Source organism: Macaca fascicularis, chromosome 5 (genome assembly GCF_037993035.2).
Source record: "Macaca fascicularis isolate 582-1 chromosome 5, T2T-MFA8v1.1".
In the NCBI taxonomy this organism is placed as follows: Eukaryota; Metazoa; Chordata; class Mammalia; order Primates; family Cercopithecidae; genus Macaca; species Macaca fascicularis.
The window spans coordinates 161,665,743-161,954,100 of NC_088379.1; the positions used below are offsets into that span (position 1 = coordinate 161,665,743).

General features: G+C 36.4%; 1 protein-coding gene across 3 annotated transcripts; it reads right to left on the reverse strand.

Annotated features, from left to right (window-relative positions):
* Positions 1–22,544: 22,544 nt before the first annotated feature.
* On the reverse strand, positions 22,545–242,569 carry PDGFC (platelet derived growth factor C). Of its 3 annotated transcripts, XM_074040670.1 has the most exons (7): positions 241,543–242,569; positions 131,270–131,330; positions 119,909–120,104; positions 73,494–73,674; positions 33,707–33,914; positions 28,785–29,002; positions 22,545–24,154 (listed from the first exon to the last, which is right to left on the reverse strand). In XM_074040670.1, the coding sequence occupies exons 4-7, from the start codon at positions 73,497–73,499 to the stop codon at positions 24,038–24,040; spliced, it is 549 nt and encodes a 182-aa protein (XP_073896771.1). In that variant the 5' UTR covers positions 73,500–73,674; positions 119,909–120,104; positions 131,270–131,330; positions 241,543–242,569; the 3' UTR covers positions 22,545–24,037. The 3 variants fall into 3 exon arrangements, with proteins under 3 accessions (XP_073896771.1, XP_005556211.1, XP_073896772.1); XM_005556154.4 differs by lacking the exon at positions 131,270–131,330; XM_074040671.1 differs by lacking the exons at positions 22,545–24,154; positions 28,785–29,002; positions 33,707–33,914; positions 131,270–131,330 and adding an exon at positions 72,728–72,877.
* Positions 242,570–288,358: the final 45,789 nt, after the last annotated feature.

The window sequence follows — 288,358 nt, forward strand, 5'->3', positions numbered from 1 at the left end:
GGGCTCCTGCCAACAGTATGTGAATGAGCTTAGAAGTGAATCCCGCAGCCACAGTCAAGTCTTCAGATGAAGCAGCCACAGCCTATGTTCTGAATGAAACCTTAAGAGAGACTCTGAGCCAGAGCCAGAGCTATATAGCTAAGCCAATCCTAGATTCATAACCCCCAGAAGCTTTCTGAAATAACAATATTTGTTGCTTTAAGCTGTTAATTTGGGTAGTAATTTATTATAAAGGAATAGATAACGAGTACAATCACCCAGTGTTTTGGAGGCCTGGCTTTCTTTTAGGTGGCAAATCACTCACTAGGTCATTTATCTTCAAATAGAATGCAGGGCAGCTTCAAAAATAGGCTGAATCCTCTGATGCAAATAATTCTTGTTCTCCTAGTAGTTGACCATCAAGTACCAATTTCTCCACTACTCTAAAAATCTGGAGTGGATAACATTATGAATTAAGCAGTTTCAGGGAGGGGATAGAAAGTACAAGGTGACAGAGTTGCCTCATAATCATTTAAAAATGAGAAAGAAAAAGTAAGTATTACAGATTTATAAGTATTAGCGTATATAGTGAAAAGAATTGGGCTAGGAGTTAAAATGTCTGTGGTAGGTAAAATGCAGCTTTGCCACTCAATAATGGTAATTCCTTTCTTCTTCTCTGTTCTTCAATGACCTCCTCTATAAACCAACAGTAAGAAAATGAGCTTATTAGGTAGTTGTGAGGATTAGATGGGTCAGTGATTCTCATGGGAGGCTCAGGGCATTCAGCCAACGTATAGTGGCAGTTTTTGGTGTAAACATGATTAAGGGAGCACTGCTGACATTTAGTGGGAAGGGCCGTGGAGGAGAGATGTTCAGCAGTGTGCATGACAGGACAATACTGCATGATGCACAAGTACCTGGATTTCCAGTGTCCTGCCACTCATTCATGGAGGGGGGAAGCCCAGCTTGAAATCATCTAACCTTAGAACATTCTACATTCTACATACAATTCCAATTTTTTTTTTCAAGAAAAGCACTATTTTATGAAATACTGAATTTTTCAGAAAAGCAACTACCATGAAACATAAAAATACATTCCTTTAAAAGATGAACTTTACCAAGAGTTGTTGAGCATTTTGAAAATCATGCCTGGTACACCACTCTAGGTATGGGCACAGATGATAAAGCGAACCTTATCAGTCTACATTCATAGCTGACAGTCAATGATTGTAACCATAGCTGCAGGCATTGGAATACTTTAGTGTATTTTAGATTGGACTTATGTGTTGTCACATATGTTAATTTTTTATTCATTTCTTTCCTTTTATTTATGCTTTACATAGGTTATTACATTGATCTTTAAAAAATATACTATTATATTTAGGTTTTAGGTTACATTTTCTCTGTGCTTTATGTCAGCAAGAAAAAGAGATTGTAATAAATTATTTCCACTAGAAAAGAGACACTGGATCTGATATATTGAGAAACACTAATTCTGAAAAAAAGATAATTGAAAAACAAGGAAGGTCTATGCAAAGATGCTGTTTATAAGCCACTCATCTTCAATTCCTAAATCCAAGCAAATCTGAAACTCAAAAGCCTTTCTAAATTCACTTGGCCATAAAACCTGACGTAAATTTAGCTTAGAAAAATAAACAACTTGAACTAATGAGGTTATTTATAGTATTTATTGATTGCTTTGATTATTTATTTAAGTGCTTATTTGTGCATTTTGCTTCAAAAATATTGAACTGCTTGAATCTGGAGTGCTGCCCCAGATTCAAGCCATATCCAGAATATGTCCCACTATTTTGTCTTCTTAAGGTTTAAAATATTCTAAATTCCAAAACATAGTGGGCTCCCTGTATTTCAGAAAAGAAATTACAGACTTGTGCCACTATAAGCAGGTGTAAGTATTGCTATTGGAGCCTCAAACTCCAGGTATAGGTTTACTAAGAAGAGGTGATCCTAAACTTAATCCTAAATTTATAATTTTAGTGGAGAATATTTAGAGTACTTATTATCTTGAACATAGCTACTCAATAATTGACTATAATGAGACACATTCAAAAGATGTAACAATGGCTATAACTAAATTGTTGACTGTATCAATAACATAAATTATGAAGGTACCTTTTCCATAATTTAATGAGTAAACCTCAAAGCATGATTTATGTTATTTTTCAGTATTTACCAATTTTCTGTTATGTTTCATGGCCTGGGGACTGTAGTCCCAGCTACTCAGGAGAATGAGGTGTGAGGACTACTAGAGGCCAGGAATTCGGGGCTGCAATAAACTGTGATCAAGCAACACCCCATCCCTAGGGAGAGAAAAAAAAAATCCCCGAAATACAGAACAACAACAAAAACAACACGTTCACATGATTCTCATTTAGAACAATGTAAATTGCTTCTTTTCAATTTGAATCACTTCTTATTTTTGAAAAAACAAACAAACCAAAAAAAAACCTTTTTGACATTTTCTTTTATGTATCCTAGTTAAAGAAATGACCTGCTCCAGAGAACTTCTATGTTGAATACTAAGGTGTAATGTTAATAGCAGTGAATTTTAAAATGGTTTCTGAGCATGTAATGTGGAAAGCCAACCATTGCATGCCTGGTAATATTACAAATCCCTTGTTTTCTAGCCTCTCACATTTCCCCATCCTTCTCCCTTAGCCCAAAGCCAGATCCATCCACTCTACCCATTTAGTAGTCTTGAAACAATTCCCAAGAGTTCTCAAGGGCTCACCTACCCTCTTCTTTTTTCTTCCTTCCCAAGAAATATGCTAAAGTCCACACCTCATGGACTGTCAGGCCTCATTTCTCCCTTCAATTATCCCTGTGGCAGGACCAAAGAGTCCTATGATTACTTGAAGTGCAATTGATTATACACCAGGATGAGGAAAAGGCCTCTAAAATATTCTAAAATGAAGACTTCATTATTGTGACCTTATACTGTCTTATAATCCATAAAGAGCTGCATGTATGGGTAGATAGTCTGCTTGGTTGCTCACAATTTGTGGTCATGTCTAAGAAAGCAGGAAAGACATGGGTATCATATGCACCAGGATCCAAGAACTCAATGAGAATACTCTGCAGTTCATAGGGAACAGAGCAAGAAATTAAGCAATCAGTCACAAGAACCTATTATTTTAAGGACAATGCACTAAAGAAATACAAAATTAGGTATTAGGATAGACAGAAGTTTGAATTCAATTAATAATGAACATTTTATAGCTAATGTTTACGGTATGCATACAGGGTTCCAGGCACTGAGCTAAATGAATTTCTCATGAATTTTTTTGCATAATCCTTAAAAACCTGATCAGGTTGGTATTTTTATCATGCCTTTTCTTTTTAGTTGAGGACTCTGAGACATACAGTGTAGTTGAGTGACTTTCCCAAGGTAACATGGCTAATGATTGATATGGCTGGAATTCCAGCCACATTCTTTCCGATCCTAGAGCCCTAACGATGAATTTTATGCTTTATTATCTTTCATGATGCCTCCAAATACTATCACAGGAAATACCTTCTTGGGGTGCTGAAATTACTATAAGAAAAATATTATCAGTCCTACTCCAATGAGATAGTGGTAAAGTATAGACAGATGCTAAACGTCACTTTTATGGAAATCATTCACCATCAGACAGAAGTGAGCATAACAGTGAGCTCAATTCAATCATGAAAGTACATTAAGAAGGTAGCTTAATGTATGAAATGCAGATTTCAGATAGTTGAAAACTATTTAGCAGAGGCTCTTTCTGGTTTTCAAACATTTGTCAAGGGAAATGAAGCAATCCCACCTCTCATTTAGGTAAAAAGGGAAAAGGAAATTCTCTTAGAAATATAATATTAATGATTTAGCTCCCTATGGTAATGTACAATGATGAACTGCTATATATGGAAAGAATATTACTTGTTTCTAATTAAAAAAGGGTCCCTTTCCATCCTGTAGCACTGAGAGAAAACAAGAAAAGCTAGATGTTTCCAAAACATTTAAAGTAGCTTTTAAAGTATTAGAATGTGCCTGTAGGATGTAAGGTATGTTATACATATCTCACAGGAAAGAATATTAGCTAGAATAGGAGAAAGAACTATGAAAAAATGTCAAATAGATAGATCTTGGATGCAAAGAATGTCTTAAACGCTTGATCTGTGTGTTTGATTAAAGGCAAGATTGAATCACATAAGATAAAACAGATTCTAGGGAGGTATGTGAAGGAAACATTAAATGTGAATGTTTCAGAGCATTAATTTATTTACTTTGGGCATTTACATTTTTAGCCCTCATAATATTCTTAGTTTATATTAGTATTTTCATTCATTTACTCAGCTACTTATTCAGCCAGTCAATAGCAACTCCTCATCGAGTGTTCATTAAGCATCAGGCGCAGTTCCAAAATACACAGTTGACCCTTGATCAGGACAGGGTTTAGGATCACTGATTCCCCCCAACACAGAATTTTTACTGATTTCAAAATAAACTGTGCCTGATAAAAATATTTAAAAGTCTGTTTAGGCAGATATCCTTCTTCCTCAATGGATTTCTTAATGGGAACTCACCTGCTGCCTCTTGGTTGGTAAAAGCTGCTTCTCATGTTATCTTTACATTTCTAAAGTCAAACCTCTGTTAAAAATTATCAAACCATCCTTTGCTGGCATTAAATTCTCCAGCTTTAGATCTTTCCCTTCCTTTTTCTTTAAGTTGGCATATAATAACTTCACTTTTTCTGGAATCATATTAGAGTCTACAGGTATGACTCTCTTATTGCAATCCTCCACCCACATAAAAGCTGCATTTTCAATATGAGATAAAAAGGCATTTCACAAAAAGTACAAGATTTTCATGCCTGCTGGCATAGCTGCAGTGACAGCTTCACAAATTTCCTTTTTTCTGACAATGGTCTTCACACTAGATGTATTTATCTTGAAATGGTGAACGACAGTAACTGTAGACCTTAATCTCTAGTTCATATCAAGCAATTCAGCTTTTTCTTGTAATGTCATTACTTTCTCTGCTTCTTGGGAGCATTCCTAGTATCAGTAGTGGCACTTGGTATGGGTCCCATGATGTTATTCAAGATTTACAGTATTGCACTAAACACGATGAAAAATACAGAAGAACTGCAAGAGATCACTTTTCAGTGTGATAAGCAATTTGGTGGAGAGAGGAACTGCTCACACAGAGATGATTAGTGTCACGCAGCTTCTTAAGTGGATACTCAGAACACTTGAGCTCACAGCAATAGCAACAGGAGGTGGCTATGAAATTATTACAGAAGTACAGTATGCACAACAGTTAATTTTATGCAGTTATGACTTAATATTGCCTCTTTACACTTGTTTACATTTCTCTCAACTATGAATGGCATTGTGTATAATCTGTGTGCGTGTGCATAAGTTTTGACAAATTTTAACTTTTTGTGATAGATATGTCTATATTTTATGGTAGTAAATCATAATATAGACTAGTATCTACATATGTTTTATGCATTCATGATATATCTAAATTTTTCACAATTTAAAAAATATTTTTAGGCTATGAATTTTGTCTGTGAGTTTTTTCAAATTGTCACAAATCTCCAAAATTTTTCCAATATATGCATTGAAAAATATCTATGTATAAGCATACCCATGCAGTTCAAACCTGTGCTGTGCAAGAATCAACTGTTTTCAGCACTTTTAGAAAACCATATTCTGTATTAAACCTGCTTCTAAACTCCACATTGTACATATTTTGATAAAGTACACATGTACATGCATGGGTGAGCATGCTGTGTATGTGAGAGAGTATGTGTGTATGTTTGTGCATGTATAACTATGTGTGTGTGTGGTCAGATTCTATGAATAGAATATTAGTAAATTCGTGAAATCATAAAGCAGTGTTTATTTCTTGCTACTTCTCATGGAAAACACTGAGATTTCCTTGGCATTAAAAACACAATTTTATATTAATGCAGAATTGGCAAGATTTTTGAAGACAATTTTTCACAGCTAGTACCTGCTTTTTATTGGGGTTTAAATCGTCATGTTCCTCATTCTTTTTGAGGTTTTACAACTCTTCTCTGTTAAGCTTGATAGTGCTTTAGCATTTATATTGTGGGTCTTTTAGTATTACTGGCTAGGCTATGTCTTCTGATTACAAAAAAGCTACACAAATATAGAAATAATTTCTTAAGTGACAAATAAGGAGAAAAAAATCTTCAACTGACTATAGGGAAAATATAGGTAATCTTACTACTGCATTAATGGCAAGTATCAAACTATAAAGATTTGACAAAGGTGAACCATATGGTCAAACATTCTCCATAAATAACTGAAATTTATTTTATTTGATTTTATAAAAATTAAATAGATAGCAAAATAAACTTTAAACTTAATGGGCTCTATACTTGACTAAAGCATGTTCTAAGAGACAAAAAGGGAGAATTATTTATCCAGACAAACGTTCCACATACAAGAAAAGAAGCATGTGGACTATGCACATATTTGAAATTTTTTAAAGTAACTTCCAATGCAGATGAAATTTTTGTGCAATAGAGACCCCCAAAAGAGATCAAACGACTTTATTTTATTGCCTCCTTGATAATGTCCTAATGTTGTACATAATTCAAGCTGTGGAAAATGGTTTCAGCCATGAAGAAGATATCTTGGGCTGATAAAACACTCATGTAAGAGAAGAGACACCCCTTCAAAAAAAAAAAAAGTTTATTTGTACCATCATTCATTTTGCTATAACTTATTCATAATAAATGTTAAATGTTAGCCAACTACCGTCATACTTATCTTGGGAGTCCACTTGTTAGTAGACTTAAAGATGTTAATCTAACAACAAAAAGGCATAAATAAAATGTTAACAGAGAAGATCTAAATAAATGATTATGTATTCATGGAATGAAATATTATGAAACCATTCAACTAAATTATTCAACTTGAATGACAAGGAAAATGTTTATTATATTATATTAATAGCAAAAAGCAGGAAGTACTGACATTATGATACCAAGTTTATAAAAGATAATGGGAAAGAATTATACCAAGAGTTCATATTAGGAAATATTTTATTAAAAGAAGTCTAAACAAAATACCCTTCTAAAATTTGCAGCCGGGCATGGTGGCTCATGCCTGTAATCCCAGAACTTTGGGAGCCCGATGTGGGCAGATCACTTGAGGTCAGGAGTTCGAGACCAGCCTGGCCAATATGGCAAAACCCCATCTCTACTAAAAATATAAAAACTAGCCAGACATGGTCGTGGGTGCTTGTAATTCCAGCTACTCAGGTAGCTGAGGCACGAGAATCCCTTGAACCCGGGAGGCAGAGGTTGCAGTGAGCTGAGATGGCACCACTGCATTCCAGCCTGGGCGACAGAGCAAGACTCTGTCTCAAAACAAAACAAAACAAAACAAAACAAAACAAAAAACTGCATTCAGTGATAGGCTTTATCAAGGGGATGCTCTTTCTGCTGTTGTCATTTGTTGAGAAATGAAAAATAACATGCAAATTTCATTTTTGAATGGTTTGAAGGATGTGTGTATGTTTTGAAACAAATATGAAGCCAAATTTTAAATGGAAAAATTTCACAACAGGGACACAGTTTTCTGAGAAGTTAGAAACCTGTCAGAGGCATGTTCCAGCAAGAATTCTTTTCCTATTTTATGCCATCTAAATTGGGACTATATTGCCTGAGCCATATGGTTTTCCTCTACACACGTGGTGAGGTTTGCTTTCTTAGAGGACTGGGAGGTTGGGGAAGGGAGGGCCTCAAAATCTGAACATGTGAAAATTAGGTGGTCGCAATGTTGGAGGTGAGTTTAAAATTGACCGGAGGTTAATGTGCTTGAGCTTTTGTTACACTCTCTGTCATCTCTCCCATAATTTCACCAAAGAAGGTTCTGTTTTCTTTCTTAGTAATTATCACTGACACACATCTGGCAACTTAATCCATGAGAATCTTCCTGTAGCTCTGCAAGGAAGTGAAATTCACCTTGCTGTAGGTCGGTGCATGAAAATATCCTTGAACTTTACATTTTAAATGTAGTGAGGCTGCGAGCCCGATTCCCACAGGCACTTAGATTTGCAGGGTCTGCTTTCATTGGGACTAACATACAAGTTAACAACTGCAGTGTTGATAAAAGAGATCATCTGTAAGTGAAACATACTGCTTCCTGCTGTATGGCCTCTTCTAATAGATCCAGTCTTCTGTATACTTTCATTACAAATTCAGGCTTATTCCTATTACTCTTCTTCAGAAATTCAGAATTTAAAAAATCATTACCGCATTGTCTTCTAACTCTGATTTGTTATGTCACTGATTCATAGCCTTTTTTCAGTCAAGAAGCCTTTTAACAGTGTTAGAAAACTAGTTTTTACAAAATAGTTACGTACCGCAATCTGAAGTTCAGAATGTAATTCCAAGCACAACCATTGGCCTCAGACTAAGAGCACTTGCTCTAGGCACTAAAACCAGTAAATGGATTTCTGTAGTAGAACTTGAGAAAAGGGAAATGTTCTACTTGAGAGTGATGCTGAATTCCTGAGAAAATTCTATAATGGAATCCTGCTTTCCCATTGATTTATATTGCAATTTTAGAGATTCATAGCTATATAATTTGTTTTATCTAAAGATGTAATAAAATTATACTTAGAAAGAAGAATCCCTGAAACATAGTAACATTCCTAAAACACATTTTCAATGAGCAACACATTTTTAAACCTGAAGAAAATACTAAGCCAACCCACTGAGATGCAGGATGGGGTAATGTATCTCAGTGGAAAAATTCTGCAAGTATTCTTTTCAAACAAAAGTTATGTTTATCCTTCACCTCTATACTTTCTTAGGCAATCTCTGTCAAAATATGTCTCTGGCCCGTGAGCTGGCAACATGATTGAATTAGTTTGCAACTCAAGATGGCAGGAGATTAAATAAAATACTTTGAAAAGTGCAAATATCTCCTAGAAAGAAACTCAGTGAAGTGAGTGTCTAAGAAACAGAGGTAAGAGTAGTTTTTTGACTAAAATGTTTGTAGAGGAATCCAAAGAATAATTTTGTTTGTCCAATAAGCAAAATGTGGGTTGAGGCTGGGTGCGGTAGCTCATGCCTATAATCCCAGCACTTTGGGAGGCTGAGGCAGGCGGATCACGAGGTCAGTAGATTGAGACCATCCTGGATAACATGGTGAAACTCTGTCTCTACTAAAAATACAAAAAATTACCCGGATGTGGTGGCGGGCACCTGTAGTCCCAGCTACTCTGGAGGCTGAGGCAGGAGAATGGTGTGAACCCCAGAGGCAGAGCTTACAGTGAGCCAAGATCGCGCCACTGCACTCTAGCCTGGGCGACATAGCAAGACTCCGTCTCAAAAAAAAAAAAGGGGTAGAAATAGTAAAGGATTATAAAACATATTTTATGGCTATGTCAAAAATGGGTACAATGAAATTAATGAGAAGAGTGTGGAAATGTAAGAATATTCTCTGTTGAAGAAAGCAGAAAAGGAGGTGTATTGGGGTTAAAAAAAATAATCAAAAGGGGAATGTTGCTGGATTATGCCATAGATTACCGTGCCATGTACAGCACTGTTACGAACTAAGGGTTTGAGAACATTTTTTTTAATATTGTAATTACTAAACGGACACTGAGGCAAACATCATATTTGAAGAAGGTCTTGATTTAGCAAACATTTTCAGAATGTCTGTTCTAGGATAAACTGAAGATGTGAGTTGAGTAAGACCTGTGTCTTCTTGAGGTCATTGTTCACAATCTCCTGAGGGAAGAAATCAAATACCATGGTTGCAGGTGCCTATAAGGCACAAGTGATTACTAACATCTAGTGTGTAACACCCACTTTACCTAATACTTTATTTTCATAATCTCATTATCGGGAGAGATCCTCTGATCTCTGCTCTACACATAAGCAATGTGATAAATCAAAAGAGATTAATAAATTGCCCAAAATCACGTAGTTACTGCCAGGACTGAGAGTTGACTCCAAATCCCCTGCAAAACAGCACAAGGTAACTGTTGTTTAAGGCAGTCTATGAAGAATACACACAACATTTGAGCTAGATCTAGAAAAAGCATAGGTTTTGCAGTAAAAGAAAAAGGGAAAGACATTTAAGGCAGAATAAGTAGCACCTATGAAGATACTGAGGTGAGACAAGGCATGGTGGAAGAAATGACTGATGAGTAGGGTTAGTAAAGTGTCAGGACCCAGAGTAGCATAAAGCCGTGTGAGTTTTACTGCATGATGTGACATAGGAGGGTTTTGAGGAAAGGAGGGATCTGTGTTTTAAATGCATCTTTGCAGCAATAGTGTTTTGTGTCTTTGTGGGACTGAGGTGCTGGAGAAGGGGCAGAGGTAGTGCAGAAAGAGTAATCATTGGCAAGAAGAAATATCAATTAAGAAATTTATAATAGGCCAGGCACAGTGGCTCACACTGGTAATTCCAAGACTTTGGGAGGCCAAGGCAGGCAGATCACCAGAGGTGAGGAGGTCGAGACCAGCCCAGTCAACATGGCAAAACCCTATCTTTACTAAAAATACAAAAATTAGCTGTGCATAGTGGCGTGTGCCTGCAATCCCAGCTACTCTGGAGGCTGAAGCATGAGAATCACTTGAACCTGAGAGGTGGAGGTTGCAGTGAGCAGAGATTGTGCCACTGCAGCACTCCAGCCTGGGCAACAGAGTGACTCTGTCTCAAGAGAAAGAAGAAAAGAAAAGAAAAGAAAAGAAAAGAAAAGAAAAGAAAAGAAAAGAAAAGAAAAGAAAAGACAAGAGAAGAGAAGAGAAGAGAAGAGGAGAAATTCATAATAAAGCTTAGAAAACAATAGTGGCCTAAGCTGAAGCAGAGGGTACAGAAAGGGCCAACACAACAGTGGAATTGAGGTAGCTGACAGTATGCACAGTGGGCATGGAGTGGAGGGCGTTCAGGATGCTCCCTAAGTTGTTAGCCTTAGGAGGTAAGGTGGATACCAGTAACTCACTAATTGAGAAACCAAAGAGTAGGAGCAGGTGTGAGAAAGGAAATGGATAAGTGTGAATTCCATTTAAGTGGTAGAGAACCGTCAGGTGGGTGATTCCACTGAAGTGAGCGGGAGCTCCGAGACAAGAGCAGGACTAGAGGTATACAGTATGAATTGACCAGCGTATGGCTGGTAGTTGAAGTCATAAAAGTGCAAGGGTGGAGTCAGGAAAAGCATATAAAGAAACAAGAGTGTATAGATGGCAATCAGCATAGGAGATGGAATGCAATGTTAAGGTCATGAAAGAGAAGCAAGAATAAGGGTATACTGTGAAACAAGATAAGGGAGTTTCAAAAAAGAGTAGGATCACACATATTGACTGACAGCCTGGTCATGCACTGACAGCTAAGGTCATGAAAGAGAAGCAAGAATAAGGGTATATTGTGCAACAAGAAAAGAGAGTTTCAAAATACAGTAGTGTCACACATATTCACTGACAGCCTTACAATATAAAGTCAAGCATTTCTTTTGTAAAAGTCAGTTGCATCAGCATCAGGTTCCAGAATTCTGACTTGCAAAATAACTGGTGGTTGTCATTGACTACAAGCTCGAGGCACATCAACACTTGTATAACTCTACTAATTCAGTGCTTCTCAAATTTTACAGTAGATAGAAATCATTGAGAGGCTTGTTAAATACAGACTCCAATTCGGTAGGACTGTGGTAGGACCCCAAATTCTGAGTTCTTAACAAACTTCAGGTACTGCTGACGCTGCTAGTAGGTGAAGTCCACTTTTAGTAGCAAAGTGCTAGATCAGCTAATGTAAGTGTAGGTTGCTTTAACAGGATCACTATGTCCACATCAAAGGAGGTTCTAGTTTCAGTGTTCTTTGTAACCTGCAAACCAATTTTAAGACAAGCAGGGAACACATAGAACAAAATAATCAAGCCACAGTATCTGAAGTCTGGTTACAAGCACTAGTAAGCTTTACTTGTGGAAAATGAAACATGGGAAGAATTTGGAAGTTGTTTTTTTTATATGAAGTAGATAGTCTTAATTGTTAAAAAGGTTAGGACCTAGACTGATAAATGAAAATTCTAGGGAGGCTGATTTGTTGTTTGTGGATTGTCCAACAGAATCCCAGTCGAATGAAGAATGTCTTCCCTTTCTGCAAAGGTTTTCTAACACAGCTTTAAATTTAAGTACTGGAAGAAATCTCTGAGATTACCTGGTTCAAACTACTTACAGATCTAACAGACCTGTAAGAGCTGTAAGAGGAGAGTTGGAGGCAGACTGTATGTAGCATTTAGATTATGTTGTGAAACTAGTTACTGCATTGAAGACTTGATGACCTAAAAGATAATTTTAACTCTATCGCTTACATTCATAAATTGGAGAAATTATGTACATTTCTACAGACAAATTAGATGTTCAACTCATTAAGCAAACAAAAAGGGAAATTTAGTTTTTTGGAGGGAGGGGCATGGGAAAGAGAGTTTCTGAGAAATATTAGGAATTTGCATCTATAATTACATCAAAACACTATGGAGGCATTTAACCATGGTTACACGTGATTAAGTCACTGTAAATTATCTCATTGACCAACTGAAAAAGTTAAAGTCCTGAGAAAATTAATTTGGATATTTATTTCTACATGTATTAATTCAAAATTAATTGTGCAGTTACTAGGTGTGAAATCTTAGGCTGCTTTTTGAGCATGGTGTAATGAATTTACTTCTATGGGATGACTGATGTCCTAGGGCTGCCCACAAAATTTGGAAGAGAAGAGTTGGGCTGAAAGTTTGAAGCCATTCCTTGTCAAAGTATTTAAGTGTCTTTGAACCAAAAGTCGATCAGTTGTAACTGCAGGGTGGTGAGGTGGCTCATTTGTGACTTTATGTATCCCTCATCATGCCTGATGGAAGTAGTTATAGTCTGTAGATAAAGGGTAGAGGGTTTTGTGACTTGTTTTGATCCCAGGGTTATCTGGGCACCTAGCACAGAGGTTTTCCTAAATAGATATTGGGAAACACCTTTAATACAGCTCCAAACTAAAAATGTAGCTTGTTTTTATAGAAGGAGGACATAGGTTTTGTTTACTCAGTGACCTTATAGCTAAATTTAAAAGCAGATGTATGTCTGTGCAAAATAGCATGCATTCTCCCATAAATAGAAACCAAATATGAACCTCATACTTTTCTTCAAATAGTTTTACAGGATTGTGTGTGATGTTGACCAATTATTCAGTCATGTCACATTCCCACTTCCTGACTCAATCACCAGCTGCAAAAATTAAAATGAAAAACTTTCCACAAAAGAAATCATTATGAAGTATTTAAGCATCTTTGGATAAAAGACAGTTTAAAAAACAAATCACTGTGATTTATGACCATGCCAGTTAAGATTGCAATAAGACTTACGTCTTGCTAACAACAATTTGTATGCTTTCATTCCATAATGATGACAAAATATATTGTCAAAACAGAAAAACTTTATGTAATACAGTAGGACTTTGATTTAACAAATCACGCACAATAAGCCAGCAAAATATATAATGATAATCAAAATTCCTTGGATGAATTATTGTGCCTTCCAGAAAACATCTGAAGATACTCAAAGTAAAATTGATAAGCTTAAGCCTTTTCATGTTATACTTTGTGCTTAAGGTCAGTTTCTTACTTATCACAGTGGAAAAGTACAATAGTCTCTTGAGCTCTAGTTCTTTGATGAGCTAGGCCAGAAGAGGCACTCTCAGTCCTCTTCCTCTTCCCTGCCCCACCACTATTATACTTCGATTGCTGGCAAAATCAAGTTTTCAGATCATTGCTTTAGGACTGAAAGCAAAGCAGATCAAACTCTTGTCAATGAATTATTCATGTAATTTCTACTTTCCTTGTAATAGATTTTTCCCTCAATATATAGGACATGGTTTAGTTGTTGATCTATGAACGCATTTGAAATTAAGATTATCAATCTGGAAATTTGGAAGACAACCACTAACATAGGTACTATTATTTAAAAAAGTTAAAGGTTAGGATACATTAATTTTACTTCTTATTCAAAGTAAACATGAGACAACAATAATACATCTTATTTTTCAGATTTTAAAGAAGATTCCTCCTAAAACATTGTCTATTGCTTATTATTATTAAATATATAGACATTTTAGTTATGTTAGAAATCAAGTTATTTCATACAAACTATATTTTGTATGCATCTCTCTGTTTGGGGATGTCATTGGAACTGTCTATTGGTAAGTCCAGACAGCTACTTCTTAGAATAACTATATAAAAAATGATTTTTGCCCCCTACAATCCCTTGGTTAATAAGAACTTGAATAATATTTAGTGGGCTGTCATGAATTAGACTTACATTGAAGATATCATTTAAGGGAGTAATACTGAGATCTTGAAACAGAGTTAAAAGTTGAACTTAGTAAAATATTTACTTATATATCGGATTGAAGATCATTACAAAATTTATACTAATTTGATTCTTCCTAAACATATGAAAAACACTTGTAGATAATATCTTAAATTTAGCTTAGGAAATTATTGTATTTCCTACCTGAGTTCTGTGGAAGAGCCTACGTCACAAATGAGATTAGGGTGATATCCCAATGTTCTCTATGATGAGGAGAATATCTATAACCTTCCTAGTATGAAGTAGCGTTAATAACATTTTTAACTGAATCTATAGCAAGATTGAAATTTAGACTGCATATGTTTGTATAGAGTCATATACCATTTAGGTTATAACTATATAATGAAAATAACTTATCTCAATAACAAAAAAAGCATTTAAGCAAAAATAAAAGTATTGGTAAATTACAACAGTTTATGATCTTAAAATGTTTTCTAACATCAGGATATTAATAGTGAAAGGGAGCTCAATCACAGAAACAAAATTCCAACAAAGAGTTAGTTTACTAATATAATTCAATGGAAGAGACACACTTCATGCTGTACATTTCAGAGCATGATCATTTAGGAATGAAGGAGTAGCTTATGCTGATGGTGAGACTTAGGATAAGTCTCATTCTAACCTCATAGTCCTGAGATAAAATTCTAAGCATCCTCACTAAGACAGCCAAGCTTGAAGAGAAGCAGTCTGAGGAGGTAACATTCTCTTTTCTCTACTGTGAGTAGAGGGGAAGAAAACATGGTTTTGGGGGAGATTCAGGTGAAACATGGATATTGAAAAGTTGGAACTGATGTCCTCAGATGAAGGTATTGCCTCGACGTCTTCACGCTAAGTGATAAATAAGATCTAAAGCCTAATTCAACTGTCCCCTTGGTGCACTGCATGAGGAATGGATACAAGCCTCTACCAGAGTTAAGCCCAGCAAAATATACCGTGACAGAGCTGAGCAGAATTCCTTCATCAAGAGGTTGCATTTTCCTCCAATTGTTCTTAACCTCCTTTTTCCAAATGAAATAGAAGATTAAGTAGATTGTACCTAATCATTCAATTATAGCTCAGTTTGGCAAATCCGTTTTAGAAAAGTGAAAATGGAATCAAGAATTCGCTCTTCCCACAACAGAGTAAATAGTAACCAGAACATAAACTATGAACTATGAAAATAATCAGAAAAAAAATTAAAGGCATGGGAATTATGCAAATATCTTATGTTAAGAAAAGGAAGAAGAAAGGAAGGGGGAGAGGAAGGAAGGAGGAAGAGAGAGACGGAAACAGAGACAGAGACACAGACAGAGGTAATAAACAAGTTTGGAAAGAAAAACAATCTAAAAAACAGGAAAATTGCCCCAAATGCTTCACTTTATACAAGTGTTTATTAAGACATAAACATAAATTAAATGTTTATTAAATGTTTTTACTTTTTTATATTAAATGTATGTTGTTATTCAATGTTTATTAAATAATAAACAGTATGACAAACAGAAATGAAGACGGTTATTGAAGAGGTGGGCTAAGATGTTAGAGGGATTATTTTTTGCAACTTTTAAAAAATTGTATATTTAATTTTTGTAGATACATAGTAGGTTTATATATTTATGCAATACATGAGGTATTTTTATATAGGCATACAATGTATAATAATCACATCATAGATAATGGGCTATTCTTCCCCCATAGCATTTATCCTTTGTGTTACATACAATCCAATTACTCTCTTTTAATTATTTAAAATGTACAATTAAGTTAGTCAGAGGACTTATTTCCTCTTCTTTCTTAACAGCAAATGAACAAATACTGACTGAAATAAAAGCAGATGCTTAGCAAATAATTCCATGCTTGTAATGTTTTCAATAATTTTTGCAGCTTTAGTGATTGTTTAGAAAGTTATTTCATGTTGATAAAACATTTTCCAAAATGTATGTTTCTCCTGCTTCATTTCAATTTTTTGTTTATAAGTTTCAAGTTTCACTAAAAAATAGCATGTCTGATATGACCCCATGTTAAATGAAATAGTATCTATTAGTCAATCATTGCCAAATAATGCTGCATAACAACATTCTCAACGTTTATTAGTGATATGGTTTGGCTGTGTCACCACCCAAAATCTCATCTTGATTGTAATCCAAATTATAATCCCCATGTATTGAGTGAGGGACCTCCTGGGAGATGATTAGATCTTGGGGGCAGTTTCAACATGCTGTTTTCATGATAGTGAGTTCTCATGACATCTGATGGTTTTATAAGGGTTTCTTCCCCGCTTCGTTCTGCACTTTCTTCTCCTGCCACCATGTGACGAGAAGGTGCTTCCCCTTCTGCCATGATTGTAAGTTTCCTGAGGCCTCCCCACTCATGCAGAACTGTGAGTCAATTAAACCTCTTTTCTTTATAAATTACCCAGTCTCAGGTATTTCTTTATAGCACCGTGAGAATTAATATAAGTAGCTTCCAATGAGAAGCATTAATTTCTCACTCAAGGATCTGTGGATTGTCTGGACTCAGTTGGAGTTGACACCACAGCATGGATTGGATTCAAATCTGCCACATGTTTTCCCCTGGTGATAGCAGGAGTCAAAGAAATCAAACCCATCTGTGCAAACACATATGAAGCCTTAACACACATTACAGGCACTTTTTTCGCCTTTTGTTCAAGCAAGACATATGACAAAGACCAAATTCAACAAGTGGGAAAATACACTCCCATCACCATTAGGTCATGGCAAAAGTACCGATGTCAAATGTTACTATACGAGACAGAACCGAGACCAATGATTCTATCATACCATCCATTTGTTTTTACCTACATACTTCTATTCATAGATAGTAGCTTGAAATGATGTACACTGAGGTGACAGAATTCAGGGGATTTTTCTTTTACTTTATTCCTCGTTTGGGGGCAGGGGGAGAAAAAGCTTTAATTGTTAAACACTACATTAAATACAACTATAATTTTTAAAAGAAAACAGCTTTATTGAGATACAATTCACATATTGAAAAATTCACCCTTTTAAAGTGCATAAATCATTGGTTTTTAGTATACTCACATTTTTACAACTATTACTACTATCTAATTTCAGAATATTTTCATTACTCTGAGAAAACCTGAGCCCATTAGCGGTCTTTCCAAATTTATCCACTTTCCCTAGCCCTTGGCAGCACTAATCTAGTTTCTGTGTCTATTGATCTGTTGATGCTGAATATTTCATATAAATGGAATCATACAATATGAATGGCTTCTTTCACCTAGCATAATGTTTTCTGGGTTAATCCATACTGTAGAGTGCATAAGTACTTCATTCCTTTTAATTGCCTAATAATTTTCCATTGTTTACATATACCGTACTTTGTTCATCCATTTATCAGTTGACTGATGTTTCAGTGATTTCCATTTTTTGGCTATTGTGAAAAATGTGATGAATATTTCTGTGCAGAATTTTCAGTTCTCTTCGGTATATGGCTAGGAATGAAATTGCTGAGTCATATTTAGTTTATGTTTAACATTTGTAACAACTGCACATTTCCCAAAGTGGTTGAAACATTTTATAATCTCACCAACAATATACCAGTTCCAGTTTCTCCACATCCTCACCAACACTTTCATTCTGTGGTGGTGTCCTTGAAGCACAAATACTTTTAATTCTGATGATATCTTGTTCATTGGTTTTTTTTTTTTTTTTTTTTTGTAGTTTGTGGTTTTAGTGTCCTGAGAATCATTGCCTGATCCAAAGACACAAATTTTCTTATAAGTGTAAGATTTTTCTCTCTTACATTTAGGTTGTTGATTCATTTTGGGTTAATTTTTACACATGGTATGAGGAAAGGTTCCAAACTTAATCCTTTACATGTTCATGTGCTGTTGTCTTCACACCATTTGTCAAAAACGCTATTCTTTAACCATTGAATTTTCTTGTAATTCTTGTCAAAAATCAATTGACTATACATTTCAGGATTTATTTCTGGATTCTCAATTCTATTTCATTGATCTCCGTGTCTCACTTTATTAACTTTACCACACTATTTCTGTAGCTTTGTAGTAAGTTTTGAAATCGAGTAGTGTTACTTTGCACTTGTTCGAGATTTTGTTTTGGGAGTCTTGCATTTCCATATGAATATTAGGATCAGCTTGTCAATTTCTGTAAAAAAGCCAGCTGGGATTGCATGTGTAATTTTTAAAAAATATAGTTATTAATCCAAAAATACATACTCTCTATGGAAATGGTTAAATTCTTCTTTAAATTGCATATAAATTTATATTGGATAAGATTTAATAGGCCAGGTCTGGTAGCTCACGCCTGTAATCCCAGCATTTTGGGAGGCCGAGGTGGGCAGATCAGGAGGTCAGGAGATCAAGATCATCCTGGCTAACATGGTGAAAACCCGTCTCTACTAAAAATACAAACAATTAGCCAGGTGTGGTGGCGGGCGCCTGTAGTCCCAGCTACTTGGGAGGCTGAGGCAGGAGAATGGCGTGAACCCGGGAGGCGGAGTTTGCAGTGAGCTGAGATCATGCCACTGCACTCCAGCCTGGGGGACAGAGCGAGACTATCTCAAAAAGAAAAAAAAAAAAAGATTTACTGTAATAGGTTAGCAGTTTTGGAAGAAACTGGATCTGGTATAGGCAGTGCACAAATGCTTTCTGAGGCAGAGAATAAAGAGAAATACTTAGTATTTTAGTAAAGTGAGAGGAAATTATTGAGCTAGGTAAGTGCAGGAACAGTGCCCTAGAAAGAGAACACAGTATGTGTTAGCATGGAGATATATGGAGACATCGGTATTTTCAGGAAACTGAGTGTTCACTACAGCTGTATGTTAGGTTTGATGATGCAAAATCAATCAGCAATTTTTCAATCAGTCAGGATTATTCATCAGGAAATTATAAATCATCAATCATGGATATTTTCATATGTTCATATTTTAAATATAGTTTTAAATTCTGACAATATTTAATCATACTATAGAACAAGTGTCTAAGATAAGAAGAATACATAAATGTATTAATGTCCACAACTTTTTAAAAGAGTTATCTGAGATCTCTGTCATGGTACCTGAGACAGGACTGGCAGGAAAGTCGTTCACTGGAAAACGAAACATAGTCTCAAAGCACCGTTAAACGAAAAATAATTGGATCACCTTGCACCAAAAGGAGCAAGACTTTTTGGCTTGCTCCTTTTAGGGTTAGGGTTACTCCTTTTGGTAGATGCCCCAACAGCACTAGTAGAATGGACTGTTTACCACTAAAAACACCCTGTTCCCATCTCCTAACTTCATTTTATAGATTAGGTAGCTGAAGTTTAGAGATATTTAGAAACTCTAGAGTTCCTTCATAGTCAGTGAAAAACACACATTGATTCATTTGTATATTTACTTACTCATCAATGTAAATTGTTTCTGACCCCCTAATTTGATTAAATTCCTAACTAGGCATTGAGGGAAAGAAGAATGAGATAATTCTTGCTAGAAGTGCAATTAGACTAGGGGTCTAATGAGAAATCAAAATGGGAGCAAGTCATTATAATATGATACGACAGTATTTGTAATTGAATATCCCTGGAAGCATAATGGAAATGGTGCCAGTGGGAAAGAAGGTGGGAAGGAAAGCTTCACTGAGAAGTGGTGTTGAGCTGAGACTTGAGAAGAAGTGACAGAGATAGGTAAGTGTAGGAACAGCACTCTGAAAATGCTCCAAAGAAAACGCAGCATGGGCCAGCCCAGAAATTTGAGGGGATACTGGTATTTTCAGGAAATCACAAGTATTCACTAGAGTTGTATTATGTTTAATGGTACGAAATGAGCAGAAATTAGTAAACAATGACATTATGAAGGATTCTGCCCACTATACAACGATTCAAATTTAATCATGTGGAGTTGCATCATACAATTTCCACCCAAGTGACAATCAGATTTGTCTGAAAAGACACCTGTTAGTGGAGTAAAGGATGGATCAGAGGAGAGGGAGAACAGAGACAGGGAGAGGGAGTCAAAAAATGGAGTTGTTGCAGGATAAAGGCGGTGAGACATGATGAGGGTTTGTATTAGGGCAGGAGCTACAGAAATGGAGAGGGAGAGACAAATACAAGAAAGATCAAAAAGTCAAAGTCAATGAGACTTCCTGATAGATTACATATGGGGCATGTAGGGAAAACAGTATGTAAAGCAAGTGATGTATTGCAATGGATTAAATGTTTGTGTCCCTGCAAAGTCATATTTGAAGCCCTAACCCCCAATGGGATGGTATTAGAAGGTGGAATCTTTCGGAGGTAATCAGGTCATCAGGGTGGAAGATTGTAAATGAACAGGATTGTGCCCGTACAAAAGGGTCCACCGAGAGTTCTCTCACCATCTTTTCCACAAAGTGAGGACATCACAGAGATGACAGTCTGCAATTCAGAAGACGGCCTTCACCAGAACCAGACCATACTGGTACCCTGATCGTGGACTTCCAACCTCCAATGGTGAGAAATAAATTTCTGTTGTTTAAAAGCTTCCCAGTCTATAGTATTTTGTTATAGCATCTGAACTAAGAGTTCTGCTGTATTTTCAATTTTCCTACTCCTTCTTGTGAAGGTAAAAGATGTTATAATTTTTAACTGTGTTTATAATACATAATTGAAACAGTCCAAAATATCAGAAGTTATCCTTTTAGAGATAAGGATATTACAATAAGTGTAAAACTTGCATTTTCTGTCTTTTCTTAAACCAAATCACAAGCAGAAGTCAATGCACCTGGAGCCAGGGATGCACCAAGGGTAACCAAACCGTAGTCAATGCACCTGGAGCCAGGGATGCACCAAGGGTAACCAAACCACAGTCAATGCACCTGGAGACAGGGATGCACTGAGGGTAACCAAACCACAGTCAATGCACCTGGAGACAGAGATGCACCGAGGATAACCAAGTCATAGCCAGGATGTTTCTTACAGTGTAGCTTCTCATTACTTTGGTCTTTGCACCTTTTCCAAGTGCACATGAGAACTATTAGAGGAGGGAGGGAATGCAGAAATGAAAAATGTAGACATGAACACCTGCCTCATGACATTTAAAGCTTGCTTTTTAATAAACATCACTAGGCAAAACAGCCCATGTCTCAAGGACAAAGGCATGAAATACAGATATCATACACAAAACAGTGTGTGGTCAATACAGTCAACACTTACTGGGCTTCTCAGAAATTAGGGCCACACGTGTTATTTGCGTGTGTGTGTGTGTGGGTGTTTGGTAAAATACACAGGATGATCTATAAGTGATTATAAAGTGGTTAGTGCTCACATGGTAACCACTCACCAACTGGCAACTGAGGACTGCTACCTTTATAATCAATTCTGGCTCTCACCATTTTATAAGTAAACAAAAAATAAATATTAAAAAAGGGAAAAATATATTTCGTTCAAAGATTGGAAACAATGGATTAAACACAGTTAAACAGGCCATTTACTAAGACTTAGTAGTCTTTACTAATGAAAGTTGCAAATTGCCAATTACTTTGTATATTCCACGGAGCTATATATCTAGTTTTCCTCTATATGGATAGGACAAAACTAGGAAAAGGTAAGGAAGTAAGACAGAACACACAGGCTCATTTTGTTTCTTTGTTTTCCACATAGCTGGGGGCATGGCAGAACTGCAGGTGTCAAAGCACAGGAAAAGGGTGCTTGCCTGAAGAGTAGTCTGAAGACAGAAGGTCCTGGGCACTAGACATCTCTGGCAAGTTGAAAGGCTGAGGAAAGGATGCTGAAGATACCAGCCCTGAATAGGAATCTATGTCTGGAATTGAGGAACCACATTTTGGAGTGTGCAATGTAAACTAATCCATACACCAAATCAATTTATGCTCACCCCATTTTGTAGCTGCCAGTGGCAATGAAGACATGATCGGAAACCTGCGAGTTTTTTTCCAGTTTCATGCTACCACACAACCTATCACTAAGCATTTCATAAACCATACAACAACTTTCCAGTCAGGTGAAACCTAAATTACCAGAAATCTGTATTAAGACCAGTAAGAAAAATAAAACCACTGCTCAAAGGCATTGGAAACAAGAGGCAGGGAAGGCTCACAGGGATTTTCCCTTTTTTGTCTTTTGAATTGACATATACTTTTGCATAATGAAAATCATAACACAAAATTTTGTTTCATTTTCTCAGAGTCCAAGAGATAAGTCTTGAGGACACACACGCACATAATTTTCTCCCCAAAATAGCCATATTCTTTTATTTGATGATTCAATACATTTTTAATTCAAATAGTCACCACATAACCTAGGCACAATATTAAGCATTTTACAAGCAAAATATTTTACTGATTTTCTTTTCAATTGCCAGAGTACAATAAGTGAACTGGTTAAGGGATATACTTCTGTACATAAAAATATCCATGTATTTATACAAGTGTATGGAACAGAGTTTAAGATAATAAAACCGTAACATCACAATAAATAGGATGTGTTCCTACTGCCCAGCACAGCACAGCATGCTTTGTCAGGAAGCTGCCAAGTCTTTTTCAAGGTGCTTTATGTTTTTCTGAGCTAGGCTCAGATTTCCCCAAAAAAGGAATAGATTAGTAATGGCTGGATGTGAATGTCTACTTTCACCAGTTGCTTTTTTTATTTTCATCTCCAATAACAGGAATGGAAGATATGATAACTTAATTATTTCAAAAAGTCTTTGCAACTTACCAATTCTATTGATTTCCAATTCAGTTTTTTTAAAATGCGGATTAATCTAACTCTAGCACCATACGAGAATGAAATACATGTATTTTTGTCAGAGCAACAATATTTCATATCATCTTTGTTCCTCTGGCTATAACAATTCTGTTTAGAAAAATTTACCAAGCTAAAAATAGTTGATCTAAGTTGTCATAAAAAAGAATATTAAATACCTTTGGTAAAAATAGATATATTTAACAAGATTAGAAAAGCCAACAGTTATAATGTCAAAAGGAGAATATAAAAATGTACACAATGAAACAAATAAACTGACTTATAGATAAAGTGAAGATAAGGCCACTCTTCTTTTCAGGTTTGTCTCTTCCAAACCATGAATGTAGTTCTCTTCTTCTAAATGGCAGAAATTTTAATATGAAATATGAAAAATCCAGTCTGTCCTATCAGCATGACACAAGTTTAATTCATAGCAACATAGTTCCTTTTTAAAAACCAGGTTTGTAGTACATAGAATGTTCTGGTTTACATACGTGAATATGAGCAAAAAAAAAAAAAAAAAAAAAAATCCAGATTTTATATGATTTGAGGCCCAGGACACGGAGCTTTAGAGTTAAGCAAGGCAACAGAATCAGGTGTTCACTTGCACAGTTTTTTCCTGTACTGACATTACCCTAAGCCGTATCAAAACAACTGAAATACAGAACCCAGCTAGTGGAATAGGTACATGGTAACTCTGCAACTAGCTGGTGACGTATTTAATACAGCATTTAATTTTCTTTCCACAATTGAAGACCTTTTCTCCTGTCCTTTGGGCCTCCTCCCAAAAGAGCTGTTGCACAACTCCTAATTCTGTTTGATGTCTCCTCTTTCAGAAGGCACTGTAAATCCTGAAGATGAAAGGTCCTTGAAGCAAACAACTGAGATTAAGGATGGAGATAACGCATAAGTTCTCTAACAGAATCAGCCACTGCACTGCACAGCTCTGGGCAAGAGCTGCTGCTGGTGGTGCGGTTATCCTCCTGTGCTCCCTCTGCACACACAGTCACACTCCTCATGGTGCTCTAGGGCCACATCAGTGAGTGATTTATGCAATCCTCTGACACCAGTCTTTGGTCTCAACTGAAGGACCTGAAAGGGAACAATAGTAAGCCACCTTTAAAAATCAACGAATGTCTATGACTTGCTTTTATAAACAAGTAACGTTTTAGAAAAGAATCTTGGGGCCCAAAAAAGACACACATTTTAATTTTTCCTAGAGCAGGCATTACGAAAACACTCTCCCACCAAAAAAGAAAAAAGAAAAAAGAAAAAAAAAAACTCATCATCGTTTCATGAAAGGGCAGACATTTTAATGCCAACAATTTGGAAGCATCTGTCTCCAAATAAGGAACTGTACTTAAATGGAAAGACTCACCATGCAATCGTTATTTTATTTATCTGACTATTTTAGAATTTCACCTTAAGTATTTTGGAACTACCAATACACAATTCGTTTTTCTGTTTGTTGCTTTCTTTCACTCATTCATTTATTCACACATTTAACAAATATTTACACTTGATGCAATACACTCAAGTGAAGAAATACTGTGGAAAGAAACATGATCACTCCACAGCTGAGTCTGCTCAATTATGCCACTCATTAATTTTCTTGGCTACACTTCAAGTCCTCTATAAACTTGATGAGATGGATTAGATGTACTTCATAGACATCAGCCCCAGTCACAGCTAACTTCCTGCAGCTGGATCCTACTGTGCAGTGAGAAGAGGTTTGGCAATAATAACAATGATGCTTCTATTAAATAAAGTTATTTGCAGTTTGGATTGTCAAGGTTTTAATAAAAATACAGCAAGACTGACACTTATACTACACATATTTCCTCTTAATACTATGACAACAAGATACAGTTGTGTAATTCTATAAAATATTATTTAAAGTATTTGATGTTGCTACCTATTTAAGTGTATGACATTTTATTGCTTATGATAGAAACAATAAAGTTTAGGAAATTGTATTTTGTTTGGATTATGAACAAAGGCCAGAGCACAAAATAATATGAAATTTTCTAGCATCTCTACTTTTTGGATATGACATAGATAACCTCATAAAGTAACTTCTAAAAGCTACCATTCCTAAAAATGTTCATTAATCCAAAAAGGCACAAGTCAAGTCTTATGACTGTTCTATTTAAAGACTTAAAAGAAAAACAGAGAATGCGTACCTCACTGGAGTATGTGGTAATATCAGAGGTTAATTAGCTAACATTTTTTGAATGCTTACTGGGTGCCAGGCACAATAATAATGTTTTTACATACTTTAACTCACAAGAATTCTATGAAGTAATTTACAATTATTACCCCTATTTTACACATGAGTGAACAGAGGCTTAGATAGAATAAGTGACACAGCCTTTATTTGTACCTAGGCCAGAGATGAATTATTAGAGTGATAGATAATAATTTTATAAACTCAGAATGTCACTGCTCATACATTCTATTTATTTAGTATCTTTCTTCCTGAAGAGATAAACTTCAAAGTCTCATAATAACTATTAGAAATTATAAAATTTTAAAGTAGTTTTCTCATCTATTTCACAATTCTAGAATAAAAATTACTTAGACTTTATTTCTTTAATGTGAAATTTAACTCAATGGCTACTGAATATTATTTTATGTTAGTACTGATTTATTATTTTTGAACAATTTAGGGTGTCAGACTAACTACATTTCAGACATTGGCACTATTCCTTATCACACTCCTGCTACAAATTGTTTCTGGAATGAGGTTGGGTGGGGGGGGTAAGATAAATTGCAATATTGGCATAGCCAACATCTTCAATTCCTATGTCCACGTGTATGCCTTTTCCCATTCAGCAAGGACAAAAATTTACTATGTAAAGTAAAAGGTTAGAGAGGCCACCATACATGGTCCTAAGAGTCAGGCCAGGTTGCAATCCTTGCTTCCTCTAGCATGCATATGCCAAGATGCATTTGCTGAATCAAAGTCCCCTGTCTTTGTTTGCTGATGCTCATGGAGATTTACAAATAGCAGAAGAATCTCTTAATGTTCTAGAAATGTAAGTCCTGTATAAGAAATTCTAATGGTGGAGGACACAATTTAGTGTTCTTCTTTTTAATTCGTTTTGACAGTTTTGACTTTGGAAGAGAAAAGTAGACTTGGAAAATGGTCAGCAGGTCCCAGACAATATTAAAGAGGAAAAGGACATAGATTATGCCACCAGGAAAGAAACAGGGCTAAAGTTCATCTCAGAAAATTTAGACAGAGAGGTTGAAATTAAAATGGTAAGTTCACAAAAAGGAATGTCCAGGAAGAAGCTGAGCCAGAGATTTTGGAAGATAGTAGATAAGACACAGAGAGAACCAGCAAGGAACAAATGCTCATGGACCACTGCTCAACACATTCAAACAAAATGACCTTGAACTTTTGAGAACCACAGAGCACTGGAAACAGGGATTCAGTACTGGAATAAGGCAATTGAATGGTATATTTTTTTAGGTTCGTTTGTGCAAAACAAACAGACCTAATGTAATAACATAAACTATTATTTCATTAAAAATTATTAAATACGTAAAAATATAAACAAGATGAAAATTATTAAGCCGAGTAAGAACAGAGAAAAAGGAACAAATAGTTTACTATTGTCAGAGTATCCTGTAGATCTTTTGGCCAGAATACCTTTCCTGCTTCAGGACAAAATTCATTAAATCTTTATTGATCATTTACCATAACCAAAGAATAAGACTAGGCACGGTGAAAAAGCAAAGACGAGTGAGAGAGCAGCTAATATATATTAAGGGCATGACAACTGCCAGGCTTAATTCTAAGTGTTTTGTAAATATCAACTCACTAAATCCTCACGGTAGAGTATGAGGGTTGGAGAGTCACCTTACAGATGAGGAATTGAGGCACGAGGGCTAAGCAATTTGCTCCAAGTCACACAGCAAACAAATGTTAGGTTCAAAACTGGGATGTCTAGCTATGGAGTTTGTGTTCTCAAGCATTACATTGTAATGTGACTTTTGATTTCCTCAGCTCTCAATTCAATAGAAACAAACAAAAATAGACAATATTTTTGAAATAATAAAAGTTCTCTAATAGAGTATCTTTGAAGCCCTACAGATGCGCTGAGGATGAATTAGTCATGCTAGGACTGGTAGGACACCAGCATTTCAAGGAAGATACGACATCTAAGTGTGTGTGTGTGTGTGTGTGTATATATATATATAAAATATATATATATATATAAAGTTCCTGACTTGCTTTTCTGAAAATTCTTATGTGGGACTCAGAAAAATCATTAAGAAAATATATTTATTTGGCTAAAATGTCTTCCCCCAAAGAAATCTGGTGATTGATACAAAAAGGAAGAATCTTATTAATAACATTATCATGCTACCGTATCTTTTAGTTTTCCTCAATTATTATATCCCATCTCCTCCTCCAGCAGCATCAGGTACCATTCATGTGTCTGGAAACCATCCTTTTTGAAAAGTCAACTTTAAATTTTACAAAGCCTTTAAATTATACCAATAAAAATCTGCCCTTCTGGCTTCATTTAAAAATTACTTCATGACTTTTAATTTTTTCCACTAAATAAAATAACATGAAATAAATATATATTTTATAAATAAAATGATTTTTCATATGCATAAAGTCTTCAGTGAAACCCTCATCTGTTAGGTAACCTAAACATGCAAGGTTTCATAAACTACACTTCCTATGACATGATTTTCCTGCCCTTCACCAATATTGTGTTGGCATTTGATAAAGTGGAAAAAAAAAGCACTGGATTCGTGAAGACAAGGGACCCTGTTTCCACTCTAGAGCTAGGCTTTCACTTCATTAAGGATTTCACTGAAATCCTGATGCATACGAAAAATCATTTTATTTATTAGATAGATATTTATTCTGTATTCTTATTTCAAGGAAAAAATGAAAGGAAAGGCAGTCATACTGAAATGATGTCAGAAAGGCAGATTTTGACTTGGTCTAATGTAAATGTTTTATAGAAATTAAAGTTGACTCATCAGGAAGGATGGCTTCCTGATAGAATGATGCTATATGATGCTGGTGGGGGAGGTTTTGGGATATAATTGGGAGACTCCGTCACTAACAAAAACATTAAGAGTACAAGTTCTAAGGTTCCCAGGGTCCTAAAAAACAATAATTACTAACATGCCATATTATATTTTCTTTCATTCCAGAGAATAAAGAGATGAAAGGTTAAAAAATCCATACAAAGTTTAACATGTTATTTGAAGCAACATGAATAATACAAAGTTTACTATAATTATGAATATGTCATCTTAGGAGTCTCTGTTGCCCCAAGTAGAAAAATAAATATCAAAGCTCTCCTTTCTCCAAAGTAGACAATAATTTATCTCTGAGCTTGTCTTTGAAATATTTTTCCTTCATATTTTGAAAAGTTTAAAAGTTGAAAAACTTTACTCATTTTTTTTTTCCCTCAGAAAACACTTTTTTTGGTATGAGAGGCAAAAACTTCACTGACCACCCATGTTATACTACCAGAGAATAATCTTTCTAAATCCCTAATATCTGGAATTTTAATTAAAGGTGCTAATTTTAAAAAATAAAGGCATAAACTATTTGTAAACCTTGTTTTTTTTCCCCCATGAATACTACATCTTTTTTCCAAACATAAATGCATTTCAGATTCACTGTTTTGTTCAAAGACATAAAATACCCAAAGGAAATCAAAAAAGAAAATTGTATACCTACCTCATGGTATTTTTTAGTAACTTTGCTTGGGACACATTGACATTCATTGCAATTGTGGAGACAACAGGCACAGTTCCCTCCACAGCGTTTAACCAGGAGACAACCTGGCCAGAAAATGGTATCGGTTCTCTTTAGTTCTTCCCTTATGGATACTGAGAAGTTACGAGGTGTGCAGCTGTATAATCTTACCTCCTCTGTTAGAAGGTTCAGATCCACCACTATATGGCATAAAAGAGAACAAAGAAAAATAGATGCTGATGCTTTAAGCCTGGATGTATTTCATTAAGCTCTTTTCATAAAGAAATCTTACGTTATTTCATGAGCAATATCCATAACAATATCCCCTCTTATTGTAAGTAGATTTTAGAGATATATAACTGCAAATTGGACTTTCTAATTCATAGTAAACAAAGCTTCATTATGACTTAGCAACCAGTAAAGAGATGCCATTGTGTAATATTAAGAACAGAGCCAACAAAACAGTTGAAAGCTATAAATAGGAAACTTTATAGAGACAAAAAGGGCCACACGTTTTAACCTTAGTAAAAAAAAAAAAAAAAAAAAAAAAAAAATTGACATGGAGAACACTGAAGAATAAAATGCAAAATGATGAATGCTTTGATTAAAAAACAAATATAATTCTTAAAAGGATTTTAGGCTGATACAATTAGTGAAGAACAATTTATTGAAATGTGCCAACAGCACTTTCTATAATCTCTATGGCAATAAGAATCATAAAATATAAAAAAAAGCATGAAGAAAATGCACATTTGAAGACAGTTGTGTAGACCATGAGTGAATAAAAAGGACATACTTTATAAGAGCAGAAGTTGTAGGAAGGCAATGCTTCAAATGCATTGAATGATTTCCCATCTTGGAAATTTAGACTAAACTAAACTCCTTCAGATATCTATCCCTCCCCTGCTAATGCGTGGAAGAAATGTTTAATTTATCTAATTTATAACCCCTGCTTACTCCTTTAGCAAGCTGGTTAACTATGCTGTTTATGCTTTATTCTATGAAAGAATACCTACTTTTGAGGACCAAGCAAAATATTCTTTCATCAGATTGTTGCAGTAAATCCTCAAAGAACCATTGTTTTTAACCACAAAATGATTCTGCCTCAGGAAAATTGTATCAAAATAACATGTCATGTTCAATGTGAATTTATACATATCACATGAATAGTAGGTAATTACTATTAGGATAAACACTTCTAATACAATTTATTTTCTGCCTTATATCTCTGCCTATTTTTTTCCCTAGAAATATTCAAATAAAGCAATTCAAATGACATTGAATACTTTCAGATAACATACATTCCTTCAGGTTTTTTTCTCCTAAATTTAAAAAATTTAGAAACATTATCTAAAATATAATAAACGTACCCGTTCCACTAATATGGATAACATATACATGAATGAAAAAGAAGAAAACTATTTTCTGGTTAAAGATGGCTTCAAGTAGAAATAATCATGATGTAATCCACTTTTTTAAATTAAAAGCTAATTTTTATTAATTTTTAAGTGACAAGATAATTAAGAATCAAATGCTTATTTTCTTGGATTTGTTATACATGTGACCAGGTGTTTTTGATACTTAAATTGTCTTAATTGTGTTTGATAATTTAAGTATTTTAAGAAATGTATTATAAAATTATGCATAGGTAATTGTAAATTATAAATGTATGTAAACTATATGATAGACCAAAACCTGAGTCAAGCATAGGAAAGCACCAAAGAAATCCTAATTCAATGAGTCCATTTCAACACCTTATTCAGTTAAAAAATTATTTTTCTAACTCAAGGGAAAGTCATTGTTTATTTTGGCTACTGAAAGATTTCTTTTTAATCTGAAAATGATCCTGTGAAAGCAAAACTTTTCAATATTTAAGAGCAAATCCTTCTTTCAAATGCCCTGAATAGGCCAGCTTATCCCTAATAAAAGTAATGAGCTCATTATGCTAAATGGTGTAACATATTTTACCTGGTTTCATTTTGCTGCTCTAATAGTATATATATGTACACATTCCTCTTTTGTTGTTAAAACTATTTTTGGGGTTATTTGAATCTTTTCTCTAGTATTTAATGCCTGGGTAAGGAGGAAGAAGACTTAAAATATGCATAAACACAAAATCTGGTTGCCAAAGTTTTCAATGCTTATTTAAGAATTATACTTCTTAAGAATGTGAGTGAAGAAGTTCTCAGCTCTCAAAGCATATTCATCTATGTCAAGCAGTTTTAAATATGTTATTTCATGACAACAGAAAATGAGATTGTATATGTTCCCTTTAAAATGTTTACTTAACCACAATAAAAGGTTAGACAGATTTCCCAAGTGAACTAAGTTGTGATACCTGCTACAATGTGAAAATTTAAACACACTTTTAACTTAGCTTCCACTCATTTATCATGTTTGACACAAAAGTCAAAAGCCCTTTTTAAGTACTAGTTAAGCTTGACTTAGAAAATACAGTATTTTTTTTTGTAGCAGTAGCAAGGTATGAATGAAAACCCTGAACTAGAGGAAGAAAGTGAAAGAAAAAAAAAAAAAAAAAAAAAGGAAAGCATGAATGCAGTCCACAGTTTTCTAAAAATATAATTAAGGATTTTAAATTTGGCATTTCATATTTGAAATTTATGCTGCCTATTGCTAAGTCTTCAAATGCATATAAGCTTCGTTAAAATAAGTCATATGTCATATATTCTTGAAACATTGTATAGTACTTTTAGAGGGGAAAAGGCAAAGAAAATAAAGAGAAAAAGGAAAAGAAAAAAAGAAAGATAATGTACCAAAGCATACTTTCTGAATAGCTTAACTATAATATTAAAGAAGTTTCCCTCTGCCAAATATTTGTAAAAGTTGGTCTTCAGACTTTTTTCCTTTTATAATTATCTCCTAAGAAAACAAATATGGGTATTAGTTTATTTTTCTAAAGAATGCCGATTTTGAGCACATCACCAACCAAAATCATTATTTTTAAATGCAAATGTCATTAATAAGTTTTGCTACAAAAAACAGTCATATTTTTCTTTGTTAGTTGTTCATTCTTTTAAGAGATTCAGTCCAAAGATAGTCTATTACTGTAAAGTAATCTGAGGGTGGTCTTTCTAAGATGAATGTGGTAACACTGTGATGTTTATTCTGTGGGAAATCTATTTCAATGTCTAATTAGAAGCTTTTAAAAGTTTTACTCCTGTTCTTTTGTAGAGATACTCTCAGGAGGGGAGTTAGTTTTGTCTATATAGATGTTATCCCACACCTGTATTTTAGTTTATGTAAAGTTCCAAAAATATACACTGCTTTTCTCACACGTACTGCATGCTTAAAAAGTTAATAAATTTGGCAAACTGCAAAGGGCTTCAATTTTGAAAGTGTTAAATGAATATCTGAAAGATCTGGTTCAGCTTCCGATGCTTTCGAATGCAAGCTAGCCTCCGGCCAAATCTTTGAGCACCAGGCGTATATTTTCAGGCATAAAGGCTTGGCTAGAAGGGACGTTTTTAGGCTCAAATCCAGAAATCAGCTGTCAAAAAACTAGATCTCAGTTTAGAACCTGATTCACTGCCCCTGCTTCTCACAGATCAACATGATAATCAACTTCAAATTTGCTAACAAGGGCTCTATTCATGGATGTTTCAGCTAGTCTTGCAGATCTTCATCTTCCTGTTCCTAAGTGGGAGGGAAGGGAAGTGTTGCTCGTAAGTTATTCATCAAGTTATTCATCAAGATCAAATCTTATAAATATGTAACAGCTTTCAGCATCTGGACAGGACTTGGCTGCCCATGCACTTGAACACTGATTTCAAATATTGCCAAAAGGAAACCACGTCTGTTGGCATAGCGAAATACCAGGGCTGGGCAAGTCTGAACATGACCTGCTGAGATTAAAGCTCATGATCCAAAAAAGCTGCAACTCTTAAGAGCAGGAAAGGGCAGGAATCGGGTTTCCTTCTGACAAGTTTTAGAAGAGCATGTCTGGTGCAATCTGCCCTTGCAAATGGCTCAAATTAACTGAACGTTGTTCCTTTCATATAAATTCTCTAGGCTGTCACTGCATTCTCCAAAGCTGTAGATTTCAATATTTCTGACAGACTAAAACAGATATTTTGAGTGCACTGTAATTAAACGGTTATTTCTATACGTTTTCATTTGTGTCTGATACGGATGCTTTCCAATTCCAATGTTACTAAAAAAAATTAGGTAATCTTACAGAAAACTCAGTTAAAATTATTTCCAATTTCTTGGCCATGTAGAGTTAGGTTTAATTAACAGCACTTTCACTCTTAGAGAAAGATACACCTATATGGGCAAAAGTGATTGTTTCAACAGCAAATTTACATAGTTAAAAATTATTATGGTGTGGGTTCTTTTAGGTTCTTGTTTTCTTGCTATGAACCCTGCCTTGAAAACTATGAATTCTACTTTATGTTGGGTCGTTGCCATTTCTCATAGTTTTTAGAAGTGTCTAGGCTTAGAAAATGCAAAGTGATATAATACTGACCCATGGGAGACACTGCAGACAAACATTTTTGTAGAGCATCCCCTTTTTCTAGCCCCAACCTGGTTTTGCAGCTATGATAATTTCTCTTGAGTCCCGAAATCCGCATGTTCCAAGTATTAGGTTTGAGTAAGCAATGATTTTTGTAAAATGCAATGAAGGCCTTTGTCAAAATGATATTTTTGAAGATAATATATAACTGGAATTTTCAGAAGTATCCATTTCAATATATTCCTGTTGGGTTATAACTAAGTTCCTCCTTTTGTATACATTATTATTCAACATATAAATATGCTCAAATGATAAGAAAATGTATTGAATACATCACTGATGAATTTTAAACTAAGCTGTGGCAGAAGAATCTGAAACATTAGCTGCTAAAAAAAATTAAATGAGGTTCTAATCTGAAGAGGGAGCTTACCTCTGGATTTTCTTCCAAAAACAAAAGCCTTGCCAAGAAGTTGCCAAGTTGGCCTATATAGATCTTCTAAGTCCAACTGCCATCTATCTGGTTCAAGATACCGAATAAGGTCTTCCAAGGTACTGAAGGCAGTTATAGCATTATTAAGCAGGTCCAGTGGCAAAGCTGAAGGGGGTAACACTGAAGGACTCACAGCTTCTGTGAATTGCTGAAAGTAAAATGAATCATATGTTAACTGTTTTAAAAATGACAATGTATTCCTTCTGGACATATGCAAGAAGTTATAAAGACTAAGGCTGGAAATATGTGCGAAGGAAAATTGTGTTCAATTCAATTAGAAATAACTACTCTGCAAAGACTTCACGAAGATGAACTCTGATAGAATTCCTGTAAAATCAATGAGAAAGGCATTAATTTTCATTACCACAAACCGTGATGGATGTGGGTATCTTTTGGTCATATAAAAAAATTAAAAATATCTTCATGGTTCAATTACAGACTTAGAGTGAAAACTATAATACAGTTTATCAAATTTTCCTTTTCTTTTCCACTCTTCATTTTCCTTCATCTGAAAAATTACCTCGTAGTTATGCAAATTAGTGTCACATAAATTAAAAATTGCATAATAAATAATTAACCCAAAGATCTAGAACAAAATACACGTAGAAATCATTTGACATTAAATAACTTATTAATCAAGATAGAAAATGCCTAAACCATAAAAGATCAGCTTAATAAATTGCCTATAATATATCTTAATATAAAATGTCTAATAAACAAGATTAAGAGATCAGAGAGACGCTGGGAGAATACCCTGACAAACTATGTGACTGTCACAAGATTAGTATCCAGAATATACAAAAACAAGGACAAAGGCAATGGCAGAAAAATGGGCAAATTCCAGACAAGAAGCTTGAATGGTCAATAAACATACGAAAATATGCTAAACTTCATTATCAGAGAAATCCAAAGAGAGATATTATTTCACATACGAAAAAGGGATACTATTTCACACAGATGAGATTGGCAAGAATTTTAAAAAGGATTACTGAGGATGTGATTAAATTGGAATTCCTCTGCTCTGCCTGCAGAAGTTAGTGTACACAGGCATAACACTTTAGCTGATGTAACTGATAAGCACTGAATATTCTTTCACTTATGCACATGGAAATGTTCAATGATTAGAAAGACTGGAAGCAATCTAAATGCCCATGTATAGGGAAACACTAACACATCGGCTCTTCCTTTTCATTCTCATTACTTCCATCCTGGGCTAGATACTAAAAACGTACTATAAATAGCAGCTTCTAACCTTATCTCCCTACCTTTAATCATTTCTCTCTCCTTTGTTCTATGCTGCATAATCCTGGGTTAATCTACTAAATAAGATATCACTGATCCTATGATGAATTTGGACAAATGCCTATGTGATTTCTCATCTGGAGGATAAAATCCAAATTCCTTACACAGCATTCAGAGTCCTCAAAAACTGACCTCTGCTCACCTTCCCCTCTAATCCGCTACTCATCAGAGACATGCACATTTTGTTCCAATCAATCTAGTCTCTTCGCTGACTACTGCACACATAATATCATCTCAGACTTTGTACCTTAACTTATGCTAAATCTGCCCCCATACCCCACATGCAAAAACTCTCCCCCTGTTGATCTACATCATAAATCTTCACCATTACAATGACCCTTTCAAAAATCCAATTCATCCATGAAACTTGGAACAACAGGGTCATCACTGTCCCATATTATCTCCATTGGGTCAACTGGAAAGAGACTCCTTCTGTGGGCTGCTCTGTGAGCACTTGGCTTGAAGAGCAGAAGCTGCCCTGTAAACTAGGAAAAGGAGTACCTTTCTCTGGACAGGCACAACCCTCATGGGGCTCCTGGCTTTGTGGGTGCCCCGCTGCCCACTGGGGAACATTCTTACAGAGTACAATTGGCAGAAATGAACTTGGCAGCTTTAGGCCAACAATGATTTCATCCTTTTTTTTTTTTTTTTTAACAAAAGTTTATTGAGTAACTACAGTGTTCCAGGGCCTTTGTGTGCATTATGAGAAAAGCACAGCGGAATGACAATGTCTGGCCTCCTTCCTTGCCTGGATTACTCATGTGTACTTTCCAAGTCTCCACTCAGCTGTTACCCCTTTCATCTTTTTTTTTTTAAATAAATTTTATTTTGTATATTTGAGGTTTGTGACATGATGTTACAGGATACACAAAGATAAGCAAAGATACATGGAAATGTGTAAGTACATATATATATACATAGAGAGAGAGAGAGAGAGTACAATGGTTACTATTAAAGACTTAATTTCAATAATGTCAAGGATCTGGCTAAAATATTAGGACTAAGATATTTTCTAATTATTTTATGATGCTTTTGCTCTACCCATTAGACTTTTAAACTTTGAGAGTAGACACTAAATCTAGTATGTTTTTGTTACCCAGTGTTTTCTATAATTGCCAAAAGAACATAAAATTGCTTTGACAGAACTATGACTGAAAACTCTATTAGAGATATAGAGAACACTGATCTGAAAAAGGTTTTAATTTTAATTTAGCCAATTTAGTTACTATTGATTAAATTTATAGTGTAAAAATTTAAAGCAAATTTTTGCATATTTCAAAAATATAAGCCTATATATATATATATAAATGTTTTACAAAGTAAAAGTTAAGGGGTCAGTAATAGTCAAAGAATAAGTATTATTACAAATGGAAAGTTTCAAAATCTGTACAGATAAAATAAGTGGCTGCTAGCAAGTTAATACAAAAAGTGTACATTATTAAATCGTCAGAGTGCAGATGTGTATTTTAAACATAAAATATAATTGTTATGTAGGCTAATTTCAATTAGACAGTAATCCAAGAATGATTTGGCTTATATTGCTTCCAATTTGTTGGAGATTCTCTGAACAGAGCATTTCTTTTGAAGTAATACAAAGTGCTAACTGAAATGAATATTGCTGAGATGAAGTTCAAAATATTAATACAAAAGAAGGCAAAACAAGATAAGCTTGTAATACTGGGCAAACAAAAGATGCACACCTTGGGTCCAGTGAAGTATCTGCAATCTGCACACTTTTCCCCTCAAATGTTAAAGGTTGGGAGAAAAGCATCTTCTGTTACTGTATGTATAGATCAGTTGGTGTTATAAATCGCTAAGCTTCTAAATATTTAAATTACAATTTGATAAATTTAGAAAGACAACTGTTTCCCCACCACACCCCACACACAGTGGTCCCCACCCAAAAAACAGGAAAGAAGAATGAACATAAGTTCCTGGGATTCAAAGAATCAGTCCCTGGACAGAACAGGGGAAGTGGTGCTTCTATTTAAGGGCCTTCTCATGACTGTTCCTCCACCCACTGGTTCAAGGAACAGCCGAGTTGTCCAGTTTCAAGGTTCTGCTTTTCTAAGTGGTTTAAAGGGACTCTCAGAGAGAAAGGGGGAGCAACGAAAAAAAGAAGTTACAAAAAAATGTCTTTGAATTTTTAAGTTTTCCTTTTCTCTCTAACAAAGTACTACTGGTCATTACAGACTAATAGCATTTTCTCCCATAATTAGTATCCAGAAAATTCTAACAATACCTTTGATACTTAAAAACACTTATGATTGGGCTGATAAACTGGTTAGAATATGCAAAATATGCCTTGACTTGAATTGGATTTTCACATTCTCTGTTTCTTATGTCTTTTATTCTTTATAAAAATATGATGGTATACTTTTAAGCTATAGGTTGTGCTAAGACAATTTAGTGGATAGCAATGGATACAAACAGGAAGCAGAGTTTCTTGGTGTTCTGCAATGTAGACAACTAAACCACAACCCTTATTCAGCCAGAGAAAAGCTTCTGTGTTATCACCTGCAGGGCAGTAATGACAACCTTGGTGATGGTGTGGCCCTAGCCTAGACCCTTTCAGGTCTATTACTTTGTAAGGACAGGTTGTCAAAGAGCAGAAAAGGCATCTAAAATCTGTGTGATGAAGTGTCCTGCCAAACAGTATATTTCTAAAATATCAGCTCTATGAGATAAGGATCCATTACAAAATCGGGTCTTTAAAATTCTCTGATGAAAGTTACCCTGAATGACAACATGATAATGAGAGAACTATGATCAGGAGTCAAGGGACTGGACTCTAAATCCCAGAGATACTCACACGTAGGGAAGAGAGTTTGAGTAAATTGCATAATCTATCTGTGCCTCAGTTTTCTCCACTACAAAATACGGTAGCTAAAGTCAATGACCTTCAAGTTTCTTGCCAGCTTTTACATTTACAAATTCTATTTAATTGTCAGATACAAGAGGGTCCAATGCAGCTTCAGCAAAATTATCTAGAGAGCCTCAAAAATATAATAAACCACTTAGTAAGGCTATAATGGGACTGAGCTCTATTTTTTCTTTCTATGAACTCTCCCTGTTGTTTTAGCTTATCAGTTTTGGGAAACACTGCCCTGTGGTACAACTGTGGTATCATTCTACATATATATATAATTTTAAGAGTACATGAAGTTTATCTTGCTCTTTAAGAAATCAAATATCCTAGAAAGGCATGTCTGGCTTATAAATAGAAGCAGTTATGGTCCTAAAAATCTGAAGGAAACAGGCCCATGCTTAGAAAACTGATACCAAAATGTTTAAATGAATATAGATACATGTTGTGTTATGGGCTGAATTAGAGTTCACCCAAAGTTTCTATTCTACTAAAGTCCTACTCGCAGTATCTCAGAATGTCTGTATTTGGAGACAGGGTCTTTAAAGAGATCAGTAAAATAAGGTAATTAGGGTGGACCCTAATCTAATATGACTGGTGGTCTTATCGTAAGAGAACATTTTAACACAGACATAGTAGAGAGGGAAGACCATCTGAAGACACAGGAAGAAAATGAACATCTACAAGTCAAGGAGAGAGATGTCCGAAGAAACCAAACCTGCTGACACCTTGATCTCAATTTCTACCAACCAAAATTTTGAGAAAACACGTTTCCATTGTTTAAAGCACCACTGTTTAACTCTGTGGTATTCTGTTAAGGCAGCCCTCGAATGCTAATACATGCCATCAACTTCTCCATATCTATATAGGAGCAATCAAAGGATAATATTACACCATGTCCATTAAATCATTCAACAAGTATTTATCTAAAAACCTGTAAGGGCTCACACAGGTGCAGTGGCTCACACCTGTAATCCCAGCACTTCCCGAAGCCAAGGCAGGTGGATCACTTGAGGTTCAGAAGTTCGAGACCAGCCTGGCCAACAGAGTGAAACCCCATCTCTACTAAAAATACAAAAAATTAGCCAGGCATGTTGGCCACGCTTGTAATCCCAGCTACTTAGGAGGCTGAGGGACGAGAATCACTTGAACCCAGGAGGTGGAGGTTGCAATGAGCCAAGATCGGGCCACTGCACTCCAGCCTGGGTGATAAAGTGAGACTCTGCCTCAAAAAAAAAAAAAAAAAAGATAAAAATAAACAAACAAATAAATAAATAAATAAATAAAAATAAAACAAATGAACAGAAGTAAAAACCTGTGAGGCGAGCACTATAAACAAAACAAGAGAAAATTCTTGTCTTTGTGAAGCTTATTCTATGGAAGCTAAGTATACTGCATCATAGAAGAGAGTTTTATCTTGCCAAAACAAAGCTGAAATGAGAATCTGCTATTGTGAATCACACAAGTAACCAAACAAGTATCACACAAATCCTGGTGAATGTGGACCATAAAAGAGTGAACTCAGTATGTAAGAATTACCGAAAAACAAATATATTTGTATTAATGAAAAATAACTGGCAGCCCAGGAGTTCAGACAAAATAATAGCCATAGGAACAAGCTCAAGACAGCAAGTTTGGCTGCAAAAGTTAAGTTTTCTTATTGACTTTTCCATTGTTCTTTTCAAAAATCAGTGTTTTACTGTTTTGTATTTTATTATGGCTACCTTAAATATTTTCTGCACTTGTTAACATCTTTCCCCTTTTTTAGAAAAAAGAAAAGCTGATTTCCTGTTTGGAATAGTACTATCTCAACTACTTATAATTTCACAATAAGTCATTACTTACCTCTAAAATACCATAGTTTGTCATTTTATTAGGATTTTTGTGGCCAGTGCAATTTTAGAAACACACTTAAAATGAATCTTCCTTGGACAAATACACACATATAAATGTTTACCTTGAGTAGCATAGCAACTGTTGCAAAACTATTAGGGCCTACAAAGATTTATGTTGCAACTTTCCTAGTCAACAGCATATAGTATCCGTCAAACTGATAAGAAAGCTTTCAATTCATTCATACCTAACAGAGAGTTAGGAAAGAAGATTAAGTTTTATTGTCAGAGTTAAAAACAAAACAATATTATAAAATGATCAGGTGTTTAAGAGAAGACAATAAATGTTCAGCCTTGTGTAACATCACTTCTTAAAGGTGTCTCCAATCTCATTTGTGTAGTGTCAAACTGATATATTGTACAGAGGTCTTACTTTTAAAGAGCCTAAGCAGCCGACAGGGCATGCAGACACAAATGCCTGCCAGGAACAACTCACGGGTGGTTCTGTAAAGACACAAGAATGTCCTGAAACAATTCATTTAAACACGCTTCTCTGCCTTTCCCTATGTGCTTATCCGAATTCATCCAAAAGTTATCTGGGTCATGTTTTTAAATTATTTTTAAGCCGGGAATGAAAAGCAAATGCTTGCATTCCTACTCATGAACAGATGTCTTAATACTGTGTAGGTAATGCAGATTATATATTTAAGTGAGAAATCCTAGGGAAGGTGGCCAATTGTATTCACATCAAGGCTTAAAATTGAGGAGTTCTTATTAAAAGAGCATGACAATTGAATAAAACTTGACATATCTATATAACCCATCACAGCAACAGTCCGGTATGAAAAGTGTATGAGCCAGTATTTAAAAACAATACTTTTTAAGGCTCAAACCTGCAACTGGCCTTAAAAGGCCATGAGTTTCATGGTTTCAGAAAAACCCTGGAGAGCAGAAGTCTTCCTGAGAAGACTGGATATATGAAAAAGGAGATGGCTAATTTTGCCAAAAGTGTTGTCTTAAATAAAAGTAATGTTTATGTACTAACTAGACCTTCTTACCAACTTGATGGATGAAACAACTGCTATGGACTCACTTTTCCCGTCATCATGAAACTGGAGAACCATTACCATCTAACCAGATGTACGAACTAAAACACTGTTACTCTCAACATCTCACCTAAAGCATTCGTGGTTTACAAGCTAAAGAAAAAATTTCACCCTAGTGATAGCACCTTAGATTTGCAGGTCTCCATAGAAGTCAACTCCACCACAGAGCAGGCTCATTGTTGGCTGGTGAGTCAGAGTCAATACACAGAGTTTCCCACTTCCTAGGTCAAACTGTGGGTTATAAGTAATAATCAATGTTGAAAACTGGAATTCCATGGGATGACTAAATAACATAGTACTAAGAATGCTTTCCACAATGGCATCTGTGGGAAGCCAAAATTAAGGGTTTTTTTTTTTTTTTTTTTTTTTAATTTAACTAAAATCTGAAAAACGATTCCTCTGAATAAACAGTGTGACAGGCCTTAAAAGCTAAAATAACATCTATCGGTGGCAAGTGTTTGACAACGAAGTATTGCAGGACTTTTTTTCCTAATCTAATATTGAATGCTAGTGGATTTGCTTTGTTATAATACTCAAGAAACACCTAACAGTGATGAACTTCCAATGAAAGAAAATGTAAACTAAGAACTATTGGAAGAAAAACACACATTCACTGCAAAACATGAAAGAATATGTACCTCAAACCTAGAATCTCTGAAGACACTTTCTTACAGAAATTTATCATACAGCACACACAATATTTATTCAATGTATCACTCAACCACCATTAAGGGAAATCGTGGAATGTTTTATGGAAATCTAGCTTAGGAATAGTGGCTATATTGGCAGATATTGTCAATTATATGTTCAATAAGTTAAACAGTTGGATAATATGCTCAACTTCATTCTAGTTTTGTATGTGCCTTGAGTGGAAGGCCTTATTTTGAGTAAGAAACAATGGTACTGAGTTATTTACTTTAAAATGGCTTGACAGTATAAAAAGAGTGTTAAGTAGCTGAAACTGAGGGGGCAACAGAAAAATCCCCCAGTGAACTGCTTTGAGGGGAAAAGTGAGATAATTCAGTGGAAGCCATTAGAATGCATGCAAAGGTCAGCAATGACCCCCACATGGCTGAATCCAATGGTCTGTTTTTTCAGTCTAACTAACCAATCGGCAGTAAGTGGCTTTTCACACACTGTGTGCTCTGCAGATTTTCTTCCTACCTGACAAGATGCTTCTCCTTAGCTCTGAGTGCTGGTTCCTCCTTACCACCTTCTTTTTACATGATGGAGTGTCCCAAGGATCTCTGCTTGGACCTTTTCTAGTTTCTGTCTCATTCTTCCCCTTGGTGATCTTCTATAGTTTCAAAGCATTACATATAATTTATACGCCGACTACCAGAAAATTCCTATTTCTTACCAACACATTATTACCATCTCAGTAAATGCCAACTCCATAATTTGCAGTCGCATTTTGCTCCTCCCTTTTTCTGTGCTACACTCCATATCCCACATCAAGTTATCTCGGCTCAATCTTCATACTATGTCTAGAATCTGACCACTTTCCCTACTTCTATTGCTGCCACTTTACAATTCAGGCCAACATGTGAAATAGTCTTCTAACTGGTCTCCTTGTTTTTGCCTTTGCCATTGTTGTCTGAATTAAATAACAGAAATTTACACATTCTACAACAAAGGGTCGATAGGGTACGAGTACAAATACCAATTACTTTTCTAGAAAAATGTATCTGCTTTTAAATTTTAAACTTAAAAATGGCCTTTATTTTAAACATTCTATAGATTATTCACAGTGGAACTCAATGGAACGGCTTTGTACAGATTTCATAAGCCTTGGTTAATGCAGTATGCCTCCTGAAACTCGCCATTCATCCCTCCCAGGTACATTTTATCTGGTCAGAAGGCACTCGCTCACCCTTCTACAGCTGACAATGCAAATAATACTCCCTTCTTCAGTATAGGGGAGGCATACCTACCAGCCATAGAAAATGGGGCATTTGTCAAAATTACATGGTGAACACCTCATTTATGTGTGTGTCTGTAGGAACAGATATTCAAAGGAGGGATGATTCTGCCTACCTAGGAAACTGTTTATAAGGATTAAGCAAAATAGCATATTTTAAAATCTTAATAAACAATTCAGCACTGTACATATTTAGGGATTACCATACACATTTTATTGTATATTTAATTATCCAACTTGTACCAAGTTTAGCACAGACAAATAATTATTTAAAAAAATATAGCTCATGATTGATGTTGGTCTGTGTTACATGGAGTAGCATGGACTCAGTAGGCAGCGTTCAATGACATCTCCGCCCAACATTCTTTCTAGACTGATGTGGCAAATCAGAGCTTGTCCAGCCCTACAAGGAAAATTCTGAAACAAACTTTTTTCTCTTCTAAAACAGATTTATATTCAGTAGCTGTTCTGGAGGGAGAAATGGGCATTACACATCAGCAAATTAATCTTTATGGCCATGAATACCTCTGTGCTAAAGAACTTAAAAAATAAGCATAATAATATCCTTAGCTCACTTCTCTTATGTCAGTTTTCTGAATTCATATTCTTTGCCTGTAAAATCCTTATATGAAATGAAACCAACAAAAAATCCTACGCAAAATGCAGGATTTCAATGTTGAGGCCCACTGTATCACTGTTATCTTAATTACAGTACACAGTATTATATTAAAAGAAACTTCTATAAAGTAACTAGTCAGCATTCCATTCCTATTTCAACAATGGAGAAAAATGTAAATAATAATTATTTTATGAAGTGTTTGGGATTTTTTTTTTTTTACATTTTTAAATCACTCTATGACATCCCTATTCTGCCATAAAATCTTTAGTACTCATGCACAGACCTGAACATTTCCAAAAAATAAAAGCATAAACAGTTATATGTTCTTTGGTCATGTTTTTACATGGCGGTCATCACACTAAAATGAGATTGTGTCTCATGGTCAGAATTCCAGGCAGGTCAAAAGAATCACCCGGCGCAACAGAGAACATAGAATATTTTTGTGAAAAGTTGGTACGGTCACTTCAAACACACCTGAGAAGGCTTCTTCTATTGATACAAGCAGGATATGGCTCTGAAAACAGGGTTAGATAAAAAGTTAAATCATTCAGTAGACTATATTCCATTCCTCTCATGTGCTCACACCAAGTAAAGAAGATGAGTAATAGAGACATTGTGAAGTTCGTATCTCTTGATGCAGAAACCTGTGTCCTTTAGGTCATGACTGTAACAGAAGTGAAAACCCAAGTGCTGTGAGAGCGATTAATTCTGCCTGGAGAATTAAGGAGGGGAGACAAAGAATAGATCAAAGTTAATCTAGAGCTTAGAGAATTAGAAAGTAATTATATAGATTAGAAGGGAGAAGCACTTTAGATATTTACAAGGAAACTGAGTTGAAAAAAATGGTGTTGGGTGAAGAAAAAGATGAAGACTGCGAGAAAGCATTGCTATTAGGGGGAGAGTAGATGGCGGGAGGTGAGGCTGCAGGAATGAATTGGGGTCTGATTGGGAAGGCTTTGTGTGTGCCATGTTATGGAATCTGGACTTAATCACAAGGCAGTGCAAGAGTCAGAAGAGATTTTAAGGAAGGTGGGATACATACAAGTTTAATTTTTCTGGTTTTCTACTTCTATTTTAGGTGAGGAGGTACCTTGGATTGGGAGAAGGGGGTGTGTAGACTGGTGGGAGCCATGAACAAGGCTTTGGTATCTGAACCTTTGCTCCTGATGTTGCCCTTTGTTAATAACTGCTTTTATCGCCTTGTCATATGGCTAATCACTACTCACTAATAAAGACTCAGCTTCCCCAGCAGGCTTCCACTAATGCGACCTCTCTCTGTATATACACGACTACCTCTAAGCTGGTCGACCTTTGTGATCCTGTATCATTCTGTTCATATCTCTAGCACGACATCAAATTGAAATTATTGTACAACTCCCTCCTACTTGCCTCGAAGTTCTTTCATGGCGCAGCCAAATCTTAATGTCTTTTGGATATTTTGATCTCCAATAGTATTCAGGATCTGACAGAACAGTATTAATGAAATGCTATAAAAAAGTATGCTTTATGACGTGATTGATTACCACCATTGAGGAAAACAAATGAAAAGAAGGGTGGCAAAGTACATGACCATGGTAGAACCAATAGGAATTGGTAGCTGATGGCATGGGGAATCAGGGAGAGAAGAGATATGCTTAATTTTAAGTGATTCTAGCTTGAGAGAATGCGTTAATAGCGACATAACTATCTAATATAGACAAAACTGATAAGAAAGAAGGAAAAGTTCAGGTTGGGTCAATTTATAATCAGTGGAGGTGTATTGACATGCATACATCCAGCAGACAACTGCAAACATTTTTTGTGGCATTAAATATAGAGCACTTGCTTGGAATAGAGAATGATAGTCATTAACATATACAAATGTCAAATGTTAAAGCCATGCGCTAAGGGCACACATGAAAAGAGAAGAGGATAGAAGACAGGAAAATGGGATTTCCCCATACTTAGACCAAAGGTCAAGGCACAGGATCAACCAGCACTGGTGTTTCAAAATAGATCAGTCTAAGGATCAGGAAGAGAGCCTAGAGGTGTTAGTGATTTTTTCTCTTCTCAAAGAGAAGAGAGTTTTGAGGAGTATAGAGGGACAATAACATCAAAGTGATAGAAAGATCAGCAAGAAAGAGGAGTAAAAGTCGGCCACTGCAGCTATTCCACAGGTGGTGTTCTGTGACCTTAAGAACAGAGAAGTCTCATTGAAGTAAGAAGGGAAGAAAGGCGGCCCTTAAAGAAAAAGCAGTGAAATTGAGAAAGCAAGTAGAACTTTTTCATTAAGTTTGGCAGGGAGAAAAAAAAAAGAAAGAATAATGGATTTATGAGAAGAAAGATTAGAAAAAAGCTTAATAAGTACAGAACTATGTGTATATTTGCAATCAGAAAAGAAGGCCAATGAAAACAAGAAATCAGAAGACAGAGGAGAGTTAATGTCAATTGTAGATCAAGACAGGGCAAAAATATTTTTTTCTCATGAACTGTAAAGAAGAGCAAAATGTCAAAGTATTTCTGAAAGACAATTCAACAATATTTTCCACCAGCCTTAAAAATGTCAATTTTTTCAGATCCTATAATTCCATATTCAGAATTTTTATCTGAAGGAAATAATCAGAAGTATAATCCAAGGATAGTCATTGTAGTATTATTAATAGAGAAAATTAAAAATAAAATTTAAAACTGAAATGTTCATAATTGGAAGACTGTTAAATAAATGATTATACTTGATGTATGTACAGTGGTCCATTTTACTCCCAATAATTTTTAGTGTACATGAGAACAATGTAGAAATTTTGATCCCTAACAGCTCAGGGATATGATTGCCACTGTGATCTAAACTATAAAGCAAACAGGATGACTCACATTCTCCATAGGCAGAGACTAAGGACAACCAGGCTAAGACCTTATCGTTCTGAATTTTTTTTTGAGATGGAGCCTCACTCTGTCATTCAGGCTGGAGTGTGGAGTACAGCGGCGCAATCTCGGCTCACTGCAATCTCGGCTCACTGCAATCTCTGCCTCCCGGGTTCAAGTGATTCTTCTGCCTCAGGCTCCAAAATAGCTGTGATTACAGGTGCCCACCACCACACCCGGCTAATTTTTGCATTTTGTATTTTGTATTTTTTAAAGACGGAGTTTCACCATGTTGGCCAGGCTAGTCTCGAGCTCCTGACCTCAGGTGATCTGCCTGCCTCGGCCTCCCAAAGTGCTGGAATTACAGATGTGAGCCACTATGCCCGGCCCTAAGTTTAATAAACTTCTAAAAGTAGATCCATCAGTTCTCAATCTGATATGCCAGGAATCCGCTGGGTGCACAACAGTCTGGAAAGGGAGCAGCCAGCATCAGGTAAAGGAATGATTGAACAGCACTGTCAGTACAGGTGAGAGATGACCGACTCTTGAAAGTGTAACATTTATGCAGTTACAAAAGGTAAAATTGTATCAACTAGGATCAACTTATGGGACTATTAAAATAATGCATATTTTTTCCATGTAGAATCTAATGTCTACATTGGGTAGGGCTAGAATACTCAGGAGGTGCAAAGTCATGGTGAGATTTAATAAAGTCCTAGGTCAGTTGATCAATATCTTCCCACAAAGTTCAAGGTCAATTGATAAATATCTCCCTACATTCTTTTCTTTACCTTGTTCTTCACCCTGCACCTCTATTCTGGACTGCTTTGCCCTAAGTATACAATGCTCTGGAATCATCTTTATTTCCCTAACACCTTCATTGCTTCAGCAGATTTCAGATAGGGTACTGTGAAACTAATCACCATTACCCTAATCTACATAATATGACCATTCATAACCACACTCATAGGCTACTGATTATCTTGTCACCATTTATGTAATATTATTCATTTGCAATAAATACATACTGAGCAACTAATATGAACCAGACACTCTTCTAAGTGCTGAGGATCAAGCAGTGAACAAAATAAGTAAATATCTCTGCCTTTGTGAAATACATATTCTATTGGAGAAAAACAGACCATACACAAAATACATAAAGCATATACAATGTTAGATGGTAAAGTGTATTACAGGAAAAAAGTAAAACAGGAAGGAGACAAGAATGACAGGCACGGCCTCTGTGAGAAGCTGATGTGCAAGCAAAACCTTAAGGAGTTGAGGCTTGAAGTCGTGGGGCTATGTGAGGAAGATCATCCCAGGAATATGGAATAGCAGGGCTAATAATCTGTTTGGAAGTATGTTAGGTAAATTCAACTCAAGGAATGGCAAGGAGGGGACACTGTGGCTGGACCGAAGGCTGGAGATAGAAGGACTACAAGGGGACACTGTAGGTCACGGTGAGAATTAGCAATTTACTCTGGGTGACTGAGTAGAGCTGCCAGATAAAACAGAGGATGCCCAGTTACAGTTGAATTTCAGATAAACAATGAATAATCTTTTAGTATAAGTATGGCCCCAAAATTATAAAATCATTCATTGTTTAGCTGAAATTCACATATAAAACGAGGCAATCCTGTGTTTTCATTTGTTCACTTTGGCAACTGTAGTTGGGAACAATTGGAAAGTTTCAAGGAAAGGAGGTATATCATCTGCCTTATGTTTAAAAGGATCCTACTCACTACTGTGCTGAAAATAGAATGCAGGAAGGCAATGGTAGCAACAGGGAGGCCACTTAGAAGTAGTTTCAATAATCCAAATGGAAAGATTGAGAGGTGTGTGGATATTTAAGAGAATATTCTAGCTTAGATGGGCTAGATACATAAATTTGAGATCCAGAGGTTTATGGATATTACTAAAAGTCATGAGCTTGGACGAGATTGTCAAATGAATGTTATTAGGAAGAGATGCCATGGTTTTAAAGTGATCTCTGTTAAAAAAGGGACTGAACCTAGAAACATTGTCATAATTCCAGTTCAGAGAGAGAGAAGGAGGAACCAGGGAAAGGACTGAGGAGTGGCCAGAGAGATAGGTTGAAAACAGGGAGAATGTGCTGATCTGGATACCAGTGTCAAAGTGTTCAGTGGAAAGAAGTGAAGAATCACTTGTGTCCACTCCTGATAATAGGTCTGATAAGAGGAGGATTGAGGATTTTCCACTGAATTTAGCAATATGTCATCATGGAGTACCAAGTACGATTATGACAAATGATGAGGCCAAAAACATGATGAGCATGAGTTTAGAAGAGAATAAAATGAGGGCAGTGAATGCAACATAACTGTCCTGAGCAGTTGCTGAGAAGGAAGCAGACAACATGGGTGGTAGCTGGATGATGATGTGGGACCAGGAGAAGTACATATTTCTTTAAAGATGGAAGAAGTAAAAGGCTTATTGACATGCCAAGGGTAATGAACCTATAGAATGGCCAACGGAAAAAAAGAAGAAGGAGGAGGAGGAGAGAGAGAGAAGGGTGCAGGAGGCACACCTGAGTAGTCAAGAGATGAATGAGATGGAGTAAGGAAGGCACACAGTGCTCACCTAGGGTCACAGGGACGAAAGTCAGTTGCTCAGGGACAACGAGACATGCAGGTAAAAGTGTGAGGAAAGTGTTCAGAAGTCCTTTTCTGATTGCTTGTCATCTCCTTGTGACAGAGAAAAAAAATTATCATCTAAGAGTGAGGATGGAAGAAATAATGCCAGATGCTTGAAGAAAGGGAAAATGTAAGGTAACAGTCTAGGAGAGGAGTAGAGAAGATACACAAAGAAGATGCCAAAATGTCTGCCCAGCAGCACTACAGAACATATGACTCTAAAGCAGGTTTAGAGAATGGCAACAGGATTTCATTTATGGACAACATTCATGGTGTGGGGGCATAATTCTGTGGTTGAGTATTTCCAGAGCATTCTTAAATCAAGTGTGCTGGCCAATAATCTTGGACAAGGAGTCTCACCGATGAGGAGTCAAACTAAGCAAATGCTGCAGTGATAGGAGGAAAAAACACACACAGAACACATTGAGAGCAAAGAAAGACAAATACACAGGAGAGTTGAAGGCAGAATGCCTGGGTATTAAACAGAGAATCTCCAGAAACTCAAAAAGCTACCAAGATCAACAGCAACTTTTGTTACCGAGGCCCTTTAAGAACTTGGCTAGGAGAGATTAAATTTATGAGTCTGTATTTTAGATATTTTTAAAGACAAGTGGATATAAGTTCATAATAATTAAAAAGTTAAATTTCATATCAGAAACTTAGCAGGGCCAAAAATCCTTACTTGAACTGAGCAATTGGCTGTCTTCACAATGAATTCAATGCTGCTTCTTATTCAATGTGGAAAACTGGTGAAATTCAAAACTGAATTTTAATCATCTTCTAACCAATTAGCCTCAAATAAAGGGTATTTGGTTCAAAGTATTAGGTTCAGGGGATTGGAAACATTCAGTATAAGCAGTAGAGTTTCTGAGAAATCAGTTTTAAAGAGGACTATTTAAGTTGGTTAATATGAATGCTCATGCAACAAATACAATGTTATTTTTAAAACCATTTTTCAGAAATGGTTACTTTAAAAGAATTTATCTTTCTAAATGTCTTCCTTATTCACTGATGCAGAAATATTTTCTGGCTTCTGATTATGTTATGCAAAATATTACGAAAATAATTATATACTGTGGTTTTATATGCACTGATCAACTGTGGTTTCAGCTTGTGCTACTGCTATTCATAATTTAGGAAGTGGTTAGTATGTTCTTGGGTTTTGAGTATAGAATTATATAATTGTTGACACAGGGGTAACCTCTTCCTTTGATATTTAGAGCCTGGTATAATCCTGTATCTACTGGGCAAAGCAGTTTCTAAGTGAACACTGGAAATACTTTCGCTTTATTGAATCCAGGGCTACGATCTGAAAACATTTATTTTCTGTGCTAGCTAGAATGAATGAAGTCGGTAAGATGTGAGGTTTTCCCTCTAATCAAATACAGAGTGCAGACAGAAAAACTTCTGATTCTTACACAGCTGCCCAGAAAAAATAAATTTTTCTGGTTTGACAAAATAGTAATATAGAAAATAAAGAGTAAGGCCTATAATTCTTCACTTGAAAATTCTTTGCCTCTGAGATGGCACACAATGTACACATTTGTTTATGAAAATACTTACATAAAATTTCACTTGAGAGACTCAGCTAAACAAAAAATAACTGTGTGTACAGGGGCTTTCAAAGACTGGGTGTAACTACAAAATACTTTATAAATACCATCCAGTAGCCTATGAACTTTTCTCAAGATCTGCACATGTGCACACACATGTACACACACACCAGCTAGCACTCATCATCTAGCTGCTCTTACTGAAAATCAGGTCACTTGAGAAGTGGCTGTCAAAATCGAGAAACTAAAGAAGCTGAGGATATACAGTCTGAAGAAGTAAAGACTTTATGAGACATCACTAAAAATTAGAAAGAATACTGGCTGGGCGTGGTGGCTCATGCCTGTAATCCCAGCACTTTGGGAGGCCGAGGCAGGTGGATCACAAGGTCAGGAGATGGATTCCATCCTGGCTAACATGGTGAAACCCCGTCTTTACTAAAAATACAAAAAATTAGCTAGGCGTGGTGGCGGGTGCCTGCAATCCCAGCTACTCAGAAGGCTGAGGCAGGAGAATGGCATGAACTCGGGAGGCAGAGCTTGCAGTGAGCTGAGATTGTGCCACTGTACTCCATCCTGGGTGACAGAGCAAGACTCTGTCTCAAAAAAAAAAAAAAAAAGAAAGAAAGAAAGAAAGAATACTTTGAGGCACCATAGTATCATGGCAAAAACATGGAATTTTAAATCAGAAGACCTGGGTATAGACCCTGGATTCACCATTTATCATTTATGAGTGTGAACACTGACCAATTATTTATTTTCTCTGTGTTTTAGTGCATGTATCTGTAAGACAGATAATAACACATAAGCTGTCTAATTTAATGGGTTATTTTGCAGCTCAAATAAAATAATGCACATAATTGTATCTTAAAACATAATAATCAAGCATTCATTATTAGCAATGGTGAGGGTCATAAAATTATTGCAAGTAACTTCAAAGGAAAGATAAGGACCTGTGAGAGGAAGTTGAAAGAAGAAAGATTTTTGTTTAATACAGGAAAGAACTTTCTAAAAACAATATTAGTTAAAAATGGAATGGATTTAAGAGCTCAGAGACAATGAATTCTTAAATTTTATGCCATAGTCATAAAGTCATTTTGTTTGGGAGGAAAGGAGATTGTAAATCAGATGGAAGATAGATAAAGACAATTTAAAGCTTTCTTCAAATGTTGAAACCTTATGAATTTGGATAGAATAAAAATATTTAAATATCAGCAATACAAAGACAACCTTCCCCCTAAATTGGTCATCAGCAACCAATGTATGTCTATTGCAAATTCTACTCACCCCAATTTTTCTCAACAAAAATATTAACCTCAAGATGTGAACTCCAAAATTTATGCCAATTATTTATTGAGATTCTTTTTCATCATAATTATTTACTAAACATGTTCATGCCTGTGAAATATTCTGTAATGTGAAAGGCACAATACAAATTAGGTATAGCTATTATGATGCCATACTGACAACTGGGCAAGCCAATAAATTAAGTTCCTCTGGCACAGGGTAGGAACTTGGATGTTTTTTATTACTCCATATGATCTGAATCTTTTTTCCTGCCTGGATTTTGCATTTTACATCCTACATAGGCATCAGTTTCACATCTTGAAGGTGCCAATGATTCCTCAGGCAAACCACCAGGGATTTTTCCTAGGATCAACATTCATATGGAGCTTAGGGCTGCGGCTCTTTGGCTTTGAGCTTCAGGAATTTGGTTTACCACAATAAAATGCAAAGCCTGGCATTTTCCCAGGCAGTGCTACTTAATGACCTTGTGCTGCTCGCTGTCACAGGAACATTTGTCTATGCCACCAGAACAACAATGAAAGGTGTATCTATCATCCATTCATTCACTTAAAATTTTAAGAGTGCTTACTATGTCCTAGGTACCCTGCTATAAGTGAAAATACAAAGGTTAAGACAGGCTCTGATCTCAACACATTTGGATGAATTACCATCATTCCTATAAATGAGTACAATTATATTTGTTGACATCCAACATATCATGTATTTATTACTAACCTGGAAACTCAGAAATGATTGTGTTGAGTCTGATATGCTTTAAAATATCCAAGCTCAGAGACTTCAAAAATAAATTTTCTTTTAATCAAGCATATAGTAACAACAGCTTTAGGAAATTAAAAAAAAAAAAGAGGAAATAATATAAAGAATGTACTAAAATGACCTAATAAAGAATTATTTAAAATAAAGCTTGAATTCCAAAAAACTGATTCACACATAAACTGGGGGAAAAATCTGCTAACTACAAAGTAGTACAAACACAGATTTTACACATTTCAATCTTTTTTTTTTTTTTTTTTTTTTTAGACGGAGTCTCGCTCTGTCACCCAGGCTGGAGTGCAGTGGCCGGATCTCAGCTCACTGCAAGCTCCGCCTCCCGGGTTTACGCCATTCTCCTGCCTCAGCCTCCCGAGTAGCTGGGACTACAGGCGCCCGCCACCTCGCCCGGCTAGTTTTTTGTATTTCTTAATAGAGACGGGGTTTCACCGTGTTAGCCAGGATGGTCTCGATCTCCTGACCTCGTGATCCGCCCGTCTCGGCCTCCCAAAGTGCTGGGATTACAGGCTTGAGCCACCGCGCCCGGCCCACATTTCAATCTTAAAACAAAATTCTATGTATTTGTTTTGTTTCCTACATGTTAATTATTTAGCATCCCATGTACCACACGGAAATTGCCCTAAGAGTAGTAAAATACATGAGATGTGGTAACCTTACAAAGACGCATTACAAAAACAAGTCTTAAAACATATTAAAAACACGTCTTCATTGAGTAATACATATGAGTGTGGTAGCAGCAATGTTAACACCTTGTCTAGGATGGGCCTAAAAGCCTAATCTCCATTTGGACATGAACTTTCAAATATATTTTGGGAAAGCCTTGAAACCTTGATATACCTAATGAAATCCTCCCGTTTATTATTCAAACAGATCAATGGGGATATTTTAAAAGCAGTTTCACCATCGTTAACATCTGGAAAAAATTTCTGTCAATCCCAAGGTCCAAGGAAAAGGCCTAGGATCTTTGTCTATGCTTAAAACAAATATGACCAGTAAACTGAAATTTGTAATGTTCTAAATTCAAAAGTAGCACACTGAAGCTGGGTGGGTGGGGTGTTTAGCAAAGTGATTAAATAAACACTAATATCTACACAATATAAAATTTGGATAAAAGTGTCAAAAATACAGGTTTCACTGGAGCTACAATCCAAATATATGAAGGAAAAGACAACTGTCAATATAATTTATTGATAATATGAATTAAACAAGCAGTGTATTGGTGGACACTTGAGCCGATTTGGAATTGAGTTAGAATGTAAAAGTCACATTCCATAAAAAATCACAGAGCACATTTTTAAAAACAAAAACAAACGTCAAGATCAGAAAACAGAAAGGCAGGGAAACAGGTGTGCATACATGAGCAGAGAAATATTTTGAAACTCCAGCATCTCAGAAGCAAAATGTTTCAATTGAATGACAGGTTATTTCTACCAAAAATACATTATCTTCAGGCAGAAATGCCATTAATACACAAAGCAAATACCACTAAAGGCCAATTCCATGTAGTGTGCATAGTTCAGGAAGTCTACAGACCTGTCTAAACAATGAATAACTGTGGTTTCCAAAACCTTTAATCTGCATTTCCAATTATAACACAGAGAACAAATTTCACACTCCTGCATTTCATAAGCACTACAATGAGACAGCCATCCATAAGTCATCACTCTTGCCTCTTCTTTTGTTTTCCTGAAAACTTAAAATATATCCAGAGGGTATGAAGGAAACCCTCACCTTCACCTCTGCATATTGCCATTGGCACCAAACAGTTATAGGGGACAGATGGACTCTGGAGTGTTAAGTCAGAAACCGCTAATTGAACCCGAAATTCCTGTACTAGAAGATTGAAGAGTTCTTCAAATAAGGGGGAAGCAAACTCAACCACAGGGCACAATTTCAACAAGCTGTCTACTTTAATATCATAGAATACAAGTAGACATTCAATAAATAGTTCCTATCTTCCTTAAACAGTAAAATTCTAAAAAGCTATCATCAAGCACAAATTCTGAAAAGCAGTCAGATGTTGATGGAAGACTTTAAATTTAGATTTTTCTAAAATCCATTTTTGATGTAGCAGGTTATAATGGAAACTATTTTTAATATCAATTTTGGGGACTATAAGAGTTAATATTCACATATTTTAGTGTTAGTATATGATATTGTTCCATAAAGGGACTTAAATGACCAAAGAGCATACTCTTTCATTTACAAATGACACATCTTTTACAATCTAAGATTTTTCAAACTCATGTTGTGACAGGTTTAGTGGAGTTGTGAAATCAACTTAGTGCATCGTGACAGGCATTCTTGAGAAAAAAAAATAACAATTTTATACAGTAAGGTTAAGCATTCTATTACAATACATATGAATTATGTTCATATATATATATATACACACACACAGAACACTTTAAAATGTTATATATGTGTGTAAACATGATCACACTTTAAATTTTGTCCTTATAGTGGGGTCTTGGGCAAAAAAAAAATTTTTTAAATACCAATCACGGGGCAGTGGCCTGGAATCAGAACATGTCAATAAACCTGACCTTAAAATAAAGGTAACACATACTTATTGACTACTACATGCTAAACATCGAGCTAAGCATTTCATAGTAATCCTCATAATAATATATGGCAGACATTTTTGTTATTCCTCATAATAATATATGGCAGAAATTTTTGTTATTCACATTTTTAGAGTAAAAATAAAACTTGCCCAGGTTTATACATGTAGATTCGTGGTAGGATGGGAATTCAAGCCAAATGTGAAGCAGTCAAGGTTACAAGAACACAACAGCCTTGCAGTGAGATTCAGTAAAGGATCTTGGTTAAGGTCAGTAACTGAGGAGCTACTAACACCTTAGTAGCATCCAAGGTCTTAGAAGAGTAAGTACTACTGTTAACATGGATGATGTAATTTGTATCATAAAACATTGTCCTATTCAAGCACCTCTGACTGTGCATTATGCATGGATTATGGCAGCTTGTAAGGAAAATAAACCTGAGATTACTTTAAACTGTGTTTCTTCAGCTAGATCTTTTCATAGCCCTGGGGTTGCTAACACATTGGGAAAGCTGAAGCAGATTAACTGCTTACAGCTTACACATTCAACCATCTTTCTCCTTAAATCAGGACATGCTCTATATTAGAAGAGCATGGTATATATTAGAAAACAGAATGTGTGATTTTAAGGAGTTGTTTTAATTACAGAAGAATTAAAAAACAAGTTTGCATCTTTCCTAAAGAAGCATTAGAGTAGGGAAGTCTAGACAAAATTTTGAAACACTAGCTTTCAAAATAACACAAACCAAGAAGTAGTTTAAGATAGGGAAGCATTTAAGAAGAGAAAAAAAAATAAAGAAAGGGAGGAAGGAAGAAAAAAAGAAGGGAGGGAGGAAGGAAGAGAAGAAGAAAAGGAAACTCTTCTTTTTCTTTACTTTGGTGAGTAATATTTTTTACAAGACATTTTGCTTTTTATTAATAAGATAAAAATATCCATTTATATATCTTCATCTGGAATTCTATTAAAGATTATCATTCTAGTGGAACACTCACTCCTTCAAACTCAAAGTAGTCTGCAACTACATAGAAAAACAGCTTGAAAACTAGTGAAGCTAATTATAGAAAAAAATCATGGAAGAGAACAAAAATATATTAAATGTCAACATGTTGTCAAGCATATTATTAGCTACTTGGGGAGATATATATATACACATACACACACACACACCAAGACACGTTACCAATCACCTCTCTATTGACCACATGCATTTAGTTTACGATTTTCCAATGACATCTCATGCAGTATCAAGATGGAAACTGAACGAAGGACAAAGGACAGCAGCTATTGCCATCGCTGACCTGGTTTAACCACTTCTCCTATGCATGTGAAGCATACTGACTGATGACACTGACAACTCACTAAATACTACTGCTTACTGGCATCCTTTCTGTTTCCACCAGTTAAATCTTACACTTACCAAGAGGAACTTGTATTTGTTCCCAAAAGTATTTATATCAGTAGCACCTGTTATTTTAATTACTAAGTTATTCAAATATTATGTAACCCAATTAAATATGAGTTATTGCTTCTTTGAAAATTTAGACGAATGCCTTGGAAGGACGCCACATAAAATGAGTTACTATAAAAAAACTGCTGTTAAGTTAGGTATGAGAGAGATAACTGTGAAATACAGGAAGGAAAACCTCATAAAATCATGGAGGATTTCTGCACATAGATTGCTTTAAAAGGCATCTTTAAGTTCTCAATTTAACTCAAAGAAAACCAAACTGAAAGTCATAATTGAGGCATTGTGGCTATAATTTTTGGAAGAAATACAACAAAACTCCAGTTGGCAAATCCCTGTTTAGAAAAAAAAGTACAGGCCCTAAATGATAAGTGGTAAAATTAAAATTAAATGTTTACTAATATGTATATAATTTTTATGATTCTCCACCTGAACTACTCAAGGTAACTAATAGCCCAGCAACAAACCCCAGATATGTTCATGAGCAGGCTTCCATTGAGTTCTAAAATTAAGCAATACTTTGAAAACACCATGTATTAACGTGGATTGCTTTGAAAACAGTTTAACTTTTACATATTATATAGTTAAATTTAACATGTAAAACTAACACATAAGATACCTGTTGGAACCAAATTCCATAAATTTTGCATGGGAAGAGATTTAGCTGTACTATAGTCATCAATCTTTTCTAGAAAAATGAAGGGCTTTTAAAGCAATCAGTTCTGAATCTTGACATCAGTTTAAAGCTATAGATTATATCTTGAGCTCTTAGCATCCTAAAACTTCATTAATCTCTGTCATGGAGGGAGCAAAGCCTCATTTATGGATTTATTTATAGTGGCTATTTATATTTCACACGTTCACTCTGAATCCCACATCAAGAGGAGTGATTTGTGGTATTATTTTTGACTTTGTAATCTTTAATCTATGATAGATGTTGTGCTCTAAGCTGCGATGATGGTTCTGCACCACACTGCAGTTTTAGATGAAGAAGATTATGAGATCACCTACTTCAGAAAAAAAGTTTTCCTCCTGACCTAAGTAAATATTCGAAAGTCATTTAGTGATACAAAATTATATCCTCCTTCTTGTTATTCTTGACTGAGCCATTTTTAAAACTATGTACTAATCAAACATTTTTTAACTTTTAAATGAAATCTTTTTATATAGTACTTTCATTTAGTACCCCCTACAGTGTTTTATATTTTTATTTCTTCATAATTTCCTATTGAGTTTGGTGAATTGTATCAGTTGTCAATGTCTGTTTCCAGGTTGTGATATACTATTATATATTCATGCAAGATGTTATCACTGGGGAAAATTAGGTGGACAGTATACAGGACTCCTCTGTATTTTTTTTTTTTTTTTTTTACAAAAGGTACCAATTTACAATTATCTCAAAATAAAACTTAAATTAAGTTCTTTTCGAGCAATATTAGTTGGGATATATTGTGTTGTGGTTGAAATTACGGATTTCACTATAATTTTTCCCATTTATTTGCTCTGAACCTCATTCAAGCTGTATTCTCTGAGTCTACTTCATCTTAGGCAAAGCAGTGATGATTTAGCATAGAGTTACTGAAAAGACTAAATCAGAAGACTTACAGCAGGAACCCAATATAATAGTAAGTTTTCGAGAAATGGTGTATACTATCATTATTACTATGGATAGGCTGTGGGTTTTTTAAATCAACTTAATATAAACTTATAGAAAATTACATATAACTCTAAGTCATATGAATGCTTACTGTAAGCAAAGTCACAATTTGCTACTACCTTGCAAGATGAAGAAGAAAGCATTAAAAGAAAAACGCCAGGTGAAGTGGCTCATGTCTGTAATCTCAGCACTTTGGGAGGCCGAGGCGGGTGGATCACGAGGTCAGGAGATCGAGACCATCCTGGCTAACATGGTGAAACCCCGTCTCTACTAAAAATACAAAAAGATTAGCTGGGCGCGGTGGCGGGCCCCTGTAGTCCCAGCTACTCGGAGGCTGAGGCAGGAGAATGGCGTGAACCCGGGAGGTAGAGCTTGAAGTGAGCCGAGATCGCGCCACTGCACTCCAGCCTGGGCGACAGAGCCAGACTCTGTCTCAAAAAAAAAAAAAAAAAAAAGGAAAAGAAAAAAGAAAAACTTCAGACAATTAAATTTAACAGAATTTAATTGTACAAAAAAAAAAAGTTGTGAATTGGGGAGCATGCTCACCCCTCGCCCATACCCCACTTCAACCAGAATAGTTTCAGAGCAACTCCAGCACTGCCAGGTGGTCTGACAGAATTTAAAGACAGCAAAAGGAAAGTGATACAGAAGTGAGGTAGAGAAACAGCCAGATTGGTCACAGGTCTGCATTTGAACATGGTTTAAAGTTCCAGGGATGTCTACTCTTTTGGCTTCCCTGTCCCACACTGGAAGAACTGTCTTGGGTCACACATTAAACATACTAACACCAACGAGAGTTGATGAGCTAAAAAAAATGAAATAAAGTAAAATCACAAAAAAATCTCAGTGTTTTAAGGAAGTTTCCGAATTTGTGTTAGACTGTATTCAAAGCTGTCCTGGGCCACACGGGGCCTGCAGCCGCGGTTGGACAAGCTTGGAGTTGGTCACCTGTGAGTGGTCTAGTATGGCTGCTGTGATTGGCTGAGACTTGGCTACTGCTTACAGGAAGTAGATTACAGTCTGTTTACATATCCAGTTAGGTTACAGTTCATTATGTAAGAAGAAACCTTTAGGCCGACATTAAAATACTTAAGGAGGCCAGGCATGGTGCTCACGCCAGTAATCCCAGCACTTAGGGAGGCCAAGGTGGGTGGATCACTTGAGGTCAGGAGTTCGAGACCAGCCTGGTCAACATGGTAAAACCCTGTCTCTACTAAAAATACAAAAAAAATTAGCCAGGCATGGTGGCGGGCGCCTGTAATCCCGGCTACTAGGGAGGCTGAGGCAGGAGAATCACTTTAACACGGGAGGCAAAAGTTGCAGTGAGCCGAGATTGTACCACTGCACTCCAGCTTGGGCGACAGAGCCAGACTCTGTCACAAAAACAAAACAAAAACAAAACAAAACAAAACAACAACAAAAACAAAGAGGTAGCTTTAGGCTAAACTTCATTTAAGAGAAGTAAAAATCAGATGCAAAGGGCATTACAACAGCAAGGTCTAAGATCACACCAAAAGCTTCTATGACCTTTTAGAGAGTTAAAATCTGTAAATTGCTCAGTGACATGAAATTATGCCATGCTCTTAATGCCAAATAAAGACTGTAGCAAGGCAGAGGCAACAGTGGATGGCAAGTGAATCTCTTTTACGTAATTGGGAATCCTATTAGAATTCCCCTGGCTTTAACACAAAACAAAACACTGTATGCCTGGGTAGAAGGGAGAGTTCTTCATATTACTTTTATCAATAATAGGATTAGGATACCACAAAACATCACTCGTCATATTCCAAAGAGAAAGGAAAATATTTGTGTCAGAATGCTTGAGATGGCTTCTAAAGAATCTCATCCAAAGGATGTGTCACATATTTTAATACCTCCTCACTCAGGCACTGAAAGTCAAGTTTTGGCATGCAGTGTTTCTCTCTCTCTAACACTTCAGTGCTTGCATATTTCTTTCTCTAAAAAAACTAATTACACTTAATGCTATTTCATTAATTTGTACCCAGCAGAAAAATGCCCTTTTAAAATTCAACACTATCAGAATGTTATTCCACTGGGAAAAAAGGCACTTCCTCTTTAGCAATGCTACACAAATTTAAAAACCCAATTTCAGAGGAGGTATTGAAAGCTGCCTGGGCTGATTTGGAGCCTTCTACATTTTTGTCCAATTCCTACCTCAGATTTTATGTTGGAATCTTAGATAATTAATTGCTACCTCAATGTCCTTCCTATTATTTTTCCATAAAATAGTTTTTAGTGTAAACCTTAGCTTTCCTTAACCAACCTGCCTTGGAAGAAAGATAATTCATGTACTCCTTTAAAGCAAGAGATGACAGCCTTGATCTCTTGCCTGAATAATTACTTATGGTGAAGAAGCACAAGGAAAGGTATCAGCCAGGTATTTCCATAATGGCTTTTATTCACACTTCCACAAAACCTGACTTAACTAGAGTGGTGACATCTATGCAGAGACAGGACCTTTGCCCTGGGGCCAAGACACAAACACATCTTGGAAACCCCCCCTCAGTTTTCTGAGGCCTTTGGTGGCCTACATGTGGTCACATTGCAAAAAGCCGAGGGGAAAAAAAAAAAAAAGTATTAGTCCTTGGATTATTTGGAGGTGTTTTCTCCTCCAAACTTACTGTAGGAGTGCCTATGATATTTCAAATATTGTGCACAGATGGCACGATTTCAAACTAAAAGTGCTCCGAATCTTTTGCATTCCAGAGTGACACATTCTGTAGGTGTTTAATAGAAGACAGCCTACTCACTAGAAATACTTGCTTTCCAATTTTATTCTCCTATTTCTTAGCATAAATTTTAGCCTTACAAGTTTCCATAAGAATACGATTCTGAAACATTTGGCACTGGCAAGAATGCTAAGATACATCATGGAACTGCCTAATTTCGCTAATACTGATGAAATATGACGGATAAGAAAACTATTGACTGCATTCACATTTTTACTTTTTCTTAGACTCCAGGTGTTTTAAAAAAGCTTCTTATTTGGATTTGAATTTTAAGATTACTGTGTGGAGACACTACAGTTTAACCCTCAATATTCATCAGCATTGTCACTACTAAAAAAAATTTTGGTAAATTCTAATTAGTTCACCATTTTTTCAAAGTTACCAAAGTATCTGTGACATCATAATCAACAGGAATAGTATGCAGGTCTTTTAATAGGAAAACAAAGATGGTTGGAAGAGAACTTAAATTTTCTGTTTCTGTCTCAATGATCTTTCTCCTATTTTCCAAACCAGTCAGGAGGCAGTCTGGCTTTAAAGAGAACTCTCTTCACTCTATATATGTGAGTTTTAATCTACAAAGTAGTAGTAATATTGCAATATGGGGATTAAATAATATATTTTTAAAAACCGTCATAAGGCACACTTATTTTAAACTATGTTCATTCTCTTCTGCCTGACTCAAGTATTTTCAAATTGATAACAATAAACATTTTCTTTCCAAAAGCTTAAAATATATATGCCTTTCAAAATTAACATCTTTAGAAGTATATAACACTAATCATACTTATCATTTAGCTTTGTTCTAAGATTATCAGAGGACATAAAAATGGAAAGTTATATATAAAATCAGACTCATGTGATTTCAAAGTAATATTAAATAAATAAAAATACAATTATGTCATCTGAATTAGAGAGAGATGCAAAATTTTAAAAGCTCTAGTTTTAATGTTCAAAGCATTTAAATATATTAATAGCATTACTAAAATAGGTAAACAATTGTTGATTATGAGAATACTGATGAGAGTAGCATTTTCTCCAATGTGTGGATCATATGGTAAGTTGTTTGGAGACACCTGCCATGTTATTATGAATGAAGCAGGGTTGGCATCCTAGTGGATACAACTAGACATTATATTAATGTTACAACAGAGTGCAAGATATGCTAAATAGCTCATCAATATTGAAACTGCCTTTGCAAAAATTGTAACTGTGAGAAGATTACGACAGTGAAAGGGCTCTGATTTAACCAATCCTCATCTTGCCTTTAACTTCCAAACTGCCCTTAGTCATTCCTAGACCAAGCTAACTTTGGGAGAAATTTAGTTTATAGCTTAAGTTTTAATACACCTTTCCCCAAACTCAACTGTCATTGTACTATGAATGAAACACTAAAAGGTTAGGAGGGTGAGAGAAGCCTGAACTTCCTTAAGGTGTAGAAGTAAAGGATTATGAGCCATTATTCTCAAGGACAAGATATTTGCAACTTTCCCACTTACTCTTGCATATAGCATCATTATTGTAAAACTTAAGATTGGTCTTTTAGATGTCTTTCCAGGCGTTTGCATTTCTGATGACCAATAGCTCCACCCAGACTCTTAACGGGTCCTGTGCCCCCACCCAGAAGCAGAGTCAGAGTAAAAGGATCATTTTCCATGCCCCTATGACTGCATCCACAGCCAGTCAGCAGCACCCATTCCCTTGCCTGCCAAACTATCCTTGACAAACCCTAGCCTCTGAATTTTGGGGAGGCTGATTTGAGTAACAATAAAGTTCCAGCCCCTGTTTAGCTGGCTCTATGTGCATTAAACGCTATCTCTCATGCAAGTCCCCTATCTTGATAAATCAAGCTCTACCTGGGCACTTGACAAAACGAGCCCCCTGGAAGGTTACAGTATCAACCTCTATGTATGCCATTCTTACATTAAAAGTAAACACAATATTAGCATAATCATGCAAAGCATCTCCTACTAGAGTTTATTTTATCTGCCATAGGAGGGAAATGGAGAGTTCTTCCTTGGAAGCCATTTACAGAGCATGGCATTTGGCACATACTATGTCCTTAATATACTTGTGCAGTGTTTCGAATGTTGTATTAATCAAATATAAAGTAAATCTTTAATAGGAACATCAACATACGAATTCCACTAATAAAGAAAGAATGCAAAGACGGTAATTGTGGCTCTGTTCTCTTCTGAAATTATTAATTCTAAAGGTATTTCAAAATGCATAATCCCTTGTGAAAGGAAAATAAAAACTCAGAACCCCAACTCACTATGCCAAAAGCAAAAAAAAATAAGCTGAAACCTCAGTCATACAAGACGCTGCTTTTCCTTTTGTTCCTAAGTAGATAGGGACAGATAAAAGGCAAAATATCTCCACAGGTGGGTAGCTACTCTATGTTCACCCTATGTTACACAAAAAGCCAAATTAGTGAGCCTGAGAGGAATATATAATTGTCTATTTTCCTACCTCCTCCTTTTTTCTTGCAACCTGTGGTTAAAATATCTTCCCTCTTTCCCCTCTAGCCCAACTTTTCCCTTTAAATACTGAAGCCCTCAACTTCGTTGTTGGAGAAAGGCATGGGCCACAGACTGTTTTCATGATTTTGTGTTGTTTTCTTCTGGGTATATCCTTAACTTTGGCAACATAAACTTCTAAATTGATTCAGATCTGTCTCACACACTTTTTGGTTTACACCCTTAAGGCCAAAGAAAATCAGAAAAGAGTCAACAGCAATAAAATTCCAAAAACTGAAAAGGAGGTTGATGTGTCGTCACTGGATTGGTGGGCTTTGCAAAATTTGGCAGGGGCACAGCCAAGAAGCAATCAAATATATATAAAGGAACAATAAACGAACAACTGAAAATCTGTTAACGAAACTGTCATATACCCCAAATCTGGTTTTCTCTTGGCAGAAGACTGACAGTTCTGATTTGTTCTGTGGAAAACCCAAGCAGAGTTGAGGGTATGGAGAAGGTAGAGTAGAAACCTATACACACACACACGTATATATATATATATATATATATATGTATATATACACACACACATTTTACATATACAAAAACTTATATATATTAGATGTATACAACGCCAAATATCTCGGTGTTAATCAACTCAGCTTCTAGTTTAGAAAACTGGTAGCCAGTATTTATACTCTTAGAAAACAGATCAGAGGAATCAGAGTGTTTTCAAGAAACTGACTGAGCCAGCATGCAATAGAGTAAAAACAATAGTGGGCAAGCCCATCCACATGCACAGAATGTCCAATCGACTTTTAAGTGGCCAGCTTAAATTCTAGACTTAATCAGTATTCATTTAAGTTTGAGGGTTAATACTTAGAGCATTTTAAGTTATGCAAGACTGCAAAAATTTTATCTCTGATGCTCCATTTTCTCAGTATGTTCATGGAAGTTTTACTCTGTTCACAAAGAAGTAAATTGAGACACAGGAAGACAAAAGATCCAGCAAACAGAGGATCTAATGCAAGGAAATGTCAAAAGGAATGGTCAGGATGATGGCAGAAGGAGATTGCAAGGATGACGCTGTGCAGCCATTCTAAAGGGTGAGCAGTCCACATTGGAGCAGGCCAGATGGCTGCAGCAAAGATTTCTTCAAGAACACGAAATTGTTAGAAAACCAAATGTGTCTGATTGTACTGAGAAGAGATTTACACAATCTGAGGAACAGTTTCAGGATGAATCAGTGATGAAATATAAAAGCTATACAAACCAAAAAATAATTCCAAGGGAAACATAAAAAGAACAGAAACAGAAATGTAGTCATGGTATACAGTTCATGGCTCAGCTGTGAAAAATGACTACAGAGCTACCATAATGTACACAATGAATTTGTATTTGATATAATCAGGATATAATAGAGGATGGGGTGCTGGGAAGTATCTGTATGTGTGGTAAAGGCAGGAGGGTGAAAGAAAGTGAAAGATGGCTTCATCTTCCAATGAGAAATCGATAGGTAATTTGTAAAAGAGTGAAGAAGTAGATATAAAAGCATGTTAAATAGAGTCATAGAGGTAAATTCTAAAAAGTCAGTTCAAAAAATTGGAAGTGCCTGCCTACAAAAGGCAGAAAAGTCATTTAGGAAGGGGAAAGTGGTATGAACTGCTATTTTTGTAATAAATGTAAGAGAAATATTTGCCATTTAGAAACAGGTGCAAAATTAATGACAAAATTAAATGTAAAAAATATAGAAAATGGAAGAATATTTCTTGACAACTGGAAATGTCTTATTTTACTAACAGTGTCTAATGTTGTAGAATGAATGAATATCTATTCTAGAATTGTGCTTCAATGCTGGAACTATTAAATTCTGTGTCATCTGTGATTTATCAAACAAGTTTAGTGTTGAACAGAAAAGAAGGCAGAGGACAATCTTGCATAGTTCCGTGGGTAACAGCCACTGAGAGTTGACAAAATTGATAGTCTTTAATATATTGCTTGGAAGAGCTGGTACAATACATACAAGTGCTAAAAACTGAAATATATCTACCTAATTTTATGGGAAAGTCCCACTCTTTTTGCAACCCTGAAAAATAAAGAGAACACATGTATTAAATATGCAGAGTTTCCCATCTATTCATATAAAATTCATTTGTTTGAATATAAAAAAATTCACTAAAATCTTGAAATAAAAGTAACTGTAAAACATAAATAAATAAATAAACTCTGTTAATGTTGGCAAGTTGAAAAAAAAGCAAATGTATTCTGATCAAACTATAGTTTAGAGCAACTGAATCTCCAAGCATATCTGATGAAAATACAGATAACTGAGCATCACCCCAGACTAAGAAAATGAGGATCCCTGACTAATCTGATAACAAGCATTTTTAATAAGCTCTTGAGAGATTTTTATAATGCATTTGAGAAAAAATTTATACTGAATAGCTCCTGGAGTTTTGTCTGATTGCTTATTGATTTTTTTCTTTAATCTAAGGGTTATGACATCCCTCTGCTCTCCACATTCCCATCTTCCTTCTCAAAATCTTTCCAAACCACTCAATATGACAGTCACATTCTGTATTTTTACAGGTATGTATTTTTTTCCTCCAAAACGAGGTAAGTTATCAGAGACCAAGGGTGATATTATATACATCTTTGAATTTTCTCAACAAATATCTGATTAATTAAGGTATTCAGAGTGTTGAATGGGTGGGAATATTGAAGAAAAACTATGTAATTTATAATTTTAACTTGCACCATACTTATTTCTAGAAAACAACTCTTTCCATCAGGTTTAGATGGAAAGAGTTGTGAGGTTGCCATTTTATCTCCAAGCTTTTAAATCTTTGTGGCTTTAGCTATAAAATATGAATCAATCAAACCTCAAGCTTTCAATTAGTCTACGATTTTATTTACAACCCTCTTATAAAATGACTTACAATAATCTGTCTGCCATTTACCATTCCTACATAGTGCTGATTGCCTTTTTCTTTCTAACTACAAATCATATCATCTGTGAAATTCTTTCTTAGACAGCAAGAAATTAACTGGAACAAAAAGAATCAGTAGAAATGAAACAGAGACACCATGATCATCATATGAAAGAGAGCATTGTGCCCATGGAGTAGAAGTAGAATTGAAAAATACATTAAGCAATTCTTAGCCAAGTAGGAGTTTAGTCTCTATAGCAATTATATAATTTCCTAGATGCAATAAAATACTGTCATCTCAAGACTCCTTGCATAAATATACAAGTATATTGTATATTTTAATAAAAATCTAATCATTCAACAAGTGCTTCAGACTACAGTATAGATAAACAGTACTTGAAATACCTCTTCCAGTCTCTAAATACAAAAAAATTCTAAGAATCTAAATTTTCTCTTAATTCTCCTTGAGGTAAATACAAATCCATTTTTAAGTAAGTTTTCAAATAAAGGTTGACTTATTAGAATTGGTTTAACAATAGGGGAATGCAATGCAATAAGTTATGAAAATTTAACATTTAAAAAAATCTTCAGCACATCCTGCCACTAATGTTTTTTTCTGTAGGATTGGTGTTATTATATTGCTCTAAGTATTTTTATTCCAGGCATGCTGCTTTTTTCCCTAGGAAAGAAAGTGAATTAATGTATTTGAAGCCTTGTTTGAGAGTTGGTTGGATTTTTTCTTAACCTGAACATAAAAGCAAATTTGGCTTTCAGTTAAGACTTTTCTTGACATGATATTAACAGTGAAATTACCTACTGGCATATGTCAGAAGGGATGAAAAAAAAAATCCTCCCTCCTCTTCTCCCCCTCTCACTTCAATATTCACTGTGCCGCTTTGTTCACCGTATCCTGCATAATTAATAACCACTTTGGCAATCAGTCATGCATTCCTTAATAGCACCTCAGGCATCAAGTGTCCTTCTAACCCCTCCCCACAGAAACCCTACACCCTTCTACAGGGCATGCTGGCCAGTACGCCCACTGAACTCTGGATAAGTCATTTACAAAATCACCATTAAGAAAAACACACAGTTGCGGTTATAATGTGGCTATAATACTTACATACTAGTCTATATTATTATTTAATCTTTGTATATAATTTAATAACAAGAATAAACAAGATTCAATATCCAAACAAGTATCATTGATTATACATAGCTTTTTAAAATGTAAAATCATACAAGTGATAGAACAAATTAGGAGGCAACTTAAAAGAAGATGAGGTTCACTGAAGTGCGTGAGTTAAAGTACTCTTCAGTTCATCCATCCCCTGCCCATCTTATCAGGCAAAGAAAAAGAGGGTATATACATCGACTCAATTTGTATAGTGGCTATAACTTCTATTTCTCTTAATCTAAACTGATATATTCATTAAATGGAAACAAGTAAATAAATTATTGTAAACATTATCATTACTTTGGATCAGAAACCTTAGACTAAGAGACTGAAAAATATAATATTCAATAAAACCATTTAAGAAAAATCAGTGGTAATCATTTTTCATGTTAACCAAATTGGAGGGAGAATAAGAAAATCCTCAAATCTCATAGACATCAAAAAAACAACAAATAGCATTGTATTCAAGAAGAATAGTTCTAAATATAAGACTAAAATAACTAAAAATTCATATTTAGATTTGTATATTTCACTTAAAAATAGGTATGGTTTAATTGAAGCAGTTTTCTGACCAAAACAATATGCAGTACTTTTTAGAACTGAGAAATGAAACTTTTAATAAGGTCTTTTGATTCTGGAGGAAAAGTTATTATTTCAGCCTTTTTAGGTTTCTTAACATTTTAAATAATGGTGCTTATGCTACAGTACACAGAGTAAAACATATATAATCTATTATAAATTACTCCAAAATTAAACAAGAAATTTTACTTTCTTTCTAAAAGATCTGAAATGTGTTCTGGGCTCTCACTGTGTGTGGCCTCCAAACAGAAACAAGCTTGCACTGTTTTATTTCAGTTTTGCTTCATTTCTTCCCAAACAATCTCTCACTGCTAATCTACCAGGTCTTTTTTTTTTCTCTCTTTTAGCAGAAAGGGAAAAAAAAAAATCAAAGACATTAACTCCTTAGGCACAACTATAAAAGTTGAATACTTTATGCATCATTTGGCATCAATTTGCATGGATTTATTTTTTATTAGTTATTAATGGAGCATGACTGGAGAATAATATTTCCATAAATAATTCTCTAAAATATCATTGAAATATTATAATTTTAAAATTATGTAGACATTCTAGTACTACTGTTTTAAAAAGCTACAACTAGCTATAACCTCAAGTAATTACCGTATGCTAAAGTTATTTCTAAAACTATGTTTAGTTTATAATACCAAATGAAAAAATGGAGAGAAAAATTTTATTTATGTCTTATTGTAAAGTACCTGTGAATCAAGAAAATGATATGGAAATCCTAACAAAAGGAAAGTACTGATATTTATAATAAATATGTAAAATCTTTAAATATTAGAACAGCATCACTTTATTCAAACGAACAAGTCATCTCTTATTTAACTATATGTTCTATTATTCATAAATTGAGGAAAAGAAGAGCGGGTAAATCATCTTACAAGGGTGAACATAATTTTTAATGGCAACCTGTGTGGCAAAAACTGTTTCTGAAAATTCTAACTAATGTATTAAAACTCTGCCTCTAAGACACATGGTAATCAGAACCAAGGAGTCTTAAATGTTGACCAGAACCAGATATCCATTTATATTCCCAAATAAGGCTACAGGGCTATCTGTTTACCTGTGAAATACAAAGAATTTAAAAATCAACTTTACCCATAATTTGTCCTAGAAAAAAATGTGATTAAACTCACTTAAAATTTTTTCTGTATATTAATGCATGCAAAATATTCATTGGGTTGATTATAAAAAGCAGATGTTAACTGTATATACTAATGTTTATAAAATCATTAGCATGCACTAAATTCTTTAACTTCAGTGGATGTCCCACTAATTCCCACTCCTCACTGCTTTCCCTAAAAAGAAAACCAGGCAATTCTTTAACTAATGCAAGAATGTGTCTTTGGTAATATAGCCTAAGGTATTAGGACAGCAGAGTATCTGTTGTCATTACTGTGAGTCTACTGCTTTTCAGTTTATGAATTATCTCTGTTGTGTGACAGGAACAAAGGTGACATATAATAAATAGGAAGGTACTATAGCTCTCTGTGGGTTTTAGACAACTCTAAGATGAAATGACTGAATTTCTATGAAATCTTTTTTTTTTAATTTATTTTTTAAAAAATTATTATTATACTTTAAGTTCTAGGGTACATGTGCATAAAGTGCAGGTTTGTTACATATGTATACTTGTGCCATGTTGCTGTGCTGCACCCATCAACTCGTCAGCACCCATCAACTCATCATTTACATCAGGTACAACTCCCAGTGCAATCCCTCCCCCCTCCCCCCTCCCCATGATAGGCCCCGGTGTGTGATGATCCCCTTCCCGAGTCCAAGTGATCTCATTGTTCAGTTCCCACCTATGAGTGAGAACATGCGGTGTTTGGTTTTCTGTTCTTGTGATAGTTTGCTAAGAATGATGGTTTCCAGCTGCATCCATGTCCCTACAAAGGACACAAACTCATCCTTGTTTATGGCTGCATAGTATTCCATGGTGTATATGTGCCACATTTTCTTAATCCAGTCTGTCACTGATGGACATTTGTGTTGATTCCAAGTCTTTGCTACTGTGAATAGTGCCGCAATAAACATACGTGTGCATGTGTCTTTATAGCAGCATGATTTATAACCCTTTGGGTATATACCCAGTAATGGGATGGCTGGGTCATATGGTACATCTAGTTCTAGATCCTTGAGGAATCGCCATACTGTTTTCCATAATGGTTGAACTAGTTTACAATCCCACCAACAGTGTAAAAGTGTTCCTATTTCTCCACATCCTCTCCAGCACCTGTTGTTTCCTGACTTTTTAATGATCGCCATTCTAACTGGTGTGAGATGGTATCTCATTGTGGTTTTGATTTGCATTTCTCTGATGGCCAGTGATGATGAGCATTTTTTCATGTGTCTGTTGGCTGTATGAATGTCTTCTTTTGAGAAATGTCTGTTCATATCCTTTGCCCACTTTTTGATGGGGCTGTTTGTTTTTTTCTTGTAAATTTGTTTGAGTTCTTTGTAGGTTCTGGATATTAGCCCTTTGTCAGATGAGTAGAATCTTAATAAGCAGCTACAATGTGAATGGCATTGTGCTAGGCACTCCTGCCAAATCCCAATGCAGAAAGTTAATTGTCTATTATAAACTAGTAGTTAATATTATTTTTATGATTACAAAGAAATCATTGTGGCCAGTGGAACCTATAGTGGCATTTTGCAGAGGCAGGTTTCTAATCAATGAGACCGTTGCCTCTGGGGAACTGAGTGTGCTGATAGGAAGTTTATCCAGAGCAAAAAGAAAAATAAAAGCATCAGAGATCATCCAGGAGCTTGGAGGGACCCGAGCAAATGCCTCAAGAACTTTTAAGTTGGCTGTCCAAGAGGCACACTTTCTTGCTTTAGGCTTTCATTAATCTGATACATAGATAAGATTGATGGATTGCACCCTGTTAGTAAAGTGTGGGTAGTGGAGGCGGTGCATGGAGGGAGGAGTGTAATTTAGGAGTACACAATGATAATTCAAAACATTCTGCAAGGCTCCACAGCATAACCACTTGTCAAATTCTAACTCATCAGATCTCACCCTTCTGCAGGCAGTTTATTAAGAGTAGAATGAATGTGGCTGTAAGTAGAGAGATGAACGGATATATGGAACCAAGGCAAAGGACAGGTGAAGAAATGGCAGGTTAATTGTCAAAGTAAATTTAAACACACAAAAACCAAAGCTTGTGAGATTGTAAAAATTCATATAATTTCTCCAGAAAGCAATCTTAAAAATTAAAATCACCAAGTTATACTTATTAGGCACTGTAGGGTCCTACCTTCATGCTCTCCTGTTTCTTCCAGTCCAAAAGCCTATTGTTTTCCTAAACATAGTTTAACTACAAGAACTCCTATGCCTTTTCTCCCCACTTATCTCCATTATCTACGGCCCAGTATAGGTCAACGTAGTTGCCACACAAAGCCTGGCTCAATAGAGGCCAGGAGAGTCAACAATAGCCCACTGAAGTCCATACTGACAATTTACCAATCCATTTCAACAATCATTTAAAAATGTGGTGAATTCAATTCCAACAATGGAACCAATGACATACGTTTGGCCTAAAGTCTCCCAGATGTGGTGTCTGGTCTCAGTCACAGAGAATCTCTGATAATAGGTCAACCCTGGTGACAAGGCCTTTCTTAGCCAAGAGGATGGATGGCACTTTCAATCAACCGTTGGGTTCTTACTTCATCACAAGGCTCATGAATCTGACAACATTCACACACATAGAGTAAATCCTCTATTAGTTAAGCTGGGTGACTGAATTGCATGATCAACTCAGCATTCAAGTATTTATTGAGAGACTATTATGTGCTCAGATCTGAGCTAGCTACTATAAATACCATACATACACTATGTCCACTATGTATATGTGTAGTACATACATATAGTGTGCATTTATCTTTACATATTTGATTTAATGCATATAACTCCTTGGGTTACAAAACCAGAAAATCTATGTAGTCATAAAATCAGAAAAAAAAACCCTTTAGTGGTGATATTTATACATTTTAGCTTTTGTGTTTTATTCCATAGGAGGACAGTAGATTGCTATTTATACACATTTAAATTAATATAATATGGAGAGAAATTCATTTAAAATAGAAATAATATCCTTAATTTAAAGTTATTTTGTCACATGTTTGGGATGAATAAAAACCTTTGCTCTCACAAAGACTTGCTAGTGTGTTTTTTACTACAATTTAATATATTCCATATTTAAATATTTGAGAAATATTTCACTTTGTGAAAGTGTACCCATAGCCCTCAAGGCCACCCTAGCCTAAAAAATATTTAACTCACTAAGTTCTGTGAAACAAGATACTGTAAAAGTATATTAAATAGATTCTTAGTGGCTTTAATCAAGCAAATAATCGGTATTAAACTATTATCTAATAAAAACATACATTTCTGTCTACCATTAACATTTTTTATTTATAGGTAGAATTGTTTGTTACATTTTATTAAATTTAAATTTAAAAATATTAAAGTATTATATTGAACTTTAAAAAATTTTGGAAAGCCTGTAATCGCAGCACTTTGGGAGGCCGAGGTCATGAGGATCACGAGGTCAGGAGATCGAGACCATCCTGGCTAACACGGTGAAACCCCGTCTCTACTAAAAAATACAAAAAACTAGCCGGGCGAGGTGGCGGGCGCCTGTAGTCCCAGCTACTCGGGAGGCTGAGGCAGGAGAATGGCGTGAACCTGGGAGGCGGAGCTTGCAGTGAGCTGAGATCTGGCCACTGCACTACAGCCTGGGCGACAGAGCGAGACTCTATCCCAAAAAAAAAAAAAAAAAAAAAATTGGAAAGTAACAAAGAAAATGGTACAGAATACATACTGGCAAAAAGTATTTCAGAATGGAATACAATTTGGGATATCTTAAATAATCTACATAAGAAAACTGACCAAAGTTCAAAACTTATACACAAGTTATGACATTTATAACATACTTCAGAGATTTCTCCTTTAACTTCAACAATACATGATAAATGATTCTACTATTACTAAATGAATAAATTATTTTCAAAATTCTGTTTGCATTTTATTGTTTCTTTTTAGCTATACCCTTAACTAATACTTAAATTTTCTTTATTTAATCAGTTGCCTAGATAATATTTCATAGACTCCGGAGCAATCAAAAAGGGAAATTTCTGCTTAACAATACAATATAAATATAATATAAAATGGTAAATATTGATTTTATATTTTCTAATTTGCCTAATCAATTGCTCGCTTGGCATGTACAGAGTTTTTATTTACATAAAAAAGAAATCCCAGCTAGGTTCGTTTTCTGATTTTTTTTCTGATTCTCATGTGTAAGAGGAGAAAAATAAAAATAAACAAAGAGCTGATCGAGTTAAATAAGGGGATCTCAAAGTGGTACTTACTGGCATGACAATGTTGTAGTGGATGCAGAACCCTGGTTCAGAAGGAAAATATTCATCAGATACAAATCTTATCCTAATTTGATTTCCTTTAGAAATCTGTTTTCCTGGTACAGTACCAGAACCACACCAGCGCCCTAATATAGTTCCATCACTGGGTTCCTCAACTTCTACAAAATCATACCTGCAAAAAGACAAAGGGGAAAAGACATCATTTCATAATCTGTTATTCTGGCAATTACAAGTTTCCTGTCTGTGAATGCTATGACTTCATGGACCACGGCAATGAGTTAATCCAAAATTAAACTGGGAGCATGTAATTAAGTACTCTAAAGAAGAGACACAACTGAAAATGAGTCCCAAGTTAAAGAAATATGAGTCTATTTGGAGTCCTTAGTTTTTCTATTGACGAATTCCAAATTCACTAAATAACTATCCTAAAACTTAAACATTTTGTAAGGAGCAACCATATCTGACATTCAATTCATGAATTATTGAATATAATTTTCATTTGGACATGACACTGTGACTCCACCTTTAATACCTATTATTACTTTATTTTCTGAGAGTAACTCTTTCATCCAGCCAGGGGCCTTGGCTCTCTTTCCCCATCAGTGATGCAAGCTTTCCTAGAGCTACTTCATTGTATACGTATCTTTCGTACCTCACTTGGTACCATTCTTCCTTTCTGTGACCTTCCTGGGTGTTCTCAGCTTACTGTCATCTTTCTCTTTTTGATAAACACATATTTCTAACTAACCACATATGTGTATAAGTGATCCATCTTCTTAGGCTGTTAATCCTTGAAGAAAGGAACCAGTTCTTACATATTTCTATTTTATATTTCCCTACACACAGTATCTTAAACAGAGGAATAAGTGATTGTTTTAAACACGTGTCAACTTTTGGCTTGGAAGGTTTGGATCAGTGGTGCTCCCTGAGACCAGTGCTGCCCCATGACAGTGTTTCGGAAATCTGTAGAAACATTTTAGGTTGTCTCAATGATTGGGGGTGAGAAGGGCGTGACTGAAATGTAGCAGGCAAGGTCCACAAAAACTCAACACTGGAAAGTTCTGAAAATGAGTATTTGCCCCATGTCCTCCATGCCTTTCAAATATTTCACTGGACATTTCATGCAGGTGCAATTTCTACTACGGGTCATCTAAGTTTGGAAACTTACATCATCTCATGTATAAACGCATATATATTTTGCACTGCTTTAGGTAAGGTAAATTTTCAAGAAAGTCAACTATAGAGTAAGCTGAGGGAATTTTCTGTATTTTGTTTATAACTTTACTAAGAGTTACTCACTTGGAAAAACATGTCACTAACAGGAATGCTGGTTATACTATTTTCATTCCAACTAAAACAAACATATTCATATTAGTCTATATTTATAGCTGTTATTCACAATGAGTCTACTTAAAAGATGCTGACATCTTCCTTTATTTTTCTAGGGTAATTGTTACTGTTCATTTATATACTGAAACATGTTATTTTAAAATAAATTACTTTGTTATAGATTTATATAACATGCAGGCAATATATTTTTAAAACAATTTTGCATATAGATAGATAATTGCTTTTATGAATTGCATTTCAGAATATTAAACAGGGCATTGCAAAACTTTTGTTAAAAGGAAGTCTGACACGGTTGTAAACCACCGATAGATTTTTTTCAAAATTTTAAGTTCAGTAGATACCAGACTACCAAAAACACTACATTTTATGTAGTATTAAACATACAAAAGAAAAAGTTGCTGAAAAAAGACAAAGTGTATAATGAAACAATTATACTTATAAATCTGAAGTATCTAGAACTCTCTTATGGCATGGAACTTAAACTACTTCAGCTCCATTTTCCTCACTGGTAAACTGGGAAGACTGCTACCTAACTCAGAGATATGTGAAGAAAGGAAAAATGGGACAGCACATGTGCAGCACCTAAAACACTCTTTGCACAGAGTTGCCACTCAAGAAAGTTTGTCTCCCATCTCTGTCCTGCACCCCTCCCACCTCTGCACACCTACCTTTTAACATAACCTTAGAAGTTTAAAAGCAGTGAATAAGAAAACACAAAGACAAAGAGAAGATGTGATTTTGCTACATCACGTGAGAAGTCCAGGGTTATAAGTTACATATACATAAGCCAGACAGTATAACCATTCCAGGAGTTTTAGCGTATGTGTGTGCGGGATGTGGAAGGGTTGGACGGTGTGTGTGTGTGGTTCGGGGATGCTGGGTATAGCAGACGTACGTAGATATTTCAGATCTATCTGGTAGAAAAGTTGATAATTATCATTTTTATCAAATGGTAGTTTTTATATCAGGGTTGTCTACACATGAAACAAAGCTTCTATTCATTTGTTCTGCTTGTTCTGTGCTTGGGAGGTGAGCCTGTGCGATGCAGGCTACCACCACTCATTCGACAGGGATTTATGAAGCACTGATTTGGCGCAAACTGTTCTGCTAGATTCTCAGGATACAAACACAAAACTATAGCTTTTTTGCGTTCTGGGTCCATAAAACACACTGGTAAGTGCTCTAATTAGAGTATGTAAGAAATACTGTGGAATAGTAGAAGAAAGAGAGTAATTTTATACAGTGAGATGAAGGTCAGCTTACAAAGGACTTCACATTTGGGCTTTCAATGAGTATTGATTGACAAGGGGTGAATGGGGTGGGGGATGAAAATGCAATCTAGCAATAAGTACAATACATACGATGTAATAGAAGAAAGAAAGGGCTAAGCATGGTCAATTGTGAATTGAGGGTGGGAAACAAAAATCAGATGGAGATCAAGGTGGACAAATAGATGCAGGTGAGAAGGTTTTGGTATTGCATGGTAATAAGATGTTAAATTGTTATTTGGTAGGCCAATATTGAAAACATGTAGGTACAATTCCAATGGGCTCGATGTCTCTTTAAAAATTTTGTCAATATTTTAAAAAATGGAATTTCATAGAAAACCTGGATGTTTGGTTTTAAAAAAATTGAAGATCTGGTAATAATAAATGTCATTAGCTTCGTGTGACTCCACGAGGGCTCCTCTCCAGAATTCGTGTCAGCTTCAGCAAAGTAGATATCTTTGTTTACTTTACTGTCTTATCCTGAGCACCTACATCCCAGGCACATAGTAAACCCTGTGTCAGTATTTGGTGAGTGAAGGAATGAATACTTGGCCTCACAGCAACTGAGGCTGGGACTAAATGAAAAAAGCTTTACACGAGGCGTGTTCCTTCTAGGTTTTAAAAATCCCCATCTACTTTCTATGATTTAAAAAAATCCAGATTAGCTTCATTTACTTATATTTGCCCTTTGGCATCTGAGTTGGCCACCCTTGCACTTAAGAGGCAGAGCCACTGGAGGTTTCGTATAGGGGAGTAACACAGACATGTAATCACCACATGTTCGAGGAATCTGAGGAAACAGTAACGTTTCAAGTGTGGGTCAAAAGAAAAGATCCTTTAACAAAAGCATCCTGAGAAGAAGCAGTCAGGGAAATAAGAGGGAAGCAACTGTGAGGGAGGGTGCAGAGGTTAAGGTAAGAGAGAAGAGAGAATTTCACCTGAAGCAGGAGTGGTCAATAATGCCAAGTGCCAAAGAAAGACCAAAGAGGTGAAAACTAAAAAGTATCATTGGATTTGGCATAAACTGCTTCAGCAGAACACACTGTGTACAAAATTTTCTTGAGACCATTTTTCAAAATAACCATTTTAATTTTTCTAATATAAAAAGCATTTATCTAAAGAGAAAATAATATTCTCTTCAGGAAGTCTAAAATTAACATCTCACATAGCTACTTTACTTTATATAATTTTCTTTTTATTTCTGTTTAAAGATAAACTACCTCATATGTTATATGATCTGTAACTTCTTTAAAAGTATTTTTAAAAGGGTTTTAAGGACAGAAATATCTAGATTAAAATGTTAACACTTCATTAAGAACAAAAATATCTTAACTTGTGCCTTATCTAATTGATGTCGATACAAAATCCACTGTCCTGTAAACAGGAGAAGGGTGATAAGCATATTATTATTATTTCATGAAGATTTCCAACTGAATTTGATACTATTTAGAAAATAATCCTTATGAAAATTTCTGGATTTGCAGCGAGACAGCTGGCAACTAATTCTTACATGCTCATGCAAGTCTAGTGCATATATTTATGACAGTGCTTTGAAAAATCTATATGGTTTTGTACTCCATAAAGTTTAAATGAAATTAACATCTAATAAGGTACTGTGTTCTTTGTCTATAAAACAGTAGAACTTAGCACATGCTACTAATTGTTTCATAGTAAATTAGGCATTTCGAGATTTTCTCAGAACTCGTGTCACACAAAAATATATAATTCTAAAATTCATGCAATTATTCTACCATTAATTTTTATGGTCATACACAATAACTATTAAGATGTCTATGGAATTTAAAGTTATTAATGAAATAATTATTTACACACACACAGACACACACCATTGCCACTTGATTCCATATTTCCTTTCAACTTGTTTGGGAATGCAAAGTGAGGACAGAAAAATAATAATGCATTAAATCAAGTCGTCTGCTTTAACAACTTGGTATTTCTCTTATTTTCTGACACAACACCATTGGCAGAATATGAGATTCATAGCAAAGGTTGGTTGGCTGATGTATGCTAACAGCTCAAACATCAAGGAGAGAATGAAGAGAGAAAACAATGATGAAAAACATATCTGTGGGCCATAGCCAAATGAAAGGGGGATGATAAAACTGAGCAGTACTAACACATCAAAGTGAAATCACAAAACACAGTCATCCTTACATTCAGAAATCTACACATGCCTAGGTGACTGTTCTGGAGACACGGTAATCCTTATAATACGCTCTCAGGTATTAATTTCCAATGTGCACAATTGCCCATGTCAGTATTTAAAGGATTTACTAAAACTATTTTATGAGCCAATCAAACATCACTTTCTCATGGCAACATGATACAGAGCATACAGGGCTAAGTGGTTTATAATGATCACTCCCTTTCTCTAACACACCCCTGGGGATCTGTGGAGGATTTATGTTCTTTTATGTTTAACAAACAAGTCTGGTGTTGTAGACAAAATTTTCGTTCTCATGTGGGAATTAAAAAACTGAGGCCATGAGGATGTCCTTTTTACTCCTGAGAATTTTAAGGAGTATACCCAAGAAATGAATTCATTAGTAAACATAATTGTCTGACACTCAGCTTCTTTCAGCAAAAATAAACCAAGCCTGCAAAACAGGCTGTTTCTAGTTCATGCTAACTAAAACCCTGTCAATTAAATCTACCCCATGAATTATCAAACCTGTCGGTAGTGTGAAACCCTGCCAGCAGATGAATGTGGATTTTAAAAAGGCCCAGCCCTGCAAATGTCAACTGGAGTCTGAGCCTGTTGAGAAAGGTAATAAAATTAAGAAGATGACAAACATTCTCCAGTGGGCATTGGCTTATATTTTAATCTAGCAGAATGCAACTGGTACACAAAAATAGAAGTTTTAGATTCCCACTTCGACAGCAAATTGTTTATCTATGCTTTAAATTATAATAAAAGTAATTTTAAAAAAATAATAATTACATTTATTAAGTGATTCCTATGTGGCAGACACTGTTTTTCTAATGTACTTTTTATATAGTAACTCATTTAATCCTCACAATAATCATAAAAATTAACACTTTTCCTCCATCCAGTCTATTAGTTACAAAATATAGAAAAGCAAAGTAACTTGGCCAAGGTCACACCAGCAACTAACTGTAAAGCAAAAGCTTCACTTTCAGGAATCAAATCTTAGAGCCCATGCTCTTAAGTGCTAAGCCATACTGCTTATTATATTTAAAATATGCCTATATAATTATATCTGCTTTATTTTAAGGCCTAACTGCAGAGAATTTCTGTATCTGTATTTGGATTGGCCAAATGGTCTTGTTCAGTGACTGGAGAAATATTAGGGCTGTACAGATAAAACTGAGTAGTCAACTTGGTAATTTGGGCCTATAAATTTTATAGATATTTTAATTAATTCAGTAATATTTATGAACAGCCACTCTAAATTCTTTATGAAGAGTTTTAAACCCACATGGAAATGTGTAAGTAAAACCAACAGGCATGCTTCACAGGACTCACAACACATGAATGGGTAATTCTCATGAAACCATGAAGAGTTCTACTTGTGAGAAATGCTTACAAATGTTATGTGGAGAGAAACTAATCATTTAAAATTATGTTATTACTAAAAAAACCTACAAATATATAAACCATGAGGTCAACTTACAAAGCTAGAAAAATTAAGCAAATCAAAAGAAAATATCAGGTGAAAATTAATAAAGACAAAAGCTATAAGGATTCCTGAAGGATCTAGAACTAGAAGTACCATATGACCCAGCCATCCCATTACTGGGTATATACCCAAAGGATTATAAATCATGCTGCTATAAAGACACACGCACACGTATGTTCATTGCGGCACTATTCACAATAGCAAAGACTTGGAATCAACCCAAATGTCCATCAGTGACAGACTGGATTAAGAAAATGTGGCACATATACACCATGGAATACTATGCAGCCATAAACAAGGATGAGTTTGTGTCCTTTGTAGGGACATGGATGCAGCTGGAAACCATCATTCTCAGCAAACTATCACAAGAACAGAAAACCAAACACCGCATGTTCTCACTCATAGGTGGGAACTGAACAATGAGATCACTTGGGCTCGGGAAGGGGAATATCACACACTGGGGCCTATCATGGGGAGGGGGGAGGGGGAAGGGATTGCATTGGGAGTTATACCTGATGTAAATGACGAGTTGATGGGTGCTGATGAGTTGATGGGTGCAGCACACCAACATGGCACAAGTGTACATATGTAACAAACCTGCACGTTATGCACATGTACCCTAGAACTTAAAGTATAATAATAATAATAATAATAAAAGAAAACTTAAAAAAAGATATAATCAAAATTAAAGTTAAAATTCAGAATTAAAACAAAAAGCTGATTCTCAACAAGGGGTTAGAGAGAGAGAATAAATCGAGAGTTTACCAAGTTAGCAATGAGGAAGAAGATATAATCACAGATAAGAATATATTTTAAAAGTATAAGTATGTTTTACGTCACTTTATGCTAATTAAACCTAAAAAAGTAGATAAAATGGATGACTAAGAAAATGTAAATTATCAATATTTACTGAAAAAGAAAAAGTTAAGAGACTAATAACTCTAGAAGAAATGAAAAGGACTGTCAAGGATTGCTTGGGAAGTCAGGAGTGCAAGACTAGCTTGGGCAACATGGAAAGATTCTGTCTCCCTCTCTCTTAAGAAAAAAGATGCAGTAACATGGAGTTTCATAGAAGAGTGCTATTTAACTCTAAAAAAACAAATCATTCCAATTTTATATAAACAATTGAAAAAATTAATGAGTGCAGCTATCTTCCCCACTACTTTTTAAAATGCTAGGCTAGGGCTGGGCGCGGTGGCTCACGCCTGTAATCCTAGCACTTTGGGAAGCTGAGGTGGGTGGATCACCTGAGGTCAGGAGTTTCAGACCAGCCTAGCCTACATGGCGAAACCCCATCACTACTAAAAGTACAAAAATTAGCCAGGCGTGGTGGCGGGTGCCTGTAATCATAGCTATTTGGGAGGCTGAGGCAGGAGAATTGCTTGAACCCAGAAGGCAGAGGTTGCAGTGAGCTGAGATCACACCACTGCACTTCAGCCTGGGCAACAAGAGCAAGGTTCCATCTCCAAACAAACAAACCAACCAACAAACCAACCTAGGCTAAATCTTGCATCAGGGTTCTTTGAAATGGCAATACTAGATATTAAAAATTAAGACTAATATCACTCTTAAATAGAATAAAATGCAAAAATTCCCAAGTAAAATTTAATCAAATATGATTTGATTAAAAGATGATTTGATTAAAAGATATACAGGCATAACTTGTTTTCTTGCACTTCACAGATACTGCATTTTTTACAAATTGAAAGTTTATGGCAACCCTGTGTCATCAAAAGTAAGTCTTACGGAAGCCATTTTTTTTCTAACAGCATGTGCTAACTTTGTGTCCCTGTGTCACATTTTGGTAATTTGCACAATTATTTTAAGCTTTTTCATAATTACTATATATGTTATGGTGATTTACAATCAGTGGTCTTTGATGTTACTAATTGTTTTTGGGTGCCACAGACTGAATTTATACAAGATGGTGAACTTAATAAATGGATGTGTTCTGACTGCTCCAGAGACCGGCTGTTCTCCTTCCCTCTCCCTCTCCTTGAGCCTCCTTATTCCCTGAGATACAAGAATATTGGAATAAGGCCAATTAATAACCCTAAAACGGCCTCTAAGAGTTCAAGTGAAAGAGTCACTGTCTGACTTTAAATCAAAAGCTAGAAAGAATGTCGCTTACTGAGGCAGGCATGTTGAAAGCCAAGACAGGATGAACGCCTGGTCTCTTGCACCAGTTAGACAAGTTGTGACTGCAAAAGAAAAGTTCTTGAAGGAAATGATGAGCACTACTCCAGTGAGGACACTAATGATAAGAAGGGAAAACAGCTCCATTGCTGAGTTGGAGAAAGTCTGAGTGGCCTGGATAGAAAAATCAAACCAGCCACAGCATTCCTAAGCCAAAGCCTATTCCAGAGCAAAACCCTAAGTCTCTTCAATTCTATGAAGGTGAGAAGGGTAAGGAAGCTACAGAAGAAAAGCTGGAAGCTAAGAGAGGTTGCTTCATGAGGTTAAATGAAAGAAGCCATTTTCATAACATAAAACTGCAAGGTTAAGCAGCAAGTACTGACGAAGAAGCTGTAGCAGGTTATCCAGAAGATCTAGCTAAGATAACTGATAAAGGTGGATATGCTAAAACACAGATTTTCAGTGTAGATGAAACAGTCTTCTATTGGAAGAAGATAACATCTAGTACTTTGATAGCTAGAGAATGACTTCAAAGTTTCAAAGGACAGGCTGACTCCCTTGTTAGGGGCTAATGCATCTGGTGACTTTATGTTGAAGCTAATGCTCATTTACCATTCCAAAAATGCTAGGGCTGTTAAGAATTATGCTAAGTCTACTCTACCTATGCTGTGTCAATGGAACAACAAAGCCTGGATGATGGCACATTTGTTTACCGCATGGTTTCCTAAATATTTTAAACTTACTACTGCTCAGAAAAAAAGATTCTTTCAATATATTACTGCTCATTGACAATACACTTGGTCACTCAAGAGCTCTGATGGAGATGTACATACAAGGAGATTTATGTTTTCATGCCTGCTAACTCAACATCTATTCTGCAGTCCATGGGCCAAGGAGTAATTCTGACTTTTAAGTCTTATTACATAAGAAACATATTTCATAAGGTAATAGCTGCCATGGATAGTAATTCCTCTGGTGAATCTGAGCAAAGTAAACTGAAAATCTGGAGAGGATTCACCATTCTGGATGCCATTAACATTTGTGACTGATGGGAGGAGGTCAACATATCAACATTAACAGGAGTTTGGAAGAAACTAGTTCCAATCTTCACGGATAAATCTGAGAGGTTCAAGACTTTGGTGAAGGAAGTAACTGCACAGGTGGTGGAAATAGCAAGAGAACTAGAATTGGAAGTTGAACCTGAAGAGGTAAATGAATTGCTGCAATTTCATGATAAACATTGAATGAATGAGGAGTTGCTTCTTATGGATGGGTAAACAAATTGTTTCCTCAAGGTTGAAATTTTTCCTGGTGAAGATGCCATGAACATTGTTGAAATGGCAACAAGGGATTTAGAATATTCCATAAACTTAGTTGACAGAGCAGCAGCAGGGTCTGAGAGAACTGACCTACAATTGCGAAAGAAGTTCTACTGTGGGTAAAAGGCTAGCAAATAGCACTGAATGCTACAGAGAAATATTTCATGGAAGTAAGAATCAATCAACATGTCAAAGTTCATTGTTGTCCTATTTTAATAAACTGCCACAGCCACTCCAGCCTTCAATAAGCACCACCATGATCAGTCAGCAGCCACCACATTGAGGCAGGATGTGAGCAAAAAGATGACAACTCAAATTTCTGATATAACGCTACTGCATACTTAATAGACTACAGTATTGTGTAAACATAAGTTTTATAAGTACTGAGAAACTAAAATATTCATGTGATTTTAACTGTGATATTTGCTTTATTGCAGTGAGCTGGTACCTAACCAACAATATCTCCAAGGTATGCCTGTAATACTTTATGACTGAGTATGGCTTTAGTTCATGAATATGAAGATGAACTAAGAATGACCCTTCAGAATAGTAAGAGGAGAAAAGCTGTATGATCATACTCATAAACACTGAAACAATGTAATAAAATCAACAACTTAGATAAAAACTGGGTAAACTGTGAATAGCATAAAATTTCAAATCAAGGTAAAAACATTATTTAACAGAAACTACAGGCATTATATTGGATCAAATTAAAGGTCATTCTCATTAAAGTCAGAACAAAGATAGGGCTGGCCATTCTCACCATTAGTTTCCAATATTTTGGAAAAAGGCTCTAGCTGTTTTAGTAACAGAATAAGATAAAAAGTTGTAATAGATACAGAAGGGACAAACGATCCTTAGTTAATAATAGATTCCTATGAGAACAGATTGTGGTTGGGTAAGCACAGAGGCTAGAAGAGCCTGGCAATAATTCAGGAGTGGGACAAGATGGCTTGGAGTATATATAGTATGAAAGTTGAGACATCCCAAGGAATGTTGCATGTTGTGTGTGTGTGAGTGTGTGTGTGTGTGAATGTGTGTGAGAGTGTGAGTATACAATTTTTTTTGAAACAGTCTCACTCTGTCATACAGGCTGGAGTGCAGTGGTGCAATTACAGCTCACTGCAGCTTCCATCTCTTGAGCTTAAGCAATTCTTCCCATCCCAGCCTCGCAAGCAGCTGGGACTACAGGTGCGAGGCATCACACCTGAATTTTTTTTTTTGTAACTTTTTGTAGAGATAGGGGTCTCACTATATTCCCCAGGCTGGTTTCAAACTCCTGGATTCAAGTGATATACCCACCTCGGCCACCCAACGTGCTGGAATTACAGATGTGAACCACCACTCTGTATGTATATTTATTTTAAGTTATCTTTTTGAGACAGGGTCTTGCTCTGTTGCCCAGGTTGGAGTACAGTGGCATGATCTTGGCTCATTGCAACCTCTGCCTCCTGGCTTCAAGTGATTCCCATTCCTCAGGCTCTGGCATAGCCAAGATTACAGGTGTGCACCACCATGGCCTGGCTAATTTTTTGTATTTTTAGCAGAGACAGGGTTTCTCTATGTTCGTCAGGCTGGTCTCGAGCTAACTGATCTCCCTGCCTTGGCCTCTCAAAGTGCTGCGATTATAGGCTTGAACCACCATGCCTGGCTGCCAGTGTGGATATGCTTTTAAGGTAGATTTGACAGAACTTAGTGTGGGGTATAAGAGAATGACAGGGGTCAAAAATGATTCCAAAATTTCTGGCTTTTATAATCTATCTGGAACTAATAAGGGAATTCAGTAAAGGGACTGAATATAGCACCAATATACAAATATAAAAATTTTTTCTTTATGACAGAGAAAAACAAAACCATTTGAATAGGGATAAAAATGTCTTTCACAGTGAAATTTAAAAAGTGGCCTGTAATCCCAGCAGTTTGGGAGACTGAGGCGGGCAGATCACAAGGTCAGGAGATCGAGACCATACTAGCTAACACGGTGAAACCCTGTCTCTACTAAAATTACAAAAAATTAGCCAGGCGTGGTGGTGGGTGCCTGTAGTCCCAGATGCTCAGGAGGCTGAGGCAGGAGAATAGCGTGAACCCAGGAGGCGGAGCTTGCAGTGAGCTGAGATCATGCCACTATACTCCAGCCTGGGCGACAGAGCGAGACTCCATCTCAAAAAAAAAAAGTGCGTAGTTATAAATTTAACCAATAAAGTGTGAATACTATATGAGGAAGCACATACAACATTACTGATTGACAAAAAGGCATGAATTTATTTTTATCAAAATCACAATAAGCCTTCTAAAATATTCATATACAATAATAAACATAAACATCAACATGTAATGCATACAGTTAACCAGAAACTTCATAAATATCAACTCATCCAATCTTCAAACACAACCCCTTCTAGTTACTGTTATTATACCCACCTTAGACATACACAGAAATTACGTAACAAGGGAAAACTCTTAGAGGTAAGAGTAATAGACCTGGAGAAGAAGCCTTACTCTAAGCTTCAGAGCTCATATTCTTTTTTTTTTTTTTTTTTTTTTGAGATAGAGTTTTGTTCTTGTTGCCCAGGCTGGAGTGCCATAGTGCAATCTTGGCTCACTGCAACCTTTGCCTCCCAGGTTCAAGCGATTCTCCTGCCTCAGCCTCCCGAGTAGCTGGGATTACAGGCACAGAGACGAGGTTTCTCTGTGTTGGTCAGGCTGGTCTCAAACTCCTGACCTCAGGTGTTCTGCCTGCCTTGTCCTCCCAAAGTGCTGAGATTATAGGTGTGAGCCACAGCGCCCTACCCAGAGCTCATATTCTTAACCATTACATGATAGTTCTCCAACTAAACAGGACAGAACAAAGAATCACCCAGTTTAAAAATGTCACTACTGGCCAGGCACAGGCTGGCTCATGCCTGTAATCCTAGCACTTTGGGAGAGGGAGGTGAGAGGATCACCTGAGGTCAGGAGTTCAAGACCCACCTGGACAACATAGCAAGACTCTTTCTCTAAGTTTAAAAATAAAAATAAAATAAAATGTGACTATTCATTATCCACTTCTGAAAATTCTAATTTAAACTATCCAGACCCTTATCTGCAAAATGAGGAAAATATTCATTAACTCACAAGATTGTTGCGAAGATTCAACAGAGGGAGAACGTATATAAAGCGTTTAGCATAGTGCCTAACAATAAGTTACTCAATAAGTGATAGTTTTGTTTTGTTCCATTCTGATTATTGCTATTATTGCAACAATACATGCAACCTATGGAATACTTCACCTCTGTGGCAGAGCAGATCACAAAGCCCCTCATGAACAGATCACTACTTCTTAAAAAAAAATTTAATTGAAAAATACAGTAGTGTGGGTTTATGGGGTACAATGTTATGTTGTGAACACTGTTGGTGGAAAGGTAAACTAGTGCAGCCATTATGGAAAATACTGTGAAGGCTCCTCAAAAGACTAAAAACAGAACTACCATATGACCCAGCAATACCACCACTCAGTATATATCCACTGCAATCAATATGTTGAAGAGACATCTGCACTTCCTTGTTTGTTTCAGCAGTATTCACAGTAACCAAGATACTCAAGTCACCTAAGTGTCCATCAACAAATAAATGGATAAAGAAAGTGTAGTATATATAAACATTGGAATACTATACAGCCTTCAGAAAGAAGAAAATTTTTCATTCATGACAACATGAACGGAACAGGACATTATGCAAGGTGCAATAAGCCAGCCAAAGAAAGACAAATACTGAATGATCTCACTTATATGTGGAATCTAAAAAAGTTGCTCTCATAGAAACAGAGATTACAAAGGTGGTTACCAGACACTAAAGGGAGCTGGAATGGATGGGGAAAGAGAAGATGTTGATCAAAGGGTACGAAGTTTTCGTTAGACTGTAGGAGTAAATTTTAGTAACCTATTGGGCTACACGGTGAGCAAAGATCACTAATTTCAACTAAAGAGGCTCCGAAACCAGGTTTTTGCCCTTCGTATCTGTAGGAGTAACTGTCCTGAATTTAACCCATCTAGAACAATGTAAATATATATATACACACACACACACATACACGTTTGCTTTAATTAACACTCGTTCTCTTCATGGTAGAAGACAGATTCATCAACAACTAGCAAAAATATTGAGTACTTAATTTTTGTTTCTGCATTTTGTAACCCACAGGATTAAGTACATTCATGTATAAAAAGTGCTCACCTAGCTGGCTCAGTATTTCTTTCCTATGACTGATCAGTTCCTGAAATGTGATTACCTATCTTCAGTCAGCTACCATCTGTGTGTAGATATGCACTTTTATGGAAACATCACCTCATACTAATGTACTGTTACTGAAATAATGCCAAGATCTAGGCATCGAATACTACTATGTTAACGGAGAGATGGCTTCCATGACAAAGGACACTATTCATGGTCCTCTCTCTTCTAAGGACCGCTTTCTGTACTCTTCACGACAGACTTTCTTGTAATTAAGTTTTATAAAAACCTCATTAATATTTAGGCCTACTGGGTGTGATGCCTTGTGGTATGTGGCCATCTATAGAGCATATGTAGAGTGAGTCACTATTAAATTAGTCAGAATTAAATAACAGTTCATAGTCATAATGCCTTAATACATGTGCCAACAACTGAATCACTGCATTATTGAAGGAAATTTGAGAAATTAAATTTAAGAAATCAAATTAACATATTTAGATTTAAGTAAAATTTCTACCTCATGGGTTATCATTTTGCCATTTCCCCTTCTACTTTGAAAACAGTAGAGGTAGGCAGACGCAGGAAAAGGGTAGGTCCTCCTCAAATGCATTCCAACTACTGAGTTTAGGGTATCTAGGAATATAGAGATGGGAATGTCCACATTAAGGCTTACTTTAAGGGCACAAAAATTTAAGGCCAGGTGTGGTGACTCATGTCTGTAATCCCAGTACTTTGGGAAGCCAAGGTGGGAAGACTGCTTAAGCTCAGGAGTTCCAAGAATAGCCTGGGAAAGATAGTGAAACCCCATTTCTATCAAAAAATACAAAAAAAAAATTCCAGGCTGGTGATGCCTGCCTGTAGTCCCAGCTACTGGGGAGGCTGAGGTGGGAGGATCACTTGAGAATGGGAGGTTGAGGCCTGTAGTCCCAGCTACTGGGGAGGCTGACATGGGAGGATCACTTGAGAACGGGGGTTGAGGCTGCCGTGAGCCATGATCTCACCACTGCACTATAGACTTTCTGACAGAGCAACACCCTGTCTCTAATAATAATAATAATAATAATAGTAATAATAATAATAATAATATAAGCAAGAAGGGCTATAAATATATTCTCTCACCTACCCAATGGCAAGAGTGTTCCAGGTATAAGAAACTCGTAGTTTATGCTCTATCGGCAGAGACTCTATAGGTTGCTGCTTCTTGGTACACTGTTTTCCTACCAACCAAATTATGTTCTTTGAATAGCTAAATAGTGTTGCTTAAACATATCTATAAAAAGTCACGACCATGTTAGTATGATTATGCAATTTCCCCTTTTTTTCTTTAAAGACAGTCTCACTCTGTCATCTAGACTGGAGTGCAGTGGTACAATCATAGTTCATTGCAACCTTTAACTCCTAGCCCCAAGGGATCCTCCTGCCTCAGCCTCCCAAGTAGCTGGGACTACAGGAACATACTACCAGGCCTGGTTAATTTTTCAAATTTTTTTAGAGAAGGGGTCTTTATTGCCCAGGCTGCTGTTCAAACCCTGGCTTAAGCAATCCTCTCACCTTGGTCTTCCAAAGGGCTGGGATTACAGTCAGGAGCCACCATATCCAGCTTTGAGTTGTGTATGTGTGTGCGTGTGTGTCTGTGTGTGTGTGTGTGTGTGTATATATATATTTTTTTTTAACATGGAGTTTCACTCTTGTTGCCCAGGCTGGAGGGCAGTGGTATGATCTCGGCTCACTGCAACCTCTGCTTCTCAGGTTCAAGAGATTCTCCCGCCTCAGCCTCCTGAGTAGCTGGGATGACAGGCACCTGCCACCTCGCTCGACTAATTTTTGTATTTTCAGTAGAGACAGGGTTTCACCCTGTTGGCCAGGTTAGTCTTGAACTCCTGACCTCAGGTGATCCACCCAGCTTGGCCTCCCAGAGTATTGCGGTTACAGGCATGAGCCACCGTGCCGTTGCAATTTTTGGTGACTGTAAAGGAAATTATTTTCTGTTTAAGGTGAAGATGAGTCAAATTTTTATCATTTTACAATTAATCAAGGCATCTTTAAAGGATTTACTATAGGTTAGCTTCTTTCAACTTTTATCTACACTGTATTATTGCTACATTTGCAAAAGGTAGTGGATATGGATTTATAAAAAGCTGAGAGAAACATTTAAGTAGCATGATAATAAAATTTGAAAAGGATGTATTAAAGGCTTATCAAAGCAATACCATGACTTCAAGCCTGATTTTAAAGGAAAATATTTAAATAGCTGACTAGCAGCATAAGCCATTTTAATTCTCCATTTATATATATAAATTTACCTCTTGGTGATGTCTGTGAAAATGAAAAAAATGAGTTTGTTTTAGAATATACCAAAGTGAAATAAAAATATTGTTCCTTTTAGGATATTAGAGAATTTCAGGTACAGTTCCCAAATATGAGCATTTTAAAAGTATTTTCAGCATTTATGCTTAGTGAGTATCTATTCTATAATGAAATGGTTTCCTACAAATGCATCTGAAGAAATACTCTCTGAAGTTTAAGAAAAATTCTGTTTATTCAACATAATTCATTATTCAAAATTTGCCTTTAGTAAGAACAGATTGGCTGGGCGCGGTGGCTCACGCCTGTAATCCCAGCACTTCGGGAGGCCGAGGCGGGTGGATCACGAGGTCAGGAGATCAAGACCATCCTGCCTAATATGGTGAAACCCCCTCTCTACTAAAAATACAAAAAATTAGCTGGGTGTGGTGGCATGCACCTGTAGTCCCAGCTACTCAGGAGGCTGAGGCAGGAGAATTGCTTGAACCTGGGAGGGGGAGGTTGCAGTGAGCCGAGATCACACCACACTGCATTCCAATCTGGGTGACAAAGTGAGACTCCATCTCAAAAAAAAATAAAAGGAACAGTTTGATAGACTTGTACTTTGACAAATGCAAACAAATGAGCAGAGCATTTCAATGCTCACTGCTGACTGATGATTCTAAGGAAGTAGGTGTTCAATATAAAAATGGCTTAGATTTCAGGTTCCACTTCAGCAAAATAAAAAACTAAATCCAATGGTCTAGAAGACCATTTTTTAAAATCTTACTTTTTTTTTTCCGGTTTAAGAACAAAATCACATTTACCTTGATGTGTGCTGTTATGTCAAAAAATATGCAGCTTAGACTACATGTTATGTAATACACATTTATGTACACACATACACACACACACCCATTATTACAATTGCCAGAAGATTTTATTATTTTCCAAGGTCAATACAGCACTGTTATCACCAAAGACAGTAAGTTTCTACCAGTAACATTCAATCCATGGGAACCAAGTTTAAAAACACCAGTGTATGATGAGGTCCTTAAAGATTTGCTATTAGGAAACAAGAGTACACACATATACATATGGGAGTGTTGAGAGGCAAAGCAAATGTGCGACACAGTGGAGTCCTGGACTTTGCAAGGCCTCTCCTCTGAACATGCAAGCCAAAGATCAGGAGAGGGCCTCGTCCCATTGAGGCAAATGAAGCTACTTCCACTGGAAATGTTATATAATATAACACCTCTTCCTCATTCTGTCACTTTCACAAAACTCTTTCAAAGTGCTGATGGGTGAGGGAGCACTCTGGCTCTGGAGATCTCTGACTACTGCAGACCACAAGCGCCTTCTAACAAGACAAAATCCTTTTTCTTACACATTTTGCAGCGCAAATCACACTTTAAAAGGTCACCATTTAGAACACAAGAGCACTCTTTGAGATACATCTGACATGTGACCCATCTCACTCTTCTGATATGAATTACGTCCTTTACTTTTTATCAGATATAGTGCCAATCAGAACAGTTTCAAGAAGTAATGACAGATGAGATTTGGCATCAAGACCGTGCTTAATAAGTGGAAGAGGTTTTAATTATCTAATGAAAACTCCATTAGTGTTCCAGATTTTCTAGGAAAGAAATTTACCTGTGTTTTCTAATTTAAGTTACAAGAATGACTCAAAGAGCTATCAGAAATTTTGACTGCTGTTTTGCTTTTTCTACCTTTTCTTCAGTGATCATTATAAAACTAATGTGTGTGTATATATATGTATATATGTAATTATGTATGTGTGTATATATATGTGTGTATATATAATTATATTCTGGAAATATAATTAACATGTGTGCATTTGTGGTATATTTAATGCACAGATAGAACAGGTAAAATTCTACTTACATCACTTTCATTTATATATTACTTCCTAAGTAAGCCTGTATCTACTTTAAGAATATTCATGATCAATCTATAAAATTAACCTCTTGGAATACTCTAAACAATATAAAAATATCCGGAAAAAATGCAGACTCCAGAGGCAGAATTAGCTAAAGTGGGTATATACGATTTTTTAAAATAAAATTTATTTAGCAATTTTAAGAAAATCAATCTTCACTAGAGAATGGGATTCTGTGGAAAATAAAACAAACTATTTAATGGAAATCTAGTGAAGTATAGACATTAATATCTTCTGAGACTTCAGATATTGAACAAAATAAAAATAATTTAACTTCTATTATGAGAAATTTAGAATTTGAGAAATTAGAAATAGAAGTCATCTTATTCCAATCATTGTTAAAAGTAGGAAAACAACTTTCTAACTCTTATGATCTACTAGGATCATCACTCTCATTTCCAATGCCAAGGGGTTTATGGAATACACAGGATTGTATTTTTCACAGAAATGGATTGTTGGAACGAGGAATTAAAAAAAAAGACTGCCATTTCTCAAGAAGCAAAACAAAACAAATATCTTCATGTAAAGGGAAGCATTTCAGATTGTTAGGTGATTTCGTCATTGTAATAAGTCCTGCTAAGGCGATTACTTCATATTTTGTAGCATGAAAAGAGAAATAAGAAATTCTAGGCTGAGTGCCCACTTGGCTAAATCTACCTTCCTGGGCAATATCCCTAGGCAGGGATTTTTTGGCCTTAGGTTTATTTTATTTTCTTTTTCTCACTTTAAAATTTTCCTCTTGCTCTCTATTTATTTATTTCTTTATCCTGTTAAAATTACCCCTTTAAAGTGCTTTAATATCTAGGATTCCTACCATATCCTTTGATAGGCTCTTGTGTCACCAGAAAATTTGGCAGTTTTTAACAGATTCAAATATATCACTCACTTTATTTCCCTTTTTGTTCCATATGTTATTTCTTAGATTTTTCTCTCCTTGACAGAAGGGGTAGGATCGCTTTTAAATAAAAAGCTATTATTATCTCGTGAGTTATATTCACATATTCAGAATTTTTATCTGCCCATTTATTTCACTGAGCCTCAATATTCCTCTCTGCAAACACCAAGAATCAATCATGCATCACTTCTCAATTTTATTAATCTTATAGACAACAAAAATAAAAATTAAGTACAAGAATCTCAAACCACTTGGCAGTGTGAGAACCTTCCCACTAGCACTATTTCAGTAATTTAATAGAACCAAATAGAAATTAGGGTCCATGACTTCAAAAATGTATCTGAAAAGCTGTGTTAATTGTTACACATAGAGGCAAAACTGAGGTCCAACAATTGGCCATTTGTAGCAATTTACTTACTCTGATTTCAATTACTAAGTTGTTTGTATTTTTATATAAATTAGAATTAAAATATGAAAAGTACACAATTAAGTGTCTTAAAATATACAGCAAATACAATTCTAAAAATAAGCTTTTTGAAGACAGGAACTGCATTAAAAAAAAAAAAAAACCTTCATGTCCTCAGACCTTATCAACTGTCTGACACTATGGCATTAATATTAAACTGTTTCATTTGGTTGATATGAGAACTTACATACCTCAAACTACAAAGGAAAATAAAAGATAAGCAATGTGCATCCTTTCCCTGCCCCCACCACAAACTTCAGTTCAGCGATCTGATGAAATACAACTTTCCATTCTACATGTGGACCTTCGGGCAACTAAGTAATTGTGGGCTGCTTAGGGCTTTAGTCATTTTGGTCATTTAGTCATCTGTGGAGCTCAACCTGGGCGAGACAGTATATTTCACCAGATGGCAAATATGATCACATTTTTTGGTGCAGCAGCTCCAGCAATAATAGTCCTGTCATAGGTCAAGAACGTACTTTATATAACCAAGTTATGACTAATGGGTTCCAAGCACATACGGTGGGACATTTCATTGGATATTCTTAAAAACTATCTAATGGTGGCTTTGAAAATATTGAGCATGCAATTCTTTAAAACAAAAATTCCATGCTCAATATAGAAAAATGTGATGAATTAAGTTATTTACTACCAATACTATAATCTTCTCCACTTCACTTGACCCACTTCACTCCTCCTTCAGATTTCAGCTACATATTCCTCCTCAGAGATGCCTTCTGTGAGTCCTACAGGCGGAGACTGCAATGTGTTTGCAGCATGGTCCCTACCACACCCAAGACTGTTTAGAATTGTAATTTTTGTATACCTATCCCTTTACTACTCAACGCTTTCCAGAGGCCAGAGGCCCATCTAATAATCTTTGTATACCCAATATTTAGCATGGTATTTCCTCCGTACACAGAGAAAAATATGGTCATATAGTCCATTGAGTGATGGAAGGATAGACAGAGGAGTGAATTCACACATACATAATAGAGTAAAATATATATTCATATACAAATACGCACAGAGTAGGCAATCAACTAGTCAAAATTACACTTGTGCTGTTGAAATATCCCTATATAACCAATATTTGTACTCTTGAACATTTTTTCAATTTTCTCTAATTGTGGCTATTCACATTAAATACAAGTTTACCTAATTTTCTAAAAATTTAGCTAGGTGCAGTGGTACATGCCGGTATTCCCAGCTAGTTGGGAGGCTGACGCAGAGGATCCCTTGAGTCCAAGAGTTTGAGGCCAGCCTAGACAACATAATGAGACCCTGTCTTTTTTTTTTTTTTTTTTTTGAGATGGAGTCTTGCTCCATCCCGCAGGCTGGAGTACCGTGGTGTGATCTCGACTCACTGCAACCTCCACCTCCTGAGTTTGAGCAACTTTCCTGCCTCAGCCTCGTGAACAGCTGGGACTACAGGGATGTGCCACCACGCCCAGCTAATTTTTGTATTTTTAGTAGAGACGGGGTTTCCCTATTTTGGTCAGGCTGGTCTCCAACTCCTGACCAAGTGATCCACCCGCCTCGGCCTCCCAAAGTGCTGGGATCACAGATGTGAGCTACCACACCTGGCCGACACTGTCTCTTGAAAAAAGAAAAAAAAAAAATGCAACTGGCTTTTTAAAAACAAGGACAGTAGACTGTATTTTGAGCAATAAATTAGACACAATTTTTCAAACCTTATTAAAATGTCAATCCTTCATCTTCTCACAGGCTCACCATTCCCATAGTGAGCACTCTGATTTGCTGTATACATTTGGCACACTAGTTTACACAGGTTATGCAACTTGCTGGGTTTTAATTCCATGGTCTAGTTATTACACATACCCCATCCTATAAACTGCTACTTCAAATAGTTTTGTCTTTTAAATTTTTTTTTTCTATTTTCTCTCTTAATATGGAAATGCCATTATCACTGGTCATTAACTTAATACTAGAAATTATTCCAGTTGTCTCCCATAAGGCGTCTATAGCCAATACTCTTTCTTTTCCTCCCTCCATGAGCTATTTCTCCACACCACTTCAAGGCTTATCTTTCTTAAAAACAGGCCTCATTTTACATGCTTTTTTTTTTTTTTTTTTTTTGAGATGGAGTCTTGCTCTTGTCGCCCAGGCTGGAGTGTAATGGCACGATCTCGGCTCACCACAACGTCCGCCTCCCGGGTTCAAGTGATTCTCCTGCCTCAGCCTCCTGAGTAGCTGGGATTACAGGCACCTGCCACTATGCCTGGCTAATTTTTGTATTTTTAGTAGAGACAGGGTTTCACCCTATGAGCCAGGCTGGCCTTGAACTCCTGACCTTGTGAACCACCCGCCTCGGCCTCCCAAAGTGCTGGGATTACAGGCTTTAGCCACCATGCCAGGCCTATGCCACTTTCTGAAAACACAAGTGGTATATAAGCCACATATACCACATACAAAACCATCAATGGCCATTATTTTCTTTAATCAGGATTTTTAGTAGTATATGGTTGACCCCTGAACAACAGGCGTTTGAACTGCATGGGTCCAGTATTATGTGGAATTCTTTTCAACCAAACTTGCAAAATACAGTGTTTCAGGAATGCAAAACCCATGTATACAGAGGGCCGACTTTTCCTGTATGTCGGTCTGCAGGACCTGCTGCTGGACTACAGTGTATGAGGATTTGGGTGTATGTGGGCGGTCCTGCAACCAATACTCTGACTGGCTGTCCCCTGGGGGACGACTTTTACTTTTCAGTTAAATGTAATCCATTTAATTCTGGCTTACAGGTTGGTATTTTGAGAGTTTGGTTCGTGTGGATCTGTCATTGAGAAACTGATCACTGTTTAATGTACTGTTCAAATCAGATTTTGAGTCATTCCAGCAAAAGGCCATATTCAAGTGGTGAATTCCTGAAGGCAAACATCAACTTTTGAAGTTTCTTGGCAGCAGGCCTGCTGATGGCATCCACCAGGCTGTGCATTTCTGTTCAGACTTCTACTTTTTGCAAATATGCTTAATTCTTCACAACACAGCATTTGATTTAATAAGATTTTGTTTCTTTCTTGTTTCACAAGCATAGCTATCTCCGGCTAGTTAAAAGGTTCGCTGAGGCAGAGACTATGTTAATGCTTCTACTGTGTAACTCGGGCTTCTTTTAGTAGGGGATATGCAATAAGCACATATTAAATCTGTAACTATAGGAGACTAAATGCTCATGCAATCTAACTGCTGTACAATGAAACAGAGAGAATAAACTTTAACTTTGCACCAATCTTAAAATATTTGAGGACCATAAATTCCTGTTTGCAAAGTTTTGGGATGGAGTCATGTGCCATAAACCACACACTTTATTGTCAAAATCATCAAATAAGAGTAAATTATTCATGTGATTATACTTACATTACTTAATAATTTACACTCTTTAACAAGGTGTTGTTTTTATTTAGTTTTATGATGAACAGGGAAGATGGTAATTTTTTTGTTTTGCCTAGCAAATAATTTGACAGCTAATAGAAAAAGTGACAATTTTTTTCTTATATAATAGCATATCTTATGAGCAAAGGTGTGAATACCATCTCTACCATTTACTTGCTCTGTAAACTTAGATAATTTTTATATCCTCTTTCAGCCTGTAAGCTTCCTTGTAAAATACGGAATAATGACACCTACTCTTTGAAGGACTGCTGTAAAGATTAGAGTTGTGGAAAACCAACCTAGTTCAAGGTTTGGCAAATAGTAAGAGTCAACATATGGTAGCATTTATTATATAGCAACTATTTGCTTGGGTTCTCTACCCAGGCTCTCAATAACTTGAGAGCATCAGAAAATGAACACAGTGCAAATAGCCTGAAACATTGAGAGGTATCTTCTTCCCCCTCTTCTTTCTTCCTTCCTTACTCACTACTTCCCTCCTTCATTTCATAACTTCTCTTTTTCTTTCTTTGTACACTACACAGAAAACTTGGAATATAATTTTGAACCTTCATTTTTATCACTTGGGAAAGTCCTCATATTGCAGATCTTGAGACATATAAACAAGTATCTGAATATTGTTAAGCTTTAAAGAGAAGAATTTGCAGCATGATATCAAACTATTATAGTCACTTTTTTGGATGTTCTTAATCCAGATAAATAGTAGGTAAACTGCAATTTGAGTATTTTTCTCAAAATACACTAAGATAACATACAGTGCAGGCCTCATTTCCACTGAGATTAACCCCAATACCTCAGCAAAAACAGTGCCTACCACAATCCCATGAAATAATTTTAGAAGCAATAAATTATGACTGGTTCCATTTACACAAATATTTTGATATCATGAACTAGCTTGCTTATTCAAACTGACAGACTGAGATGGAGCGCTACAGATAGAAAGGTCAAGAAGTAGACAATGTTTTTGAAGTTAGCGCGTGGGGTTTCTGGTGAGATTTCTGGTGAGAAAGGAGTAGGGGGTTAAATCAGCTGCCATATGGGGAAGCAATCTATGTCTCTCAGCAGAGAGAAAGAAAAGCTTACTTGAGATTTGAAAATTTATTCAAACATTTGCAAAGTCCTTCAAACAGCCAAGAGGAATAACTGTTTTGGGGGCAAAAAATCTTTGGGCACTGAAGTTTCAAAATGCATTATGGGTAATAGAAAGTCCTTTGCTACTTCATAGCTGTCAGTAGCATGTTGAATCAAAAGAATGCTGGGTTCCATTGCAATGAGCAATTTTTCATGGTCTTGAGTCAGATAGTTAAGAGTCTGAAAATGTCAAAAAAAAAAAAAAAAAGAAAAGAAAAGAAAACACACAACTGAACAGCTTGATAGATTTTTAAGTAGTAAAATTTTTGTCATATTAAATTTAATTTTTAAAAAGATTCTCAAAGCTCAAAAATATGAAGGAATGGGACTAGGTAAAATGTTACATTACTCATTTAGAAGAGGTGTGAGATGGGGTCGGAGAGGGCTGCTACAGAAGTGGCACTTTCAGAAAATGGATTTTCTTAAACTGATGACAAATGGAGTTTATCGGCAGTTGAAGCATTTACCATTTAAAACTAATGTCATCACTAATCATCTGAGAAATGCAAATGAAAATCATGAGATAATGAAAACCATCTCACATCGGTCAGACTGGCTATTATTAAAAAGTACAAAATAATAGATGCTGCAGAGAAAAGGGAACTCCTATTCAATGTCGCTAGGAATGTCAATTAGTTCAGCCAAGTTAAAAATGAATTTTAATCCAAGGGATCATACATAAGTCAACATTTTAAGAAATCTGAATCGTATTATTTAAACTTTAGTATTTTGAAAAGAACTTTTATAAACATATGCTTGGATGAATGCAAAAAAAAGTTAGTGTCTCTGTGTATTTGTGGATAATCCTGGGAACCAGATCTTTTAGTGCTGGAAGAGATCTGAATCTTCATCTGGAACTCAACCCCTTTATTTTAATGCAATAACCCAATCCCACTGTATTTTAAGAATAACCCAATCCTATTACATTTTAAAATCCTATTATATTTTAAGCACACAATGATAAAATAGGCAAAATAATTTAACCAGGGCAATATTCCTAGTAGTAAGTGATAGAACTGAACTGGAAACATCACAAACCAGTGTTTTTACCAGTCAGTTTAACTCTCTCATGTAAATACGCTGCCAACTTGTCCTACCAAAAAATCTAAGTGATAAGTATGGTACCTGGAGAACATCTCTTCATTTTCCAAACTAGTAATCCCAATACTTTGTGTACTGAAAAATGCATTCAGGATTTTACCTTGATGCATGAAGAACAATCTCTTTTCCTCAGAGTCTCCTGTGGGATTTTAATTACTGGGAACAGGAACATAAACCTCTGTGTACTAATAACCAAAACATGTTGTTGACAAAAATTAAGGAAGGTATACAATATTCTAGGCAAGAACATATTTCTATATCTACATATGAAGTATACATAAGAAGTATGACACAATCTAGTGCTCTGAAACAGAGTTCACAGAGGACAAGTTTACTCCACAGGAGCAGGAACCTCTGGCCTCCTCCTTCATTTCTCACCTTTGCACGAATATTGAATACAAAGAGGTCTCATCAATTGTTCTTAAGCCAGGGGATGGCTTATATGAACATCCACCATGACCAACAATCAGTTTCAGTGAATCTGTAGGCAAGTCACAACTACATAAACCCTGCTTTAGAGCATTGCACTAGATTAAGGTACGGTTTTCCCCTGGATTTAACTTAATAAAATGTTACATTTAAATGAGGATCTTTTCATAACATTTTTCTTTACATATTTTAATCTAATAACTTTCTCTTTATTTTCTAAGTAATAGTCTATGTGCCAACTGAAAACCCTTATTCTTTTTCTTTCCAAAAGTTTCGGTTAATGATAATACTTGCCTCTGCCTTCACAGAATCATCCTCCTGAGACTCACAGTTATGCTGCCTTACCTACAGTAAACACTAGGACACAATATTCATATCTTCTGCTGAAAATGAAGGTGTAAGTATGACCTACATGAAATTGGGAAGGTAGTCCTTACTTCCATTCTGTACTTTTACATGTGAATCAAATGCAATGAAATCTCTTTACATTTAACTTGGAAGGAGTTTGTTAAATGTTAATTTAACCTTTCTTGACTGTATAGGAAAACAATAAATATTCTTTGTAAAAGATTTTCTTTTTTAGTCATTGTGACAAAAACCTTAGAGGGGAAATAAAATAACAATGAAAACAATCAGTCAGTTAGGAATAAATTTTAAGTCAGAATCTGCCTGTATTATAAAAGCCTGAAGAGATAGCCTATTTAAAGACTGGGAGGTTGTTCCATAAAGACAGCTGGAACCTGAGCAGAATCTAGTACTCCAAGGGTCAAGAATTAACAAGGTCAGGTGAATTTCAGAAAATGTTATTTGAAAGCTCATATAGCAATATGATATTAATATTTTAATATTAGAGGTATATCTAAACAAAACGATGAGGTTGAAACCAGAAAGGCCAACACAGAATTATTACAGTGTATTTTTAAATTTATACAGTTAGAAGTCCTTTATTTTTAATAATTAGTGTTCTAGGCTAAGCGTGGTAGCACATACATGTTATCCCAGCTACTTGGGAGGCTGAGGCAGAAGAATCCCTTGAACCAGGGAGTTGGAGGCTGCAGTGAGCTGAGATCGCGCCACTGCATGCCAGCCTGGTGACAGAATGAGACTCTGTCTTGATAATAATAATTAGTGTTCTATTGCCATTGCTGTTTTTTTTTCCCCCTGGTAAATGCTACAATAGATAACTAGTTAGCTAGCCAGATAGTAACCGAATATTTCTTTGTTTCTAGAAATTGTCCATATTTAAGTCATTGTGCCAACTGGAAGACTCAAATAAAAGACTGCATCATTACTTCAGTGGCATCAAGGCAATTATGGAAAGTAAGGGCATGACACAAAAAATGGCATTCCAAAATCCCCCAAATCCTCATAGAGCGTAAACTCTTCTAATTGATGCAGGAAAGTGATCTTTGTGCAATATCAAACAGACAAGCTAGAGAATTAAAGCTATAGAAGAGAGAGAGGTGCTGTCAGTAGGAGAGGATAAAATGCAGGAAAATAGGTAAAGGGTTGGTGAGACAGTGGTTGAGCCAGACAGGAGTTTGGGAGTTACAGGACACATTCTTCCTCTACTTGGAATGTTGATTTTGAACATTTCAAAATATAAAACCAAAACATCTCATTAGCCAAGAGCAGAATCCCTTGATCTCAGACTTGGTCAGATCCCCACCCTCTATTTTAAGCTCTCTTGGGAATGATTTTTTTTTTTTTTAAGTTACAAAAGTAATTGCTACAGAGTGCAAAGGACAACAAAGCTATAAATTATGCCACTGGATGAACTACATTCAAAAGAGTTGCTGGAAAGGGCACTGGCAAAATCTTCACTCTAAAGAGAACTTTATTCTGTGGCCAGAAGTGCACGTAGTAAAAACAGTAACTAAATTTGAAAGCTGCCTGTCAATGCTTATCTGTCCTAAACACTAACAGTAGAGATGGTTATTTCTGTACCAGCAGTACCTCTTCCTCCTCCTAAAGAAAAAAGAACGTTTTGCTTTCAGGGGCCATTTCTGCAACAATCATAGGACAACAGCTGGCTCTCAGGATGGGCATGTAACCCAAATCTTGCCAATCAGAGTAACACGTATTCCTAGTTCCTGCTATGGCAATTGGCTCGCATATGGATACTTGATCCAAACCAGGCCAATAACAATTCTTCCCAGAGCTCCTGCAGAAAAGTTTTTGTCTCTTTCAAAGATCATTTAAGTGCTAAATATCATGACACTTCCATGACTTTCTCTGCTATCTTACGAGGACAGCCTGATAGAGAATGAAGTCAACTAGTAGCAAGCAAATCTACAGAGGCAGAAAAATCAACAGAGAAATCAACAGAGGTAGAGAAAAATGCCAACAGAGATCTGACAGCATCATTTTAGATACTAAATAAAGTCTATGCCTAAAATCTTCACTATCATAATCTAAACATTTCCTTTTTTTTTTTTTTTTTTTTTTTTTTTTACTAGTTACAGTCACTTGCTGATATGATTTGGCTGTGTTCCCACCCAAATAATCATCTTGAATTTTAGTTTCCATATCCCCATGTGTTGTGAGAGGGAATGGGTGGAGAGTAATTGAATCATCGGGGCTATTGGGGTGATCAGACCCAACACCAGGTCATGGGGGCTACGAAGTCCGGAAGAGTCAAAGGAATGAGAAAAGACAAGTTAAGAGATAAAGGGGGACCAGGGGGCCAATGCTAGTATGGAGGCTACGAAGGCCCCGAGCTATGGAAGCCCACACTATTTACTGGTGATCAAACAAAGAAACAGATGGTAAGGCTGTGGGGGTTGAAAGGAAGTGGTGTATCAAGCGAATGAGCTACAGCTGTGATGGTTTAGCATTTTCTTTGAAACATACACTACTTGAGATAATGGGAGTGCTACAAGCAAGGAGCCAGCAAGTCTAGACACATTCCAAAGGCCATGGGGGTTTCAGACCCTGGACCCCGGACATGTTCCAAGACATGCAAAATGTCAGACATGCAAGCCCTGCCTCAGTTTCTCTCCCAACACTCAGCTTTTCTCCCAACATGGGGCAGTTACTCTCATGTGGGTTTTTTTTTTTTTTTTTTTTAATACTTTAAGTTCTAGGGTATATGTGCACAACATGCAGGTTTATTACATATGTATACATGTGCTATGTTGGTGTGCTGCACACCTTAACCCGTTATTTACATTAGGTATATCTCCTAATGCTATCCCTTCGCCTTCCCCCCACCCCACGACAGGCCCTGGTGTGTGATGTTCCCCACCCTGTGTCCAAGTGTTCCCATTGTTCAATTCTTACCTATGAGTGAGAACATGTGGTGTTTGGTTTTTTTGTCCTTGCGATAGTTTGCTCAGAATGACGGTTTCCAGCTTCATCTATGTCCCTACAAAGGACATGAACTCATCCTTTCTTATGGCTGCATAGTATTCCATGGTGTATATGTGCCAGATTTTCTTAATCCAGTCTATCATTGATGGACATTTGGGTTGGTTCCAAGTTTTTGCTATTGTAAATAGTGCTGCAATAAACATACGTGTGCATGTGTCTTCACAGCAGCATGATTTATAATCCTTTGGGAATATTCCCAGTAATGGGATGGCTGGGTCAAATGGTATTTCTAGTTCTAGATCCTTGAGGAATCGCCACAGTGTCTTTCACAATGGTTGAACTAGTTTACAGCCTCACCAACAGTGTAAAAGCATTCCTATTTCTCCACATCCTCTCCAGCACCTGTTGTTTCCTGACTTTTTAATGATTGCCATTCTAACTGGTGTGAGATGATATCTCATTGTGGTTTTGATTTGCATTTCTCTGATGGCCAGTGATGATGGGCATTTTTTATGTGTCTGTTGGCTGCGTAAATGTCTTCTTTTGAGAAGTGTCTGTTCATACCCTTTGCCCACTTTTTGATGGGGTTGTTTGATTTTTTCTTGTAAATTTGTTTAAGTCCTTTGTAGATTCTGGACATTAGCCTTTTGTCAGATGGGTAGATTGCAAAAATTTTGTCCCATTCTGTAGGTTGCCTGTTCACTCTGATAGTAGCTTCTTTTGCTGTGCAGAAGCTCTTTAGTTTAATTAGATCCCATTTGTCAATTTTGGCTTTTGTTGCCATTGCTTTTGGTGTTTTAGTCATGAAGTCCTTGCCCATGCCTACGGCCTGAGGTTTTCTTCTAGGGTTTTTATGGTTTTAAGTCTTTAACCCATCTTGAATTAATTTTTGTATAAGGTGTAAGGAAAGGATCCAGTTTCACCTTTCTACATATGGCTAGCCAGTTTTCCCAGCACCATTTATTAAATAGGGAATCCTTTCCCCATTTCTTGTTTTTGTCAGGTTTGTCAAAGATCAGATGGTTGTAAATGTGTCATATTATTTCTGGGGGCTCTATTCAGTTCCATTGGTCTATATCTCTATTTTGGTACCAGTACCATGCTGTTTTGGTTACTGTAGCCTTGTAGTATCGTTTGAAGTCTGGTAGCATATTCTTTTTGTTTAGGATTGTCTTGGCAATGCAGGCTCTTTTTTTGGTTCCATATCAACTTTATAGTAGTTTTTTCCAATTCTGTGAAGAAAGTCCTTGGTAGCTTGATGGGGATGGCATTGAATCTATAAATTACCTTGGTCTGTGTGGCCATTTTCACAACATTGATTCTTCCTGTCCATGAACATGGTATGTTCTTCCATTTGTTTGTGTCCTCTTTTATTTCGTTGTGCAGTGGTTTGTAGTTCTCCTTGAAGAGGTCCTTTGCATCCTTTGTAAGCTGGATTCCTAGGTACTTTATGCTCTTTGAAGCAACTGTGAATGGGAGTTCACTCATGATTTGGCTCTCTGTTTGTCTGTTATTGGTGTACAGGAATGCTTGTGATTTTTGCACATTGATTTTGTATCCTGAGAGTTTGCTGAAGTTGCTTATCCATGTAAGGAGATTTGGGGCTGAGACGACGGGGTTTTCTAAATATACAATCATGTCATCTGCAAACAGAGACAATTTGACTTCCTCTTTTCCTAAATGAATACCCTTGATTTCTTTCTCTTGCCTGATTGCCCTAGCCAGAACTTCCAACACTATGTTGAATAGGAGTGGTGACAGAGGGCATCCCTGTCTTGTGCCAGTTTTCAAAGGGAATGCTTCCAATTTTTGCCCATTCAGTACAATATTGGCTGTGGGTCTGTCATAAATAGCTATTATTTTGAGATACGTCCCATCAATACCTAGTTTATTGAGAGTTTTTAGCATGAAGCGCTGTTGAATTCTGTTGAAGGCCTTTTCTGCATCTATTGAGATTATCATGTGATTTTTGTCTTTGGTACTTTTTAAATGATGGATTGTGTCTATTGATTTGTGTATGTTGAACCAGCCTTGCATCCCAGGGATGAAGCCAACTTGATTGTGGTGGATAAGCTTTTTGATGTGCTGCTGGATTCGGTTTGCCAGTATTTTATTGAGGATTTTTGCATTGATGTTCATCAGGGATATTGATCTAAAATTCTTTTGTTGTTGTCTCTCTGCCAGGCTTTGGTATCAGGATGATGTTGGCCTCACAGAATGAATTAGGGAGGATTCCCTCTTTTTCTATTGATTGAAATAGTTTCAGAAGGAATGATACCAGCTCCTCTTTGTACCTCTGGTAGAATTCAGCTGTGAATCCGTCTGGTCCTGGACTTTTTTTGGTTGGGAGGCTATTAATTATTGCCTCAATTTCAGAACCTGTTACTGGTCTATTCAGGGATTCAACTTCTTCCTGGGTTAGTCTTGGGATGGTATATGTGTCCAGGAATTTATCCATTTCTTCTAGATTTTCTAGTTTATTTGCATTGAGATGTTTATAGTATTCTCTGATGGTACTTTGTATTTCTGTGGGATCAGTGGTGATTTCTCCTTTATCATTTTTTATTGCATCTATTTGATTCTTCTTGTGATAGTGAGTTCTCACGAGATGTGATGGTTTTATAAGGGGCTCTTTCCCCTTTTGCTAGGCACTTCTTTCAGCCCCTACCTGAAGAAGGACGTGTTTGCTTCCCCTTCTACCATGATTGTAAGTTTCCTGAGTCCTCCCCAGCCCTGCAGAACTGTGAGTCAATTAAACTTCTTTCCTTTATAAATTACCCAGTCTTGGGCAGTTCCATATTATAGAAGCGTGAGAATTGGTACTGGGAGTAGTGGGGTCCTGCTGTAAAGATACCCAAAATGTGGGACCATTTTCGGAACTGGGTAACAGGCAGAGGTAGGAACCATTTGGGGGGCTCAGAAGAAGACAGGAAAATGTGGGAAAGTTTGAAACATCCTAGAGACACAGAGAGTTCAGAGGACAGGAAGATTTGGGAAAGTGTGGAAATTCTTAGAGACTTGTTGAATGGCTTTGACCAAAATGCTGATAGTGATATGGATAATGAAGTCCAGACTGAGGTGGTCTCAGACGGAGATAAGGAACTTGTTGGGAACTGGATTAAATGTCACTCTTGCTATACATTAGGAAAGAGAGTAGAGGCTTTTTGCTCTTGCCCTAGAGATCTGTGGAACTCTGAACTTGAGAGAGATTATTTAGAGTATCTGGTGGAAGACATTTCTAAGTGGCAAAGCATTCAAGAGGTGACAGGGCATAAGACTTTGGAAAATTTGCTGCCTGATAATGCAGCAGAAAAGAAAACCCTACTTTCTGAAGAGAAATTCAAGCCAGCTACAGCAATTTGCATAAGTAACAAGGAGCCAAATGCTAATCACCAAGACAATGGGAAAAATGTCTCCAGGGAATGTCAGAGACGTTTACAGCAGCCCTCCCATCACAGGCATGGAGGCCTAGGAGGGAAAAATGATTTTATGGGCCCAGCCCAGGGTCTCCATGCTGTGTCCAGCCTAGGTACTTAGTGCCCTGCATCCCAGCAGCTCCAGCTGTGGCTAAAAGGAGTAAAGGTACAGCTCAGGCTGTTGCATCAGAGAATGTAAGCTCCAAGCCTTGGTGGCTTCCATGTGGTGTTGGCCCTGTGGATGCACAGAAGACAAGAATTGAGGTTTGGGAATCTCCACTTAGATTTTAGAGGATCTATGGAAACCCTTGTATCTCCAGGCAGAAGTCTGTTGTACAAGCGGAGCCCTCATGAAGAACCTCTGCTAGGGCAATGCAGAAAGGAAATGTGGAGTTGAATCCCCTACAGAGGGTCCCCACTGGGGCACTGTCTAGTGGAGCTGTGAGAAGAGGGTCACTGTCCTCCAGACCCCAGAATTGTAGGTCCGTCGACAGCTTGCACTGTGCACCTGGAAAAGCCACAGAAACTCAATGCTAGCCGTTGAAAGCAGCTGACAGTGGGGCTGTACACTGTAAAGCCACAGGGGCAGAGCTGCCCAAGGCCACAGGAGCCCACCTCTTGCATCAGCATGATCAGAAAGTGAGACATGGAGTCAAAGGGGTTCATTTCAGAACTTTACGATTTGACTGCCCCACTGGATTCTGGAATTACATGGGTCCTATAGCCCCTATATTTAAGCCAATTTCTCAATTTGTATTTAATCAATGCCTGTACCCCCATTGTATCTAGGAAGTAACTAACTTGCTTTTGATTTTACAGGCTCATAGTCAGAAGGGACTTGCCTTGTCTCAGATGAGACTTTGGATTTGGAGTTTTGGGTTAATGCTTGAATGAGTTAAGATTTTAGGGGACTGCTGGAAAGTGATGACTGTGTTTTGAAATGTGAGGACATGAGATTGGGAGGGGGGCCAGGGGGCAGAATGATATAATTTGGCTGTGTCCCCACCCAAATCACATTTTGAATTATAGTTCCCATAATCCTCACATGTCATTGGAGGGACCAGATGGGAGGTAATTGGATCATGGGGGTGGGTGCCCTCATGCCGTTCTCATGATAGTGAGTGGGTTCTCACAAGACCTGATGGTTTTATAAGGGGCTTCTCTTTCTTTTGTTCAGTACTTCACCTTCCTGCCGACATGTGAAGAAGGATGTGTTTGCTTCCCCTTCTGCCACGACTGTAAGTTTCCTGAGGCCTCTCCAGCTCTGTGGAACTGAGTAAATTAAACCTCTTTCCTTTATAAATTACCCAGTCTCAGGCAGTTCTTTTTTTTCAGACAGGGTCTAACTCTGTCAGTCACCCAGACTGGAGTGCAGTGGTACAATCTTGGCTCACTGCAACCTCCACCGCCCAGGTTCAAGAAATTCTCCCACTTCAGCCTCCAAAGTAATTGAGATTACAAGCACATGCCACCATGCCCAGATCATTTTCTTTTTTGGTAGGGATGGGTTTTTACCAGACTGGCCAAGCTGGTCTCGATCTCCTGACCTCTGGTGATCCGCCCATCTTGGTCTCCCAAAGTGCTAGGATTACAGGAATGAGCCACCACATCTGGCATCAGGCAGTTCTTTATAGCACCATGAGAATGGACTAATACACTAGCTAACTATCTGTGGTCACTTGATAGAAGAGTCTTAACACTTCCTTGTATGAATCCCTATATGTTTCAATGTAAGCCTTTACCTATTCAGGAAAGTTATTTTATTATGGCATATCTCTAGCAGAATGGTATGATTATTTCTAGATCTGATGCAATATTGGTCTCTCCTCTTCTCAGGTCACATGTAAAATTTCCCTGTTCAACACGAAGAAAAAAGAGAAAGGTCATCTCTTCTTAACAGAATGGACACTTAACACTTTAAGTTATTCTTCGGTTTGTTCAATATAAATGTCTATAATGTCAGCAATATTGAAATTGGTCGTTTTGTTTCTCCCACAGCTTGTGCTCAGGGGCAAACAATAATATATCTTTCAAATAAAGAGCATTGGGACGATTTAAAGGTTTTCTTTGCACACAAGTGCACAGGTAACCCTATTCCCACTCCTACCCAGAGTGATAACAAAGAAAAAAGTAGTGGTAAGAGAGCAACATGCTTTCTATTAATCCATCAAGCAGAAAAAAAAAATTAGGCACTCTCTAAGTCTGAGAAAATACATACCTCTAAAGTTTTGTTTGAGAAATAACAAAATATCTCCAACTAAAAAATAACAAAATTCCTTCAAGGAGGGATTGCCTTCAATCTCTCCTTCAACATACTGTGCATGCTTCTATGACCATTCTCTTCCTAAAATATGGACCAGTACATGACCCTGTTCTTCAACAAAACCATTTCTTCTGATAGCCTAAAAAGGGAAGTTCAAATCTCTCAGCTTAGTATTCAAAGTTCTTCACAATTTGATCCTCTCTACCATTACACACCCACCACTTACCACACCTCCAAGGCATCTCAGGCTCCAGAGAAACACATCATTCTCAAATTATTTTCTCCATCTCCAGTCTAACACTATTTGTAGTTCTCATTTCTGTGTAACCTATCTGTTATTTTATTTTCAGTAACTGTTCCTGAGTATCCATTAGGTACTAGTCAGCCACTGACGTCTTGCCTATTCTTCAAGGCCCAATATACATTACATTCCCATATATCTCCTCATTATGACTAATCTTTCTATGCTTCAATACTTAGATTACTTCTTACTTAAAGCCACAGCACTGTAGCAGACACTATGTTTGCCTACACAACTACAACACACCCTCCTCTTCTTCCTTAATGCTGTGGTGAGTTGTTTAGGTCACTGGTATGGTTTGAATATTTGTGTCCTTGCAAAATTCATATGTGAAATCCTAACCCCTAAGGTGATGGTATTTGAAGACAGGGTCTTTGGGAGGTGATTACGTCATGAACGGGATCACTATTCTTATAGAAGAGGCCCACGAGAGATCCCTCGCCCATTTAACAATGGGAAGACATATGTATACATGTGCCATGTTGGTGTTCTGCACCCATTAACTCGTCATTTACATTAGGTGTATCTCCTAATGCATGTATACATATGTAACAAACCTGCACGTTGTACACATGTACCCTAGAACTTAAAGTATAATAATAATAAAAAACAAACAAACAAAAACAATGGGAAGACACAGAGAGAAGATAGTCATCTTTGAATGATCACTACTTTTTTCTTTGTTATCACATCTTTGAGCCAGGAAGCCAGCCCTCCCTTGCCAGATACAGAAATCTCCTGGTGCCTTGATCTTGGCCTTCCCAGAATGCAAAACTGTGAGAAATAAAATTCTGTGCTTTATAATCCACCCAGTTTATGGCTTGTTACAGCAGTCCAAACAGGATGAGGCAGTAACCACCATGCTCCAGCACATGCACGACGTAGAAGCTAGCATGTAGTTAGTTAAATTGTTAAATAGTTAAATTGTTCTCAGTTATGTATTTGGGATAGGGCAAACATTGATCGGCTTTAGATATTTTTAAGTTCAGTATGCACTTCTAAGGTAGTCATTAAAAACAGAAATGGAGATGGGCTCCTAAAGCAAGTTTTGGGGATATGTAATGAACACTTTAAGCCAATCCGCTTCGCTGCCCCTTGCCAGTGGCTGAGGTAGGCATACCACAGAAAGGAACCATAGCGTCATCCACAACATCAGGCAAATGTTCTTTGCTGACCTTATAGTACGGTTCCCACAACATATCTTAAAGAGGTACTGAATTGTTTGTTTGTTTGTTTATCCTTTTTCCTGCCATCATGAACAAGACTGAAATTGTGAATTACAGTTCAAAACCCAGTTACATATTCTCAGGTCTGCAGATTCAGGATGGGGAGAGTGATGCCTTTGTATCCCTCAGGGCTAAAATTTAAGGTTGCTTATGCTAAATGTGGACTAGTAGTTCCTTTCCTTTTCCTCAATCCTTTTAAGGGGCTCATGAAGACTTTCTGCTTAGAAAATAAATTCTTATGACGCACTTACTGGTCATTAAAGTCATCATCACCAAATAAACAATATTGCCTTGATTTCATTTGGAGGGTCATGCAACTAAGGAATATTTTTCATTGTTTTCATAAAATAACATTTCCTTAAAATTTTATCACCCACAACTTGCACTGGGTGATTGTAACAGTGATATAAGAAATCTATACTATCCTTGAAAACTATATCTACTAGAGTGAAACACAGAAAATGAGTGTTTGAATTTTTGAGATCTGCATGGAAGGGTTAATCTATTCACTCTTGTCTCTCCATAATAAATTAATAACAATTACTTAGAGACTGTTGATGGTAAAGATACACAGTTATGGTATAAATTAGCAAATGAACAAAAAGTAGCCTAAACATAATCAGTAACAGTAATAACTGTACTCTATTGCATATTAGGATTGGCGCCATTTTATCTTAATTGTCTACATATTTGCCTCCCTCTTGACCCAGACTATGAGCTACTTGAGGACACGAGCAATCTCCTACTTACTGCTGTTTTCTAATTACCTACCACACTGAACTCTGGTTTGAATATTTGCATCCTTGCAAAACTCATATGTGAAATCCTAATCCCTTACTGTGGTAGGTAATTAGAAGACAATAAATGTTTGTTGAATTATAAGAGTAAATAAATGAGCAAATAATAAGGTCACATTTATTTTATTATAAACAGAAGGAAGATCAAAAAATGTCTAAACTTTTTTCATTTTAAAGAAAAACTAATTTTGATCATCTGACATTCTAAATATTTTAAAAATCTGTTTATTTCATTTAGCAGATGTAGCATTCCTATAACTCATTAAACTTTTTCCTGATTGGACCAGTTATAGTATTTGTTCTAAAAGAAACTCAGGTGTTTTGGTGAAGATGAAGGACTATTTTAAATTGGACCCACTGATTAATCTATCCTTTTTCAAATGCTGTCTCTCGTCATCTTTCATTTCGTAAAATCTTACATACAATATGTGTATTATTTACTTCAGAAGAGGAACAAACAGAAAAAAAAAATAAGATTTCTACTAACAAAATGTCCCTCTGGGCTGGGTGCAGTGGCTCACATGTGTAACCTGAGCACTTCAAGAGGCTGAGGCAGCAGGATCATCTGAGGCCAAGAACAAAATCAGTCTGCACCATATAGCAAGACTCTGTTTCTACAAAAATAAAAATAAAAATAGCCAGGCATGGTGTGTGTACCTGTACTCAAGTTAATCAAGAGGCTTAGGTAGGAGGATCACCTGAGCCCAGGACTTGAAGCTGCAGTGAGTCAAGATCACACTACTGTACTCCAGGCTGGCCAATAGAGCAAGACCGTGCCTCTACAAAAAGTGTTGTCCCAGGGATACCATGTCACTGACATCAGAATCCTTGAAGGAGACATAATCAATAAATAATAACCCTATGACTGTAAAGCAGAGAACTAGAAGCCCACTGATAACTCATCCACGACATTTCTATATTTAGCCATCTATTTACTCTCTCTCTCTTTCTCTCTCTCTCTCTCTCTCTCTCTCCTCTTTCTTTCTCCCTCTCTCTCTCTCTCTCTCTCTGTGTGTGTCTTTCTCCCTCCTCAGATAGCCTCTATCTCTCAGGTCTTCCACCAGGGACCAGAAACCTTCATAAAACACTCACACAGACAACACTGAAATGAAAGTCATATTTCAGTATTTTTTACACAAAGACAGTCCTAGCAATATATGTATATGCACATGTAATTTTCATTTTTCCCCTTTCTGCCTGCCCAACCTGAATGCCCTGCACCACATTGTTTGCATATCCCGGTCAGGCTGTAAAACTAATAAAACCTAATTTGTATCCAACTTACTTAGTATATTGTAATAATAGAAATTTTCAATAGCATAAACACTTTGTTCATCCTACGTTTTTCTTTATAAAAGATTATTAAAGAAGGGCAACAGGGATATGAAGACATAAGTCAAACATCTTACTTGAGTATATCCTCTTTTAAAAACATAGCTACAAATACTGATCCAGATTTTTTAGACTTGCCTATGTTTAGCAATCAAGAAAATATTAAAAACATGGCCGTTTAAATTCTCACAATGCATTTAAGGGGACACATTTGTATTTTATTTCCATAGCACTGCCATGGAAAATAGCTGATATTACCATCTTATCAAAGGGAAGTTTAAATATGAACTTAAGGGTACCAGGCACTGTGAAGGAAAACTTTATTTTGCTTGACAACAGTCTACATGTTAGTTGCATCATAGACAAAGTTATGCAGAAAAAATCCTCTTGGTTCATTGCAACTAAAATTGTAGGATTAATGATAGAAAGAAAATTGTGGTTTTTAATGCAATACTGAACTGTCAGGAAAGTTAGATAATTCCTTGGGGATTATGAGAAATCAAAATTTCAGTAAGGTAAATATGTCCTGGAACATGGTGGTTATCTACTGAAAGCTGGTATGCAAGGAGCAGAGTTTAATGGGCCACAGGAGGCACAGAAGCCAGGGATGGATATGCTTTCTCTAACAATTGTCTCTGTAAAATGGACCACTTAGTGAGAGAGTATAGGGACGTATCAGTAATCAGTCTGACGACTGACTTCTCAATAGCCATAAGACAATGGAATGGTATCTTCAAGACACTGAGAAAAAGTAAACACACGACCTAAAACTATATATTCAATCTAACTAACTTCTAAGAATGAAAATTTTAACTAAATGATAAATGTGTATTTACTACTAATAGGCTTTCACTTAATAAATGTTTAAAGACTGTATTTAAGGAAGAAGTAAAATAATCCTACAAGAGAAAACATTCTGAAAATCAAGAAGAAACGAAGAGCACCAAATGTAGACATACCTGTAAAGATAAACAAAGGTGATTACACAAAATAATAAAAAACAATGTCTAATTTGTGGAGTAAAAAATATGAAACATTTATCTCAATAACCATCACATACAAATCAGGAGTGGTAGTAACTGCAGTGAGAACCAAAACCAGCTTGGACAATAAGGACCAAAACCACCTACCCTACCCAATTCACTGTTTGCAGTAACACGATTTATCTATTTTACTGTCTTCAGTAGAGTCCAGGAGATTCTTGCCAAGGAAAATAACTTTACTGTTCATTATAGGAATTTCCTAAAAGAACTGTTAACTTGTTCAACTGAAGCATCAACAGTTTACTACCTAATACTACTGAACTCCTGTCCTCAAAATCCTTGCCTTGGTATGTCTGCCTCTTCCAAACTATTATATCCTGATTCTTGCCCAGTCCTAATCAAGTCCCCAAACTGAAAAATTCATCTTAGACCAAACTCCAAATTAACAAAATCTGGTGTAGCTTTTCTTCCTCCAATTCACTATTAAATCTGTCAAGGTAAAATTTTCCATCACCACAGAAATCAAATAAACTCAGCTCTGTTTTCTCAACATAGTGTCATGGTGTCTTAGAAACTAGCATTTAGTTAGTTAAATTGTTCTCAGTTATGTATTTGGGATAGGGCAAACGTTAATTGGTTTTAGATATTTTTAAGTTCAGTGCACTTCTAAAGTAGTCATTAAAAACAGAAATTGATGTACAGTCTAAATTAGTAGAAAAGAAAAATGGAATAAGAAGACAAGCTAAATGAATGCAAGAAAGGAAATCGAAGCAACAGGAAAATGAGTACAAAACATGAAACAGAATAGAATCCAAAATATCCACACAAACAATCAATGTACTAGATTAAATCCCACAGTGAAAATACAACGATTTCTTTGGAATTTTTTAAATGTTACTCGTGTTCCCTTCTAGAGAGACAACTATAACATACACAGACACACATACTAACATCACTGTACACATACAAACAAGGACATAAGAAAGTTGAAAGTGAAAGAATGGAAAGAAAGCCAGACAAAATCAAAATTACTTGATGTTGCTACATTAACATTATGCATAATATACTTTGAGGCTAAAACAAAAGATTAGTAAGAATAAAGAATATTACATTTCTGAAATTGTTTGCATCAACTAACATAATTTTAAATGACATAAAGCTTTCAACAGACCAACAAGGTGAAATTTGCAAATATATGTATCCTCTATTAAAATAATTTAATGCAACTGTCTCTGATATATCACAAAGAAAATATCAGACAAGATACAGATGCTGTGCACAACTGCAAAAGTTGATGTAATACGAACATAAATACACTATTGCAAGAACATGCATTCTTTGAATAAAGAATATTTGAAAAAACTAAATATCTGAAGCATATGAAGCAATTATTAAATTTCGAACAACCTCATTCTTTATTCAAAACACAATTAACTTACATATCTATAACTGCATTTTAAAAACTCATATATATATGAAAATTTAAAAATTGCTTCTATATAATCTATGCTTTAAAAGAAGAAAACAATAGATATTGTAAAAATCTTAAACTGGACAAAAAATAAAATACCACAATATCAAAATTGGCAGGGCGCATGTAAAACAGAGTATCTATAAAGAAATTATTAAGTTTATATGAACAATTTAAAAATAAAACAATTAAAATAACATTCAACTTCAGAAGTTAGAAAGTACTTCATTAACAGAAGAGAACAAAGGATATAATGAATGTAACAAAATAAATTTAAAGAAAATATATATAGAGAGAGAGAAGCTAGCCACGTGGAGAAAGAGATGTGCTTTGTGGAAAATTATTCATAATTTCTGCTTTGAATAATTCCCTCCTGGCTATTTAATTCCAATTCTATCGGAGCTCAGCACCTTTCATTGTCTTTGAACTATTTTACAACTCAGTAAGGTATAAATGATTTATATCAAATAAAAATAATTGTCTATAGACATATAAATAATGTCCAGTGGAAGTTTAATTGACTTCTCTCCCTCACTGTGGAAGAGGCCATTTTTGCCTCCATTTGCACATTTATTTCTATATTCCCAATCTATAACTGTGTCTGTTCTTTGAATTGTTATTAAACTGGTTATAACATCTGACTGACCCCTTTATTAATAAGTTAAATAAAACATTTAATACGTGTTTACTTAACATCTGCAGAGAAGTCATAATTTTACCTTTTAAAAACATTACTCTTTAACAGTCATAACAGAGCCGAAATTTGTTTCTTTGAAAGAACAATGAATAAACCAAACCATAGGCAAAACTGAGAAAACAGACAAGCAAAGCAAAATGAAGAGTGAGCACAAAACAATATGAGCAATAAAACAAAAGACATAAAGATGCAGCAGAAATTAAAACCTATTAAGGAGACATTGTGAAAACACTAATGACAATAAAACTGAAAACTTCAAAAAAATGCCTAGAAAACATAAAATGAATAATTGTCTCTGAAAGTGGACTCATAAATGGATGCTAAAAAAATTGGGTGATAGACTGTCACAGAACAAGATTTGCATGTTTTTAAAGTATATCCCCCAAAATCACATTGATTACAGTGTAGAAAAACAAAGCACATTCACAACAGAGAAATCTGGTGGATAGTCACCAAACTCATGTCATAGATAATGCAAGAAAGTGACATTATAAGCAATCAGAAATATTTATCACAAAAGCATTCTGGACAATATATTTAAGCAGGACCTAATTATGAAGAAATATTAAGATAAATTAATATTGAGAGACAGTCTGTAGAATGGTTAGGAATTGTTCAAAATATCAATGTCATGAAAGGTAAGAAAAGACAAGGAGACTCTTCCACACTAAAGACGACGAAAGAGTTACAATAACCAAATGCAATATAAAATTTATAATTTTTTATTAGGTCAAAAAGATGAAAAAATGATTTAAAAACATTTGGGGATGACGGGAAACACTGGGTAAGAGTTTCATATTAATGTTCAATTTATTTCACATGATAGTGGTACTGATGTTCCATAGGAAATATCCTTGTTCTTAAACAACACACAGTGGGTACACAGTGTCATAATGTTGGCAGCTTACTTTTAAATCCAAAAGAAAAGAATAATAAAGATATTTTGCCAATGGGGAAAATGCTTCTTAGCAAAATAAAAATGAAGGAAAGTACTTCAAATGATAAAGTAAATTGAAGGAAAACAAAACAAAAACAAAACATAAACCTTCATCGACCATCATACTCAATATTGACATGTTAACAGCAAATCCTTTAGTCCCAATGGCTGCAGGTGGAACAATTTCAGCAAGAAAGTTAATAATGATAGATTTGGGCTGTAACACAAAGAATAAAATAAATACTATTAATTTTTACTAATATAAATGACAGAACGAAGAAATGAAAAAAGGAAGGACAGACAAACTTCTTTGCTTAAGAATTCCAAGTAATATATGCATATACCCTTTAGAAGGTGGAGCGTAATCAGTATCTCCTTGAGTATGGGCTAGAGTTAGCTACATATTTACAAATAATAAAATACTAAAGGAAAATATATTACCTTACCAGAGCAGAAACCCAGCAGACACCACCATACATAAGTGATCAAAGCTAACATCACCACTAATAAGTAAGGCTGGTTGTATGTACCTCCTGATATGATAAGAGCGTATCACCTATTTGGAATTCTTTTCCAAAACTTATTATCTCAGTTTCAGCATGACAAAACGTGTGAACAATATAAACTGGGGGGATTTTCTACAAAATACCTGACCAGTACTATTCAAAACTGTCTAGCCACGAGACACAAGGAAAGAGAAACAGTCACAGATTCTAGGTGACTAATGAGACATTACAACTAAATGTAATGAGTTTAATCTGAAAAGGATCCTGAAACAGAAAAAGGTGATAAACTGGGAAGAGTGCTGACATCCAAATAAGACCTGTAGTTTAGTTAATAATACTGTATGAATGTTGATTCTTAGTTATGCAAATATGCCAAAGTTATGTAGGATGCTAACACTGGAGGAACCTGAGTTAAAAGTATACAAAACTCTCTGTACTATCTTTACAACATCTTGTAAATCTGAAGTTATTCCAAATCTTAAAGTTTAAGTTAAAACAAAGAATAAAAGCAGGAAGAAGACAAAGGTATATACTAATTCAATCAACAACCTAATAAGAGATAGAAAAGGAACAGTAAAAGACTCAGAAGAAAAAAAAATATTTCTTCTCACAAACAATATCATCTTTTGCATAATAAAATATAATTTCTACAACTGTCAAAATAAATGAAAAAGCTTAATAAGTTTTCTAGACATAAGATCAATACTAAAAAATCAATTGCATTTCTAAACACCAGCAATATACAGTTAGAAATGTAGTGTCAAAGAAAGATTTTAGCAATAGCCTATAAGGAATCTAGAACTAACTCTAAATAATGGATTATTCATAATAACATCATTATGAATAAAATTTTAAAAGCATATAAACATTAAAGAAGACTCCAATAAATGGAGCAATGTAAATAAAGTTCTCAAGGAGAGAGTCATTATTACTGTGATGTCAGTTCTCTGCAAAATGATCTATACATTCAATGTTCTTACAATAAAAATGACAACAGTAGTTTTCAATGAACTTTACAACCTATTTCTCAAGGTTGAAAAGGTTGAAACCAGTAGCTTTCAATGAACTCTACAACCTATTTTTATACTAAAAAGCAAAACAGCCAGAATGCTCCAAAATGGGAATAAAATAAGGTGAGATTTGCTTATCACAAAGCTTCTAGAATGCTACAGCAGTTAAGACGGTGTCACTCAATTAAGAAAAACAAAACTGAGTAACAGAAGAAACAGAGCAGACTACATATAGAAACCCAATCTGCAAGCTAGCTGGCTTTGCACTTCATTGGGGAAAAGAATGACTATTCAATAAATGATGCTGGCATACTACTGGATACCCTCCTGAAAAACCTCATACCACAAACATAAATAAATTCCAGATAAATAATGAAAAATTAAAGGTAAAATTTAAATAGATAAACAGATCAATAGAAAGGAGCAAAAGACATGAGCAGGCATGATAAAAAGGTAATATGAATGGCCAATAATAAATATAAAAATTTCTCAACCTTATTAGTAATCAGAAAAACAAAATAAAACCAATGGGAAGGTACAATTTCACACTTACCCATATTACAATTTTTTTAAAAGACAGATCAGAAGTTGGTGAAAATGCTGTGCAACAAAAATTTGTGTATATTGTTGGGAAATGTATAAACTGATCACTTTGAAAAAACAATTTACCTAGTAAAGCTGAAAATATAAATGTCTTAAAACACTGAAACCATTCTCAGAAAGTCTCAAAGTTTTCTTCCTCTTTTGCATAAGGAGAACTGGAAACAAGTCAAATGTTCATCAAAGCAGAAGACACAAAAAAGGTTATTTCTATGATGAAATATTATACATCAAAGACAACAAATGATCTAATAAGCTATCTGCCTCAATATGAACTAATTTTAAAAGCATAATTTTTTTTAGTTTTGCATGTTCTGAAACATACGTTAAATCATAAAAGAAAGCACACAGTATTACTCCATTGATACCTATTTCAGAACAGCCAAGGAATTAACTATTTTTGTAAGATCACATATAGAGAAATATGTACTTCTTATAAAATTATAGAGAAAATCAGGAGAATGAGTAACAAAATTTAGGACAATGATTATATTTGCAGTGACAAGAAGGTGTAATCAGGGAAGAATATAGGTAGTGGGTGTCACATGGCTCTCTTGGTGTTGACCTGTGGGAACTGGAACTCTAGCAAAAAGCACAAGAAAGTGCTAATAATACTCCAGTGACTGCTACTTTTGTAATGAAGTCCTTTGTCTCTGACCCAGAAGTCTCCTATCTTCCATTAGCATCCACAAAAGGGATAGGATTACTTACTACTTTGCAAGTAAGGCAAAATCTTACACCCTTTGTAATTTTTGACAAGATTATGTTTACATAAAAAAAAAGACAAGAGGTGCAGTACAGCATGATGAAAACCTGACTAAATAGGTGTTAGGAAAAATGAGTTTAGCATTTGTTTATGTACAAAATCTGAATGAGATCTAGGGCATCTGCTTTATTCCTCTGGTCGTCTTCTAAAGATAATCAGGGTAGCTTGTAGTTCTCAAAGTCTAAAATTATAGATGTAAGGAAAAAAACAACATGAAATATACAGTCACAGAAAGAACAAACGTGAAGAATATGTAACCATGTAAATGCTAAAGATAAAAACTGTGATGACAGCAAGTACAAAGTTTATTTCATTTGTACTGAAATATTTATTTGTAATATACCATGAGATGAAAATTCTCTTTTAACTTGTATATCAAAGAGAAAATAAAAAATCCAGTGAAGAAGTTCAAGTAAAATATTTTCATGTTATACAAATGTCATTGAAGTGAAAAACCTTCAGTAAGACCACCCAACCTTGACAAGTGTATTCATATGGGATTTACAGAGTAATATTTGTATGACATACAGTAGGTGGTCTTTTCCGTGGGTGAAATACTCCAGCTGACTTTGGTTCATGAATGCTTCTAGGATAATTATGATGAATTCCTACCTGGCAAGGCATAACGTTAGCCTAAATATCTAATGCTGCTTTCTGAACTGTATGTCTTCTTTGTGATGTAATATTCAAACTTCTTAGTCCTGTGCATGTGTATGTATCCAGGTAACATATACCCGTGGATAGAGCTTTTTCTTTTAGTTGGTTATCATTTATTTTATTGATTTGACTATGAGGAAGGTCAAATATAAGATTTTCAGCACTAACCGCAACTTAGGTTTTCTAGCACAACTATATTCCTTTATACAGCTTTGTATTCTCTATTCCTTATTTTAAATAGCTTTATTCCATATATGCTTTTTTACCATAAATTATATTAAATCATTTTAGAAGAGGTAGAAAATAATGACTATGTACGCACAATGTGTCTTCTGATTTTAAATTAAGACTTCAAATAAAACATAGCTTCAATGAGGCTGGAAATTTCTTAGATCATCAGAAAAACAAAACAAAAGATGTTACTTAAAATCAGATCATCAAAATTAAGCAATTTGAAAGACTTTAACAGTTGTTACATTGTTGGAATTTCAAGTATGATAACTTACTTGCATATGTCATCTTCTGGGTCTTCAAGCCCAAATCTTTCATCAAACGTAAGTTGTATCCATACATTTTCCTCTACTGCTACTAATCTCCATACCAAGACTGTATTTCTTGGATAAGTATGAGGAAATCTTGGGCTGTGAATACTTCCATTAGTAGACACAGTAATAATTCTCTCATGCTGAGGATCTTGTACTCCTAAAGCAAAAACATAGACACAGGTATACATTTAGAGTACAGATTTCTAAAATTATAGGTATCAAAACAAATGTTTATTATTTGCACTTTACCTCAGACAAGTGCTGAGTGTGTTTTATATGATATACGCCAAACACCAATCTTCCCAGAACTGATCCAGAAAAAAGATTATTTTATCATTATTGAATAAAAACCTGTTTCATATTTATACTTGAAAGAACATAGCAAATTACTCTTTCAAGGAATTTAATTACTGAAATGTCAACTATAAACTCTTCTGGAGTCGTAAAATCACAATAAAGCTGAGTTAAGAATCAAATTTCTGAGAAGTTATCAAATACGAGACATTTTAGAATAAAAATAAACTAGATATAATTCTATTTTTGAAAACACAAATAATGATTTTAATTCCCCAACTTAAAAATAAGAGCTGCAGAGCTACAGTCAACTAATTATTCAAAGATTTGCATTAATTTTATATATGGAAAAATAAGAAGGGTATTAAGATAGTTGAGGAAAATGAAATGTGAGGATAAAAGAGGCAGAAGTGGATTAGTAGAAAAGACTGTTTTCAGCTTTTCTCACTGATCTTTGAAATGTCAATTAGCATACCATACCACACACCATTTATAGCTTCTAACCTCTTTTTATTACCATTGCTTTAGAAACTGAGCTGGCAAAAGGTTCTTAATAACAACTCATTATTTGGACCCATAACTTCTGGGGGAAAAAAAAATGGCATGTAATACAAGTTCAGAGCTTCACATAAACTGGAATTACTAAATAACCTGAAATCTTAAATGACTCTGAAAAGTAAAGCAAGATCAAAATAATGGTCTCAACCTCTTGTTATAAGGGATCTATCAGCAGTACATGAAAATATTAAAATACAAAAAATGTTGCAGGACTTCTCAATGCACGAATACACAAATATGAATTTTAAATCTCCAAGGGCAGAGTATAGTACAAAACAGCTTCCAAGTTTACTAGACAAGGTATCTTTTCACATTTATGAAATGCTAAAACATACTGTTAATAATATCTCTCTTCCTTTTTATTAGAATGTTGGGGAGAGAACTGAGGGAAAGGGCAAGCTGGCACTGCTGAGAAAAGAAGTATTCCTATACTCAAGCAGTTGAGATTTAATAATGAGATGAAACCCACAATTGATAAGTTATAAAATAAGCAGTCATTAAACCACTACAAAAAAATGTAAGAACTAGGCTAGTTATAGGTTCCAGGCCATAAAAATCCATATAAGGATGCTAACTTCCAATGAGAAAGAAAAAACTTTTGAATACCCCATATTGAATTTCTAATATTATTTTATTTTTAAAGAAGTAAAAGCCTTAGACTGGACCTTGAACACATGAAGTGATGTGCATGGTATGATATCTGACAATTTTTTAGTGCAACTTTTATATACTCATAATATCACAACAGTCTTTAGCAATGCCTCCTTGGTTTTCATAATTTGGAGATATGCTGCACAACACTGAACACTGTATTTGCAGTAAGATCATGGAGAGATTACCATTACTTTATAAGCACCATTATGCATTAATTTGCTCCTCAACATCCACACTCTTATATATACTTAATTACTCTCCAAAATAAGATATCATTGTATTCACTGCCTTTGGATATGTGCCATCAAGCTGTGTAACACAGTTTACTAAGCCCTATGAAATCATGACATTTTAGATTAAACCCTACATTTTTCTTCTTTCTTCCTTTTGTCTTTGTATTATAGTTTTCTGCCTTTTCCTCTTCTCCATTTATTTCACTTCCAAAAACCTAAGTCTCATTCCACCAACCTATTCTCTCTCTACTCAATATCTTAAAAGTCTGTGTCTTCTTTTATCTTCACAGTGATCTCACTTCCTTTATGATAGGCAGAATTCTAAAATGATCTCCCCGTCCCTCATCCTTTCATAATCCTCTCCTTGAGTGTGTGAAATCTAATGGGATATTACTCCCATGATTAGGTCAGATGACTTTGAGTTATCATATCTGGGTGGGTCTAATTTTATCAAGTTAGAGCCCACAAGTTAAACTGGGTCCTTCCTAAACCCAAAGAAATTTCAAACTGTGAGAGATACTTCAACAGAAGGGTGATCCTTTATTGCTGGCTTTGAAAATGCAGAAAGCCATGTGCCAGTGGATGCGGGAAGCCTCTAGAAGCTGAGAACAGTCTAAGGAAGACAACCAGCAAGGAAATGAACACCTCAGTTCTAAAAGATTGAGGACGCTGGTCAGCTTGGAAGCAGACTGTTCTCCACAGCCTCCAGAAAGGAGTCCAGTCTGGTGGACACCTTTATCTGAACTTTCTAAGACTCTGAACAAGAATCCAGTCACAGGGTGCCTGGAATTGTAACTGACAGAACTGAAGTTGATAAAGGATACTTTAAACTGCTAAATGTGCAGAAATTTCTTACATAATATTAGAAAACTAATACACCTTCTATCGCACACAAAGCTGTTTGAATTATGGGTATTTCTTTTTGCTCACAATTGTCAGCACTAACTGCAGCTACTTTTCATTTAGTATTTATGTTAATCAAAATACGTTAACATTATTTCACATTAATAAGATACAATTTAAGAACACTGCTCTAGGAAACTTCCTGAAAGACACAATGTCAAGGGTCGTGTATTAGTTAGACTATGATTAAGGTTAAAGAACAACCTCTTTAATCCTAAACTACCCCAAATAATTGTAACGTTTTATTTATGAGATATAATTAAATAACTGAATGCCTACATTCTTCTCAGCGCTTAAATTTTTCCTCAGCAGTAAGCACCCTATACAGAACATGTTTCCTCTTAATAGATGCTAATATTTGATACTGATATTGGCTGTAATAATATATATAAAATAATCAACACCTTTTCTATGCATATTATTTAGCACCAGTGTATCTCCTAAGAATACAGAAGGAATTATAAAGTGAGAGGAATTCTCCACATAGACAAATTTTATTAAGAAAACAGGCCGGGCGCCCGGGCGCGGTGGCTCACGCCTGTAATCCCAGCACTTTGGGAGGCCGAGACGGGCGGATAACGAAGTCAGGAGATCGAGATCATCCTGGCTAACACAGTGAAACCCCGTCTCTACTAAAAATATAAAAATTAGCCGGGCACGGTGGCGGGCGCCTGTAGTCCCAGCTACACGGGAGGCTGAGGCAGGAGAATGGCGTGAACCCGGGAGGCGGAGCTTGCAGTGAGCCGAGATGGCGCCACTGCACTCCAGCCTGGGCGACAGAATGAGGCTCCGTCTCAAAAAAAAAAAAGAAAAAAGAAAAAAGAAAAAGAAAAAGAAAATAATGCTCGGCCCAGGCACTGTGGCTCCTGTCTGTAATCCCAGCATTTTGGGAGATAAAGGCAGGTGGATCCCTTAAGCTTAGGAGTTTGAGACCAGCCTGGACAACATGGTGAAACCTTGTCACTAGAAAAAAAATACAAAAATTAGCTGGACATGGCGGCATGTGCCTTCAGTCCCAGCTACTTGGGAAGCTGAAGTGGAAGGATCACTTAAGCCTAGGAGGTTGAGGCTGCAGTGAGCTGTAATGGCACCACTGCACTACAGCTTTGATGACAGAGCAAGACCTTGCCTCAAAAATTAAAAACAACAACAACAACAAAAAAAAAAAATTAAAAAGAAAGTAATGATCATAAACTCTTGAAACTTAAATTCATTAACTATTTTCAAATATTTCTTTTAAAAATGAGTTTCTCCCTATTGTCCGAAGTTTCCTCCAATAATGTACATATTTCAGAGGTACTTATAGTAATTTATATCAATAGTTCCTTCTCATCTTGGCAACTAGTATTTTTGATGAATTATTTTTTTCCAATCAGATGTATTAAAATCTAGCATCTACCTTATTTTGCTTCAAAACAAATGCCTTTTATCCAAGGCACTCATTACAAATATAGCAGTGTTTGGCATATAATTGAGAAAACTACATGGCTATTAAAAGATCTGAATTCTATTTTTATATCTTCAGTCATAAAGCGCATGGCTAAAATACATATACTTAAGTTTGTGTTTACATCTTTTTTTCCCCTTTATAATTCACTATTCAATTAGACTATAATTAAACATAATTTAAAGACTGAAAATCTGGGCCTTATTTGTGGTTAAAAAATATATATATATAAATTTTCTTTTAAGTTAAATTGCTGCTCCCAAAAAAATCACCTTGAAATGCAAGGAGGTTTGCCACCAAACACTTATGATTTGCAGATGACTGTCAAAGTTCTATGTAAATCTCGCTTAAGCAACTAGGCCTATAATCAGAAGAAGAAAGAAAAAGAAGCAACAAACATTAAGTTTACCAAATTAAGACTCTGTGCTTATATTCTGTTGTTTTAACAGTCATTTTTTGAACATATAACTTTACTAGTATTTTAGGGATGAGAAAAGTACCCACTTGAGAATATTTTATTGAACATTTGATTTTCCTATATCCAACAGACAGAATACTCAAATTACCAAAAAGCCCCACAAATGTTTATAGTCAAATCACTAAAATATTTATCACATGATCCTTGCATACTTGTATACTTTAGCAAGAATCAATCTTGTACATCTTAATGAGCTTGACACGAAAAATGAAAATATGTATAAATGCTACATTTTAAAAATTATAATTATAGACAAATTCAGATTACCATACACAACCTCTCTTAAGGTAGAAGTACTGAAAACTAAAATGAATAAAAAATTTAAAAAAGGAAAAGAGAGAATAATAACACAAATACTGTAAACTTGACTATATATGTAAATATACAATTCAGTCATATAGAATCACTATGTATCTGTAAGTAGCCAGTTCAGCACTTAAAATCAATGCAATTCTATAGTGTTTACCATGCATTACATACTCTTGATTTCTTTAAAGAAATATTTATTATGGGTGAACAAAGGTGGTAGTGAGAGAATCATAAAATGCAATTCAAATTATAATCCTTCAAAATGTTACATTATTAATAAAGATAACACGAATGAGGAAGTTTCTGGATAATATACAACTCCTAAAAAATCATCTATGTCTTTATGCTAATGTTTTACATTGATTTTAGCAGAAAAGAAATGTCAGATTAAAATTAGGTAAAAAGAATAAGGTCTTTAATCTTGGTTTAGTTTGGCAGTTGTAGATTCTGCTCCTCTGTTTCACGTAGGCAAGACTGTATTAATGTGTCACCAGTAAACAGATCTGCCTCACGGATGTCCTGTGACATTTTGGATGTATTTGCTTGCGAATATGTGTGATTTTCAAACTATGTAAAAATGCATTTCTCTTAGAGTGAGATGCATGTATTTCCCATTCTTACTCTATAAAATGATAATACACACATTCACCCATTTAATTTGTGCTTTGCTATGCTGTTTTTTTCACCTGTGATAACTTTTCTATATCCTAATGTTGCTAGTTTGTGGATATAGCTATTTCTGCATCTGCTTTCAATCTCCTTAATTCTCAACTAACAAAATTCACTTTTAACAACTGTTAGTTCAAATCATTGACATATATATATATATAGTTTCACTGACTCCATGAGCTGGTGTGTTTTTGCCTAGGAAATCCAGAGTAATTTCATCCTAATCTTATTTGACTTTGTAGAGAGCAGGTATACTTGAGGTCCACAAAGCAAACAAATCTCTCTCCATCAATTTCAAACTATATAGATTTATTCCATTTGCAAGCTTAATATTTTAAATTCTATTAATATAAAAGTATGATGATGGGCTAGAGGGAAAACCAACTTTAGTTTCTGCTTTATCATTTCCTGTATCTTTAAGACAACAGCAAAATAGAACAACCAACAAAGCTAGCGTTGGTTACCTCCAACTATTTACCAATTACACAAATAAATATTCCTTAAGGAAAAGTAAAAAAAGTGATTGCTATATTCAGTAAATCACAGAACTACTCCCGTTATTTAGAATATGTCCAGCTGAGGCTCTTGAGCTTATCCCAGAAGACAGTTAATCATTTTATTCCTGAAGGAAATAACCAAAAATTATATATTGAGAAGATATTATGTTTCAAGTACTTCCACAGGTGCTTAAAAACGAAGCTCTGTCCTCTTCATGCGATAACCTCTAGGGTTGTAATTTGATTTCATTCCTACACCAGCTATACTAGTAAACGAGCCAGTTTCAGATGTTACCTCTTTTGGAAGGCAACAGTTGATCCCTGGTGTACATTCCCTTTTGGAGTGAATATTTTAATCATAATGTATGGATTCACTTTTCTACCACACTACAATTCCTAGAAGGTCAGCTGTATTTATTGAAGCCCATAACCTGTTCCTGGCACATTGCACCACCTAATACCTATTGATACTCTAGAGAAACTTGACATTATACAAATGTGGCAGAAAACAATTTTACGTATTACTTCAACCATTCATCCTTCACTCCTGAACTTCCAGACACTGTATATGATAAAGATAGTATGATTTACAATTTATAGACCGTAATAAAGTCCCTTAGTCTACATTTAATATGTTACTCAAAGTTCATCCGTAATAACCTACAAACATATTTCAGCAGAAAGTGGTAGGACTGAGAGTACGCATTATTGAGATTTGCCATTTTCTTCATATACCTACTTATTTTGAAAATATAACACATTTTATAATGTACCACACCTTGCGAATGCCACAGTTATAGTCATTATTTTATCTAAACTGTAAAATATGATCCATTTGATAATAAAATCTGTTATTTTAGGCAAGCCACTTGATATCTGAGGGTTTTTTTTTTTTTTGATAAACTGGAGATAATCACAGGTTGATTTAAAGTTCAAATGAAATGATATTTGTATAAAATAATTACAAATCAGTATATAAGTAAATGGAAAAACACTGGCCATCATATTCTGTTTAATTCAAATGGAATGAGAGAGAAAATTTACCCAAAATACTAGATTTCCTGATGTCATCAGAAAGAAGACATATGTAAGATATAACACATCATTGGTCATCTGTATAAGCCTTCTGATTTTACAAACATCAAATTGATTAAGCAAGAAGCAGTGGTTTTTAGACAGTGATTTCAAATTTCTGATTTCCTTCTACAACTTAATTAAAGAAGGAGGAAAAGGAGCAACTTTGTAGAAATTTTATCATTTCTTTGACTTGATGCTGTCTTCAAAAAACACTTTGAGGTTCTCATGAATCTACTAAGAAGTACAGGAACTCAACCATTAGCCTGTTGTCTATGAACTCTGGTAAGAAATGGGGGCCTGTGTTCAGGAAGTACACAGCAAAGCTTCCATATGCAATGAAGGAATGTTAATATAGCCAGCATCTTCTCACCATCCCTCAACACCACTATGAAGTAGCCACTGAATAAAGGTTGAACTGACCCTAGCCAGAAGTATTCCTGGAAAATCAATATAAGCCCATTTCCCTCACTGTGTGACTCACTCAGATAGGCCAATCAGAGTAAATGCAATGGCTTTTTTCCAAAAGTGGGGGACAAGACAATTTCGTGTGTAGAAGTGAAATTTCGAACTCCTGCAGCCATTTAGCCATCATAATGGAATCTAGCCTAATGAAAAAGTTGATGCACAAAAGTGGGCAGATATGCGGTAGTACTGAAAAATGGAGCTAGATCCCATCTCAAACCACACAATAAAATCACTGCAACTCTAGGTTTCTCAGTGTTGTGAATAAATAAACAACTTTTATTATTAAGCCAGTAAGAGTTAGAACTTTCTATACTTACAGCCAAAATAATTATATAGTGAATATATGTTTGGGTTTACCTGGAATAGACTTATTTAAGTCTGTTATGCTGCTGCGATTATTATCACGAGTGCCACTATTTCTGCCCTTGAAAATATCCCAGTTTGCATCATAAAAGGCTCAGCAGAGAGGATCTATAAAATTTTTCTGGCACTGAAGCATGTGACATAGAAATGTTAATGATTTGACAACATGGTATTTTTGCCTTAAGGTAATGGTAAAAATAATCTTATTTTTCTTCTATACAATGGGATATGACATTTAAAAATGAAGGCTCAATTATGGAAGAAAAATAAGCAATAATCTTCTTACTTATTATGAAACAGGATAAACGGCCAAGTATATAAACACAGAATCTCCTCAAAGCCTTTATTACATACCAATTAGTAATGAATATAATTGCATACACACATAATTACACACCCTACTTAGTGAAACATGTTTAGGCAATACTATAATTTTTTTATTCTGTTAAATTGTACATTAAAGAGGCCAAAACCAGAATGTGGGAGAAAAAAATTAGGAGTAATTCATATTACAAAAGAAGCATTCACCTTAAAGGTTCACTATCGATTTTTTAAATATGTAATCAACTCTCTTATTGAATTAAAATTATTATTCAATATAGAAAGTTCACATAAAATATTAGGCACCCTAAAATATCTGAAGCAGAATAATACATTTACATCTAATAATACTGTTGTGGCAATAACTGGCTAATGTGGTTAACTACAAATTCACATTATATATCCTTTAAACAAACAACTTTGAGGAAAATATTTTCAATAAAGAATTTCACATGTTTTGGAGACTAAGCATCTGTTAATTTTCTACCTGTGTTGGACATATAATTTACAATATTCAGAGCAGAATTTACAAGCAATTTAAAATATGGAAAGTAGCTACCTATTACTTTGTGAGCATACAACACCTAGATAAAGTACTGACATTCTGACAGGAGGATGTTTAAAATTTACCAATGAAAGTAACAAGAAAAAGATAACCAAAACAAATTTACTATTTCAAAGAAAAAATGCAAATAAGCCCATCAGTTTATGCTTTCAATGAATATTTAAAAGATATTTCAAATTCTCTTAAGCTCTGAATTGAGCAAAACAAATGAATTTTAAAAAATAACAAAATAGAAACATATTCATTTTAGTCTTCCTATATTCGGATTAATATATTAATGCTGAAAATGAGACTTTACTGCTTCCTGTTACATTTAGCATTTTAGCTTCAAAAGTGAATGTATATAATGTATATCTGATGAACTTATGATTTTCTTAGGAATGCTAATTGAAGGCAAGAAAAATACTAAATTAGGTCACTTCTATACAAATCATGTCCTTCTATCTTATGTGATTAAATAATGTCAACAAGTGATAAAGTGTTTACAATTCCATACATGATATTTGAAATTTAGAAGTTACATTTGTAGCAAGACGTTTGGTTTCAGCAGCAATTCCACATAACTCTATCAGGTATAAATAAAGGGCAATTATCCTGGGACATGATACTTAGCCCCTCATAGGCTAAGTTTAAACAAAATATGCTCATGAATGCCCTATCCATTCAGCCCTGCTAGAAATATTCCTCCCTACCCCACACTCCCAACCTCGAACAATTTTTGTCAAGTTGGGAACAAGTTTTGTCAATCTTAAAGTGATGTAAAAATACGAAAAATATAAACATTAGGTTTCTAAAGAAATTAAAACCATAAAGTAATAAGAAAGCTTGGATAGTTTGTGGGAAGCAGGGTTGCTTAAATTTTATTTCTCAAAGCAAAGACATTTTTAATACCAATGAGAATACCCAATTGTGCTGTTATTCCACTGCAGTGCACATTATTTTTATCATCTAGCTGATCTATAAAAAAAAAGAGTGAAAAGCTTAAACATGAAGATTTTAAGTATCCTTTATTCTAGAATTGGCTTGACTATAACAACTAGCAGTATTCTTCAGCAGCAGCTAGCTTTATGACAACAGTTTTAAAACTGATCTGAAGATCAAGGGACAGGGGGACTAAAAGAGGAGTTGAAACAGAATGGAATAGATTCAAGAAGACATATGCTTTTATTCAAAATAGGGACTGAACTGACTTTATGAGGTTCATCAGAAGTTCTGTTAGCAAAGTGAAATTATTCTCTAACACCCCATTATCACTAGGTCCTTCAACATTATTGAAAAATACCTACTTCCTTGACTTCTGATCTCAGGGCCAACTTTGAAGAGTTATCTGTCACACTGGATATTGTCAGATGCCACAGGAAGATTTGAGTGTCCTCCTTTATGGCATTTGCACTGTTTATGTGAGTGTAATCCCCTACCCAACAAAGGGAGCGGCTGCATTCACGACCTTTGAGCAAATAAACTGACATGTTGGAAAACCATTTCCTTGACAATTCTTTTCCATGAAATCTAATTCTGTAGCTGAAAACTCTCCACTATGTTCCTTATAAATCCATCCATCCCTCTAAAAGAAATGGACCACTATCTAAAGAAAGAAAGCAAAGATATGGACAAACACCTGACATGGGGTGCAGAGGAGAAAACTAATTGGAAAAAAAATGCACAAATCATACTTATTTAATTGCAGCAATAGTAATAGTACTAATTATCTTGAAAAATGTCTTTTACTTCTTTTCTCAAGTGTAGATACAGCTTTTTAAAGATATGCATAATGCATAATGTAAGACTTAAAATATGAAACTATTTAAAATACATGATTTAAATGTAAAGATCCATTACTGCACAACCACATAAACCATCAAAGCATTTCTTTTATAGCAGTTATCATACTGCAACGTTTGATCATAGTGAAAAGTAAACCAAGGCAATTTCAAGATTTTTGAGGGAGAAACAAAATACCAATTTTAAAAAGAACTGATATAATTATTACTGGTCAATTAAGAAGAAACTTATTTAGTTCTTTCTGCCCAATTGAAATAATCATAAACAGACAATGAAAAAAATATAAGAAACAACAGAATAATAAATTCAACTTTGAGACACATACCTCTACTCTTTCCAAATCATGGTAATAAAAATAATTTGCCAGGAAAAATTATCTCTAACATGTCAGAGAATATACAGAAGTGGGAATGTAGACATTTTTGCAGTTTAAAGATTATTAGAATATACAGTAACAGGGCATTGGAATGACTACATGGAAACTTATTACGTGCAAAGACAGAAAGTACTACCATTATGAAAGGAAGGCATTCACGTCCACACTTGCTGATGGTGAAGAATCAGATAAGAGCATTATACTTCCTAAACAAATTCTCTTGCTCTAATATGGTTCAGTGTATCAACCTTAATTACATGAGAGTACAACAGAGTTTCTGATAAGCAAAGTTTAAAAATTCAGAGTAAATAAAAATATACGTTTCGCTTACCTTTTAAATGTTCTTTCTCCTCTTTTCTATGCCAGTCCAGATGCTTGGATATAGTTCCTCCCTGCCAGTAGATGGAGATAGTAAAATTGAGTCTTTTGGTGACCTCAAATCCTAATCTAGGTGGTTCAGAATCTTCAATTTCAGATTTTGGAAGTTAAAAAAATTTGAATGATTGGAAAGACACATAAGCTTGTAAAAATGACTATCCGAGTCAGTCAAATGAACTTTTATTCATGGACATTTGTACTAATCTTTAAGGGAGTGGGTCTTGGCTGGCATAGAAAAAAATAAAAGAAAGAGCATTATTTGGTAGGATTTATTCCCTTGACTCTTAATTCTTCCCAGATCTTGCTCATTAACTCAACTAACAGCTATTGAGTATCTACTCAAAATTGCAGGTTACTAGCCAGATACTTTCATATACATTATCTTTTAATGCTTTTAATAACCCTGCAAAGTAGCAATTATTATCCCTTAACATCTTGTCCCAGAAACTACATATTTAAAAGTTCCATATGGTAAGGTGAATCTTGCTTGCCAAGGTTTTGCAGTCCTCCTGATGGTGAGTTAAAGACGTTTCAGATTTAGGCAGAATAAGTTTCTTCTTCCTATTGATAAAGGGACCTTGCAGTTAGAAACTCATTGGCTACTGTAAAAATTGGTTTTGTTTTCTTTTTCTTTTTTTTTTTTTTTTTTTTTTTTGAGATGGAGTCTCTCTCTGTCCCCCAGGCTGGAGTGCAGTGGCCGGATCTCAGCTCACTGCAAGCTCCGCCTCCCGGGTTTACGCCATTCTCCTGCCTCAGCCTCCCGAGTAGCTGGGACTACAGGTGCCCGCCACCTCGCTCGGCTAGTTTTTTGTATTTTCTAGTAGAGACGGGAGCCAGGATGGTCTCGATCTCCTGACCTAGTGATCCGCCCGTCTCAGCCTCCCAAAGTGCTGGGATTACAGGCATGAGCCACTGCGCCCGGCCGGTTTTGTTTTCTTTTGTTTCAAATTAATAAAAGTCCTCCAATAGCTTTCCAGGAAGAAATTTTAAAAGCAAAGGTGCAACCATTTTATAGAAGTAAAATAAATCTTCTGAAATAAAACAGGATTCATGCATAGAGCCGCACAGAAGTGTTTGAGAATTGCACACTTAAGATCAAATTAATAGGGAAGAATATTAAAATTGTGATTGCTGATAATGACTTACAGAAATAATAAATTATTTTCATTTTCAAAGCTAATAGAAAGGCATGAGGTACCTCTTGAAGATGATAAAGAGAATAAACTGAAGAACATTCAAAACTGAATGGAACATTGATGAAACTACAAAATAATTCTTCCATTTTCTCATTCGGTTTAGTAAACCCATTGAATTTTAATTCAATGAAATCTATCTCTTATCCTTATCACAGGAAAGTGAAAGTTTTAATATTGCTTGTTGTCATGGTCTGTGAGTTGATTTCCACACAACACACTTTGGGAAAATGGACATTACACAAGTAATCCATAAAACACATGCTAATTTCTTTAAGAGTGATATGATAAAAATAAAACTACTCTATTTTATAGAGTCACCTTGATCACTTTGCCCAAATGAATATAAACATATTTATATCTCTCTTTTTTTATTTTTATTTTTTGGCTGCCCAGGCTGGAGTACAGTGGCACAATCTCTGCTCACTGCAACCTCTGCCGCCCGGGTTCAAGCGATTCTCCTGCCTCAGCCTCCAGAGTAGCTGGGATTACAGGCACCTGCCACTGTGATGCAGGCTAATTTTTGTAGTTTAAGTAGAGACGGGTTTTCGACCACCATCTTGGCCAGGCTGGTCTTGAACTCCTGACCTCATGATTCATCCACCTCAGCCTCCCAAAGTACTTGGATTACAGGCGTGAGTCACTACGCCCAGCCTATATATCTCTTTATAGTTCTTACAATGATTTTTCAATTACAAAAAACCTTCTCATACGTAAGTTTTTACCAGCTAAAACAACAAACAAAAACTAACTGTATCATGCACACTTAATTCTTATGAAAACAGAATTAGTTGTGACAATAAATAGGGGTCATCCTACAATATCTTGTCTAAACCAATACATTTTTGAGAATAAAAGAGAGTGATGTTATTAACTATGTCAGGCTAACAGACATAAACTGTGAATATCCTCAGAAAATTGGACACCATATTTTTACTAATGACAGCATAAACCTTCAATACAAATCTTTTTAGTATAAATACTATTTTCTTTCCACTACATTACACTATTCCAGGAAATTTTTCAACCTGGATGTTTGTGTGATTAATTCACAAGTGTATATTTTCCTATTGCCTCTTTATTCAACTCAGCCCACTGAGTGTAACATTTTCTTTGTTTTCATAAACTTGGCAATAGCTGTTATATTTACAGTACTTTATCTCAAGATAGGTAAAACAACAAAAACAGTAACAATGCTAATAACTTTAACTAATAACTAATATGATCGTAATCATGGTTTTACTGCTTTTCAATGGGTTGTTTGTGGGGTGTTTCTAATATTACCAATGAAGTAGGAGACAACTTTACCAATTATTACTGATTTGCTGGATTCTGGCTCCACTCCACTGCTTGAATCAGCAAGGGTTAACAATTCTACTTCAAATTGTAAATATACTTCCCGAATTTGATGCTCCTTAAAAAGTGGTAAATTCTTTATTAATTTAAAGAAGATCACAGATCATTTCAAACATTTTTACTGATTAGGGTTAAAAATATGAAAAAACGATTCTGTATTAAAGCAAATATTTCAAATCCCTCACAATGAATTCAAGTCTCACATATATATTCATTTAATTATTTGATTACTTAGTTTTTAAAGTATCTGTGCAAAATTTAATTAACAAAATCACTTTTTTTGCCAAAGCTTCTGTTTGTTTCTTGTTTTGTTGTTGCTGTTGTTGTTTTGGTTTGGTTTGGTTTCGTTTAGTTCATTTGTTTGTTTAACTATTGTATCTCCTAAAGCATAGTACAGTGCCTCAGGCATAATAGACACTTAATAAATATTTGCTGACTGGCTAAACTGCCTGAGAAAAAAGTTTATATTTCACCTGCAAACATATTTACAAATAAAATTTGGTAGAAAAAAGAATAACATAAGGGTTGGTTTGTGAACTACCATTGCTTACTGAAGGCTACTGTGTTAAGAATTGACTAAGAGCCCCCATATTCTACAAAAAGACACCAGCAACTGATAACCATGTCATAAAATCTGTTTCTATGGAATAGAGTTATATTAAATTCATTCTTGGAATTAATTCACCATGATCTATGAGATCTCTGAAATACAACTAGCAACTTCAAAAAAGCATCATATACATGAAGAAATTATTTTTTCCTTCCTGAAGTCAAAAGTCAAATATTGTTTTAAAAATAAAATGCCATTTTCTTGGCTTGACTTGGGAAAAACGTGTATACTAATCAATAACAAATTTGAGATTTTCTCTTCACAATTCCCCTCCTCACCACAATTTCAGGATGAAAACTTGTTTTAGATGGCATTTTTCTGTGCTGGATATGGGGTTTGAAAGGTAATGTTTAGAACTGACGAGAAGTGTTGTGGTGTGGCAGTACAATATGGTAGCAACATTATGATAAAGAGCATGCCAGTAAGGATGACCTAGACAGAAGAATATAATGATGAAGAAAGTTTTGAGACAAAAACAAACCTTAACATGATTTGCTAAATAACGTCTATAATCCTCTGTTCCTTTATAATTGCTCCAATTATAAAACTAGCCTTCAAAATGCCTCAAGTATGTTAAACTTCTGAACTAGCTACTTAAAAACCAAAGTTATGTTTGATCCTTTTAAACCAATGGTTTGAGAAAGTTTTGAGAATCTGATGAAAGGTATGAATGGTCAAATCAGAAAATTATATATCTATACAATCTAAAATTATATACACTCTCAGCATTCACACAATAGTATATAATTTCGAAATATTCACCAGGCCCTTAGAAGCCATCTATGAACCACTTTATCTATGAAATCAAAGTTAAGAACCCTTTTTCCAAAAATAACTTTTTCATTATAAAGCAAAACAACTGATAAATTTTTCACTTTAGGATTAAAAGATACATGTGTGCGTACACAAACACACACACACAGATACAAACACACACACCAAGTGGTCCAGCATGAATACAGGGACATCATTTCACATACTTCCAATGCAACTCCACAAAACTAGTTGATATACTGTCGGGAAAAATGTATCTCCAATGTGTAATTTAGAACAATCTAGGAATTCTTTATATTACATAATTTTAAAAAATATTAACTTTTCTGGAGAAATTTAAAAAACTTTTTATCAGAAAATGTATATAGAAAAGAATATACTAGATAACTCAATTGCACATCCTTAAAAGGATGAATTTACTCGAACAGTTTTTAAGGGCAAATGACAAAAGCTGTTAACAATTTGGGGGCATCTAGAATGAACCAGAAACTGTTAGCCACTCATGTGAATTATCTTAAAGCTATACTGTAAAAGACACTACCATCATCACTCTACCAATTAGAAAACTTCTAACTAGATTAAGACATCATGAACAAAGAGAAAAAAAGTAATAAAAATCGTGAACTCCACCAGAGAGGAAGGTCCAAACCACAAGCATAGATTGATGACAAAGCTGCTTCCTTCTCTGGTAACTGTTAACAGTACCCTTGGGGTGAGTTGTAGCAGGAGTTCATATATTTTAAAATGAGCAGTGGTTCTCTTGAGCCATGTAGGTGGGTCAGGTAGCATAAAATAGATTTAATTTGATCCTAGTTTTTTTTTTTTATTATTATTAAATTGATAGTGCTTCATTTAACAAAACACCATAAAAAGTTTTCCTCTACTCTTTTTCTTTTTAACAGCAGGAAAAAAAAAGCCCGTTTGGTCAGACTGAAATGTAGTAGCAAACACAAGGATTGCATATGTTGCATTTTTTGGTTCCTAAGGAATTGCTGAAATGACATAATTAAAATCTTTCAACAGACATACTTTATTTTAATTAACATATCTCTCACCTCTACAGAGTTACCATGTGCAGTGTGTGTGTGTGTGTGTGTGTGTGTGTGTGTGTGTAATATCTATCCTCTTAGCCAATTTCATGCATACATTACATTATTGTAACTATTGTCCCCATGTGGTACATTAGGTCTCATTTTATCCTGCAACTTTGTACCATTTGACCAATACCATCAGACTTTCTATTCCATAAAGGATATTAAAGAAAGGTTAAAGAAACAACCACTACTATCTATATTTAAGTATTATATAGGTAGTCTAATTTTTTGCTTAATATTAATTACAACAATTTTTCTTGACAATAGCATTGTAAATAGGTTCTCTCCTGTAATCCATTAGTGAGCATAGTATGGTAAATATATGGTAAAATGGTGCAGAGTGAATACATCCTTAATCGTCCTTGGAGTCAGGCTCATATAACGCTCTGGAATCATCATCACTTCTGTACCTGCTACTGAGTGTTGTAAGTGAAATGGAGAAGACAGTTAATAACTGGGATGGCCTTATTTTCCCTTACTCCTTTCCATAAAAAAGTATAACATAACAATGGAGTACATTATTTAAAAAGTGCAATATAATAAGCATCCTTAAAAGGGGTTAAACTGTAATTTTAAAAAATATTTCATTTTAAATCTTTAATCATTAATAAAATACGTTTGCATGCATATTAAGCTGAAATTTATAATAAATCATGTATGGATCATATTCTAAGTAGATCTAGATTTTAGAATTACATGTAAATGATGCAGTCAACAATCAACAAATACTCATTGACAGGGCATACAACCTGCAGCCAGTGTGCTGCATTGAAGCCCCAGTCCTTTGCTCTACATGTACCATTGCAATCCACGTGAACCACAGAGCGCTAGGCAATAATGCCAGGTGATACTTCTTTCTCTTAAACTAAGTGACTTTGAAAAGCATGCAATGTCTTCACATTCACAATCTTCAAGATTTGTTTTTGCTTCAGGAGATGGTGGTAATGGGTGATGGTCATGGTAATGAAAGGGATGCACACAGAGCTATGTTCACATCATCACCAAAGTCAAGTGTACTTATCTGTCAATTCAAGTGTATTTATTTATCAATTCTCCCATACCCTGCTGTTACCTTAAGTGGGGCAGCAGGCCATCTAGAAAAAGATTAGAGAATTGAAAAATAATCAACAGAACCTCATAAAGTTCATATTTTCAGTGACTTATCGTTCCTGCTGTTCACAAACTTGTGATAATCACTAGGTTTCACACTGTTTTCATATTAAATGAAGCTCATAAAACTGAAAATATAAACCCCAAAACAAAGGAATTTATGGGAGTGCTAAGAATGTATGTAAGTGTAAAAGAAAAAATGTGGACGTTAGATTCAAATTTTAAAAAACCAAATCGGCCGGGCGCCGTGGCTCACGCCTGTAATCCCAGCACTTTGGGAGGCCGAGACAGGCGGATCACGAGAGCAGGAGATCGAGACCATCCTGGCTAACGTGGTGAAACCCCGTCTCTACTAAAAATACAAAAATAATTAGCCGGGCGTGGTGGCGGCACCTGTAGTCCCAGCTACTTGGGAGGCTGAGGCAGGAGAATGGCGTAAACCCGGGAGGCGGAGCTTGCAGGGAGCTGAGATCCCGCCACTGCACTCCAGCCTGGGCCACAGAGCGAGACTCCGTCTCAAAAAAAAAAAAAAGACCAAATCAATTTTTTTTTTTTTTTTTTTTTTGAGACAGAGTCTTGCTCTTTTGCCCGGCGTGTAGTACAGGGGCCCAATGGCGGCTCACTGCAAACTCTGCTTCTCAGGTTCAAGCGATTCTTATGCTTCAGCCTGCCCAGTAGCTGGGATTACAGATTGTGCACCACCACAGCCAGATAATTTTTGTATTTTTAGTGGAGACGGGTTTTACCATGTTGGCCAGGCTCGTCTCAAACTCCTGGCCTAAGTGAACCACCCACCTTGGCCTCCCAAAGTGCTGGGAATATAAGTGTAAGCCACCACACCCAGCCAAGACCAAATCACTTGATTCACTGACAAAAGTTATGTGATATAAGGAAATTAAATAATTTTTTGACAAAAAATGCAGTATATTAAATCCTATGAATGCCACAAATCTGAAAGTTTTAGTGACAATCATACTTGTCACCAAAAATAAAGGCGAGCATTTTGAATTTTCAAATGAAATATTTATGTAATGCAAAAATTAATTGTTGAGTTGGAAACTAAATCTTTCACAGGTCACTTTAAAGTCAAATAAAAGTTTAGTGCTGGAAAAATAAATTGTTCTGAAGGAGTCCCCTGTAAACACAGCCCTTTAAGGATTACCTGTAACCAACATTTAAAACAGCAAAGAAAGGCTCAGTACATCTGGTAGAAGATCAACCTAGTGATGCTTTACTATGAACAAAAACATCCTAGGAAAACCCAGAGGATATGAAAAGCAACTCTCCCAAAATTCGAAGCATAGTATTTTTTAGTATCACTTAAGAAGTAAGTAATACAGAGATTTTCAACGGTTTTCTATTACAACAGAAAACTCTTACAACTTTTCTATCAGTGAACCACCTGCTAGTTCTTAATTGATCCTTTAATGGCTATATTTTATTGTGTTATTGGCACCACTTCTTACTTCCTTTACTACCCTAGATAGTCTATAGAACTGTATACTTTTATACCTGCAGTTGGTTCTTCTTCAAGATTCTATCCTCAGTCTTCTTTCTACAATCATAAATCCTTGGTGTTCTCAAGTACTTTCATAAACATACGCTCTTTAAATCTATAGCAATAGCTCACAACTCTTTTTCAAACCACAAAATCACATTCCAAAATGTCCCAAACTCGATATAGCCTACTCCAAACTCATGGTCAGTTTAGGAACTCTAGGTTCTCCTCTACATTAGTTTCTAATTTCAGTTAACGGAATCGCTATTTCACTGCCAGTAAGCCTCAAAATCTGATAATTTTTCTACTTGAACTTCTGTTGATGAAAAGGATCTTCAATTTACTACAATTAGGTTCTCAATAGAAATGATCGGCTGCGCGCGGTGGCTCACGCCTGTAATCCCAGCACTTTGGGAGGCTAAGGCAGGCGGATCACAAGGCCAGGAGATCGAGACCATCCTGGCTAACAGGGTGACACCCAGTCTCTACTAAAAATACAAAAAAATTAGCCGGGCGTGGTGGCAGGCACCTGTAGTCCCAGCTACTCGGGAGGCTGAAGCAGGAGAATGGCCTGAACCCCGGAGGCGAAGCTTGCATTGAGTCGAGATTGTGCAACTGCACTCCAGCCTGGGTGACAGAGCAAGACTCCATCTCAAAATTTAAAAATAAATAAAAAAGATCCTAGCCTATGAATAATGCTTATCACATAGCAACTGTTGTTTTTGCAATTGTCTTCAATATGGATTATTTAGCTTTCTCATACAGAAATCTTCCCCTTCTCTAAGAAAACTTTAGTTTTCCAGCCCTTCGAGGCAACAGTTTTGTAATTTTTGATCCATACTACATTTGTGTACCACTTGGCTATATCTAAAATTGAAACAAATTTTCTATAATAAAATGAATAGTGATAATTTCATACTTTCTTAAAGAATCAGCTGGGGAAATAAAAATATTCCACCAAATATGCCTATTCGTGTCTTTTTAAATTAAACTTTTCAGTGAACAAGACTGAGAATAACACTGGTTCTGATTTGACTTCATTCTTTAAGCATTGTTATGGTTTTTGTCACACACACATACACAAATAAACATTTTAATTTTAATACAGTCAAATTCTGAGTCTTTCATATCTAATTTAAGGAAATATAACTTTCATAATGTCAAAAAGATATTCTTGTACATTTAACTTCCAAACTTTAAAAAAACCGCTTTTGTTCATGGTACATGTATTTTCCTATACTGATGGCTAAGATTCTAAATATCCCTTACTGTAAGGTTCAGAGTTTCCCCATTCTCCGGTTCATGTATCACAATGAAAACTAAGAAAACTAAGATCATGGTTAGTAGCCAGCAATAAATTAGGAATCCACTTAACAAAAGTGATTCATTTACTTCCCCACTTCATCTCTCTATCATGTCTTCTTCCTTTCAAATCTTTCTATATAATTATAACACTTTAAAAAGTTTTTTTCTCTTATTAGCTTAATAGGATTTTTTTTTCCTTCCTTCCAGTTCTTACCCTTTTATTGCCTCCAAAGGAATTTTTTCAGAAAATAAAGCTTAAAGTGTTTCAAAACAGAACATATTTCATAACGTTAGAAAACCACAAAGCTGAAATGAATTTAAGGAGACATTTTTGTCTTAAGTCTTGAATGAAAAGATGAGGACCTGATATATTATTATCTTCTACTTCATAGAGGGTTTCCTTTATTCTGTTTCTATGGAATTAAATCTTCTCTATAATTCCTGAACAAAGTATTATCCCTGTTGTATTTAAATGGATCTTCTCCTCCTCACTTATAAATAAATTAATATTATAAAGATACTTCCACAAGGCTTATTAATCCAAATGTATTTAATATGAAATACAGGATGAGTGCTTTAAAAGAATGTTCAACCCTTAGCAGTTGATGCATAAACACCACAGAAGATCAAAAGTCCTTTTAACACACAGTCATTTCCTAAAAGTAACTAAGTGACTTTCTCACTGATACACGTCCACACAGTTTTCCAAAGTTGAAATCAGTTATAGTGTAATTTATTTGTATACTATGTCTTGCTATAGTTAGAGGACCAAGAAAAGCTATCCTTGGTAAAGTGATTGGAAAGCTTCATTAAAGAAGTTGCACAAAGGAAAATTTAAAGTTTAAAAGAGACTAAAAAACATTGAATGCTGAGTGGTTCAAAATACTAAAAGTTAATGCAGAGAGAAAATCCTATAGGCAAACAAAATGATTATTCACAAGCAGGAGCTTTTTGTGTAGAGTCTGGTGCAAGAAAAACAATGTGAAAAGGAAAAGGCTATAATCCTTCTTATTCCTTCGTATTAACTGCTCCGTTTATAGGAGCAGCTGCAACTTCTATTGGTAGATGCCAAGACAGGGGTTTTAATCAGCTTATAATGGGAAGTGCGCAAGAAACTCCTTGAAAATATTAGCACTGAAACAGAAATAAATGGCAGGAACTGGAACAAAACTAGAGAATTTATAGATAAACAGGCCTAAAAGGGATTAGATTTATTCCCCCACTCCCTGGCAAAGACTGCAGATCGAGAAAACTAGCAATTACAAGGACCCAGTGAGTCTAACCAAAAAATTAATGCACTATTCTGAGATTTTGATTTACAAATTTGACTAAAGATAAGAAATGATGCACATACAATCAAAAAGTTAAAATGAGTGAAGAAATACACTAGGCATAAATAGGCCATGTGTAAAAGACCTTATCTATTAGCAATCTTGGCTATTTTCAAGCCTTCAACAATTTTTGCTCAATATGTACATATTTTATATGTAAACTAAATAGAAAAATGTGCCTAAAATATTTTAATTCAAATGCAAATTAGTCAAGACACACCTGGGAATATAATGTATTACGAAAACTATATTGCTTAGAATATACTATATACACACTTTATTGTTGAGCTTAAATAAAAATTATTTTAAAAATATTATTCCAGATTAAACTGAGTCTATGGATGATTTATAAGTGTTACAGGACAGTGTATCATATTTAAGTATTCTTGTAAACAAACATTAGAATCCCAGTCATGTTTTGCACACAGAAAGATAAAAGTGAACCTAAAGATGTAGTGACGGCATGCTTATACTTCTATACTACTGCTTACTATATAACTCTAAAGGCTATTTCTCAAATGGTTTTCCTAATAAATCTATGGTTTTATTGATTCCCAATAAATCAATGGCAAATTTTAAAGAAAAAAAAAATACACTAAAGAACAACAAAAGAAAACCTCTTGATAAAAGATTATATAAAATAGAAGATGACTAAAACTCTTATTTACCATGATGGATTAAAAATAACAGCTTTGCACACTTTGATTAAACCATGACAGTCACAGCTGCTGTCATTTAGTGTGCTTGTCATTTAATATATGCTAATATAATATATTTAAATGTATGTGTGTAAGTGTATATAAGCCCAATTTCAAACAATATGGCAAAGATATGGATTTCTGAGAAATCCAAGCAATGAAGCTATGGCACAGAAGACAGGCAAACAAGACAAAATCTTCAAATCTAAAAAAAAACTGATTAAGAATTTATTTTTTCTAGCACATACATTAGCAAGTATTATTGGTGGTACTGCTTTGATGCACTCCAATTGGAATACACTGTTGACTCAAGGCTTCAAAGTGCCAGAGTCTGACTTCTTGCCCAAGGGCCCCGGACCACTAGGACACACTCCTGTCATCCCATGTGAATGCCTGAGGCACATCCTTCAGACTTACACACTTGGCAACTTAGGCTTATAGGCCTTCATGGTTCTTTAATTAAAGTATGTTTTTAAGTTTCATCTCTTTAACTAGACTGGAAATTACTTACGCTCACAAAATATGTCTTATTACATACTCCAACACTCCACGCTAATTCTACTGAATAATCTCAAATGACTTGACCTTTGATAAGAAATGCTTCTGTACCAAACAAACATTTAAGTACACAACTGTTCCAGGAGTGCTAGGAAATTAAATATTGATTTTTATCCATCGTCTCTTGTTAAAAGTTTTTACATTGTAAGATTGTCAGCCAGGTGTGACGGCTCATGCCTGTAATCCCACCCCTTGGGAGGCCAAGGTGGGAGGATCAGTTGAGCCCATGAGTTCAAGACCAGCCTGGGCAACATAGCGAGACCTAATCTCTACTATAAGTAAATAAAAAATCTAGGTGTGGTGATGCACATCTGTAGTCCCAACTACTCAGGAGGCTGAGGCAGGAGGATTGCCTGAGCCCAGACATTTTAGGCTGCAGTATGCTATGACTGTACCACTACCGGGACTACAAAGACCCTGTCTCAAACTAAAAAAAAAAAAAAAGAAGAATGTTTATATATAATGCTAAATGTACAATGAGATTACAAAAGACATAAAAGATATATTATTTATTACAAACCCCACTTGCAAGACTAGTGTTTTTCAATTCCTTTTTACTCATCAACCTTAGGAGCTCACTAGGGACCGGTGTCAGGAAGAACAGTTTGAGAATAGTGCCCACCCCTTACTCCCAAATTCCTGAAGTGATGGTGATAGACAATCTCCTTCCAGGTATTTGGTTCCAAAACGATTCTGAACCACTGTTTCTGAATGTATGGTAGTTGTACCATTCATGGTTCTTAATATGATTTCAAGCACTATATAAAAGAGCATGTTCTTCATCTTAATAGTGGATAATTAACAAATATTCAGTATACATAAATCACATTTTGTTTCCATAGACATTTCCTATAACTTCTTTTTGAAATCTATTCATTTAAGAAAAAATTCTCCTTGAGCAATGTAAGAAAAAATATTTAGTGCATAATAGCAAAAAAGAATATGGTTTGGTAAAAGTTGTGACACTATATAATGCAATCTCTTAAACGTAAAATAATGGTTCAAAGGTCCATGAACATGGCACCAGGGCTAATGTGTTCACTGTTTTAATCCCAAGGTCCCTGCCAGACAGTCCTTGGACTTGTGTTGCAATTCATGACATCTGCTGAAAGAATTTAACTGACAGGTTCTGTCTCTTAAAAGAAATGAAAAATATCAGCTTTGAGTAAATGATAGTCTTCCATGCAAAGTAATTCAAATACTACTCACATCCCAGTGCTCCAAAACATATTCCCCTTACTCACTAAATTGTCTGAAACTATCAAGTCTTTCCTGGTCAAAACACTGAAAGCCCAACCCCATCCATGAATTACAACTATGATCTGCTGTTTACTGTGTCATATGCATATATCATCATGTGCAGCAGTAGTTCTCAAGAGACTTACAATACTGATGGCAGTGTGGCATGGTCAAATACTAGACATAAAGTATTTTCTAGAAAATAAACAGCTTTGAACATTATCTCTGATATGTGACATTAACTTATGGGACGTTCACAAAATGTTACAGATGATAAAGTATAGCTGTGTATTATATAGTTAATAAATTGTTTTAATGATATTACAAAAGGAAAAAATTAACAGACGCCATAAAATTACCTTTTTCAAATAATTAAGAAGGAAAAAAATTATAGATCAGCATCTCTGTAACATTTAGTTGAATAGTTTAACCATTTATTAAATAACTAGTTTTGAGGACTCCAACTCAAGCCTTTCCTTTGAGAGCCTTAAGTATAGAGTGGTTTCTAAGATAGTCCCTGAAAGTGATGAAAATTCAAATATAACTGAAACCTATTACAAGCAAAACAGTCCTTATACGCTCTGCCTAGAATTTCTACAAATAACAAAGTCAATGAAATTGAAATTAAAAAATGAATCAGTAGCCTACCTATGATTTAGCTCAAGAAACAAAAAAGCCAACACACCTGAGAAAAAGGAAGGAAGATGTTTAACATCTTTCCTTAAACTGCCTCTTAGGCAAAAACACTGGATTTATAAAAGACTAAATAAATTTTATCTTTTTAAAACAATTTTTAAATACAGGGTCTCGCTCTGTTGCCTGGGTTTGCGTGCAGTGGCGCAATCTCAGCTCACTACAACCTCTACCTATGGGGCTCAAGCCATCCTCCCACCTCAGCCTCTTGAGTAGCTAGGGCTACAGACTCACCTCATGATGCCCAGGTAATTTTTGTAATTTTTTGTAGAAAAGGGCTTTTGCCATGGGGTCCAGGGTGGTCTCTAACTCCTGAGCTCAAGCAGTCTGGCCACTCGGGCCTCCCAAAGTCCTGGGATTACAAGCACAAGCCACCAGACCTGGCCTATTTCCCTATTTTAAACAATAGTTTTAAATGGCCAGAGTACTATTCACAACCTCTTATGTGTATGGCCATTCAGATATTGCAATTAACAGGAAAATAAAGCAAAAACAATTGATGAGTGAAAGAAGAAAGAAAGGGAGATGGCAGCTGTTAAGCCTGCAGTGCAGGAGGTACACCGCAAGTTAACTATTACGAACAGGGTGTATTCACGGACGATCCTGGTAACTGCCTATGGTGGAATTTGTAGATGTCTATGATGTCCCCATGTGGAACACAATAACAATCAGAGGCAACAGAGGTTAAAGACAGACTGACTTCACATCATATGATGCTAGCCACTGAGAACTGGGCTGAATCTAAGCTTATCAATCTTCCTTCTAGTTACAGAGATGGAAAGGGAATATGACCATCACTCATGTGGAAGTTGAGCCATTAGAAGAAAGTCCACACATCTTATCTGCCAGTAAAAACCTAGTCTCACCAGACGTCTCTTCATTCAAGCAAGGTAAACAGTAAAATAAATATATGAAGACTGTAAAAAAAAATGCTGCAACACGAGAAAAGGTAATTTTGTCCTGACATATCAGAAAGAAAAACATCTACCTCAAAAGTGATTTAAGGCCAGGCATGGTGGCTCACACCTGTAATCCCAGTACTTTGGGAGGCTGAGGCAGGTGGATCACTTGAGGTCAGGAGTTTGAGACCAGCCTGGCCAACATGGTGAAACCCCGTCTCTAATAAAAATACAAAAATTAGCCAGGTGTGGTGCTGCATACCTGTAATCTGAACCTGGGAGGCGGAGGCTGCAGTGGGCCTAGATTGTGCCACTCCACTCCAGTCTGGGTGACAGAGCAAAATCCTGTCTCAAAAAAAAAAAAAAAAAAAAAAAAAAAGTGATTTTGCACAGAAACTTGAAGAAATCATTTCAAAATCTGTTCCATATCATCAATAAAATGCTGAGGAACCAATTACTCTGAGATGGAAGAGAAGAGAGAACACAAAGAAAGGAGATTCTGCCTAAGAATGACAGCTGCTCCCGAGGAAGAAAACATGAGTTGGAACAGAAAAAGAGTCAAAAGCAAATACTTTCTTGTATTGAGAAACCACAAACAAAATAAAACAATGACCTGAGTGTGCAGATAAAGTTTCCCTATGTCCTCTATAAACGTAATGAAAAAATATCTATTTCTAGTCACTTTCTCACAATATTTTAAATCATAAAACTTTGGGGAAAAGTTCTTCAAGGTTCTCCTTAAAGAAACCAAATTAACCCAAATAAGTGTTTGTTTAGTTATGTAAAAACAACTAAAGAACTTCTTTTATGAAAGGTTCAAAAATATGTGTTTCCTTATTGAAAAAAAGTTACTTGATTATTTGTGCTAGTGAGCAAAGAATAGCTAATATTAATTGTTTACTCACTGAGTATTAGACATCTTCTAAACTTCAGATTACTTAATCTTCCAATACATCTCTGAAACAGGAACTATTTAGTACCCCATTTGACAGTTGAGAAAATTAAGTCATAGGGAAATACACATGACTACAGAGGCAGGGTTTATATATTGTATTAAAACGAGAAAGTTTGAGAAAGCCTATAAAAAGTTCAGTCATTGTGTACATTGTTAAAGGTCTTGGTTATTTGGATTTCTCCTTAATTTTCCTGCCTGATTCTTCTTTATATGCAAAATTATAACAGCAGTCTCTTCTTTATAACATAGAACTTCTGGTGAGAACTTTGTAATCTTAAAACTGTATGCTATTTTTCATATTACCTGGTGAGATAACAGTTATCTTTTACTAAAGCTAGGAGTTTTTCTTGTTGTTAGTAAGATTATTTTTATTCATTAAGATGCCATCAAAACAAAAAAAAAAGTCAGTACAATTCTAAAGCACAATAACTTGTTCTCTTTCAAAAGTACAAGAACTCTACAATTAATACAACAAATCTATCTGCATTCTGCTTTTCAACAGTCAAAAATACAGCCTGAAAAAGAGTGGTCCATTTATCTAAACATCTCAAATTAAAAATTTCAACGCCATGAAATGATATAGTTTCTACACATCTTTCTGTTTTCCTTTTCCTTTTTTTAATTTTTAATTTTGTGGGTACATAATAAGTGTATACCTTTAAGAGGTACATGAGATATTTTGACACAGGCATACAATGCTTAACAATCACATTAGAGAAAATGGAGTTTCCATTACCTCAAGCAGTTATCCTTTCTCAGTGTTACACAAACAATCCAATTTTACTCTTAGTTATTTTAAAATGTACAATAAATTACTGTCAACTGTAATCACCTTTCTAAGTATACAAGTAGTTTCATTTTCAACACTGCTCTTCTTTAATATAAAAATTACTCATGACAAATTTTAAGTAGCACATTCAAATGACCATAACTAAATAATTCTAAGTCAATCATGAAATTATAATAGGGTAAGTAATAACTATGTAAGTTATTTTTATAAAAAGATTCTTCTTTATCGACTCCATTCCAAATCTAGCAAAAAATGTTAGTATATTAAATCAAGTATCAGTCGAGAAAATATTATATGCAAAGGATTATTCGAGGCACTGTGGTAGTTAAAATATAAATTCCAATATCCTAGGAATGTGCAATCAGGAAGTGAAGCAAAATATAATATACTACTTTACATTTTTACTTAATAAAATCTAAATGTGCAGACACTATGAGGTGCTAGAAAATTCAGATGGGAAATAAAGTAAAATATACTTCCTCTTCTGAGTTCATCCCTTTGGTGACCCCAGCTAACACCCAACCTCTCCCCGGCAATCTGCATCCCACATTTTTTTGCTTGGTTAACTCTATTCACTCCTTAGGTCTCAGCACAAATGTCATCTCCCTGATCTACCCTGCTAGGATAATTCCCTATTCTCACCCCTTTTGTAATATGCTCTGCAAACATGCTATACTTGTCTCTCATAGCACATATAATAAAGCAATTAGACTAATTAACTGTTTCTTGTTTGCCTCCTCAATTAGAAGGTAAGTCCCCTAGGTATAGGACTAGGTTTGCCTTATTTACCATCATGTCCCAAGTCATGGCACATGGAAAGCACTTAACGAATATTTGTGCACTCAGGGCCTGGCACATAGAAAGTGCTTAAAAATATTTGTGAAATTAGTAAATGGGTGCACGAGTGGTGGGGTAGACAGATGGCTCTCTGTAATTTAGATCTAGGAACTAAAACTGTGAGAGGAGACGGGGTAAAACTGAAATTTGCTGAGGAGGGTGAGAGCAAGCAGCAGCGAAGTCCAGTCATCAGATCCAATCATTTGGTGCTTAGGAATAATGAAATGGTTTAGCAAAGTAGAATGCAAGCAAAATATCACAGACTAAATTTTACTAGGGATAAAATTTACCAGAAAATTGTAAATTTTTTATTAAAAATTAAAATTAACAAATTCAATCTAAATAACATAATTCCTTTGTTCAAAAATACATATGGCTTCTCAGTACAGAACTGACAGAGTGATACAGGCTGAGTGGCCCTTATCCAAAATGTTTGGGACCAGAAGTATTTTACATTTTGAATTTTTTCAGATTTTTAATATTTGCATTATATATACTTACCAGTTGAGCATCCCTAATCGGAAAATGCAAAATGCAAAATACTCCAATGAGAATTTCCTTTGAGTTTCAGATTTTGGAGCATTTCAGATGTAATACAAATCACTGGTCTAACATTAAAAAAACTTCCCTGCTTCCATGTCCTCTGTTATAGATTCTTTCTATAATCTCTAAGCTCCATTTCCAATACCAGTCTATAATACAGTAACAGAGCTAGAGTTTTAGAATTAGAGAACAATGACTTTTACCTAGAAGTAACTCCTACAATGTAGCCTTGTGTCAACTTTACGTGTCCAAAGGCTACCATGATGCTTCGCACTTTATAGGTCCTAAATAATGGAAACGTGTTTGACTTTAAATCTTCTCAACCATTTGCTATGTGATAACGACTAAACTCGTTAGGTAACTTCTCTGTGACTCAGATAATTTGTCTGAAAGGTACTATCAGTTGCCTTATAAGGTGTTTTGTACATAGCATATCCTCAAAAATGAGCTGCTTCTTTTCTCATTCTTCCTGCTGGGGGATTCTTTACTGCTCTTTGAAAAACATGACAAAATTTAACAGTTAAATCAATCCTCCTGTAGAAATCACAAAAAGGAGAGGTTTGTCCCTATTGGTTGATGAGAGTAACTAATTACGCTATCTTCACAAAGTACATTTTGAAAGACTCATTTCACACTCATATAAAAATGAGCTTCCAAGATATAAAATCAATCGTCCAATCCCAGACTGCAGAGGCAGAAGCAGTAGTACCAAGTTGAGAAAACAAAGCTTTATAGATTTCAATTCTTGTTGCTTCTCCTAAGTTGTTTACTTACTTGAATGCCTCTTTAGTAAGAAGCCTAACAGTGACAAAGATAACAAAGATAAATTCTCCAGGGATACAAAACCACAAGCAATTGGGTTTTACTAACAAGCACAGGACATTAATAATAAAGAATAAAGCTGCTGATCAGTATTTGTTTAAATCTTTATACAAACAATGGGTCATTCACTCCAAATTCCATGCCCTAAAACATGATTTATGGACATTTTCTGGCCACTAAATAAAAAGTGCAGGTTTTTACTGTCTTCCTTTCAAATAATATACTATTGTTCCTTTCCTGAAACAAACATAGTTCTTTCAAAGCCCCCAGGAAACTACAAAGTAAAATTGTCAATTGCTTTTGTGATCATATATTAATTACCAGGCTGACTTTCAAGGATCCAACTTTCCGTTGCTGAGCAAAATACAGTTTTAGTGCTCTGGACAGAAAATCAGACCAACCATAACATTCTCTTAAGCCAAAATCTAATCCAGAAGAAAGCCCTTTTTTTCAATTCTATGGAGGGTGAGAGAGGTGAGTAAGCTGCAGAAAAGTTGGAAGCAAGCAGAGGTTGGTTCATGAGGTTCAAGAAAAGAAGCCGTCTCCATAAGAAGAAAGTACAAGGTGAAGCTGTGGCAAGCTATCCAGAAGATAAGCTAAGATGACAGATGAAGGCGGCTACACTAAATAACAGATCATCCATGTAGGTAAAACAGCCTTCAATTGGAAGAAGGTGTCATCTAGAACTTTCATAGCTAGAGAGGAAGAGTAAAAGCCTAGCTTCAAAGATTCAGAGGACAAGTAGAATCTCTTGTTAGGGACTAATACCACTGGTGAATTTAAGTTAAAATCAATGCTCATTTACCATTCTGAAAATACCAGATCCTCTCAGAATTATGTTAAATCACTGCTTGTGTTCCAGAAATAGAATAACAAAGCCTGGTTGACAGTATATCTGTTTCACAGCATGGTTTACTGAAGATTTTAAATCCACTACTCAGAAAGAAAAAAAAGATCCCTTTCAAAATATTACTGCTCATTGATAATGCACCTAGTCATCCAAAAGTTCTGATGCAGATGTACAGGGATATTAATGCTGTTTTCATGCCTGCTAACACAATAACCATTCTGAAGCCCATGAATCAAGGAGTAATTTGAAGTTTCAAGTCTTGTTATTTAAGAAATCCATTTCATTAGGCTATGGCTGCCCAGAGATAGTGATTCCTTGGATGGATCTCAAAAGAAGTTGTTTCCACTCTCATCGATGGCTCTGAGGGGTTCAACAGTGCAGTGGAAGAAGATGTGGTGGAAATAGTAAGAGATGTGAAAATAGCAAGAGAAAGAAATTTAGGAGACTGAAGATGTGAGTGAACTGCTGCAAAATTATAATAAAACCTGAATGGATGAGGAGTTGTTTTTATGGATGAGCAAAGAAAGTGATTTCTTGAGAAGGAATCTGCTCCTGATGAAGATGTTCTGTTAAAATGACAACACTGTTAAAATGACAACACAGGATTTGAATATTACATAAAGTTAGTTGATAAAGCAAGAACAGGTATGGAGAGGGCTGATTCCAATTTTGAAAGAAGTTTTACTATAGGTGAAATGTTATAAAACGGCCATGACATGCTACAGAGAAATGTTTTGTGAAAGGAAGAGTCAACTGATGCAGCAAACATTACTGTTGTGTTAGTTTAGGAAACTGCCACAGCCACCCCAAATTTCTGCCACCAACACTTTGATCAGTCAGCAGCCATTAACACGGAGGCAAAACCCTCTAAGAGCAAAAAGATTACTACTTGCTAAAGGCTTAGATGACTTTTAAGATTTTTTGCAATAAATATTTTTTACTTAAGGTATGTACATTGTTGTTTAGATATAATGCTACTGTATACTTAATAGACTATAGTATGGTGCAAACATAACTTTTCTCTGTAGTGGAAAATCAAAACATCTGTGTGACTCCCTGATATGGTTTGGCTCTGTGACCCCGCCCAAATCTCATCTTTTAGCTCGCATAATTCCCACGTGTTGTGGGAGGGACCCAGCGGAAGATAATTGAATCATGGAGGCGGGTCTTTCCTGTGGTGTTCTCATGATAGTGAATAAGTCTCACAAGATCTGATGGTTTTAAAAACAGGAGTTACTTTGGGAGGCTGAGGTAGTGGATTGCCTGGAGTCAGCAGTTCAAGACCAGCCTGGCCAATATAGTGAAATTCTGTCTCTACTAAAAATACAAAATTAGCTGGGCATGCTGGCATGTGCCTATAATCTCAACTACTTGGGAGGCTGAGGAAGGAGAACTGCTTGAACTTAGGAGGCAGAGGTTGCAGTGAGCCAAGATCACACCACCACACCCCAGTTGGGGTGACACAGTGAGCCTCAGTCTCAAAAAAAAAAAAAAAAGAAATGAGTTTCCCTACATAAGCTCTCTGTCTCTTTGCCTGCTGCCATCCATGTAAGACGTGACTTGCTCCAGCTTGCCTTCTGACATGATAGTGAGGCCTCCCCAGCCATGTGAAACTGTAAGTCCATTAAACCTCTTTTTTCTTCCCAGTCTCAGGTATGTCTTTATCAGCAGCATGAAAATGGACTAATGCAATCCCTTTATTGAACACCTGTTTTATTATTGTCTCTGGATCCAAACTGGCAATATATTTAAAGTCTGACTGTATCTATAGTAGTAAGTCTTCCAAGTCCTAAGTATCCTGCTATTTCATTATTCTGCAACTAAAACAATACATTGTTAAGAAAATCAATTCTTTCAGTTGAAAATTGAGTCTACTAAGCTTGGTATTCATTATCTAACTTTAAATTTTGTGTAGTTATTCATAATTCTAATCACAGAATGCTCTGACCAAAGTATTTTAAGATAAATGAATTTCTCCAGGACTTAAAAATCTTAAGACAATTCTCTCCCTAGTGCCAAAAAGTAAAAATAACAAAAATATAGAAAAAGTACAATATTTAGGTAATTATTCTTAAACTTACATTTAATGTTCTAAGTCATAAGACAATCTAAGAAAAATTTCACAAACATATTTTGAAATAGTTAAGATTATTGTCCTTAATATATAAACCTACAGGGTATAGAAGGTTAATATGTATCACCCATAACACTTATAAAGTAATTATAGAAAACTGCACGTTGATAAGGATTGTTGGCCTTTCTTTAAAATGTTTACATTTTATTCTATGTCAATTGTATTCTATGTCATTGTATTCTATGTCAATCTTTTGACTAAAAGTGAGAGCAAATTTTGAAATATATTTCTCTAAAACAATTTTAAGCACAAGTTTGAGTTGTGACTATATTATTTGACACCTGCACCTTTCAGGTTCAAAAATGTAAGTTAGAAAATGTCACTCAGTCTGGGTGCGGTGGCTCATGCCTGTAATCCCAGCACTTTGGGAGGTTGAGGCCGGTGGATCATGAGGTCAGGAGATCAAGACTATCCTGGCCAACACGGTGAAACCCCGTCTCTAATAAAACTACAAAAAATTAGCTAGGCATGGTGGCAGGCGCCTGTAGTCCCAGTTACTCAGGAGGTTGAGGCAGGAGAATGGCGTGAACCCAGAAGGCAGAGCTTGGAGTGAGCCAAGATTGCACCACTGCACTCCAGCCTGGGTGTCAGCGAGACTCCATCTCAAAAAAAAAAAGAAAGAAAATGCCACTCAATAACTCTCACTTGAAGTCAACACTGCTCTAGCTGTAGTACCACTTCTAAGCACTTTTCTGATTCTGTCTTTACATTAATCTAAACTGAATGCTTTTCTATAGTGTTATATTTTTCTACTATTTCATAATATTGTACACTTAAGAATTCCTTAGAAATCACTAGGTCCAATTCTGTTTACATATGAAACATATTTGATTATACTCAACAGAATAACTGTATTAAAGTCATTGGATTAAAGTAATTGGGTTTTGGGTACTGAAACTAAAAATGAACCCAGGTGATATTTAGACTGTTTGTTAGTGTATGTCTCATCGCAGCCTGCTACATTATGTTCTCTTTCATACTTACTTTACCCCAAGAATAATAAATTTGAGGCAAGGTTTATGTTAGATTGTTTTGGAAATACCTAAAAAATGCAAATTATGTTGGCACTGATTGACTGCTTTGATTAATTACACTGCCCACTTACAATATGTAGAAGAAAACAAATTAACTAGAATACCACCAGTGACCACTTACTACTATACATCATTGAATTACAGCAGTCTTAGTGTGTTTTCTTAACTTTCTTAAGGATATCTTTGATGATCTGAGATTTCTTTCTTTTTCTCTCATTGTACCTTAAAGAAAACCTGGATTTAGGAGTTTATCTAAACCATTATTTTCTAAATTGTTATTTCAATTGATTGAAAATTTAATTAACAATATTATTATACCTGAGGGGGGTCATTTAGGGATTCTATGCTACTTTTCAACTGTCATGCGCTTATGTTAAGACTATCTACCCTGAATCCATGTATATCCTCAAGATAAGGGTCTCTGGTCACAAACAATGCTCATACAAATCTTGAGAAGGAAATTAAGGATCTCTGTCAAAATGGGCCACTTAGAATTAATCCACTCTTGATTTTTAGTACAAGAACTAAAAGCAACTATTCTTCTCTGGATCCTCAAGGAACTCATGTCCTACTTAAAGAATGCCTCCAAGAAGGAAAGCTAAACAAGATGAGGAGGAAAGCTAGGGAAATGCAAACATGGCAAAGAAAGTTGCTGCCTTTTTTGCCTATTTGGGAAGGGCATTTCCTATCTTCTTACCTGACTTCCTTCTTTCTCAGCTAGAATGATAAAAATGTGTAAGGTCAACTCTCAGGGCTGATTCCAAGGTAAAAGAGACAAGAAATAGACCCCATATCCAGCCAGTCTAGGCTTGCATGTAGGACTTTGCATGGGTTGCAAGATCATCATTCAGAAATTCAGTGGGCTGGCAATAAAGAATGCACCTTCTTCCAGATCATGCCGAACCTAGCATGGAAGACAGTTACATTTTACCAGCTTGAAGAAAATTCTGACTCACAGATAAGAGTTTCCAGCCATATAGCTAACAGTTCAATATCTTAAACAGTTTAGTACCTAGATCCAAAGAAGTGAAACAACTAGTAGATACTGCCTTTTCATACTTCCTATGCAAAAGATGCAGAAATAAAAGTAATGAAAAATTTCAGTATTTTTATTTGTCCACATTATCTTTGAACACATTTTACTTGTATTTGTGTACTGATTTGCTAATTGTTTTCAAAAGCAAAAAGGAGAATTTAAATATTTAAAACACATTGTGAAATTCAGTTTGTCTATATCCAAATACACCAATACGACATATACATAATAGGAAACTACTTCAACAGAAAGCATTTCATTGAACATGCAAAAAGATAAATGAATATGTGACTCTACTGCATGATCAAGTTTCAAACCTGCTTACAAACAAGTTTTAACAAGATACATATATAACATGGCATCCAGTCTATCACAAACTTATTTCTAATTTCAGAAAATCAACTCTTAATATAAACTCAATTATTATATAGGTAAATTCCCCACTTTTGCTCTTTAGCTTCTTTTACTTGTTTTTCACATTTGGAGAGATCATAAAAATGTTTCCGGTGTTAGACATTTCAGAATGAATGTCATAACCTAGGCAGAAATAGAATATGGGGAGAAAAATATACTTGTGCATGTATGTGCGCACACACACACACACACACTTTACCTAAGCATTTAGTAATACCCAAACACTACACAGTTTAGCCTCAGTTCTGCTCCATAATAGAAAATATATGTGTGCTTATTTCATCTTGTCTCTTCCATTTTACTAAGATACAGTGAATTACATCAATGTAACTGCATTGCATTACATCAATGGCCAAAAATAAATAATTGGCATTATGTTTAATACACTGATCAATGAAAATGAAAGTTTTAAAATTTTGTAGATTATAATAATTATTTAAAAGGAGGCTTAGAATATTTGTGCATCCTTTAAAAGCAGCATATATGGCTTTATGCCTTTAATTTCTAAGAATTTAAATATGAATGTCCATAACAATATAAACTTCAGCAATATTTAGAGTATGTTCTTATTATTGTCAAATTGCTGACATTTCATTTTGTGTAATAAGATTTAGGCCATGGTCAAGCTAAGCGGTTCACATCTGTAATCCCATAACTTTGGGAGGCTGAGGTGGGAGGACTGCTTGAGGTCAGGAGTTCAAGCCTAGCCTGGGCAACACAGAGAAACTCCACCCCTACAAAAATCACAAAAAAATTAGCCAGGCATGGTGGTATGTGCCTATACTACTCAGGAGGCTGAGGTGGGAGAACTGCCTATGCCCAGGATTTGGAGGTGGCAGGGAGATATAATTGCCACTGCACTCTAGTCTGGAGACAGGGCAAGACCTTGTCTAAATAAATAAATAAATAAATAAAATTCAGGCCTCTATACTCCCTATTTACAATTTCCAATATAACAAAATAATTTTGGCACTTCTTCTTAGGTATCCTGGTTCTTAGACTAATATTTAGTCTTGCATTACAGTTCACAGCTCCTGTGGTGAAAATTATCAGCTAAAACGCTTGTTAAATTATTAAAATCTTGCATTTAAAAAGTCAAAATATAAAAGGCTTAGCAGGAAATAACACTTGAGAGAGGGCAGAAATGGAACACAGTGGGGAATAATAAGAGAAGGAAGTATTGGAAGATAAAATGTGAAAGTTCTGGCAAAGTCTTATACATAATATCTAAATTATTGGTGCAATAACATTGTGGGAAGGGCAATTGTTTAGAGACTTCAGTTTTCTGTTAGTAAAATGCCAATGTACTACAACTCTCTTGCAATAAGTGGAGTATTCATGAAAGACCAGAATGTTAACTGCTACTTTATCCCAAAAGATTTTACCCGTGAGACTTGTACTTCCAGTTGAGACTAATATTTTTTAACTGTGTGCTTAAAACAAAGTAAAGTTTTTGTTTAATAGATTCTAGAAAATATTCTGAATTGCTATTTGGCAGACATACTTTTATTACCAATCAAACTATCATCCTACATTTAGCATACTCTTTGAGCAAAATCTTGATTTTATTCTCTCACCTTAAACTGACCATGACCTTCATGAAGGTTGAGCATGTCCCCAGCTCTGAATCATAGTTGAATATAATTTATGGTTATCTCATTTCCCCTAGGCTAGTGACTGTTCTAAACAGAATCATAAGATCTGACGCTGACCAATAATGGAGAAGTTGCACTTACAAAGAGATGGTTGTGGAGAAGCTTCCCTTTTCCATATCTGGACACAACTAAGTGAGGAGGTGATGCTGGAACAGGCCAAGTGTCTAAAGTTCACAGGCTGAGGTTGACAGGAAAATATAAACGATTTAACCAACCTGGTGATGATGCCACTGAGCCCTTGAATTAACCCTGGATCTGTGCTAACTATAGACATCGTAATTATATGAGATAATAAACAATATTTAAGCTATGATTTGGGTCTTTTATGCCTGTGGCTAGAAGTATCCTAACTGATGTTAGCATATTTTATTCGAATTTTTGTATGTATTCACACATAATACGCATCCTAAAACAAAGCCACATGAGCCACTATTAAGTTATTTCTAAAAATAAAAAAGAAACATTTCTAGATTCAAATATTCTAATGAAAATAATACTTCATTAAGATGTAAAAATGAATAACATCATGCAGGATGTTACTTAGCATCACAGTTTACTATAGGTGTAAAAGCCTAATTTAGATTTACAAATAATTTATAATAATTATTGATATGGATTATTTATTTAAATTCTGTTAACTTGATAAGGAGACTTCCTTTACCTCTGCTGTTTAGTAACAAGGCAGAAAATATACAGAGCTGCTCGTTTTAATGTCATCATGCCATTTTCATTTGTAATTTTACATAGTTTTTGGGAGTAAGAACTGGTTATGTATGTTTTCATTAAATATGAACATTAAGAGTCTGCCTGAGGTCACATATTTTAACTCTTTTTTAGTAATTGTTTAAAAGTGACAATGTCACAAAAGTAATCACATCATTCCAAAAAAGAAATCAATGATTAGTAAAGAAAATGTAGGAGTTCAGGTTGGTTGATACCAGGAGAAGAAGAATATATACATTTTTATTCAGTATTAAACTAGTTGGAAAAAATAGAAAATTGAAACTTATTCCGTGAATAGTTCAAAAAGCTTACTAATAGATATCTCCCTTACAAATAATTCACTTTTAAAAAATATTTTATTGTCTTCTGGGTGTAATGTCACACACCTATAACCCCTCGCTTTGGGAGGCTGAGGTGTGCCGATTGCTTGAGCTCAAGAGTTTGAGACCAGCCTGGGCAACATGGTGAAACCCTCTCTCTGTGAAAAAATACAAAAAATACTGGCCAGGAGTGGTGGCACATGCCTGCAGTCCCAGTTACTTGGGAGGCTGAGGTGGGAGAATCGCTTGAGCCCAGGAGGTTGAGGTTGCAGTGAGCTGAGATCCTGCCACTGCACTCCAGCCTGGGCGACAGAGTGAAACCCTGTCTTAAAAAAAAAAAAAAAAAAAAAAAAAAAAAAGATTGATAAATATAATTCAAACATGGTTATAATGGGCTGTGTACAACAGTTCACACAAGTCTAAAAACATTCTAATGAATTTAAATTTATGACAAAATTATGGAGGTACCCATGGAGAGCTGTCTGAGTTGTCATCAGTAGCAATTTCTGGAAGAGTTAAATAATAAAGGTGCAGCCTTGCCCCACTGCTCCAGTTATAAGTTCGCGTTTTCTTTATGTACTTATCAGAAACATCATACTCACGTTGGTATTACGGAACCATATAAAAAAAATCAAAACTTCATATTGTGATAAGTCATTTAGAGTTACAATTAGTCAACTGGCCACTATAAGAATTCAACTCTGTGCACATATTTATACCATCTAAGCAATTACACTTTAATGTAGTTTGATGAAACCATAAGGAAACAAGACCTTTTCTGATTATAAATTCATACATAAAATTAAATTGGAGATCAAAATATTCTATAAAGAACATCCCCATCACAGTATGTTTTTTTCTTACTCTATTATCAAGAAATCTTTCTTGAGAAATCTCTTTACTTTAAAAAAGTCATCTGACTGTGTTATTGGTTTCTTTTACCTGTTGCTTCGATTTCCCCTCAAAATATTCAATCTTGCTTAATCTTTGTGTTTTTCTAAAACTCACATCACTTTCTTCTTAGTCTTTCATTTCTCCTCCAATGTCCCTGCCCCTACCCACACAATCTTGTATATTTATTACTGGTAATGTTTGCATTTTTTACCAATTGGTGTGCAAACCTTCAGTAATTCTCTACATTAAACATTCATAATATGGTGGAGGAGAAAAAGGCACACACAACTCTCACATAATTAGAGAGACTGCTCACCCAAGAACAACATGCCTGTTATTTCAAGTTTCTCAAGATCTGTTAAGTGCTTTGACTTACTCACTCTTTTGAGGTATTGCAATGTTGTGTAATGGTCCATGGTTTGTAACAATTTCTTTGTGAATTTCCCTCAGAATTCTGAGACAACAAACATGTCGTGTGTCTTCTATTGAGTGCTGAAGAATTCAGACACCATTATTCTGGATGATTACAAACCTCTCATTTTTCACTCAAAGCTATTATCTTAAAAAATCCAGTTTTCTTGTCTAGAGGCCTGCCCTCTTCTCAGCCATGATTTCTTAACACTATTCACAATTATTATTTTTTCTCATGTTTTCTTCTACTCAGATACCCAGTGGTGATTACAAAATCTCACATACAGGTTTGATATTTTCTCTAAACATTATACCTTTCTATTAATATCAACTTAATTCATATCACATTTTACACTTTCTAGGATACATACAAAAATAAGATGTCAGATAATCTTCATATTAATAATTTTCCAAGGTTAATGAAAAAGAACAGAAATTATTGCCATGACACATGCAAGAAAACTTCGAATTAGTACAGTTAAAATACTGGGCCAAGAATTAAAACTGGGATTCCAATTTGGGTCACCTTCAAAGCTAGTGCTCTTAACTGTCATACTGCCTTTTTTAACATTCTTCATGTCTATGATGACAATACTGTAACTAGGAGTTCACATACAAAACTTGAACCTTTTTTTTTTTTTTTTTTTTTTTTTTTGAGACGGAGTCTTGCTCCGTCACCCAGGCTGGAGTGCAGTGGCGCGATCTCAGCTCACTGCAAGCTCCTCCTCTCGGGTTCACGCCATTCTCCTGCCTCAGCCTCCCGAGTAGCTGGGACTACAGGCACCCGCCATTTCGCTCGGCTAGTTTTTTGTATTTTTTAGTAGAGACGGGGTTTCACCGTATTAGCCAGGATGGTCTCGATCTCCTGACCTCATGATCCGCCCGTCTCGGCCTCCCAAAGTGCTGGGATTACAGGCTTGAGCCACCGCGCCCGGCCCAAAACTTGAACCTTTTTGTCATGGGTATGAAGCTCTTAGATCAACAGAACTCCACTCCACACAATTCTACAAAGTGTAACGGAACAGTTTAATACAGAAAACTCCAAAACTAAAAGGAGATCTGAAGCTAAGAGGCATTGTTTTGGTTTTGGTTTTCTTCTAATCTTGTCGGTTGCCCAATTTTCAGCAGCAGTCAACTGGTTTTCTCCATGAATGGAATCTAGCACGTTACATCTAAATGGTAACCTTGCAAGTCTTATTTATAAAAGTTTAGTCATAGCTAAAGCTGCATGCATAGTGAATAAAAAAAAAATGTTGAATGGTCCAAGTGCTGATTTATCAGGGGGAAAGCTATGTGGTAACTTATTTGATGGATTCATTGACGATTATTTTTTAACTCTTTTACTTATTTATAAGTAAGCAGCTCCTCTGAGTTAACACATGCTATCATCTGGGTTAATATGTATTAAATATCTACACCTTGTTAGTTCATGAGATTACAGAAAGGGAGGACACTGGTCTGGAACCTACACGTGTCAAGTGAGGTGACTGTATCATATGTGAAGGGGGTGTAAACTTGAAGCAATAATCCATGGAGTGGCATAGAAAAGCAGCCAGGGATGTAATCAGAAAGGAAGAGATGCCTGAGCATTCATCCAGAAAGTGACAAACAGAATGGCAGGGATTTGTCCACTGCAAAAAAAAACAGCATGTTCTTTCTTTAGCTTTGAGGTCTTGTGAGTCTGAAAATGAGGATCTGCCCCCTGCACCCATCATTCCAGCTGAGTCAAATTACTGTGTACCGCCTCATGCCAGGCTATGCTGCTTCAGCACCTGGCACGTGCTGCTGTCTCTGTTTCGAATGCCCTTTCCCACCTAACTCATTCTTCCCTCCTTTTCAGACCCAGACAAGTCTGAGCTTTTCTGATCAGTCTTTCCTGAACAGTCCTCCATCCCATTATCACCTTAACTACTGAGAATGAAGGCTTCTTCCTACCCAGGCTACCAGGGTACCTGCATCCTCTTTGGTTGGTTTACTTATCTGTCACTAAACTGAGGTCTCTTTAAAGCAGGAAGAAGATCTCTTTTTACCTAACTCGTAACACAAGGTAAATAGATAATAAATGTGCTGGCTAAAATGCTAATATAAAAAAATCCCTTAATGAAATGTATAATGTTACATGTAAATATTGATAAGGCAACATAATAGCAAATACAAATTTAAAGAATATCTTTTAAAAAGGTAACATTCCCTAAGAGTATTATTTCAAAGTTTAAATTTTTCTGTAGGTAACCCTGTTATGTATCTATTTGGTAATATATGTGTGTGTGTGTGTGTGTGTGTGTGTGTGTGTGTGTGTGTGTGTATACATTCATGTGTCCCTTAAGGATGGGATATGTTACAGTAAATGCATCACTAGGCAATTCTGTTGTTGTGTGAACATCATAGAGGCCATAAAACCTTTATGTAATAGCCTGCTATACACCTGCACTATTATGGTATAGCCTATTGCTTGTTGGCTAAAAACCTGCACAGCATGTTACTAAACTGAATACTGTAGGCAACTGTAATACAAAGGTAAGTATTTGTGTAATTAAACATGTCTAAACATAGAAAAAATAAAGGAAAAATACAGTGTTATTATCCTATGGGACCACCTTCATATGTATATGCAGTTTGTTGTTGACCAAAATGTTGTTTTGCAGCATGTGACTCTACACGCAGAAGTTTTTTGGTAAAAATATAAACTAAATCTAATTTGTAAAATGTTTCAGGAGATTATAAGAACAGGGTAAAATTTGTAAGACTAGCATGATTCTTTATTGGAGTTTACATTCAAATCCTTTTCAATGAGGTTTGGCATCACTGAGGACATTGTCCTGAAAGTCTTATGAAGTGCTTAGAGAAATAGTGTTTTCCACCCTGCCAGTAAGAAAAGACAAATTGAAATAACCTCAGATTAACCTTTCAGCAAACTTTTACTGCGTTCAGATAAATAACATTAAGTACAGATTCAGCTGAGCAATATAAACCTTTCTCCTTGCTTTAATATGTGTCCTAAGACATAGTGGTGACTAAAGGTAGCTGGCTTCACAGCAGAATAATTCACCATTCATAATGCCAAAGGTAAAGCTTTGATTAAAAGTGATCATTCCCCCAAAAAGAAACTTTCCATGGGTGTCAATGTACATTAAAGAGTTTTATAACTGCATAACTGGAACATAAACCCAAAATAGTACTCTTATTCAAAATGCCATGATAACAATGAATAGAGTATTCTAGACATGAAGTACTCGCTGGTTGTGTATCAAACCAGCATTTACGGAGCCACAGGATTCAGGTTAAGGAGAAGCCTTGTGTAAGCTCTAAACATAGTCCTGACTAGGTTCAAAGGCTAGCTCTACCAGCTATATAATCTGAATCAATTAAAATACCTAATTTTTATAAAGTGAGGGAAAATAACACCTACCTCATAAGACAAATAAAAAGTATAAATAAAGCACCAGTAAATGCTGGGAACCAATAGTGGCAGATATTGTTGCAATAATCACAGTCAGTTTTCTTCAGTAGGTTATATATTAATTAAAGCATAATTAACAAAACTGATATATGCTTCTCTACTCAGCTTGGAAATCCTGATACCAACTAAAACTCAATACATCAAAAGCAGAATTAATGGTTTATTCCCCAGAAACATTCTGAGTTAAGATTTATTGTTTATTTTTGTTCTTGAGATGCTTAATTTTTTTTTCATTTCCTGATGGTACCACCATTTCTTTTACCACAACTCTCAAGTAGAAATGAAACACAATCATAACAGAATGCTGTCCTAATCTTTGATGAATGGTGAAACAGAAATCCAAAAAAAGGATATACAAATTCCAAAGGATTATTATGGTGGGAAAAGTTAGAGAAAACTATAAACATATAATAAATTAAAAATAAATAGAAACTTAGACATGCCTTACTAGAGGAATTCCATAAAAGAACCATTCAGGCAAAGGATTTTGGGTGGATTTATAATTTCTCTATAGCCGATGACATAAATTGAACCGCACAAGCTTGTTGAACCACAGTATCATTTGCTGCAGTTAACGCACTCAATAGTTATCACTAAAGCTGTTATACTTGTTACATCAGATGTCCAAGGCAAGATTCTAGGCTCTAACATCTGGGTACTTGCTGGTATTTTAGAGGACTTGACCTTCCTACTAAGTGCACTGGAGTGAAACTATGTAGATAACTGGCAGATGCCTGACAAGGTCCTCACTACCCATCCCTACTACACAGATTTATTAAATACCACCAGACAAGTCCTAACTAGGACCCTATAAAATCCCTTCCCAACGATCTAACCTTTATATTTTGCATTGCAATATCCTCTATTTAAAAACAGACTAACAGTATTTGTCATAATTCTTTTTAAATTTTCTGTGAGTCACCAAGAGAATTTAATGCAAAAAGGAACATTAAGGTATGAAGAGAGTCTTGTTTTGTTAATGTAAAGCTATCCTCTTTATTACATTAAGCAATAGCAATACATATTTTAAACTTCATTCAGGTGATCTATGGCAAGACAGACCATACAGACACAGGTAGAAAATGCTCTAACTAGATTTTTTTTTTTTTTTTTTTTTTTTTTTTAAGACAGGGTCTTGCTCTGTCACCTAGGCTGGAATGCAGTGGGCAATCATGGCTCACTGCAGCTTCTAACTCCTGGGCTCAAGCAATCTTCTCACCTCAACCTCTTGAGTAGTTGGGACTACAGATGCATGACTTTTTAAGTGTTTTATTGTGTTTTGTTTGATTTTGCAGAGATGAGGCCTTACTCTGTTGACCAGGATGGTCATGAACTCCTGGCCTTGAGTGATCCTCCTACCTCAGCCTCCCAAAGTGCTGGGATTACAGGCAAGAGCCACCACACCCAGCCTAGATGTATTTTTGAAATCATTCATTACCATAAAAAAAAAAAAAATTCTTGCTTAAGCAAGGACAATTACTGCTCAGACTGGTCTGTTAGTATGCTTCATTGACCAGCAGTGATGCACACTAAGAAACTGAAGGGGCAATCAAAATAATTATAATTTAGAAATTCAAATCTTTATCTTAGAAAATATTAATTTTATAGACATATTATATATATAAACACACCTTATATGTTAAAGTCATCCACAAAAAGCATGCCAAAGGTTACATAATTTTTTTCTCTTTATTAGTTTTCTTCTCTCACACAACTATAATTTGAAGCCTCTCCTTAGACTGTGTGTTTCCTGTAGTTCATAACCACGTATCACTCACTTTTCATCTCGACACCTTCCGAGGAGATTGATATGTATCAGGTGCCTCAAAATAATGGTTATACTAATTGATCAGCTATTCACATTCATTATCCCATGGCTAAAAATATATCCATGCTGAAATGTATTACTTCATTGCTGTAAGTATATCGGTAACCATTTAAGTGTATTAACTATCCCCCTTTAGAATTTTGATCAACTATATTTTATTTTAGTAATCTTGACTTTTTATTGGACAGTTCAAAACCTTTTGAGAAACAAATAGCCTAACTACAGTCTAAATACATAATGTAGGATTTTGTCATCTAGATGGTCATTCTAACTTCCTAACTGGGCAATTTTATTATCCAATTCTCCCCCAGATTCACGCTATTGCCTGGTATTTAAGTCTCTCTTCATTAACATGTCTTACACCATTTCAGCATTATATCATAGTATTGTTCATTATGAATAATCCATTACAGCAAGGTTAGTACCATCACTACTATAATGCATACAGTAGGTGTTTATAATACAATTAAAATATTCAGCAATAAAGCAATTAATCTGAGCAAAATATATAGCAATATTTCAAACTCAAAAATTATGTCTTCAAAACTAATTAATCCTCTAGTTCAGAGGCAGATAGCACAACAGGAAATATATTAAATAGAAGATAAAATTGACAGCATGAGGCTGCAGAATAATTGGGATTCCACTGCATAGGAAATTGAAAGAACTCTGTAGTTAATAAGTCAGAAGACAGAATTTCTCTAAAAATGGTAACAACAAAATGAACAGAAACCAAACAAAAGGCTCATCACTCATTTTAGTCCATTTGATTCAGATTTAGGTTCTATAAATTTTCTGTAGATTTGGATCCATTCCCACATTCTTTGAAGAATCTCTAGTTATTATGACCCTCAGGATTTTCATAGCCCCTGGATATGCATTTTACTAATTCTGCATGCAAACGAGTATATAATTATATCCAACTATGAAATGTCCATTTTATATTTGTTACTCTCAGGTTTGTAAGACAGTAAAAATTATTTGAGTTCAGATAACATATCACACTTCTCCTGTTCCTCTCACAGAAGCTACTACTATATGTATCCTAAAGGGGAGGCCCACAGGATGACTATGTAAGTTACTGTCCAGACATCCTTTTGATAGTAAACGGGAGCTATACTATTAATAAGGGGCAAAGACAGACCAAACAGCATGGACTGTTTTCAAGATCTTCTATTTCTAAGTAAAATCATAATGGTAACGCACAAATTCTATAGGATATACAAAAATTTAAATACTTTTATACAAAAGCTGGGATAGCAAATCAATAGGAAAAAAGTGGGTGTGGGCCGAGCGTGGTGGCTCACGCCTGTAATCCCAGCACTTTGGCAGAATGAGGCGGGTGGATCACTAGGTAAGGAGCTCAAGACCAGCCTGGCCAAAATGGTGAAATCCGGTCTCTACTGAAAATACAAAAATTAGCCAGGTGTTGTGGTGGGTGCCTGTAATCCCTGCTACTCAGGAGACTGAGGCAGGAGAATTGCTCGAACCCAGGAGGCGGAGGTTGCAGTGAGCCAAGATCTTGCCACTGCATACCAGTCTGGGTGACACGCAAGATTCTGTCTCAGAAAAAAAAAAAAAATGGGTGTCATCAGAGTTGCTGAAAGTAACAAATTCTACCTTTATTCCTCAAAGAGATGAAAAAATCTATGTACATGAGTATACCTATATATAACATACACATAAAATACATAAGTGGTTTTAAACAAAAATATGAGACATGGGTCACACAGGAAAGCACGGGAGTAAGTGAACAGTTAAGAATGAAATACCAAAACAGGCAAGTTACAGTGAGAGTAGCTGAGTGTTGATTTACTGGAAAAGCAAACATGATTAACATATTTAACATTAATGGGTGCTAAAAAATACTTCAGCCACTTTCATTTGAGTGAATCAAAAGAAGGTAATTTAGTTAAATCTCCACAAAAATTGAGTAAGACTGGAAATGATTATATCATTTTAATTACAGACTACAAAGAAAATGAATAATAAAAATGATATCAGGATTAAAGAATTCTGCTTAATTAAATATTAATTAAAGTGATCAACACATCAAACATAATGGACCTCTTCACTAAATACATAATTCAGAAACATACAGAGTATAATTTAATCCTTATTAGGATAATTCAAAATAAATTAATAATTATAATGCCTAAAGGTTAGATATAAAAATCACTACTGTTTTGAGGACGTTTTTGAGGATTAACGACTCTCCACCAATGTTTATGAGTATCTGGCCTATGACTGGAAGAGTGCTAGATGCTTTCGTAAGTCCATTCTCGTTTATTAACAACCCTGAGAGGTATGTGGTATCTTGACTTTACAGCTGAAAAACCTAGGAATCTAGGAGTTTTACATGCTCCTGGTCATGACACAGCTTTAAAGGTTAGACTGAAAAGAGAAATTTCACCTGACAAGGATTCCTCCAGCCCTGTGTCACAAGTATGACTTTCAACATACCCAGAACACCTTTAATCACAATTTAAATGGGGCAAATTTTAATTAAGCAGTTGATGCAATATTTAAGATGGACAACCAAAATTTCAGTCACATATTTAGAAAAGTCATACATAACACATTAAAAGTGCATTAACAGGTGAAAATACAGAGGGAACTGTGCAGATACCACTGTGCTATTTGAACAGCAAGTTACTATGGCAACTAAAGGGGATAGAGGGTAGGAAGTTATTCAGCCATTCAGGCACAGGAACCCACAAAAACATAGGTGGTCACTAAAAGACACTTCATGTGAAAACCATGGAAGCTAAATATCACCAAGTACCACATCTAGAAATAGGCCCTTTTTGTTTTAGAAGCGAGAATTCTCTCAAGATTTGAAATTGATCCAAAAAGAGACTAACAATGTTTCTATTGACTCTCTGTTAAAATGATGGCATCACTTTTGGTAGAAATGATCTCACTCACTTTATGAGAAGAATAATATGCACATTAAAGAAGCCCAGTCGATACCTCTTTGCAGTAATAAAGAAATCTTAAAATGTACATACTTCTGTGTAAAATAGGAAGTAGGAGAGAAAACTTATTTGGGGATGGAGAGGCAGTGAGGTTAATTCTTCAGGTATTATTAAGGTAAACAGAAAGACATTTGACTAAAAAATAAATAAGTCTCACTTTTTTAGTAATTTTAAAGTTGTGTTTTCTTTAATAATTCACCAAAAGAATTTGCTTGAATTAACTATACAAAAAATAAATACACACACACACACAGGCAGGCAGAGAGAGAGAATATGAAAATGTGTGTGTGTGTGTGTGTGTGCGCGCGCGCGTCAAAAGCATTATTTCGAACTCAACACTTTAGGTTAACCATTTTTAAATTTTCATTCTGCCCTCCCTCTTCCTACACATACACTTTCCAGCCCTGAAATCTGTGATTCTTCACCCATATTAAACTGACTGAGTGAGCCCACCTTTTCTATCAGGAGAGAGGCTGGTGCAAAATTATATATCTTTTTTTTTCCTACATAAAAATGAATTGAAATAGGAGAAAATGAGTCAACTAAATGTTAAACCCACATAGACTTTGAGAAAGTTCGTAATCAGTATCTACATTAATAGACATTAGCATTTTTATGTCTACATGTTACTGATAATTGAAATTATTTCCACTTTTAGAGATTGATATGAGCAACTCAATCAACAAACGGAACATACTGTCTAATGAATAAAACAGATAAAAAGTTACATTCTGAAGACAGTCCCTTTAACTCTTCATTGTAATTAAGAACTTAAGTAACTAACGATGGTAGTGGCTTTACAACAAAACAAAATCATGAGCTTCACACCATGAAGCTGTCTGTCTGTATGAAATGGATGACATGAAGCTCTATGGAATCTTAAAAACCATGTATTTTGCATGTAAGAAGATGAATTGGATAGTAGAGGCAGAATTCTATAAACTGAATGCTGTGTCCTCCCAACATATATATCTTGAGACCTAATCCCCAATGTGATGGCATTTGGAGGTGAGGCCTTTGGGAATGATTAGGTCATGAAGATGGAGGCCTCATGAAGACAATGTGTCAATAAAAGAAACCCCAGAGAGCTCACTCGCCTCTTCCATTATGTGAGGACACAGCGAGAAGATGGTCATCTGTGCACTGAGAAGTGGGTCCTCACCAGACACCGAATCTGCCAGCACCTCGACCTTGGACTTCCCAGCCTCCAGAACTGTGAGAAATAGAAATCTGTTGTATACAAGCCACCCTTTCTATGGTAGTTTGTTATAGCACCTCGAACGGACTAAGGAAAAAAAAAAAACAAGTTAAATACACTATTGAAAGTGATAAATGATAACTACTGGAGTGATAGGTATTGACAAATGCCTATAAATGAGAATAAAATAAATGAGTTTGGTACGGACAAGCCTTCCAGTTCTGTCCTCCCAGCCCTCTTATTTTCACTTCTTCACAAGTACAATTTACAACTGCAACTTGTGTTTGCTCTATAATTTTTGTTCCAGAGGAAGAGGGATTTGTCCTCTTACTCAACTTAAATTTCCTCTTATTATGCTCAGGATAATACAAGCTTCCATTCTTTTCTTTTTTCTTTTCTTTTTCTCTTTTTTTTTTCAGACAGGGTCTAACTCTGTCACCCAGGCTGGAGTGCACTCGTACGAACACAGGTCACTGCAGCCTCAACTTCTCTTGGGCTGAAGGAATGAATCCTCTTCCTCCGCCCCCAGAGTAGCTAGGACTACAGGTGTGCATTACCACGCCTGGCTAATTTTTCTATTTTTTGTAGAGATGGGGTTTCACCATGTTGTCCAAGCTGGTCTTGATCACCTGAGCTCAAGCGATCCACCTGCCTTGGTCTCTCAATGTGCTGGGATTACAGGCATGAGCCACTGAGCCCAGCCCCATTCTTCTTAATACCAAAAAATGTACCAACGTTCTTAAGGAACTTTCTTTTTCCAGGTTTTCCATCTCTTTGGCATTTACACATGTTCAGGTTACACATGTAATTAAAACAAAACAATGCCAGTTACCTTGATACCTTGATACATGTTGTGTAAACAAGAATCTCCTAACCTGGGAATCACGATTATTTAAAGGAAGGAATGGGCAGCAAAACTAGGACAGGTACAGTAATAGACATAGTGGGTGGAGTCAGAGAAGTAATAGGTAAGACTTTGAGATTAAAGAGGTAAGACTGTGAGATTAAATGCTGCTGTATTCAGTCTTAAATGATGAGGAAGAATGAACCAGTTAAAGAAGAGGGTAGGAAGCGGGCGTGGTGGCTCACACCTGTAATCCCAGCACTTCAGCAGGCTGAGGTGGGTGGATTGCTTGAGCCCAGGAGTTCGAGACCAGCATGGGCAACATAGCACAACATCATCTCTACAAAAAATATTTTAAAAATTAGCTGGGCACGGCCGGGCACAGTGGCTCACACCTATAATCCCAGCACTTTGGGAGGCCGAGACAAGCAGATCACCTGAGGTCGCGAGTTCGAGACCAACGTGGAGAAACCCCATCTCTACTAAAAATACAAAAAATTAGCTGGGTATGGTGGCACATGCTATATTCCTAGCTACTCAGGAGGCTGAGGCAGGAGAATCATCTGAACCCGGGAGGCAGAGGTTGTGGTGAGCTGAAACTGCACCATTGCACTCCAGCCTGGGCAACTAGAGCAAAACACCATCTCAAAAAAAAAAAAAAAAAAAAAAGGCTGGGCATGGTGGCACATGCCTGTAGTCCCAGATACTCAGAAGGCTGAGGTGGGAGGATGGCTTGAGCTTGGGAGGTTGAGGCTGCAGTAAGCAGAGATCCTGCCACTGCACTCCAGCCTGAGTGACAGAGACCCTGTCGGAAAGGAAAGGAAAGGAAAGGAAAAAGGAAAGGAAAAAGGAAAGGAAAAAGGGAAGGAAAAAGGGAAGGAAAAAGGGAAGGAAAAAGGGAAGGAAAAAGGGAAGGAAAAAGGGAAGGAAAAAGGGAAGGAAAAAGGGAAGGAAAAAGGGAAGGAAAAAGGGAAGGAAAAAGGGAAGGAAAAAGGGAAGGAAAAAGGGAAGGAAAAAGGGAAGGAAAAAGGGAAGGAAAAAGGGAAGGAAAAAGGGAAGGAAAAAGGGAAGGAAAAAGGGAAGGGAAAAGGGAAGGGAAAAGGGAAGGGAAAAGGGAAGGGAAAAGGGAAGGGAAGGGAAGGAAAGGAAGGGGGCAGGAGGCAGGAAAAGAGGGAAAGAGGGAGGAATGGAAGGAGGAAGGGAGGGAGGGAGGGAGGAGGTGAGGGAGGGAGGAAGAAAAAAAAAGAGAAGAGGGTAGCGAAGTGAGCGTACAAAAAAGAGAATGCAAAAGATAAAACTGAAAAGTTAAGATTAAGCTTTCCATACCCAGCAATCTATTTTCTCTACTAGATTGATGGTTCTCAAATTGTATCAGGCATATAAATCATTTGGTGTGTTTCTTAAAAATACTGATATGAGACCCACCCATAGATTCCATCTCATCAGATCAGTCTCCATACCAGGGAATCCACATCTTTTACATTGACCATGGGTGGCTTTGATATTGGGACAACCATAAATTCTACAAAATGCTCCTAGAGATAATGGGGAGTCATGAGAAGTTTCTCGGCAAGGAGCAAGCACATGTAAACATCAGATTGGCTTTTAACGAAGCTCCCTAGAAAGCATGTGAAGGATGCATATGAAGAGGGTAAGTCCAAGCCAGGGATACCAGCAGGGACACAGAGGGAAAGCAGGAAAGAATGACTGACCCAAGTAATGCCGGCAAGGATGGTCACAGAGTACATGACATACATCAATGGGAAATGAAATAAGAAGTTGGAGAACAACTCCTACCTCTTTCTTATATATCGGTAGCGAGAGAGAGAGCAGGGCAATGGCCAGGTATCTATTTCATTATTATTATTATTATACTTTTTATTTTTCTGAGACAGAGTCCCGCTCTGTTGTCCATGCTGGAGTGCCAGTGGCACAATCTCGGCTCACTGCAACCTCTGCCTCCTGGGGTCAAGTGATTCTTGTGCCTCGGCCTCCTGAGGAGCTGGGTGCACCACCACCCTGGGCTAATTTTCTCATTTTCAGTAGAGACAAAGTTTTCCCATGTTGGCCGGGCTGGCCTTGAACTCCTTGCCTCAAGTGATCTGCCTGCCTTGGCCTCCCAAAGTTCTGGGATTATAGGGTGAGCCCCTTAAGGAGCCTGGCCAGGTGTGTAGGTTAAGGTAAAACATGTCTAGCTTTGAGCAGGCTACATTGACAGTGATACAGGATAAGGGAAGTAGGACAGAGAAATCTTACATTCAGAGGAGCAGGATGGGTTGGGTTGAGCTGAATGATTTTGGAGTCCTCAACATAAAGATGAGTAACGAAGATCGTAATAGTCAATATGCTTATACTGGAAATCCAAAATCCTAGCATGCTACACAGAAAATACTTTGTAATCTGACTCCTGACTACTTCTTGAGCTTATTTTTAACTGCTGTCTTCTACATATCTTGTTATAAAATATATTTGTGATTTCTATCATTAAACATTTCAAACAAATAGAAAAGTTCAGAAAAGATTCTAATAAACACTGGTATCTACTACCCAGATTTAATGAATCTTAATATTCTGTCAAATTTGCTTCAGAATTTTAAAATAAAATTAACATAAAGTCACAGTTGAAGACTCTGTTTCCTCACAATCCTGTATCCCTCCTTACCTCCTCAGAGGTAACTTTTGTCTTGAATCTGGTTTTAATCATTTATTGCATCTTTTTATATTAACCCTAACATGTGTACATTCATAAACAATATACCTTATTGCTTTCCATGTTTCCACACGTTACATAAATTCTATGAAACTATAAGAATCATATGCAATTTACTTATAATAACTTTAATATTATGTTTACTTCATGTAAAAAGTTAAATATTTTTATCATTGCTGAATAATATTTTGTACAAATTTACCACAGTTTACTCATACAATTTCCTATTGATGAACAGGTGGTTAACAACCCATTGAATTCTATACCCCAGCCAAACCAACCACGTGTGGAACCCAAATATTCATGTGGCACAGATGTTTAGCTTTGGTTCATTTGATCGCTCTGCCTGAAATATTTTTCCTAGCATTAGCACATTAGCACTCAATATTTCTTCCTTTTTTGGGTCCCTGTAAAATTCTTGATCTTCAACTATGCAGAGCAAAAAAATAGGCATTTGATAATTATTTATTGGATAAATAAAATGTCTAGCTCCTGAAAATTAATTGATAGAGCCCCTATTACATTTCAGTTTTTAAGAGTAACATAAAAGCTATGTCAAATAAATCCCACCCTCATGACACTAATAATGAAGAAAGAGAATATCAAAACCAACAAGGACAAAAAAGGGTGTGTGTGTGAGTGTGTGTGTGTGTGTGTGTAAACTAGATCATAACATATTGCAGTGTGAAAAGGGCAGTTACTCAAAGAAACCTTAATTTTGTAGTGACATGAAATATTAAATTTACGTATGAATACAGAGAATATGATTATGATATAAATAATTTATAGAACAAATTAAACAATATTTTATAATAAAATGAACAAATTAATAAAATATTCGTGTACACATTTAAGTCCTAATGGGAAAACATGCACTTAATGAAAACAACAAGTAGAAAACGAAATTAAGCAAAGGTGATAGAAGAAAGAGCTGACCACAAAGATTTACAATGTTCCAAGATTGTAAAATTAAGTGCTTCTCCCCATTTAGACGTATTACAAATATTACACAGTAGCAAATAACATAGCAGATGGTTTTCCCTATAAAAATTAGAAAGAATGATTTAAAATTTAAAACTAAAAAATAACACATAGCAAGTTCAGAATAGATATTAAGAATAAAAGAGATCCAATAATTAAAGAATGAATCTTGACTAATGAAACTAAAATAAGACAAACACGGCAATTCAGGAAAACATATCTGCCAATGAAATAATCAGAAACAAAAATAAATCCAAGTGTGCCTTCCCAAATACCAGCCAACAATCCATTTCTGTAAAATGAGTAATTCTGTAGAATCTCTTGATATAATTTAAAGCTTAATTTTGAAATATAGCAAACTATAGGAAGACAAACCATTACCTATAGTTTGGCAGGAAGAGGAAAGAAAGCAAGACTCTAAACCCAACGATCATGACAGAGCTGTATTAAAGGCCAATTTTAATATCACTTGTGTGATTTAAGGTTCAAAGTAATACCTGCCTTTTGGAATGCTGACTCAATAATGCCTTGTTAGTATCCAAAACTGGGTTACCTGTAAATTTAAAACAACTACAAAAAATACAAAAATTGAGTTTGTAAATGAAAGTGGGCCTAAGTGCCATATTCTTGCAATGATATTACAGCATGTTATTTACAGAAAAATTGGATTAAATTGGGATTAAAATGGGATGAGTGAAATGAGGCAATATCAATGAATCTTTAATTAGACAGAAAACAGAGTTCCTTATCAACTGACTTGGATTTTCATCTCTTTGGCGCCCTAATTTTCCATGCAAATTCATGGATAAAAGCTAGAAAAAGGAAAGAGATCATAGTTAAAAGTCTTTTATGGTCAGTCATTAATCCTGACTTCAGGCAAATTACTTAATTTTACTGTGCTTCTAACAGTGCTAAAATAGGCCTAATTATAACTAAACACACTCTAAAACCATCGTGAACATTAAATAAAATAACACCTGGGATGTGTCCTGCAATTATTTCTCTTGTCTATAGAAATTTATCTTTTACGTAATAAAATAGCCTTCATTTCTCTATTGCTCGAAACAGTAGTTCCCTCATTTACAAGATCCAAATAAGAATGAATAATCTCTTAACATTCTTGTGTGGCATATCTTAGTAGATACAAAGATATTTAAGAGAATTTCACCACCAAGTATATATTTGTGCATGTGTATTAGTTATTCCAACTAGCTACTCTCACCTGAAGCTCAAATGTACCTCCTCAGAAAAGCCTTCCCAGGCTGGTAAAATAGTACCTGCCAACCAGTGCGTCTAAGTTCACTAACCCTTTATTCTTGCTGTATTTTTGTTTTTGGTATTCATTGTCAACTGACATATCTATACTTAAATGTTTACTGACATTACCTATTCCCACTGCAAAGTAAGGCTCAACGAGAGCAGAGAATTGATACGTTGTTTGCTGCTGAATTGCTGGCATATAATATTTGCCCAATAAATATTTGCTCAATACAAGCACATGCTAAAAATAAAATTACCCGGAGATCATCTCTTAAAAAGAAAATTATCTTTTGAGCTAATGGAACACTTGCTTAAATTCCCATATCTTAGCATTACACTGGACACTATGGGATTGGAAAAAAACAGATTCTGTGCCTCTTTTGCACATGAGGGAAATACAAAAATGATCAAGACGCTGGAGCTGGCATCATCTTGGGATAGGCTTAGACTGAAAAATAAATACCAATTTCAAATGTAATCTTCAAGCTCTAGTGAATGAATTAATCATAATTTCTTAGCAAATAAAAGCTCAGCAATCTGAGAGCACCTACTGAATAATGACTCCATATATTGAATGTCCATTATACGACAGATACTGTTTTTGATGTTTTATATTCATGACTTTATTGAATCCTCAATAAAAGCCTCACGGTGACCACAATATCACTTTTGTATTCTATGTGCCAATTTGCTAAAGTATTTCACATAATCATTTATGTTCATTTTTTCTCAAAGATGAGATAGTTGCCCATAATGTGCAATGTGTAAACTGAAATCATGACTCAAAGAGATTAATAAAATTTACCCAAATAACACAGAGATTGAAGTGTTAGAGCCAGGATGCATACCCAAGCCTGTGATTTGAAAGCTTCACATTCTGTCTAAAATACATTTCTGATCAACATTTTCCAAACTATCAAGCACTTCAACCTGGAGCAGAAAATGTGTATCTAGTTCTCTCTCCTGTCAACCATTCAGAGTATCTGCATCCAATCTCTGCTTCATTCTCAAAGAAATACCATTTGCCTGGATACCAAAGTAAGTCCATCTAGAGTTTGAAGAGCTCAGCTTTATTTTAATTACATTAGAAAGATTAGATTATGCTGTATTACCTGAGGGCTTACATCTACAAGCCAGACCTACATTCTATATCTGAAACAATAAAGGAACATAATTGCCATGTACTATATCACATTTAATATACAGTAGATATATCATCTCAAAAATACATCCTAGCTCTGCTTACAAGCCTGTTATATAAAGTGTCAGTGACCAGAAGTAACACTTGAAACCCAGTATTAAAAGATGCTTCATCAGATACTTGTGCAAGTATACACAGAAACATACATTTATAATCTATACATATGCATGTTTATGTATATATGTTATATACATATAACACATTTAACAAACTATCACTTCTGAAGTTATCAGAAATTTTCAAAACAAATAAGAATATTTTAAAAACAAGAATATTTCATAAGTTCGGTGTACCCAATTAAATACAAATCACTTAAAAATACTGCTTGCTCAGGTTTCTTAATGTCATAAATTTTGAATATGACAAATTTAAGCTTGCTCTACCCTTCTTTCCATTTCAATTATATCCATTGTTAAATATAGTAAATTCAATTTCTATTTCATTGTTTAAAATTCTTGAATGTTTACGGCTTATGATGAGGAGTGGTGTGGCTTATTCTTTTATGTAGTGTAAAGTAGGAATAATCACTTTCTCCCTTTGTTTTACTATATTTTTTTATAATCACTTGTAAAATGTGATACAATGGGATGTAAAACCATAATTTTAAGAGTAGACAGATGAGTAATAGGAGTTGACTTCCTGGTTTTTCACTACATTGTAATTAAGAATTCTTGGAAGGCAGATTAGGGGGACAGTTTTAAAAAAGATTTATGATGTACTTTTAAAAATCTTGAGCATGGACAAAGGTTTATCTTTGAAATTTTGGGATATAATTACAGTGCAAGTAGACTTCTGGTTCATATTGCTCTTATAAGAGCACTTCCTCTTTGCAGACTTAGGTTTCCGGCTACTCTAGTCATTGTTCTGAGGGAGTCAGAACAAAAATTAATAAAAGTTAAAAGTTAATCATACTTTTCCCTTAATTTCTAGAATAATATCTGAATATTATTCTTTAATAATAATATTCTTTAATTTTACACTCACTTCCAAAAAAAACCTCACTGGTAATAGAAAGCCTGGCTTATGCTGGGATCTCAGCTCTGCCCCTTCCATTTCACCTTGCATGGATACACTGACGAACTCGTGTGGATGCAGCCAAAACATGTTTTATAACATAAATTAAGGCTTTATTGCAGAAAAAAAAATGTACTTTTGTCTAATAAACAAATAACAATCTACTGTTTATGAACTGCATTTATTTTACTCAGAACTTGGAGCCCAGTATCTCAGATTAGGAGAATATACCACCATCATGACTTAAAAATAAAAATGGATCAAAAAGAGATCACTAATATACTTTTAAAGAGATGTTTAAAATGCATGCCTTGTTAAGTAACACCTGTCTTTAATATATTTGCAATGTAAAAAAAAAATAGTTTTTATACATGTTGATCTTTTCGCCAGATTTTCTTACATTAGCACCTAATTCTAATCATAAAACACACATTTGCTAATAAATGAGTGAGATTACATAATATAAAATGCATGCCAAAAATGCAAACAAAAGAAAATCCAAGGATACATAGTTTACTTAGCAATCTACACCTGGAGAAAGGGAACATAAAGGTTTAGGGGTTTCATCTCTTAAGATGAACGAGATAAAGATTTTTTCATCTCAATTTGCATCTTTTAATTCACCTCAATGTCTAAAGGCATTGAGGGTCCCCCACTCACTAGTCCTAATGGTTGAAAATAATCTTTGAGGGAGTTGGGACCTTCAGACCTGTGTGTCGAACCTCAGTCAGTGGGTGGAGCTCTTGCCAGGCCTCTTTGGGTGTGGGCATCTCAAGACGGATGTGGTGGTTACCTATAAGCAGGCATGTGCTAGGCATTCCTGGCTGTGACTAAGGGTCCTTAACCTGGGCTCAAGTGGCCCTAACCTCTTGGAGTGAGCCTCCATGCTGGCTGGGGCTTCTGTGTCCTGAAGCAGATGCTCACACACTCCAGGTCACCAAACATGTCCAGTCCTTCCTACTGTCTCCTCCAGTGTTATATAAAAATAGCAGCTTGGCTGGGTACGGTTACTCACACCTGTAATCCCAGCACTTTGGGAGGCCGAAGCAGGAGAATCACAAGGTCAGGAGTTAGAGACCAGCCTGGCCAATAAGGTGAAACCCTGTCTCTACAAAAATACAAAAATTAGCTGGGCATGGCAGCGTGCACCTGTAGTCCCAGTTACTTGGGAGGCTGAGGCAGGAGAATCGCTTGAACCCGGGAAGCGAAGGTTGCAGTGAGCCGAGATGGTGCCACTGCACTCCAGCCTGGACGACAGAGTGAGACTCCATTCCAAAAAAAAAAAAAAATGCAGCAGCTTTCCTTTATATCTCATTTAACAAAACAAAGCTTAGCTTTAAGGCAATAATAAAATATTAATAGATCAATAATAAAATATTAAGAGATTCATGGTGCATTATCACATTATTCTAATTACCTAGAATAGTTGCTATCAACATATAATACTTCGTCAAAGACAATTTACTAGATAATTTACCTCCTTTATTTATCCTCCTTTGTGTAAATAAATATTTATTTCAATCTAGAAATGCCAAATTAGGATTCGAATATTTATATAAATGATAATAGCTGCCAATTAGTAAAACAGAAGTATGGCATCTTTCCTTATTCTAAGAAATACAAAGAACAAAATTGACTGGCACCAGGAAATTGTCATCACAACACTGGAAAAAATAACCTTTGTGGCAAAATGTTAGTAGAACTGTGATGATATCCTACCTCTGCTTCTGCAAACACCCAATCCTTTCAATGACCTCTTTCCCATCCAGTAATTCTGTATTGACTTCTGGCTACCTAAACCTACCAGACATTTAATTATTCCCATCCAAGCCAGTTATCTCTTAATTGGACTTGTGCTTGAAATTATAGCTCAACAGACTTATGTAACAATCAGACAAGTACAAGAGTATTATTCATAATAATCAAAAAGTTGGAAATAATCCAATGTCCAACTAATGAATGATTGAACACAGTGTGGTATATGTATACAAAAAAATATTATTCAGCCATAACAAGGAAGAAAACAGACATATGCAACAAATGATGAACTTGGAAAACATTATGGTAAAGGAAAGGAGAAGTCACAAAAGACCACACATATACAATTTCATGTTTGTAAAACGGACAGAATAGGTAATTTCTACAAAGTAAATCAGTATTTACTTAGAGAATAAGGCATATGGAGGAATAAATGTCAGTGTCTGAGAGACGAAGGAGGTGACAGCTAACGAGTATTATTTTTTGAGGTAATGAAAATATTTTGAGTTTGAGAAGAGGAAAATTTTCTAAAGTTGCACAACTGTGAATATACTAAAAACAATGTAATTGGATACTTAAAATGGGTAATTTTATGGTATGTGAATTATATCTCAACAAAGCTATTACTAAGATGAGAAATTCCTAAAGCAAAGTGAAATTTGCTTTTTATAAAAAGCAATTCCACAAGTTCATCTACCTAAACTTCTCCAAAGTTGGGACAAACAGAATTCTTCCTTAGCATTGCAAATATTATGGCCAGAAAATAAATTTCAGAGAAGAAAGGAACCAAACAAGTGAGCCAGAAATACAAACACATTTGGGAGAGTGTAATTTACACCTGTATAATTACAAGTACATGTCACTCAGTGAACCACTACTATATTTTCCTGGAAAACTGTCTGTGAAACAAAGGTAAATAGGAAAGATGCAAAACATTAGATATAATATGATCTCATGTATACACACATGTATTTCCACAAATATACACATACAAATATATTCCAATGTTAACAGTGGGTTGCCTTTGAACAACAGAATTATCACTGATTTTCTTTTACTATGTTCTTGGTTACTGTAGTGGGCTGAACAGTATTCCCTCAAATATATACATCCAAGTCCTTATTCCTTGAACCTGTGAAAATGCACTTATTTGGAAATAATGTCTTTTCAGATTCTTAAATCTTGAGAAAAAATGCATCTTGGATTTACATTGCTCCCTAAATCCAGTATCTGGTGCCCTTGTAAGAGAAAGGAGAAGGAAGTTTGACAACAGAGCCAAAGTGGGAAAATCATGATAAAACAAAGGTAGAAATTGGAATGATCAAACCACAAGTGAGGAATGTCAAATATTATCGCAGCCTCCAAAAGCTTAGAGATAGTTAGGAACAAATTTTTCCTCAAACTGTGCAGGCAGAACCCACACTGTAGACACCTTGATTTCAGATTTCTGGCATTCTGAACTGTGAACTGATTTTTATTGTTTTTAGCCTCCCTGCTTGGGGCAGTTTGTTGCCACAGCCCGAGAAAATAGTTGTATTTTATGGTTTTTAACTTTTTAAAATTCCAAAATGATTGTAGACTCATAAAGTTGCAAAAATAGTGCACAATGTCCCTTAAAACCTTCACTCTCTTCTGCTAATGTTGACATGTTTCATGATTGTAGTACAATATCATTACATTACTGTAGTAAATACCATGCTGCATCAATAACTGCTCTTTTTTATTGCTGAGCAATACTCCATTGTACAGATGTACCAGTTTATTTAACAGTCCACTTCTTGAAAGTCATTTAGGCTATTTTCCAGTTTGCAGCTTTTACAAATAAAGCTGCTATGAAAATTCATATACAGATTTTGTGAGAGCATAGCTTTCACTTATCTGAAATAAATGCCCAAGAGTGTAATTTCTAAATCATATGATAAATGTATATTGACCTTTATAAAAAAATTGCCAACTTACTTCTTGAGATGGCTGTAGCATTTACATCCACCAGCGACATATGGGAGATCCATTTTCTCCACATCCTCATGAGTATTTGGCATCACCAACATTTTTCTTTGTTCCAGCCATTCTAATGGGTGTGTGGTGCTATCTCATTGTGGTTTTTAACTTGCATTTACCTAATGGCAAGCGATGCTCACCATATCTCCATAGGCTTATTTGACATCTGTAGATCCCTTTTCTGTGTAATGTCTGTTCATGTCTTTTATCCATTTTTTAATTAGGTTGTTCAAGTTTTTACAGTTGAGTGTTGAGAGTCCTTTATATATCATATACACAAATCCTTTGTCAGATACGTAGTTTGTAAATATTTTCTCTAAATCCATAGCTCATCCTTTCATCCTCTTAACGAGGTATTTTACAGAGCAAAAGTTTTATTTTCATGACGCCAAATTTACCATTCATTCCTTTTGTGGGGTGTGCTTTTGGGATCATATCTAAGTACTGTTTGCCTAACCCTAGATATTTTCTAAATTTTTATGAGAAGGTTTCATGAGAAAAATTGAACTTGCATATTAATGAGTGACATTCAAGGAAGAATTGCATTTTTAAAGAACCTTAAATGTATTACATCTCACTTAAGTAATATGCTTTATTTGAAAATCTCTTACATCCATTTAAACATACATGTTATACATATAAAAGTCTCATATAGAGGATATCATATGCTTAGTTTTTCTTTTATTGTGAAACAGAAACAAATTCCCCCTATTCCTTGACTACACTGAACTATTTCTCTTCTCTTTCGAAAAGAAATAGAGTCATAAAATTAATACTGTATTTTGAGGTATTATGATGAGTGCTGTAGATAATGATACTAGTATTAACAGTAATAATAGTTAAAGGTTGTACAGGGCTTATTATATATACTAGATTTTATGCCATATATATTATTTATATTCATTTATGAAATCTTAAGTGGAGAAAAAGCCTCTAAGTGTTATATTATTATTCTCATTTCATACATGAAAATTCTGCGGAATAGAGAAGTTAAATAACTTGGTCAAGTGACAGAGCTAGTAACTGGTAGAGATAAGACATAAATACATTTGTTTGGTTCCAGAATTAATCCCTGAAGCACAACAAAGCTAATTAATCTAAAAAGACATCTAAATAGTGGAGTGATAAGGCAGATGAAATATTAAAAATAAGTCTACATAATTAATGCACATGCATTGGTAAGCAGAAGTTATATGTCCTATGTGGAGATATGTTTATGATTTATATATGATAGTATGATGACTAGAGAGCTAACTAATTATTGTTAAACAACGAATGTCTAAAGATTTTGGCAGAAGTTAAGTGGCTTTGGTCAAGGTTTCAATATTTAAAAAAGAGAAACTAGAGTATGAATCTGAGAGACTAAGGAAAGTTTTGTTAGGACTTAGACAAAGAATAAAGGAAACTGGAGCAAATTTAGTTTAGAACTTAGACAAATATTTTTTTTTTCTGGAGGTCAGGAAAAAATATTCTAGTACAAAAACCAGGGTATTCACTTCTTAGAGGGCTGGAAATCTTAAAGGCTAGGAAATCAAGATTGAACAAGGGAAACCCTAAAAAATATATTCAAAATTGAAAGTAGCTAGACACCTCATATATTTCATTTGGCTGAGATGACCATCTAGAAATAAGCTGGTAAACTCACGGCCAGAAATCTTGTCTTTTTCAACAAACACTGCATCTACTATGTCTAAGAACTCAGTTCCTGGTACATTACATGCTCAAATGCTCAAATGCTTATTAGTCCTTAACCTTTGATTATTTGGAAGTGGTCAGGGTACTCCAGGCACATGTCCTTAGAAAATTCCCTAACTGCTTGCTTCCCTGCCTCCCACTTCCTCCTTGCTTTCTTTCCTTTCTTCCTTCCTTTCTCTCAGGTGGGCAGCAAAATAACATGGAGAAATGTATGTGAAGGGCAAAGCCATAAAAGTATTCTTAAGTTCTGAAACTGACAGGATTCTAGAAGTCCACCATGAATTAAGCGGGTTTCCTATGTCTACTTGAGATAATACAATTTAAATAAAATGAATCATCATAATCTTAAGGGAGAAAATGGGAACACAAGAAATACGTAAGTATACTTTAAATATTATATAAATACGTACATTTTTCTCTACATCACAAGTAGTTAGGTTCTGGATGTCCTTCAGGGGAGGATGCAACACAGACTACCCAGAATTTTTTAAATTACAGACTATAAAATAAAAGGAATGCTGCTAAAATAGCTGGAGGGGTTAAAAAAATCTTTTAAGAGGCATCTTTCCCTTCATTGTTATGATTATAGTCTTTTAAGACATAACCCACATCCATTCTTACATTTTGGACATAAGCTTCCAGTTGAGAGGATGTCTCTCATGACCCACTAACAGGAAAACCCAGATGGAATGTTTAGGCTAAAAATGTTTGGTTCTTAAAAGCTGGTCTCTTTTTGCCCCCTTCTTCTTCAAGGAGTGAATGACATCCTGAAAGATATACATACCCTGGGCATCAACTATTACAAATACATTAAAAAAAAAAAAAAAAAACTCTCCAGGACCATCCTTACCTCTATCCTTCAGTTAAATAGCAAGCTATTTCTAACAAAATTTTCTGTATCTTGTGAAATGTGATATATAAAATGGTATCACGGTGGTATAGAGCTCTACAATGGAGTTGGGAAGCCCTTCTAACAAGGACTGCCTATACGACCTAGAAGCTTGCAAGAAATATTTTAAAAAGAAAAAAAAAAAAGAAAATATAGGACCTGAACCTTTGTACCAGGCCAAACTGCAATGACCACAATATCCTGAAAAACAGCTGAATTTTGCAAGTGATGCAACTTGAACAGTGACAACCAATGAACTACGGAATCATGTACTAAGCCAGTTGCTTCTACCAAAAATAATTCTTTCAAAACAACTTGTGCATTCACCTTTAGCTTCCTTTCAAAAGCCCCTATTTCCCTCCCTCTCTTGAGGCTTCTTGCCAAATCTGTCTCCTGAATTAGAATTCCTAAGACCCCAGTAAATGCCTTGTCTGACTATTTTCCAGTCTGGTCTTTTACTTTTTCTTAGTTGACATTAAGTGGTGTCAGAGTGGGATATGAAGTGCCTCTCCTCTGCATTACAGAGTTATAGCAGACTGGGGAAAGGCACCTGCAGGAACCCCTCATGTTCCATCACCTCTTTAATGGCCACGGACCCTGTTGGTGAGTTCTCTCCCCCAAAACCTCTCACCTTAGTTGAGTTTCAGGCTTTTATCAGGTGTCCTTTGCTGCTGTGTGCTGACAAAGGGATTTTTCCCTTTTCAGTGAAAACTGATGGGGACTTCTAAGGGTATTAGGTGCTGAGTCATCCTCTTACAGAATCCCTGCTGGTTTTATGCACAAAAATTATGGTGGGTTATGCTGTGAATTTCTTTCTTGATGGAAAAACCATCATTACAATTGATCTGAAATTACAATGACCAATTAATTGGGGATTTTTGATCTTCCAAAATGTCTTTTCTGCACACAATCAGAAGGACTAAAAAGAAAGATTAAACAGCCTGAGTGACTACTCCGGGAATCTAAGGGATAACAACGCCAAATTAGCTCAAAGACTCTCTAAATTGTGGGCAGGGAGATCTCAGAAGCTTCTAAAATCAAAACCAGAACAAGTGTGCTTTTATCTGCTTGTCCTTGTTCTGTGTTGTCTCCTTCTTCTATCACTACTCCTTCCATCCCACTGCCATACTGCACCCTCTTGCTAACTGCCTGTATAGACTTCTGGATCTGAACTTCCATTTTTTGATGAACCCCTTAATGAATCTCCTCCAGTCATCAAACCCTTATTAAAAGTAAACTGACACTTTGGGAGGCCGAGGCGGGCGGATCACGAGGTCAGGAGATCAAGACCATCCTGGCTAACACAGTGAAACCCCGTCTCTACTAAAAAAAATACAAAAAACTAGCCGGGTGAGGTGGCGGGCGCCTGTAGTCCCAGCTACTCGGGAGGCTGAGGCAGGAGAATGGTGTAAACCCGGGAGGCGGAGCTTGCAGTGAGCTGAGATCCGGCCACTGCACTCCAGCCTGGGCGACAGCGCGAGACTCCATCTCAAAAAAAAAAAAAAAAGTAAACTGAATGAAAGAGGTTCTGAATATTCTGTTACTTATACTCCCTGAACTATAACAGAACTCAGGGCTATTGCCAAGTTATCACTGATCCCTTAACTGATCCTGTCAGATTCACCAAATAATTCAACCTCCTTATTAATCCTATCCGCCAGGTTACTCTAATCTTTACCAGTTGATCCATGTGTTGGTAGCCGAAAGCCATGTTTAAACACGGTTAAGTAAAGCAAGCTGGCATCATCCTTTACATGACCCAGGGGAAGAAATGAAAACAAAACGTGGAGATGTCTAAAAGGCTCAAAATTAGCCAGAGAATTACATGCTCAGATTGCTGAAGTATTTCCAAAACTATAGACTGGAAAAAGATTCAACAATGCGCTAAAAACCTGAGAAACCAGTCTATAAATACTGTGACAGATTGGGGAAAGTCTCTTTACAATACCCAGGACTGTATAAAATTGACTATCTAACTTCCCCTCTGTTTATTTCTATCTTTGTTAATGGTTTAGAGGAATAAATTAGCATCCTAATAAAAAATAAGCAATTACATTGGGTGACTATGGAAACCTCCAACCTACTGAATGTGGTGGGACAATTCTCCAAAACTACCAAAAAAATTGGCCAAAACAATGCTGCTGAAGTCCTAGATTTTCAGATCCAAACTGCAAAAGTTATGAACTACCAAATGCAGCACTAGCATTGAATGAATCCCCAAAACCTTATAAATCTAAACCTTCCAACCATCCTTTCTATTCCTCTTCCTTGCAGTAACAACAAAATACAAAGGGTTAGGGTTTCAAATCAGCCAATGACAATTTACAATCTTTCCTCATAGTCTTTTAACTCGGGAAACTCTAAGGTGCTCATCAGTTTCTATTAGTTTCTTGGGCTCCCATTCACTTAATTGGCTGAAATTTTCTGGAAGCCCACAAAGCTCATGTGTCTTTCTCTCAAAAGGGTGAAATGCAATTAGCATTGGAAAAAACTACTAAAGAGGGAATCCTCAAGGAACCCACTGAACTCTGTGCCTATATTTTCAGTTCTTGAAAACAAGGTGCGGGGCAGGGCGCGGTGATCCCAGAACTTTGGGCTCATCACCTGACGTCATCACCTGAGGTCAGCAGGCTCATCACCTGACGTCATCACCTGAGGTCAGCAGGCTCATCACCTGACATCATCACCTGAGGTCAGCAGGCTCATCACCTGACGTCATCACCTGAGGTCAGCAGGCTCATCACCTGAGGTCAGTAGCTTGAGACCAGCCTGGCCAACACTGTGAAAACTCATTTCTACTAAAAATACAAAAAGTAGTTGGGAGTGGTGGTGCGTGATTGTAATCCCAGCTACTCAGGAAGTTGAGGCAGGAGAATCTCTTGAACTCAGGAGGCAGAGGTTGCAGTGAGTGGAGATCACGCCACTAACCAGCAACAGAGTGAGACTCTGCTTTAATTTAAAAAAAAAAAAAAAAATCACAAAGTTTCGTAACAAAAGCTAGCAACTCTCTCACAAGTATTTAAGACGGCTAATTTCATGACAGTCTTTTGCTTGATCCCCAAATAATAGAAGCAACGGCTTTTCCTGCCCCCATGGAAACTCTGTGGGTTCCTGGGATTAGCAGGATACTGTACACAATGAATTCCAAATTTCTCTGTGATAGCTCTAACTCTATATTCCCTTCAAACAACTGACCACCCCAAGTCTCTACAATGGCTAAAAGAAACCTCCTCCTCTTTTGGGAATATTAAGAAGAATCTTCTTGAGCCCACTTCTCATATAATTAGGGCATCCTGATTACAACCTTCCTTCTCCTCTTTCATTCATCAACAAAATTCTAAGATCTTAGGGGTTCTTACCCCAAGGCAGAGAGACCATCAGAGGCCTTCAAGATATTTACAGCCAAACAGACCCTGTTGCAAAAGGGCCTCTCACCCTGTATGCAAGCCATCACAGCCACTGCAAATTTCTTAAAGGCAATTGAAGAGTTAATTATGGGCTATCCATTAGTTGTTTATGTCCCTCACCCTATTAAGGCCTTACTCACCTCTCTTCATACTCAGCATCTCTCTGCTAGCAGACTCACTTCTAACAAGACCTTCCAAGGTAACTACTGCTCTCCACAACTCTATAAATCCAGACTTTATTTCTTCCTTCTGACAAGATGTCACATACCTTACTAGCCCCTAGATAGGATCTATAGAAAACCCCCACTCTAAATGCTAAGCTTATCTGGTTTACTGATGGATCCTACCTTCAAAATAACTCAGAGAAATATCAAGCTCTCCATGCTGTTGTCTCGCTGTCTGAAACGACTGAAAGTGGTTCCCTAACCAAGGCCACTTCTGCCCAACAGGTAGAACTTGCCACTCTCTCTGAACACCTCTGCTGTCAATTAATAGGACTGCACTTAGCTACACTTATAGCTGCTGAGCCTTTGGGGTGGCACATTATTTTGGTTCACTCTGGAAACTAAAAGGTTTTCTAACCGCTACTGGCCAAAAGATAAAAAAAAAAAAAAAAACAGCTACTATCTCCTAAATTACTAAAAACTATCCAAAATTCTTAAGTCTTTTGCAATAATTAAAATCCCAGGACAGGACACTCAAAAACTGATACTAAAGAAGGTAAATCACTTGGCTGACTTAACTGCAAAAGCCACAGCTTCTGTGAACCAGCTACCCTTAGCTCAATATCCCCTTAAGCCCTCTAATGACCAATTTGATAAAATGAAAACCTGCATCCTCAATGTGCAACAGATACCCTCCCAAATTAAAAGTAAAAAAGGAAAACTCCAGGAAGTTTTCATGACCCTAAAACCAACCTATGATATGGGCCCAATAAGAGATCAGTCTTGACAGACAGCCTTCAAGATCGATTTTTAAATATTATTTATTCATCACTCAACCCACTGGGGAACTGATTAAATGATTCTTTGGGGAAAAAAATATTACTAGAAACCATCCCAAAGGTCACTCTTCACATTTTATCACATATGGCAAGTCTATCCCCAACACAGCCCTAGAAAATGTATTCATAATTCTATGGGACATTTTCCTTTGCCTTCATGAACTTTTGAGATATGGCAGATGGGCTTTATCCAGCTAACACCATCTCAAGGAAACAAATTTGTCTTGGTTTTGTATGATTTCCCACTGTGATAAAGCCTTTCCCTGTCACAAGCAACAGCCTTACCAGTAAGTAAAATCTTGTTACAGAAAAATAATCCCCACATGGGACTTATCCTTGGAACTGAACAGTGACTGAGGCACTCATTTTATTGGGCAGATTATAGAATCAGTATGTTAAATTTGGCCTATTATACATTTCCATTGTGTCTACCATCCATTGTCTTCTGGGTTAGTGAAACGTTTATTTTGCAAATTCTTTAACAAATTAATTTAATCCAATTTTAATCACCTAATATACATGAGTTACAGTCAACAGAATAATTTGCTAATATGCAAAGTTTTTAAGCTTTCAAACTTCTAGGATGCTAAAGGACAACTTTGTACAAACTATAAATAATAATATTTTATTTTCATTAGTTGTTCATATAGATTCATACTCTAAACCACTTATCTGTTTCAACCTTCAGAAGACTTTTTAAATTTTTCAGATCAAATTAAACTACACTAATGAGGAAAAATGCTTTTTTTGAATTTTAGATGCATACTTAAGTGCATTTTGTTCTGGATCTTGATCTATTTATGTTGGTACAAAAAGTCATTACTTGGTGCAACTACTTTTGCACCAACCTAATACTTTACAAAGCTGACACTGCTTAAATCAAACGCTTCTACCACATCATTTTCAAATCATAATTAAATACATGTCATTATATTTTTGTCTCAGGAACACTCTTCAAATTTGGTTGTTCTTATATACCTCTTTAAAAATAACTATTCCTTGTCTCACAAATTTCAAAAAAGTTTTAAATTAAATTCTCACTCAGTATAATTTTCCCCCATACTCCCATAAAAAACAAGTAACTATTCTTGGGAGATTTATTGTAAGAAGTCAATTATTTTAACACTAAAGATAGGCAACAAATAGGATGTGAAAAGCTTCTGCTATCTCTTTAGAAGAAATCATGGTGAAATGGGGAATTAGAAAGGTTATAGCTATAGACCATGTCCCTTAAATCAGGGGTCCCCAACCACTGGCTGCAGACTGGTACCAGTCCTTGGCCTGTTAGGAACCAGGCCACCCAGCAGGAGGTGAGCAGCGGGCCAGTGAGCATTACTGCCTGAGCTCCGCCTCCGGTCAGATCAGTGGCAGCATTAGATTCTCATAGGAACATGACCCTATTGTAAACTACACACGCGAGGGATATAGGTTGTGTGCTCCTTATGAGACTCTAATGCCTGATGATCTGAGGTGGAACAGTTTCATTCCAAAACCATTCTCCCCACAGCTGTCTTCTGTGAAACTGGTCCCTGGTGCCTAAAAGGTCAGGGACTGCTTCCTTAAAGGTTCATCAATATTTTTACGCTAATTTATTAGACTGTACATCCTTGAAAGGTAAAATAAGTTCTCGAAAATGGTATCACCTAATTTCCCAAAAAGAATTTGCTTTGAATGTACAGTTGATAATGGTTTTTGGTATTGTATTTAATTATATTGTACTATAATAAAGCTAATGCCAAAAAGTCAGTGATTTTACAACACAATTTACCAAGCATGAACAGGCTGCCAACACTATTAAATGTCCTCTTTTCAGATCTATAAAAATGTTGACAATGTTTAGTTTACTTCTTTCCAAATACATATTCCATCTGATATAAGCAATACAAGTTGGTAGCATATTGTAGTTGATAGTTATTTACAGAAGGATATCTGAATAAAGTGAAGCACAGCATTATCTTTAAAGCAGGTTGGGCTTAAAAATCATCTTTTCTCACTAATCTTATTATAAATTTAAAAAGAAAAACTGACAACTGAATACAAGAAAATGCATGCACTTTACACACAGATGATCCCCAACTTTCCTAAATGACCCTCAGCTTCATAATCTTAATCTGAGTAGAGATTTTGATGATACAGAAATGGGGCAGTATAAAGAACTTATCTGAAAGTCTTCTGATACTCCCAACTGAAGAGGGAGAGTTACTCCAGAGAAAGAAACCAGACAGCATAAGTGAGAGTCTGGTTCAATTCCCCATATGCAGTTGATCCTATTCATCTTCATCATCCTGTTTATCAGACCTGCTTATCAAATTTTTCTATTTGACCAGCACAGAGGATACAAGAAGCTGAGGACCAGAGAGAAGGCTCGCCTAGATGTCCTTAGCGGCTCTGGGGATATGGACACAGAGAAGCTGCTTGCCCCTGACACATCCACTATGACTTCCTGTAGTCATTTTGATAGTGACAAGACAGTAATAATTTGGACAGTTACCTGTATGAAACATAATTGGAATTTCAAAATATTTTAGCTTTCTAGGAACAGAGCTGTCCTTATTAACATACAAGCCTGATACAGTTTGTATATTTGTCCCCTCTAAATCCCATGTTAAAATGTGATCCCCAATGTTGGAAGTGTGGTCTAGTGGGAGGGGTTTGGGTCATGAGGGTCGGTCCCTCACGAATGGATTGGTGCCCTCCCTCCAGTAATGAGTGAGTCCTCACTTTATAGTTCATGTCAGATCAAAAAAGAGCCTGGCGCCTCCCCCACTCCATATTGCTCCCATCCATCTTGCTCCCCTTTCCCCATGTGACATGCCGGCTCCCCCTTATCCTTTCGCCATAATTCATGATTTTAAGTTTCCTGAAGGCCTCACCAGAAACTGAACAGATACCAGCACCATGCTTGTGCAGCCTGTACAACTGTAAGCCAAATAAACCCCTTTTCTTTCTAAATTACTGAGTCTCAAGTATTCCTTTATAGCAACACAAAACGTACCAACACAAAGCCTATCATCAACTAGTCGTTTTGAATTGTTATTACATCTAAGAAATGCATTACATAGAAAAATGGCCCCAGCCTATAAACATTGTCTTATTTTCTCCATTTAACAGCTCTGTGAGGTAGCCATTAATACCACCATTTCTACAGATGAAAGCCATTGACACTACAGACCAAATACTACAAATGGTATTTGGGGATGTGAACAAAGATGAGTCTGCCTCCAAAGTCGATCCTCTCTCCCAACCTCTGCACTGCCTCAATAAAATGTCTATAGTTTCAAGATAATTTTTTAAATAACCGAAATAGCAGATGTCCCCAATGAAAAGAAAAATAATCCCCACATGGGACTTATCCTTGGAACTGAACAGTGACTGAGGCACTCATTTTATTGGGCAGATTATAGAAAAAAAAAAATCTAAGAAAGTATACTTTGAGAATATACAAATTCTGGTTTAGAAAAGCTTAACAGGAAAAGAAAACACACACACACACACACACACACACACACACACACACACAGTAGTTTGTCCTGTGGGTTGGGAATAGTTATGCCTAAGAATTTGCTCTGGCCCAGCCTAAATAAAAACTGTAATTGCCAACCTTTCTACTTTTCTCTCGTTCTTAAAGTGCATGGTTTGGTAGATGGTTCTTTTGTTTGGGAAATATAATGAACAGTTTTGAATATGCCAAGGTAGGTGGAGCCTAGCTGTTACAGATTGAAAGTTAAATTTCACTGCATAATAAAGTAACAAAAATTTGTAACTCTGAGGAGACAGGTAGAAGTGGAGATGAAAAATGGACTGTAACTGAGAATGAACCTCTCAAATGCTATGAATATGACTAGAAGCTGGACCAAAAGAATAAGACAACCAATAAGACAGTCTCTATAAGGGAGCAGTCAAAAAATTTTAAGATTCCTAAGCAATTTTATGTTGTTTTCTTCCCATGCTGTGCTAAGTCTTCTCCTTATGTATCCCTAAGACTGCACTTAAGGTCTATAAATGCTTTGTGCCAGTAGTAAAGAAAGTAACTGCCGCATGCATGAAACAACGCTACAGAATTAAGGATGGCAGGCAGAGAAGTGGTGGTGATCAGAATCTAATCAAGGTATAATCATGTATTCAGAACAACAGATAATCAGAGAAAAAGTACCCACACCCCAGCCTCAAAAAATACTGAGAATGGTGCTGAACTTCCCATAACAAATGAGTTGGGATGTATTTGGTTATTAAGAGAATGTGATTTCAGACATCCAGAAAATTTGGTGACTGTAAGTTTACTAAAAGGAGGAGGAGAAGGAGAAAAGAAAGGAAACAAAAGAAAAGTAGAAAGAGAGGAGAGAGGGTTGATAAGAAAGACAAATGCTGAATGGGTTTTTTTTTTCCCCTGGGTGATCAAGCCAAGACACAGAAATACGTTTTCAGTATGACACCTTTACAACGAAGCTCTTAGCTGAGTAATATTACCACTCTGAGCAAAAATCATGGTCTGTTAGAACTGAAGAGTCTTTTGAGTTCATCTAGTTCAATCCCCTCCATTGTACAAAGGAAGAAAAGTGACGTCCAAACAAACACAGATAACTGTTTCTACTGATTTGCATTTCCTTGGTTGATATTTCCCCCACATATAAGCTGCCTTGTCAATATTCTTCCCTCCTCAGCAGCTATTCCCACACACTTCTCATTCACACTGACTACACACACACTAGTATTTCCTTATAGTCCCAGTGCAGTGATCGACGCAATAAACTGCTTAATTGTGCAAATATTAGGTAGGGAAACAATTGTGATGAACATGGCCCAAACCCCACCGCTCAGGGAGCTTTAGCCTAGTGAGAAATCAGAAGATGAAAATCATTACAATGAGGGATATTTACAAATATATTGTAAGGAGCAAAGAAGACAGGGGCCTGTAGTGTTGTAACTATTTCACAGGGATTCATAGTGTGCGTGTGTGTGTGTGCGTGTGTGTGTGTGTGTGTGCGTGTATCTGGTTCCTAATTCAGTTCCTGCACAAAGTATGCATTCAGCTAAACACTGTTCATCTGTACTGAATTGGGATGGACATAATCTTTTGTTTTATAACATCCTCCGCCCAAACATGGAAACATTCATTCATTTATTTATTCAATGGCTAACATACGCTAAGTACTATAGCAGGCATTGAGAATACAATCCTGGACAAAATGCACCCAGCTCCAGCTTACAAGTTTTAATATACTATAAATATTACAAAGTAGCATACAATTAACATATGGTGTGATAAGTCTTACAATGACATCAAAAGCAAGGGCAGAGTGCCCGCTAGTATGACAAAATGGCAAAGACCTCAAAAGACTCATGGTTTTCAGGAAGGTAGGAAGTATCCTTGGGCATTTACGAGGGTGACTGTAAGTTTACCTGCAGAGAGGTGGGAGAATGAACTGCAATAGAAGTGAGCCAATTAATACAAGAAGGTGGAGGCAATATTCATAGGAGATAATGGTGAACACAGCTTAAATCTTCATGGGATGCTCTTGGGTTGGGGGTCAGCGGGTGTCCCACATGAGCCAGTGAAGAGATCCGGGAAGCAGAGGAGTACTAGTAAGTTGGGTCAAAAAAGAAGAAAAACAAAGAATGGATGACGCTGTGAAAAAGGACACATTGTAGTTACTCTGACAGTAAGAAAAGTGCCAAGCAATTCCCTTCACCTGACCACTACTGCCCTGATACAAGTCATCACCTTCTCTTCCTAAATCACTTAATAACTTCCTAATTGACCCCTTTTACTCTAGATTTTTATGATTGCCCACATGTTATATAGTCTCCCCACAAAAGTCAGATTATAGTTTTAAATAAATCAGATTGCTTTATTTCCCTGCAGAATCTTCTAGCGTCTTCTCAGCATATAGTCCAAACTGCTCTTCATGACCTGCAAAGCTGTGCTGTGGAATCAGGCCCCTTGCTAGCTTCTCCAGTTGATCCACTCTGTCCTACTGGATCCCTTTGCAGCCACCCAGGTGTTCTTGCTGCTCCTTCACCAGGCTGACCTGGTCCTCACGCAGGGCCTTGGTGCTTCCTATCCACTCTGCCTAGATGTGCCTGTCTCCAGTCCTGGCATAGCTACTTCTTTTTCATCATTCACATCTCCAGCCTTTCAGCCTTAAAAGAAATAGCTTAAGAGAACTAGCTCAAAAACAATAAAGAGAAAACAGCCACACTATTCAATTGTGGCCAATGAATAGATATAGAAAACCAGGACTGGTTGTGGTTACTAATTACTTCAAAACAATTCTAATTACTAAAACTAAAGGAAATCTGTAGAAGGCAATTAATTTGTAAAGAAAGAGGCAGTTGCAAAGAAAACTCAAAAGGCATTTTCATCAAGCCATCTTTTAAAATGAAATATAAAAGCAAAGATTATTTTTCTAAATCCCATTCAGTATCATTAGAGTGACAAACATTTGTTACTAGTTGCTCATAAAACTAACCTATAAAATTCCCAAAACTGGATAATGCAACACGTAAACCTACGCTCCAAGAGACATAACATCATATCAGTCAGAAAATATCTATTCATCATTTACTAATACATGTAAGGAACTGGCGACAAAGAGATGGCCCCCCCCCAAAAAAAAAAAAAAAAAATCCATTCTTGCACTTAATGCAGCTCGTAGTGCTGAAAAAGAAGACAGAAGAGCAGTAAACAGGGATATTTGGGTTTGGGGGAATCAGAGCCACCAATGGGAAGACAGCTGTGTGTGGTGGGGAAGGAGATAGTAAAAAAAAAGACTGCCATTAGGAATTGCTGATGTCTATTCCTGAAAAGAAATGGCCCCTCTTCTGACAAGCTACATCAGTTCAAATATTATTCTTAATTCATTTAAATCCCTGCTTAATATACCATCCCAGCAAAGCAGCCTAGCCTAAAATTCGCAGAGGAGCCACTCAATATATGTTGGCCAAATGAATAGCTAACAATTTTTGCTCTCTGCAAAGCGTTCCATATAAAAATTAAAATTTCTTTTTTTTTTTCTTCTTTTTTTTTTTTGAGACGGAGTCTTGCTCAGTCGCCCAGGCTGGAGTGCAGTGGCACGATCTCGGCTCACTGCCAGCTCCGCCTCCCGGGTTCACGCCATTCTCCCGCCTCAGCCTCCCAAGTAGCTGGGACTACAGGCGCCCGCCACTACGCCCGGCTATTTTTTTTTTATATATATATTTTTAGTAAGAGACGGGGTTTCACCTTGTTAGCCAGGATGGTCTTGATCTCCTGACCTTGTGATCCGCCCATCTCGGCCTCCCAAAGTGCTGGGATTACAGGCGTGAGCCACCACGCCCGGCCTAAAATTTCTTTAGCACACAGTCAAGTGTTTATTCATGGGCAGCTGAATGGTTTCAACCTACAATTTATATTCTTGAAATCAGGTCCTTTTAATCTGTGTAAAATCATTTACCTACTTATTCATCAATCATTTCTTGAACACCTGTAATATATAAGGCACTCTTTTAGTTATTGGACATACTAAAGTAAGAAAAATACCCTGTTTTCCTAGTTCTTAAAATGCAGTGGGAAAAATTGTTTTTAAATAAATTGGATCTAAAGTAACAAGGAAAATGTTGGTGGAAAATGCAGAGAATTAAAATGGTGTGATGTGCAAAAGACAAGGTAGCTCCTTCAGTGGTCACAGAAGGTGTCTTAATTTTGATTCCCCTAGAAGTAGATCTTGCGACAAGATTAAAACGCAAAAAGTTTATTAGGGAGGTGGAAGAAACATCAGTCAGTAAAAACAGGGTAATGAAATGAAGTGACCCATGAAGGGTCCCTTATTATGAACAACCACCACCGTGAGCAATTTCAGTAAATCCCACTGAGAAGGTTCGGGGACACACTTCTGAGCTATGCACCTAAGGGGTGGGGAAGCTCTGGGATAGTTACACAGCAAATACTACTGGTCACTAGTTCAGAACTAAAAGGGGAGAAGGATTCCCCAGTAAAGTCTGCTCTGCTGGCAGCAAAAAGAGCCTCAAGCCAGGAAGAGACAGGATGCAGGCAAAGAAATGTAGGTGCTGGCAGCTGTCCTCACACTGTGAAAGACTCGGGGCAGCATATAGGGCTGGGTCTGCAGGAGGCTTCAGGAAGGAGGAGAACTTTATGCTGGAATCTAAATGGAAAGAAGAATCAGGGATAAAAGTTTCCAGGCTAAAGAAACTGTTCAGGGCCGGGCGCGGTGGCTCAAGCCTGTAATCCCAGCACTTTGGGAGGCCGAGACGGGCGGATCACGAGGTCAGGAGATCGAGACCATCCTGGCTAACCCGGTGAAACCCCGTCTCTACTAAAAAGTACAAAAAACCAGCCGGGCGAGGTGGCGGGCGCCTGTAGTCCCAGCTACTCGGGAGGCTGAGGCAGGAGAATGGCGTAAACCCGGGAGGCGGAGCTTGTAGTGAGCTGAGATCTGGCCACTGCACTCCAGCCTGGGTGACAGAGCGAGACTCCGTCTCAAAAAAAAAAAAAAAAGAAAGAAACTGTTCAGAACAGGATGGACTGAAAAAAAATGCCAGACAAGCTGGAGCTCCATGTACTTACAGGGAGGAAAAGCCAGTTGGACAGAACTGTATGGGCAAAGGCAAAAACTAGTATATAATCTTGTCAGTAAAGCAGGTAAAGGCCAGATCACAAAAGGCTTCAGAAACCAGGGTAAGAAAGGCTGGACAGGCTCTTAGCATGCATTTTTTTAAAGACTACGCTGGTCCAAATGAATAGTGGCAATCATGAGTGGAAGCAAGCAATTCAGGATGCTCAGGATGCTACTGTGGTGGAGTGGTGGTGGTGGTAGTCAACGTGAAGGAAGCTCACTGGCTTGTTGATGAACTGGGATGCAATCAGGGCAGATACAGAACCACTGAGACTTTCTTCATTAGCAACTCTGCACGTGGTACTGGCGGGTACCTTTAAGAAGGCAGAAGTATAGGAGAAAAGCATATTTGAGGAAAGAAAATGAAGAGTTTGTTTTGGTCATGTTGAAATTAAGATGCCTATGAGATCTCAGCAGGTAGATAATTACACAGGTTTGGAATTAGAGAGAAACATCAGAACTCTAGATATAGATACATGGAGGTCATCTATATATATACAGTATGTGAAGGCAAGAGATTGGATGCAGTGTCCTAGAGGCAGTATTTATATATACACACACACACACACACACACACACACACACACATAAAAAGAGATGGGGGCTGGGCATGAGGGCTTATGTCTGTAACTCCAATGCTTTGGGAGGTCGAGGAGGGTAGATTGCCTGAGCTCAGTAGTTTGAGACCAGCCTGGGCAACAGGGTGAAACCCCGTCTCTACAAAAAAATACAAAAATTAGCCAGATGTGGTAGTACATGCCTGTAATCCCAGCTGCTCGGGAGGTTGAGGTGGGAGGATCATCTGAGCCTGGGAAGGTCAAGGCAGCAGAGAGCCATGACCATACCTCTGCACTCCAGTCTGGGTGAAAGTAAGATCTGTCTCAAAAAAAAAAAAAAAGAGAAAGAGATCCACTATACTTAACTATTGACTAATTAATCTTTTGTTGTATGACAGTAATCACTACAGCTAATTCATTCTTTTGTTCGTTCATTCAATGACTACTTATTTAATATCAAATCCATTTAGTGCATTATGCTGGAAGCTGTGGGATATTAATGACCTATCATATATGAATCCTCATTCCTAAGTGCTTAGGATCTTAATGACCCTTAAAGGGTAAAGACTGACCATGATAGAACCAAGAAAACTCAGGAAAAAGATTATTTTCACTTGACAAAACCATAAAAGTGATACAGGAGGGGAGCAGGGAAGTACTGAGTAGAGAAGGGCAGGGTCCCTGGCAAGGACTCCACTTCCCTCGGACCTCTTCCCTCAGAATTATGTGAGGACAGGCACTCCTATTTTCATTGAATGTTGCCTTCCAGCAACATGTGGAACAAAATTCCAAATGGGGGAAATTGGCCAAAACAAAGAGGCTACCAGCCCCATGCATGTCCAAAATCCACTGGGTAGTCAAATTTTAAAGCTACAAAATAATCTCCTTTGACTCCATGTCTCACATACAGGCCACATTGATGCAAGAGGTAGGTTCCCCTGGTCTTGCGCAGCTCCGTCCCTGTGCTTTGCAGGGTACAGCCTCCTTCCTGGCTGCCTTTGTGGGCTGGCATTGAGTGCCTGTGGCTTTTCCAGGCACCCAGTGCAAGCTGTCAGGGGATCTAGCATTCCAGGGTCTGGAGGACAGTGGCCCTCTTCTCACAGCTCCACTAGGTTGTGTCCCAGTACGGACTCTGTGTGGGGGCTCTGACCCCACATTTCTCTTCCACACTGCCCTAGCAGAGGTTCTCCATGAGAGCCCCGCCCCTGCAGCAAACTTCTGCCTGGATACCCAGGTGTTTCCATACATCTTCTGAAATCTAGGTGGAGGTTCCCAAACCTCAAGTTTTGGCTTCTGCGTACCTGCAGGCACAAATCCATGTGGAAGCTGCAACGTTTGGGGCTTGCACCTTCTGAAACCATGGGACGAGTTGTACCTTGGCCCCTTTTAGCAGTGGCCAGAGTGGCTGGGAAGCAGGGCACCAAGCCCCTAGGCTGCACACAGCACGGGGACACTGGGCCTGGCCCAGGAAACCATTTTTTCCTCCTAGATTTCCAGGTCTATGATGGGAGGGGCTGAGATGAAGACCTATGACATGCCCTGGAGACATTTTTCCATTGTCTTAAGGTTAACATCGGGTTCCTCGTTACTCATGCAAATTTCTGCGGTCAGCTTGAACTCCTCCTCAAAAAATGGGTTTTTCTTTTCTACTGCATTGTCAGGCTGCACATTTTCAGAACTTTTATGCTGTTTTCCTTTTAAAATGGAATGCTTTTAACAGCACCGAAGTCACCTCTTGAATGCTTTGCAGCTTAGAAATTTCTTCCACAAGATACCCTGAATCATCTCTCTCAAGTTCAAAGTTGCCCAAATCTCTAAGGCAGGGGCAAAACGCTGCAGTCTCTTTGCTAAAACATAACAAGAGTCACCTTTGCTCCAGTTCCCAACAGGTTCTTCATCTCCATCTGAGACCACCTCAGCTTGGATTTCACTGTCCCTATCATTATCATCATTTTGGCCAAACCATTCAATGAGTCTCTAGGGAGTCCCAAACTTACCCACATTTTCCTACCTTCTTCTGAGCCCTCCAAACTGTTCCAATCTCTGCCTGTTACCCAGTTCCAAAGTCACTTCCACATTTTTGAGTATCTTTTCAGCAATGCCCCACTCTACTGGTACCAATTTACTGTATTAATCCATTTTCATGCTGCTGATAAAGACATACCCGACACTGGGAAGAAAAAGAGGTTTAATTGGACTTACAGTTCCACATGGCTGAGGAGACCTCAGAATCATGGTGGGAGGTGAAAGGCACTTCTTACATGGTGGCAGCAAGAGAAAAATTAGAAAGATGCAAAAGCGGAAACCCTGATAAAACTATCAGATCTCATGAGACTTATTCACTACTATGAGAACAGTATGGGGGAAACCGCCCCCATGATTTAAATTATCTCCCACCAGGCCCCTTCCACAACACATGGGAATTATGGGAATACAATTCAAGATGAGATCTGGGTGTGGACACAGCTAAACCATATCAGTAGGTCATTTAAGAGCACCCATTCATCTATCCATCTATATGATTTTTTTTAAGAGCTGGGTCTTGCTATGTTGCCCACGCTGGTCTTGAACTCCTGGGCTCAAGAGATCCTCCCATCCCAGCCTTGCAAGTAGCTGGGACTGCAGCTCCACGTGATTTTAACCTTAAAGATTGAAATTCATGCATTGCACTTGGATCTGCAACTGTAGGATTACTAGTTACTGCATCAGGTTAAAAGAAATGAAAAAGACCTGAGCTGGGTAAGGCATAGATGAAACACAGGCTCAGAACAGCTGGATGAACGGTAAAATACCAGGGTATCTGCTGCTAGGAAGAATGGCTGAGGCCTGAATGGCAAATGGAGGGAATTGGCAGATGCATCAATCATAAAGAGATATCGCACCCCAGTCCATGCTCCAGACTTGTCTCTAGAAATCCCTGAATCTAAATCCATTGCTTCAGTTTCTTTTTATCATTTTTAAGAGACTATGAGAAACATCCTTTTATGGTGTTAAAGACTGTTTAGTATACAGCTCCTGAAGAACAGAATTTAGCCATAATAGACTTTCGGAAAACACTGCTTACAAGAGATTCCACTTTTTCTCATATTGGTTATCCTAAGAATAAAGTTTATAGTTACTGAAGGACTGTTTATCTCTATGATGGTGGTTCTTAAGAGAACTGTCTGTTAACAATACATGATTGTACTCACATGGGAGCCAAGCAAAATAATAAAATACAACGGTCAAAGAAATGATAAAGAGTATGCACGAACTCTTTCAAATAGAAGGAATACTTAGAAACAACTGCTATACATGAATCCATAAGGGGCAATGTAGGAGGGTCAGCTGGGAGAAACAGTCAAAGAAGCAGTAACACCCTTGCTATTTAAATACTCTGAAATAGGCTGAGACCTCAATTTGGAACCAGTTTTAAAAGAAAAATTGTGCAAAATGGCAACCAGCAAAAAGATAGAATGTACAAATCAGTCAACTTTTTGAGAATATACAAATCAGTCAACTTTTTGGGAAATGACTCAACAATAATAAAAGTACTACAATGTCTTAATCAAATATTCAAGTATCTACATACTTGTAAAGAAACTTTAACAGCATGTGTTCAAACCTTAGAAATTACAGAAAAAAAAAATGCATTCTATATCCCAAACTATCTATGTGAGATATTAGTTGGGAAGAAAAAAGAAAGGAAATAAAAGGGAGAAAAGTGGCATATCTTATAATGACCATTTTCACAGTTCATAAAATCAACACTCATAGCAAAAAAAAAAAAAAAAAAAGGCCAATAAAATAACAGAACTACTCTCTGTTTAAAAAAACAAAACTCGTTTTGCTCATGGAATCTGCACATGAAATCTCTCTTCTTATAGCCTTCCGGAATATACCAAAACACAAAAGAGTTATCCAAAGAGACAAAATCTTTCCTTTTCCCCTCTTCTTCCTTCAGTGAATGATTTACTGTTCAGTAAGGGTTAACTCAGGTCAGCTAATAAGAAAAGAGGGAGACAGCACTCAATCTATATGCAGAATAGAGTGGAAAATATTCTCTGGCTATTTATCCTTTAGTGACTTAGGGATATTAGAAATAGTCGATAACATTCTTAAATATTTGATTTCACAAGTTACCTCTCCTACTTTCAAATGGTCCTTTCAAGATGCCTGTGTTGACAGGCCAGAACTTGTAGTGTCCTGAGAAGTGTGCGGCCCTGCTCAAAGGCCCACACAAGTAGAAATGTTAAAAAAAAAAAAAAAAAAAAAAAAAAAATCTTTGGGTCACACATGGTGATATGCCAGATGTTACACCACCAAATGGATTGCCATTCAATTCTGGATTTAAACTAAATGAACTGGTTGACTAACTGGATTGATTTGTCATTGGACTCACATGTTTCTAACTTCTTAAAAGCATACTTTAATTTTCATCTCCCTTATATGTCATTGTGTGAATACTGGGTAACTTGCATACATTGTACACAGATTTTAAGAAATCCGCATTTAAGAAATAATTTTGTTCAAAAGTAGATTTAATTCACAAACTCCTATATAGTTTGTCCTTATTGTTATATGATTTTTCCAGGCAGACCTGTGTAAAAATAATTTCAGGCAGTGGGAAGAGCATGTGCAAAATCAGGCAAACATCATCAAATCTGAGGAACTGAAAGGATATCCAAAGATTGGATATCCTTTATCCAATAAGATTTTTGAGCTTAATCAATCTGTAGGATCTGTAGGCTAGCAAATCCTAGTATCACATTTTTTGGTGGGGACCAATGTGGAGAATGAATTGTTTACACTATCTTAAAAGACATTTTATTAAATAAGGCATTTCTACAACAACTATGTAATTGAAAACAGAAATGAAATCCCATTATGAAGCTGAGACTCCTTATACTCAAGACGATTAGTAAGAATCTAGGTTTAGGCCAGGCGCAGTGGCTCATGCCTGTAATCCCAGCACTTTGGGAGGCCAAGGTGGACAGATAACCTGAGGTCAGGAGTTCAAGACCAGCCTGGCCAACATGGTGAAATCCCATCTCTACTAAAAAAAACAAAAGTTAGCTGGGCATGGTGGTGCACGTCTGTAATCCCAGCTACTCAGGAGGCTGAGGCAGGAGGGTTGCTTGAACCAGGAAGGTGGAGGTTGCAGTGAGCCAAGATCACACCATTGCACTCCAGCCTGGGTGGCAGAGTAAAACTCTGTCTCGAAAAATAAAAATAAAAATAAAAATAAAAGAATTTAGGTTTAAAATGTATAAATCTAGGTTTATATATGAAATTCAGCCTCACTTGCTTTCCCTTATCATCTTATTATTCGTTTTAATTTCTCTGCCCAGTAATCCCATAACTGTATTTTAACTTATTTTTCCTGCTACCTATTGTTGGGGGTAGGGGCCGAGGGGATAGGAGTAGTCAGCCAAGTGTGGAATGCAGTAAAATCATTCTGAATAGACAAAACTGACAAAAAATTGTGAAAGCAAAAGATGTGACAGCCTCAGAATCCTGACCTTCCAGAATTTGAAACCGATAAACATGAATTCTTTTGTATTGTGGTAAAATGGTAGGTATTTCCTGTTATTAAAACTTTTTTGGCTTACCTTCGGAAGGCTAATGTAGAGCTTCTGAAAAGATAACAGCGACAATAAAAAGATTGTTAAGAATGCCTCCAAGCTACAGGACAAACAGTATTATATTTCTACTGGGAAGGAAACTTCAATTATAGTCAAAGATCCACGAAGGCTTAAGTCACCCGGGATCGCATTCACGTCTTTGGTTATTGCATGTGCTTTGGAACACTTGACAATCACAGGGCTGGCCTATGGGGGAGGTGAGTCAATAGTGATTCTCTTTCATAACTATCCAAGAAAAACGACCCACAGTAATCTTCAAGAGCATCACACCTTAACTGTTTATTAAAGCTGGGACAACTAAGGCGAAGACAATACACAAAAGCAAGGCTGTTAATATTAGAAATGAAGTTTACTGGCCCCTACTCCCTAGAATGCTCCAGTTTCATGAAACTGTGGACCACCCAGACATTTGCTATGTTAACTATCCTCTTAAACTGAAGTGGAGATATTTATTCAGAATTATGGTTTATACTTACAGTGGAACATATCTTTCCATGGATTTTAAACACTTCATTTACAGGAGTTTTTTTTTTTTTTTTTTTTTTTTTTTGTTAAACTACATGTGTTGAACAGAACACTCAGGTAGTGAAATGTACTTTTATCTTTTTTTATTTTAAAGCCTTCTTTCTTTTGAAAATTGTTCTATACATTACTCATAAGAAATATATTACAGCAACATTTAAAAAGCATCTGCAATACTAACCCTGACGTTTATAGTATATGATTAGAGGTAAAAATAGCTCATAGATTTAGAAAATATATAAACAAAAGAGGTAAGAGATGGATATTTACTTACTAATGTAATGCTAATTTAATCTATTATTAAGAACATTTAATGTGCTCTGTTTCGATCATGAGTCTAATTCATCTTCACATTTCCTATAATTTACACGTTTAAGGGATTTTTTTAACTTTCTAAATGAATACACTTGAATTTACCTTTCAGCAATCAAAGCAAGCATAATATTTACTTTACGTATTTAAAGGAAGTATAAACTCAGGAACAACACACTCTATTTGTGTTCAAAGAGTGAAGCAAAAAAAAAGTATGGGATGAAAGTTAATAATCATCACATGGTAGAGGCAGGCTTGTCCGTTGAGAATCTAGTCTCTGCCGCTCCCTGCCCGCCAGACCTTGGGCAAATTCCACGCCTTCTCTGAATCTGGGTTGTCTCACCTGTACAAGAAAGTCAGCTAATTCACAGGGTTCTTTAAAGACCTAAATGAAGGAAATCTAATGAAATGTGGTCCCCCAGTAGATATCAGTAGCTATTAGCTGTATATTCTTGTCATAAAGTGAAATGAAATGCTGCTCACGTATTTAATAAAATATCCAAATTTACTACAATAGATCCTAATTATTTGTGGATTCCATATTGGTGAATTCACCTACTGGCTACAATTATTTTGCAACCCCAAAATCAATACACTGCATCTTTTGTGGTCATTGGCAGACATGCACAGACACAGAGTAGCACAAAACTTTGAGTCACCCAAGATGATGCTGTTCACAGCTGAGGTGGAGCAAAGATATGCTCTGCCTTCTTGTTCCAACTCCTAAACAAGCTGTAAACAAGCATCCTTTCTCCAGTATATTTAGTGCTAGGTTGTTCTCAATTTTTTGCTATTATTCGGTAATTTTGCTGTTTAAAATTTCCCAAAGCATAGTGCTGAAGTGCTGTCTAGTGTTCCTTGACACAGGCTATGATGTGCCTTGATATGGTTTGGCTCTGTGTCCCAACCCTAATCTTATCTCAAATTCTAACTCCCAGGTATAAAGGGAGGGACCCAGTGGGAGGTGATTGGATCATAAGAGCAGTTTCCCTCACTCTATTCTTGCGATAGAGAATGAGTTCTCACAAGGCCTGATGGTTTAAAAGTGTAGCACTTCCCCCACCTCTCTCTCTCCTACCACCAAGTAAGACGTGCCTTGCTTCCTCTTTGCCTTTCACCTTTTGTCTTCCACCATAATTGTAAGTTTCCTGAGGCTTCCCCAGCCATGTGGAACAGTGAGTCAATTAAATCTCTCTCCTTTATAAATTACCCAGTCTCACGTAGTTCTTTGTATTAATAGCAGTGTGAAAATGAACTAACACATGACTTTACAGAGAAAATATGTGTGTTAGATAAGCTTCCTTCAGGCATGAATTATAGCGCCTTGTGCTTAATGTTAATGAATCACCAATATACAGTCATGAGTCACTTAACAACTGGGATATATTCTGAGAAATGTGTCTTTCGGCAATTTTGTCATTGTGCTAACATCACAGAGCATGCTTAAACAAACCTAAATGGTACAGCCTATTGCACACATAGGCCACGTACTATAGCCTACTGCTCCCAGGCTACAAACCTGTCAAGTATGTTAGTGTACTGAAAACTGTAGGCAATTGTAATACAACGGTAAGTATTATATATCTAAACATAGAAAAGGTACAGCAAAAATGCAATATAAAAGATTTAAAATGGTACATCTGTATAGAGTTCCTACTATGAACAGAGTTTACAGGACTGGGGGTTGCTGTGAGTCAGTGAGTGAGTGGTGAGTGAATGTGAAGGCCTAGCACATTACTGTACACTTTTGTAGAATCTGTAAAAGTTAAAATCTTAGGCTACACTAAATTTATTTGTTAAATATTTTACTTTCTTCCATAATATATTAGCCTTCGCTTACTGTAACTTTTTACTTTATAAACTTTTTAAGTTTTTAAACTTTTTGACTCTTTTGCAATAACATTTAGTTTAAAATACACATTGCACAACTACACAAAAGTATTTTATTTCTTTATATCCATATTCTAGACGCTTGTTTCTAATTTTAAAATTTTTTATTTCGTTTTACCTTTAAACTTTGTTAATGAAAAACAGAAGACACAAATATACCCATTAGCCTAGGCCTTCACAGGGTCGGGACCATCAATACCACTGTCTTCCACCTCCACATCTTATCCCACTGGAAAGTTTTAAGGCATGGAGCTGTCATCTCCTATGATAATAATGCCTTCTTCTGGAATCCCTCCTAAAAACATACCTGAGGGGGTCTTACAGTTAACATTTCTTTTTGTTTTTGTTTGTTTGTTTGTTTCAGAAAGAGTCTCGCTCTGTCGGCATGCTGGAGTGCAGTGGCACGATCTCGGCTCACTACAACCTCTACTTCCTGGGGTCAAGTGATTCTCTCCTGCCTCGGCCTCCTGAGTGGCTGGGACTACAGGTGCACACCTCCACACCCAGCTAATTTTTGCATTTTTAGTAGAGACGGGGTTTCACCATGTTGGCCAGAATGGTCTCGATCTCTTGACCTCGTGATCTGCCCGCCTCAGCCTCCCTAAGTGCTGCCATTACAGGCGTGAGCCATCATGCCTGACCTACAGTTAACTTTTTAAATATAAGTAGTAGGAATATACTCTAAAATAACAATAAATTATATAGCAAATACAAAACTCAGCAACACAGTCATTCATTACCTTTATCAAGTATTATGCACTATACATAATGTTATGTCCTATACTTTTACAGGGCTGGCAGTACAGGAGGTTTGTTTCCACCAGCATCACCACAAACATGTGAGTAATACACTGCACTACAACATTACAACAGCTACAACCTCACTAGGGAATAGGAATTGTTCAGCTCCATTAAAATCTGATGAGACCATTGTCATATATGTGGTCCATCATTGACCAAAACAGGTTATGCAGCACATGACTATATATTAAATAAGATGTCTTTATACAGAAACACACATAAAATAAGGGTTGTATTGATCAGCTGACGGACATGTTGTGAACAGGAACTCGCAGGAACCTAATCTTACAAGAGCCATAGCAGCAACACTTCATCATTCACTAATTCAGTGTTTGCAATGGCTTTACAGACTACAAATACCCTAAAAAATGAGACTACACTGTATATGCTAGATCTTATGTTAAATAACATGAATACAAAACTATACAAGGTCCTTGCCCTCAAGGAAATTAAAATGTCAAGTGCACATTTTATAAAATCTATATACTATTTAGGAGTTATAGACACGGGAGGAAAAAGGCTGACAATTGCTAGAATGAAAATACATGTGAAGGTGCAATTACAAATCAGTATCTTTCCTCTTCATATTATGGTCCTTGGAGATTAATATTAAAATATAAATAAGCCGCCTTTTTGGTTGGTGTCAGATAATACTAAAAACGCCTTGCTCCTTGCTAGCTCTATGACTTCCTATCACAGTTGGATCTGTCTTTCAGTGAAATCAGTATCTGCCCAACGTTGTAATATAATAAGTTTCAAAAAGTATCTTTCTTCAGGTACTACGAGGTGGACTTTGTTCCCCAGAGAGTATTCAAACTTCAAACCTTGACTGCATCTCAAGAATGGATCACAATTGGGAGAAATGGAAACCCTCAGAGGAAAATTTCTACCACACTTCAGATCTCTCTCCCCATTGGCCTCCACCTCCCAACTCATTCCTAACCAAGGGAGAGGGAGGAAATAATACAATTAGTTGGTTTAATAAATGATTACTTTGTCTTAAAAAATACAACAACAACCACAGTTTCCACTCTTTCTCTGGAACCAGCAATCCCAGCACTCAGTTTTCTGTTCTTCTCCATGTATTTAGATCAGGAGGTAGATGAAGAGTGGAGGATAGAAGAAACACTAGAGAAGAATCAGGAAAAGGCAATTGGAAAAAGAGGAAATATTTGAAAGTCATGCAAAGGAACTTGACTTTTATCCAAATTCAAAGCAGAGCTGTGAAGGAATTTTAAGACTGACATGTCTGACAGCATTGTTGATGGATGGGATGGAGTAGATGAATGGAAGAAGAATGACAAATTAGAGGTTACTGCAGTAATTGGGAACACTATCATATTGCCTTTAACTAAGCAGCAGAGGGGACTGAAAGGAATGCTTAAGATATGTCAAGGAAGTAGCAAAAACAGACCTTGGAAAACATTTGAAAATAGGAACAAAGAAGAGGGACTCAGGTTTCTGATGTGAACAATTTGATGAAAAATATTATGCTCTACACAATGGAATTCATGACCAGAACCAAATTTAAGAGTTGAGAAATAAGATCAGTTTTGAACATGTCAAACTTGAAGCCCTAAGGGAACATCCACATAGACAGCACCGCAGGCATATGGACAGATGAGTCTGAATGACAAAAGCGATGTGTGTGCTGAAAAGAGAGATTTGAAATTATCAATAAATACATGGTTATTGAAGCCATAGTCAGAGAAGGCATTTCTGAAGAAAAGGATATACTAAGAGAATGGGTCAAGGATGCAATCTTGGAAACATCATCATTTAAAGCATCGATTCTTGTTTCTCAATAATTTGAATGCACAAACTTATGTCTAGAGCTGGATAAAATCCTGTTATCCTTCCACTGCAAACCCAATATGAGGTATTTCTTCTGCAGACCACCACAATGAAACCCGAAGTGAAGATTCAAAGAAATTACTTGAATAATTAAAAATAAGAAAGGTGGCCAGGCACAGTGGCTCACCGGTAACCCCAAAAATTTGGGAGACAGAGGAGGGCAAATGGCTTGGGCCCAGGAGTTCAAGACCAGCCTGGGCAAAATAGTGAAACCCCATCTCTACAAAGAATACAAAAAATCAGCTGGGCATGGTGGCAGTTTGTAGTCCCAGCTACTCAGGAGGCTTGAGGTAGGAGGATCACGTGAGTACCAGGAGGTTGGTGCTGCAGTAAGCTGTGATCGTGCTACTGCACCCTAACCTGGACAACAAAACCAAACCTTTCTCAATAAATAAATAAATAAATAAGAACGGCATATTCACCTATCCGAACATGGTGGACACGTATTTTCTAAAGTGTCTGAAATATTTCCTGTGTTTACACAACACAATACAACCCTAATGTTGGTTGAAAGGTAAATGTATTTCAGCAGCAACTTGATTCATGGTGGAAAAAAAAAAAACACTTTAAGATAAAGTTCTTTAGAGAATAACAAAGAAATTACAGAGAAACAAAACCAGGGACTAAAAATTCTTCTCAATTTTAATAATGTGCTTAATATTAATATGACACATTTACAACCTATTAAATTATATATATATATATTTAAATTAATATAGAAATTTGTGTAGTATCAGCTTGGCAAAGATTGGGAGAATTATGCCAAATTAGGTAAAATAGTACTTTTACATACATATTTCTAATGAAAGGACACATTTTTACAATTTTAAGTAGATCGTTATATTAAAATACACACACACACACACACACACACACGTAAAACACTAGGAAAAAAAGGTAAAATTTTGATCCAATCATTGAACTTCTAGGAAATCACTCTAATGAAGGAAATATAAAGATATGTAAAAGATAAGTATATATCAAGGTATTCACTATAGAGCGGATCCTAAGAGCTAAATTTAAAAAAAAATCCTAGAATCTAATCATAAGGTGCTGATTAAATAAAACTTAAGTTGTGTAACTTAAGTTGGAATCCATGAAGAAGTTAAGAACTGATGACATGATCAATGGCTCTTAATCAGAGATTCATGGTCCTGGGACCCGTAAAACTTTATGTATTTTCTTGCAGATACATTTTTTGAGGGAAGGAAACATTCCATAGATTTCTTTATAATATCAAATGATCTAAAAGACTGTAAGAACCATGGCAATAACAAGTTAATATTTATATTTAAAAACTGACAAAACTCAGAGTTTAAAAAGCACACTTAATAACATACATATAAAATTTCATGTTTGTAAAAAATAAAGACATAAGTATTCATATGTAAAAAGTTATAAAAGCTGTGTAAGAAAATATTAAAAGTGGTTATTTGAAAGTGAATTTTAGGCACTTTATTCAAAAGAAAAAAATCAAAAAGTTATTTATGATCTGTATATTTAATACTTTCTTAATGAACATGCTATTATATGATAGAACAAAAAAATTATAAATAATATAATATAATATATTGATAATATAAATACAATTTATTTTATATTGTTCAATCCTTAGAAAAATAATCTAAGTACTAAAATTGGTACAGTAATTTTAAATTTTAAAACCAAATTCACTTGGAGTAAAAACCACATTCCCATCAAATATCAGAATTCCTATTAACAGGATGTCAAAACCAGTACAGAATACAGCCCTCCTCGGGTCTGGAATTTGTGATTCAGTATTGTCCATAAATTCACCCAAACAATATAATGGCTTCTCTCTCAGCATTTAGATGAAAAAAGGCTGGGCCTGTACTATTAATTAACTAAAGAACTTTGGTTATTTAATTTACATATCATTTTTTAGACTTAATGGCATGACAAGCTCTACCCTGAAGCTCTACTGTAGTTACTAGATCACCCCTTTAAAGTTATATCTTTTTCTGGTTCCAAGTATTATCTTACATTGTATTATACAATAATATGTGCATAAACTTGTAATACTAACATCATGAACAATGTGAATTCACTAGAAAAATAACTTGGTGAGTCAGATATAGAAACAAGAAATAACAGGCAATTTCAACCTTACATGAAACAAAATCCTATCATCAGCAAGGCCTTATTCTCACTTAGTGGATTTTCTCTCATAAACCTAAAAAACAAAATTAGGCTCATAAAAGTGGGTTTGAAGAGATGAGTCTATACAAATCTTATATATAAGAAAACACATTTTTCACTTCAATGACAATGTGGCATTCACATCAGACTTGTATTATTAGCCAAATGAAATATATGCACAAAATGTTTTGTTTTATATTTAAATTGTGGCTTGTTACATAAAATGTCCTTCAAAATCAAGTTGATATCAACGTGTCCTCAGCAGAAATTACATTAACACCCCCTCCTAAGAAGTATTAATTTATTCCTAATTCTGATCCTTCCTCTACAAGCCTTACGCCTTAAATATTACCCAGATAATACAAAACTTTAAAAACTGCTACCAGCCACATGTTGACATAATGCAACATAAAAATGGAAATGTAACTACTTGGGATTACAGTATATAAAGTTAACAGAAGCTTACTGGAAAGGAAGTCACTGAAATTGGTAAACAATTGCAGTTGCTCTGCAACACTAGTTTCTAGAAGCACTGTTCCCTACATAGAAAGACATGCAAAGGAAAAAGCCGATTTTCTCATTTCCTCAGAATATCTGAAGCAATCAACAATAATTCAAATAGATTACTCACATATGAAAGGCTTTAATTGCTCAACAATGTGAATTACTAAAAATACATATTTAAAGAAGCAAACTACTGGTTTGAAGTCAGAGAACCGTATTGAAATCTACCTAGTTATCACATCAAATCAACTGTTTTCCAATTTCAAGATCAGCCTTTCCTTCCTACGTACTTGCATATTTCCAAGTCTCCTGAAAAAGTTAAAAAATTACAGTACTTAATAAAGAGAGTTAAGCCAGTCTTTTCTAAAATTTTGGAATCTTGTCTATATTATTAAATAGTAAAGTAAATGCCTTAAATATAGGTTATAAAATATATATTCAACACTCTGAACAGTTGATTTTATCTATTTACTCAATAAATGTTTAATAATGGAGATCAGAAATGTAAAACAATGAGTGAGATTCATAAACAAGCCCCTGACATTTTTGAAGACTACCTTGTCATGGGAAAATTAAACTATTAAAAAGGGAAATTGCTTAGTACTATTAGAATACACAGAAGCCCTCAAAGAAGAGATCTGTGCCTTTTTGTACACTGATCAATACCCAATGTCTAAGGATCTCAAAGTGTAGTCTGGGAATCTCTGGGTGTCTGTTCAGAATACCTTTTTGTGGGTCCATAAGATCTAAAGTATTTTCATAATAATAATAAGGGGTGGGTTTTGTTTTGCCTTTTTCACTCCCATTTTCTTATCAGTGTACAGTCAAGTTTGTCTGGGGCTACCTAATGTGTGATATCACTGAATGCAGAGACAGATAAGAGAATTCAGTTGTCTTCAAGTAAGCCAGACGTAAGCAGATTTCAAAACTATAAAACAATACCACACTCCTCACTAATTGTTTTTACTTTGGAAAATATTTTCTCATAAAATATGTTAATGTGTTTATCCTTGCCATTTCAAAATGAATAACAAATAAATATGTTTGAACTTTCTCGACTCTAATGTCTACTGTGGTAACTATCAACAGATATAATGTATGCAAACAAAAGCTCTTTGGCATCTTCAACAGTCTTCGCAGGTGTAAGGGACTCTTAAGACCCAAAAGACCAAAGGCTTAGCACATAGTTAGTGTTCAATAAGTATTTGTAAACTAAATTGTGAATTAATAATGAAGATCATACGTAGTGATTACTGAGCTGAAATCTGAAGGGACAGATAGAGATCTGTGAGGTAAGTGAAAGATAATGAGGGCGTTCTTCCATAATGTATACAGTTTAAAAGTAATGCTATTTAACATTTTTTCCCATGCAATTGAGCAATCTACAGAAAATAATTGAAAATGAAATACTCCCTTACAATGAGAAACTGCATGGGATGAGGGGCAACAGCCATGAAAGGTCGTTGCCTCTCAACAAACTTTATTCTGTAATTTTAGAAAGAACATTTATTTTAGAGCTGGACATCCAAACAGCTTTCACAGTAATATTGTGCTGAGAGAAAGAAGGTGGTTTATCATTAGCTTTATCATTTTCTAGAATGCATCAGTTTTAAAATAATGTTATTATCATCAATGTTACTATTATTCGCTATTTTTAAAATGCTAAGGCAAAAGAAAATACCAAATAATGTGTTTGCTCAATGCTGTTTCCCAGCACTACCCACTCATTATCCTTCTTTCAACTTTTGGGCCAGTTAACAATTTCTTTTTGGTATATGAATATGTGAGATTTAATCAAAGACAAAATTTGAAGTTACTTACGTGATAAAATAAAATATCATACACTCCTTGAAGGAATACCAACAATTCTGAGTGTACTGAGATATGTAATCAAAATAATAAGGTGACATGGTCTATTTTGCAAGAAGAGCCTGTTAATAAATTAAAAATTGAACAGGAACAGAGGTGGCTCAGAAAAAAAAAAAAAGAACTTTGACGTTTTACATGAAAGTCTTCATAAGTTCCTGGATGACCTATTAGTGAACAAAGGCAAGTATAACAAAGTCATTTCCAAGATTTTAGAAAAGGGAGGCAGATTATGAAAGCATTCTGATGGATGGTATCAAAAATACACTCTTGAGCACGCAGCCCTGTGGTCTGCCTAAAGACGAGAGGGAAAACCCCTTGTTGACCATAAAAGGGCCGCCTGCATGTTCTCAGTGGAGAGCATACAGGATCCTATTTACACAAGTATAAATACATGCCATTCCTTTGTGCTCACAGGCGCTCCAGAAGGCTGGCTGGGGAGGAGGGTCCAAGAGCTCAACGCAAACAGGATTCAAAAAGCCTGTAACATTTTTCCAACATCGAATGTACTTTATTTTTCTAGCTTATCTTCTTTCATGATAAAAAAAAATCTACAAAGCATAGAATCACTATAATTTAACAGGTGGCAGCTCTAGAAATACTTGAAAATAAGCCTTTAAGATTCCACAGGAGAAGAAAAAAACACTTCCCATAAATAGATACTTTTTTCTAGTAACACTACAGCTGTGTGAAAATTGAGGGGAAAAGAAGAATGTATTTGTGTCAATAACCATGCCCTATCCATTTACATTTCTTAGTAACTTATAGGCTAAATTTTGAAAAATTCTGAGAAACAGTAAGTGCACAAATCACCAAGACCTAACACACATTAAAGGAATATATGTATATAATATACATGTATAATATTATATAATTACAATATTATATTATTATATACAATAGTATTATATTGTAATTATATATGCATAAATATAATTATATTGCAATTTCATGTATAATTACAATATATAATTATGTATAATTGCAATATTGTGATTAGAGAGCAACCAAATGGATATGAATGATTATGAATACAATGAATAATCTCCTCTTAAAACCCTTAAGGAATTCTTAAGATTTCTGCTTAGTAGTATGTTTTAGACAAATATCATACAGATCTCAGATTATCCCTCTCGGCTACAGTATGTGTGACTTAACGTCCTATCACAAGGTTAAAATGAGCATTAGTAGTCATTTAATCTGATTATCTTTTCAGTGAGTGAATTCCCTCAAAAACACCTGTGCTTGGTGCCCTATAGCCCAGGAACCTATGTAACTAATAATGCTTAAATGCTCTACTCACTTCTATTTAAGGATAACCCCTACCAATGAGTAACAGAAAATTCAAGTCTGGCTCAACCCCCGGTATATCAATATATCAACAGCACAGATCTGAAATGATGCAAATACAGCCTTGGGCAGGGAATTAATACCTATGATGTAGCTCATGTCATCTCTGAGAAGCTCTGTTAAACCGTTTTACTGGTATCAACCCTGATATTATTCACTCTAAATTCCCATGGTACTTCTTCATAAATCTATTCTGATATGTCCTTGCTAGTAAAAGTGTGGTCCACAGACCAGCAGGATCAGCACCACATCAAATTATTAGAAATGCAGACTCTCAGGCCCCACCCCCAAGCCCACTGATGCAGAATCTGCATTTTAACAAGATCCAGAAGGATTCAAATGCACTTTCAACTCTGACAAGCACCAGTATAAGGGCACAAAAACTCTCTCTTTAAATGTTCTCCTGTGGAGCTACACTGGAGTGTTTTATTGGCCTCCCTGTATCAAAAGTTTTTTTTTTTTTCACTCTATCCAATTTGTTTTCAGAAACCCCTATATTCATTTTCAGTCTATCTAGCCAAGAAGATGGCCAGAGAAACTAAAATCTATTAAGCAGACCAAGCAGCCGGGTGCGGTGGCTCACACCTGTAATCGCGGCACTTTGGGAGGCCAAGGCGGGTGGGTCACGAGGTCAGGAGATCGAGACCATCCTGGCTAACATGGTGAAACCCCGTCTCTACTAAAAATACAAAAAATTAGCCGGGCGTGGTGGCCAGTGCCTGCAGTCCCAGCTACTCGGGAGGCTGAGGCAGGAGAATGGCATGAACCTGGGAGGCAGAGCTTGCAGTGAGCCGAGTTCGGGCCACTGCACTCCAGCCTGGGCGACACAGTGAAACTCCGCCTCAAAAAAAAAAAAAAAAAAAAAAAGCAGACCAAGCATGTTGCCAGAAGTCCCTGTGAAGTAGTTCTTAATGTTAACATTTTACAAATTATAGTATTAAGTGCTCAGAAGGGTTAAGTGGTGAAGTCAAGATCATGTAACTAAAAAGTGAATAAACCAGGATTTAAACCCAATTTCACTAAGCCATATTTTCACACTCTGCCTTTTCTTCCACTATGGATTTTCCCCATCACAAATGTCCAGGCTTTCCCTTAAAGCAAATATGTTGTGTTAGTAAGAATAAACTCCAAGGTATTTAAGAACTCTCGTTGACTTGTCTACATTTAAGAAATGAAACTGTAAATTGAGCAAGTCTGCTTAGCACCTAGCCAAATTAGAGCTTTAGTTCTAACAAATTAAAGTGGCTATTAGAGGCATTGTAACGATTTAAGGACGTGTGCCACAGAGCCAGACTGCCTTTGTTGAAAACCACATGACCTTGGCCTTGTGGCTTAAATTCTTCTTAGATTGGGATTAATGCTAGCAATTTCACTCGAATGTTTTCTGTGAGCGTTAAAGGTATTAATATATGTTAAGGGTTTACATGCATGTCTAGTAGATGGTAAGCACTCAGTATGTGTCAGCTATATGTATTATTAAATGGAATTCTTTATTCTGGTACATCTTCCTCTGTAAATGATAAAAAAAAGGCCTGTCTTCCACTAGGCATTAGTTATATCTTTCCAAACCAATGCAATGTTTGCTTCTTTCTCTTCTATTGATCTACTTACATGCATTGACTTCTTATCATGATTAAAAATGAAAAATAAAATCCATCATCAATGTGTGTCTCTTATATACTTTCACTGTCACAATCAATTCATGTGTCCACTGATAGCGGGCTAGGGCAATTAACAAGTAGCTTGAAGACTTTCAAGACAAAAACTGCATGTGAAGACAAAAATGCCTGCCAAGGCCCACAGGTGGCACCTTCAGGCTGGTACCTGAAAATCCATCTCAGCTCCCAATCTCCAGTCTGCCAGCAAATGCCGACAGCTCTCATTTCAGAATAAATCCAAAACCTGACCACTTACCACTTTGCTCCGGCCTAAGTCACCATCACAGCATTTGCTCCCTTGCTCCCCTACAGTGTATTCTTGCTCGGCAGAAATAATCATCTCTATAAAAAATTCATCATTCATCCGCTTGCCCCTCTCCAGAACACAATCCCCCTTGCTGATCCTCAATCCTGCTAGGCACATTCTGACCCAGGGCCTTTGCCTCTCCCCTTGGCCCTGTCTGTCAAGGCCTTCTCTGTCATCTCTGCAAGATCTGTGCTTAAAGTCACCTTCTCAGTTGGCCGTCGGTGACTTATTTCAAACTGCAACAACCTGCCCTATTCCCACACTCTCTAACCCCCAAAACACAGCACTGACCATTTTCTGTCATACCAGTAGTTTACTTATTTATGTCATTTGTCCTTTTGTCTCCCCTCAATAGAAATGTAAACTCCAGGAGACCACAAGTTTTGTACATTCTGCTCATTGATTTTTCATCTGTGACTAGTATCCTGCTGCATATGGCATAAATGCTAAATAAATAGTTGTTAAATGAATAATAAATAGATGCTATAGACATCTCTTAATATTTTAAATTATATGTGTATGTATATAAATATGCATATATATACACACACACATATATATATATGAAATCAGTAAGGAAAATTCACAACAGTAATATGCTTTCTTCTAGACAGAAGTCTAAACCAAAAACCAAAGATTTATAAGAAAAAAGAAAAAACATAGGAAAAATATACCTCCTATTTATAGATGCTAAACAACTACTATCTCTTTTCCAAAAGGAGGGGGGCAAATGAGTTTCTTAATTAAAGAGATCACTCTCTCTCAAAGAGGCTACTCTCCCTTAATGTGACAGTTTAGCTCAGGAAGTGGATGCAATGACCTTGTACAAATGAAATTGCAGGAGCGATTGGCAGAGCAATTACTCATTTGGTCAGGATGCTGGCTAAAAACTCATAATCTTGCAAAAAGCACCTTGGGAATTTTAATGACCATACAGAGTCAGCAGTTTAGTTTCAATTCTCTCTGAAAAATATCCAACATTGTACCACTCTCTCCTTCTGTTATCATATTCACTCATGAGCCCAATCTGACTCCTAAATCACCAGGCTCATTATCAGAATGATTTCAGCCCTTTGCTGCCAGGAGCTGATCGCATCTGATCCAAATCAACTACTGGAACTAAGAAATTAGAATTCATATTCTATCCTCTTCTCATATTTGATTTGGCAATAGTTATCATGCCAACAAGAGGCTTTAGCCTTGATATTTCTTCTTGTAAACTATATAACATTTGTCACATTTATGAAAAAACTGAATAAAAGTAAGTTATGTCCTGCCTATTAAAAACAGCCTGTGGAATATGCAGAAAGAACTGTGAATCCTACAGGAAGTACTAGCTGTTAGCATTATTCACATCTGAAAGAGAAGGAAACAACTTTAAAAAATCAAGAATTTTAAGGTAAATGTTGAAATATTTATTTATCTACCATCTTGAATATGGAGTATGTTATCAGATTGAAGCAAAAATAATAGCTTTGGTTTCACAGCACATTGTAAACAGAAATGTAGAAAGTATAATTTAGGAAAGGCAACCAACCCAGTTTAATGTATACTATACATTATTTCATCCAAGACAATTTCATTTATCAGTAACAAATGTAAACAAGCATGCTATAGTGAGGTTTCCACCTCTGTGATGAAAAATGGCCTTGGTATTATTTCATTTAATGAGCATGGCATTAGAAATTATACATGATTTTAAACAACAACCCCTTTTCTGAGGTAATAGTGAGCTCAAATTTGCCAAGGTCCTCAAAGGAAGAGCTACCGTCTTTTCTCCAGAGTTCATCTATTTATCATCAAGACCACAGGAACAGAAAGACACATCGTCATCATGAGACAGAGCCCAGGACTGAGAGTTGGACTTGTATTCTAATCTTGCTGCCAACAACATACATGACTAAGATAATGACTTCACCTCCTAGAAAATGACCTCACTTAGACCAGAAGGAGAGGGCTAGGCAACACAGTATCTCAATCACTCCCAGTTCATGTTTTCATATGTGTAAAGACTTTCTCACCCTTGAAAATTTCCAGACCAAAAGCAGTAAGAAGACATCATCCAGTTTATGTAGGAATGCTTGAAATAATTTTTAATGTTACTTCAGTGAAAAAGATGGAGGAGCACAGAAATCTCAGTTTCAGTGTTAAGAAGGCTGGAAGCAGAAACGGCTCTCTCTCTGCTCAGCCAGCCGAGTAGAGCAGTGTTAATGAGTCAACATTACAAACCTCAAATGACATAAAGAAGGGAGGTCAGCAGAATGGACCAAAGAGATCGCCCTCTCATCTCCTGGGATTCTAGCTCCTAAGAAGTAAACAAGATAAAAGACCAAAAGGGGTAAAAGCAGGAACACATACAAGCCCCCTGCCCAACCATCTCTTATTCAGGATCTGTCTGTATGAACAGCTGTGGTTCTGTAACCCTCTGCTATGGATGGACCAGCTGCAGGTTACACAGAGGGTTACTTTGGCACTTATTTCCCTACTCAAAAGACTCCACATTTATTTTCCTACTCAAAACTATCTTTTAATTTAAAGTTCTCCCCTGCTATGGCCTAGTTAATGCACTTTCAGGGATTCTAGACTCTGCAGACAGTAGTTTTCATTTGAAACATGGAATTAAACTAAGTAAACATCAACATGAAGGATGACAATGAAAGATAGGGCAACAAGAAAAAATGAAATTCAGGAAATAAAACTGTGTGGTTGTGTTACCTTGTTAATTTGTTGCTTATTTCTTTATTTATGTGTAGACAAATTAATGAGAGGTGATATCGCAAAATAATTGCCTTAGTTGAGGTATAACAGCAAAAAGAGGTCTAAGAAACAAGATTGTCACTGTCAGCCTTTTTCCCTCAATCCTTTAAACTGAACCTTTGATTCAGTTTAGTTTCATAAGCACAAACTGCAGTGTTTCTTCCAAAAACAAAATAATATTTCCTAGGACAAAATATTTTACAATGACTATGATGTCCATATACTGTAGAGAGTATGAATGTGCAGCCTTAGGGTAAAAGCAAAGTAGCAACGAAATCAGAAACTGCCTGACTTCAATAAGGGACAGGTTCTGGTATGGGTGATGGATATTCTATGCCTAGAAAAGGAAATTAATCTACAGTTTCTCAATCTGCTAGTCTCAATAAATGTGAATAGCAAGAGTCTATACTCTACATGGTCTATACACACTGTGGATGGTGTGCCACAGAATACAGCTGCAAAGCAGGGATTTTTTTTCCATGTTTTTTATCTCACCCACTTGTCTATAAATGAAGTCCATGGTGTGCAACCTAATGGCATTTTCCAGATGTTTCCAACAAGTGTACTAAAAAAAAAAAAAAAAAACCTCCCACAATACTGTCTTGATCTTCAAGGCTTAAGAGTGGATGTACAGACTACACACTAAGCTAAAAAAAAAAAAAAAGGAAAAGACGAAAACCCCATATGGTGCCAAATGTTGGCAGCTATCTTCTTTCTTCCCAGACAAAACTCTTAGGTCTTGTGAAAACATTTCTTATAAACTGCCAAAAACAACATAGATAATTGTTGTGATGGCTCTCCTGCGCCAACTGCTGCGGCCGTTTTGACTATATCCACATCGAGCTCTGGGATAAAATTAGGAGCCAATTTTAAATTTTAAGCCTGAAGGGCCACCATTAGGAATGCCACCTCCTAGGCTTCTAAAAAACGTCTTGGCATATTAAAGTGCTTTCCATTAGAATAGGAGAAAATGCTATTTGTATTTGCCCTCCCTAAACTCTCTGTTTAAATTAGGTTTAAGGAATTAGCACAACATCGTTTCTAATATAGTAGTAATATAAGCTTATTATGGGAAATTTGGAAAATACTATGTATTTTAGAAAATATCAACACCCCCACTGCTGCCCTACAGCCTTTATAGATGAAATACTTACAACATTTTAGTGTGTCTCATTCTAACTCCTCTACATACATAGAAATATTTATGGGGACATATATAAAAATATTTAAAATCTTATTCTCACTCTGCTTTTTCACTTAACATTAGAGTGTGAGCATTTTTCTGTGGAAGCAGCATTTTGATCATTGCCCCGTATCCCCTGAGTAACGACAGCTCTGTATAATTCACAGCATTTCTTGTGGGAGGCATGTTGCTCTACTGGCTAGCCACAGGACCAGTGTGAAATTCACCGAGGTCCTGTGCTGCTGAAATATGAGAAAGGTGAGAAAGGATTATAGTGCAGGAGAGTGGAAGCCCAAATTTCCATCTCTGAACCCATCCAGTTCCTTGGTGATTTCTTCAAGAAAAGAGAGACTACCTCTTTTGTTAAGAGCCAAAAAGAGATAAATTTACTCACCAATGATCTCCTACTATTAAGAAATCTGTGAAAAATTCATGATTATTCTTTTAAATACTCAAAGCATTATTAAATATGTCTACAATGTAGAAATGAGCCATTTATTCTGAATAATGGAGAGAAGTTGAAAACCATTTATTACCTTCTGCCTAAGGGGGTGATCTCCTTGATTAACATGCAAACTAATGGGGAAAAAGTCTAAGGTGCATTTTTTTTTTCATTTCTTTCACAGCATTAATCCCATTCTAGGTGGTCATTAAAAAGTAGTGGGTGGGTGTGTGTCTGTCTGTCTCTCTCTCTCTCTCTCTCTCTCTCTCTCTCTCTCTCTCTCACTCACACACTGTGCTGCAATATTTCTTTATAACAAACTGGCTTCAGGAAATTATTAATGAAGGGTTAGGAGGTTACACAGCAGCTAAGTCCAGAAGAATGTCTGTGCAAAGAGAGAACTACCTATTCAGAAGGGAGGAGAATTGTTTGGGGAGGACTGGTAGTTTGAAAAGGAATTTCTTCCTAGCCAAGAAATTTTCTACACTGTGCAAAGCCAAAATAAAATGAGTCATAACGCTTCACATTTCCTAAGTGTGTATTACTAGAATGACTTTTGACTTTCTATGGAAATCAAGGATGGCACAAATGAGAAAATAGAACTGTTTCCCCTTCCCCTATGTCCCCTTGAGGTCATACCTGAGATGACATAGTGTCAGTCCTGGCAGAAGTTGTTAAGAATTGGATCACATATATTTGTAACTTACAGCTTTACCTTCAGGAAAATAAGCAATAAGCATAACAGGAAATAAAAATAACTTCACTCAAAGGTACACAAGCACCATCATGGCCAAAAACCACCAGTAATACCTACAACAATTTTCCTAGGCTATATATGCTATCAGAAATAGTCAATTGTTTTAATCAATGACTATGAAGGGGTCTCGAGTATGACACCCTAAAATATGCCTTTTTGGCATAAGCATTATTTTGAGCTGAAGACAAGTAAGAATAAACAGATCTGGGAATAGTTCTCTGTTCTCCAGTTATCTGCCTAAAAGTAGAATATAAATTTTCCTTTTTGAAGATGACATAAATGCCCCTTTTCCCTCCATTCCAGGATGAGGAAAGTGACCCCTTAGCAAGGACAAAGAGCTGGTGCTGGAATGAGACTGTATATGCAGACTTAACTAAAATAAACTTACTAAAATAACATTATCTGTTATGATTAGATAATAATATTAGTTTACCCATGTTTTTAGTCACTTTCCCAAACTTCATTGGTGCTAGCAGCTCAAATCCCCTTTCTACTGTCTAGTCACTTCTCCACAATTTATCATCATTTGTTAAAATGGTATAGAAAATTCCAAGTCTAACTGCTTTTTAAGATTTTCACACCCTTACTTTGAAGTCCTTATGCACACAAACTTTAAAATATTAATAAAACTAATATGCCTTTTCTCCTGTTACTCTGTCTTTTGTCAGTTTAATTTGTAGGTCCCAACTTCTAAACCTAAGAGGTAGAAGAAAAGTTGTTTTTTCCCTCTCCACTATAGTCCAGTAAGCAACTTGAAACCAATATTAAATTGGAAAAAATCTATTTATACCCACAAATACACAGAACTTCAAAATGTTTATAACTGTTGAATTGCTAAATGACTACAAATTTGTGAAATAAATAAGAAAAAAATTCTAGAAGTTGGTAAAAAGAGCAAAATTAAAATGACAATTTTATACATGTAAAAATTCACTTATTGAATCTTTCAATTTCAGAGTAATTACCAAGCCCTGATCTAGACACCATGGATATGACAGTTTATAATCAAAACAGGGAGAAGGGAAAATATCGTATATACTTCTCTTTCATCTCATTGTATTTTATCTCCAGAGGTAGATGCTTCTTATACCCTTCTCTTCATTCACTAAACAAATAATGTTAGAGTATCTACTGCCCGCCAGGCAAGGTTCTAGATCCTGAAGACAAAGCAGTAGGATAAAATAAATAAACCTCCAATAACAACAACTAAAATTTCAGGCTTCATATCTCTTACATTCCAGTGACTTAATAAAACAATGTTCTCACAATAGTGTTTAAATTTATTCAGTCAGATTTCATTGTGAGGTTTCCTTCTCTCTATAATCAATGTAGGCAAATAGTTTAAAGAAAATTCGTAATATACATGTTCCTGTATTTATATGATTGCTTATAAACATGCCAGGATCAATTATTTTTAATTTTTGCAACCATTATTGACCATACAAGTTGTGATTGTGGAGTTCTGATATTTTTGTTTCTTACTGAATGGTCTGTTGGCAAAGGCAGGTCTCCCCTTTGAGACTGGTGCACAGGGCAGAAATTAACCAGGATTTCTGAGTGGTTTCATGTTCAAGGTCACGATACAAATTTATCAAACACAATTCAAATGGCGTGTGACATTGAAAAGAGGGCATCCCCTGCCTCTCTTCCAGAGCCAGTCTTAATTTTGTGATACTATTCAGGACAGAGAAAGGTCCTTCTTAATTTACCTAAAATCTGAGCCTGAATACCCACTCTATCTTATAGGAAAAAAAAAAAAAAATCCTGGTTTTCTTTGAAAGACTTCATTGCACAAAGGATCAAGTCTTTCCTAAACTCACAGATACAATCAGCTTCCAATACGCTCCACATATACAAACTCTGAGCCATTTCAAGCATAAATTTTAGGAGTAAAGAAAGTTCCAGTGAATACCTAAATAGATAGGAAAAAAGAATATTCTTCCTCCAAGAATACTTTTCTGAATCAAACTTTCTTCCCCCAAATTAGAGCACTGACAACCATTAGTCATATTATCTTATTTGGGGTATAACCTGTTTTAATATGTACACTAAAATGAAACAAAATATGTCCTCTTTATAGCATAAGATATAATATATTTAGGCAAAGTAATGCATCTGCTGGATTTTAAAATACTAGAGTTTCAAATAATCAAAACTGTATTTCTAGACCTTTTGCTACATGCCTGATTCTACCAATATCCTCTTTGTGCTTAAAGAAGTCATGAAGCAGCCAGAAACAAAGAATTTCAAGTCATAAACTAATGATGGAATTAACCTAAATTATAGGTTAGCTATTACACACTGACATACAATGATACTGCCAAGTTTCTTCAAAATGTAATACTTATTTGTTGTCATTAAGCCACTGGGGTAAATGGCAACATTTATAATTATGTAGAAAATCAAACAGAAATCATTAAGAACATTTTAATGAAAGTGTATTTTTTGTTACTCACTGAAATTATTGGCAGCATTGAAACAAAATCTATTAATGTTTTAAGATATGAACTACGCTTTAACCTGGTATCTACTGCAGTACAAAGAGCTAAGTCACATACAAAACGTGAAAATCAATTTTGGCAACTAGACTAGAGTGTAAATAGCACAGGCCAATTCTCCCCAATGCCTAAGATATTTCCTGATAAATGAGATTCCCAGCACTAAACGTTTAACAAATTGATCTACTAATGGACTGCAAAAGCCAGTAATCTTCCTCAACCTTCTATTAACACCAAGTAAATTTCCTTGGTATTGTTTACTAATCTGTACAGGATTTAAACACCCTAAGTAATCTGTTTTTATTTTTCCAGCACCAGAATTAGACATAAAAAGGTCAGTGAAAAATCTGTGATCATTTTCAAATTGGGGGCACAAAAAAACACTGAATAATTAGTCTGAAAGAATATGGCACAGAAAGTTTGTTTTCTCTTTTATCTAGGTTTAAGACAATTATTTACAAATAAAGCATCATGAAATTTGTCTTTTTATGGAAACACCAAGGGAAATCTTAATAAAATGTTTGCAGTGCCAACAAAAAGCCTAAGCACAGTATTTACATTACTGAACTCAAAAAACAAAATGATTTCTTAAATATCTTGGATTCTATCCCTTAAGTAAAAGGATTTACATAGTCAAGCTTCATTTGCTTACTTGGGAGTTACTCTTCCAAAATGTCTTTTATCCTGTAAACCAGAAAGCCTCCCTTCTTGCACAAAACATTCCTCACTTTCCAGTCACCAATTGTTTGGAAAAACTTTCCCTTGACAGAGATACAGGATCATCTCTCAAAGAGCCAAATCAAACAGCCAACCTACTAAAGACACCTAGCAATCTGGTTACTGTCCAAATTGTTTTCTAGACTAAAGTCAACTAATGGTAAAGGGATCAGAAGGAGTCTGGGATTCTAAAAAGGTTCATTAAGAATGCATTCACATTCAGCAAATGTGATATGCTATTTGGTTTTTCTATTATCTTTCTCATTTATACTGCTGTACAAGTGCATGACGATGCTATTATAATTTAAATTACTAGATATCTTTGTCTTGAAAAAGCAGAGAAAAAAAGATGTACTCTCAAGAGTGGTTCTGAAATTTCATTGTTGTTAAACTTTTACCGGATGATAAATACTTTAGAATGATAATACTTTAAGAGTTGCCAGAAAAAAGACATAAAACATGACTTCCTACCAACAGTATGTGTGTCTGCTTTTGACCAAAGTGGTGAAACCCAGGTTCTCTAAGAGCATAAGACACAGGACATGAAGGCTGAACTTTACCCATCTAAGAAGCAGTCTATATTCACTATCAATAATCAATACCCCCAAGTCACCACAGCTCAGGAACTAAGGATATCAGGACACAATGGCCTGGATACATTACATATGAAAGCACAAAAGCAGTCTCTATCCCCACTAAATGCCATTCCTTCTCACGCTGGCTGACTTCAAATATGAATATAAATTAAGACAATTCACTCTGCCTCAGAGAGAGAAACAAAATGAACAAGAAAATAAATAGTCTGGTCTCTAGGGGTACTGAATATTTTTATTGTCTTAAATTTACTGGGAAACATAGGCATAAACTTGTGCAGTCTGGGCACCATACTTACGTAAATAGCAGAGGGTTATGGTTTCAATTTGGTTGTGACACCATAAATATTGGCATACCGAACATGTGCTTACTGCCATGAATTTTGAACTCTCTCTCCAGGGTCTGCTTCTGTTTTGTCCACATGCCAGAACTAAGGACTACTTAGTTCTGCCCATAATCTCATAGGATCAGAGCTGAGAAAATCAACTTTATTTCCAAGGGGAAAAAAACTATATTCTTTGAGTGACTTTTTAAAAGACTAACTTTTTCAAGATCTTTGCCTTCCCTTGGATAAATCACAGTTGTCAATCTCAAAACCTCAAAGCAAAAAAGAAAAACAAACTAAAAATAAGAAAGCACATGAGTTATATCTTATCTTAACTAGAAAGAGCAAAAGGGGAAATAGTTCAAAACAAAAAATACGTCACAGTTACTGCAAATGAACTTTCAATGGTCATGCTCTTCTCTATAATAAATTGATTGCAAGAAAACTTTATCCTAAAGTTCCCTGTTTAAAAATAAGTTTCCTGGAAATGATACATTTCTTTTTCTTATTGAGGAAATAACATTCTAAGCAGTCATCATTATAATTTTGCCAATCATGTTCTTTGTGCATTCATTTTACTCAGCCTAAGCAAAAAGATTGAGGCTCTCCAGCTAGCCCCTTGTAGTTCCTCAAAATGAAGCCAGACGTTAGGCGCATCCCCCAGCTGTGAAATAAGGCATATGACTCGTTTAGAACCCATCAATGATGATTTATGACACCAGATGCCAACACTGCAGCAGAACAAGCTGTGTTGGGTCTAAGTGGGCTGTTTTCACTTCACTTAAAAGATCTACCATCCAGTGGGGCACTAGGCTAGAGATTATTCAACGTTTTATTCTCTGACACTTGAAAATTATGGAAGATTAAAACGCATATATAATTAGAATCCAAGGTAGAAAGTGGTCAGCTCTGCACTATTCTGAAGGCAGACATATCAGACTGAAAGAAAGAGGGAAGGCTTTATGCAGTGGAGACGGGACCAGTCAGACAAGGCCTTAAATCCATGTTGGCTTTGAACACACAGCACGAAGGAGAAATGATGGTTCCCTTCCATTCCACGCCCCAGGCACTAACTCACTCGGCTATTTTCCCACTATCTGGCATTTGAAAGGCTGCAAATGCCTTCAAACTGCTGTCCCAGCCTGTAGTTTCTCTGTCCTTTACAATCACCCTGAAGTACCTTTATTTTGGAAAGAAAACAATTACATATTTTAAATCTGTATAGAGAGTAGGTCTTAAATGTTTTCACCACACCAAAAAAAAAAACAAAAGGATAACTACATGAGGTGATGGATAAATTAATTTAGCTGGTTTGCGGTAATCCTTTTGCAATGCATACATATATCAAAACATTCCTTTTTATATGGTAAACACATGCAGTTTTTAATTGTCAGCTATACTCAATAAAGCTGGGAAAAACACTATTTGCTGATAAAATAATAATACGAAAAATGCAAAATGTATTTAAAAAACAAAAAATCAAACCTGATTAATTTATGAGTATTTAATGATCTGTTATAGGTGTAAGAATATACGCATAAACAAAAAGACACACCCTTATTATTAGGAATTGACACAGAAGGCTATAATCATTACCCATCAGCCAAGGTCTTTTGATGGTGCCCTATCATCTCATGAGTCTGCATCTAAACATGCTCTTAGTATGTCAGACAGAGCCCTCAAAATTAATGAATAATTTTTCAATCTTCTCACCAAAAGCAGTTCATTTTTGAATAGGCTTTGTGCCCTCTCACAAGTCTGCACCTTCTGCTTAGAACTCTCTCTTCCTTTTCTGGGGAATTATTTATCCTTCAAGACCCTACTCAATGATAGCCCCATGAGAAGCCCTACTCGACCCCAAAGCAGAACATCCCTGGGTCCATGGGCATTCTAAGCATATGTCTAGCGCAACATGAACAACACTGATTATGAATATCCAGCACACACAGGACATTTTGTTTACCTGTTTTCAGGATGTGACACAGTAATCAGCACAACAAATACTTTTGTGTATTGGCTTAAATTAATTTATTGTTTGAAAGAGTTGGCAGAGCAATACATGGGGTCAGGAAAGTACAGATCTCTGGGGTGAGCAGAGGTCAGTTTTTTTTGTTTTGTTTTGTTTTGTTTTTTTTTGAGACGGAGTCTCACTGTGTCTCCCAGGCTGGAGTGCAGTGGCGTGATCTCGGCTCACTGCAAGCTCCGCCTCCCGGGTTCACGCCATTCTCCTGCCTCAGCCTCCCAAGTAGCTGAGACTACAGGCGCCCGCCACCACGCCCGGCTAGTTTTTTGTATTTTTAGTAGAGACGGGGTTTCACCATGTTAGCCAGGATAGTCTCGATCTCCTGACCTCATGATCCACCCGCCTCGGCCTCCCAAAGTGCTGGGATTACAGGCTTGAGCCAGCAGAGGTCAGTTTTGTGTAATCTTTGTATTAGAAGACTGGGGTGACAGCACAGTAGTCATGGAGAACAACAACGTAGACTCCTTACTCACAGTGTGGTCCTCAGTCCAATGGCATTTGCATCACCTGTGAGATGGTTACAATGCAAACTTTTAGGTTCCACTCAAGACCTACTAAATTAGAATCCGAATGTTAATACGGTGATTTGTATATATATCACAGTTTGTGAAGCACCAATCCAAGCTTGACTAGAGTAGACACAACCAGAACTCTATTATAAGAAGATTATCTGACATTAACCTCCTGCAAATGATCGATTGCGGGTGACAGGGCATGGAAAAAGCCTGAGTCATAGAAGAATAAGAACACTCTGTCACAGTTTAGGTCATAGGTAACCAGCACCTGGTTTGGGATGACAGTGAGAATGCAGAAATTTACAAATGTAAAGATAATTATTTTACCTAAAAATAGCAATGTTAATATGTACTTATTAGCTTGACAATAATTCCATGCTTACTTAACATACTATATTATATATTTTGAAATATTGTGGAGGAATAATATTTAAGCAGGACAAAATCTATTAGTTTTAAGTTGCTTTCTCAGACTTGGAGTGCTAAGAGCAACACAGATTATGAGAAATAGTAAGTCCTCTAAATATACATGTTAATTGGATGTTCCAATGGAACTGAGGTTTCCACAAGAAAGGGACCAGGACATTCAAGTGACAATAGGACGGATTTTCAAGAAAAACAGCAAGAAGCTGTTTTATGCATGCTGAATCCCTCACTTTATCAAAAATTATCTCAAGGATCACTTCCTCCAAAACTTAATACCTAATTCCCTACCAAATAAGCTCAGTTCTTACTGTGATTATTTGGTATGTGGCTTAATGCTCTACAGTTATTTCACCTGTGTTCCAATATCAACTGTATGAGAACTTTCTAAAATAGAAGGCTTACCTCTTGCTACACATTTAATCTTTTCCACTCCTCTGGCTCTCTCCCAAACCTCCAAAACAAGCAAAGAAACAAAACATGTTTCCTTCCATCCTGGAACCACTATCTCCTTCTCTCTTAAAAACTTGATGTCTTACTTTCTCACTTTACTCCACGTCCATTCTTCTACGCCACTTATTACACGGAAGATTTTTTCTTTGTGTCAACCTGGAAAAATCAGAGACCACTCATTGGTCTTCATTTTTTTCAGTCGCTGTATTTTATCATATGGGCCCATTTCTGTGATTTTTCTCTCTCTCCTTCCCTGGCATCCTTCACTACCTGCCTTGTGACTGCACTGACTTTTTTTTCCTTCATGGCTTCCTCTTCAGGGGGTTTCTTCCTGTGAGATTTCCTTTTCCTTCTGACCTTATTCTTCAATGTTGAGCAACCTTCATTCTGTTTCTATCTTGTATGTACCATCCAGAATCAGATTTAACTCATAATTTGGCTGCCCACATAGCTGGGATAGGAGGGCCAATAAAGGAGTTCACAATGAAGCATGAAGAATCACTCTTCTATTTACTCAAGCCCAAGTCATACATCAAAGTTCCTCCCTTTGTGCTTCCTATTTCCAATGACCTTCCCACTGAACCTACTTCTGAGGTCTGCCTCAAAACAAACTACACTTTTGACTGCATGAATTTCCCACACTTCTTTACTGTGAATATCTACTCACCAGGTTTCCAGCTGCCAAAATCCTATCCCACCTCTGATTCTGCACATGCAAATGATGCTCATCTTTCCTGGCCCCTTTGTTCAAAATATATATATATATATATGTATGTATATATATATATATATATATCTCCCCTAACAACTTTTCTCAGCCTTTTCTAATGGCTCAGCTAAATAATCTTGCCTTTCTCTGAATTCCCACCAAACATGACACTATCGTTTTTTATTCTCTAATATACCTGTGTCTTTTCTTTCCCTTTCACTATAAACTACTTGAAGGCGGTGACCAAGCCTAATTTCACTTTGCATTTTCCACAATGCCTCAGCTTCAGACAGGTACCTAAGGCAGAAAGGTGTGAACTGTTTTCAGGATCACAGAAAATCCAGTTTAAATGCAGGTCTTAGGTTTCTTCATAGACCTAAGGCCATCAAGTTACTCATTTAAAAAAAAAAAAAAAAAAAAAAGGAAATAGCAAGTCACACATTACACAGAAACTATAATATCCACCATTGTCCGTTGTTTTTTAAGCCTGTGAGGCTGAAGCAGTTATTTCTGCTGCCAGACTTCCAGCAGTGACACTTAAAAGTTGCCAGTAGGGTATGATGCCATCAGTTCTCAAACCTTAGAAAGGCTCATTGATTTTTACTAAGGATTTCTTACACAATCACTTCCTTTAAGGCCAAATGAGCCAACCACGACTGACAGAAGTTACAGACTGAATAAATGTTATGGTATCGACATAAAAATTATTTCGTTTCCTGTGCTTACTTCAATTTCCAAGTTTACTTCTAGCTCCCATTGCCACTAGTCATCACCATTAATGCGCAGCACGACATATTTTTATACATCCACCTACCCAACTCCCCTTTATTGGACCATTTTGGCACAATCATCATACCCAATTTCAGAGAAGATAAATTAATATCCTAACGCAATAAAGTGGCTCTGCTAAAAACAAGATAACTTGGATAGGACTTATTGCTCACTTCTCAAGACAAATGAATCTCACACTAGGGTGGTTATAACAGCAGTTTTATTACAAGACTGGCAGAAGGACAGTAGCTATAAATCCTAACTGTTAGATTTTTTTACTTTACCTAGTTGTCGTTATGAGTCTACTCTTGTAAGCCAGAACAATTATTTTACGATTAGTTTAGACATGTCTGCGCCCAGAAGGAAAATTTCTATTTCGATCATCTTATTTTCCTTGAAAAGAACCTAATGATACCAGAAATCAGATCAATTCAATCTTCACACATGAGTTTCTAGCCATTTTTCAAAGTTGAAAAGATTTATAAATGCAATTGCTCAGAATTTTAGTTATGCTTTCCAACTGCAATACAAAATAGCAGTAATGGATTTCCATGCACTAGATGAAAACAAACAAACAAAAAATAAGTTTGCAACCTCATTCTCAAGGTAAAACATGGTCACCATCCTATAAAACATAAAACACACCCCTAAATTTGGACTGCAAATCTATCACTTAAACATCTAGTAAATGACCCAATTTGTTTACATGGCCCTGTAGCTTTTTATGGCCTTTCCATAAAGAAGTTATTACATCCATTCCCTTTATTTTGTTTAAGAGTGTTTGAATGAGCCCCAGAACCACATGCTAGTTAAACAAGCCTTCCTTAGATGGACGTGGTCTCATATAACTCACCACTACCGGGGAAATTTTCAGAACAATGTTTGTAGTTTTGAAACACCACACATTCCTACACACCAAAAGTATTTCCAGTGCTTTATGCAGTTTTAAATGTTCGGCAGATATATTAAGTAAGTCCTATTTTTCCATTTTTCCAAGTAAACTTGTGGCATTTACACTTCTTCCAGAAGATTTGCACCTCTGAGTTTTTGCTACAGTAGGTTGGCCACTCAGAAATGACTGCAAACAAAGATTGCAAGGGAAATGTAAAATCCAGACACCCTAATTGATTTCCTAGGATGTAAATGTTAGTTCTAAAAGGAAACCATTTTAAAGCTGTTAGTTTAATGGGGTGGCCAACTGATGCCTATTAAAAGTTATCAGTACAGATTAAAGATATATTTTCCACCATGAAGCAAAAACTTTTTAAAAATAAAAATAGATATGATTTAATTACTAATTTTTTCTTCGTTATTATGGCTTATAACCTCAAGACTGCTAATATTCTCAAGAAAACACAGATAAAACCACTTTTTAAAGGGTATTTATCAATTAGGTATCTCAACTCAGTATCTCTCAGTATCCTAGACAGATTGTGACCTGGGAAATTGCCTGCTATTTTCAGATTGCAGCTTTTTCTAGAAACAGACAGTTTTGACCACAGTGACTAACACAATGCAAAGATACAGTGGAACCCATTTTACATATATAACTGTTTTATATATATATATATACACACACACACACACATATACGCACACACATATATAACTATAAATTTGGGATAATTCTACAACTATGCATTTTGTTACTGATTTTACTTTTATTTCTAAAAAAAAGTACATTATTTCTGGAGGTCTACATGAAAATGTATTGCCTCTACAATACAACAGACCAGACTTCATAGCATACTAGTGTTTTTATAACTTCAGATGCAGATATATATATACACACACACATATATACGTGTGTGTATATATGTTCTTTTTCATTTATAGCTCCAGAAATAGGGAGCTTTTGTTTAGAAATAAAAGTAAAGTCAATAATAAAATGCATACTTGTAGAGATGTCACAGCCTATTGAAAACAAAGAATCCCCTAATGCCTTTTATTATCTACAAAATTAACATATTTCCAGCAGAGATCTGCCTCCAGGACACCCTACCTCAGGCTATGGATGTACAGATCTATACTTTTCATACCAGCATTATCCAACTTTTTCCCTTGTTTTTATAGTATTCACAAAACCACCAACTACTATAAATTGTACTCATCCTTTTAATGGGTAATCCAAAGGCAAATCGCACTCTAGTAAGAGAGAGTCTTTAGTATGCTTCCATAGAACAATCTGAAAACACTAACCATTACTGTGTTTTTCCTATGTTCTTTACAATTTGTATCCTGCCTGTCGTTAGATCTCAGGTTTAAAGTACAGTAAATCAGAAAAGAACACTGCAGGTTTCCCCCTTTTCCCAGACCCAGCAAGAAATTTCCAGTAAGAGAAATGAATACTTCTTTCTTCTAATTTGTTCACATCTTACGTTTTAAGCAAATGTTTCTTCTTAGCACACTGATTTTAAATATCATCTGCTACCATAGCAAAATAAATTATAAAGCTTTAATGACTCTCAATTTGCATTTCTAATCACCCTAGACTATGAATATATATGGCATTATGGGAAACAAGCTGTGATTTATTCCTCAGCAGAAAAAAAAAAAAAGATAAATAACTATGACTACTTAAAAGACAGATGTCCTTATAAATACACAGCAAAATAACTGCCAGAAACAACAGGAGATAAGTACCACGTAAGTCCAACTTCTGTTGTTAATGGTTTCTGATCTCTGCAGTGACTCAAAGGGCAGGTGCAATGGCCAACTGGGCATATTTAAGCACAGAAGTATATCTCTATCATGCAAACACTGAAATGCTTAAAATAGTATCCCCTCATGAACAAGGATTTCCTAGAATGCAAATAGCATAGCTTCAAAAAATGGCATGGCATCAAGAAGTACATCCACCAAGAGAATTCAGTCATTTCAAATCCTTAAATACCACAAAATCTTTCCAGCATTTATATACACGGGACCCAAATGAAAGTCAGTGAAAAAATGATGCAGATACTCAATGAAGAGTAACCTCATAGCAATTAATTTTCCACCAACTTGAGATCTTTTCCTCCTAAAATTGTTAAAACTGTTTTCTTTGCCTGTGATGTAACAGCTTCATTACTTTAATTCAGCGTCCTGGAAGCTGCCTCCCTTTTATCCCAATTGCAGATCCTTCACCCAGCCTCATTCTGCATGCCGTCCGTTTTGTGAATGAAGTGTGAAAACAGCTCTTTGTTTACATAAAGCAGGTAATATAGAGTAGTGTGTGGACACAGGCTCAGCTCAAGAGAGTGGAACTGAGGCTGCGCAGCCTGCCCTTCTAACCCGTTCACAACTTCCAAACGTGCCTGATGACTGAAAAACATTCCAGCAACAAGTAGTTATCTGCACACACCAAAGCAGAACTCTGCCACTGCCTGCCTGCTGAGAAAGGAACTGAATAGCAAGGGTTTTGATGGAATCTTAAACATGAAGACTTTTCTTTTTGTTCTATTTGTTAACTGTCAACCCTGCAGGAAGTACACACAGTATCAGGGCCTTTGAATGCATAAGTGTAGAACATCTTTCCACTTTTTCTAGCCTCTCCTCACTCTCAACAACGATGCTTCTCGTCTCTCGCCCATGATATACCTCTTCATGTGTCTATTCTTTTCCTCAGGCTGTTCCCTCAGCCTAGGATTCTTCCCTCTTTTTCCCCTCTCAGACCTGCTTCAAACCACATCACCTCCTCTGTGGGAACTTTTCTCCTTCGACTTCCCTTCTAGACAAAACCAACCACTTAGTAAATCAATAGAGGATTTTTGAAGTGAAATAAAGCACTCTGTGTTCCCACAGCACTTTGAACACAAAACTAATAGACCATGAAGTAACAGGAAGGATCTGCCATCCTCTGACCGAGTTTGAGTCTCAAAGGCAGGTCTGCATCTTCTTCTCTGTGTACGCGGCACCTAGGGCAAAGCTTAGCAAAGAGCACAGGCTCATAAATATTTGCTGAATGAAAACAATGTTCTAATAAAACATTAGACCATTTAACTTACGAAGGAGGAGGCACGTGGCTCTGAGTCCTGGCTTGGAGTCAGACCAATGTCCAAACATCTACCAGCTGTGGGACCTTAGCTAAGCTACTTAGCCAGTGAAGCCCCGGTGTTTTTCCCAAGACCTCACGGAAAGTTTATCAACTGCATACTATCTGCAAACATTGAGGACAAATATGGCACCTGACAGTCACTCCTGGAGAGTCATCATTAAGCAATGCAAAACTAGAGGCTTACTCAGAGCCCTTTAGACCCATGCAACTACCCCCTAAAATGCATCTAAATCTTGCTGCTGCCGGGTCCTTCCTGGCAGTTCTTACTGATTTATCAGCACACAGTGTATATAGTAGAAATGTAAAGCTACATCCTTGCACTTACCATTAAAATGCCTTGTTCTGTTTGAGAACACTGATTTCTCTTAAGGAATCAGACCTCTACTTTGTCTCTGCACCGCCCCACAAACCCCAGCAACAACCCAATACACATCTCAGTGGACTAAGAAGCAACCCCACTACTATTCTAAAGAAAAAAATCCAGCTGGGCACAGTGGCTCACCTCTGTAATCCCAGCACATTGGGAGGCCGAGGTGGAAGGATCGCTTGAGCCTAGGAGTTCAAGACCAGCCTGAGCAACATCGTAAGACCCCCATCTCTAAAAATAAATACAAATATTAGCAGGGAGTGGTGGCACACACCTGTAATCCCAGCTACTTGGGAGGCTGAAAAGGGAACATCACCTGAGCCTGGGGAGGTCATCAAGGCTGCAGTGAGCTGTGATCACACCACTGCACTTTAGCTTGGGTGACAGAGTGAAACCATGTCTCAAAAACAAAACAAAACAAAACGAATATAAAACGGGAAAAGCTAACTACAAAAAAAAAAAAATCATAGTTTGAAAATAAAAGAGGAATTAAGTAAAACAGCAAGGGAGCAAATTTAGAGAAGACAGCCTGGCAAAGATGGTCTGGTGTGGACACAGGGCAAATAACCGTCCCGGGAGGAAGCTACTCAGTCACCAGGGGATGATAAAAAGTGGTTTGAGGATGGCACATGAATTCTAACGAGAAATCTGATGACAAATAAAATTAACAAAACTAAATTTAAAATGCATTCCCATGAGGTAAAAGACAAAATTAGCCAATGCTACCAAAAATATCACTTATAACAACTTGGCTTTAATTATAAATGTAGTTATTACAGTTCCTCTTTATAATGTTTAGCTCCCTTTGTTTTCAGATTTGGGAACTTTGCAAACAAAAAGTTTAAAAAGGTAAATTAAAAATATTTTAGGCAAGCCATTCAAGTTTACAGCTATTAATTTATTTTCTGAGTGTCTTGACCTTAAAAAAATAAAAATAAATAAAACAAACTTGAACTTCTGAATAGAATATCCCACAGAATACAGTGTAAATAAAAGTTAAGGCCACTCATTAAATATATTTCAAAAATAATAGGTTACACTTTCTAGCGTTCACTGAACGTGCTTATTTATTCATTTTTATGGCACTTTTATCATTAAGACATCCTGCTAAATGAAACGTTAAAATTATTACCAAAAAGTTTCCTTGTGGAACCAAGCATGGCAATGTCAGCCATATTCTTCATCACCATCACTGAATAAACCAAAATATTAAAATAAACATCCTTCATCTATATACCTGCTTAAAGTATGGTTCTAACATAATAGTAACCATTATAAAGGTACTATTTCCAGTTATTTGCCAATTTGTCAGATGCCTACACAAACAGAAGTGTCACTGTGTGTGTGTGTGTGTGTTTGTGTGTGTGTGTGTATATACTGTTCCATTTGACTAATGGGATTATTATGAGATTGTTTCCCTTACTGTTCCTGTAAATATTTCGGAAGCAACAAATTCCTACACCTCATCTTCCAATCTGAAAAGCATGCAATCCACTAGCATAATAAAGAAATGCTTTTATAAAAAAATATCTGAATTTTGAAACTAGGATTCCATTTGCCTAACTGGTTCTCACATAAGGAAAAATATATCACCACTTTAGCAGTTCAATAGTGGCTCCCAAGTGACCTTGACAAAGTCAAGTCAACTTCCACTGTCTAGACCTCAATCTTCACACCAGGGAGGATAAGCTCCTGGGGTCTTTCTAGCTCCAACATTCCTCATACCACACACGCTGCTGAGTTCTAGCCTGTGCAAGTTATCCTTGAGCCACAGGTACAATACAGAAAGCACACAGATTTTGAAGGCTTGTCATCTATGCAACATTTTCAAGAGTCCTTGGTCTGCATCACACAACAGTCCCCATCTTCAGAAAATATAAGCCCATGCACAGCAATGACACTTTTAAAAGAGTAACCAGTTCTAGGAAACCTATCCATTTGCCTGGTACCTGCTCACTTGGTAACATCTATCTTTATCAAGAGTAAAACGTGGTACTCTGATTGGCACAACCCATCAGTACCAATACTTGAACAACCATATCTTCCTATTTAAGAAGTCAAGCAGTGTGCAACTTCCAAGACCAAAACGATATCTTAAAAGATGGCCTGTTGTTAGAGTTAACAGCATAGTCTTTCTTTAGTAAGATACTAACTACCTCCAGAACCTTTCAACAGATACTTAGCGGGCACACTCTCTGCCATACCTGTCTCAGGTGCTGCAGTTCCTACAGGAAGCGATTCAAACAAGGTCCACACTCTCAACGACTTAGATTTTACGGTGGGGGTGAGGGATGTCGGTAGATAATTAATTAATTAATTAATTAATTAACAACAAGAATATCAAGGAGTATTAAGTACCACATAATTAATTAATTAACCTTGAGAAGATAGAGGTGGTTAATTTAGATTTAGTGATCAGAAAAAAGACCTCTCTGAGAAAGTGAATCATTTAATCTAGATGATGGGAAGGTGTTACCCATGCAAGAGCAGCTGGTTAGTGTTAGCCAGAGAGGTAGGGGCAAATGACTGGAGGTTGCAATTGCATGCTGAGTGTGCCATGTCCACCTTCCCATCTCTCCCCAGGCCATGACCCTTGAGGAGCTAAAACCAAAAGAGCTGCAGGAAGGGAGCTTGAAAGAAACCATACCCCTTCCTTACTCCAGGTCTTTCAAGTCATGGCTCAGGCATGAGCTGCTAAGCAGAGAGGAAAAAAGATAGAAGTTTTAACCGCAATATGAACTAAATTGTCCAGAGCTAAAAGTGTCAAAATGCTTAACAATCAGTATGGCAGAAACACTGATCCATCAGGACAGAGGCCAGCAGGGTTGCAGAAGTATCTTAGAGGCCTTGAGCAGTACCAGGCATTGGAATTTCTGCTTCATCACATGTTGGTCCATTTGTCTTAAAGGAGTTGCACTAGTCTCTTCCCAACTCACTGGAAATATTTCAACATTTCAACATTTTGGTAATCAGTATGGTAACCAACACTGGTACATACTAAGTGATTACCAAATATTAGATGACTTCTTAGGAGATTTAATAAAAGGGAGATTTGAAAAATAAAATCATAGCTAGAGGTAGTGGTGATGAAAAATAATACAACATACAGATTGTTTAAAATTGATCTTAGCCAAAAGATAAAGAAGCAACAGGGATTGCTTAATAAATGAGTTATATAGAGATTACACAGAGTTACACAGAGTTATATATTCTGATTATGTATAATGCTTCCAAATTAGAAACAGGAAAATCAGAGTAAGTAAATGAAGGGACTTTATGACTTCTGCCATTTTGGTTGACACAAATAGAAACCTATGAGGAAAATTTCATCAGTCATGGAAACTTTTTTGTTTTTACTATGAACGTTATGAATGTCTTGATCCATCATTACTTATTTAACATATCACCTTATCATTAGAATTTTGTTTCTACAAAAGGTGCAAACATTTATAGATAAAATCTTACCAGTCTAAAACTTGAAGAAAACATGAAGTGGAAGCTAATATACAGAAGATATTTAAGAAATAAGTTTCAGGAAGGGTGAAATTAGAGTAGACAAAGCTAAAGTTTCAGTGCCTGAGCAGAGCTACAGCTCGCAGAAGAGATGGCAGCACTGAGGGAAGTTTAGTGTCCAATCCCATCCTCTATTTACAACTATTTAACAAATGATATATTAATCCCTGAGGCTTCCTACAAACCAATCTAAACATGTTTTAGTGGTAAAAGCAAAATATATCATCCATCCAATATCTACGATTACAGTTGATACAGAAGAAAAATTACCATATAATAGAGCTTTTTAATCACCTACTGTGAAAAGACAAAATTCATCATTACATAATGGCACTGTACTTCTTCAACTTCCTCAACTATCTCAAACAGCAGAGAACCAGGAGGAAGTTTTTTCTTTTTTTTTTTTTTGTAAAAAAGCCTTTAAACAACAAAAATAAATGTCACAAAGGTCACGCAATAAAACTTATAGGGAAACTTACAGGAAAGTCCCTTTAGTCTGCAGTTAGAGCCTACTTACTCGTGGACACTGTTCTAAATATTGTGGTTACCTGTTTTTGATAAAACAGAGATTTGAAGTTGCCGCCTATAAACGATGGTAAGGGGATTGGACACCTTTTTTAATTTTCCATTTTTAACTTAAATTTTGTTAGATACAGGCACATTGGCAGTAGGAAGAGAAAGCTGGCACTGATAAAAAGAGACGGAAAATCCATGAACACAAGATACAGGCAAAAGGGCATGACCAGCAGACCAAAGTAAGTTGCCCCACATGCTACGAAAGCCCTTGAGGAAAAGAACACATACAATAACTGATGTTCATAAGACCAACCGTAGCAAACAGCAGCATATTCCAAATCCAAATTCGGAATGGCTAAAGAAAATGAGAAAAAATAATACGCATGCTCTTGATCTATGAATAAACTAAAAATCACTCACCAACAACACAGGTAGAAGAGGCAATCCTCCCCCAACAACTTTGTCATTGACATCTCTTTGTGTGTATGCAACAGACAAAGTAGGTTTTGTTTTGTTCCTGAATGTATGATTCTGCTACAACTCAGAAGCACCATCCCAGAACTTAATCATTCCACAATAGGCATTCTCATCTAAAACCAGTGTGCACAAAATATGAGTATTTTTCACCATGATCATATACTAAGTATACAGACCAGACACTCCCCAAGCAAGTCAATGTTATCTTTTAATCTCTTTCCTCAAGTTAAATCTGAAAACCCTTGTTTTCATATGTGAGACAGGGTCAGAAGTAAGGTTACAAATTAAGTATGGTTTATGAAGCCAACTTATAATATTAGAGGATAAAACTGTTTGTACAGTAAAAGCGGCAAGAATTGCAACCCAATGGTAGGTCAAAAACCAGATACCTAATAATAGTGTAAATGACACTAACCCTTCAAAGCTACTTCTGAACCATGTCCACATGATCCAGTCTAAATCCATGTATGCGGCATTGGCTATACCCATCAATTTCCAATTCTACCTCCTCTTGAAACACCAAGTTAATACTAAAACTAAGCAGCCAGAGGTAACTGATCGAATAAACACCATTAGGGACTTCAGAATACTCAAGAAAAGAGAGTATCATGAGGAGGGGTCCTTGAAGACAAGAATGAGCTGCTATAGTCATATCAATTTGGACATTTCAGAGTTAGAGAAGACCGTTCACAAAATGATTCAATGCACGAACTGAGTCAATGGGATCTGGGCCAATGGGATCTTCTACGTGGTATCCTCAAGGAGGGTTCATATTTACAGGACTGTACAACCGTCAAAATTGAGAAAGCAAGAGGCCAATAAAAAATCAATCATAATTCAGTATGTGGGCAAAAAGTTATCCACATAATGGAAAATTTGAAAGTCAAAAAGAAGAAGTAGAAGTAGTAGTACTAATGGTAATGGTAGTAGCTCTAACAAATCTGATTACATTCCAGGGGAATCTTCTTCAGCACCCACCTGTTATCCTCACATCTTCAAACTTTGACGTACAAAAATCAACCTGAGTATGTGCAAGAAAATAGCTCTATATTGCCCCCTAGTGCTGGCCAGTGCCACTTCTCCTTGGGCTAAAAAACTGCAAGTAGTTTCTCTACTTCTAGTTACTTCCTGCCGCCATCCTTAACATAGACCAACCCCTAACATAGCCCAAAACTCTGCCCACAGATTAGGAAACAAGCAGCAATTTTTGGCATCATGCATCTTAGGAATGGAAATGGCCCAGCTTCAGATGGCAACAGAATGTGTGTGGCCTGGCTTAATGAACTCATCTCTCCTGAAGGTGTGAACCTACTTGGGTAAAGTGGCCTATAACCACATGCTTCACGACAGCTCTGGGCCCCTTACGAAGTGATGACAGCATGTGGAACACAAGAGAGAACTACAAGGAAAGGACAAAGAGAAGCACAGGTTAGCAAAGAGATTCAGGGAGATGCCAAGAAAGGCTTGATAAGACAAGGCAATAGGAGAAATGATATGGGACAGGAACAGTAAGAAACAGAAGCCAGGAAGCCAGGAATATTGTGCATTGTTGTCATTATGGAGGAGCTTGTCTAGTAAGAAGCAATATTTTGAACTGGACATTTATTTTACATGAGAAAGAACAAAGGTTGGTCTGATCTGTTTCCTGCACTAGTACAGCTGGTGCTGTGGCTCCTTTGATCACTTTCCCCCAGTCCTCTGCAGCTACTGTGATTAGAGATAGATCCCTAGGCTGCCCTTTGATCAGCAGCTCAAGGAGCCTGCAGGTGCCATGTGCCATCACATTAGCAAGTTGTAAGCACCACCATACTAATATTGGCTGATAAATGTGATACTATGTCTTGCTGTGCAGCAGCAAATACAAATAATGTTTGCAAAAGTCCGCAGAATCCTTGTTTTATCTATTTTTATACCCTAAAACTTTCTGTGCTTTCTTAAACATGAACACTTCATAGAGTTTAAATTCAAAGTTGAAGGTTTGAAATACCCTGATATGAAAAGGAAAAAAAATCACTGTGACTTAAAACTATAGCACACCCCATTTTAATTTTGCAGTTATGCCATTTGTGTTCATTTTGCATGGTTAATGAAGTGACAGAATCGATGATATACAAAGCAGTAAAAACATGTATATTCCTTTTCAAATAACAGTAAGAGCCACCACTTGTAAACAGGGCATTAAACATTCCAATTTTAGACAGCCTACATGAACACTGTGGTTTCATGTGCAGTATAAAATTTCTATTTACAAAGTATTCTCAAAAATGACTTCATAATGGTAGATGAAGAGAAAAAGAGTTTAGAAATTGAATGATGTAAATCATATGGGTTCAGAGGCTAAGCAAATTACACACCCTGAAGCTGCCCTGGCTTTATGAAAGGAGCCTTTCTCCAGCTCTGTGCAATCCCAGCCCAAGGGAACTTGCATCTGAGAGTTTTCTAAACATTTCAGGTACACTTGAAAGCTGAAAGTAATTCTCATTTCCTATGCAGGATTAAGTCGCTTCCAGCACACACAAAATAGCAGTCATTCACCGACACATACAAAAACACACCACCAGAAAGGTAAGGACTTCAGAGTACAAAGGCAAGTTTAGAGAAATACACTTTTTAATTCCTCTAAAAACGACCACACAGCCTCTTGACCTCTATATTTCCTATCTACTCATTGATTAATTGATGACTTCGACCTAGAGTGCTTCAATTCATGCGGCTGATACATTTCCTGACCGACCCCCCTCGCCCTCCCCAAATCTGAGTAAAGTCAAACATGCCAAGACTCATTCATTTTGGATTCGTTTTTAGAGGCAGTTCTTGAACTTCTAACTCTGGCAATGAGCGAACCTGCAATGTGCATTTGAACTGACGTTCACAATCGCTCCCAGAATGTCCTCACTCTAACTGAGGCTGCAGTGGCACTCACGTTGCCCTCTTGGAGCTCTGTGGCAGCTCCCGAAGTTGCAAACCACACTTAACCTTCAACAGTCCATGCCAGTGAACGGAGCGCGCATTTGCATGTAGAGACCAAAGATACCTTCGCAGTCTGGTATACATCACATACCAACGCACAATGCCAACGTTAACACACACAGCGAGAAACAAGCAGGGGGAGAATGGGGGAAAGACTCACCGTTCTGTTCCTTGTTGCTGGAGAACTGGAATTTACTACTCAGGTTGGATTCCGCCTGAGTCCCCTGTCTCTGGCCGGCCAGGGCAGATGTCAGCAGGAGAAGCCTGAGGAGGAGCATTTGGCTGACTGGGACGAGAGCTCACTCACGGCGGGCACTTTGGAAGCAGCGACTCCCGAGTCTCTTTCACCACCGCCAGGGGAAGGCTGCACTGGGGTGGAAGCGCCGAGCCTGCTCTGGCAGCAGAGAATCGCAGGGTAGTTTCCACATAATCCCATCCAAAACTTTTTCCTAGAGCCCTCTTCTGTGTCTCCAGTTTTTGAAAAGGATCAAAGCAAAACCTGGACCTGAACCAGTTTCCCAAGGTTTAAACAAATCCTGAGCTGTGGCGAAGTGGTGGGGGTGGGGGTGAAGGCGAGGGAGGAATGAGGGGGTGGGGACGCGGGGGAGCGGCGAGAAGTCACCAGCAAGTTGCTGGGAGCACCTGTCAGTTCGGGGGACAGGACAGAGGCGAAAACTCAAGGGTCGCGAGCAGCCAGACTGGAAGCCAAGTCGGCGGCGAGCAGTTTCTGATCAATAACAAAGCTGCCAATAGATGCGGCTCTCCGTGCGCCCCTCTCCCCCGCCCCACCCCCCACCCCCGAAGGGGGAGGGGGAAGAAACAAGGCGAGGGCGCCGCGGCTGGTCCCACGGGCCGGGACGCCGGAGCGGGGCCGGGGGGCTCCGGGCCGAGACCGGCCCAGGCGCAGGCGGAGAGAGGCCCCGGGGCTCCTGCTCCCCAACTAGGCGCGCAGTCGGCGCCGCGTCCCGGGCGCCGCGTCCCGAGCGCCGCAGCACGGATTCCGGCACCTGGCTTGAGTTTTCCGCGACCAAAGTTCACCTTGTTCGGGCGCGTCCCCTGCTCCTCAAAGCCTGGGGCAATTCGGCCGCTCGGGGTCGCCGCGGGGCTCCGGTCGTTCCCCTCCCCTCCCCCCACGCCTCGGGCTCCGCGCTAACCTCGGGGCTCGGCGCGGCGTCTCCGCACGGGGTGAAGAGGGAAGGCCGGGGCGGCCGGGAGGATCCGGCTTGTCCCCTCCCCTTCTCTACCTTCCCCCCGCCCGGCGGCAGACAGGAGGTGGGGGCCGTGGGCCGAGTCCGGGCGGAGCGCGCGGCTGGCGAGCGGGGGAGGCTTAGCGGCTCTCCCGCAGGCGGCCGATGGGGCGGGCGGGGATCGGCGCCTCTGGGAGGGGCAGCCCCGGGCCGCGTCCGCGCGAGCGGGCTTGGCCGCCCACTGGCTGTCAACAGGTGCTGCGCAGACAGGGGGTGTTGCGGGACTCGCTGTGGGCAAGACCCCGATGGCCCAGGCGAGGAACGCGGCCAAGGCGGCCCCTGCTTTCCTTTCCACGGAATACCTCTAACCCCAAATACAGAGCACGATGGGTGGTGAAGGGTGCTGCAGAAGTAAGAAGTGGGAAAGAACTTCTTGCAACTCTCCTTCTGCCGCCCCCTGTCGCCTGACTTGCCATTAGTTTCCAAGAGGGATCCCCACTCCCTAAGGTCTTTGCTAGGACCCTTGGCCAGAGTTTCAGAACGGAAAGAAGGGAAATGAATTCAAAGGTTTTTCTCCAATTTCCAGCTCCCTAAAGCAGGACAGATAAAGCAAAAGTAAAGGCAGCCAAAATAATAACATTCATTTAACAAGTACTATATTTACTGAATGCCCACTCTGTCGGGCACTGTTTAGAGGCTGGAACCGTAGCAGTGAAAACAGACAAAAGTCCCTGCCCTGGTGAAGCATACGTAGTAGTTGGGCAGCGTTAAGCTAATAGCAAGCTCTTCTGAGAACGGCGTCTAAGGGACTCAGAAGGATCCTGCAACCTTGGACTTTCCTACAATACAGCCTCTAACAAAACTAGGCTGCCGTGAACCCCTGTTGATAGAATTGTTTACATTTACACCAAAAAGGTCGAGAAATAACCGAAATCTGTATGTGGCTTGTGTTCAGGCTGACTTGGAGAGAGAGGCTGATGCTTTAAGACCTAAAGTTCTTATGAGGTAGTCTGAAATGAAACACACATGCCAAGCAGGGCCTATGGTGGTTCCATGTCTGCTAAATGTGTCTGTGACAGGATCCAACGTGCTTTCTTCGTGGAGAAGCAGAAAATCATTGTGAATGTGTTGAAGGCACAAGCAGAGAGTCAGAAAATTGAATTTTAAAATGAAGCTACTTTTGTGTAATATCAAAATGAAAACTATATATATCAAGCAAGTGCCATGGCAGGCAAATCAGCAATATCACCCAACTTCTTGTGAAAAAAAAAGTCAATGCAACAATTCGACCATCAAGGACACTTGGGCTGGAACAGAAAACCAAAATAGCAATGTCCCTGCAACTAAGGAGTGGCATTTGAGCAAGAACATATTCTTACTGGACCAAAGCAGGAGCTGATCCTTCTTCAGTGGTGATGAAAATGCCAAGCCCTCTTTGTATACTCAGACACCGACTGGGGCCAACCAACCAGACCTTTCTGCTTGAAATATCCTAGTCGTCTTGTTTTTTTCCTTTTTGAAACCTTTTAAAACTTCACCGATCTGTCTCATTCTTGAAAATTTCACCCACCTGTCTCATTCATTCATTCTTATCCCTTTACCACTTCTATCTACAGAGTACTAAATATACATTAAAGGCAAATAAGACCTGATCTTTGACTTTAAGGAATTTACAGTTTAGTGGACAGAAGGTTTTTTTAATCAAGTATGGTATTTTGTTCCAGTTAGCAGCTCCACAACGCCAGTGTGACTCCATATTTGCGTAATATATTCCAAAAATATTTTGTAAATTTGTGAGGGTGAAGGTTTTATTCCCAATTTTAATGACATAATGGGAATTAAATAAAAGACATGCCTTATGAATCCATTGTAATCTATTTGTCATAAAATTCATTATTCTCCAGTTTTTCTAATTTTGTGTGTTTGGTTTTCTAATCAGCATTTTTCTAAATGAAGTTGTTATACGTCCACAGAGTTGAGTTTCCTGACCACCCACATAGAGGGGGTGTGTGTGTGTGTGTGTGTGTGTGTGTGTGTGTGTGTCTGCAAATGTAATCCATTTGCTCTCAGGAGATTGGACGGGTGATGACTACTCTCTATTTTGTATCATTTCATATTGGCTAGAACAGTGCTTGGCACAGGGTGGTAATAAATAAACACTCATGACTGACTGACAGGTTTCTTTATTGGAGTCACTTACATTCTCCCTGGAATTTCAGCGCAATGGTTGTATTTGAAAAGTTACAGATGATCTAGAATAATACTCTACCTCTGCGTTTCACCTCATCCATATTCTACAGATTGATTTGACAATCGCCTTATAAATAAAGTCAGCCAGGTGTTCCTGAATGACCCCTAGACAAAATCACATCCACATTGGCCAATTTCCTTTCAATGTACTTGCATTGTCATTTCTTGAACTGCTCTTGCCCTTGACGTAGTTGATTCTTTTAACACATTATCCTCTGCCTGTCTTCCTGCTCTATTTTGCTTGTTAACCTTTTCTAGAAAAATGAAATCTTTGCATTGAAAGTAAATGTTATTTAATCCAGAGTCTGTGCAATTACTGAACAATATATTTTAAATGAATATGGCTTTGTTTTGGCCAAAGCATTTTCCTTGATGAAAGGCATCTGTTCCACCAACCAAGAGAAAATAATTTCAAACATTCTTTGTGGTTTTCATGTTTTCTTAAACCTTAAGAAGGATTGCCCGTTGCTGCTGCATGCATGAAGAGTATTACCTACAAATTCTTATTAAAGAATATACTTGGTGGTTAACAATGATAATTTGGGGGAGGGGGTGTCACTACTAAATTTTTTTAAGTGAAATAAGATTTTAAAGCAACCTACTCCTTTAGCTAGTCACTTAACACCCAAAGGGGCAGGAACCATGGGGACATATTTTTGCCCCAAAACAAACCATATCTACGTTTTTTTGCTCTTTATTTTTCTGTTTTGATCCTAAGACACACACACGTGCATGCACACACACACAGAGGCATATGTGCAAAGTTGTTTTAAGACTTTCCCTAGGACTTTTCAGTATTTTAGTGGCAGATAATTGAGCATGAATTCCTGAAGTTCAGAAAGCTTTGTTCTACCTAAATACTCATTGTGTTTTGACAATGGCTGACAAGTAACAATTTTATATATATACATATATATATATATATATATATATTTATAAAAGGCAGGGCTGAGGATATCATTAGTAGGCAAAGTAAATGCCCACAGACCACAGCAGGAATAAAGACTGTATTAGGAAGTAAATAAATAAATAAAGTCAGTAGTCTGTCTTAGAGTCATCCTCTTTTCTCTCCACTTTTTCAGCTACCTCATCTTGAGAAATATGACCCGCTATCTCTAGGTTACGAGGATATATATCAATACCCTGTTTTTCAAACCAAGAAATGAGACACTTTTCATTACATTTTATTCTGCTAGCATCAGGTAGCTTTTACCTCCCCAGTGTATCAAATGCTAATCTGAGAAGGGTTTACCTGCTGTGGCTGAGGGTAGAGGGTTTTGCTGAGGCTCTGCTCTAGAAGAAGACACACTTTGTCATTCTGACTTTCCTGGGGAATGGATTTGGAGGATGGGGAGTTAAGAGAAGTGTGGCCTGCAGAAGTGGACTTCAGTTGGCTCTCTGTGGCCTTTCCCTTTGAAGTAAAGCTGCTATTTTCTTATTGAAATCATGACTTAGTATGCATAGATTTTTCCAAAATCTTAGAAGTGTTTGTCTGACTCAGAACCCAGAGGGAGTAACTAGCCAGAAACAGCCCCAAAGAAAGAGAAGCCCTAGTAACCTTTTAACCACCACAACAAAAGATCATTTCACTGGGAGATAGGAGGTCAGGGACTTAAGTCTGGCTTTACCACTAATAAACAATACAACCTTGATCTGGAAATCTTCTCTGCCCCTCAGTTTCCTTTTCCTTACATGAGGAATTGCCACTGGATTCTGTCTTGGTCCCCCTACTGCTTTAGAAATTCTCTGAGCTATTATAGATAATAATGGCAAGACTTTTTCATCTTCAGTGTGCCTCTGTGATAACAAATTATCAGCACAAGTTTCCTAGCCTCATATCAGAGGTGTCTTCATAGCTGGCAAAACAGATGATGAACAGGTGCTTCTTTCTAAACTTGCTCAACTAGAGCAGTCCTATTGTATCTGTTATTGTCATGGTTTGAAAAAAACAAGTTCTAATGGTAATCAGAAAGAAGAGGGGAAAAGAGCTTGGAAATCACCGGCTACAGCAATTATACAGGAATATCATTGAATTCAAGGAAAATAAATAAATCCCCAGGCCTTCCATAGGTGCAGGTAGTCATATTTTACTTTTCAGTATTTGGTTGTAATCATGCTAACAGCCTCAAAAGAGGCAAAGTGCAGTCCTAAGTGGAGTGTCAAGGTAAAAAGAAATAGCTATTGTACATAACTGAGTTGTAAACACTAAGGAAATAATATTGTTGTTAGCCAAGAACAGATGGCCAAACTCATACTGTTCTATTGAGTCACACTGGTGGAATGTGAAACAATCTGGAGAGCAAGGGGTATCCCCTAAAAACGTGGACAGCAACACTATGTTTGGCCATGTCTTAGAGTCAATAAGATGTCATGTTTCTCTCTCTTGAAATGATTTGTAGGATATGAAGGCTGTTGTCCCCATTGTGACAAATCGTAGTAAAGAGGCCAAGACACAGCTACAGACCCTCCTTTCTCAGATAGTGACCTTCTTATTTCAAAGGTCATGGGAGAAGGAGCCTTTCACTTTGTGATCATTGTTTCAAATGCAGTCCTTTCCTTGGCTACTAGCCTTTGTAAAAGAGGTGGATAGTCTCAGCCCACTACTTAGTAGTGAACATCAAAAAGCATTGTTGGCTGGCTAGAAGAAAGGAAAATATGGCTTAACTAATCTAATATTAAAAGTATCCTCAATGATTTTGAAGTTCATGATACATCAAGAGACCCCCTTTCTATTATGAGTGTTACTATTTGCTTTCCGTATCATCTTTGCAGTAATAAATGTGTTTGTTTTCTTTTTAAAGCAGACTTGCAACACTCTTAAGAGATCATTTTCTTTTCCCAAAATTTGTTTTTATCAGCACAATTTCCCTTTGTGTTTCCCTCATCCTCTGCACCGCCTTCTCTTCTTTCTCGTCACCTAAATCTTTCAATTGTCCTACAAGAAATCAGGAGGGGGGAAAAGTCATGTTTTCCTCTTTCAGGCTACTCAAAAAGATTTATAGTTATACCAAGGCAAACCAAGGAAAATTGAAATGAGGGGAGAATTACTTATGCTTAAATTTATTTTTAAAAGCACCTACTATGTCCCAGGAACTATAGATTCATTAAGATATAGTAATAGTTTCTCATTTAATCTTCCAACTTCTCCGTTGAGGAAGGTCATAGATTTCCCATTTTACTGCAGATAAACTGAACTTTAAAGATGGCATTAATTTTCCCAGAATGACAATATTAATGACAGCTAGAGTTAATATTTAACTCCAAGTCTTCTCTTACTGCTTTTCAATTTGACACCATTAAGCCCTGGATTTTGGACAAAAACATCTTACCTGAAGTTTTCTTACATTTCTAAGTTTTCTTCACAATGACTAAATGTCTTCCCCTATGTTTAACCTGAGGTGTTCAAGAATACTAATACAACATTACACAGCTATCTGACTGGACAGCCTAAATAAAATGTTTGAGTCAAAATGAATATGGGTTACCCGAGGCAGTGATAGTGACTAAGGCCTCGGGCAGCTAGCCTTGGAGTTGAAGCCCACCCAAGGCGTGGGCTAGCAGGAGTATCCTGTTTATCCTGGCCAACGTTAGTCATCCAACCAATGCCTAAGCCTAGACCATCTGTGGGCAGTTATTTCAAAGAATCTATCTCCTTGTCTTTGAGGACAAAGGGAATGAATTATCATTCCTCTTTTTCTACTCATGATTGCTACTGAATTGAAGCATCATGGCTAGGAAGAAATACACTGTTTTCCCAGTTACTTCCTTTGAAGAATCAATTTATGATTAGCTCTAGATGTCAGAATCTAGACCTCTCTTATATATATAATTCCTATAGACATCCTTCCACATGTTTCTAATTTAAAATACTTGGTCCAAGAGTTTTTTAAGTGGCATGGTGAGGCAAATTTGCATCTCTATTGATAATTTTACAAAGGTATTTTAGATTAGTTGGAGTTATTCAGAGCACAAAGACTGCTGCATGAACAGACTAGTGACTTGTTAAGCCCTCAGGCAAGCAAAAGTCTTCAATTGAAATTCTAATTCCATAGATACATTCCATTTGTATCCGAAGGAGTATACCATATGAAAAGACCCTATGGTGCCATTTTTGTCCCACTGGACAGCAAGTGGAAAAAATTCTTTACATTTCTTTCCTTCATAAATGGCTTTTAAAACACACGTAAAACTAAATAGAGAAATGTGGACACAGCTAATTGCCGTAGCTCCTATTATTCATTTTTATTGAGGTAAATTATTATGTACTATGCATCAGTAAAAACAGTACTTTAGGAAGTCAGTGTACTTCGTAATATTCTTTCTTTCTGCCTATCTGGATTTCCATCAGAAGATTATTATCACTGTATACACCCACATCCAGCATGCCTAACTTTGCTAATGGGAAGAAATTTCTCATTTTTCAGAATCTATTAGTCTGGTATACAGACTTACTATTGCCTGGTCTGGGAATACAGCAGCCTTCCTACTTTCCTTTTATATCTTACAGATCTATCACATTTTTAACTCCTTTTACTGAAATGTTCACAATGAACTACTCTAGAAAGAGAATCCTGTACTGCATGTTAAACAATTGATAAATTAACTACAAAAACTCTCCCATTTTTAACATGAAAAACTGAGCCACAGGAAGGTTTTGTGGCTTACCCAAGGTCACACAGTTTCTAAGTATTGAAGCCAGACTTTGAGTTCAGATAACTGGTTTTAGAACTGGCACTTTTAAGCATCATGTTTGCATTGCCTCATGTCATCTAGCAAGTGATAAATATACCGTGCCTTAAAAAACACATTTCAAACCTACTAAGTATACATTTATATTAAGCATTTGGTGTTTATTTTATGACTCCACACAATTCTAGTCATAAATATGTAACTTAAAATTCTATTGCCAACCACAAAAAATAAATCATAGTGATTTTGTCTGATATCAAAAGAACGATTCCCCAAGCATACAGAAAACAGGCGTTCGGTCAGTGAAAATGTCGCAATACTGTATCTTGATTGAATACTCTTTTTAGTGGGTCTAGAAATGAAAAATTAATCTTCTGAAACCATGTGAGGAAAAAATGATTATACGGTGCCCTTTGATAGCAATAAAACCTTGCCATAAAATCACCATTAAAGTGTTGCTGGTTCTGACAACTGATGATGAAGGAAACACAAAAGGTGTATTCAAATACGTTTCTGAAGGGCAATAGCAGGAAAAATCAAAGTTAGTGGGATGACTATTTTCTTGGTGAAGGTGAGATTGTAAGGGGGAGCCAGTTCTGTTACTACTAACCTTGAGAGTATCATGGACTTTATCAAAATAGCTATTTGTCAGAAACATTAATGCAAGATCTTGAGCCCAAGAAGTTACAATGGAAGCAAAAACGCATTATTGTTGCCCTCACCATTTCCCCCGCTTATTTTTGCATATCCAATCAATCTGCATTTGCTTTTTCCCATGTTAAGTATAAACCCTGTCTTCTCCCATAATGTATCTATTCCTTGCACAAAGGCCTCCCAACTGCTTTCTACCTAGGCTACTTTTATGTTTCTCCAAACTGTCATCAGATTATCAGCTTGATCTAGTTAAAACAAAAACCTGATCAGGATCCCCTACTCCAAAGTTTTCAGTCTTCCTTTGCCTAGAGAATAAAATCCATACTCCTAGCAGTGATCTGCTCTTCCTTAAGTGCCCAAATCTCACACTCTCTGAGTGTCTTGTAGTTTCCTGACACACTACAACTTACATGCACTTACTTAGTTTTTGCATCTTTTCTTATGCTCCTTCCGCAATGATGCATAACCCAATATATTATATGGGTCTATTCTATTTTGCTTTTTTAAATTATTTTATTTTATTGAGTTTCACTCTATTTCCTAAGCTGGAGTGCCGTGGTATGATCCGGGCTCGCAGACTGCAACTTCCGCCTCCGGGTTCAAGCGTTTCTCATGCCTCAGTCACAGGAGTAGCTGGGATTACAGGCCTGTGCCACTACACCCGGCTAGTTTTTGTATTTTTAGCAGAGATGAGGTTTCACCATGTTGGACAGGCTGGTCTCAAACTTCTGGCTTCAAGTGATCTGCCTGCCTTGGCCTCCCTAAGAGCTGGGATTACAGGCGTGATTCACTGCACCTGGCCCTATTTTGTTTTTTATTCATCCTCTTTTTCTCAGCACTTAACATACTTATCAAATAATAATTGCTAAGTCTCCCCATGTGCCAGGTACTGTCCTAAGGACTTCATGTATATTCACTGCTTTATTCTCACAAAAAAAATATGAGATAGATATTATAAAATCATAATTGTTTTATAGAGGAGGAAAGAGAGATACTGAGGGCTAAACCTTTCATTTAAGACCATGCAAGTGGTAAGTGGCAGAGCTGGGTTTTCAGCTTGTGTAGTTCATGCACTTGACCATTACATTACTCTGCCTCATGTAACAGAGGGTGTTCAACTAGTATTTGGAGGCAGTGTAAACTCCCAGGCAAGATCCAAGCACTCGAGTCAGACACATAAGCTAATATCTTAGCCCCTTACCCAAACTGAGGAAACATATACTGGCAATCACATTCCAAGCATGAGACCCACCATCACTATAAACTGATAATAACAGAATCCACTTCAGATATCACAAGAATTAAATGAGATAACGTGTGTGAAGCCTTTGACACAATGACCTGTACGTTTTAAACATGAAGACCATGTAATGGATTGTGTAATTGTAATTTTTTTAATTAGGAGATAAACTTTTTTCTGTTTTAACATTTCTGAAATTCAGATAGCTTACATTCAATGTAAGAAGAAACCTAACAACTATTTCTTCTTTTCATCCCAAAAGGCTATTTTAATTAAATGGGGAATTTTATAAGCAATGGTATCTTAAAATCAATATAATACTAAATAATTAATTTTACTAAATAAAGAAGCCTTTTTCTATCATCCATCCTATTTTTTGCCATTCCTAACTACAATACCAGGATGAGTCCCTCTTAGTCTTCTAAAACTTTGTATATCAATCCTTAACCTCACTGCCCAACATTATGGTTATATTTCATAGTTTTGCTGATATACCTCCTTGCAATTGATTATAGAATCTTTGACAGCAGAAATTTTGTTTTCCTCTTTTTGTTTTAATCTAACCATCTCTCCTCCTCCACCTCACTCCGGTGTCAAACACTGTACATGTGGTGCTCCATGTTTAACATGCACTTTAATTATTTGTTGAGTGAAATTGACAAAAATATGAAGTCACCAAAATGCAGATATACCCATGCTAAATCTTCATGGAAGAAAAATAGAAGGAAGAGCAGCTACATCTGACATAATTAGGGTGACTGGAGCCATGTGGAGTTCATTTTCTTGCTTGGCTGTCAGTCAAAGTTGGAGATCTTGTAAAAGGAAGTTCTAAATTATGGGAAACAGCAGTCAAGCTGTACTGAACCTGTAAGCTCACACCTAAGTGAAAATTATGCATATAACTCTATTTTTGGGGTGAATTGGAAAGAGGATCAAGTAGGTACTTTCCAAAATGGTACCAATGCTGTGTTTGTCTTTTCATAAATACTGTGTTAACATTCATTCCAGTATTACAAGATTATTTCTCAGGACTGGCAAACAGCCCATACTCATATTGTCTGACTGGTTTTAATAGAGTTAATTCTTTTTGATAGAGAAATCTGACATAGCAGATGGTTCACAAGTCTCTGTCTATTTAGTAAGCAATCTGTCATTTCCAAGATGTCATCATTTTGGAAAATAACTTCTATGAAAGTATCTTCTTCATGTTTTGAAAATATGATGTCAAATATAATTCTTTTTATATTTTTGAATTTTGCATGTTACAGTTTAAAATGTATATTTGTGTGTGAATATGGTCTCTAAATAATTGCTGACAATGGCTGCCTGGACAGAAGAAATTTTAAGAGCCACCAAGCTCACATGGGATATGAAGTGTTGCAGTTTTATGACTATTCATATCTAAAGTAAATTAGTTAAATGACAGTTTATTTCACATTTCATGTTCTTTACGAAATTACTTTTACTATGAAATTAGACTTCAGATATGAGTTAATGTCAAGAAAATAGAAAAACTGCTATGAGATGAACCAAACACACCACTTTTTTTTCCCCTATCTGGCAATAATTTATTAGTTTAATATATTGATATTTTATTCTACTGAATAAATAAATAAATTCATTGCAGAGTAGTAAAAACTACATTAATGAGCTCAAATAAAATATAACTACTTAATGATTTTTCAAGCTCATAAACATTTATTCTATTTAGTGTGATATAAAATACTGCTTACGATGATATCTTTCTTATCCCTTAGTGAGTTTCATCTGATACATTTTATACGCAGAAATGACACATTTGAGGCTGACATGGTATGGAGTTTTTACCACTACTCCATTTAAATGTCCCTCATGAATTGATCAGGCAGAAAGCTTCATAGGGAAAAGCTAGCACATATTTTTTAAGTGGGAGTGAGTTTTCATTAGTAATTTAATTTTGAAAGCTCAAAAAATGTTTCAAAACATATCAATTGTTAGTTCAAAACAATGGACACCATAGTACCCTGGAAAGTGCTCACAAGCAGAAATTCTGAGTTCTATCCCAATTAGACATGTGACTTTAACAAAAAGAAGAAAAGAAACAAAGAAGAAGAACAGCAACAACTTTTCTGGTCCTTGGTTTCTATCACTGCAAACATGTAATTCACCCTGGTTGATTTCAAGATGCCTTCCATTTCCAGCATCTTCTAATTCAATATACAATTATTTGTTTTCTACCAAAATATTCTCTCATATTCTTTTTTGCAGAAAGATAATTGCTAAAGACCGTATTACTTGAGCCTTGAAGACATTTCTGGCCAAAGAGTACAGGTAACTCTAAAAATATTAAAAATTATTTAAAACAAGGAAACGAACAAAAACTTATATAGGAACAGAGAAAAGAAGTGGAATCTAAGAAAAAGTATAGAAGGAGACTCTCAAGGAGAGACAGATTTTCTAGTCAAAATATGCCCTTTTTAAGAAAAATCTCTTATCCCAATTATTCTTCAAGCGTTTAACAATTTAGGATTTTTATGTTGTCTCTAGTCATTCTCTTTTCATAAAAATATGAGTCATGTCAGTGGCCAATTTCTGTTCTGGCCTTTGCTGGCGGTCCTGCAGGAACAACACTATGTTGTTTGAACTCCACAGAGCAGTGTAAAAGGATAGTGATTGATGGATCTGTCTATTCTTCTATACATATGCAAATTATATTTGCATTAATATTAATATTTTCTAGATATAAAAGAAAATATTTTCTGTATCATTATATGATAATAATAAATATTAATAGTTTCTACATTCAAATGTAAATTAAACACACTGCAGTTATTAAAACTGATCTCATGATGTGCTGCTATGAATTTGTTGTTTGCCTTTCTAACATTGTGCTGTTATTCACATTGATAACACCAGGAGGCACATAGAGGAGACTCTGCATCTGTTACTATGGTGACTATTAGGCAAATTTTAAAAGAAGTGCAACCATCGTGTATGCATAAATTTAAAATAATATTGTCCAGCTTCTTTATAATTGTTGAGAATTAAACATCATATTAAAAATATTTTTTGAAGTCATATGTTTTCTGTTTCCTTCTGTTTTCTTCTCAAAGAAAACATAGCTAATTTAAATAATGCAGACAAATAAACTGAATTTTTTTTTCTCTAAAAATATTCAAATTATTATTTTGTATGTAGGCTCTGGAGATAACCACATCTGTCTCATATCATTAACTTTGCCACTTATTTGATGTGTATTGTAATCTGTAACATAAAAGGAGTCATAAATAGAAATTTGAATAAATAAGAGATATATTTGGTTTGAGTATGCTAACCAAAATTATTTTTAGAATGAGGAGACAGATAAATAAATTTACTTTGGAGCATCTACTTGAATTAAAGTGTCATTATTAACTTCTTAGATATTTCTTTTCACATCATGAATCACAATAGCGTATTGATACTTATGTATTCTGAGCTTGCATTTTTACTATTTTATTTACTCCTTTTCTTCAACAAATATTAACTATGAGTATCAGGCATTGTGCTAGGTTCTGGGAGACAATGGAGAAAGAGTAGATGGAGAAAAATAAAAGGACCCAGGAATAGTCTTGAGAATATCTAATATGCGAACCTTGGGTCAAGAAGAAAGATTAAGTAGAAGAGACTAGGAAAAGCCAACTCTGCGAGGTAAAATGAACACAGGAATATGTTGTCATAATAAAAACAGGACAGTGAAAGGTGAGAAAAAAGTGCATTTTCAGTAGCCAGAGATGTGGAATGTATCTAATAGAGAATAGTGAAAATAGAAAAATAATACAGTGGATTTGGAAACATAGAAATTATTGGTGACCTTGACAAAAGATGTTTTAGTGATAAAGTAATAACTGTAGCTAAAATGAAATGAGAATGAAGAGCGACTTGCAGATGTTTTTTTTAAAACAAAAAAAAAAAAACTTGGCTGGGCACGATGGCTCACGCCTGTAATCCCAGCACTTTGGGAGGCCAAAGCTGGTGGATCATCTGAGGTCAGGAGTTCGAGACCAGTCTGGCCAACATGGTGAAACCCCATCTCTACTAAAAATACAAAAATTAGCCAGGCGTGGTGGCGCAGGCCTATAATCCCAGCTACTCAGGAGGCTGAGGCAGGAGAATCATTTGAACCTGGGAGGCAGAGGTTGCAGTGAGCCAAGATTATGCCATTACACTCCAGCCTGGGAGACAAGAGCGAAACTGTCTCAAAAAAACAAACAAACAAATATATATATATATATATATATAAAAAATTCAATGAGATTTTTGAATTTTTATTTTTTTTGGAGACAGAGTTTCCCTCTTGTCACCCAGGGTAAAATGCGATGGCGTGATCTCAGCTCACTGCAACCTCTGCCTCCCAGGTTCAAGCGATTCTTCTGCCTCAGCCTACTGAGTAGCTGGAATTACAGGTCTGTGCCACCACGCCTGGCTAATTTTTGTATTTTTAGTAGAGACGGGGTTTCTTCAGGTTGGGCAGGCTGGTCTCAAAGTCCCGACCTCAGGTGACCCACCCGCCTTGGCCTTCCAAAGTGTTTGGATTACAGGCATGAGCCACCACGCCAGGCCTGAATTATAATTTATATATAGCTAAATGCATACATTTTAAGTGTATAATTTTATGAGTTTTGTCAGATGTATACAGTGATGACAGAACATTTCTATCACCCCAACATTTCTTTCTGTCATTTTGTAGTCCTTACCTCCTTTTATCCGACGCCCAGGCAACCACTGATTTGCTTTTTACCAATATAGATTAGTTTACATTTTCTAGAATTTTATAGAAGTAGAATTACACTATATGTATTCTTTTGATTATGGCTTTTTTCACTCTGCATAATGATTCTAAGTTTCATCGTTGTTGCTGTGCGTAGCAATTTATTAATAATTTTTCTTTACTAATAGGTATTTCATTTTATCTTTATATTATGCAATTACATCATGTTCATTCATGTATCTATTAATGAACATTTTAGTAGTTTTCAGTTTTTTTGCTATTATAAATAAAGTTGCTATTTAAAAATCTTCAGGAGGACATATATGTTCATTTCCAATGGGTAAATAGCTTTGAATGGAATTAGTAGGTTCATTGGTAAATGTATATTTAACTTTAAGAAATTGCCAGTTTTTCAAAGTGATTTACCATTTTATAATTATATTAGCAATTTATGAGAACTACAGTTGCTTTATAATTGGTATTCTCAATAGTTTAATTTTAGTCATTCATATGAATGTGTAGTGATGTTTCATTGTGGTTTTAATTTGCATCTCTTTAATGACTGATGGTGTTGATCGTCTTTTCATTTTTCTTTGTTCTTGTCTCTTTCTAAGGAGGATAGAGGACTGCAGTCTGAACTGGGTTATGAGGACCCCATGTGGGGTACCTAACCTTAGCCGTTGAGCTCATTTCACCGAATCTGTTCCAAGCTCGCACTTAGGAGACTTCCCCTGAATTCCTCCCCAGTGGTGGGGTCTACAGCATCTCCTGCCCCGTCTGACCTCAAGCAGCTCCGTTTTCTGGGAACTCAGGGAGAACCTTGTTAAGGCTGCTTCTGACCCTAGTCTCTGTTCTTCCCAAGGGACATGGGGCTGGAGTGACACGACACACTCATGGCCCCATGACTCTGTAATGAGTTTCGCTCTGCCCAATTTTGTTTTTCATGCTCTTATTAACTATTTATAACTCTTCCATGAAGTGTCTGTACAAGTATTATGGGCTGAATTGTGCCCCATCAGAATTCATAAATTGAAGTCCTAACTCCAATCCAGTACTTGAGAATATAACTGTATTTAGGGATAAAGTCTTCAAAAGGTAATTAAGTTAACATAAGGTCTTTAGGGTGTGCCCTAATCCAGTCTATCTGGTGTCCTTTATAAGACACTAATACAGACACACTGGAAGATAAGGCTAGAAACATACACAAACAGAGGAATGACCATGGGAAGACAGTGAGAAGGAAACCATCTGCAATCCAAGGATGGAGACCGCAGAAGAAACCAAGTCTGCTGACATTTTGACCTCGGGCTTCACCTTTCAGACTCTGAGAAAATGAATCTCTGTGTTATGCCAGCCACAGAAAACTAACACAAGTGTTTTTTTTTGTTTTGTTTTTGTTTCTGTTTTTGTTTTCTTTTTTAGTAGTTTTCAGTTTGGGTTCAGCCCTGACTCTTAGGGCTTCATTGTCTTATTAAATTGTGAGAGTTTTCTAAGTATTCTAGATATAAGTTCTTGACAGAAATTTTAATTGAGAATATTTTTTCTTATTCTGTGGTTAGCCTGTTTAGTTGCTTAATGGTATCTTTCAAAATGAAAATGTTTTTCATTTTGACAAAGTTCTATTTATCATGTTTTTATTTCAGAGTTTTTGTTTTTATGTTAAGATTTTCTTCTGTTTTCTTCTAAATGTTTCATAGGTGAGCTTTTATATTTAAGTCAATGATCCATTTCAAGTTAACGTTTGAATATGTTCAAAGTTTTAAAAATTATTTTTTTCTATATGAATACCTATTTGTTCTGAAACCATGTATGAAAAGATTTTACTTTCCCCATTGAATTGCCTTGGCATCTCCACTGACAATCAAATGAACCTATATATGTAGTTTTATTTCTGAATTATTTGTTTCCTGGATTCTAAACCTATCCTCCTCTGTATCCCCTCCCTGGACTGATGATGGGGTTATATCCCAAAAAAACCTATGACAAGTTGAAAATCCTGCCTTTCCAGGATTAACTTCCAACTTTCGGCACATGCAACTTTTTGACTTGCTTGGTAGTCAGAACTGTGTGACATCCCAGAAGTGCCAGGGAACTGACTCCCCTCAAGAGCAGTTCTTAACCAATTACTAGTGGGAGTTGGCACATAAACATTTAAGCTCCCTTGCCCCTCAAGTGGATCAAGCATCATTGGCTTCTAGAGTTTCCACAGGATGAATCTCCACTTACACACCATGGTAATTTGCTTATAAAATATCTTTATTCAGTTTCCTATTTCCCTACTAGTGCTTTTTGGGGATCACTTTCCAGTTGAACTTGTTGCATTTTATGCCTTGTCTCAAGGCTTGCCTCTAAGAAAATATAAATAAAGACAATATGTCTTTCAAAATGGAAATTATCCAAGGAACATCATAGTGTTCCTCAGATAATTGGACCCCTAAAACTTCACACACGTGCCAGGCCTCTGAACATTTTTAGGTTTTATGTACTGGCACACATGCGCCTTACTGGGGTATTCAGAATACTTTCTAATTCCCGCTCACAAAATATGAGTAATCAGCCCCATCATCTAATATAAAAAAGCACTCTTTATTACCTACGTCTAACATAAACTGAAGGCATGCCATGAATCCCATTTTAGGTGGGGACTATTAAGGTATTTAACAACTTGTACAGCCCCTACATATTGGCTGTAGTGCTGGAGAAGATTCTTGGAGTTCCCATGGCTGATCACATGTAAATCTTTCTTTGTGGATCATGAGCAGGCCCAGGGCTCCTGGGGCAGCAGTGAGGTAGGCAGGGCAGCAGCAGAGCACTTGAGGGGAAAGCAAAAGAAGCAAGAAGTGGGTGGATGCAGACACTCTTAAGAGCACTTGAGCCTATATGTCCAAAGCAAGAACTACCTCCGGATTTTTAGTCGAATTTCTTCAAAGCCAGTTTGAAATGAGCTTTCTGTCTCTTGTAAAATAAATTATTGTAGCTGATTAGCCACCCCAGGTAGAGTCTAAGAACTCATCCTCAATTCCATCTCTCGCTCCCATAGCCCAGATGCTGTCAATTTTATCTTTTAAATGTTTATTCAATTCACTGGTCCTACTAATACTGCACTCTTTAAGACTTTCATTATCTTTGCCTGAGTTATTTTAGCTGCCTTTTAATTGGTCTTGCTGTTTCTAGTCTTATCTTTCTCAAATTCACACTTCTTCTATCCAAATTTGACCATGTAATTCCCCTTGTTAAAATTATTCAGCTGCCCTCCATCACTACAAAATAATGCGGCCATGATTTAACAATCTATTTGACTGTCTCTTTTCCTTCATCTCTCCACATTGCCCCTTTGTCTTTAGGTTCAGTAATATCAAACTGCATGTGTTTCCTGCCATATATCATGTACTTTCTTGTCTTCATACTTTTATTTATAATTTTCTCCTCCCTTTTCTCCTCCCTGGCTAATGTCCATGCACATATTTCTCGTCCCTGGTTAGTGTCATAACTTAGCCATCACTCTCTCTGGAAACTTGCTGGAAATCCCCATGCTGAGTTAGATGACTCTTCCTATGTGATCCCAGAAGAGTTTGTGAACATATCCATCATTTCACTGACCACACTGTGGTATAAATATAAATATCTGTTTATGGCCGGGCGCGGTGGCTCACGCCTGTAATCCCAGCACTTTGGGAGCCGAGACGGGCGGATCACGAGGTCAGGAGATCAAGACCATCCTGGCTAACACGGTGAAACCCCGTCTCTACTAAAATATAAAAAAAATTAGCCGGGCGTAGTGGCGGGCGCCTGTAGTCCCAGCTACTCGGGAGGCTGAGGCAGGAGAATGGCGTGAACCCGGGAGGCGGAGCTTGCAGTGAGCCGAGATCGCGCCACTGCACTCCAGCCTGGGCGCCAGAGTGAGACTTCATCTCAAAAAAATAAATAAATAAATAAAAAATAATAAAATAAAATCTGTTTACATGTCTTTACCACCCACCCCACTCCCTAGGTACCTGAGATAGAAGTTCTATCCCCAAGTTAGGCATATGGCAGATATTCATTAAATATTTGCTAAATGAATAAATGCATATACATGTGATCATAATACACAAGAAACAATATACTTTAAAATATAGAAGCCCCCAAATATATTTTGAGTAATGTCAGCCCTGTTGGTATAAGGACTGATATCCAAAAGACCCTTTTGAGTATAACAAAGTACTTTTGAATAGATATTTGTTAAAAACAAAATTAACTATATTAATTTGTGGACATAGTTGTGGTGAAAGCATAGATTAAAACATAAATTATTGGCTGGGTACAATGGCTCACACCTGTAATCCCAGCACTTTGGGAGGCCGAGGTGGGAGGATCACTTTGGGAGGTCAGGAGTTCGAGACGAGCCTGGCCAACATGGTGAAACTCCATCTCTACTAAAATATAAAAACTAGCCGGGCGTGGTGGCTTTCATGCCTATAATCCCAGCTGGTCGGGAAGTCGAGGCAAAAGAATTGCTTGAACCTGAGAGGCAGAGGTTGCAGTGAGTTATGTCACTGCACTCTAGCCTGGGTGGCAGAACAAGACATCTCAAAAAATATAAAACAACAACAAAAACAAAACAAAATAAACAAACGAAAAAACCCAATAAATTATTGTTATATCTTGAAACTATTAGAAAAACAATTCTTGAAAGTACAACATGTAACAATTATGCAAATTAAAGTCACTCATGTTTCATTACTCCCTTTGTCCCATGAAGCCAATGTAAAAATTGCTAAGAATGTTTTTGATCAAATAACAAGTATTTTTCAACAAGTTAGGCTCTGCTCAGATGAATGGGAGAGGATTAACAAATGTTTTCTTGAAAGCTCATGGCATTCAGTGAAGTGAGTACATTCAGAATCTAATAAATTTCAAATAAGAAATGTGTATCAGTGAGCCATTATGTTCCCTGTTACCAGTTGCATGGCACTGTAAGAAAAACAATATTATTTAATTTTTTTATAAAAACATGTGCTAATATACCCACAAAAACCTGAAAATGCTTTCCTTTTAGGTGTTAATTAAGGGATTATTATTTCTTATAAGTCATACATTAAGAGATCAAAAGTATTAGAAGAGTGAATTAATATTTTAAAGGTATTAATAACACATTTTTTGCATCTTTCCCTTCCCATCAATATAAAGGTATAAAAAGACAGTGTTTTATTGCTAATATCACATAGTAAGATTGACAAACCAAAATTTAGTTTTTACTTAAATGTTTTGCTGATCTGTGGTTTATAACTTAAGAGTTTTATATATATATTTAAAGGTATATATATATAAATGTATATGCATTACTTTTGCTGTAGTTACCAATAAGTTCCTCATTTCCATTCGAGACCTTATCAGCCTGGACTTCACTGTCCTTATCACTATTAGCATTTTGGTCACAACCATTTAACCAACCTCTAAGAAGTTCCAAACTTTCCCTCATCTTTCTCTTTTTTCTGAGCCTTTTAAACTCTTCCAACCTCTGTCTTTTATCGAGTTCCAAAGCTGCTTCCACATTTTCAGTTATCTTTATAGCAACTCTTCTGTACCAGTTTACTGTATTAGGTCATTTTTGCCTTGCTCGAAGTACCTGAGGCTGGGTAATTTGTAAATATAAGAGGCTTAATTAGCTCATGCTTCTGCAGTCTGTACAATCACGATGCTGGCATCTACTTGGTTTTTGGGGAGGCCTTACTGAACTTTTACTCACGGTGGAAGGCAAAGTGGGAGCAGGCACATCACATGATGAAAGCAGGAGCAAGAGAGAGTTACGTGGGGGATGCTACACACTTAAACAACCAGATCTTGTGAGAACTCACTTAGTATTGTGAGCATAGCACCCAGCTATGAGGGATCTCCATGACCCCCATGACACAAACACCTCCACCATGCCCCACCTGCAACATTGAGGATTACAACTTAACATGAGTTTTGGTAGGGACAAATATTCAAACTGTATCAACCTCCAATTAATTTTTTTAAAAATATCCCTTTTATGATATGAATATTCCCTTCCACCCCTTCATGTGTCCACACTGAGAATGGATAGAGAGTGTGATGTCATTTGTGAAGTTGAGGAGAAAAAAAATCCTCCAGACACACAACAACATATGAATTAAACTAATGTTCTTAAATAACTAATGTCCAAAATGTACTATTGTTGAATTTTCTATTTCAAAGCCAAAGGTGGAAAATGAAGAAAACTTCAATATCTTACCATGTTATGCAAATAAGAATTTTCCCAGCACTATAAATCTGTGAACTTTGTTCACTGAATGATATGAAATTAAAATTCTGAAATTGGGCATTTTATCACCAGATCCACATCTCACTGTGAAGAGTCACCAGCAAAGGTTAGCTTATGTTTGGACAGGGAAGTTTGCTGTGACAACTGAAGCAGGTTTACCAAATTAGCTGTACTTGGTGGAGTGCCAGCTGAACACTTCTTTTTTCCCTCACCTCAGCTCTGTAAACCCATGTTTTGGGCTCTTATCCCCTGTGCCTGACCAATGTATTAGACAGAGGCCACAGTCTTCCAGTGCCTTTTGAATACTGGCGCGATCTCATTTTTAGTTATTAAAACGTTGCTCCAGTTGAATGTCATAATTCCAGTCTCTCAATGTGTCCCAGCTCTGATGCAGCCATGAATTCTGCAGTTGAGCCTGGGAGTAAGTAGATTGCCTCACTGTTTCCCCAACTTGTCCCTCCACAACCCCTTCTCATCTCATCATGCTGCAGTTGGCTGCCCTAGGATGAGGAAAGGGTGGAGGAATGAGAGTGAAAGGACAAGTTCTTAAGGGATTGGTGCTCTTGCAATATGGAATATGGGCCTTCTGTCATGGCAAATGCCCAAATAAAGTTTTCTCACATTGGAGTTGAGAATTTCACATTCCCATCTTCACCCTTCCCCTTCTCTAACACAGTACTGTTTCCTAACCAGACGATGCTTTTTTTTTTTTTTTTTTTTTTGGCTAACATTTTCCTTACAATTGTCACTCAACTCTTGCCCCAGTGGTATTCACAGAGGAGCAGGCGTTAGCGTAGCGTTCTTTTCTGATGACTCACACCTGGCTACTTTCCAAGCTATTGCTTCTGGCTTTGGGAAACATTACACTTCTTTTGCTCACAGAATTCTTTAAGGCCTGGCCTCTCCCTGGGCAGCTGCAATCTTTGCTCTGAATTTTGAGCAACTCCAATCCTAGACTCTTCTAGGAAAGAATCAATTATGAATGTCTCGACCAATCACTCCCATATGAACCCAGAGGATCAGAAACTACTAAGTACTTAGTCCTGTGTTCAGAAATACCTAAATTTCTGCAGCTTAACAAATACCCAGTTGGATGAGGGGATACATTTTTATGTTTCTGGAAAACTGAGAAGCATCCTGTTTTCTACAAGTGACTATCTTAAATCAACTACTTCAAAGGTTCTTAAGATGCCTTGTCATCAGCTTTGGATTCTGAGCCAAAACTCCTAGACTATGGGAGAAGTCTCACCTTAATATGTACTTCACAATAGGTGAGTTACAGTAACTTTAGGAGAGCATATTTGGATGGTGTTGGTGCTCCCAGAGCTTAAATGCACATACAAAAACCAAGGTGTACTTTAATCATGAAATTAGTAACTCTGGGTTAAAATTCTCCATAGGGCATCTGGTCCTATTCTATAGGCGATAATGTAATCAATAGTAAAAGAACTTTAATAAGATTTTTTCCAACTTGACTTGAATACCCCTTAGAGACAAATAAATCCTTATATCACAAAACCGACCAAACCATTTCTGTATAGTTCTAAGTGCTGGAAAGTTTGAATTTACATCGAGTCAAAATTTACCCCTATGTAAATTTCACCCAAGTTTTCAAATTTATCATCTAAAAACTCATAAAACTTAACCTGAGCTTGGTTTGACTTTCCGGAATAGGCAGGGTCTAGGATCGGAGTTACTTGGAAATCAGAGCAACAGTTGCAGTCATAAAGCTCACTTTTCCTGAGTTTGTTAAGCTGCAGAAACTCAGACCTTCTCTCTGAATACAGGGACCAAGTACTTGGGAGTTTGTGTTCCTTAGGGTTTACGGATGAGTGGAGTCACTGGTGATTGCCTTTTCCATGGAAGTGTCAGAGGCTAGTATTGGAGTTTCTTGAAAATCAGATAAAAGATTGAATGAGAAAATTCACTTATCCATATGGTAGCCCTATAGGTTTTTTGAGAACGATGGTCATTTCCCATTTAGACTAATCTTCTTTAAACTAAATTTCCCCCAAATTTTTCAATTTTTCAGTGTATGACAGTTTTGAAGTTTTCTTACTATTTTGGTGACCCTTCTGTTATTATTTTCCAGTTTTTCCAACGTCCTACTTGTGGTATGTATAGTAGACAGGGTTCCTAACAATGCCAGAATGAATGAAACAGGAAACCACTTCTGTTAAAAGTTAACTTTAAAACAAGAGTAAAATCATGACTCTCATGTAGATATAAAAATGAATGCATGTTAAAGATTTCATATAATCAATAAGGAAATCAGGCAGACATGTTAACTGTTTCAAAAAAAAATCTAAAGAGATAGATTTATAGAACAGAAATATTGAAAAGAAGGTACAGGTATAGACAAAACTGCTGTTTTATTTTTGGTTTTCATGGTGGTGGGAGGAGTCAGATAACCAGGAGAGTGCCTGGAGTCCAGATAATGCAAAGTTCTCCACCAAAGCGCAGATATCTTTCCTACACTTCCTTGCTCTAGATACTATTCCTTAAAATTCACAGGATAGTGATAAATATAGAACCCAATACCTGGTAGTTGTAAAATTGCCATACAGCTTTAAAACGTTTCTTTGTATTATAAGGTTTAATATAATATGGCAATAAACACTGAGGTTAGTCTTAAGTAAAAAAGAGTAGGTGTTACATATGTATACTTGTGCCATGTTGGTGTGCTGCACCCATCAACTCGTCATTTACATCAGGTATAACCCATATGTAACAAACCTGCACGTTATGCACATGTACCCTACAACTTAAAGTATAATAATAATAAATAAATTAAAAAAAAAAAAAAAAGAGTAGGTGTTGAAAGTTTGCCCCTCTGTGGCATATCTTAAATGATCAATAGTTTGCTAATTGTATCTTCTCTCTCAAGTTTTCAATATTTCATGGTCTCTGGATTTACCAGTTTCAAATTAGTTAGCAAATTCAAGTTCATTGAAAAAAATACGAACTTAATTCATAAGCCTTCTATATGCATAACATACAAAATAAGTAAAAAATACAGTGTTTTGTAGATAAATTATATTTTAGTTGAACAGAACAAGGGGAATATACATATAAATATATTAAAGGCCAAGTATAACTCATTTAAAGGCAAAAGATAAGCTACTGGATTTTTTAAAATGAGTTAATATGTTAGGTTGGAATAATCAGAAATGACTTCATGAGAAGATTGAATTTCCACAAATTATAACAAGATACAGAATACTCAAGGAAAAGGAAACAAAAAAAAAGGATCCTAGATTAGAATAACTGGAAATATTCCTGAATCATTCAAGGGTCTTAATTGTCAAGTTAATGAATTTGTATTTAATTCTTAAAACAGAACTATTAGAAATTTTTTTAAATGTTATTTATATAATAAGAACAATTTTGTGATTCAATGCAACATAGCTATGAAAGTTAGATTGGAAAACACAGAGACTGAGATAAGAAGGCCACCAGAAAGTAAACTTTATGTAACTTGACAAGATGTTTTTTTCTTTTCGCTATGGAGCAAGAGGGGATAGGAGTAGAGAAGGGAGAGAAAAAAATGAAAGATTATTCCAATTTTTCCAGTGTAGACAAAAATCTCCATGAGCTTCCTAGGGCTGCTATAACCAATTACTATCACTGGTAGCCTAAAACAACATAAATTTATTCTCTAACTGATCTGAAGTCTAGAAATCCCAAATCCTGGTGTCAGCAGGTACATGCTTCCTCTGAAAGCTCTAGGGAAGAACCTTTACTAGCCTCTTCCTAGTTGTTGGTGACTCCTGCAATCTTTGGCTCCCTTGGTTTGTAGCAGCATCACATCAGTCTGTGTCTCTATCTTCACATGGCCGCCTTCTTTGTGTTTCTCTTCTGTATCTCTGTGTTTCCACTTCTTGTAAGGACACCAGTCATTGGATTTTTAAGATTCGCCCTAACCCAGTCTGAGTTCCTCTTGATCCTTCACTATCTGCAAAACCTCTGTCTCCAAATAATGGCACCTTCTGTGGTTCTTGGTATACATCAATTTTTGGTAGACACTAATTCAATCCACTATGGGTAATTTGGACAAACATGGTTTCATGACGTCTAATAAATGTTCTGCTCTGTTCTCTTAGAAAAGCCGTTATTTGATAAGGTAAATTCAGGTTAAGGTTCAAGGAGCCAGATTTGTGAACGGGAAAGGCTGGAGGAGACCAACTCTTGGCTATTAAAAGCAGAGCCAAAGATAATAATAATAATAGTAAAAGATGGAGTCAGTAGTAAAATTTAAATTATGAAAAAGAAGACATTCTACACAAACTTTTGGTCTGAATTAGTGAAGCAAAAAGGCAGAAACCAGGTAAGAAACAAAGTATCTTGGACCCCCAGATATTACCAACTCTGTCCATTGCTAAGGCAAAGCTGAGTTTTTTGCTTACTCTGTAAGGAGGAATACCACCTCCACAGGGCTTTGGCAGTATCTCAAAGCAGGAGAAGGTGAGGTCGGAATTTATTGAAAATGAAAAGTTTGGTATAAGCTGGATCTTCCAAGGCAAGAACTTGATTAGGATTGCATAATGATCACGTATAATGGTCAAAGACTGCTGGAAAAATCAACTTGAGGATTTTGAGGAGAGGAAATTAAAGAATCTTAGGGCTCAAATTATTGATGTTTTCCATTGAAAAGTTGATGGATCTTTCAGAAAGTTCTTGGAATTAACAGGCAGATCATTTACCTGTGCAACAGTCTCCAGGGAAAGTAAAATTATGCTAATGAAGACAGTGTAATAGCAAACTCCTGTTAATGTGAACAGTAAAGTGTGATTTCTGTTCTCTGTGCCCTTTCTGAGTGTGAAGGTAGACAGCTTCAGGTCTTCACGGGAAACAGAGACACAAAGTCACAGCTGGTAGGTGTGGAATGAGGAGCCAGAAGAAAAATCTAGATGAATTCTTTGAGGTGCAGACCATAGAGCCTATGATAAATTTTTGTTGTGCTTTCATTTTATTAAAAAGATGTCTGCAACCTTGGCCAAGGGTTAAAAAGGAGTTGTGAGTGTATACAAATGTTGAAACAGTAATAATAAATCCAAGAAGGAAACGGTAATAAAATTAAGAAATATAAGGCTTTAGGAAATACTATATTGTTTTATTTAAAAATAAACTGGGTGGTTTCCATGAAGGGTTATGCTAGACATTACTAAAGCTTCCTGATAGCCAATTCTCTTCTTTGTGGATTTGTGAAATGCTATACTTACCAGTCCTCTTTCAAACAGGCAAAGCCATGTGATTAGTTATGACAATAGCTTGTGAGTGGAAATAACTTCCATGTGTCACTTCTGGACAGAGGCAATGAAAATCTGTTGTGTGATCCTCCTCATTCTTTTTCAACCACTTAGACTGTGGTGGCTATATATGGAGATTCTGGAGCCACAAGATAAAACCAGTCTAGATCTCTGACTCATGTGGAAGGGAGCTGCCCTGGAGAGCCAGTGGACTTGCAGCTGACATTCTGTAAGCAAGAAATACACTCCTTTGTGTGTGTGTGTGTGTGTGTGTGTGTATCCAACAGAGTTTTGGAATTTATTTATTCCTGTATTGTATCCTATCCTATCTAATACTTGTGGTAATACTATACAGAAAATTGTAAGTGAAATGAAGAAATGATAATAAACTGGGTGAAAAAAATCATAAACAATTGTTTGAAGGACCTTGATGATAAAGAAAAAGAGGGGAAGGAGACGTGTTTTCAAGGTTCTAGAAGAAAAAGTATGTTTCATATTTTATCTAATTTTAAAAAATTGGATGACAGAGTACTAAGGCACTCAGAATTAACTTTTGAGATTTTTAGGATCATAAAATTAAGCCCTTTTCATCAGATAATGTCACTCTTTACCTTCTGATTCCCAGGACTCATATTAAAATTCATATGTTTGGTGATTTGCCAGGAATTTGACCTTAGAGCCAGGAGTTTGATCTCATTGAAACTAAAAGCCTACATTACATCACTTCACTCTTTGAAAAAATGTTCTCTGCCCCTCTATCCTCTAGATTATTGAAATATATTTTGATAGTATTTAACATAAGAAATAGTTTAAATTATTTTTAATTTATCATAGACGATTTCCTTGAGAAATTGTTTTTATACTTTTTGTATCAATAGCCAGTTAAGTACAATGTGTTCTCATAATTCCAGGAAGTAGTGTTACGGCTGTCAAAAATGATGTGTTGCATAATCAGTAACAGTAAATAGGCTAATTCTTTGAAGCCATTCCTGCTGGAAGGTGTATAAGAATATCCACTGGAAAGTGCCAAAGTATACCTGCCAACAACTGAAGCCTAGGAGTTGAAAGAATTAGGGAGATAAATAAGGAAATGTGCTATAACTGTCTTGAAATATTGAAAAACTAGACTAGGAGGGCATTGTGAAAGTACACAGTGATCCCTTGTTTCATGTGGCAAAGTGTTCTGTTGAGGAAAAAAGTTATCTACGACTAACCCACTTTTACTGCTAAGTCCTGAGAATGTGTTTTGTAAAAACGTGTCAAAACGAGAGAAAAAGAATCCTCTGCTATTCAAAGCCCAGTGCACGGTAAGTATTCAATACGTTGTTGGTAATAAAGGAAGTAAAAATGAAATAATATAGTCACTGAGAAATACGTCTAGAAGATGAAAACCTATCTTTTAGTAACATTTAGAAAAGGCTTTCCTCTAGAATTCTTGTCTTCATTGTAAAAGCTTGGGCTGTTAGTGGATAATCTCCCCTGGAGAAAAACGGAGCCAGAGTGTTAGGTTGAGGTTCACATTGTAAATAACTGAGCTGGATTTGGGAATAGGGATGTGGGTCACATGAATGGTGACAGTTGGTTTAAGTGGCTGAGCCAAGTTGGGACTATGATTTGAGTGACAGTCTTGGGAAGAAGCCAAAGTAGAAATAACGCAGATGTCTAAAAGAATCACCAGACATTCTCCTCTGAAAACAAAAAGAAATCAGGTTAAGGCAATGGAGCAAAAAACAGGAAAAACATAAGAGAGAGGATGAATGCTGGGTCCCAAACAAATTCTTGTAAATGAAGAATAATAATTGCAATCACTTCTTAGAAGATAAAGTAAGTGTGCTGTGGCAGTGACTGCTAGCACTATCCTTACTTCCTTAGTATTAACAACCTTACTGCTCGATGAACATATTGCAGTTCAGGAAAAATTGAGGACATGCCCCATCCTCTCTTGTAGCTAGTTAAAGCCGCGTGACTAAATTTTGCCCAATAAACTGTAGTAAAAATGGTTATGTGACACTTAGAGAAAATATACTTAAAAATATATACTTCGAGAAAATAGACTTTAAAAACACACATACACATTGTACACACAACACACACACACACATGCACATACACAAACACACATATTCCCTTACAATACAAAATACAAAATAAAAATAAAATACAAAATATAATACAAAATAAATAAAAAACAAATATTTTAAATTTTTATTTATTTAAATTTTATTTTAATTTCATATTTAAATGGTTATTATTTAAATATTTAAAAAATACAAAAAAATACACCATACAATAGCTATGACAAGCTCCGGCAACCATTTTAGATCATGGGTCTGGAGAAGGCAGAGTAGAAAGTTAAACGAACTTAGGTCTGTAAGGACTTCATGAAGTTTCCATTGCTAACTCTGACTTGCTTATCTCTGGATCTGTTTTACTTAAATATGTATATATCTTATTCAAGTTCCTGTTATTTGAGTCTATGTTACAGGAAATACAGAGTCTGATTGGCCTGGACTGTTACAGCTATTTCTCATTTTCTCTCTAAAAATGGAGATGTCTTAAATATAATGGAAAATTTTTGGCGACACATCTAAGTGGGAGCTTGACAAACACTGATAGTGACTCACAATGCTAAGCACTCACTAAGGTGCTACAATACTTGAAATTTTTAATTGGTTTTGCGTCACAGTGCAAAGCAGAATGTATTTTGTAATAGTAGGTTTTTAATATATTATGGGGAATTGATGATAATCATCCTATGACTTAGATAGCAAGAAGCTTTGGCCAACCCTCTAGTTTTTCAGATGAAGAGACTGATTAAAATCTTGACCAAAGGAAGATAAAAATCCAATTTATAGTAGAAATGAAACTAGCAACTAGGTATAGTGATTTTCAGTGTATTATCTTTCTATTCTACTGCAATGCCAGTATATCAAAAGGGACAAAATTGTCTTTGCTTTTGTCAAGATGTAATTGTTGAAGTGCTCTCATTGACCACACATACTGTTCTGGTATATATTTTGAAGGCCTAAACAGTTCTCCTTTGAAAAACACACAGAGTAATTTAAAATTTTTGAATTTTTATTTTGGGAAGTTTATTTTTTAAAATTTATTATTATTATTATTATTATTATTATTATTATTATTATTTTGGAGGGGATAGACTTTGGCTCTTGTTGCACAGACTGGAGTGCAATGGTGCGATCTCCGCTCACCTCAGCCTTTGCCTCCCAGGTTCAAGTTATTCTCCTGCCTCAGCCTCCTGAGTAGCTGGGATTACAGGAATGCGCCATCATGCTCAGCTAATTATTGTATTTTTAGTAGAGACAGAGTTTCTCCATGTTGGTCAGGTTGGTCTTGAACTCCTGATCTCAGGTGATCCACCTGCCTCAGCCTCCCAAAGTGCTGGGATTACAGGCGTGAGCCACCAAACTCGGCTATTTTGGGAAGTTTATATAAATCTACATTTCCACCAGAACTATACTTTCATACTGACCTTAAAACACAAATAGCACTGCATATTAATATGTTTAAAAGTTCTTCTGCTAGTGTAGAGAGCATCTAGATGATTCTAGCATATATGCAGAAATCAGAAGTGGATTCAGATTTTGTGCAGACCTGGACTTATATAGTTTGGAGGCATTCTCTTTAAAAGAAAACAAAATTATAAAAATGAAACTGGATAATAAACTCCATTTTTGTATAGAAAGAGAAAAGAAATCACATGAAACATAAACTTTTAAAAAGTGACAAATTCCGCAAACATTATACAATTGAGAAAAATAATACACTTTTAATAAATTGACCGTCTGATACATCCCTCTATTAAATTTCTCCTACATTAATTTGATGTATAGCCGAATTCACCTCTTTCTGTGCCTCAATTTTGTGATAACACCTGCTAGAATAGAGAAATAATTATACAGAGAATAGAGAAATTGTTCAATTTTTTCTATAGCTTAGTGGGTCAAAGTTTAGTGGGTTAGAAATGATTGTTTCAGTTTTTCAACGTGTTATTTTCAATATGTTGTAAATTTTTAGGATTGTGATAATATTGAAGGAAACCTCCATCTTGTTTATTTCAAATGTGAACTGTATGATTTTAGGACATTTCAAATTTTCTTGTGCCATGACTTATTTTCACCAGAATGGCAACGTCATTCACTGAAGTGTCAACGCTTTTATTGTAGTTGCATGATGTGAGTTGTATATTATTTTTTACTAATGTTTGTTAGAGTTTCATGTTAAATCAACAAGAAATTAATAAGACCATAGCAATACGACTATGACATGGGTAAACTTATTTTAGGCCAAGGAAAGAGCATTAGCAAAGCCACGGTCTGGCAATCGTAAGGCACCCAGTTAGAAGAGAACATGTGTAGGGTAGGGTGCCACTGGGTGATTAGATCAGAAAAGTGTGCTGAAGCCAAATTGAGAGGTGGAACAAAGCATCAAACGCTGGTAAATAGTTGTAGACAGACTGTATTGCCTGTAAGTTAAGTAACTAATGGCCTGGTAGTAGATCACCAAGATAACGAAACGTAATATAATGCACTGTTAAGACCATGAGAAAGTGAAAAACTGGCTGATCTGGCAGACCATCAATGGTGTTCCTAACTCACATAAACAATGCTCAGACAAGAAAAGTTCACTCTGCAACTATAAAAGGGACTAAACATCCCCCTTTTCTGATTAATGTGAGAGATTGCTGCTTCTTTACAAAGGCAATTGTATCTCTGCTTTAATTCTTCTGCCTTCTAGATAAAAAGTATTAAGATACCTAGGATCTATCTCAGTGTTCACACCAAAACCACATTTTCCCTGGGATACCCTAAGTCAGTGACTGAATGTGGCAGAGGCACTGGAGTTGAGATCTTTCTGCCTGATTTGAAGCTCTTCTAATAGACAATGCAATTTCCGCATTGGTCTGGCCAAGATTTTCTCATAGCAGCACTGCAGTCAGAAGTTCTTTCTACCCTATCCTCCTGGCCAATCTCCTTTCACAGATGTCAGATCAACAGAGTAGTTTGTGGGCTCTCACTGCCCACGCCTGCTTCCTCTTTTCTTTGTTTTTCATGATGTTTCTTTTAATAAATTTCTTGCACTTCTAATTCCAACTTGGTGTCTGCTTTCTGAAGGACCTAATCTGATGCAGTTAGTATTGAACATGGGCTGAGAGAGCAGGAAGAAGGATGAGGGTCTGTGGACTGATCACCCATTGCCTAATTGGCATAAAGGATACTGCCCCAAGTGATATGAGGGTTACAGATAATCATTGGCACCGGTTGGTGGCCCAACATCTGAATATTTCACCGGAGGTGACATGGGACATGTTCTGGCCATTGTGGTGATTCTGACATTTAAAAGATTTGGGGTAGTAGTATATATGTAAACACGGATGTGGAAAATATGCCCAATGTGTGGCACTGTGAGTGGTGAAGCTGGGCCTCCACTTTTGTGGAAAGAGAAGTACCCTAGAGAAACAAGGCATGAAAACTTTCAGGCAGTGGCTAATGTCCTGGCCAGAAAACTACTGGAAAGAAAAGTACTAACAAATCAGAGATAAGAGAGATGGGAGGTGGAGGCATGTAGGTGGATATATAGGAATGGGCATGAAGCGTGGAGATTTTTGAAAAACACACATTTATGTCCACCAGAAAGCTTCCATCATAGAAAAGGCGTTGAACAATTATGTGAGCCAAGTGACTTGACCAGACTTTGTCATCAGCCATTCAAGAACTGGCACAATGGATTCATAGATAAGATGAGCATCACGGCAGAAATGGAAAATATGCACGTGCCCAACGGTACGGATTCTCACTTACCAAAACTAACCTACTGCTGCCTCTGAATATCTAACTTGCCAGCAATGGAGACTGATGCTGAACCCCCAATATGACATCATTTCTCAAGTAGAACATGCAGATGATTTTCCACCATAGGTGGAAGGCCCTATCATCTTTGAAGGGCCAGAATCCATCCTTGTGGAAATAGCTACCTATTTTGGGTAGAGATTTTCTTTCCTGCCCTCAGAGTCTTAGCTAACACCACTATTTGGAGGCTTACAGAGTACTTGATCCACAGGTAGTAAATCTCACAACACATATCATCCAACCAATGAAAGGAAGTTTGATACTAGGCCCATTTTTTGTGGAATCCACTGATTGTATCACATAGCACACAATCAGAAGCAGCTGGCCTCATAAACTACTGGAATGGCTTTTTGAATGTGTATCTGAAGTGTCAGCTTACGGGCAATAGTCTCCAAGGAAGGTGTTTCACCCTCTGGGATGCCGTATATGTGACAAATTAGAGACTTCTTGCTATGGTGTGAATGGTTGTCCCCTCTGAAACTCATGTTGAAACTTTATCTGCAATGTATCAATATTAAGAAGGGAGAACTTTCAGAGTTTATTGGGTGATAAAGGCCTACTTAGAATCTGGGAAGGGAGAAGCTGAAAGATTGCTTTTAGGAAGCTTTGTTACATGGCGTGTGACCACCCCTTCAGTAAGATCTAATTATTAGAACTTTTGGAATTTGATATACTTATATTTGTTTATTTATTAATGTCATAGTACAGTCAAGATTGGCCCAATGACATTCAAATTTCACATGCATATGAGAAGAGTGGAATAACGACAAGATAGCATGTATGCTTACTTCATGCAGGCACGTTAAAATTGCTTCACATGTATCATCTCATTTCACTCCCACAGCCACTGTCAAAATTAAAAAATTACTCTTATTACCACCATTTTACAAATAAGAAATTGAGATAAAGAGTTTTCCTAATGTGCCCAGCAGCACACAGCTGTTAAACAGTGCAGTAAGTATTCAAATTTAGCTTTATTCTGGAGCCTGCATTACCTACACATTACTTGCAAGAAGATAGAGAAACCCAGCAGGAATACATTCTTAATGCCGAGAAGTTCTGAATTATCATGTGCTCATGATAAGATCTACTCTACTGATCTGCTCTATTACAGGGACATGCATCACAAATTAAATGAAGCAGGGAGGATTATGATATTCTCTATGTGAATTAGTTTTGTCTTTCTCTTCCCTAAATATAAATCTCAGCACTCTGTGTGAATTCACGAGTTTTGGAGGCAGACACGGCCTGAGTGTGAATTTTGGCTGTGTTAGTAGCCATGAGAACTGCAGTGGGATATTATTTTCTTGTTTTTAAAACTACTGATGATAGTATTTATTTTACAGGTTGTATTTGTGTTAAGATGATGTATATGAAAAGGTCTAGTGAATCTATTATACTGGCTCAATATATTTTACTTTTCTTTCCTTCTTTACCAGGAAATTGGCTAACATCACTTTCCTAAGATAATATAAAGATGCATACTTGTTTATTTCTAAATTTAAATTTCTTTAAATGATATAATATTTTTATTCTGAATATTAATCGATTGGATCTTTTTTGTTAAATAATTTTTCATATTGAGGTGATGAGGAAAGCACTGCATAATAGAAAATAACTTGTTCAAGCATTGGGATTATATTAATATAGAATTTTTCCTATGTGATTTTCACAGAAATATGAATAGCTTATTTCTCTTTTAAGAGTTAGTAATTTGATTTGTAGATCTTTTCTACTCCTTAATGCAAGACTTGTTGCTTTTTTGTGTTCCACCAAAACCAAAACTATGTGACTCTTCAGTGGCCATGATGCCTGTGGAATAATATTATCCTCTAACTAAAAAATGCCCAGTATAAAAATCTTTATTTATTAATTTTTATTAGTTCATTCCATTCCATGAATGAGAATATAAGCTTTTCTATCACTGCTCCAAATAGGCATTTTTACATGAAGAAAAAAATGTATAGTTTTAGTTAGAAGTCTAATTTTAGGAAGCTCCCATCTACAAAAATGTTTTCTTTTTATAAAAAACAAACGTTACTACAAATCACAGAAAAATAGCTACATAGATGGCAAACTGTTAGTAGATGCCAGCAAAACTATTACTTATTGCCATTTTACAAAATAAGACATTTTTGCATAAAAAGAGTAAATGTCATTGCAACAAATTAGTAATGCAAATTTACTTTTATGAACCATTTACATCAGTATTAAATATTAGTCTCACATATTTTAATAAATTGCTAAGAAGTCTAGAGAAAATTAGGAATGCTAATTTATTTTTACAAGCCATCTAAAGCAGTATTAAATATTAGTATCATTTATTTTAATAAATTGCTAAAAGTCTAGCAAAATCCTAGAATAAAAACAAAAATTCATATAATACATTGTTTAGCAGATATTCATGAAAAGAATATTGTAAGATTATCCAAATAAAGACTTTGATGCAAATTTGTTTTCTATTGATGAACAAAATAATATTTGATAGCAAGAGAGTCAGCCTATGATTATAATTGATTAACAATTTAAAAAGAAAAAAGAGAGCAAGGCCTGCTATTACCAAAAAAGAAAAAGGAAAAGAAAACTTAATTAAACTTGTCATTTGGTTATGTAAATTATGAAGAGAAATGATCATTCCTCTTTGGCTATGAAAGAGTAAGCCTCTGATGTAAGAAAATTCTCTCCTGGTGTCTCATGAACATCTCGCAAGCCGAGGCTCTGACAGCTTCTGTATTGGATTATCTTTTCACAGATGTTTATACAGCAAAAGGCCTTGGAAAATAGAGATAGCATCTCCCTCTGGGATAGAGAGCAGGTTTGTTTGTTGTCCACTGTAATGGTAAAGATAATGTCTCTCTCCCAAGCAAAGGTTGTGTGCAGGTGTGCTTTCAGTCTTACAAATAATTAGAATGCCTTAAACCAGAGAATCTTTTCTTATACCACCACCCACTGTGTGTGCAGTCACCATTGGCTTTAGTCACATTGACCTGTGGCAACTGGGGCTCATGGAACTGGGGCAGGAAAATGAGGATACTCAGGCTATTGTTATTGCTGTGAGTAATAAACTTTCCTTTTCTCTGACCAAGAAGGACTGTGTCTTCTGTACATCCATGAAACTATGGCAACCTAACGTAGCTTGCAAGCAGGATAAAATCTCAAATCTTTCACAATTTTTGACTATATTACATATTGCTTAAGGACCTAGAAACGGTCTGCTACATAGCAACGAAGCACTTTTATGCACCTGAAATAACTGGGAACAAATAATTGTGGTAAACAGATATGTGGGAAGGAATTCCTGACTGCATAAGGAATTACGAGAAATCATCTTCCCATTGGTTTGGGATAGGCCAACACTCATGGAATCCTTAGAATGTTGCCAGCAGCAACTCAAAGAAAAGCCAACTCATAGTGGCTGAGAACACAGTCCTGATATGAAAACTTCCTATGCTGTAATCTAGTGTGAAAAGATAAGCTGGACCAATCACGGTCTTTCTCTCAAGATTTTGAATGTGAACCAGAATCAGATAGCAGCAGCTGAAAGGATTAAGAGAGAGGTGCCATGAAAATCTAGTCAGAACTATGAAGATCTTAGGCAAATCAAACTTTTGAGGAAGAAGAATGTGAGTAAATAGGCAGAAAATACAGCTTCTCTATAATTTTATAAAGTCTAAAAGTTGGCAAGAGGAGAAAGGTGCAAATGGACAGAAAGCAAGAGATAGGTGATGAAGCCATGGGCTTGAGACAAACAGGTAGAGAGACAGGAGATGACCATCCTTGGAGGTGCTTGAACTGACTGATTTTCAGCTTCAATTTATGCTCTTGTCTGTGTGTATTCCCACAGTGAAACCCATTTCTCGTTGTATGGCCCCAGTGAGTTTCAGCAACAACAAAGCTCTAAAGAGATCATATCTTTTTCCAGTCGTGCTAAGGTGCTACTCTTTGTTCCCAGCTTAATTCTAAATCCTAAACAGAAAAAAAAAAAAAAAAATGGACATAGCCATGAAGTATCATACATATATATCGTTAAAAGAAAAACTGCAGCCCAGTTAAATTTAAAGGAGTGTAATTGAGCAATGAATGATTCATGAATTAGGCAGCCACCAGAATCACAGCAGATTCACAGAGACTCCAGGGATGCCTTGTGGTCAGAAGAAATTTATAGACAAAAAAAAAAAAAAAGGAAAGTGACATACAGAAATTGGCAGTGAGGTACAGAAATAGCTGGATTGGTTTCAGGTTGGCATTTGCCTTATTTGAACACCATTTGAACACTTAGCAGTCTATGAGTGGTTGAAGTATGGCCACTGGGATTGGCCAAGACTCAGCTATTGTTACAGGCCCATACTCCTAAGTTAGGTTTCCAATCTTGTCTACCTATTAAGCTAGGTTACAGTTTGTCCACAAGGACTCAAATATAGAAGTACGGAGTCCTTCTCAGGCCACATTTAGTTTGCTTTAACAATACTAAATATAATATACATGACTTACAACTGGTAATTCTCAAATAGAAATTATTATGTATTTTTGCTTTTGTTCCAGACGATCATCTTAGACATTTAAAATAAGTGATTAAAAAGAACCTTCTATATAACTAAAATTTCGCAAAACTTTTCCTCCAAATACACAAAAGTTTCCAGAAGTCGTCTTTTTGTTCTCATGATACCAAAACAAAAATGACATTTAAACTCTATAATTAAAAGGTATTTTAAGGGCTTGGCTGATTCATTCATTTGTTTATACATACATTCATTAACTAATTTAACAAACACTTCTTAAGATGCCTTTTGTACACTAGGGCATAGCAGAAAGAAAAGATAAATATATAAATAAGAATAAGATATAGGCTTTGCTTTCTGAAAGGTCAAAGTCTTTATTTGGGGTCAACAAGAACAAAACATCACAGCACAGTAAATTTGTGGAAGTAGAGCGGAGTCGGACCTACAGCAGGGTTATTATGGTGAATAATTTTAGGGGGCACCATTCACTCAGAACCCAAGACATTCTATATATTTCTTTTATGCAATATCTTCTATGAGAACAGTACTACTAGGAATTGAGCAATGTTGTGATCCTGATTTAAAGCCAGGAAAATCATCACACACAAGGAAATACTAGAGCTGGATGTTGAAGTTGGTATCGTATAAGGAAGGAAAGCAATCAAGGCATTCTGGATACGACTCGGCACTCATTCTTACTTCCGTGTGCATTCGGGAACTATAGGAGGCAGAGAGGTCAAAAACTATGTTTCCTACACTTTCTGGTAGCCAAAGTCTGGATGCAAAGTAGGCTATGCTAACTAGATGCTTTCCTGTGAAATTTGGAATGTGACTGTGTGGTAGGAGCCTTGTTTTGGGTGTTTTTAAACTAGCAAATAATGCGACAGAGATTTTAGAGTTTAAAGAGATGTTAGGGTTTAAAGTAGTAGCTAGACTTAATATTCCAGCGTCTATTGTAGCTAAAGGCAGTCATAGTAATTGCAGGAGACAGAGTCAGCATACCTGGCTCTAGCTGTCAGCATCAATTGTGTCTCTGAGGTCATTGGTCCAGTAGCAGTCCCGTGACTCCCTCTGTATCCGCCCTTCTAATCATCTTATAAGCATTTCATTTCCTGCGATAGATCCCTTTCTGCTTGCAGTGCCTGTTTACTAGGCTAAACTCTGGCTGATACGGCATGTTCAAAGGCAAGGAGATATAAAAAACATCTTGTGGTCAGGGAATGACTCACTGCTAAGTATGTTAGAGCCAAAGGTAGACAGTGGTAGAAGAAACGAATGTAAGAATAAGGTTTGCAAAGACTAAAGAGTTTTTCAGTTTTGTTTCTTGCAAACACTTGTCATCTGGCAGATTTTCATTAGATGTTTGTTGTATGGAATTGTGTTTAAAATCTTTAGAGTTTGGCCTTTTTCCTTTAGGTAATCGAGTCGGTGGGGTGAAGAAGTATTGAACATTTTACTTAAAGAAGTAACACGATGAGATTTGTGCTCCTTATTTATAATTCTGTATGGGTTACCCACAGAAAATGAGAAGGAAGTAGAAGTGGCTAAAGACAGAGAATCTATCACAGATTGTTCTGTAGCTTATCATGCTACCGAAAAAGCAGTTTACAAATTTGGTCACATTTTATGCTAAGTTTATTATGTGATTTTAAAAAGAGTAACTGAAAACATTAGTATCTCACTTGATAATATTGAGAATCTGATAAAATTTTAAAATATTCATCAAGTTTACATACTTTTAAAGCTATGAGCAGAGGAAATTGTAAACTGTGTTGGCATTATCGTCACACAGTGGCACCAATTTGGCTGGCAAACAGACATGTCTTCCATCGATGTTTAGTCAGTATTGTGTGAATTTGTTTATGGGTTTCTGTCTTTGGGTGACTTTGAGATATTGGGCTGTGTTTTACCACACAGTGTTATTACAATTCAGGATTTTCAAATATCCTTTAGTACTGTCACCTGGAGGCCATTTGTAGTGGTGGCATTACTGCAGTACCTGAAAAATGGACCTTAAGCTTTGAAATGGAGGTTAAATGTGAGGAAATGCCAGAATGAGTTTATTTAGAAGAGCAAACTTTAAGATATTAGACAAAGATTGAGAAAGTAAAAAGAAACTTTTAAGCAAAAATGTGTTAAAATTGGTGGAAAGTTGTAACATCCTCCAACATACATTTATCTTTATAGAAAAATTAGTGAATTACGTGAGTTTTAATATAAAAGTTTTTCGAAACTCAGTCCTTGAAGAAAATGACTGCCTATGCATAATTCTATTTTATTATATTGTAAATATTTTCTTATATGTCTGTGTGACAGGAAAACACTGTGTTCTTTACTAACCCATTAATTTTCTTCTGGCAATATAGAGAGATTCTATTTCCCACCCTCCTTTCTGGTTAGGTTGGGGCCATGTAACATACACAGCTACTAGACTTGTACCCATAAGTAAAACATAATATACCGTGTTCTACATTTTATCTTCATTTTCTCCCTTCTCCCCACGACTTTTTTTTTTTTTTTTTTCCAAAAGACCATATGTTGAAGCTGGAGATACTAGCTAGAAAGAGTCTGAATTTCTGAGTCACCGCATGGAGGCAAGCTTCTCTTCAACAAATTTCACCCCCTACCACATATAAATCAATCCACATTAGCATGTGATATGAATTGGAAGTTGACTTCAATATTGCTCAGTTGCTGAGATTTTGACTGTTACAGAGTTAAACCTACTTTGATTAAAAGTCTACCATTCTGTCTCATTAGATTCTGTGTGCTCCCTCAGGTCAGAGGTACTGCTTTATTTAACTCTATCACATTTTCTTCATTAAATATAGGACAATGCTTAGCATTTAGTAAGTACTTAGTGTATGAAGAGCAAATGAATGAATGAGTATTCTAGGCAAGAGATAATTAGCACCTATAACTAATGCAATATCAGAAGGCAGTATAAGGGTAACTAAAGATGTCTTCAACTTAAAAATTATTTTAAAAGAGAATATTTACTTTTTACAAGATTTAAAATTATAAAATGCTTTTAAAATATATTTAAGATAATATTTTTTAGAGAACAAACTATATATTTTTAAATATAAGACTTTTAAATACATAGTTAATATAGTGTCAGTTTTCACACAACTTCTTCTTAACTTTTTTCCTGAATAAATCCAGAATTGTTAAGAAATAAAAAGTAATGTGTCATGAAATTTATTTTCATGCATAACTTCTGCAATTAGTTGAATTGATTTTAAATCATGATGCCGTTTGTTGTAACCTAATTAATTCACTTCACAGCTCTATTGTCTTAAATTCTTTTTCTTACATCAATAGACTTTAATTTTTTGAGTTTTCAGTTTGCAGAAAGTAAACTTAAAGGTTTCTGTAAACTTTCTTCTTATGAGAATCTAACTAATGCATGATGATCTGAGGTGGAACAGTTTTATCCTAAAACCATCTCCCTCCCCACCCCACCCCAGGTCCATGGAAAGATTGTCTTCCACAAAATCGGTCCCTGGTGTCAGCAAGGTTGGGTACTGCTAGTGTGGGACATTTATTATAGTTAATGAACAATTTTTGATCCATTGTTACTAAATAAAGGCCACAGTGTACATTAGGGTTCACTCTTTGTGTTGTTCAATGTGTTGTGTCATAACTGTATAACGACGTGTTTCCATCATTACAGAATTATGCAGAATAGTCTTACTACTCTACCTATTTATTAACTCCTCCCTCCTTTTCCCTGAAGCTCTGGTGACCATGGTCTCCATAGTTTTGCATTTTCTATCATGCCATATGTTGGACTTATACAATATGTAGCCTTTTCAGATTGGCTTCTTTCATTTAGCAATATACATTTCAGGTTCTTTCAGGCTTTTTCACGGCTTAGTAGTTCATTTCTTTTTATTGTTGAATGATAGTCCATTGAATTGGTGTATCACCATTTATTTATCCACTCCCATGTTGAAGGACCTCTTGGTTGCTTCCATGTTTTAGTGCTTATGAATAAAGCTGCTATAAATATTCATTGCAGGATTTTGTATAGACATGGTTATAAATTCATTTGGGTAAATACCAAAGAGTGCAATTTTTGGATCATACATATGTTTACTTTTAGAAGAAACTCCCAAACCAATTTCAAAAGTGGCTGTACCATTTTGCATTTCCAATAGCAATGAATGAGAGTTCATTCTGCATTTCCAATAGCAATGAATGAGAGTTCATTTTGCATTTCCAATAGGAATGAATGAGAGTTCATTTTGCATTTCCAATAGCAATGAATGAGAGTTCATTCTGCATTTCCAATAGCAATGAATGAGAGTTCCTATTGCTCTACATCAGCACTTGGTGTTGTCAGTGCTTTCAATTTTAGCCATTTTATTGTTGGGATGTGTGGTACTCTTTCTTAAATATTTATCTCATGGTACTCTATTCTGTCGTTTTTTTTGTTTTTTGTTTTTTTTTTTTTTGGCAAAGGTCCTCCTTCTTACTTATGAAAAGTCGGAGAAGATAGTAGAGAATTGAGGTTTACATTGGAGAATCTGAGACTAATATATTTCAGTCTTAGATCACCCTTGAATCCTAGACTTCACTTTGATTTATGCACCAAGAGGAGATTTCAGATGAAGAATATGCCTCTAAGAATCAGAATTCTGTACAATTTACTTCATCTTCCCTCTCTGTAGCATTTCCTGGCTGACATCCCAGGGCAAGTCCAACTGCTGTGATGAGTGAATGAAATGACGTGGTGCCTCTGAAGAAATGAGAGATGGTCCCAACCCTTGTAATGGCCCCTGTTTTTGTATTCAAAGTAGTTATACCCCTCCTTATGAATTGAAGCTTGTTATAAAATGAACAGGCAGACAACTGACATGAGCGGCTAGTATAAAATTCCTTTAGAAGCATTGAATCTTTTACCCTTCTCCCTACAGTTATGAAATCTGACAGACAGATAACATAATAGTCATAAAATGGCTCAATTATAGGACACATGTATAAGGCTAATGGCACTGATATAGTTGCTTATTGCAGAGTGCCAAAGATCTGTTAACATTCTGAAATGACTATCAGGTGCTGAGTGATATTTTTAAAGGTGCTGAGACTGGATAAGCCAAATTCCTCATCAGAGAAGCACATTCTGCCTTTGTTCACACTTTCCTTTCAGCAGTAGGCTTCGGGATGACTGCTCTAAGTCTGACTGTTGTATATACATATTATCTGAAGGATAAAAGCTAAAAATTTATATAATTCGAAAGAATTCCAAACTTTCCACTAATGATACTGGGAAGAAAGGATGCAGGTTTGATAGTTGAAGAGATTTAACTTTATACCTGGTTCATGTTACAGAAAAACTTATTTCTTAAGTGAAAAGCCAGGGTAAATCTGGCTGATAGGCAGATTGACAATATTACAGTAGTACTAAAAGGCAAAGTATTTGCCAAATATACTTCAGGGTAGCACTATACAGACTGGACAAGGTTGAAGTTTGTTCAAAGGTGAGATGGACTCGGTTTTATATGTTTTGATATTGCAGGTAAAGAAATTATTATCACTTCCCACTGCTATCCTGAGTTACATATAACTCGTGTTATACAGACCTAAATGTCTTACTGTATGCTCACTTACTTCAGAATATGTGCTAGCAGTAAGAAAATCGGAATAGTACTTTAATAAAAAAATTTCTGAAGAGCAAGGAGTAGATAGGCCTCAGCTTTATTTCGAAATAATAACTAGTTATTTAAACTATTATTACAAATATTATGTAAATGCTAGAAACATAAAAGATACTTTAACATCTAATCATTAGTGACATAGTAAGGATACTTCTATATCTTCATTTCCTTTCATTGATATCATAGTTAGACCAAAACGTTTAGCAACAGTGGTAAACTGTATCACCTGTCAACAAACATTCCATCTTCTCTTGCTACTGAGATCAATGTACTTTCCTATTCTATCAATGTTGGGCTTTATCTTATGACTTGCTTTGGCCAACAAAATGTAGGTAGAACTAGCATGTTGACAATTCTGAACTTTAAAAGGCATTACCAGGTCCCACCATCTTGTGAAGCACATCTGAATCCAATTCAATTCATGGTCAGAGCGTGGCTGCAGCTCACAGCTAGAGCCAATAATGATCAATATGAAGAAGACATAAGTAATTGTAATATAAGCCTCTGAAATTTTGAGATTGCTTATTTTTCTTTTTGTTATGGAGACTAATTTACAACTAGAAATATCAATACCTAGAAATGAAATGTTTTTCACAATGACAACAAAGAAATTGAATGTTCCAGTACTAGATTGGGGCTGGTTTGGGCAGTAAGGAAACTCACAGGAATCTGGAAAAATGACAACCTATGGTAGGTGATCAGGAAATATTTGGCTAAGCTTTTAAGTGCTTTTGAATATATGAGAGACTAAGCATGTAGTTAAAGTGTTTGTTGTTTGATGTTTGTTGCCATTTGCTCTATTTCTAAAGCTAATACACAAAGGACAAGCTCAGATATGAACTATACTGTTTGTGAGAATGGAGGGATATATAGAGAGTCTAAGCAATCTTGGAGGACTGAAGAATGAAGTAATCTCTCATTTTTGTTAGTAAAAGATAAAATTGAGAAATCCCTTGAGCCGTAAATATTGATTACTATTCAAGACACAACCTCAGAGCAAAAACAAATCAAGGTGCGTGCCAATCACACATTTCTTTAAAACTTCAGGTTGTGGCCTCCAGTAATTCCTTTCAGTTGGAAAAAAAAACAAAATGGCTGAGGAAAAGTGGCAAAGGACTTGGTCCCTGAGCACGTTGATAAGCAAGAAGTCCTTGTAATTAAGTCTAGTGACAGATACCTGGCTCAAAAAGAATTTTGGTATGACTACAGTACTAGAATAAAGAACATAAGTCAATAGTTTCTGAACAAATTGGATTACTTGATGCTACTGCTAGCCTGGATTTTTTTTAAAAAAGAATATCACTATATTATCGGGGGAACCTGCCCCTGATAATTCAAAGTTACTTCACGTAGGTTCTTTTCTATTTCCCTAACTGTCGGCTTGTCTGAAAAATAAAGGGAAAGAGTACAAAAGAGAAATTTTAAAGCTGGGTATCTGGGGGAGACATCAAATGTCGGCAGGTTCCATAATGCCCCACAAGCCGCAAAACCAGAAAGTTTTTATTAGTGATTTTCAAAGGGGAGGGAGTGTACAAATAGGGTGTGGGTCACAGAGATCACATGCTTCGCAAAGTAATAAAATATCACAAGGCAAATGGAGGCAGGGCGAGATCCCAGGACCAGGGCGAAATTAAAATTGCTAATGAAGTTTCGGGCATGCATTGTCATTGATAACATCTTATCAGGAGACAGGGTTTGAGAGCAGACAACCAGTGTGACCAAAATTTAATAGGGGGGAATTTCCTCATCCTAATAAGCCTGGGAGTGCTAAGGGAGACCAGGACTTATTTCATCCCTTAGTTATAACCGTAAAAGACAGACATTCCCAGAGCAGCCATTTCAGAGACCTCCCCCTAGGAATGCATTCTCTTTCTCAGGGCTGTTCCTTGCTGAGAAAAAGAATTCAGCGATATTTCTCCTATTTGCTTTTGAAAGAAGAGAAATATGGCTCTGTTCCACCCGGCTCTCAGGCAGCCATATCTAATAGTTATCTCCCTTGTTCCCTGAACATTGCTGTTATCCTGTTCTTTTTTCAAGGTGCCTAGATTTCATATTGTTTAAACAATGTGTGCAGTTAACGCAATCATCACAGGGTCCTGAGGTGACATACATTCTCAGCTTATGAAGATGATAGGATTAAGAGATTAAAGTAAAGACAGGCATAGGAAATCACAAGAGTATTGATTGGGAAGTGATCAATGTCCATGAAATCTTCTCAATTTATGTTCAGAGATTGCAGTATAGACAGATATAAGAAATTATAAAAGTATTAATTTGGGGAACTAATAAATGTCCATGAAATCTTCACAATTTATGTTCTTCTGCCATGGCTTCAGCTGGTCCCTCCGTTCGGGGTCCCTGACTTCCCACAACATCTCTCCCTTTCTTTTTATTTAAATGTGCCAATGGCGATGAAGACTTGTTCATTGTCTCGATTTTGACACAGGATTCTTTGACTGGTCCAGCACACTAAAGACAAGCCGATTAAAAAGAGAAACATAATTCCAAAATTTACTACAGTGGAGCCCCCAGTAGACTTAATCCAAGTCGTGGGGTTTAATTCAGAAAGATTTTCTGCCACCTGATCTAATGCCTCAGCTCCAGGCACAATGGATAAATGAACTTGAGAGTCTTCAAAAATTTGTTTCTTTAATTTAGTTATGTCCAATGATAAATTGTCTTCCCCACCCAGAATGTGTCCTTTGACCATTTCCCATGAATGATCAGTCTCGTTATAGGAATATGGGGTGATATGGAAATCCAATGTATTCCAATCGCCCTGCATTTGCATGCGATGTTTGAGACTCACTACCCAATCTCCAAGCCAAATAACAGACTGTCTGAAATCATTAATTTGATTAGCCAATTTTTGATCAGTGCCTTTTTGAGAATTCCACATTTGGGTGGAATTGGCTTGCCAATCATTAACAAAGTGAGCCATTTGAATAGATTGGTATAATGCCATTCCAGCAGTGGGGGCCATTGCAGTGAATGTAATTAGGCCCATGATCACAGAGATTAAAGTGAAAACAAATCTCTTAGATCCTTTTGGAATTCGCTGTAACACTTCATTAATGAAATGTATCAAGGGGGAGAATTCCCAAGGTCTGGGCAAAGTTACCAGAATCCAGATTCCTTCTCGATCTCAAACCAACATAGCACTTTTCCTGGAGTCAAAATGGGAGTTAATACAAGTGTATAAATGACGATTAATGCATTGGATAGTTTGATTGTTCGTCCAAATTTTGATATTTCCCACTAACAGCATGTAAGGAGGCTTAATGCAACTCTGTATGGGAACAGTCAGGTTGGAGGTAAGCAAAGCAGAATGTCCAGATCTACGTTGATACTGAGAGAGGGGGATGGTAGTGGGGACAATAGACAGAATAGTTTCCCTTCCCATACTCGCAGTCCAGACATGGCAACAGCCAATTTCCAAAGTTCTGGGTGCTCTGGGCTCAGAATGGGGAGTATCATACGAGGCCTCGGGGGCGGGGACAATGCTTTTACCTTCCCATTTTAAGGGAAAGAATGAACTGAACCTCCTATGCAAAGTAGAATGATGATTCTCGTTCTCCGGGTAAGAAATAAAATAAGTAGCCTCCAGGCATTCCCTTCCACCAGAGGAGCAATTGTTTTTAAATAGCTCTTTGGTGCTCAGTCTATTACTAAACCATATGAGTCATTTTTTAATATTACTGCATGTGAGTTAATGCAATCTTCCCAAATTAAAGTTTTAGATAGGCCCTCAAAATTTTTAGGGCATGGTTTTCCTGCAGGTTTATATTGAAAGTGTGGGGTATCTCCCATTACTCCCCTTTTCATTTGTTTTAAAGGAGAAAGGGAGAGGCCGGAGACTAAATGCCCCAGTTCCTCTGTAGCTGATATCTCTGGAAGATAAGCAGCCCTGACTTGAGTTTCCAGGTGGATACAGCCAGGTGCATGTCCGAGGCACAGAGGCAGGTACTTATAACCCATGGTAACATTAAATGCAGTGCCTTCTTCTCCTGGTTGAGCAGAGCAACGGTCATCTGTAGCTCCAGGCATCCACACACTATTGTTAGTGTAGATTTACGCAGGAGCATCCATCCAGGTAAGAGGTCGAATAAGTGGAGGAAAAGGCACATAAGCCCAATAAGAATAATATTGTGTAGCAGGTAAATCAGTGTGAGAAGAATCTGGTGAGACAGAAACTGTAAGGAGGAGAATCATTAAATAAAACCCAGTGTAAGCGAGATTTAGTGCAGAAGGAGGAAGAGAAGAACAGAGGGATGTTATTTTCAAGCTAATATAAATGGTGAGATTTTTAGGTTTGTAAGGAGAAGTGGGACCCATTGTGATTTGGTGTGCCAGCTTCTAAGGAGTTGGCACAGATCTTACCACGTCTGACGGCGGTCTCTGACACGGACGTCTTTTCCCTGTGATTTTCATTTGATGATCTCCTGGTGAAACACAAGCATATCCTCTTTTCCACGTTAAGTAGAATCAGAGACAATATTTAACGGTTTGGGGAAATCCTGTAAGTCAGTAATCACAGCAACTACCTCTGCCTTTTGAGAAGAGGTATGAGGGGTAGAAATAAGCTTGTCTATAGGACCTACATAACCAGCTTTTCCATTGCTGGAGTTATCAGTGAACACTGTAATGGCCTCAGGAATGGGCTGATCTTTGGTTAATCGAG

What these genes read in the sequence shown, in the direction of transcription:
- PDGFC (XM_005556154.4), bottom strand. Translation starts at nt 241,660, where the DNA reads ATGCTCCTCCTCAGGCTTCTCCTGCTGACATCTGCCCTGGCCGGCCAG. An exon ending in CAGCAACAAGGAACAGAACG is followed by an intron (nt 120,105 to 241,542) that starts GTGAGTCTTTCC and finishes TTTTTGCTTTAG; the next exon opens with GAGTACAAGATCCTCAGCAT. An exon ending in ACTACAACATTGTCATGCCA is followed by an intron (nt 33,915 to 73,493) that starts GTAAGTACCACT and finishes TTTTACTTTCAG; the next exon opens with CAATTCACAGAAGCTGTGAG.